The sequence below is a fragment of the Rhinolophus sinicus genome, chromosome 6 (assembly GCF_057876585.1).
Source record: "Rhinolophus sinicus isolate RSI-liver-muscle chromosome 6, RSI-T2T, whole genome shotgun sequence".
Lineage (NCBI taxonomy): Eukaryota > Metazoa > Chordata > Mammalia > Chiroptera > Rhinolophidae > Rhinolophus > Rhinolophus sinicus.
The window spans coordinates 3,031,740-3,317,393 of NC_142506.1; the positions used below are offsets into that span (position 1 = coordinate 3,031,740).

A 285,654-nucleotide genomic window follows, 5' to 3' on the forward strand; every position below is an offset into this window, starting at 1 on the left:
AATGAACACAGACAGAGGACGTCTGAGCCATCACGAGGCAGACAGTTTCCTAGGGCACACCCCACACCAGCCCCCGAGACGGCAGGAGTTGTAGGGGCCTGTCTGAGAGCAGGGCTGGGCCGGTGAACACCAGTCACTCGAGTCGTCTCTGCATCTTAGCACGGCTGCCCCGTATTCTCTCTCTGTGCCCGGATGTATCTTCTCCTTCACCCTCAGTGCTGCATCCTCCCTAAATGCAGACCACTCTCCTGAGACTGTGTGCTCTCTCAGAAGACCATGACTGACTTTCCTGAGCACCTACTAATGCCAACACTTGTGGCTAATGTCACATAAGGGAGGTCACTGACTTCAGGAAACTACATTGTAGTTACCCTTGAACTCCATCCTAGAACCCATGAGACAGAGGCCACGATCCAGGGCCAGGGACGCTGATGGGTATATGGCCAAAGGTCATGCAGCCACGTAAGTGGCAGAACAGGGATTCAAAGTTAGGTCTCGTCTCTCTGCTCTGTGCCTTTCAGGGGTGGTGTTCTGACTTCAAGGCTTCTCTCTGAGGCTGTGGATGAGGCCCCTCCAGCCCTTGGAAACAGAACGAGACCTGTTTCAACCCTTTCCTCACCCAGGCAGCCTGAGGTCTGCGCTAGTCCAGGGTGGACAAGCTCCCACCCCAGCTTACTTTCACTCAGTAAACATTTTGGGAGCCCTTCACACGCCCAGCAAAGGTTGCTGCGTGCACAGCTGGGCATGTGAGTGCAGGAGTTTGTCAGCATAATTGACGGTGCTGAGCCAGAGGCCAGGACAGGGGGTGCTTGGTGAGCAGATGCGGAAGATGTGTAATCCCTATAATACACACAGAGGCATGTAATTTAGGAAAGTGGATTTGTTTTCCTTGAACAACAGAGAGGAAGAATGCCACTCCATGTAGTCAGGGTCGTCCCCGGAAAGTTCAGACACTCATTGTTTCTCTGTCCTGCCTCTCCGGCTCTTGCTCTGCCGGCAGCCCTCACAGGATGGCAGCCCTCACAGGATGGCAGCCCTCACAGGATGGCAGCCCTCACAGGATGGCAGCCCTGTGAGCCCACTGGCCTCCTGGCCCCGGGCTCCTCACCCTCCAAGCTGCCCACACATGGACAGACTGACCTCTGGGTACAGCGGGGTACCCAGCAGGTCGTGAGCCTCTCCGTGCTCCCGTTTTCTCATCTTTACACTGAGGACAACAGTGCCATGTATGTTCCCTCTCCATCCACGTCAAGCACGTATGCAGCACCAGCGCGTGTCTTCCCAGAGATGACACAGCTGCCTGGAGGCTGCGTCCGACCCCCTAGGGAAGAGCCGAGACACAGCAGGCGCCCATACACGCGGCCCTTTACTTCCTTCCCTTCTCTCCTGTAACACGGTGTATAAATCGGCCTCGCAGCTCCAAAGCCCCCATGGCGTCGGTCCTGCCCAGGATGAAGTCCATATTTCTTCATGAGGCCATAACATTTAAGATACCCCCATATATATATATATATATATATATATATATATATATATATATATATGTGTGTATATATATATATATATATATATATCAAAATTTAAATTGTGCACATGCTTTGACTACCTGGGGCACCTCTAGGACCACCCCCAATACACAAACACAGGTAAAGAACAGAGTGAGGGGTTTATAGCAACATGCTGTAACTGAAAAAAGAAGTGGAAATAACCATCTACCAGCTGAGAAATCATGAAGGAAATTGCAGCTCTTCCGTATACCAAGCTCCATGCAGATGTTCGTAGCATGGTATCTGGCATGGGATGGGCATCTAATATTGGTGGAATGAAAGTACAAGAGTACAAACACATGGGAAGCAAGGTGGCCATTAATGGAATAAGCTAGGTCTAAATGAACGGACATTGACAGGTGCCCAAGGTGTACGAGGTGAAAAATCAAGCTATGGGATAAGTTGGTGGAGGGTCCTCTCATTTTATAAAATAGGATGTGTCTGAGTCTGTACGAGACAAAATATCTCTGAGTGAACAGAAAATGTTGGGAAAGCTACAAAAGAATCTCTTCAATAAAGATTTTTGGAAAGAGAAATGGAGAACCCTGCTTTACTATCTGATTTATTTTTTTTCCCATTTAACAATATAGGATAGACATCTCTACACGGTAATGAACATAATCCCCTAGTGATGGACATTTTTGACTATTGCCAGTTTTTCATTTTTATAAACAGTACTGATTGGAACAGTCTTGGAAATATATCTTTGCTGATGGATAACACACTCCTGGAAGTATAACTGCTACCATTTTTATTGATGTTAATTCCGGTTGTCTTTGATCACTGCATGCCATTTAATTGATTGCAAAATCAGGGAATGGCTCAGCCTTTTACTGGCTCTGAGATAGAACAAATTCACCTCTGATGCTCACTGTCCTCACCTGGAAAATGGAAGGATGTGCCTTGAGGTGCTGCTAAGATGAAGGCTGACAATGGAGACCCCTGGAAGTGGGCAGTCACGTCACGTCAGGGAGGCCCAGGCAGCTCAGGAAGAGACTCCGCAGAAAGGGGGACTTGTTGACGCTTCTGTAACTGGTTTGACTTCTAGAACAGGAAGCCTGGGGCATGGGGCTCACACACAAGGCAAGAAACTGACCCAGTTAAGCGGCTTTAGCAGGGTCACACCATCAGCTAGTGACACCGTCTCTTTGGTTGAATTATTCTGAATGAAACATTGGGGCTGGACTCAGGAGGATAGAGATTCTGAGTTGCCAGGAAACCAAAATTTGATTTCTCAGCAGACAATTGCGATGCCCTTTTCAGAAATCAGAGAATCTTAGTGATAAAAGGAAACTTTTTAAGTGATTTTTCAGGCGGGATATAGGAGAATACACAAGTTTCTAGAAGACGGCCCTAGATTTGAAGTCAGATGAGCAACTCTGGCAAGTTTCTTATCTCCAAGCCTCTGTTTCTACATTTGTGAGATGAGAACGTCAGCGCCATCCTGCCAGGTGTGCAGCACATCAGAAGTGAGTCACAGGAGAGTCCGGAAGTGTGTCCCGCACACAGGTACCTAACCCATGGCCTCTGTTACTGCTACTGCTGCTGTTACTATCATGATTATTCTGCGCTCTCTCCTGAAAAAGTTAGGGCGTCTCAGGAGGAGACTGTAAGCCAATGGCTAAGTTCACTCACTCAGTGACAGCTCTTCCCTGCTCTAGCCAGGCCCCGGGGATGCAGCAGCGACAGAATTTCCTGCCCTACTGGACCTGGCTTCTAGCTGGGGAGACAAAGAGTAAACACATAATACAAAACACACTGTCGGACAGCACTAAGGACCCACAAAACCTGAACCGGAGCAGAGAGAGATGTGGAGCTGGTTAAGATGGTGGGTTTTTAAAATTTTATTTTACTGTGGTAAAAACATTTAACATGAGACCCGCCCTCTTAACAAATTGTAGTGTGTAATACGGTGTTACAGCAGGTCTGCAGAACTTATTCATCTGGTACAACTGAACTTTTACACCCACTGATCAGAAACTCCCGCCTCCCCTCCCCCGGCGCTTGGCAGCCACCCTTCTGCGCTCCGCGTCTATGAATCGGACGGTTTTAGATTCCTCCTGTAAGTGGAATCACACAGTATTTGTCCTCTGGGACTGGCTTGTTGCGCTTAGCAAAACACCCTCCAGGTTCATCCACGCTGTGCACACTGTGCGGTTTCCTTCTCTGTGAGGGCTGAGTGGTATTCCGCCGTGGGTCTTCATCCATCAGGGGGCATTTACGTTATTTCCATTCACTGGACATTGTGCCTCATGCGGCAATGAATATAGATGGGGTGGCTGGGAAGGTCTTGGGGGGGCGCTTTGAGCCCTCTGTGGAGGGAGAGAACACACATCTGGGGAGGGCTCTAGTCAGAGGGACGGCCATTGGAAAGGTGTGAGCCGGAAGTGGGGCTCTGGGTTTGCGGAAGGGCCAGGAGGCCATTGTGGCTGCAGCTCCTTGTGAGGGTCCAGGGGTAGGCGGGAGGGTGGGCAGGCCTCGGGCAGTCTGTGAAGGACACGGTGTGACCAGTGGCCGGGGCTTTAGATTTGGCTCTCAGCATGAGGGGAGGTCACAGGAGGTTTCCAGCAGAATGAACAGTTTGGATGTACTTTTCAAAGGACCCCTCTGGTGCCCGGTGGGAGAAAAGCCCTGGGGTGGGGGTGGAGGGCGGAGGTCCAGCAGAACCTCTGAGTAGACGGCCCATTCCAAATATCATCCCCGCCGCCGCCCTTCCAACCTGGGCAATCCGGTCCCATCACTTTTCTGTGACTTTCACTGTTTTAACCTCTTAGTCTGGTGCATCTTAACATGGCAATCATATCTGATTTAAAACGTACGGGTGGCCCTGAGTGCATCACGTAGGATGGGGCAGCCTCTCCACCATTCATTTCTTCTTTCTCTTATTCATTCATTCATACATTTCACAAATATTGTTGATGCCTGTTACATGCCAAGCACTATACTAGACTTGGGGATACAGCAGTGAACAAAAAGATGGCATTTACTGCCCTCATAGAGATTAAAGTCAAATAGAAATGCAGGAAATAAACAAGTTTTTTTTTAAGAGGAAGAAAAAGAACGACAAATTTCAGTAACTGCAGAATTTTGATAAAAGGGCGTGGCAGGTCAGAATTATGACCCCCAGGAAAGTCTCCAGCCCTGACCCCCGGAACATTAGAAAGGGAGGAGGTTCCACTCCCATGACTGTTACGTTATGTGGTCACATTGACCTTACTAGAGGGAGGTCATCCAGGAGAGCCCGAGAAATCAGACGACGTTCTCTGGCTGTGGTGGAAGAGGCAGAAAAGGACAGGAGAGGCAGCCAGCAGGCTCCCAGGGTGAGGAGGAAGCAGACAGCTCCCCTGGGAGCCGCGGATGGAGAGGACAACCTCAGAGCCTCCTCTGATGCTCACAGGTATTGAGAAAACAGGGATCGCAGTGCTTTGACCGCAGGAATGAATGAAGTCAGCCAACCACCCAAACGAGCTCGGCAGCAGATTCTTCCCCAGAAACGTCAGAAGGAAGTGTGCTCTGCCAGCCCCGATTGCAGCTCTGTGAAAGCCCGAGCAGACAGCCCCTGAGAGAGAAGACAGATTCATTTCCACACAGAGATCGGGACTGTGCTTGGCAATCACCTGAAAGTTATCCGTACATCGATCTGTGACATTCTCACAGTGATAGAACAAGTGATAAAAATGGGAAGAAACTAAGTCATGGAGACATTCGCTTCCTCTTTAATGTGCGCCCATATATTTTTGGTGGGTATAATGATACATATGCATGTTTTCTATCTCTGTTTAATATGTCTTAGAAATTCGAACAATATGTCATCCTGGCAGAGAAATAGCCCAGAGGAGGAAGGAAGTGAGACAGAGCTTTCCGGAATCATCTTTCCAGAACACTCTGCCCACGGCCCCTGGCCTCATGGCCTCTCATGGCAGGGAAGGAAGAACAAAGCGAATTCTCGAGCTCCTCTTCTCTGAGGCAGAGCATGGTGTTTGCCAGCCCATGGATCCATTTCCATAACGAGGTTTGGTTTGGAAAAGCACAGGGATGAGGGTGGGTGACAGTGCTGAGTACACACCACACACCCGGCCTCTTCTCTGGGCATGGATGCACCCAGGTGAGAAGGAGCTTAGGAGGAGGCCACTGGTCTACAGGGACACTCCAGCTTTGGCTCCCTGTTTCATCTGCAATAAGGCGGAGGGTATTGGGCTACAGGAAAGCCATGGTGCAGGGGCTCAGAGAGGATTCCCTGTCCTCCTGAGCCAGACCTCCCACATTGGACCTAAAGGGTCATCGGACGGGAGAGGCTGTTCTGGGGACCCCACTGTGGCTGCCCCTCAGATGTGCCAAGTTCATTTTCACAGTGAGGCCTTTGCACTTGCTGTTCCACCCCCTGGCTTACTCTTATCCGGTCTTCCCTGTGTCCTCCCCCCTCATTTCATTTCTGTGTCTCACAGCACTTAGGATACCTCAGCCACTCACTGTGGTGGCCCATTTCCCTGCTTCCTGTCCTTCCCACACGAGGGTGCTCAGAGAGGACCCTCCTTCCACTCCCCACTCCACCCCTACACCTGGACTGTCTGGGGTATGCTGGGTATGCACCCAGGTGAAATGGCCCGCCTGGGCCCCTGCTCTGCTGGGGGGCCCTGGCAGGTGACCAGGGCTCTCTCTGAGCCTTCACAGTTCACATCTGAAGATAAAGAGATCAATCCACCCCTCCCCTTTGTACAGTGCGAGCCAGTAAACTTGGCCGTGGGTAGAAGAGGCAGGTAGGTGCTGAGACAGGAGTGGGACTCGATGCAGGACAAAGGGCAAAGCCCCCCCACACACTGATCCCTTCTGAACTTGCCAAACTTGCCCGCAGCTGCTGTCTAGTAGGGGCTATTTCAGACTGGGCTGTAAAAGGACCAAAATATCCAGTGAAATCTATAATTGGGCAGAGTTGTCAGCCCCAGTCCTGGGCTTCCTAGGGACGCCTCTTTGCTGCCTGGAACCCAGCGCAGTCCCTGCCCCCTCAGGTCCCTTCCCAGCTCCTGTCCCCCTTTCTTCCGGCCTCCTCCCGCCCTGAGGGGACCGATCTCAGTCTCCCGTGGCTCTCCACCTGCCCCGCCCCGACCGACCCTCCTCCCGGCCCGCCCACCGCCTGGCTCCTCCCCCTGCACTCAGTCTGGGGATCCCACCGCTCTGACCACTTTGGCCCTGGGGGGACTGAGCAGCTTTGTTCTAGGGCGGCAGCTGGCCCAGCTGCTGCTGCTGCTGCGTTTCTCCCCAGGAAGTGTCCCCCCTTTCCCTATTTTTCTGTTTCTCCCACACTTTCTTTTATTCTCTAACTTCCAAGCGTTACATTTTACTATATTTATTTGTTTTAAAACTAGCTCTCTCTTGGGACCCCTGGCCTGGGCAAAGCCCCCAGACTTATTACAAGTCTTGTTTAGAGACTGAACTTGCTAGAGTTGGGGGGAGGGTGGGTGGAGCTGCTGGCAGGTGACCCCCAGGAGGGGGCTGCCTGGGGCTGGCATCTTCTCCAGGACTCAGCTTCAAGCGGATTGGAACCCCAGCTGGCATCTCCCCTTCCAGGTAAGGCCAGCTCTCTTCTCTGCTGGGGCTGCTGGAGGTCAAGGGGCTTCAGGCTTCCACCGTCTTCCGTGACGTGAGGGGACAGTCCTGGGTGCATGAGAGCCGGCCTGGAGCGTGCCCTCTGCAAACTCAGACATTTCCTTCGCCTGAACACGCTGAGCTCCTCAAGGAGTGGCCACAGTTCCCAGCTGAGGGTCTGTGAGAACCTACCTGTCTGATTCTATGAGAACCTACCTCCTGAGCAGCCCAGGAGGCAGGAGGCAGGGGCAGTGCGGGGTGTCAGCTGCGGGGCCCATTTCTGAGTGCTGCTTTTAAAGTTGTTCAGATATCCCCAGCTCTTCCAACTTTCCAGTAAGACATTTGGAGTAAAAGCCAGAAAGATGGTGGAAAAAAACAAAACCAAAAAGCAAATAAGCAAAACCAGTGGAGGGGGGAAGAATACCCTCTTCAGTTCTGCGTTTATTGTCAAAAGGAACTCCGCCCTTTGGGTGTAAACTTAGATCTCTTTCCCATCTGACCGATGTATCCCCCTCCCAATTTTCTTTAGTCCAGGGACATGCTGCTGTCCTTTCTTCTGCATATCATGCTCTGTAGCGGCGGAGATCACGCCCAGGTTATAAAGTGTAACTAGAATTAGTATGTTATTGGAAAACGTGTCCTCACCACTCCTCACTCAAGCTGAGACTCAGAGGTGAGGAGATGACGGGCACACCCCTATCAGCATCCCCTGAAGGACGCCCTTGCTGGGTGCCCCTGCCCAGAGCTTCAGTCCCTCACCTGTCATCTTCCAGAACCTCATGCCAGCCGCCAATTTGTCTGTCTCACTGACGATGTCTGCCTGGCAGTCCTACAAAGCCAGGCTCTGCCTGTCAGAAACACCCAGCTTTGGGCTGCGTCTTTGGATTATTCCAGTTTAGTCCCAGAGTTGTTCCCAGCAGGGCTAAGCCGCAGGGCTGCTGCGCTGTTGGAGGCCGCTGAGAGGCGCTGAGTGGGGCAGGCTGGCCAGTAGGTGCATGGAGGATGGAGCTTTGATGCCGGTCTTGCCTTCTGCTCCTGACTCTGTGCTGTATCTGGGTGCCCTGAGCTAGGGGACTGTGTCCAGTGAACCTCAGTTTCCTCGGCTGCCAAGTGGAGGTGACAGAAGGGACAACATAAGGGAACCCCGTGAGTGCCTGGAAAGTGGTCGGCATGTGGCATATCTCTGTCTGCTTCTGCTTCACAGACCTGGGGAGGGCGCGGCAGCGGCGTTTCTGTGGGAGGAAGCACCCCACCCCATCCTAGATTTCCGTCGCTCTGTGGCTCGGGGGCCTACTATGTGACTCTGGGAAATTGTCACCCTGTTGTTGGGCCCCTCATGGAAGGCAAGAGGCAGAGGACAGGAGGGTCCCCTTCAGTGGGGATCCAGGAATGGCTCCAGGGGATCTGCGAGCGCTTTAAAATGTTTGGAGCTGAAATTTGTTTGTAACTGGTTTTTCTCGGGCTTCTTCAAAGTTTCATCAGATTCTCAAAAGTTTTTTCACACCCACAAAATGGTTAAGTGTGTGGCCCATAGGCTGATCCAGCCCCCAGACAGTTGTAATGCTCCATAGGTGGTTTGAAATTTGTTTTAATGACTTGCCAACAGAAAACGTGCAGGACATTTCCTGTACAAATTGTACTCTCTGGCTTCTCGTGAAAAATGAGAAGATGGGACAACTTTTGGCTGCATTCCCTGTAAGGCTGTCAGAGTAGCCACCCACTTTAGCCAGGTATGTGCCCTCTGGTCATCCAGGGTCGTCGGGACGACCTGCAGGGTCTCCCCAGACACGGGAGTTGGTGGCTCTGACAGGATCCCGGTTATCTCTGTCCCTCTGATTCCACCGTAAGAGGGCTGCAGATAAGTGGAAAGACTTCCAGGGCAGAGAAACCAGGATGTCCTGGGAACAGAAGCCGTGGCCCACATGGAAAGATAACTGCTACCATAAGAAAGAGCCTCTGGTGTGGCAGAAAGAAGACGCGTGGCCACGGGCATCTGGAGGGCGGCCATGCAGAAGAGGCAGCTGGTCTGTTCTCCTGGTCCCCAAAGGGTGGAGGTGGGAGGACTGGCCGGGGAAGTTTCCCTGAGCCCTGATTCCAGCCCAGTTCCAGTGAATAGTGGCCAGAGGTGGGACGGCACCTCACAGGGCTGGTGGGGGCTGAGCGGAACCTTGACTGCCTGCACCAGGTGGAGATGTAAGGCCTTTTCTCAGCTGGAGATCCTGCACTGCCTCAGTGCTACCTTTCCAGCCTTCAAATTCTGCTAGTTCTCTCCTGCCTCCTTCTCTTCCTTCGGGGCTGCTGGTGATGACAACAGAGGCTGACATAGGTTGTGTAGTGTCTCCTCCATATCTGGGCCGGGGCCATGAACTATACATGTCTCGGTTTTATAAACAAGGAAGGAAAGATCAGAGCGTTTGAATGACATACCTGAGGACAGGTAGAGGGAATACAAGGAGGGAAGATTCAAAGTCACACCTGAGGGATCAAAACCCATTTTCCTGTTAACAAAGGCCTTTTTCCCCACGTTGGGAAAACTTCCCCCTCGAAAGGGGGCATCATTATTGATGCAGGCCTGCCAAGGAGAAGCAGGAAATGAGAAAAACCCACATGTTTTAGGGTGGGAAGGGTCCCTGAGGCTTTTTCAGCCAATCCCCTACTCAAGAACTGAAGACATGCCAGGTGGTCCAACAAATATAACTACAAAATCGAGGAAGATCAAGATCTGGTAAAAATGGGAAAGTGCAATTCCCCATTTTACAGATGAGAAGACAGAGTCCAGGAGAGCGTGAGTGACTTGCCTGCTTTGTATTTGGAGACAAGTGGGTCTCAAACGCAGGTCTCATTAGTTAACAGGACAAAGGGTGGTTGACCCTCTGACCTCCTCACTGAGGACTCCTCATTGCGAGTGTGTTGGGGGCCGGGCTAACCTCTCCTGAGCATTTGTGCCTGGGGCCAGCACAGTGTTTGCTGAATCCAGTGAGTCAGTGAGTAGATGACCATGTGGATGCAAAGTCAAATGAAGGGATGATATGACACTATCCTTCCTCACCCAGAGCGACCGTTTTCTTTGTGGATTGCCTAAGGACCATTTCGCCGTGCTTCTTACAATCCCTTCCGTAAATGAGCCACGGCCTGGCAGCCATCCCCGCCGGCTACTGCAGTGGGCATGTTTGTGCACGTGACTTCTGCCTCTTTGCAATGATGTCCCTCCCCTCAGATTACGGCCAAGGAACAGGATTTCTGGGTCAAAGCCCATGGGCACTTTAATGGTTCTCAGGAGAGGCTAAAGGCCGGGAACATCATGGCACAAACAGAGGAAGTCTTGGCAGATACCCACGGAATGTGTGGAGGTGGGCCTGCCAGTCCGCTGTGGCTGTGAAGATGTCACAATCCTTTTGTGACAAACCCCATCTGATGGTTAAGCTCCCTCCGACTGTCCACTCCCTTAGCTTGCACACTCCCAGTTACCGGAAACTCACTACTTCTAGTTTACTGTGGCTATGTTCTGACAGAGATGCGAGTATCATTTTAAGTTTTTTAGGTTTGGTTCATAAGAAAATTTTGAACAAATAGGAATGCACACCATCTTTTGGTTGAAAGCATCTCTAAGGGGAAGCCTTTCCTTTAAGTAAACACTGGAGACCCAGGCCCCCTGGAGCTGGCCTTGGCTGTCAGGTGGCTGAGCAGCTGCGACAGGCTGCTCTTGATTCCATAAGGACCAGAAAGAGCAAACTAATCTCAGCGCCAGCAAGTCCAATCTCCTTATCCGATGACTGAATTACATGGCTCCCCGGCACCTGCCCACCTCGTCCTGGCCCACGTCCAGTGACAGAGGAATCGCCACCTCCCAGGGCGGCCTCTGGTGCACTGCTGACTCTCTGCTTAAAAAGTCTTCCTTTTACTGAGATGACAGCTCTCTCTCTGCCACTTCCCTGTCAGTCCTTATTTCACCTTTTTGGGACTATTTAGAATAAATTAAATCAAATCCCTTTGCTATGACATCGTTTGAGCTCTGTGAAAACAAAAGAAATGTGCCCTGAGCCTGAGGTTGAGTGCCAGCGGGTGCCAGGCTGTGTGCCAGACCTTCTCACATACAGCATTACTCCTGTGAACTAGCTGTGTGCTATGACCCCTTGTACAGATGGACAAACTGAGCCTTACAGACTTTTAGTCCCACAACCAGAAGTGGCAGAACTGGGATTCAAACCCATGCCTTAACGCAAAGGCTGTGCCTTTAACCAAAATCCCAGACTGCCCTAAGTGTCTAAGGTGAGTGTATGGAATTCATGCAAAAAGGCAAATATGCCATTTGGAATATCTTTTCCTTTTTAAAAATATTTACCATTCAAATGTTTTAAATTATAAAAGAAAACCGTATCGTTCCATGTGCGCCCATCTCGGCAACCGTCCTGCGTTCTCATTGCGCCAGCTTAGCCAATGGTAGCATTCCAGCAAATATCCTTTCAGAACTTTGTATCCAAACATACACATCAATCCAAATCCATCATCTGAACAACTGGGGAATAACAACGAATAGAAAAACATCTTTCTCTAGCACAGTATCTGGCTCACAGGAAGTACTCTGGATTGTAAGTATTTTGCTTCGCCTGGTCTAATGCTCGCCGCGAGTCCCCTGGGCAGCGGTGTGATGGTCCCCATTTGTCCAGCAAAACTGATGGACAGAATGAGGCCCTGGATGGGGTGCTTCCAGGCCTCTGGAGAAACACCTAACGGTGACCCCACTTTCTTCCCCTGCTCCCTAGTTGCTATGGGCAAGTCAGCATGGGACTTTCCCTGCCTCTTCAGTTTTTGACCTGCTCTGCCCCCAGCAACCCGTGCTGCTGACAGCTCCACGTCACCCACGGCTGGAATCCACTATGGGCTTGTCTGTTTGTGCCACTAGGCAATGAGTCCCTCGAATCCATGGGCCTTGCACTACTTATCTGTACACGACCAGTGTCTATACAATGCTGGGCATGGTAGGAACGCAACAAATCTTTGTGGAACACAGTAATTTCAAAATGGTGATAATCAGGTGCCTGGCACATAGATATTGGATGGATGAAATTACCACTGAATTTAAATCATGATGAGATAAGTGAATGAAATACCCAAACTGGAAACGTCCTCCTGGTATTTCCCAGGCCCAGCACAGCGCCTCCCACACAGGCACGCCTGACGGATGCTCGTTCTTCTCCGTCATCAGCTCCCGCTCAGGGAGGGCTCTGTCTGATGACCAGGTGGCTCTGGTACCTTGGGCGTTGTCGCGGCCCCACTGAGCACAGGGGGCCTGGATTCCTGGGTTGGGCGGTATTGCTGGGTGTAAGTCTGGCTTGGGTCTGAATCCGGCCCTTCTGTTTCTGGCTGTGTGGTTTCCAGCACCTTTCAGCGCATCTCTGTGCTGGGCCCTTCAGCTCAGAAAACACGGGGAGCGTCAGCCTGGGCCCCCAGAACCACTGGTCAGTGAGCAGGTGTGGCACTCGGCTCCTGGTAGGTCAATGCTCCAGTACCTCTAAAGGTTCCAGGGCCCGGCATCCCCTTCCAGCCACACGAGCCTGTCCTTACACTGGGAAAGAAAGGGCCGCAGCCCACTTGATCTCCCCTCCCTAGAGTGACTTGGGAGATGTATAGCAGATACATAAATATACATTTCTATAATCCCTTGCCTCTTGGTTCTCATTTCATGATAGCTCTTCCTACAGGGGTCATCCAGCCATTCATTTAACACACTGAACACCTGCTGTGTCAGGTGTGCTTAGGGAATGAGGGCAAGTACAACATGGCCGCCATGAAGCTGCGTCTTGGGGGGAAGAGGAGAACTCACCACTCTGTTTTTAAAGTGTCCCTCCTTTGGACTGTCCCCTACCATGTACAGTCCTAGAGGCAGACACTTTTCCTTGTTTGTCTCACCTCCAAACTCTGGCACAGGCCTTGGAAAGGGGGAGCTGAGGTAAAGTGTTCGTGGCGTGAGTAGACATTTGTGTGGGTGAGTGGGTGCGTTAGTGAGTCGTGTGAGAGGGAGGGAGTGCAGAAATGCATGACTGCGCAGACGGACAGGCGAGTGAGCAGATTCATGAAACAATGAACGAGAAAGCAAATGCATGAATGGATAAGTGAGCGAGTTAGAGAATTAATTAACAAGGCCGAGTTTTGATCAGCCATGCCTAGAGGGTTTTTCAGGTGGGAAGGAAAGAGGATGGGACGGAGGCGGCCCTTTGCTGACACAAAACCCTTCAACAGGCTGACATTCTCTTGCTGAATTCTCCCACCAAGAAATGCGCAGACTGTATTTGAAAAGACTTTGCCAAACCTAGCTAGCAAAGCACAGAGGTAACAAGCAGAGCTCCCGCCCATAAGCCCCTGGAAGGGGAGACATTCCGAGCCCCTCCCCTCAGCTTTGTTCCTGGAGTCCCAGCACAGTGACGCCAGAGCCACAGGTTCCCACAGAAAACCAGCCAGAGAGCCTCCCACTGTGAAGGTGCACAAGCCTCTGTGGTCCCTGCGTTGGACACATTTGCGAATTGATTCTCCTGCAGAGCCTCCCTTCCTGGTGAGTCCCTGCCCTCTGCCCTCTGTGCTCACGCCTGCAGAGCCACGCCTGAAGTGATTTCTTGGAAGAAAAGAAACTCCCTTGGTGACTAGGCCAACTCCTATGCCAACCCACATGCCTGCTCTGTTCACAGGAAGTTTCAAGATTATTTGAAAAAAACTTTTTTTTTGGAAAAAATAAGAGAACTCCCTCTTACTATTTAAGTTAAATATAGAGTTAAGTATAGTTCAGACCCTCAACCTGTTGATTCATTGCCCTGTTACACTGATACTTGGATCTATTCCGGGCGCCGAGGAAGAGAGACCAGAGACAATCCCTCAGTCTTAGGAGCTCAGTGGAAAAGACAGATCAACAAGTAGGTGCATTTTAATGCCACTTGTGGGGTGGTACAAACCAGGAGTCTGCGGGGACCTAAAGAAGACAGTGACACACTCCCTGCCCGGGAAATCTGGGAAGGCCTCACAGAGGGAAGGCATATGGACTGGGTTTTGAAGTGTGACTAGGAGTCTGCCCCGCACATCATCTCAGAGGTAACAGCAGAGGCCATGCCCAAGAGTTAGGAACAGGAAATGCTGGGCTGTTGGAGGAAGACAGCCACATCTCTGAGGTTGGAGAAGGTTCTGAGGTGGGGAGGACATGGAGCTGGAAAAGGAGGTTGGGATCAGACGGAGCGAGGCCTTGAACAGAAGGCTGGGGAATGACACGCACAGACCTGTCACCCCCGAGGACAGCTATGCTCAGGTGAGCAGGCCCTTTGCACTCACAGTGGAACGGGGAGTGTGCAACCTGGTCCAGGTGTAGGAGCCTCAGGAGGGAAGCTGCCCGACGCTGTGTGGAGCGTGTGCCCTCAGACAGAGGTCTGTGCGCTGGTGCACAAGCACGGTCTGTATGAAAGGCATGCTGGAAAGGTTCTCTGGTGATAACAGCGTCTTTGACTTACTGGTAGCCTTTTGTATTTTTGACTGGCAACCAGGCACTGTGCTAGGGACCCTCACCCATCCAGTCACCTGCTGAGGGAGGTTAATGCTCCCTTTCTGACAGAGGAGGCAACTGAAGCTTAGAGGGAGACCCGAGCTGGGCTCCCACAGCTAGTGAGGGGAGGGAGCCGGGAACCAAAGCACCGTCTGTCTGGCCCCACGGCCTGTGGCTGTGCCGTCCACCATACTGTCTCGCATCTCATGGGGAGACACTGATTGGGGCTTCTCATCATTCTCCCCCAGAAAAAGGGGAGCCTGCTGGGACAGCACCTCCAAAACCAGTGTGGGTGCTGCAACACTATTTATGTGCATTGCTTCATCAGACCAGACGCTGCCCCAAATAAATTAAACAGAAATATCTTCCTGTGTCCTCAGGACCCTGTAACCTGAGACAGTCTCTTGTGATACGAACTGAGACAGTGTATTTGGGAGGGGAAGAAAAGAAAAGAAAGAAGAAAACAAGTCAGGAAAAATTCAGTACTGAAAATGTGAAAGAAATAAGCAGGGGGCTATGACAGCTCTAAGACGTGTGAACAGACCAATAGAACAATAAAGAGCGATTAGCGTTTTCTTATGCTGCTGGTGGGGCTGGGGGAAGGGAGGTGTCCTCCTGTCTGTACTGTCAGCCATCGGCCCAGGAAGGTTGCAGGGGTGGGGTATCTGGAAGGATCTGGAAGTCGGCCCTTGGACAGGGAGGTTGAACAGGGTAATTCTGGGAAAGCCTATTTAAACTGAGCTGTCAATCAAAGATGAAAGGAGAGAAAGAAAAGACAAGATATAGACTGAGGACGGAGTTTAAGGAACCAGAGATGCCCTGTGGAAGAGGCTGGGTGAGCCCCAGACACGAGTTGGCCCCCTATGTGCTGGGCCTGCTTTGGGGTTTGCAATGAAAGAACCCCAACTCAAATTGGCTTATGTTTACAAAATAGGAACAGCTATTCATTCTTATCAGAGACAGTGTATTACAACACTGCTGTCAAATGAAGAGGGAATCTTAAAGTATAAAGCTAAAAATGTAGGGAAAATATAGCAGCAGTCAGGCAGTTAATGAAAAATATTTTTCTGGATTTTCTGATGTTTCTGGTATTTGTCAGCTTCTTAAAATTTGTAATTTTTTGTCATTGCTTTTTTTCATTCTAAGTTAAATATTTACTTTGGCCCCTAAAGCAAAAACACAAAACTAAAAAATAAAACAGGGTGGGGACATGTTTGCCTCATGCAACACAAAAGTCCTGGGTGCCTCTGGCCTTTGGGCAACACTCGGCTAAGATACTCAAGTGATGCCCTCAAGGTCATGGCGAGGAGCCTTCAGCATCTCCAAACTTAGCTCCCCTTTGTGGCTTCTCACAGCCGGAGTCTCCCTCATGTACACACAGCTCTCTTGGCTGGGTACCCACCCACTAACCCAAGCCTAGCTTCCTCCTGTGGTGGTCATTTGACTCATGGGAAACGCGCGCACCCTTGCCACATGGAATCATGGGAGTGCAGGCTGCTTGCCCCTGCTCTTCCGACTCGCCCATTCTATTCTCTGTGTTCACATCAGGCCAAGCCGACAAGCAATCGGGTGCCAAAGGTGAGGCGAGAGGTGGGTACGGGCCAGTCCAGGCAGGTCTGTGATGGGGGAGCACTGGGCTCTATCTGAAGGCCGGGACGGGTCACTGCAGGATTCCTCCACGAGTCTAAAGACCCTATTTGTGCTTTAGAAGCCTCATTTGGTTCTGGTGAGGTCGTGCGGACAGCGAGGTACGGGCGAGTCTGAGGGCTGGAGGCCACTTCCCAGGCTGCTGGTTACAGGAATCAAGAACTCACAGAGGCCTTTCACTCTTCACCCGCCCCCTCAGGTGGCTCCTTCCCATTCTTCAGAGCTCAGTTCCAATGTCCCCAACTCAGAGGAGACTTTACAGAGCGTAAAAACTGTCTCACCCAAGTCACCTTCTCTCACATGACCCTGTTGTTTTCAAATCGATGACTCCTCTTGGAAACCATACTGTTATGTATTTGTGTCCTTGTTTAGTTTTTCTCTTCTCTCCCTAGAAAGTAAACAACGCCTGGCATCTAGTCCCAGACTCAGTCATTATTCACTGAATTAGTTAATTACGAGTCCGGAGAGCGCAGGATCGTGAGGAAGTGGGCGACGCTTTAGGATAAGGACGTGCCTTGCAAGTCCTTGGCGAGTTTAAGAAATCTTCATTGTTTCAAGAATAGACAGACATGACTTAAACTTCAGTCACAACTTTTAGCAACTGGGAAAGAAACACAACTGACATCTGGCCTCTTCTTAAGGAAAAAATATCCCATAGGAAAGACTTTTGAATTCCATAGCGTGAAGAAGGAGGTCAGGAAAACATGTTTCTCACTCTATTTCCATCTCCTTCCATGAAATGCACCCTGCGTTCTGGCACCGAGGGCTTAAGCTGACTGCATGTAGGTCTTGGAACGTCGGCGTGGAGAGGACGTGAGGCTGGGTGGGCGTTCTTGCTCAGCGCCAGGACCAGAGACTCCCAGAGGCTGGAGCTCTCCCTTTCCTTCTCCCAACCTCACACCCCGGGGTGCTGGCTTCCCCTCCCTCTGAGCTTTTCCAGGAGTGTCTCCAGTCCCAGGTCTCTTCTGAGCCTGAGACTCCAATGTCTACCTTTTTGTAATGTCTCCACCTGGCTGTCTTCCAGGTGCCTCCAGCTCATGCAGTATGTTCAGCCCAAACTTATCATCTCCGCTCCCATCAGTGACTGGCTTCCAGATGCTCGAACTGGAATTCTGGGCTTCCTTCCAGCCTTCTCCTCCCTCTGTCCTTCCACTCCCTGCCAGTCCTCTGGTGTCATGGAAACTTCAGCTGGACCATGTGGCCTGCTGCTGTCCTAGGAAAGGTCATTGGCATCTCCTTTTGGAGGTTGCACTAACCTCTCCATTGGTCCCTCTGTTCCATCCATCCTTCTCAATAGGGTTTCCTAGATCACAGCAGTAGACGCATAGGTACATCCTTTGGTACCGGGAGCAAAGTCTGATCCCTTCCTCAGGGTCCACCGCACAAGTCCCTAGCCTGCCTGTTTAAACACTCTTTCCTTAAACTTGAATGCCTTCCTCTAAACAAATTCCTACCTTCTGCTCCAGCCTTAACTTTCAGCATTCCTTCCATCCCCACCTCCAAAACACTGTGCTTCCTGCTCATGCCAGGAATGATACTGGAAGGGAAGCAGGCTCTTCCGGGTGAAGGCAGCCCTCATCCTCCTGCTACTCCCCAGCCATCTTTCCAGGCCAACTCAGGAATCTCTCCTCCACGAAGCCTCCCTGAGCTCCCAGGCCTGAGTCAGGCACTCGTCCCTCCGTCTGTCAGAGCAGTGACCACATGAAAACGCAAGCATCCACTTGCCTGTCTGTGTCCACCATCAGGTATCCAGCTCCTGGGACAAAGTGTCCTATGCTGTGTGCCTGGCACTTAGCAGGTGCTTACCATGCATTTGGGGCATGGCTGAACTAGAGAGTAAAACACTGAAGTTCCCAGGACCCCTAAGCAGCCAACAGCTGAGTTCTCACAACAGCTCAAACTGACAAGTCTCCCCTTTACATGGACTATGACGGTAATGGTCAACATCCTACTTTTTGTGGGAGTATCGTGACCATTGCCTTATGAATCTCGTCCACAGATCTATGAAGTAGGGGTTGTTGTTTTCATTTGATAGGTGAAGAAGCAAAGGACTGGGGAATGACAAAAACAGAATGTTTTAAGCGCGCGCTGGTTAGGCATTTGCTCTCAGCTTTTTACATGTATTGACTCATTGACTGCTCCCGATGCCTGTGACATAGCGGTTATTACCCCCTCTGCATAATGAAAGGACTGAGGTCATGAGGTTAAGTGACTTCCCCTGGTTTGCACAGCTAGTCAGAGGCAGACGTGGAATCTGAACACAGGATTCTGATTGAGAAGCTCCCTCATTATGCTGACTGCCCCAGGAGAAGTCACTCCCTCGACAGTGGCTGGCACACAGAAGGTACTCAGCGTTGGGGGACTGAAGGGGACTTGCTCCAGGTCACACAGAGCTGAGTTTTGAATCCAGGCCTCAGGCCTCCAGCTCTTGCCGGGCAGCCCTGTAGAGACAGAAGCCATCCAGCTTCCTCTTCCCCTCTGCGACAGCAAGTGCATTTTGCATCACAAACAGCTCAGGGGACATGTACAGAGGCTCGGAGCTGGGCCTGGGGGTGAAGGCCCTGGCTCGGTGGCCTGGACACAGCCAGGCTGTGCTTTTATGTCTGGGCCAGATTCCTACCCTGAGCGTCACCTGTCACCCCAGCAACTCATCACAGCACCTCATTCTACCCAGCTCCCTCCCACAGTGGGCAGTGGCCAGACTCTGAATCACAGAGCTCGCACTCTGCCCGGGCTGCCCTAGCAGTGTGCCAAATCTCATTTTCTCGCTCTAAATTGCTTTCTGCTCAGTGTCTTTCTTCCCCCCACCTCTGGGTCCCTGAATGGTGAATGCTGGTTACCATGGTGATAGGCTGGCTTATGGAAGAAACTCAGCTCGGTAAATTAATTGCTGGACTTTTGGAGACTAATGGCACATCTCTGCCTCCTAGGGACAGGGTGTGGCCTACGTCATGCCAGCTGGGCAGCCAAGCCCCAGAAAGAGCTCAGGGCCTGGTAAGAGAGAGATGGAGTCATGGTACCCATGTTTGCAGGGGCTGCAACATGAGATGGGCTGGAGGGGGTTAGGAAATGGGCTGCCAAAAGTCTCACAGTGACTGCACATACATCTCGTCTGTGCCAGGATCTGTGCTGCACGCTTTGTAGAAATGATTTTGTGTAACTCTCACTGCATGCCCCCCTGCCCCCCCCCCGCTCCTGGTAGAATAGAGATCACCCTCATATTATGGAGATGAAATCCGCACTCGTACTGACAAAGAACATAAAGACTCCATACCAGGCCTGCCACACTCAGCGGGCATTTATTATGATCGCTCTGCTTATTCCTGGGTCGAAGGCCATTCTTTTCTTTACAATTTTCCCCAGAATATAGAGGCTCAGGGAACATTTCCTAACTCATTCTATGAAGCCAGCATTAACCTAATTCCCATACCAAATAAAGACATTCTAAGAAAAAGGACAAACCAATATCTCTCATGAACATAAATGCAAAAATCCTCAACAAAGTATTATAAATCAAACACTACAATGTATAAAAAGACTCACATACCACCAAGAGATTGTGGAGAAGAACTCCTAGCCAGAGCAATTAGGCAAGAAAAAGAAGTAAAGGCATCCACCTCGGAAAGGAAGAAGTGAAATTATCTCTCTTTGCAGATGACATGATCCTATATGTAGAAAACCGTAAAGAATCCACACAAAGTACTCTAAGTAATAAACAAAGTCAGCAAAGTTTCAGGATACAAAATCAATTCTCAAAAATCTGTTGCAGGGCCGACCCAGTGGCTCAGGCGGTTAGAGCTCCATGCTCCTAACTCTGAAGGCTGCCAGTCGATTCCCACATGGGCCAGTGGGCTCTCAACCACAACGTTGTCAGTTCAATTCTTAGAGTCCCACAAGGGATGGTGGGCCCCGCCCCCTGCAACTAAGATTGAACATGGCACCTTGAGCTGAGCTGCTCCCAGATGGCTCAGTTGGTTGGAGCACAGGCTCTCAACCACAAGGTTGCCAGTTAGATTCCTCGAGTCCCGCAAGGGATGATGGGCTGCGCCCCCTGCAACTAGCAACGGCACCTGGACCTGGAGCTGAGCTGCGCCCTCCACAACTAACACTGAAAGGACAACAACTTGACTTGGAAAAAAAAGTCCTGGAAGTATACACTGTTCCCCCAATAAAGTCCTGTTCCCCTTCCCCAATAAAATCTTTAAAAAAAAAATCTGTTGCATTTCTGCACATCAACAGCACATAATCAAAAAGGGAAATTGAGAAAATAATTCTTTACAATGGCATCAAAAATAGCGTAAAATACTTAGGAATAAATTAAATCAAGCAGGCATATGACATACACTGAAAACTAGAATTCGTTGTTGAAAAAATTAATGGAAGGTTATCTCATGTTATTGCTTAATGGTTACAGAGTTTCAGTTCGGGTGGAGAAAAAGTTCTGGAAATGGTGGTGATTGCACAATGTGTAAATCTAATTAACGCCACTGAACTGCACACTTAAATTGGTTAAAATGTCAAAATTTATGTGACATATTTGTCATCACAAAAATAAACATAAAAGATGCTCTCTTATGAATGTTGTTACATGGCAAGGGAGAATTAAGTTTGCAGCTGGACTTGAGGTTGCTAACCAACCAACTTTAAAAGATGGAGATTAGCCTGGGGTATCGGGGTGGGCTCAACGTAATCCCGAGGGTCCTTACAAGTGAGAATCAGAGAGATGGCAACCTAAGAAAGACCTGATCCGCCACTGCTGGCTTTGAAGATGGTAAAAGGGGCCATGAACGAAGGAATGCCTTCCAAACTTGGCTTGGCCGGTGGTAGACCAAGAAGCCTGACCTTCTCCTGAAGTGGTCATGTGACGCCCTCCCTCACTGACCCCCATCCCCGTGCCCCCACCTGTGCTTCTCTCTACCTGCGCTCATTTTATCCTACCTTGCTGTGGCCAAGTCTTGGCTGTCTCCTAGGTGTCAATGAGTGCTCTCGAGGGTGGATTTGGTGTCATTCATCTGTCTGCTCTCAGCATCTGGCACAGGGGAGCCACTGGTAAATATCTGTTAAATGAATAAATCAATGGTGAAATCTATGAACTCTTCCATTTCCTGGATCTTGGCACTGATAATGATAAGTACTTTTTAAATAGACATCCACCTGAAAATAAAATACACTCAAGGGAAAATACACTTAGCTAGTAAACCTCATGGATCAAAGACATGCATAGGAAGCAAAAAACACTGTCTCTCCTATTGAGTTGGCAAAGTTTGAGGGATTGGTGATACTGGCTGCTGCCAGGCATGCAGTGAGAGGGTACCCCATTCACACTGCTGGAGGCAGTGGAAGCCAGACGACTTTTTTGTAAAGCAGTTTGACAGTTCATATCAGGACCCTTTCACAACTCATATGACCCCCTAAGTATTTTCCTACAAGCCTCCCTAAGAAAATAAGTAAGTGTGGGTAAAGACAGGCACAAAGATGTCCTCTTATAACATCTGAAACCAATAAAACAACCTACTTAATGTCCAAAAGTAGAAAATATGACCAAAACAGGGGTGCTGGTGCCACAGGTGTAGCCTTAGGTAGTCAGTAATGGGGACTGGCAAGTCCTCGGGACACATTTGCCCATAGATGGACGGGGGACAGATGGGATCAGTGAAGGGGGAGGTCCCACGGGCGGTGCTCTTCACAAGGTCACACTGTCGGCTGTGAGACGGGGCGGGTCTCAGGGATGGAGACAAGCCGAGCCTGGGTCTGGCGGAATTGCTCCCACTGGTGGCCTGGAGGTTGCTTCTTGGCAACGTCGCAGCTCGAGGACCTTCTCTAAAAGTGTGTCTTTCTCCACACAGGAAATGCTCCAGTAGAACCGAATGGTGTCTTTTCCTGGCCAAGAAATGCTCGTCCCCAAGCACAAGAGAGCCATGGCCAGCCTGCGACGGAACTCCGCGGCCGGCCTGCTCTGGATGCTGCTGCTGTGGACGGGGCACAGCAGCTGCCGGGCCCAGAGGGCAGGTGGGGATGCCATGGGCTGTGCCCGGCTGAAGACACAACAGTCAGTGTGCACGTGCGTGGGTGTGTGGCCGTGAGTGAGCTGGTGACTGTGTGTGTGTGACAGAGGCAGAGAGCGAGACAGCGCGCGTGGTCAGCCAACAAGTGTGGGTGTCCGCGGTCTTCCAGCCAATGTGTGTAAAACTTAGTTACGCAGCAAGGGCATGTGTTTGTGTGTGTGTGAGACAATACGTGTGAGTGCGCGTCTGTGTGTTGAGTGTTTGTGAGAGTGAGTACCTGTGTGAGTATATGAGCGTGTGAGTGTGACTCATGTGAGTGTAAGTATGTGTGACTATGTGTGTGAGAGTACGTGTGAGTGTTGTCAACCGGCAAAGAAATAACTCTCCAGAAAATCCACCGAAAAAACAGTTTAGTAAACAAGAAACGAAGCCACCAAGGAGTGTGTACAGGAACACTCCTCAGCCACTGTCCCACCTGACAGCCCACGTGGGAAAACAGTCCCCAGGCCAACATGGCTTCCACTTCCATTCGCATCCCCCCCCCCCCGGAAGTTACCACAAAGTTCAACAGGAAGTCAAGACTAGAGAGTTAACAAGGGGCCCAGCGCCACCCCATAGTCCTCCCAGCTCTATGGTTGAGCATCTTGAGATACTGGTTCACTTTCAGCAGTGCGTGTAAGCACATATGTGAGAGTATGTGTGTATGCAGGCATGTATGTGAGAGCGTATGGGTGTGAGGCCGTGTGTGAGCGTGTATGAGACTGTGCGAAAGTGTTCAGAGTGTGTGTGTGAGAGAGAATAGAAGGAGCTGTCGGAACGCCTGTCTCGAGTCTATCACATAATGAGTCGTGAGTGTGTCTCTAGCACGTGCCTGTGAGGGTTGGGGACAGCAGGCAGGGGTGAAGGCCCTGCTGTGCTGAAGGCTTTGGGGCCACTGCAGGGGAAGTGGACACACTGGGTCCCACCAGAAGGAGGCCAGGGCAGCCTGCGCCGTAGACGGAGGACGTGGCAGTGTCCCGGAGAAGGGCAGGCCGAGGGCGGGAGGGGGCCCTCACCTGACACGGTGGTTCTGCTCACCTGTCGGAAGGCCTCCCGGGAGAAGCACTGCGGGTGCCGAGCAGTGACGGAGGATGCAGAGCATGAGCCCGTGGGTTTCACAGCACCCGGCGGCGGGGAGGGTACCTGTCACTGGACCACCGGACGTAAAGCGCCGCCCGGACGTCGTAAAGCGCTGCCCGCACGTAAAGCGCCGCCCAGACGTCGTAAAGCGCTGCCCGCACGTAAAGCGCCGCCCGGACGTCGTAAAGCGCTGCCCGCACGTAAAGCGCCGCCCGGACGTCGTAAAGCGCTGCCCGCACGTAAAGCGCCGCCCGGACGTCGTAAAGCGCTGCCCGCACGTAAAGCGCCGCCCCGCGTAAAACGCCGTCCCATTTTGCAGATGAGGCCCTGAGGTAAAGAAAGGCCGGAAACCACCTCCAGGTGAGGCCGGGAGAACCCAGGAAGCGCTGATCTAGAGCCCGAGCTGGTTTTCCCTGCGGCGTCGAAAACAAAACACAAAACCCAAATCCCGAAGGTTTGCGTTTCTCTATCGCCGTCACAGAGTTTTCTCATCTGTTTTACTTTGCCTGAGCCTCCCAAATCCGGCCAGCTGGAAAGACAGTGACGGCTGGACATCCTGGGTTTCCTGTACTGCGGGCTCCTGTGTCCCCGAGAGACCTCACCGGGGCCGTTGGCACAGGACTGCCCGTCCGGAAGTGGGGAGGCCGAGAGGCCCGCGCCTTCTGCGCCCTCGCATCCCAGAGGGGAAGACGCCCCGAGAGAAGCGGTCACCTGCCGGCGTCGCGTGGCCCTTGCCTGGCGCAGAGCTGAGGCCGGAAGCCTGGGCACTGGCCCCGGGACGAGGGCCCTTCCTCGCGTGTCGCTGATTCTCACAGGCGCACGATCCAGGCTGTTCTGCAGCCTCCGGACGAAAATGTGCCCCGAGCTGCAAGCGCCTCCGGTGAGGCCCGTTAGAACTTCCTGCAGCTTAAGACAAATCTGCTCAGGGGTCACAGCCTGAAGGTGGGGCCCGGACTGGCCCTCCGCAGCCATTGTCCTGAACAGACTGGGACACGATTGTCCCAAAGACAAAAGGATGACCTTTGTGTCCAGGAGGAAACCTCTGCAGGAATGACCTGAGTCCACACACCTGGGCAGACACCCCCCAAAGCGCTAATCCTATTAGGGATCCATCCTGGGAAGGCAGGGCTTTATTGACCTCAGCTCCCAACACGCAGAGTGTGACTTGGCTTTTAAAATCCAGAGGGAGGAGTAGATGTGGGAGATTCACGAACGGTGCTGGCTCAGGGTGGGGCAGGGAAGCATCGGTGTGAGTGTGTGTGAGTGTGTGAATGCATATGGCTTCATCGTTTTTCTGTTTTTGAACTTAATTCATCGCTTGTAAACATAAAATTAGAAATACCAAATCGTAAATTCACTCATGGCGCCTCCGCTGTCAGAGGTCAGCAGAGTTTCTTTCTGCAGGTTCGCGCAGGCCTGCGCACACAATCCCACACGTAGCCAGACACACAGCTTTTCACACCCCACGATGTAGTGCAAGAACGTGTCCATGTCAGTGATGAGGACTCCTTTACAGCCTGTGTGAACACATGATGATTTTTATTTAAGTAGTTCCGCATGGGGCATCAAGCATGCTGTCTTCAGGATTTTGCTTGGCAGAGCTGCCATCGACTTCCTTCTTTATTTTCTTTTTTCCCTTCCATTTATCTCATTACTTTCTTAGGGTCAATCACTTAGGGTGATTTTGGAATTGGTGGGTCAACAGATACCTTGGTCTTTGTGACTTTTGCCCATCTGATAGTATAACAAAATGTTTTTTGTTTTTCCTGCACGCGCGTGTGTGTGTTTTGTTTTCACTTGCCAAATGTTTGTGCCAGAGGCCTGGTCAGCTGCTGCTATTGGCATGACCAAGCCCCAGATTCTGGAAGAGTCAAGACTGGGGCTTCTTGATAGTTCCCTTGTATGTTTGTGCAGCACTTTGGGGTTTAGAAAATAGTTTTATGTTATCGAATTCTAAAATTAGGATGAGCAAGTTCTCCGCACTGGTTTGTTCTGAGGATCAGAAATAAATAGTGCCGTTTTTTTGTTTAATCAAAAACATCATGTAATTGATAGAAAATTTATAGTTACAAAAATGTAAGCATATTTTACAGAGTTTTACAGAATTGTGTAAGTTCGTATTTAAAATATATGGAAGCAATATATTTTATGTGATTTCTGGTACTGAAATACAGTACACTATTTAAATATCCAACAAGAGAACACTGGCTGAATGAATTATGTTCATCCTTGCAGTGGGCTGTGTAGCCATGGAAACCAGCATTATCGCACTGGAAATGGGTTTCCAGCACATTGCTGAAAGCCGGGAAAACACCTTATACATCTGTGTGTCCCACTTTCATCAACAACTATATGGAAATAGAAAATAATCAATTATGTGCACCGTGGTTAGCAGTGGTTAACTCTGTGTAGGTGGGAATATGAGCATTTCAAACACTTTTTGATCGCCTTTGCTGAAATGGGCATGCATTTTTTTTTCTTTTTTTTGTAGCAGGTTTAAACAATAATGAAGGCACTTTGTAACCAGGTATTTAAAGAAATTGACACAGTGGTGTTCCATGAATGTTAGTCACGTTCATGTAAGATTATATACTGTCCGCTGGACCTCACAGCACTTTGGGGACACCCATCATCATGGGACAGTTAGGAAACTGAGGTTGGAGCTTTAAGGCAGCTGGACAAGTGGGAGGCAGACTGGGTGGGTGTTTGAGGCAGGTCAGTCTGACCCAGTGACGACACCTCCAGGTCCCCCCAGGAGGGCACCCTTTTCGCATCCCATTGACCCTACCTTCTCCTTTCTCCCCTGCAGGTTGCAAAACTGTCCACTACGACCTCGTCTTCCTGCTGGACACCTCGTCCAGCGTGGGCAAGGAGGACTTTGAGAAGGTCCAGCAGTGGGTGGCCAACCTGGTGGACACCTTCGAGGTGGGCCCCGCCCACACCCGGGTGGGGGTCGTGCGCTACAGCGACCAGCCCACCACGGCCTTCGAGCTGGGCCGCTTCCACTCGAGGGAGGCGGTCAAGGCGGCCGCAGGGACCCTGGCCTACCACGGCGGCCACACCAACACGGGCGACGCGCTGCGCTACATCACCCGTCACAGCTTCTCCCGGCAGGCGGGGGGCCGCCCAGGGGACCGCGCCTTCAAGCAGGTGGCCATCCTCCTGACCGACGGCCGCAGCCAGGACCTGGTGCTGGAGGCCGCGGCCGCCGCCCACCGGGCGGGCATCCGCATCTTCGCGGTGGGCGTGGGGGAGGCGCTGAAGGAGGAGCTGCAGGAGATCGCGTCTGAGCCCAAGTCCGCCCACGTCTTCCACGTGTCCGACTTCGACGCCATCGACAAGATCCGGGGCAAGCTGCGGCGCCGGCTGTGTGAGAGTGAGTGGGCGGCCGCGGGGTCCTGGTCCCAGTGGGGCTCCTTGAGCAGAGAGGGGCGGGGTGGCCAGGCCCGGTTCTGTAATGTGAGAAACCCAGGTGCATCTGCGCCAGCACGTGCGTGTCACCAGGGCTGTGTCCTGTCACCAGGGCGGTGTCCTGTCCTCCTGCTTCCAGGGCCGCAGAGGAGGAAAGGAACTCACAGAGGCTGGGTTCTAATCCCATCCGCCCCACCCTGAGATCCAGGAGACTGGTGAAATGTCTCCGAGAGGCATCTTCATCTCTGCCGTGGGGACACATCCACTTCCCCCCAGAGCTGTGGCAGGCAGAGCTGTGGCAGGCAGAGCTGTGGCAGGCAGAGCTGTGGCAGGCAGAGCTGTGGCAGGCAGAGCTGTGGCAGGCAGAGCTGTGCCGGGCCCCTGGGGCTCTGACCCCTGGTGGGGTCGTTGGGAGGCCAGCCCCTCCCCAGGACAGGAGGAGTGAAATGGGTTTCCTTGGGTCAGCCTGTCTCCAGCTTCTGTCTGCACTGTTGGGGTGATGTTTCTACCTGTGGGCGGGCAGACTGTGGCTGCCGACACAAGACAGCTCTCGGTGAATCTCAGCTGCGTGAGTCTTCAGCCCAGGAGAGGAGACCATGGCTCAGCAGCCTGGATTCAGTCAAAGGGACAAGTAGGGAGCCCGTGGCTCTTCCCAGACCAGTTACAGAGCTACAGAGTGGAAATGAGCTGGCTGTCTGGGGCCCAAACCACGGCCCCTGTCCAGGGTTGGCGAGTGGTTAGTTACCACCCCCACTCCCTCAAGGAAAGGGTTTGATCTGCACAGGAAAATTGGGGGGCTGTAACCAACAGAAGGGGAACCAGATGCAGGCCGCCCAGCCCACTGTCTGTCCACCAGGATCTCATTAGAACAAAATCTCGCTTTGCTCTAGTCAGGCTTCTCCAACTTCCTAAATAGATGTAAGATTTAAGTTATGCTCCGTCGTCTAAAGGGAATCCTTTTTGGTAAATACAGCTGTAAGCTGACAAGAGCCTGCTCTGTTCTGGTGACAGATGATACAAAATCCTCTCACAATCGCTTCAATTAGAAACAAAGCACAACAAAACAAATAGCTAATAGTAACATTTTGAAAGGAGTGTAGCAAGATTGAATCAAGGAATGTCACACAATCTATACCAGCAATCCCGGGGCACGTAGGACCCTGTGGGTAACTTCACAGCCCGATCGAAGGTGTTTTGAGTAGGGACTTTGTATGGATGATGTGGAAAATCCTAGACTAACAGCTTGGGTTTCTTGGTGTAGTAATCATTCCATTTACTCTAGCCTCCTGGTTCATTCATTTAATAGCATGCAATGTAGCAGTCATTGGATTCAATCTAATCCATTCATTCAGTCTTTAACAACCCAACCATGCATTCATTCATGCATTCATTCATTCATTTGTTCATTCATTCCACAACTGCACATTGAGTGATTCCTCCACTGGGGGACATGCCAGTTGCCCAGGATGCAGTGATGGATTTGATGTTACTCTCGTCCTTGCGAAGCTTCTGTCTACTTGGGGCAGCAGGAAAGTGGCAGATAATTATACTACAGAGTTTGTACCCTGGGGTTTATCGGCCTCCGGTCTGGCTTCCACTCAAGCAGACGAGCTCCGGGAGGGAAAGGCTATTCCTTGTGGTGCCCCAGTGCCTGGAACAGGGCTTGGTATGTGGGCGGAGCTGCTCAGATACTGTTTAAAGGAAACGAGGGCAGTGACCTGGCGGTTAGTTCTGTGCTTGCTGTTGGCATGTGCTCCTAGCTGGACGTCTGCACGCAGGGAAACTGCGGCCCTGGACCTGGGCTGCTCTCGTGTGTGGTCACTGACCAGTCGGGGGCTGGTCCAGGCTGCCAAGTGCTCGAGTCACATATACACCGAGGTTTGTGATATAGTATGAAAAAGAGAGTCAAGAATGTCACAGATATTTTTATATTGGTTACATATTTACATGATATTTGGGAAATGGAGGTTCAGTACAGTAGATTTATGAAATTAATCTCACCTCGTTCTTTTTATTTTTTATGTGGCCAGTAGACAATCTAACGTCACATGTGAGACCCACATCTAAGGTGTCTTCCTCCCCCTCTCTGCCCCCACCCCCTTCCTCCGTCTCCTTCTGCTCTGACGCAGATGCTGGCGATGATAAACTGAGGTCCTGCTGCTTCCAGAGCCCATGCTTTCCATCCAGCTTGGCTACTGAAGGGAGCAGTGGCCGCTGAGGACCAGCAGGCTCCCCGGCTGCCCCCCACAGGGGAAGCTGAGTCCCAGGTCAGGGCACAGGAAGTGAGGGGCTGGCGTCTGGGGTGAGTGCAGCAGCCCTGGCCCCTAGGCTGCCCAGACTGGGGTCCATGAGCAGTGGCGGCTCTGCTCTGGGAGACCCCTGAGAGCGAGCATGGCAGCAGAGCAGAGGGAGACATGGGAACAGGAATAGGCCTGGGCTTCAGCAGCACTCTTTTGGGGAGGCTGCTACAGAAGCCTGTCTTGGCCCGGCTGCTCCTGAGCCCCGTAGACCTGGCCTGTCCTGCTTCTCAGGACCTCAACTGCCTCCAATCCCCACTGTGCCGCGAGCTTTGGTAGAATTCCAGCGGCATATCCGGCCTGTAGTCATAGGTGCACACAGGATGACTGAGTCCGCCTTGTTGATTTTCCTACCACATTTATGACCTGTGCTTGCATCCATTGTCAGAGTGAATGTGTGCTGCAGCCTGTATTGGAGTTTGCACTCTGCTTCCTAATGGTTTCTCAGTGACGTAGCTGTCATTGGAGCCGCTCCCCAAGGAGGCCCAGCTGGGCAGGCACAGAACCGGGACGCCCTCTGTTGTTTGCCCCAGGCCCTGGGTGCCTGTCCGTAAGTTACAATGTTTAGGAAGCATCTTTAACTCCACTGTGTCGCTGGAGTCTCACCACGCCCCCCTAAATAAGTCCTCCTGTTCCACCGTTGATGGTGCTGGGGGCAGAGGGGCGGACGGGCTTGTCCAGGATCCCGGGGCTCCAGGGCAGCACCCACCGCCCGAGGGGCTGAGTCCTTCCAGCTGCCCCTCTGTAGTCCCAGCAGATATGTAGTCATTGACGCCTAGCACACTGGCCTCATCCACGGTGACCAACGGCTGTTGGTGAAATGAATGAATGAAGCTCACGGTACTTGAAATCATTATCCCCGTGTTATAAACGAAAACACATCTGCAAACTTACAAGTGGAATAAAATCAGCAGCAGGAGCGGCCAGTGTTATTAGAGAGGGGTTTCTGGCGTCACACCCTCCGGGGCCTCCCCTACGGTCCGCTCTGGTGCCCGGCTCACGGTGCCCCCGGCTGGGGCTCATCCGGGAAAGCACTTCTGCGTCGTGGCATCACCGCCTGCCTCTGTGGCCGGACAAGGTTCCCAGGGGACTCAGTCTCAGCCCGGCTTCCTGCAGTGCATGGGGCGGAGGCTGTGGATGGGGCCAACCCCAGAGCGTCGGCTGTAATTAAGAGCTTTCTCCACCCCGGGCTCTGTCGTGGCCACAGAACAACCTTTATATAGCTTATCGGGTCACTGTAAGTGAGCCTCTGGAATGCCAGCCACCGCCGGCGAGGGAGCCTCCACCTACTGCTATTCTGGGGACACTATGGGGGTCCTCTCTCCCCCCTCCCACGGGCAGGGAACATTTCCTGGATCCTGTCCTTTCACTCTTGGACAACTGAGCTGAGATGTTAGTGTGGCTTATAGCCCGGAAGGGGCCTCTCCCGTGCTTCTATGGTGCTTTGTCACATGGCTCACGGTCACCCTCTGTGTCTCTTTCTCTTGTTGATGTGGTCACGACTAGCTCCGTTACTGTCCCAATGACAGCTCTGATTACTGGACAGTATACCTACCATTCTGACGGTGGGGGGGGGGAAGGGGGAGGGGGGGGACATTCATTTATTGCCCTCCTAGAGTTCTCACTGGACAATGTCAGCATGTACACGCAGCTCTGCGTGTGGCTTAGTGTGTGACTGCGTGTTCTCAGCCCGTGAGTCTCAGCTCCCTGCAGGCGGCCATCACCTCCTCAGACTCAGCTGTAAGGGGGACATGAGGTTAGCCCCGGCTGGGCGCTGACAGTCGCTCCCTTGCTGTTTACTGCGGCCGTGGCCAGACCACTCCACCTCCCACGGAGGGGAATTAGTAGGTTCCCTTGAAAATTCATGTATGTTCTGTCATGCAAAGCATTTTCAGTAAATGACACCTTATTTGTGTGATTGGGAATGGAGTGGCTGGGCCTTATAGATACCATCTCACAACAGTGGACACTGAAGGACCCTTTCCAGGTCCTGTTGGGTTATCTCTGTCACCGTGTGTTTATTGACCCCGTGACCTCCTGGACATTGTGCTGCGGCAAAGGGATCAGATTGGTGAATGAGGCATCTCTGAGCCTATTCTCCTGTGTTGTTTCCCAGAAGGGAGGGAGGTAGAGAATCAGAAGTTAGGAGTAAGGGAACTGCAAACAGTGGTAAGTGCTTTGAAGAAAATACAATGGGGCCATGTGACAGTCTCGGGTGAGGATCACAGGAGGGCCTCTTTGGGAAGAGAAAACTGAGTTGAGCTCAGAATGACACGACACCGCCGTCCATGGCAAGATGTATAGGCTCGGGGTTCCGGGCAGAGGCAGCAGTGAGGCAAAGGGCCTGGGGCAGGTGCGGGCTCCGAGTGCTGGAGGAGCACGCAGGCCAGCGAGCTGGGTGCGGGGCTGCGGGCCTGGCAGCGGCTAATAGTCCTTCAGAGACAGTGTGCTCATTCCCATTTCAGGAGGCAGAGTGACGGCTCGGCTCCGTGGCTTAGCTTGCCCAAGGGCACATTGCTGGAAGGAGGCCATCCAGGCTTCAGCCACGTGTCTCCCTCAGCCAGACGCGGAGTCCACCTGAAACCCCTGCAATACTCTGCGCCCTTGGAGACCCCGCGATGACACCCAAGGCAGGGAAGGGCGTTGGCGCTGGCCGCTGGCAGGTCTGGGGGCCATGGCCAGCCTGGAAGCTCTGTGGGACCAGCGCCCTCCAAACCTGACTCTTGTAGCCATCACAGGGCACAGCCCTCTGGTGGGTGGCATGGTCCCCAGTGACCACACTGTGTTGCTCCTGCCTCTATCCTCACGTCCCTCTGTCCAGCCTGGAGACTTAGTGGTGAGCTCAGGACATGGCCACACACCACACACACCCACCGTGTACACAACACAAACACCATACACGCCATCCCCACCCCACCCCACTCTACACAAACACACAGCACATGTACGTACACACAGACCGCCACATACTCCACAACGCACACGTATACATGTGCCCCCCGAGACACACCACACACACTCACACATCTGGGCGTACGTGTGTGGCCGCAGGGCGAGCCGCCCAGCTGGTGCTCTGGGTGGAGCCGAAGGCCGGGAGGAATGGGTGGCGGCATCAGCTGTGGGTTTGGAGTGCCACGTGGAAGTCTGTGGCTTGGCCCTTGGGACCTCGTCAGCCTCAAGAAGCAGTTTAGGCCAGGGCCCCACCCGTGACCTGAAGGTCCCTGAGAGTTCCTCCCGGAAAAACATTATGCTCGAGGTCACCCTATAAATGGTAATTGGGGTATTTAATTCTGATTATGTGTTGAGAAATTTTATTAGAAAATGACTGAAAGTGACGAAAAAATAAAACGCCCATCATTTAGTTGTAATTTGTGTCCTGTATTACGGAAGGCTTTGGCCAGCCAGGCCCAGGCCTGGAGGTGACCCCTGGGAGCCCTTGGGGCATGTTCCTGCCTGAGTCCTGTGTCTGCCTAAGACTGTGACCCGTGTGTCAAAAGCGAACGGGCTGCCTTTGCGGCTGTATCTTTCTCTTTATAGTGACCACTCGCCTGCATGCAGACATGTGCCTTCACTCCCTCCGTCCTCCCCAAATGAGCCTCATTCCCGGTGCTGCTGGGACCACATCACACCAAGCCTTCCGGCTCATGGAAGTGTGATTGTGCGTTTCACATGTGGCTTTAGCTTTGAGTTGGTAAAGGGATGAAATGCAGTGGCCACAACTAAGTTGGTACTTGCAAAAAGTATGTCTGCGCACACCGACAATCTCTATACAAACAGATGTCTGCATTTAAATATGCATCGTGTAATTAAACACATGGGACACTGCGTTTCCAGTGTCTCATGGGGTGCAGCTGTCCCTGTCTCGGCTGAACGGATTTCTCCCTTGTTCTTGTCAGAGGACGAGTGGGATGCGGGGGTTACACAGTGTTTAGGGGCTTTCTAAGAAACGGGGCTGATGAATTGCAGTGCTTCTGATCCAGCCGCACACTTACTGGAAGGCTGAGGGAAAACAGTTGTCAAAACAGTGTGTTCTAGGCGACTTGTTTTACTGGAAGACGTGTCAGTCTTTGTCCTTTTAATTACAGACTCTGGTTTCTGGGAGGTTACCCCCACTCAAACATATGCACAAACACACACGGTTATACTCACACACACGCAAACACATAGTTATAGCTACACTCAAACACACAGGGCCACACATACACGTACACTCAGAACATGCACGTACACAGACACGTACACACATACACACACCACACACACACCACATACACACACACACCCCATCTCCCCACACACACGAATGAACCTTGGCAGGGTGGTCAGCACTGTTAAGACCCCCTTTTTCTGCCCCTTATCCTGGAATAGGCTACGTGCAGTGCTTAGACAAGTACAGCTTTGTAAAAACCAGTGCATTTGGGGTGTCTGTCTGCACCTGTGAAATACCTACTCCCATTTTCTGGAAATCTGACCAGCCAATTTTGGTTGATACAGTAATGGACACATAGTGTGTTTTTATCTGTTTTTAACAAAAGTTCTTATTTACATCTGTCTGACACCCAGCTGTGAGAAGAGTGCGCAGAGGGGGCTGTGTGCCAACAGGTGGTCTTGGGGCTGCCCTGAGGCAGCCGGGCAAGCAGGAGGCTGTGTCCCCACAGCGCAAGGCCTGGCAGCCCCGGGCACCTGGCTCAGAGTGTGTGTGTTTTCTCCTGCAGCCGTCCTCTGCCTTAAACCCCTGAAGCCTGCCTGTGCTCAGGTTCGGCTGCGAGCAAAGCACTCCAGCCAGAGCAGGACCCTGCCACTTTAGAGCAAGTAGGACATGGGGTTACACAGGCCAGAATGCAGAGCTGAGCACCTCCATTCCCCTCTCTGCTCACCTGAGCGGGGTGTGCCTGGCCAGAGCCTGCTTTACACTTGGGGCGACCCTAGCCCATGAGAGGCCTGGGCAAGAGAACAAAAGGCCTGCCTACTCTGGGCTTTGTGTTGTAAGTTACAGCTGAAGTGTAAAAAGTGTCCTGGAGAACATGCTCCATCCCCTGACGGGGCTGGTGGCAGGTCTGTGCTGGAGTCCTTGGACCCCTTTAAGTGGCATGCTGGGACGTGGTGGCCCAGGGGAGTCCAGCCTGGCCCCAGCCCCCTTCTCTTGACACTTCCTGCTCGGTTGGTCTTTCCCCATGGGGACTTTATGTGCACATATGAGGACACTCCAAGATACAAGGTCACGTTCTGTTCACGATCCACAATCGCTGCCCCTCGAGCCCTTGAGCCCACGACTCACCTTCAGAACCAATCTGCAAGGAGGCTGGCCCTTTGGAAGCAGGTGTGGGCTGTTTGGGCAGGATTAAAGGAGGGGCGTGGGCCTGAGTGGGCGTGGTCCCGTGCCGTCCTCCTCGGGCAAGGTGAACCTGGAGGACGTTCTGTGAGAGGCCCTCAGGTATGTCTCGGTCCAGGGGTGGCATTACCCTCCTCTCTCTCTCTCTCTCTCTGTCTTCAGGGAGTCAAAAAAATGGAGCTGAAAGAGTATAATTTCTGGAATATGATAGGCCTAGGTTATAAACCCTACTCTGCTGTTTCCCAGCTGTGTAGATTTGGGCCGAAGACGTAAACCTCACTCTCCTCACCTGGAAACGGGAAGCAAACATCTCCCCACAGGCGCACTGCAAAAAGTCCACGAATGTCCTCGGATCGTAGGCCTGAGCAAATCTAGAGCCCACCTGAGCGGCGTCAGCCAGAGCCCAGAGAAGGCAAAGCCGCCGCGAGCTCCCAGCCCCCCCGCCACGCCCTCGCCCCCTTCCCCGTCCTTGATGCGGACATGGAGGCCCAGGGAGCAGCAGCGACCCATTCAGCACTAGTGCTCCGTGCAGTGGAAGTCGGGGTGAAATGGGCAGCAGGCACTTTGACCCACGTACACCAGGCCCCAGACACGAGTGCTGAAAAGAGGTGCTGGGGCCCCAGGCTGGCTGGGTCTGCACTGAAGCCTGGGTCAGCTTCGCACCCTCCTCGTGGCTGTGTGTGTATTTGACAGCAGACTCCACATTTCAGGGAGGGCTAACTGGCGTGTTTCTCCGAAAATAAGACCGAGTTTTATATTAATATTTGCTCCAAAAGACACAGTAGGGCTTATGTATAGGGGATGGCGTCCTGAAAAATCATGCTAGGGCTTATTTCCCAGTTAGGTCTTATTTTTGGGGAAACATGGTAGAAGCGTCTCATTGGGAACTCTGGCCAGGCCACAGATGATTCCAGTGGCAAACAGGTTACCAGCCTTTGCGGCATGTGCCATTCGCACCAGGTGGGCCTGGCCAAGGGTGTCGAAGGCGAGGTCAACCATAAGATGACTTTGGATTGGAGGTCACAAAGGGCCCTAAGCATCGAAAACGAAAAGAAAGGAAAAAAAGAAAGGGAGCCAGTAAACCTGTAGCGAGGACCTGCTAAAATTATAGACTTTTTTTCCCCCTCCCCTCCCTCTTTCTTTCCTCTTGGGTTCCAGCAGTTTATTTTATATCAGTCTTTAGATGTAGGTTGATGGACCTGGCTTTGAAGTCCTGTTTGCCGTTTATCATCTCTTATTACTTAACCTCTGTGCTTAGTTTCCTCATCTGTAAAATGGGTATACCTGCTTCTGTGAAGATTAAATGCATTCAGGTATAAAAACTGAGAGATGGTGGGTCCCAGGGCAAGGCATAGAGAGGGTGGGAAGTTCCCAGAAGGGTTATGTTTGGAGAAAGAACATGGGGGTATAGACCAAAGGGAAGGGATTCAAAACTAATTCCTGGGCAGGTTTGAGAGTGACACTTAAGGAGTCGGGGAGACTGGGTGAGCGATGGGTGGCAGGAGAAAGTGCGTCCTCGTTTTGAACATCGTTGAGTTCTGGGTGGCTTCCTGGTCACGCATGTAGAAAATTCACAGGAAGAGCTGGAGACGCAGATGAGCAGGTGGGTGAGGGTGAGGCCATGGGGTGCCCCAGTTTGGGAGGTGCTCACTCTCCGGGTCCTGCAGTGTCAAAGTGGGCACCTGGGGGAGGACGCTTTAGACTGTGAGCCTGGGTCACCGTCGCCTGGGTTCTGCCGGAGAGGGGACCTAGATGCGCTGCCTTGTACCACAGAACTGGATGGAATCAGCTAGGGTCAAGGGAGAGAGCAGAGTGAGCTGCAGTGTGGGGGTGGGTTGGCTGGGAATCAGGAAATGGGTGGAGAGTTGACCAGAAGACCCAGCACACAGTAATGCTCTCATGAGGAAACTGAGGCTGGAAAGCCTGCGAAGCTGGTTCCTGGTCAGCTAGAAGAACAAGGAATGGGAGCTGCTTGCAGCCGAGGGGAAGCTCACTGTCCAGGGGTGGGGAGCCCGGTGCAGGCTCGCAGGGGTGCGGTGGCAGGTGACCCCTCCCCCTCATGCTCCCCCCAGGCTGGCCCCTCTGGCCGCTCATCCTCAGAGATGGAGGCAGTCTGCGAAGGGGAGCAGGCCCAGGGGGGTGCCCTGGACAGCGGAGAGCTCATGGGGTTGGCCCCACCTCCCAAGTGTGGATACCCTCGCCGCTCCCCCAGGCCTCAGCCCCATCTCATTATTGCTCTGCCTTCACCAGCTGGATTTGTCCAGGGGAAGGCGAGGCGGCCCCAGCTGTTCCTCACTGACATCTGGCTGTGATTTCCCACCAGCCCCACCACAGTCCCCGCAGGAATGCAGCCAGTGGCCGTTGCCCACCTCCAACACCCCTCCGTGAGGGGGGTGGGAGCAAATGAGGAGCAGGGCTGGCCAGGTCCCCCTCTGCCCAGTGGCCTGGTACCCAGTGAAGGGGTCCCTGGCCTTGCTGTGGTCTCCCACAAGACATTAGGCGCCTGACAAGGTAGAGGGCTAAGCCTGGCCCCTGCCCTCTCCTGGGGGGTCTGGCACTCCTGTCCCTGTGGCCTGCCCTTGTCACTGGTGTTCTGATTCTAGGGACATGACCCTGAGTCTGGATACAGATGTCTGATCCCACATTCTAATGGAGAGAATGTAGCCACAACTAGAAAAAATAGCACCTTATCTTGTTTGCCCATCTCCCCTGAGAACCACAGGCTACTGGGGGAGGCATTTGGGGCTCATTGAGCCAGTCCTGTGTTTTTCTGAGGCTGACGGGGGAGGTGGTTTGTCCTGGCCACAGAATGACAGGGTCCCCGCCCCCACAGAACCGGGCCTCCTGCACGTCCCGTCTTGCACCTTCTCTCTCCTCCACCCTGCCTCCAGAGTCTCGGCTCCCCTATGGGCCAGGAGTCTGGGTTCCTGTGACACATTTGCATTTTGCCACTCCTTAGTTTTTCTGTTTCTTCATCTACTCAGCATCCATGTAGGAAGAAAGGAGGGTTTCTTTTTCCCCCCTTGCCTGTAGATCTGCTCAGTGACCCTCTCCCGGCACCGTAGGATAAAGTCCCTGGGGGCGCCCCTTCCGCTCTGAGCCTGTGGAAGCTCAGGGTTTGTGGGTGGCAGACGGCGGTCTGGGTTCCGGTGATTTTCACTCAGCACCCAGGTCCCATGGTGAGAACGGAGGGGAGAAAGAGGAGGGCTGCTGTGAGATCGTGCTGGCCTTAGGGAGAAATGGGCACTTCGCGTACTTTCTGTTGCCTAACCCCTGTTAGGACCTGAAGGGTGGCTGTCAAGAGTGGATTCTGTTCTAGATTTGGGCAAACTAGCCTCAGAGGGTTTGAAAAGACGCAGGGTGCCACACACAAAAAGTACAAGTTCACTCCCTAGGAAAGAGCAAACAGATCAGACAGTAGGGAAGAAGCTTCCAGAGATGTTTGTTCACCCTCAACTGATGAAAGTACAACCCAAGGCAGTGAACTTGGATCGGAGGCTTTGCATCAAAGACAGCAGGCAAAGCTTTGGGGGGGGGGGAGTTGGGCACTAGAAGACACGTGCCATCGTGCCAGGACCAGTGTCCCTGTAAGACACACTGGAGGAGGAGCTCATGGGATGACCCCTCAGCACGCGGTGTTTCCTGGGTTGGGCTTCGGGGGCCTTGGAGGAGTGGGCTGGACGCTGCAGGCCGTGTGTCCGGTGTGGACGGAGCCCTGGGCCTGGTGGGGTTGGACCGTGAGGCCTTTCCCCATCGTTGGCATTGGATCCCTCGTCTACACAATGAGAGGGTTTGCTTCTAGGGCCATTCAGGCTTTTTCCTGGTCCTGAAGTCTGATGTGATGTTGTCAGAATATTAATTCCAGATAGAAGTGCCTGTCTCGTTTACTCCCTCACAGCCTGACTCAGCCGCTAGCCTTTCCTACAATGTTCATCTTCCACCTAATACGAGAGTGCGGGGGTGTGCTGGGCAGGGGGCGGGAGCTGTGCCTGTCATCCAGGCAAGGGTTTGAATCCCACCACTGTCACTTCCTGCAGGAGTGACTGTGGAAGGGCCGGCCCTCCAGCGGTTTGAGCCTTGTCTGTTTCTCTGTGAACTGGGAGTGACAACCCCAGGAAGGCCATCGAGAGCCTAAATGAAACGCCCTGGACTGTGGGCAGCAGGAGGGCGGCAACTTGCTGTTCCCTGGGCCTTTTCAGCATCGCTCAATGATCGTGTCCCAGCAGTGGGGGGACACACGGGACACGATAGTTCGTGGCCTGCTGCTCCACTCCTCGGTGAGGCCAGCAGCTGCTGATGGTAACTTCCCAACAGAACACGAGTGTCCAGCAGTCCTGGGGGCGTTACCTCCATCCCTGTCCATTACTGGCCTGCGATCCTGCACTGTTGATCCCCTCCCATCTGTCATGTGACAGTTTCCAAGGCATCCTTGAGGCTCCTCGGAACCCTGTTCTACAGGTGGGTCCTTTAACTCCACACTGGTGGTGCAGCGAGCGTGCCCTCACCCCTTGGCCGGCCGTGCACACCTCAGCCTGCTGTAATGCAGAAATGGGGGTGCTGGAGTCAGACAAACCTGGGCTTGCATCTCGGTTCTGTTACTTGCGGACAAGTCACTTAATCTTGTGAGACCCTGTTCTCTCTTCTGAAATTCACGCTTAGCTGGCACAGTTGTTGGAGGCAGTGCTGTGAGAATGTGCTCGGTGGGAGACATTCGCGGCCTGGTCTTCCCTTTGCTTTTCCTTTCCCTCCATGAACTGCCTCCCCCTTACAATGGAATCTTTGAGATATTTTCAGCACTGTTGGGTTCCTTGGAATCGTGAGCCTGTTGAGTTCAAGATGAACCAGGTGACAAGCAGTCCACATACCCACTTGTAAAACCCCAACTTTGAAATATAGAGTAATTAGCATCTCTCTAATTTTCTTGGTGAAAATAATTCTAAAAAATCATTATAGAGGGAGACTGTTATAAAGGAAAGATGTTGTGGAAGCAGGTGTGTTTTCTTGGAGTGTCCCCAAAGAGCCCCCTCAGCCACCATTCCTAGAGGCAATATGTGGATGGGTAATTGGAAGCACCCCTAAAACCAGCGGTCTGGGAAAGGGGTGCCTGGTTCTGGCATAGCTACTGGCCCTGCTGTCTCCGTCTGCCACTCGCCCTGGAACCCCTCCCACTCGAGCACTGATGACCTGGGCACTGATGTCTAACCCCATGGTATATGTTGCCCTGTGTTTGTGGGACGTGTGTGCAGGATTAGACTCGTGGACCAATCCTGCTGCCCGGATCTTTCCCTCCATGTAGCCCAGACCTCTCTCCCTGGTTCTCCTCTCTCACCAGCCTCCTCTGTCTGCCATATCCTCCTCATCTCCCCAACATCTTCATGTCCAAGGCCCGAGACCCAGCTTGGAGACCTTCTTCGCTGTGTCTGAACCAGCTGAACCACTCCCAACGCTTAAACGCTGTGCACTAGCAACTTTCAAATCAAAAGAAAGCCGGGAGCCCCTCTTAGCGGAGGTCCTTGCAGTCTCTGGTGACACCTACTGGTGCTTGGCCCATGGGACATTGCGTGGAAGGGAAAGGAGGCCCAAGGGACCCCCGACAGCAGAAGTCACACCCTCCTCAGGCAGGTCACACTCGCACAGTAACCGCAGCGACCCTCAGCCTGGTTTCCAGAACACACGCTGGACGTCGTCCCGGCAGCACCACCTCCTCACTGCCCAGAGTGCCCAACATGCCTGGGGTGCGACCCGGCACCTTCCCACCATCTTGCGGCCCCTCTCTCCACTGGAGCCGCAGGGGCCTTCCCTCCCGGCCCCCAGGGCAAGCCAGCCCCTTCCTCCTCAGGGCTCTGTACTTGCTGGAACCTTCTGCCTATTTGCTCTTCCCCTGCCTGGCTCATACCCTTCTTAGCTTTCAGCTCTGATGTCCCTCAGCCAAGAGGTTGTCCCAGGCCAGCATGTCCGATGTGTGTCCTGGCCCCATGCCCAGCACCCCATCACAGCACCCACATATTTTGTCCACAGCACTGATCACATGTGATGACCAGCTTGCTTCTCTGTGTCTGTGTCTGTTTTCTCTCTGCCTCCTTCTTCGACAGACGAACACCAAGAGGGCAGGGCCACCCACCTGCGTGTTTGCATATTTGTTCTTCATGCCAGGACTTCTGTGGTGGCACATGGCAGATACGTGTTGGCTGAAGGAATAAATGAATGAATGGATGAATGAATGAATGAGCACGTGTTAGATGCTGGGTGTTCTGCCAACAACTTCCTACCCACTATCCCATTTAATCTTCCTGATGATCTTGGATGGGGGTGGGGGTGGGGAAACAAACCCATAAAGTTTTACACCTATTTCTGGGTTTGGAAACAGACACAAGGAGAAACTGACATGAAAGCAGTATAATCTCTGTAGACCTTAGACCTTCCATCCACTGAGGGGGAAACGTGCTCCTACTGGCCTTGTTTCACCAGGAAGCAGGCATGTGCTCGGGCTGGGAGAGGAGAGAGGGCCCTGGTGGGACTGGCTGCTCTTGTCACTATTTCCTTTGACTCTCTAGGCTCCAAACAGAAATTGGCACACCCCAACTCAGTGTCAGGAAGGACCAGCTGTGTCGGGGCCCAGCCCACACGCCTCATGCTGTGCCAGCTCCTCCTGAGACGGAGGAAGTGTGGCCCAGATCTCATGGGCCCAGCACTCAGAGCTGTCAGCAGGTCCAGGGGCATTTTTCTTTCTAGCAATATTCCGTCACTTTCCACCAGGCTGCCTCTAAAACACGTACATAAACCTTTCCCCCAAGGACTTGGCACCCTGATCACCGCCTCCCTCCATCCTAACGAACGTGGGAGATGGAGATTGATCAGCCAGAGGACCTGGGGCCTCTGCCAATGCAGTTTGACCGAGGAGGGAAATGCAGGCCAGAAATCTGCAGAAAATTCTAGGACCGTGGGTAGCATTCATCTTCTCACATGGTCCACACCATGACCCCAGGACACAGGTACTAACAGGCTTTGTTTGGTTTCCAAGTGGGAAAGCTCTGTATTCACCTATAAAATACGGGTGGTAATGTCTGTCCTGCAGGGCTGGGAGAGGACTAAATGAGAGCATGTGTGTGATCTGGAGACAGTGTAGCGGTCCAACGACTGGCTGCTGACTGTTACATTTGCACATGCAGTGTGCTTTCTGATGCTGAGGTGTACGGCTAGAACAGTGGTCCAGCGCTCCATGCCCAGGCCTCACTGCCCGGGCTCAGTTCCTGCCTCTCCTGCTCATTAGCTGTGTGATGTTGGCTAAGTTACTTAACCTCTCTGAGTAGCAGCTTCCCCATGCGTCAGACACACATACTGTCTAGAGCTGCTTTACCTGGCAGCTGGTGCACTGTGGGGGTTCAAGTACTTACCTTCTCCACCATTTCACAGGTGGTATGGAAAGCCTTCCCTGCCCGGGTTGCCATGAGTTCATGGCCCAGGGCCAGGACTGTGGTTCTGGTCCCTCTGGCTCCAGATAAAGCGCTTGTTCCTTTTTGGAGTTCTTTCTCAGCCCCCACTGCTGACCCTCCGAGCATGCGCAGGTGTTCACTGGAGAGTGTGCAAAGCACTCTCCTTCTGTCATGCAGGGCGCCCTGCAGGGTTTCTGCTCCCGCTCCCCACATAAGAACACAGGACACGGTGAGGCCAAACAGGAACACCCACGGAGCCATAGATAGGGGAGTCATACCACTATATTCTTGCTGGCGGCCGGGTTGGAGACACAGGAAGCAGGAGCCACACTGTTCGCAACCCTCACTGCACCGCTTGCTAGCTCAGCCACCATCTTCTTGCCAGCCCCCATTTTCTGCTAGCGTAGCCACAACAGTTATATTAGTGGCCAATGGCTCACTGGTTACAGCTGACGGCCAACTAGCCACAGCTGATGGCCATCCAATCACAGTTGATGGCCATTTACTACCTGAGCCAGCACCTTTCTATGTGAGGCCGAGAGCCTGGAAACTGCTCTTTGGGGCTCTGTCCCCACACCGTCTCTCTGCTTTGCTATGTGGTGGCTCCGTGGGGGCTCCCTTAAAACCAAGGGCCTGCTGCCTGTTGGTGGCTCCTGGGTGCAGAAGTGCATGTTGGTCACCACTGGGCCCTCTTTCATTCCCTAGGCCTCCTTGGGAGTGCACAGGCCCAGCAGCCCCCAGGACTCCACGTTCACCCGTGGAAACAGCCCTTACGGCCGCCTGCTGGACGCCGGGCCTGTTGCCTCCCCCTGCAGCTTCCGGCTGTCTCGGCAACAAGGGCTCCTGGGCATGGTTCAGAGCCGCTTTTCAAAAAATATTGATAACCTAAAAAAGCTGTGCTAGGAAGTCATGTGCAAATCTTTAAAGCAAATTTGAAGATACAGCTGATCCTTGAAAAACACGGTGTGAACTGCGTGGGTCCACTTAGGCACGGATTTTGCCCAATAAATGCAGTCGGCCCTTGTATCTGCAGTTTCCCATCGGCAGATTTGACCACCTGTGAATGGAAAATAGCATTTCCTGTTCGCATCTGGGAATCTGCGGTTGGGAATGTGGAAATAGTTTTCTGTGCTCTGTTGGTGGGATGCCCAGATGCAAAGGGTCAACTGGAGAGTCACAAGTTATACGTGGATTTTTCACCATGCTGCGGTGGGCGCCCCTAACCTCACGTGGTTTAAGGCTCAACTGTACAGAAATGTAAAGAGGAGATAAAAACCCCTAAGCTCTGGCCCCGGAAGTAAGCCCTGCTTGAATGGGTGCTTCCAGGCATCCGTTTACACGTGTGTTTGTGGTAGCCAGTGTGAGAGTGCTGGAGTCATATTGAACTTGAATCCTGTTTTCACCACTGACCAGCGGTGTGATTTAAGCAGGTCCTCTAGGTTCTCTTAGCCTCAGTTTTCTCATCTGCAAAATGGGCGCGATAAGGAGCCCTGAGCCTTGCCAAACAGGATGCTAAACAGCATGTCAGCAGCAAACATGTCAGCTGTGCCGGCAGGAGTTCTGATTCTAGTGTTGCTGATGCTCCTGGATTCTTACTGCTCCCCTGAGACCTTACTCTTTCCACTCTTCTTGTTCTTCTGGGTGAGGGACCTGCCCCCCGCACGTGGGGGTGGGGCAGTGTGTCTTAGCCGGAGAAGTTGGCAGAGTGGGAGGAGCATGCAGCTGTATTGAGGCATCTAACGGCTTTTGTGAGCGAGAACGGGGACCTGTGTAGGGTTTGGTGCCAGCAGGGAGCAGGTCTTGCCGTCTGCCTACCCCAGGTCCCCAGTCCCAGCAGCGTGTACGTGGCCACAGATGGCCCTAACTCGGAGAGCATACATCCTATTGGCAGGGAGTGAGGAAATGCTTCTAAACACCAGGGCTGCTCAGAGGCAGAGGGGCCCCTGAGGAGGCAAGGTGGCCATCTGTTTGTGCAGGCTTTGGAGCCAAACAGACTTGGGGCCCTATGGGCGGGTGCCCTTGGGCAGGTGACCTTGGAGAGACTGATTGGGTTGTGGGCAAGAGCCTGTGCTGGAGCCAGCATGCTGACTGAATCATTTTCTGGTCTGTGGCCTCAGGCAATCAATTTGCTAACTTCTCTCTGCCTTTCCTCCCCCATCTATAAACAATAGCACATATCGTGTCAGGCTGTAGTAAAGATTCGATTAAATTGTGAATGGATTGGACATGCTTGGAACAGTGTCTGATGCAGAGCAAGCTGCCTCGTGTGTCTGCTGATCACGGAGGTAACGCCATCCCCAGCAGAGCACAGTCAGCATAGTACCTGGGCGGGGGGGGGGGGGGGGGGTTGTAATAATTATTATATCATCCCTGGCGCTCCCCAGTGGGCATGTGTGGACCATTTCCGGCCTGTGCCCTGTGTCTGCCGGGGTTCTGATTCATCACATCTCTCCTCCGCCTCCTCCCTCCCACTCAGAATGTCATTATGTCATCTGCGGTTAGCTGCCATCAGCAGCGGCTGCCCTGAGATGATGGATGGGCAGTGACTGCCTCCTCTCCCTGCTCTGAGTCCTCAGGCTCTGCTCCCGGCATCCACGTCCTGCCGACCTCCTCCAGTGAGGCCACCATCTCTACTCCTAGCGTCTAGATGCAGGCCCACCTTTATTCAAATCCAGATACTCCCCCTATCGCATGAGTTTCTTAACCTCTCTTAGCCTTAGTTTTTACATCTGTGTAATGGGAACAGAATCTACCTGCTAGTGTGGTTGTTGTGGATAAATCCCAGCGGGGTGGTGGGCACACAGCAGGGACTCAGTCATTGCCAGCATCTTCTTTCCCACCTGGAGACACTTGGCTGAGAGCCAGGGGACCGCATGGCTGTGTGTTCTCCAAGCAGACCTGTGGCGTGTCACTGCAAAGCAGAGGGACATCAGAGAGTATCTTGTGCCAACCTTCCTCCTCCCCTAATATGCAAACACACTCTCCCCTTTGGTCATTTGGTAAACTGAGGACGAGTGGATGTGTTTTTCCAGAGAAGTGACAGTGAATTCCCGGCGTTTCCCCTGGGGCGGAAGCTCTCATCAACCAATATTCGGCCTCGGTTGAAGGCTGGTGAAACAGACCCATACAGTGGGGCGAGAGCTCTGTCTTCTCTCCAGAAGTCTAAGATGTTCTACTTACATAAAGACTGCGGGAAAATATACGTCAGGGGGTGACAGTTAACTGCAAGGGAGCAGGGTCTTTGTAATCAGCCATGTCCTTTCCTGTGTTCTCATGCTTTCAAAGAGGAAAACCAGCCAACGAACCAGGAACTACCTACCTACACGTTTTGATTCCTGAGAACTTACCCCGTCCTTCATCCCAGAGCTGCTGCTGCTGTTGGTCCTGAATGATTCCCCGAGAATTCCGTATTTACTGGGGCAGTGAAGGTAGCCAGTCTGTCAGTAGCTCCTTAACCAGAAAAACAATGCAACACTTCTCACCACCCTCGTTAATTGTTCTGAGGCATCTGGAAGGAGAAGCTGGCCTTCAAATCCTTTGTCCCGGTTTATCAACGCGGTTAACAGAAAGGGAATGCCTGCAAGTTTGGAACACACTCCACCATAAACAGAGAAAACCCAACAATAGTGGCTTACACAAATAGAAATTTATTTTTCCTATGCTTTTGACCCGGGCCCAGGGTTGGAGTCCCTCTCTCCTCAGTTCTTCTAGATAGTCCCACAGATATTACCTCCCACATTCGAAGGAGGGAGGGGAAACAAAGTTGCCAAACCCATCTACCTATCTGCCCCCTTACATAGAGAAAAGCAATCACTGCTTTTTAAGAAACCACTCCTCTCTCAACCACAGCAAACTTGTGTTATTTACTTCCTTGGCCAGAACGGGGTCACATGTTTGTCCCTCGCTGCAAGGGAGGCTGGAAAAATGGGGGCCAGAGTAACCATAATTGCTTTAGACCAACCAGCCACAGCTTTTCTCCTTGGGCTGAAAACTGCCATTCTGAACAATAATGGCCTTCTTTTAGCCAGAAGGGAGCGGGGAAGTGACGTTAGGCTGACAGCAATGGTGTCTGCCACACGTCCACGGCAGGAGCTGGGGAACTCTTCTCAGTGGCTCACCAACATCGTGATGAAGGCCACGCCTGAGCGCCGTCCACTCCACTGTCCAGCATTTCCTTCTCAGCTCATGTGTCACCGGTCATTTCTGTTCTGCACGGACTCAAGACCTTTGTGCTTGAGCTGTGAGAACAGTGTGGATACGAGTTGGGCTGGGATCCAGCCAGCTCTGCAGACCCCACTCACTGGGCGACAGACACAATCAGGGCATCAACATAGCGCCATCAGCTCTGGGTCTTGGGGCCGGTGGAGGGGCTCCTGACACAGGTTGGGGTGGCTGAGAGCAAGGCCTTGGGGGGGCTCAAGGCTGACAAGAGTCTCAAAGGTTCAGAAGGAAGAGCCTTGAAGCAAGGAAGAAACATGAAGGTGTATGGGAACTCTGACGTTTTTGGGGCTTACACATCCCTATTCTGTCACCAAAGTCAGCTCATGAGTGCCCTGAAGGCAGGGACTGTGACTTACCTGTTATCCCTTTGGAATGTCCCTGGAACCGGCTCAGTACCTGGAACATATCTGCAGCTCTAGAACTATTTTAGTTTGAATACATGAGTTAATGCAGAAATAAATAGATGATTATCCAAGATATGGATATAGTTCTGGGCTGAGGGGGACTTTGGATGTTAACCCTACCTCCCTGCCTAGCAAGTGAACCCAGGGGCCCCCACAGCCCTGGGGAGCCTGGCCGGAGCAGGGATTTTGGGAGCCACTTGTCCTGACTTAACTAAGTCATCTATAAATTGCCCCTTGGGCCTCTTGAATGCATGAGGCTTAGTGACGGCCCCAGAAGGCGATTGGCAGCTGGCTTGGGGGGTGATTCCTTAAAGCAGTTTGGGCAAGTCCTAGCATCTCTGAAAAGAATCTGTCTTTTCTGTGTTCCTGGTCTTCAGACTGTCCTTGCCCGCCATCGGGAAATAGGTTGTCCCCCGAGGATATTTGCAGAGACAGGGCTCAGTGGTTCTGACCGTGAGCTCCAGCTGGCAGCCTCCAGGGCTTTGCTCATCTTCAAGGATAGAACCTTCTGAGTCAACTCATTTTCAATGACGCACAATCCCCAGCCAGTCTCTCTGGCAGGCTGCCAAAATTAAAGCAATTGATCGTCACCCCACAGCTGCCGCTGTCCTGGGTGGAGCCATCTAAATATTGCACGGGGCCTGCATCCTTTCTCGTATTTGGTCCTAGACAGACAGCTCGGTGCTGTTTCCAAAATAACCTCTTCCGTGGGGCTTGTCAGACCTCCTGGTGCCTTTTAGGATAAACATTAAAAATAGCTACTCCCAAGTCAGGGAGGGTCGCATTCATTCCCCTCGCTGCTGATTGGCAGAGAGGCTCCAACCCTATCCCAGCCTTGAACTTTTATGTCCCCAACTATGAAAAGAGGTCACTGCGGGTGGGACTGATGGGATGGTTATCAAGGTAATGAGCGTAACCCCAGTGCTTCTCAGGCAGGCCGGTGGACTCTCAGGTGCCTCCGCTGCTAATGAGGAGAGGGCCTCCTCTCTTGTCCCAGCCCTGTCATGGGCGTGGTCTTGCCCAGTCCCCAAAGCAGCTGGATGACAAGTGTGTGCTTTATAAGGGCCATCCGTGCCGTGCCCCAGCTGCTCACACAGTCGTGGAGATGAGGAGGTGGGTGGCGGAGCCCACACTCGGACCCGGGATTTGAAAATTCAGTGTAGGTGTTCTTCCTGGGATTTTTAGGGCAACTGAAGGAGTCCCCTTTCCTTCCAGCTTTTTAAAATGAGTCAGGAAGATGTTTGGATGGACAGTTAAGTGATATCATATAATAAAGTGTTTTTATTGTATGACTTCCTGCGTTGCCTTTGTATGACTGGGCAGTTTTGCTTCTTCTGGAATTTGCATCCTTCTGGAAATGTTCCGCAGGCTCCTCGGGGGGGCATAAAACACACCTTCCTGGTGGGTCCGCAGGCTCCTTGGGGGGCATAAGACACCTTCCTGGTGGGTCTCCAGCACGCATCTCCCATTTCACTGACCTCCTGATGCCCTGGAATTTTCACACAGAAGTTTGAGCCTTTATAAGTGACGTTCTCTCTGCCTGTATCACCTTTTGTTCTTTTCTGCTTACGTCTTACTGTTCTTTGAAGAGGAACCTCAGCCATCACCTGTCCAGGAGAGCGTCCCCGACCTCCCAAGGTGGGCTCGGTGTGGGTCTGTGCCCATTGCTGTCACCTGTTACAATGTTGATCATAGGCATTTTGGTGTCTAGAGACTGAGCTCCGTCTGGGTAGCGACAGCTCCCTGCTCATATTTGTATCTGCTCCAGGCACTGGCCATCCTACACGTTGTGAGAGGCAGGGACCTGTGTGAGGTCACATCCCACGTGCCTGGGTCACGCTTGCTCATCCATATCTTTGTCTCCTCTTGTTTTTCTCAGACGTTCTCTGCCCCAGCGTCCGTGTGGAAGGAGATCGCTTTAAGCACACCAATGGCGGCACCAAGGAGATCACAGGTGAGGGAGAAACAGCCACCCCACGTGCCCACTTTGCTGCACTGTTGGCTGGACCCGCGCGTGACCCTCTTTGGCTCGGGTGGCCCTGCTGCTTCTGCCCTCATTCCTGTCTGTCACCAGAGTCCTATAGAATGGTGCGAACTATACAGGCAGCAACTCCCATCAATGAACCAACCAACCAACAGTCAAGAAATGCAGGTTCCTCTTGGGAGTCGGTGGTGATTCGTTGGAGTCTAAACACTGCAGCAGCATGAGTGAGTTGGTGATGGAGTTGGTGGGCAAGTGAAAACACGAAAGGCAGTGACTGAAGGAGTAAATAAAGAATTGTGTCGGGGACTGAAGGGAAGAGGGAATCAGAGTGATAACTATGTGGGTGAACAGATGGGTGAGACAACAGAGAGACGCGTGACCGCAGACCCAGCAGCAGAAGTAAACCCCGGGGCCCCTGCCCAGAGGCTGTGTCTGTATGTGACAGGACGTACGGGGAGCACACGGGGGGTGGCTGAGGTGGCTTCCCCACCCTCCTGATGACGCTGAGCATGGGCTCACCCTCCCCGTGGCCAGGCGTCCTACAAAACACTTTCAGTGCATGACCTAGGGAAGCCCGCTCTCCTCACCGACGCTGCTGGGTCAGGTGCCCTGCTCTCCACCCGTGGGGTCTCGGGTCTGCTGCTTACCTGCCTTCATGCTGAAGAGTCAGGCTGCCATCAGCTGGGCGCCGTGGGCGACCAGGACCACGTGCTTTGCAAGCATCCCTCCCCCATCACTGGGGCCCTGCCATGTCGGTGCTGCTGAGGATGGGAAGATGCCGGCATCTGCGTCTTTGTGCCTGAGGGACGTTTCTAGAATGGTAACAGGTCGTGCTGCCTGTGTGCCCAGCCGGTGAGACGTGTGAGGCTAACACTCCGCAGGGGCAGCCCTCAGCCAGTGACTTGATGTGGAAACAGCCCAGCTCCACTGCCACCCCGGCGGATCATTCTGGGGTCCACATGTGTCCCCACTCCCCGGGTTCCCAGTGGGACCCAGCTGCAGCCACCAGCCGGGCCAGCAGGCTTTCCTCCCTGGCCTCGCTCCCCACTCCCCGGTCAGTCACCTCCCAGACACTAGCACTTCCGGAAGGACCCAGACTGAGACGCAGCTGGTCGTCCCTTTTGTCCTGGTGGAGTCCCTGGGGTGTGGGTGGTGCTCAGTGAGGGGCCATGATTCCCAGGGTCTCTCTGTCCCACACATGAGACGACTTCCAGCCGCTTCACTTAGTTGACTCAGTTTCCTTGAGGTGAATAGATTTACAGCTGAGTCACTGTCCAGAGGAGAAACTGCTGGCCGGTTAGACATGGCCGTTCCCACTTACTGCCCCGGTAACCCATCCCTGCCAGCCCCTGGCTTTGGACGGGTCATTGCCCTTTAACCTCGAGCATGGAAGGGCCGGCCCGACTCTGCCCCAAGCAGCTTCTGTTGAAATCACTCTGGAAGCAAATTCTCACCTTGCTGCCTCATCCATTCTTGGCTTCCTGAACAATAAACCCTTCAGAGCAGTATCTCCCCTAAATAATTCATTGTCCACAGCGGAACAGTTTCAACAATAACACCATTCATAACAATATCAGTGACAGTTGACCCTCACTGAGCACGTGCTGTGTGCCGAGGGGTTTGCACGAGTGCTTTCATGTAATTATGGCACACGAGATGGGCACTGTCGCCCAGAGAGGTGAAATAGCTTGCCTGACTTTGTGGCAGAGTCTGGGTTCACGTCCAGACCATGGGAAGGAGGAAGGCAGGAAGGACTCACGGATGAAGAAATGCATCTGCCTCCACCATTGGTTGCTACGTCCGATTGAGTCCGAAGCTTTCCTAGCCTTCTGCAGACTGAAGAGCCCCGGATAGTTTTGTACTTAAGAATCACTGAGTCTTGGGAATGTTCAGAGAAAGAGAGAGAGAGAGAATCCGCTCTTTCGACCCCGAGTCCTGAAGTGTCCCCTCCCCTCGTGGGCTCCGAGGCTCCCAGGGGCACATTGCAGTGCCTGGTGGGCACCCATCAGCACGCCGGACACATGCCTTGTTTGTACAGCGCTGAGCACACAGAGAGCCTGCGTCACCTCAAATTATCACCAGCCCAGAAAAGCGCTCCAGCCGTGCTGAGGCTGCAAGTGGAGTTACGGAAAGATGGAGCCTCAGACGTGCCAGTTTCAACGCAGCTGGGTAATCGGAGAAGCTTTTGTACTGTGGAAAACATGTGGTTCCCCAAAGCCTCACCTCCAGGCTTTTCCTTAAATGACTCTGGCTATTTTTAGGGCGTATCTGGGTTGGAACAGTGAGGATGCAGAGAACAGACAAGGCAGTTTGGAGGCAGAGATCTTAGCCTGTCCTTCCCGACGTCTCTGAGGCTCAGTTTCCCCACTTACATAACAGTGGGTCCAACCTAATGTTTCTGAAGAGCATTCCTGGCTCTGATAACCAAAGGTTCTGCACATTTGACTGACTGAAGGTATTCTGCAGCTTCCCTGGGAAGTTAGCTAGTCAATGCTTACAGAACATGCTAGAGACTGTGCAGGTCTGAGATTTGGCCAGACATCCTGGATTTCTCTCTCCTCCCACATAGGCTCTTATATCCAGATAATCGCCAACCCCAAGTAGTCTCCAGTCCAGCGGCTGCTTCCATCCCTCTAACCTGGAAAAATTTTACCAAGTCTTGTCCCCACTGGCTTTCTGGCTTGTGCGTCTCCCAGCTGCCAGAACCACCTTTGAAAATAGAAACGAGATTGTGTGTCTCCCTTGCTGGAGAGCCCTTCCTCGGCTCCTCGTTGCCTGCAGAAAGAAACTCAAATTCTGCCACGTGACGGCAGCACCCAGAGTGCCCTGCCCCTGCCTGCCTTATTCCCACCCCGTGTTCCCCTCACTGTGGCTCCTGACAAAATACCCAGGATTCCCAAAAGGAACCTGGCTGACTCGGGTTCGGTGCACACCCAGCTACCTTGCGTGGCCTTTCCTCCTCCTCTGTCTGCCCAGATTTTATTTATTCTTCAAAATCAGGCCAAGCCTTGCCTTCTCAGGGAAGCCCTCCTTGATTGCCCCTTGGGTTGGCAAAGAGTTTTCCCTGTGCTCCTGTACAAGCCCAGCAGTCCCCTTCCTTGTCATTTACCAAGCCTGCTCATTCCCATGTCTGTTTCCCACTGGACAGGAAACTTTGGGGGGCAGGGATTTTTGTCCGATTCATTGTTGGGATCTGAGCAGCTAAGGGGGCATCGATTACCTAGGACAGGCTCCAAAACCTGGACTTACTGGTCCAGTGAATTTCTTCTCTCCTTCCCCTCTTTCCACGAGTGGTGCCACACACAGGAAGGAGCTGCAAAAGCGCCTGACATTTTTAGGGACAGATACCTGAATCAGATTAGACCCCATTCCTCAAACTGCTCACCATCTAGGAGGAAGCAGCCCTGTGCACAGATAAGCTGTGTGCACCTCCACCAAACCCACCAGAGGGACTGTTGTACTTGGGGTGGGGGGGATCTGGCCAAGCTTCGTCCCATGCGGACCTTTGAAGGACGAGGACAGAGTGCGCAGTGGGCACCTGGCAGGGGCAGATGCAGCCCGAGGACACTGGGCAGTCGCCAGCGCGCTGTGTCCCTGACGCCTGCTGGCTCAGCCGGCTCTGTGGCGGCAGGGACGTGCGCTGCCTCAGCGCCCTGCACGAAGCAATTGCTTCTTTATCTGGCAGTGCCTTGCATCAGAGTCCATTTACCTCGGGAACATTTCTCATTTTCTTCCCCAGCCCTTATGGATTGCAGGCAATTCATCTTTCCTCTGGGTGCCCTTGGCTGCCACCTAGGTAATTGCGTGTTATTCAAAGTTTTGTCGTGTTTAAGCCTTTGTTTTTATTCATTAGAATCACTAAAAGTGGAACCAGAAAGTAGAGCACATGTTTGCTTCTGTAAAACTGTTTTGTTGTTAATTCTCCCACATAATAACTGTTAGAGGGAAACCTGGCTTCAAGTGGCGATTTGTAGCGACAGTGGATGGAGCTGTGAAGTGAGGAACAGGCCCTGAGCTGTTCTCGGCCCTGGCTTTGCACAGGGCAGCATTGGGCTCATGTCCACCAGGGTCTGAACAAGAGCCACCTCTTAGTGGAGCCCCCAGGGGCCTCGGGCAACCTGGGAAGTGGCCACCATCCCCGCTCTGTACAGATGAGCAGTGGAGTCTTAGGGGCTGAGGAATTCCACCAAAGTCCCCGAGCTGCAGAAGCCCAGGGCGACTGCACTGCATGGGGCCTAGGTGTGTCTGCCTTCCCCCCCTTCGCTCCCTAAATTAAACCAGCAGCTTCTCCAGAGCAGCGCCTCCCGCTTCCACCTCCCCGGGTCCTGGCAGTAATTCCTGCAGCAGGTTTGCCCAAGGCAGGCAGGAGAGTCAGAGTTTCACAAACAGGAGAGCCTCAGAGACCCGCCCGCCAGGCAGCTGGAGGTGACAGGCAGGCCCCCACTGCGTGCACCTCTGCCTGTACAGACGCACCCTGTCCTCGAGGAGGCTATGTCGTGTCCCTGCTCACTGCTGGGGAAGGCGAAGGACGCCGAGCGTGCCCCTGGCCAGTGCTGAGCAGCTTTCAGACCCCGGACAGACAGGCTCCAAAACGCACTTACCCCGTCTCCTTTCTGTGGAACAGAATCCGAGCCCTAAACAGCCCCTGTGCCCTTTATCACTTGGAACCCCAGAACTGTGGGGCCTCCAGGGCCTTTCCAGCCATCACCCCATTCCCACGCACACACCCCTCCCCTGCCAGGAGCTTGCCAGCCCTGAGGGACACTTCTAGGTGCAGTGGGCAGCCCTTTGGATCTTCAGAAGGTCCCTTCCTGTGTGGGGCCCAGTCAGTTCCACCAGCTGCTCCTACGGGGGCCGCTGGGCTCTGTACGATGTTAAGCCCAGAGCTGCAGGGGCCTCTTCTACCTTCTGTCCCCAGACGATGCTTAAAGGGCAGTGTCCAGTCCCTGCTGAAAGCAGGCCAGGGCTGTGTCAACAGAAGTATGGGGGCACGGGGAGTGAAGGAGTGAGGGCTTCTCTCCTCGTCCACTCAGCAGGCCTTTCCCAACATCCTGTGCCCCTGACCTGCCATGGCCGGAGGATCCCCAGGGGACAGTGTCCTCAGGATCCCCCCCGCCCCCCCCGACTGCTGGAGGAAGTGGCTGTCCCTTGCCTGGTCCTCTAACCAGGGCAACAGTGGTAGGTGGGGCTCTGGGGGCAATGACAGAGCTATCACCAGGGTCAGAGGCTCCTTGTGACTGGATTTCACAGAGGACATGGATCAAAGGTTCCCACTGTGTTCCCCAGCAAGGGCTCGTGGGATGGACTGAACCAGGTCACCCTCTGTTCACAGCAACCCGCTTGAGCCCCAGGGTCATGACTTGGCCATCACTTTACATTGCCAGCGCACCTGAGGACCTCTCTGAGCATCAACACAAAAGAAGAAAAGCACCTTTCAATTAGCGCAGTATCATGGAGACAGTTTTCTTCTCTGTGATGTTTCGCTCTTTAAAATTGTGAAATTTAAAAGCTGCCAAACTATAAGCAAAATGCAGATGAATTGCAGCCCTGTGGCTGCAAGAAGGAAAGCCTGAGGTGGCCTCTGCCTCTGTGCATGAAGGGTCCCCCATGGTCTTACCGAACACCCAGGCTCCCTGCACCAGCGTCCCAGCCAGGACACCCTCCATGTGCCTGGTGGTTGGTGGTGACGTGGGACGTTCACAGTGCACACACCGCCTTGAAAGCCCCGCGTCTGTGTTTCTCCTGCACCTTTTGCCAGACTTGGACTTGGAAATGGAAGCTGTGCCTCTCTGTACTTAGTGTAGTTTATATGTTTGCTCTCCAGTACGTCTTTGAATAGTTCCCTCTGCCGAAAGCCCCCAACCGCACGCCCCAGGGAAGGGTGGGCAGGCTGCCTTTGCTGAGAGCCGATTCTCCTCTCTCCAGCCTCACCCCAGCTCTTCTCTTTGCACAGGTTTCGACCTGATGGATTTGTTCAGCGTGAAGGACATCTTGGGGGAGCGGGAGAATGGGGTACAGAGTTCCTACGTGCGGATGGGATCCTTCCCCGTGGTGCAGAGAACTGAGTGAGTAGCTACCTGTCCTTCCAGACCTGCTGGACACCTGGGAAAGTCACCCACGGTGGCCCCCGGAGCGCTGAGCAGGCCCTTAACCTGCTCTGTGCCCGGGAAGGTCACCCAGAAATGAAGCCCCAGAGCCACTGACCTGCAAATTTGACCTGTTCCTTAGCAGACCTGTTACCATTGCCGTCTGGTCCCCTGCTCCTTCTACAACTCGCTTGCACACAAATCTGTCATCAGTCACTCACTCATGCGTTTTCTATCAGTTCATTAATCGGCGAGCACTTACGGTTACAGGTACCCGGCACCAACTCTGGACGAGCCACTGCATTTCCAGGCAGGCATAGCTGCCCCCAGAGTCATGCAGTCGTTTTGGCCAGTGGAGACCCAGTTTCAGGGTTTCCTGGGTGCCTGGCTGTAAATGTTATTAGATGCCCTCAGTGATGGCATGTCCCTCACCTGAGGTGAACGTCCCTGCCTGGCCGCTTTGGGGAGAGGATTCTAACGGAAAGATTAGTCCAGAGTCTCTGGTCACGGGTTCTTGACGACACCACAGTAAGTGCTGCATTCTGCTCATCTTGGGCAGGCAGACCTTTTGAAAACAAAACAGATTTCGTTCTGACACGCCTCCTCCATTTGAAAACCCTTTGGTGGCTCCCAGGCGTATTTAAGCTAAAGGGCTGGAAAGGCCTGCGTGTGGCCTGGCCCCACCCTGCCTTTCTGGCCTCTAGCTTGTCCCCAGCGCTCCGTTGTCTGGTTCCTCTGTCCGGGAGCCTGTCAGTATTCTCTCACTCCTGTGTTCACGCTCTCACCTCCACCTGGGGCACCTGTTCATCCTCAAAGAACGGCTCGACCATGATGCTTTCAGAGGTGCCTTCCCTGGGGCTGCAGAGTTCCCACCTGCGGACGGGACCCTCCCCTGGACTCCCAGACGCGGTCAGGCCTCGCTGAGCTAGTTCCTTGCAACCTGCATTCCCACATAAGACGCGGCAGAGTTGCCCCTAACTAATCAGTCGTGCAGTTAGTCATTTACGGCTGCCTCCCCTGCTCAGTGAGGAGCCCCAGCGCCAGGCCAAGCTCTGCCCAGAGGAGGGAACTGGTCGCTGTCTGCTGAACAGGTGAATGAATCGATCAATCCACAGTCAGCGAAAGTGCTCTGTGCGCGTCGAGCCTGGCAGAGGTGGACGTGGGACAGCGGGCCGCAGGTCTGCACTGTGCAGAAGCTGAGCTTGCGTGAGGCCGTTGTTCTAATTCAGCGAGCGTCTGAGTGTCAGCCACGCACTCCCACGTGCAATTGTAATTCACAGGTTAATTTTGTTCATAATGAAAAGAAGTGTCACTTTCAATGATTACATTTCTCTCACTTGTGTAAAGTTTAAAGGGCGTTTCACACACCTTATCTAATTTATTTCTCAGTACAATAAAATGAGGTCGCAAGGTAGGTATTGTTATCGTCATTTATCTGGTGCCACATTTGAGACTCGAAATGGGACTCATTCAAAATGTCACAGTGTGTCGAAGCCGTGCTTGGCCTCAAACGCAGGTCTTCCAGCTCCAAGTGCTCCCCTTTGCACTGGCGTCTTATATCTGCTACATTGTTTGTGGAGAGGAACAGAGTAAGTCACTTTGTTTCCTTTAGATATTCTCCGTTAATGACCATTTTCCTGATTATAACAACTTTTCTTTAGTGTATACATGTGGAGATATATATATATAGATATATATATATATACACACATATACATATATTTATTCTTATATGTAACCTAAGAGACAGTCTTTTTCTCTCTCTTTCTATGAATATGTATATCTACATGCCCATATATATAGAGAGAGAGAAACAGATATAACATACATATAAATATTTGGCACATATTTATATATGTATTTGTCTGCAACCTATATATATATATACTATATACACATATGTGTGTATTTCAAAACTAGAGGAAGAAGTTGTGTTTAGAAAACAGCAGGACCATAATTGGCCTCATTAATGAAATAAAAGGAAAGTGGAGTGAAATCTGGTGGCTGCAAGCCTGTGTGTGCAGGCGGGAGGGGAAGCCCTGACTTCCGTGTTGGCCGTGACCTAGCATGTCCTTGACCCCTGAGAAGGCTCAAGTGCTGTGAATGAAGGGCGCTGCTCCTCGTGCCAGGATGTGGTCCTGGGTGAAATCCCAGCTCTGAGAATGACTGAGCCACCGGGCCGACCCCCAGCGTGGATGTGTGAACCGAGAATCGGGGAGAACCAGACTTGGCTCACAGGTTCTGCAGCCAAACGAAGGGTCCCTGAGGGTCTGTGTGTCTGAGAACCAGGAACCCAGCCGCCTCCTCACTTCCCTCCTGGCTCTCTGGCCAGACAGCTTCCCCCTCCAGTGGCGAAGTCAGTGCCACGTGCGTTCCCCAGGCAGCTGCCTGCCCGCAGAGCAGGGCTGGGCCCACCTTGGCCGCGTCTGCAGGATGAAGGGACAACCAGCATCTGGGCAAGAGAAGAGCTCTGGCGCCCAGACCCCTGCCTGGGTGTGAGCCCCCGCCTGCCCCTCACCAGCCAGGCTGCATGCACGTGGCCCTCAGAGCCTGGCTGCTCTCAGCTGCAGCGTCATCACGTCTTCAGGGGCACAGGTTTCCTTCTGAATTCTGACGGGGAGGGCGGGCCCAGGACTGTCTGGGGCGGAGATGCAGGAGTTGAGGAGCTCCCCCTGAAACGGGGGCTCACGCCCCCACTCACGGGGCTCTGTAGAGACTTGGGGATCCTGGTACAAGGGGCGGGGGCCCAAGCAGGACATGATCTCGCAGCTGGGCCTTGCTGAGAGGAACAGGCAGGGAGAGGAGAAGGCTGGGCGCTCAGCTGCATTACACCTGGGGCAGTGGCGGTTTAGCATTTATTGGTTCTGTCGTGGACGGCGAAGATGGGGAGATGCAAGCAGCCGTGCCCTGCAGGGTGGATCTGAAGGGGCCGGGACGATCAAGGGGCCACAGCCAGGGTGTACGGAGGGGCGTACCGAGGCCCTGAGAGAAGGGAGCGCCACTGAGGCAGGCCAGAAGGTGGGTTTAGGAATGCTGAGGATGCAAATCGGCAGGACATGGGGGGCCAGGGCGTGTGGGCTTCCTTTTGCCTCTCCTGCTCGGTCACTGAGCTTGGTATCCCCTGTCACTGTCTCCCTCCAGGGATGTGTTCCCGCAGGGTCTGCCTGATGAGTACGCCTTTGTCACGACCTTCCGGTTCAGGAAAACGTCTCGGAAAGAAGACTGGTACATCTGGCAGGTCATCGACCAGTACGGCATCCCACAGGTGGGAGTGGCGTGCCTTGTCACCTTGTCTTAGTGGCCTGCAGCCTTCTGTGTCCTTCTCATGGGGGTGGCATCACCCTACATGCTTTCTCCAGGCACCTTTCTCCTGGACCTGGGGGTATTGGGAGTGTCCCCACCAGAGAGGGTCCAGTGCCTGCCCTCTGCTGGGGACGAAGACCTGGTTCCTGTCTCAGGGCGGCTCTGCCTAACCTGGGGCTGGCAGCCAGCTCTGCTGGCCTGTGGCATGTGCCCTGTCAGCAGCGTGAGTGGCACAGCTTGATGCTGTGTGAAGGAAAGTGGCTCAGCGTCAGTAAGACCTGGCTTCAGTCTCGTGTCTGCTCCTTACTGGGTGTGGGTCTGAAGCAGATGGGCGTTCTGAGTCTAGGTGCTCTTAGCTGTAAACTAGAGCACGGGAAGCCTACCGTGAAGGGTTAGGGAAGCCTCGAGAACAGTGCCTGAGGCCTAACACAGTCTTGTCACAGATAGTTCCCTTCTTAGGATCTCTGGTTTTACCTGCGTGAAGCTCTGAGGTCCCATCTTTGCCCACGTCTGGTGTGTTTGGGCTCCACTTCCTACAAAAGTAGAACAAGCCACCAGCAGCCTGTGGCCGAGTGAGGAAAGACTGATCTCAAAAGCGAAGCCATCAAAGCAGTCGATTGGTTTGCGATGCAAGCGACACTCCTCCGTTTGCGCTGCCAGATCGCAGTGCCGTTGTTCCCCGAGTTCATGGGCCGCCCCCCCTGTATCTTCCTCATTCACCATTGTCCTCTTGCAAAATGAGCTGTGGGAGGACACGAGTGGCTCTCAGCTGCAGGATACTGACTGTATTTCCACTTGGGGGTAGAATTAAGTAGAAACATGCTCAAGCCATCAGACCATGGCAGCCACACTCGTGGGCTGCCGGCTGGGAAGGAGATGCTCCCACACAGGACGCTGTCTGCTGTGGTCAGAGCCGGACCCTGACAGGGCATGCAGAAGCTTATCCACGCGGACACGCACTTAGGAGGAGCTAGGGACTGTCCCAGCGCCTCACAGAGCTTAACTCACTTCGTCCTCATCACACCCCGACGAGTGGGTTCTCCTGTCACCTTCTCACAAGGATGGGGCAGAACCACAGGGCCTCCATTTCATAGGTAATAAGAAGGAAAGGTGGGATGTGAACCGAGCAGCCGAGCTCCACGTCTGTGTCGTACCACTGTGCTCAGCTGTCGCCGTCAGTGAGCCGTGTGGAATGGTTTTCTGCAGCAGCCCTGGTTAGACAGAGAGGCACAGACGTTTTCAGGCTTGCCTGCCGAGTGGCCTGGTTTCGTAAGTGTGGGAGGCAGCGTGGAGGAGATGCGATTCTTCTCCACAGGCCTTTTCTGGAGAGCAGTGGTGACCCTCGTCTGCCTCCCTGGGCAGGCACACAGGTCCTGCTTCTCCCGTTTCTCAGGGTCCGGTGCAGTGGGGCTGGGCGCCTGCCAGGACATTCTTGTGGGCGAGCCCGCACCACCCCCGGTCTGGCTTCTCTTCCTTCATGGTGTTTGCAGAGCTGCGTGGGCTCCGTCTGCCATGGCTGCCTCCTCCCCTCCTCCTGCCAGAACGAGCCGTGGGCTGTGATGCTGCAGAGCCAGCCTGCCTTCAGGGACTGCAGGCTCCTTTTCCAAGAGGCGCCTGGCCGCTCCGTTCCATTGAGAGAGTCTCGGTGGCATGCCCTTCCCTGGCAGTGTCGATGGTTGGCACCTCCAGCCTTGGGGAGGTACTGGCTCGACCAGGGAAAGGAGGACACAGGTCCGCCGGAGGGCGGCCTGGCGCACAGTGGGGCACAGCACTGCTGTGGGGCATCTGTCATCGTAGGTCCACACAGAGATTCTCATCCAGGGCCTTAGCTAGTGGGCAGTGAGCCACCCTTGAAAGTTGGCGTTTTCCCCTCTGCCATTTGGAGAAATGGAGGGGCGTTCACTCATTCCAGATATGACGAAGGGACAGGAAGGAGGCTGGTATTGCGGGAGCAGAGCGGGGTGTGGAGTAGCGACAAGGCTTGGGTGGGGGAGGCCAAATGCCCCTTGTGTCCACTGTGGGGCTTCTTGTTTGAGACTAGGCTCCGAGAAGTGGCAGGCCTGGGACCAGGAGGAGACTTGTAGTCATCTAGGCAAGAGGTGACACTGACAGCCCCGGCAGTGAGCGTGACTTGTGGGGACATGGCCGGATTCCGGGTGTATTTCAAAAGTAGAAGCGACAGGCTTTGCTGACGGGTCTGTGAAGTGCCTTCCCGAGGCCCCCAACCAGCTCCGGTACAAGGGACTCAGGCCCGCGGTGCCTCCCCTGCTCTGCCTCGTAGAAGGAACAGAAACACGGAAGGGGGGCCACGTTCTCACGGAGCTGAAGCACCAGGGTGGTTCGGGGACACGCGGCGCAGACCTGTGAAGCTATTTTCAGGAACTAGACGATAATGTTTAACCGTGGACGGATTCGAGTGTGTGTACCGGAGGTATTGGATTGTTAGGGCGTGATCCTTTTCTGTTTTCCACTAAGCACCACATACCGATAGGTGATGCAATTAAAAATAAACCTTAGGGTCCGCTTGGCTATGCAAGGAGGAACCAGAACACCTGGGGAGGTGTGTTATAAGCAATGTGGCTGGCTCCCTGGACTGCAGGGGCACCTCCCTTTAACCTCAGGCCTCCCATTCATTCATTCATTTATTTGTTGCCTTTTTATTAAGTGCTACTGTGTGCTGTGTGCTGTCCTAGCCACTGGGGTAGAGATAGGAACGAGAGAAAAAGTGCCTGCTTTAAAGGATGGGGTGGGCAGGCAATAGACAGGGGAACAAAAGAAATGAACAAGACAGCCTCATATACTGACAAGGTGCTACGAGAAAATGGAAACACAGCCACATGCATGGGGGTGTGAAAGCAAAGGACAGGTTAGAATCCAATTACGACGTATATGTGAGTCAGAGAAGGTGTCACTGCGGTGTCTTTGAACTTATTTAATTTATTGCAGCCGGTATTTAGAACAACGCCTGGCATGCAGTGAGCAATATGTAAGTGTCTTGCCTATATATGAATTCATTTGATCGTCATAACAACTCAATGTTACTGGTTATTGGCACCATTGTTGGTTCTGTTTTCCAAAATGAGGAAATAGTACAGACACGCCAAATAGCTTCCGCAAGGTGACACAGCTGAAGGCTGACTTGCCAGACAATAGACAGCCTGCAGTTTTGGACAGTGTTTCAGTGAAGTGGCCGGGGTTAAGGGAGCTGACAAAGTTCAGGGTCAGCGTTAAGGAGATCAACAAAGGATATTGGGATGTACTGGGATTAGCCACAGCAGGAAATGGGCAGGGCATCCTGGTGCTGACTGGAGACCAGTGAGTTCTGGAGTCATGGCCAAGGGGGCGTGTACATGGAGAAACAGCCCTCTGGAATCACGGAGCAAGGAAGGGCGGGGGGACTCAGCACCCAGACTGACTGCTTGCTCTTCCTGCTGTTTGCTGTCTGAATGGGCTTCCCGTGGGCCAAACTCAGCAGAAGCCAAAGGGCCCAGGCGCCCAGGGAAGACATCCTTAAAGCTCAGACTCTGGGAGCCAGAGCCAGGCAGGGGAGGGTGGCACATGGCTACCAGGGCAAATGAAGACCAACCCCGTGGAGCTGGAACAAGGGTATCCTACTCATTCTTTCATTAGCTCAGTGAGTAGTTATTTCCTATGTAGTATTATGTCATGTCCCCACCTTGCTACAGTGATTGCATGTCACTCCTGCCCACTGTTGCATTTCTGACATCTGGCACGTTGCTTGCCTGTCACAGAGGATGTTCAGTGAGGATTGTATCCTGCAATGGATAAAGAAATGAGCACATGGATGAACACTCATTCATTCATTCATTCATTCATTCATTCATTCATTCATTCTAAGAGAAACAAGAGTAAAACTTTCCTCCAGAGTCTTCCAGGCGTTTTTCAAAAGGCACCATGATTCTGCTGGTGCTTCAACTTGGTCCTCCAAATGAGAGACTGCAGGTTCATGGATGGGTCTCAGACCGGGTCCCGGCCTCTGGCTGGAAGCTGTGCTCTGTTCTGCCAGCCTGGGGATTTAAGAGACACTGAAACCAGTCGGTCTCAGGACTCAAGCCTCTGTGTACTGATTGTCTCGCCATCTCATGCAGGTGCTCTTACCTGCATAGTCCCTCTGGTTAGCTGAGACGGTCACCTGGGTTCATGCGTGAGGTCACTCATTCCTTTTGATACAAGGCTTAGAAGAGCCTGCACCGTAGGTGTTATTAGCACCTACTGTTGCATGGAGGAGGCAGCCGAGGCTTAGAGGTGTGGAGCGGTATGCCCTTCGTTGACCAGCTGGTAGGGGTCACAGCCAGCACCTGCCCGGGGTGTGTCAGCTCCGACTCCCCCCGCCCCTCCCTGCTCCCCTATGTCCCCTTCCCACTCCCCCATGCCCCCTCCTTGCTCCCCCTGCTCCCTCCCCACTTGCCCTACTCCCTCCCCGCTCCCCCATGCCCTCTCCCTGCTCCCCCATGCCCCCTCCTTGCTCCCCCTGCTCCCTCCCCACTTGCCCTGCTCCCTCCCTGCTCCCCCTATCCCCTCCCCACTTGGAGCTCAGGGAGCCTTGTCCTCTCCTCCCAGGTGTCCATCCGGCTGGACGGCGAGAACAAGGTGGTTGAGTACAACGCGGTGGGCGCCATGCAGGACGCTGTCAGGGTGGTCTTCCGTGGGCCCCGGGTCAGTGACCTCTTTGACCGGGACTGGCACAAGGTGGCGCTGAGCATCCAGGCCCAGAACGTCTCCCTGTACGTGGACTGCGTGCTGGTGCAGACGCTGCCCATCGAGGAGCGGGAGAACATCGACATCCAGGGCAAGACCGTGATCGGCAAGCGCCTCTACGACAGCGTGCCCATCGACGTGAGTACCGGGGGCTCCGCAGCCTAGGCCCTGGGGCCACTAGGGGGGGGGCCTCGGGGGTCACATGTCCCCAGTGCCCCCACACCTGCCCGGGCACTTAGCAGTTCATCACCTTGGACTGTCTGGGAAGGGAGGGCCCTGACTTGGAGAAGTGCCATGTTGGAACCCAGAGTTCCCAGGGCTCCTTCCTTCAGTTATTCCATCAGTCACTCATCACCTGTGGATTGAGTACCTACTGTGTACCAGCCACTGTCCTTAGCACTGGGGACAGGGCACATTTATCTCTATATCTATATTTATGTCTATTTAGAATACAGGAAACTTGAGATCCCTATTTATCTATGCACATAACGCATATGCATAAGTACTTAGTAATTAGTAGCAATTAGTATTATAGTTTAGTTATATATACTTGTATAATTATAGAATAACACTTGTTCATTTTACTAATTATGCGTGTACTTACTTTGGTTTAGGTACTAAAAATATAACCTAATTTGATTCTCATAATGCCTGTGAAGGTTTTAGACCGTTCCTGTATTTTAACTAAAGAAGCTTTGGCTTGGTAAGGCTAAATTAACTCACTCAGTACGGGTATATTCTATTCTTTGTCCAGGTGTTACCACATACAGTGAAATGCATAGCTCTTAAGTGTATACTTTGATGAGTTCCGTCAAATGTATACACACCTGTATAACCTATATATATATATACACACGTATATATGTATATATGTGTGTATATATATATATATATATATACATATATATATATATATATATATATATATATATATATATATATATATATATAAATAAAATTAAGCTGCCCAAATCATCAGGCTGTCAGGGACGGAGAGGCTCGTCCTTCCACACCCAGGTCTCCCCGGCCTGCGTTCTCCGCGTCCCGGGCTGGCCCCTCCAGTGCACCTGAGTGTGTCAGTGGAGCCGCTCGGGTGCTGAGCATGCTGTGGGCTCTGTGATCACACGGCCACTGTCGTCAGCCTTAGGAAAATAGCAGCTCCATGATGGTGTCACTTCATCTGTCTGACACCCCTAGGCGCCCTCTGACTTAAAGACACTTGTGGTCTCGTGTAGAGGAAAGTGTCACCCCGAGGTCATTTCCGTCTAGTTGAATAAATTCCCTGGGAGCAGTAAACGTCCGATATTACTGGACCCAGAGGAAGGCATCCAAGCTTGGCGAGCAGGGGAGGAGGCTGGGGGATGCTGGGAGGGGCAGGCAGATCCGCGGGAGGAGGTGGTTTCTGGGACGAGTCCTCAAGGATGACCTGTCTGTGCAGAGGAGCTGGAAGCCGTGTGGCAGATCACGGCAGGTGTGTGCGGTGTGAGGTGGCAGGAGCGGGAAGCACAGCGTGGGGTGACGCAGGGTGGAAGGCAGGGGCCAGGCCTGTCCCCCAGGTGCAAGCCTTGGGACCCACCTGTAGGTGAAGTGGCAGGAAGGGTTGAGGCAGGCAGGGAGAGTCAGGGCTGTGCTGGGGGACATTCCCTGGGGCTGCAGAGAGCAGGGCTGGTGGGAAGGAGGGGTGAGCCCAGCTGGGGAAGAGCAGCCCAGGGCCTGTGCCGGGATGGGCCTGGGTGTGGCCCTGGGGCTGGTGTGCTCCCTGATTACTGGCTGCTGGCCGTTTCGGCTTTCTTCTATCCTCTTAGTTCTGCGGGATGGGCGTGCACCCACCTCGACTCAGTGCAGAGCTCTTGCCGGGAACAGCAGCAAATGCCTGGCTGCATTTACTGGGAGCTCCTCACGCCGTTCAGGGCCGTTCACTCGTGCTGAGTCTGTTCTTCCACATTTCGGTGCATGGGCTCCCTCACCATGCCATCCCGCTTAGTCAGTGGTCTCGCAGGCCTCACGGTCCGTATATAAGTTCTGTGTGTTGCTGTGAGTCTAGAATCTGGGTCCTGCCCTGCCCTGACTCTTAAACTTGGTGATCACGTTGGGCCCTTAACTGAGGCCTTTTAACCTACTGTGTGGAGTCTGGGCGCTTGGGTGGGTCCCTCTCTCTCCTCCTTTTGCCCCTGACATTAGCTGAGTGCCCACTTTGTACCCAATGCTGGGGAATCCCAGGGCCTCTGACGTTTGTCCATGAGAGTACTGTACCCATTTACTGTTTCATGCTGGGTTTCTGGAGTTTTAAAAAAACCTAATGAAATAGATGGAGGGGGACCAATAAATGCTGTGCGTCTTAGTAAGTCTTCCCAAGGCACAGGCTGGGTACTTGTAAGCACGTGGCTTGGGGCCTGGCGCGCAGTGGGGGAGACCACAGCAGCCTGCCGCTCCCCCGCCACGGCTGCAGCTGCCTGGCCTCCCATGGTCCTCACCACAGCCCTGCGAGTCGGTGTCCTCATCTCCATCTCACAGGAGAGGAAACAGGCTCAGGGATCGGCATGTCTTGCCAGCTGCCCTGAAGGGCAAGCAGGGCTGAGACTCACCTCTGGATCTGGCTGATCCCACACTCCAAGCCCCCTGCGCCTCTAGTTGGTCCCCATACTGCAGCGAGATCAGGGTCACCAAGCTGCAGGCCGGTGGAGCACGAGGGAAGCTGGGCCCCAGGGGGAGGGCATGCAGTAGTTCAATCCAGAAGTGCCAAGGGCCTGACATGAGCAGGGGTCTCAGAGCGGAGAGGGGGCCCGAGGGGTGTCAGGAGGTGGCCCCTGGGGGGAGGGAGAGTCAGGAGGACCAGGCTGGCCAGCGTATGGTGGGATTTCAGGCATTTGGAAAGGGGCCCCGGCCCCCCTCCTGGCTCCCAGGCTCTCTCACCCACCTGGGAGCGCCAGTGCCCAGGCCCCAGGCCATTTGTGCAACCTGCCCTGGTGGAGCCTCTGCCTGTCGTGTCCCTTCCCGCCCCTGCAGCCTTGCCAGAGGCACCCAGCTGCTGAGCCAGTTGCATGCTAATGCAGAAAGCAGGACCCTCTCTGCAAAACAGGTCTTGTTCAAAAGCACCGTTTTGTGTTTTGTCGTTTTCCGTCGTCTGTGGGCTGGTGTCTGTGCAGGAAATGAAACAGACAGACCGCTGGAGGTTTTGTTTCTGCTGAGCCAAGTCAGTGGAGAGCGGGGTTCCACCGACCGGCTCTCAGACAGCCAGGAGGACGAGGTCAAAAGCTGACCATGTGTCCGGTCAGTTTGCAGAGGGACTCCCGAGTCAGCAGAGGTCAGAGAAGGCCCAGGGGAGGTGCAGGGCCAGCCAGGGCACGTCAGTGTTCAGTAAAGTAAGCATTCCTCCACCCATGGATTCAGCTCCAGACCCACGATACACGTTGGTCCACGGGCATATCCATCCCCTCGGCCGGCCATTATTGGGCTTTTACGTGTGTCAGGAATGGCTCTGCTGCTGGGGATGCAGTGAGAAGTGAGAGCGACAGAACCCTGTCTCAGAGTTTGCAAACGAAAGTAAGAAACACTATACGGTGCTGTGGGAAGAGCTGTTACAAAGTGTACAGGATGACGTGTTAGAGTGACAAGTGACAGGGCCTGGGCACGGGGCATCTCTGGAGGCGAAAGATGAGAGGAGCCAGCCTTGTGAAGAGCAGGAGGGAGGGAACCTGGGAACTGGGAGGGCAAAGCATGTGGGAAACAGGCTTTGTTTGAGGGCCAAGGTCAGCGTGCGTGCTCAGAGGGGAGACGGACGGATGTAAATCTAGAATTACCGCACAGCCCTCCATGTTCCCTATAGCTGTGTGTACGCAGTGCTGCAAGGGCAGAGACAAGGGCACAGGAGCGATTCTTGACACTGGAGGGAGCTGTATCGGTTACCTGCTGCTGTATAACAAACAGCCCCTCCTCCAAGAAAATGCAGATAAAGCACCAGGCACTCTTTGTCTCCTGGTTTCCGTGGCTCAGGCATGGGAGCGGCTAACCCAGCCGGCTCTTCTCAGCTCTCAGGAGTCGCGGTCCAGCTGTGGGCTGTATGTATGTGTGGACATCTCAGAGCTCGAGTGGGCTGAAAGCTCCACCCACAAGCCTCACTCACTTCCTTGCTGGTGGATGCTGGAAGCAGCCGGATTCTCTACTGAACTTCCCATAGGGCAGCTCAGTGTGGCAGCTGGTGTCTCCCAGGGGAGAGTGATGGGGGGAGAGGGGGAGGGAGGGAAGGGGAGAGAAAGGGAGTGAAGGAGGGAGGGAGGGAGAGGGAGAGAGGGAGAGAGTGTGCACCCCCAGCCAGAGGCCAGTGTGTGTCACCTAATCTGGGAAGTGAGCTGCCACCACTGTGCCACGTTCTGTTCATTTCAAGCCTGTGACTGAGTTCCTGCTTCACCCCAGGGCGGAGGAGCCGCTGTCCTCCTCTTACAGGGCCACCAAAGGATGTGTTGATGTGTGTTTAAAACGACTGCTGAGGGAATGCCTGAGCATGGTTTTGGGGTGACGAGGCATTTGCTGGTTTTTCAGGGACTTTCCTAGAGGAGGGTCCATGTGCAAAGGCGAGAGGTCAGATGTTGTAGAGTAAAAGTGTGAAGTGAGGAGAAGTACATCTGGAGAGGCCGGCAGAGCCCGGACCTGCAGGGCTGGACCGTCCTACGAGAAGGCCTGGTTTTATTTGGGGATGGGGGGTGGGGAGGGAGGGGGAGAGAGAGAGAGAGAGAGAGAGAGAGAGAGAGAGAGAGAGAGAGAGAGAATGCACCAGAACACGTGTTTAATACCACAGCCACTTTAAATTACAGTAAGGGGTTGTGGTATTAGAGGAGGTGATAACCCACAAAGGATCACCCCGATAAATCTAGTACCATTTGACACAAAATTAATTTTAAAAATGTTTGAAACAAAAATCATGCTAAAAAGGATGTCGTCTGGCACAGTCCACTAAGTTAAAAAAAAGGAGGTGATAGAAACAAATTTTTATTTTAAAAAGTTCATTGAAGTAACTGAGATGCCTGGAGAGTTGAAAACGAGGACCCTGACCCTTCAGACACTGTTGTGACAGCCCCATGGGAGGGGTTGTCAGTCAGCGCAGTGGCCGGAGCAGGCGGAGGGTGGTGTGATGGGGGCAGCCACTGCGCATCCAGGAGGGAAGCAACTGTGCTGATCTGTGCCAGCCCACCTCCTCGCGCGTGGGGCCCTCAGTGTCAGGAGGAGGTGTGTAAGGAGGTGTGGAAGGGCCCTCACTGTCAGGAGGAGGTGTGTAAGGAGGTGACTGCTAGGCGCTCTCTGACGTTTAGCTCTGGGAAGCTAGTGACCCGCAAGGGCCCCAGAGGAGAAGTGGGACCTGGCAGCAGGGCAGGGCTTGGGTGAGACTGGAAGGTTCTGGGTCCCCAATCCTCGCCCTCTGTCCTGTTTCCCTTTGCAGTTTGACCTGCAGCGGATTGTGATTTACTGCGACGCCCGCCACGCAGAACTGGAGACGTGTTGCGACATCCCCACGGGGCCGGTGAGCAAAGACTCTTCCAGGGAGAGGTTGGGAGCAAAGCACAGGTTTCTGGGGCCTTGGCCTCCGGGAGGGAGGAGGCGCCCAGGGCCCAGGAACCAGCAGTTGGGGTCACGTGTGACCGGGGAGGAAGCCCGGTGGTCTCCCTAGCGGTCTGTTTCCTGGCCCAGTAGGACCCCTCCTGGGGTCCAGCTGTGGTCCTGGCCTCAGCACCACTGTGGGGCCCAGCTCTGGGGAGCGAGAGGCCGAGGCTGGGAGCGCAGCCCCAGGAGGGACTGACTGTCCGTGCCCCCAGGGCTCAGCCAGGCCATCGAGGCCGCTGTGGTGAGGACCTGGCGATGCAGGACAGACCTGAGCTGGCCCTGTACTCTATGCGGTCCGGCCCCTCCCCGGGACCTCTCTGCCTCTGGCCCTTGTCAAGTCTCTCCCTCTCCAGCCTCTTTACCAAATCCAGCCCCAAGGCTGCTTGGGAGGTGGGCGTAGTCATGGATCCTGCTTCCCAGGGCTGCGGGCTGAGGTCCACACACACAGGGCTCGCCTGTCGCGTCGCAGGACACAGTGAGCGCTCTTCCAACATGCCACAGCTCAGGGTGATTGTGGCACACAGGACAGAGGTGGGAGCCACCAGGGCAGGGGATTGGAGTCAGATGGGCCTGAAAGGGGGTGTGGGGGAAAGAGCTGAGGACATGTAAGAGCGGAGAGAATAAAGGGACAGAGGGGGTGTGTTGAGGGTAGCGCGGTAAGTCATTGAACACCTACTGGGTGTGGGAACTGAGTGGGTGCTTTAAGTGCTGGCCCATTAAATCCTTGGCGCCTTGGGATGGAAGCACTCTTGTTCCCATTGTGCAGACGTTAAGGCTGAGGCTCCAGGGGCTTTAGCTGTTCCTGCAGGTGCCCGAGAGGCCAGTGAAGTAGCTGAGACTAAGTTGGCCCAGGGCCCTCTCACTCCAAGGCCTCGAGTGCCAGGATGTGCAGTCTGACACACCTTGCCCTCCGGGATCACTCGCAGGCGTCCTTGGGGATCCTGGTTCCCCTTGTATTCTGAGGAAGCTCCAGGGTGCACCCCCTGCTGGGAGCAGTGCTGAGAGAGAAGCTGGTGCTGACCCACTGGGCTTTCCTTCCAGTGCCAGGTGACGGTGCTCACAGAGCCTTCGCCCCCACCTCCGAGGCCTCCCACCTCCGGCAGTGAACAAATTGGATTTTTGAAGACCATCAACTGCTCCTGCCCAGCTGGTGAAAAGGTACTCCCTGAAGTTTACCCTAAGCCCCAGCCCAGAGCCCCAGAGTCAAGCGGGGAGGCCAGTCAGCAGGCCTAGCTGTGGAGGTGGGAATTTCCCATCATGCACATGGTCTGCAGGGAGGAGGCTCCCAGGCTCTCAGGTCAGGGAAGTGTTCTGGCTCCTGGGACCTCTCATTCCTTGATTTGTATGCACAGTAGGAGGGGAGCTCCTCAGAGCAGGCTCTGATTAACACTTTCCTGGAGTTAATAAGGTATTCCCGAGGTTTTCCTGGCTCCTGTTCTATCCCCTCCACTCACATGTGACTAACTCAAACAGGATTTGGTTCAAGAATAAGACTCAGAATGGACTGTGGATGAGGGTGTGGTATGCTCTGGGGAGCACGCCTGTGTCCCTTTTGTGTCGATGTTTCCTTTAACTCGCGTACTCTATAATCTAAATGTATAGATGAGGAGATTTTTATGCATCTTGTGTCGCATTTTAAAAACGAGTGTTTCCATGAACACCACCACCACCACCCATGACTGAGACCATGTGCTTCGTCGAGGGCCTGGCTCCTTCATCTGTTGGTTTGTTTTGTAGACCAGTGGCCCCTTTGATAAGAAAAAACATGCTGTCCACTGTTTGAGCTGAGCAAACATAAACACACACATAAGCATGGCAGCAGTACAGCTGTGCTAGAGCGGGTCTCCGTGAGCTCCTGCTGGACCCCCAGAGCCTGGTGTCCAGCCTGTGGTCCTGTCCAGCCATCCTGCCTGTGCCCCTCCCAGCTCAGGCCCAGCGACGTGCGAGGAGCAAGGGGGACACAGACAACAGCAGGAAGTCACAGCGGAAGTGCAGCGGAGTGGACACACCTGAAGCATTTCAGTAACAGTGTCCTCTCAATAAACCTGTCCTGGCAGGGAGTCTCCTTCCTCCCTTCTTTCCTCTCCTCTGTTCTCCTTCACATCCTCCCTCCATTATTTTCACTGAGAGTGCCAGGCCCCGGGGACATAGGGTGCCCCAAGGAGCTCTGTGTCAGGCGGGGTTGTCATCCCCGGCCCACTTTGCTGGGCGGCCCAGAGGAGCCAACTCAGTCCTGCTGGGAGCTGAGGCTTTTTCTAGGCAGGATGTGGAGTGAAGGTATCTCGAGCCTGGTGCAGGCGGGTTAGGAGTGAGCTGGCGGGGCGGAGCCAGGGTGGGCACACGCGGCCATGGGCAGCGACTCTGCTCCCGCCGCTGGCAGGCTTAGGGTGGCCGCAGACCATCTGCTGATCCCGCTAGGCTGTCAGTGAAACAACAAACACAGCTGTCTAAACCCAGATCCTGTCGAATCCTTGTTTTCAGTTAAGACCCCAAATGAGAGGTGTGCAGTGTTGTGAGGTTTGGATCAGTAGCCACTGTGCACACAGCCAGGGAGGGGGCCCAAACCCGCTCTGCCCAGGCCGTGGCTTGCCCCAGCCCCAGCCCCTGCCCTGGGTGTGTCCTGCAGAGGCTCCTGTGGTTCCTGGTCTGCACCCCCAGGAGGGAAGTTCGGGGTAAAGCAGGCCTCCAGGCCTCCACCCTCCCCTCCCACCCATCTCCCCACTCCTGCGATCCCGTGGTGGGTCCCCAGTTGCCCTTCTAGCCTCGTCTCACGGCACTTCCCCTCCCCATTCCCACGCCAGCCGGGAACTTCCGGTTCCTAGGGGAGTCGTGATCCTTCTCCTCCTGGCGTTTGCAGATGGAGCTTCTGCCTGGCACACCTTTCCCCACTTCCCGCCTTTGTGGGTCAGGGCCTGCTCTCCTCTGAGCACATCACCCAGGAAGTCTTCCTGAGCACGTTACTGTCTGTAAGGTCTCCCTCCTGCCCCCTCCCTCCTCCCTCGCTCCCTCCCTCCCTCTCTCCCTTCCTTTCATTATTCACCATCCATCCATTCAATAACTGCATTTAGCACCTGCTCTTTCCAAGATGCTGTGACCCTTTTCTCTGCCTGTGCGTCCATCAACCATGACAGTTATCACATTAGATTAAGCATGTCTACTTGTCTTTATTTTCATAAGATGAGTTCTTTTTGGCCGAGATTGAATATTGACATGTCTGTGTTTTCAGCTAGTGATATACAGCCTGATATTATTAAATAAAGGGTGATTTGATAAGTGGATCAGGGTATGAAGGATGGATGGATAGATGGATGGATGGATGGATGGACGGACAGACAGATGGGAGGGAGGGATAAAGGAACACACTGTCCCTTTCTCGATGGCAGGACAAGGTCTCATTCTTCAAGATTATAATAAACTGACAAACTCTCAATCTCAGACTCTGGTTGGTAGGACCTGGTAACCACTTTTTGGATTCACTCAATCATCCCTTGTTTTTGACATTGAACGTTAAACGCCCATGGTGTGCTGAGCACCGAGGTTTTAAGACACACAGGACACAGTCCTCAAGAGCCCTGCAATGGAAGCTTACCTCCAGGCCTGCCCGAGAACCTCTCAGGCACAGGGGGGCCTCGTCTCCCCTCAGTGCCCCCAGAAGAGGCCACATGGAAGACCTTCCACAAACACTTCATTAAAAAGGGGTTGCTGTTCCCTCCTGCACCCTGAATTCCTTAGGAAATGTAGCCCACGGGACCCCCCAGGAAGTCTGAGCACTCTGTCATGGGAGGCAGAACTCTGGCCATGGGCCGACTTGGCTTCCGACGGTTTGAATCTTCGATTCAGTTCACAGAACATTTCCATCATTTCCTTAGGTCTACGTGATGCCTTGGGTCCACGTCTCCATGTGTGAAACCACACGTCGTGGTCCGCACGCGGCATCCTAGCGGGCGCTGCGTGAGCTCAAGCACCCAGAGATGATTTCTCTCCACTTGCTTGTGCACCTGGCGTCGCTGAACGCAGTTTTAAAGCGATGTTCTTGAAGCAGCTCAGTGCGGCCCTGACGGGCGTGCACACTCGTAGTGATGGATGGTGCGGTGTAAATGGACAAAGCGTCCCTCTGCTTTTCACGGCTGTGACGAGATTTACACCGGTACAATTGTCTGAGTCATGTTACATTTGTTTTTAGTAGGGTGGCATTTACATGTACCCGCAACTTAGCATGTCACATGTTTACCTCCAGTAATAAGATCTTTCACACCAATAGCACATGTTTAAAAAGTGAACTGTGCTTACATTTAGAAACAGCCTGTAGACATGCCCTGTTTTGTATTTTAGTGAATAGTTACATGAACCTTCAGCAGGCCACATGGTTTTTTATTTTGTTTTTGTGTTTTTAATTGAAGGGGTGGCATATTCAGGTAAAGTAGACCATCGGGTACCACCTGGTTTGCCTCTATCTCTGTCCCACCGATGGCTCATTTGGAAGTGCTGTCCAAACTCCCTGTGTCGGTTCACAGTTCACGGCCTTTCTTGCCTCGCTCTCGCTCCGCAAAACCTTGTCCAGCTCGTTGGTCAGCACGTGTCTTACAAAGATCCTGGCTTAGGAGCGCGTGGGGTGGATAACCAAGTGAAGACAGAAGGGGGGAGATGAAAACAGAACCTTATTCATTGCTTTTGTCTTTCTTCCTTCAGGGTGAGAAGGGCTCTCATGGCCCCCTGGGATTCCCGGGCCCAAAGGTCAGTACTGCAGAGGGCAGACACTAGGCCCGAGCAACCGTCTGCTTTGCTCGTGTGGAAGGAAGAAAACTCGGCGGGTTCAGTTTCTGTCCTGCAGGATTCTGCTTCTGAGCTTCGTGGCATAGAAGGATAGAGCAAGTGGCATACAATTTGGAACCTCTGGGTCTCTTTGCTCAGAACATCCATTTGTCAGTCTGAAAATGTGAGCAAGAAAGGAATAGGGCACATAAGCCCTCCCTTGGAGCCTGTTTCTTCCAACAGGCTCAGCTCTCAGTGGTCAGCTAATTCTGCTCAATCCTTTTAGGCCTCTGTATTCCCGACACCGGGGGGTTGGGCTTGTAAGAGTCTGTTTAGACTGTTCTGTTTAAATTGCATGAAGTTCTTTCTGCACAAGTTTTCCACAGTCACGAATTGCTCCAAGCCGGGTGCTTCCTCGTGGGGCCCCACTTCCTCAGTCACGTGGCAGCCCCGTCTCTCTCCCTCATTCCCCAGGTTATAATCCTAGAGCCGGACAGGGCTGTGTTCTCGGTCATTGTTTTGGTCTCAAGGCTGAGACCCCGAGAGCCATGAATTACTGTGGTCACACAGGCACTAGTGGAAGAGGTCAGCAGCATCCAGGAGCCACTGCCTGGTCTGGCCTTTGAAAGAGGGGTTCAGCGTCCTGGCAGAAACACCTAGAGAAAACCCTCCCTTCCCTTCTTTTCCCTGCCTTTCCCTCCCCTCCTCCCTGCTTCCCTCCCACCTCCCATCTCTCCCTCCCGCCTTCCCACCCTCTGTCCTTTCCTCCCTCCTCTCTCTCTGATTTCCTCTTTCCATCCATGTGTCCCCCATCCCTGCGTTACCAATTGTCACATTCATTCACCCCATCACTGCTGAGCCCCTGCTAAGGTCCCTTTAGTCCCTCCCTTCTCCCTCCATCCTGCCTCTGCATGTACCTCCATCCCCCTCCTCTCTCATCCTTCTCCCCTCTGCCCCCACTCTAATAGGATGGTGAGTGTGGACACACACTCCGTCACACACATCCCATCACACACACACAAACTCACATCATGACACACCCCCCATCATACACACACACACACACCCATCACACACACACAGACACACACCTTGTCACACACATACACACCATCACACACACCTATCACACACACACACATCCCATCATGCACACACACTCACCATCACACACAAGCACATCATCACACACTTACCCCATCACGCCCACACCATCACACTTACACACTGTCACACACACACACAATCACACTGGGCTGAGTGACAGCAGCCTGGGGTGGTCCAGGTGGCCACTGTGAGGAGGAGGGCAGGCTCTCTGCCGCACTGAGCCCCCTGAGCTGTAAGCCCAGCTCTTGAGCTGCCAGATGGAGAAAAGAGAAAAGACGCCTGGGGGTCTGTGGACCTATAAGTAGAACGCGTTTATCTGAGGCAGTGGTTGTTTGTGGCGTGACTGTATGCTGAGGTTGGACGGATCCAGGGCTGTGTGGGCACAGAGCCCGACCCCCAATACCAGGAGGAAGACGAGGCGGGAGGGAAGGAATTCTAAGCAGGGAAATGGATACAGCCACTTGGAGACAAGCCTGGTCCCCACGTAGCTGACTTGCAGTCCTGGCCCCAGCGTCCCCAAATGGTCCCAGCCATGGTTAAGGCCGAGTAAACATCTGTGGTTCCCAGTGGCTCCGTTTACCTCGATGTCGCTGAGGTCACGTCCACCGTCATGGCCGGCTGCCTCCTGGGTGCCAAGGCCCATTCTACATGTGGGACATGACAGTGAATGACAGACAGCCCTGTCCCCAGGACTCACTGCCGGTGGGAAGAGAGACATGCCAGAGAGGAACGCCGCATGGAGAGCACCTTGGCTGGGGAGCAGCCTCCAAGTTCCTGGGGAGTTTCAGGGTGCCCCCTGTGGGTGGCCCTGCCTGAGTGGGGAGCACGCACGGGCTGCGTGGGACGAGAAAGGCAGGGAAAGGCGTTACGGGCCAAGGGGACAGCATAGACAAAATAGCTATTTGTTCTGGAGCGTAAAGTCTGAGATGGGGACGGGGAGATGAAATTGCACACCCAGAGAGAAGAAAAATAGAAGCAATTGAGGGTCGCGTGTTCTGCCGCCGAGCCTGCCTTGGATGGGCTCGTGGGACAGCAGGAGATCGGGGCTGCAGTCCCACGCGGTCTTTGGTGAATCTTTTCTTCCCTTGATGACAGTGTTTTCCCCCCACCTTCCCTTCCCTTTCTTCACACACAGTTAGGAAGGTCCAGGACCCTCATACAAATGGCTCAACAGGGGAGCCTGGTTGCCCTTTAGAAGGTTTCAAAGCACCTTCATGCTCTTAATCTTGTGTGTGCTCGTGATGGCGTGCCCATTTCACAGAGGCGGGGCCTGGGGCCCAAAGAGCAATGATACTGTCACGTTAAGTGGCAGAGCTGGAGTTTGAACCTGGGGCTCCGACTCCCCTTCTGGGTCCCTGGTCACTGGCCAGGCCAGGCCTAGGGATACGCATGCGATCCTCTCATCCAGTCAATTTCTCACGATGTCCCTAATTCCTGGTTTAAGAGGTTGGGAAATTACTCAGATGCTTCCTCCTCCTCCGGGGGTGGGAAGTGTGGCCTCATTTTGTAGTTGGTGGTGACAACATCAGCTGCTGCTGGGAGCCGGGGCACCGTGGGCAGTGGGCAGCCAGTGTCGGGGAGCCCTGTTGCAGGACCTACAGTGTTCATCTCTGGTTTCAACTCCTCAGGGAGACATGGGAGCCACTGGGCCAGTTGGAGCTCCTGGACCCAAGGGAGAGAAAGGCGACTCGGTGAGTGAAGGGCCGCCCGCCTCTCTGCATGGCTGGAGTGGGAGACTCAGGGCTTTCCCCCAAGCATGCATGTCACCTAGAATACACTGACCCGCTGGTGGGGTCAGGCACTGAGCCCCACCCTACCCTCGATGAAGCCCAAGCTTCTCTGCATGGGCACCGGAGGCCTGTGGACAGGCCCCAGCCCTCACCACTCCCCCCGCAGCCCTGGAGTTCTGTCCTCTCACATTGGCAGTGGCCAGCACGGAAGCTGGACGTTCCTCACACTGGCCATCGCACATGCTCTTTCCTCTAGCAGGAATAAGCTTGCCCTCCATCCACCCTTATTTTCCCCTTAACCTCCCCCTCCAGCCTGACTCCTGTTTTCCCGTCATTCAACCTCAAATGGGAGTGGTTCTCCAGGGTACCTTCCTGGCCCCACCACCTCTGTGCACCCACATAACTGGCACTTCCTCAGTCCCCGCATCAGCTGACCCCTGATGTCCTGGTCTGTGGTTTGTCATCACGGTGTCCCCAGTGCCTGGCCTAGAACGGACTGTGTTCGTGAATCCTTCCGCTGATAAGTGAATGCAGTCAGTGGTGGGTTAGGAAAGACTTACCGAGATGAACAAGTCGTGGTCCAGAGCAGGGTCGTAGGAGTCAAATGACTAGGAAGCAAATCCTGGCGCCACCAAAGTCCTTAACCTTTCTGTCCTCGACTTCCTCATCTGTACAATGGGGGTGATAAAGTTAACTGTCCAGTAGCATTTTGAGGATTAAATGAGTTCCTTTGTGTACATGATTCAGAACAGTGTAGGGAGCATAGCAAATACTGTTGTCGCTGGTATTATTGCCTGGCTCGGCGGAAGCACTACCCCCACCCTCCAACATGGCGTCATGGCCTCAAGAACACAAGTGTGGTGTCGGATGGATCTCAGTAATTATCCTTTGCTCCAGCCTTATTTGTTGTATGATCATGAACAGGTCTCTTAGCCCCTCTGAAAGCCTATTTGCTCCATTAGCAAATGGAACAAAATAACAGTGACCTTGTCTGTGACATGCCTGCCCATAGAGGATGCTCAGTGAATGACAGCTGTATTTGTTTGTGGTTCTAACTAGTTCCTTTTAGGTTCTCAGTACTAAGAGGGAAACCCTAGGCGACAGGACAAAGTCTCGCCCCTAGAAGAACTAGCCTGGCTAATGCAGTTCCCTCTGTACCCGACGTCGTCATCCCCCATCAGCTCGATACCATAGCTGCACCATCTGCTGCTCTTCGCAGGCACTCCCTGTGGATTCTCTCATTGCTCCTTAGAACAACTTTATAAACACAGGCTTGTCACTTCTCTAATGGGAATGACACGGAATTTGCAGCCTTGAATGACTTGCCCACGGTCACAGAGCCCGGATCCTGCGTCTGCTTTCATCTGAGGCTCACGCTCACTTGCTGTGCCGTCCTTTTCCCACATGCCTGTGTCTCTGTCCTAAGTATAGGTGGGAAGCACCTGCTCTGTGCAAAATAAATAGGAAGAGCTGCTAACATAGAACAGCACGTCCCGCGTGCCTGGCGCTGTGTGACGCGCCTTACAGATTTTATTTAAGGCTTTATTAAAGGCTCATTTAAGCCTCACGTCAGATTGGGGGGATGGGGTCTAGTGAAACGCCTGTCTTACTCACACCCAGGGGAAAAAAGCAGGCAACAGACCCCGACATCCAACAGATGTGGGATTGAACAGACAGAGCCTTCCGAGTAGCCCTTACGGCTATATTCAAAGAACTAGAAACCACCCCTAAAGAAGTAAAGGAAGGTATTATGACAATAACTCATCAAATACAGAACATAAATAAAGAGGCAGGAATTGTTGGGGAAAAAAACCAATTGGAAATTCTAGAGTTTAAAATTATCGCTGAAATGAAAATCACTACAGAGGCTCGTCAGTAGGTTTGAAGCTGGCTGAAGAGTCAGCATTCTTGAAAATGGATCAATAGAGATTATGTAATCTGAAGTTCAGAGAGAAAAAATAATGAAGACAAATGAACAGAGCCTTAGAGAAAAGTGCAGGCACATGAAGCGGACCAGTGTGCACTTAATGGGAATTCTAGAAGGAGAGGAAGGAGCAGAAGAAGTATTCAGAGACATATGGTTACAGATACCCCGAGTCTGATGAAAGGCAGCCGTCTGCACATTCAAGAAGCTCAGTGCACTCCACTTGTGACAGCGTGTCAGTGGGTGTTGAACCAAGAGGTGTAACAATGATAGCATGGGAAAGGGGGATGAGGGAATAGAGCTGTGGAGGAGTATGTTTATACATTTCTCTGGAAGTAAGTTCTAAATCTGAGGTAGATCTTGATAAGGTAAGATGTAGATGGTAAACCCAAGAGCAACCCCGAAGAAAATAATCCAAAAATATGTAGTGAAAATATTATCAAAGAGATGAAAATGTTGCACTAGAACACACAAAAGAGAGCAGTAAAGGAGGAATAAAAGAACAAACCAAAAATAAAAAAAAAAGACCAGAAGACATAGAAAACAAAAAGTAAAGTAAACTATATCAATAATAACATTTCAGGGGTGGCCGGTTAGCTCAGTTGGTTAAAGCATGGCGCTGGTAGCACCAAGGTTGCCGGTTTGATCCCCGCATGGGCCACTGTGGGCTGCGCCCTCCTTAAAAAAAACAAAACAGGGCTGGACCGGTGGCTGAGGCGGTTAGAGCTCCATGCTCCTAACTCCAAAGGCTGCCGGTTCAATTCCCACATGGGCCAGTGGGCTCTCAACCACAAGGTTGCCAGCTCAATCCCTCGAGTGCCGCAAGGGATGGTGGGCTCCGCTCCCTGCAACTAAGATTGAACACGGCACCTTGAGCTGAGCTGCCGCTGAGCTCCCGGATGGCTCAGTTGGTTGGAGCAGCGTGTCCTCTCAACCACAAGGTTGCCGGTTCGACTCCCACAAGGAATGTTGGGCTGTGCCCCTTGCAACTAGCAATGGCACCTGGACCTGGAGCTGAGCTGCGCCCTCCACAACTAAGATTGAAAGGACAACAACTTGACTTGGGGAAAAAAAAAAAGTCCTGGAAGTACACACTGTTCCCCAATAAAGTCCTGTTTCCCTTCCCCAATTAATAATAATAATAATAATAATAATAATAACAACATTGCATGTGAATGTATTGAACAAATTAGAAAGAGATTTTCAAATTGGACATAAAAACAAGATCCAACCATACTGTGTCTACAGGAGACACACTTTAGATACAAATACGTTAAAAGTAAAAAGAAGGAAAATATATATTTTGAAATTAGAAAACATAAAAAATTGGAGTGACTATACTAATATCAGATAATATAGACTTTTACTAATATCAGATAATATAGACTTTAAGACCAAAAAAAAGATTAATAGAAGTAAAGAAAGGCATTTTATAATGATGAAAGTGTCAGTCCTTCAATAATATATAACAATTCCATGTGCACCTGAAAACGGAGCCCCAACACACGAAGCAAAACCAGACAGGATCAAAAGGAGAAATAGATGATTCATTAACAATGGTTAGAGGCTTCGATGCCTCACATTCAGTAATGGTTAGAACAACTCAGAATGGGGAAAATTGGAGCCCTCATTCATGGCTGGTGTGAAATGGTACAGCTGCTTTGGAAATCAGTCTGGAGGTCCCTAAAAGGTTCAACAGAATTACGGTAGGACTCAGCAGTTCCACTCCTAGGTATATACCCAAACGAAATGAAAATGTACGTTCATACAAAAACTTGTACACAAATGTTCATAGCAGCATTTTAGTGCATTATGACTAAAAAGTGGAAACAACCCAACCATTCCTCACCTGATGAATGAATAAATAAAATTTATACCCATGCAATGGCACTTTGTTCTGCAATAAAATGAAGTGCTGATATGTGCCAGAGCGTGGATGACCCTTGAAAACACTGCTCAGAGAACACTGGCTGTGAAGCTATCGTAAAAGCCCACATATTCTGACTTCCTTTTTGAAATATCTAGAACAGGAAAACCCACAGAAACAGAATATAGGCTAGTGTTTGCCTGGGGCAGGGGTTGGGGGCCGGGGGAGTGACCACCAATGGGTGTGGAGTTCTTTTTGACGTGACAAAAATGCTTCAAAGTCGATTGTGATTATCGCATAACTCTGTAAATATACTAAATACCCGTTGAATAGGTATGTGGATTCATATGTCGGTAAAGCCGATACGAAGATAGAAACTAGTACCATACTGTTGAGTTGTTGGAAAATTTAAATGACGTGATACTCATGAGAATCCACACTTAGCAGATAATAGTCACCATCTCTGAGAGGCTGCTGGGCAGAGCTGATGACAAAGCATCGGCCATTCCACACCCCAAGGGGGCTGCTGCCACATGTGATATCATGCCGTGGGGGTGCCCCGTTGTCAACCTTTGCCTTCTGCTTCTTTCCTGTTCTAGGGCAGAGGACCTTTTGTCCGAGGAGAGAAGGGTGAAAAGGTAAGCCTCTCTTATCACACTCCTCCAAGGGCTGTGGGTGGAGCTGGCTAGCGGACAGGGTGGGGGATTTGGGTTTTTATCACACTCCTCCAAGGGCTGTGGGTGGAGCTGGCTAGCGGACAGGGTGGGGGATTTGGGTTTGGGAGATGTGTGTGCTACCATTGCCAGTGAGAATGTGAGTGGGAGAGCAGAGGTCACCAGGGCGGGGTGCCGGCTGCCGCGTGTGTCCTCCCCTGGCTCAGAGGCGTGAAGCATGCATGGCGGTCGATCAGGGCTTCCCAGGCCAAGGGAAGAGTGAGGGCACAGCGCGGTGGGGAAGTGGAGGGGTGTGCTCGTGCAGGCTGGCAGCGGGGGCTCCCCGGGCCCCGCACAGAGGTTCCCAGCAGTGCTCTCAGGGAGTGGGCACCGCATGCAGGACGTTCAGCACCCACATGTGCTAGGGCTTGTCTGCCGCGGTCGGAAGTGCAGAGAATGTGGGCATAGCAGGTGCCACATAAATGTGAGGAGTGGGGGAGACCAGAGGAGTCTGGGGAATAGAGATTGTTGCAGAAGTTTCCAGGGTTGATGACAAGAGACAGAGCCATGCATGGCGGCAGCACGAGGCAGGCAGAGCAATGGAGGAGACGTGGAGGAGGCCTGTGGCTGTTCACTCCAGATCTGAACGTTGTATGTACCTTCTTTACCTTCATTGTAATGTGAGTGAGCCTGGAACATAGGGGGTTCCTTCTGAAGAGGAAAGCTGTCTGAACGTGTTCGCCCATGGGGAGAAATAAAAAGCAGAGTCACTAAAAATGCCATTTTGCACTCACACCATTTGTTAAAAATGTACCCCCCATTTCCCGGCAGAGGCAGCCACACAACTTCTTAATGCACGTCCGGTGCTTAGACTCAGACCTCCAGGCAGGACCATTACTCAGGGAGCTCACACAGCCCCTGGCGTAGGGCTGGTGGGATAAACCAGGTGCCACTCAGTTAAATTACCATGGAGGCAGCTTCCACGTGGCCTGCCCATTCTCTCCCTGTAGGTACCGTTTTATTCAGTACTTTCACGTCTAGAGATTTATTCTAAGGACATAAATCAAGGATATGCACAAGTACAGACCTTCATTCACAGTAATTTATGAGGAAAACTGGAAGCAACCATGACGCTCCATCGCGAGCAAAGGGTAGAATAAGTTAGTGTACAGCTAAATAATGCATGGCGTTCAGGGCGCAAACTCCGAAGAATAATGACTGACCTAGAAAGTACACGGTGTGTGTGAGAGAGAGGGAGATTGAGACGGGGGTTGATTCTGGAGGCGAACCCCCGTTGTTAGCCATGGTGGTTTGCGCATTGCAAAGCTGTGGAAGGTATTCATTTTCTTCCTTGCATGGCTTCACGTCTTCATTTATTCCACAATAAACTTCTCTTTATTGTACCCCTGTCAGTAGCACAGGCACGCACACGCACACGCACACACTCTGCTGCACGAGAATACACAGCAGTGGCGAGAGAGCGTGACTCACAGTGTGGCATGAGCTGTGCACAGACGGTGTCACCTTCTTCAGTGACTTTGCCATCAGCTTGCAGGTCTGGGTGTCCTGATACCTAAAACGGGGTGATGGCAGCCGCCTCCCATGATTCCTCTGTGGTTTAAAAGCACAGCACTCGAGACCCAATGCTCAGATTCAGCAGCTGCTTTGATGGTTGTAGCCGGCCCGGGTCCTGTGAGCCCAGAACCAGAGCAGAGGCCTTCCCAGGTCCCCGAGGTGTCCCTGGGTGTCAGGACCGGGGCTGCCGGAGCCCTGAGGCCAGGCGCTCAGTCTGGGCACTGCTGGTGGGCGCTGCCAGCCTGTCCTCTGACCGACATGCTGATGTCACCAGGCAGGAAGGGACAGGCCGCCTTCTCCCTCGAGCAGCAGCACGTGTCTGCCTCCCTCCGTTCTGGTCGAGCTCAGGACAGGCAACATGATTCGCCTGATGCCCGCAGCCCACCTGCAGCCGCATTCAGGACCTAAAGCTGCAGGGTCACAGTTACATCCCCTCTCCATGTGCAGTGCTGGCAGGAGAGACGTGCCAGCTGAACAGACTGGCCCTTTCAGCTCTGTCCTCAGTTGACTCTCTCTGTAGTTGGGTGTTTTTAGCAAAGTCTAGATTCTGCCACGTATTAGCTGTGTGATTTGGGGTGAGTCACCTCCCTCTCTGAGCCGCTGCTTCCTCATGTGTAAAAACGAGGGGGTGGGATGAGATGATGCATAAAGGCCCTGCAGGGACAGCGCGGAGATTTGGTAATGAGCCCACCCCCAGCCTGAGCCCACGGCGCGCTCTTCCTGAACGGGGCTTTGCTTTCCTCCCGAGCGTGAGGTGAGGCCAGGAGGGTCAAGGGGACCGACAGTCCTAACAGGGCAGAAGGCCACTGGTGCCTAAGGCACGTGGAGGGCTTAACACGGCTTCTGTGCTACGATAGTCTGTCCTATGTAATCACAGAGGGCAGGGGGTGGATGGACTGCAGCCTATGGCACCAGGTGTCAGGTTACTCTGATTCTGGCTATGTTTTGTTTTTATCTTTGTTTTTATTTTTGTCTTTTCGGTGTAGTGGTTAACCACTGTGATGCTGTGCATCCGCCTCTGTGAGGAACAGACTCTGTGCAAGACACTTTATGTCTCACTGAGACAGCATTTCAGGGGCAGGTGGTGCTGTGCCCACTTCACAGATGAGGAGGACATAGCTCAGAGGTCAAGTGACCTGCCCAAGGTCACACAGTTAGTAAGATGGTTAGGGAACACAATCACTGGCTATTACTAAGTTGAATGAAAGCTGGAGGGCTGATTGAATCACCCCCTTCCCCAGCAACTGAGGAAACTGACGCTCAGAGAAGGTGAGTGAGTGGCCCAAGATCACACAGCTAAACATCTGCAGGAGAACTTGGCCTCCTGACTCTGCCAGACCCCAGCGCCGCCTCTCCTGGGCCCCCCATCAAACTCTCAAAACTGCATGGTGCCATGTTCCTGGGCTGCCCTCATTTTGGAAGCTACCCTCCTCTCTGGTACCCCTCCCACCCCATATTCACCACGGGGTTTTGGGGGCAAATCTCCGACAATTTTATATATATGAAATCAGGCTAAGGTAGAACAGGGAGACAGCCTTTTAGGGGATGCCCTAAAAGAGCTGCCCACAGCCAAGGTGCTGGGCGCATGGAAAGTGAGAAAGGGAGAGATGGACCTTCCTTCAAAGTGTCCAAGAGACACTGGCATCCAATACGATGGTTTGCAGCCCTCCATCCTCCAGGACCGAGACCAGCTCGATTCAGTAGTGGGACCGCAGACTGAAGTCGAGCGGCTTCAAATGTGGGTCCACTGCATATGAACCGTGTGTCTGTCCTTGGGCTGCTCTGAGCCTGTTTCCTTTTCTGTAAAGTTGGGCTGGGTAGTAACAGTTCCTACCACGAGGTTGCTGGGAGGATTCAGGGAGAAAGGGTTGGACACCGTGGTGGGCACAGCGGCCCCTGATCACTGGTGACGCTGCTCTTTTTGCTCTGTCATTTTCTGTGCTGTCTGGTAGGGATGGTGAGGGCGCATAGCCAGTGCTCTGGGCTGGTTGGGAGCAGTTTGGGTCGGATCAGAGACAGCAGGGAGGGGTGAGGACCTCCGTGCCCCTCCTGCGCTCGGCTCTTCCATGATGAGAAAATTAATAAGCACAGTGAGGAGGTGGGTGTAGGTTGTGTTGGGTGGGTGCTGGGTGAGTGATGGTTCATGGAAACGCAGACTACAGAATCTACTGGAGAGCCCCCCAAATAGAAAAGGAATTAGAAATAACAAAAAACGAGGCCACAGCGTGCAGTTTCCAGTGAGCTTCCTCGTGCATCTTGAGGGTTCTTCTGCCCCCAGGGGAACCAGAGCCTTCCAGGGAGGAACCTGTGAGTCGTCCCCCTTCCTGGACCCACAGCGCCCTCTGGTGTCTGGAAGCCAGAGCGTGTGTTCCAGTTTTGCTCCGCCGCAGGCTCCACGTGCATGACGTTGGGCGCTCTCTGCCAGCAGGTCTGGTGTTGGCCTTCTTCCGTGGTGTCTGGAAGATCGGAGAGCAAAGGGAGCCTCGGTGTTGCTCAAACGTGGGCTCAGGTGATGGACAGAAAGCACATTTGGGGGAGTTGGGTGGATGCGGTTTGGATCCCAGGTCTGCAGTGGCTGGGTGATCTTTGGCTAGTGCCTCTCTGGGCCTCAGCTCCCTCATCTGTAAAGTTTGGCCGTTGGCGCCCACCACCGAGGGCTATGATGGGGATTATAGGAGGTTGATAGTGCCGTGCAAGCACCTGGCTTAGTCCCTGGCACACGGTGGGTGCTCCTAAAAACCTGTTCCTTGTTTTTATTCCTTTCCTTTTGTTGCTAGAAGCTATTGCTAACATCCATAAGAGTGACACGTGATTCTTAGATGGATGGTGTTTACAGACATAGCGTGTGGGAGAGTGGTCGGTTCACAGAGCTGTAGAGCCTGGGTTGGACCCCCCTCCAGGGGCCTATCCACCCATTCAGGAGAGGAAACATGCACACCAATTCTGGTCATGAGGTTATCATCTTTTAAGAGTGTGATTCTTCATACTGGACCTTGAGCGAGTCAGGGTGTGCCACCTCTGTCCCCTGTGCTGTTACACATGCAGAGGGCGAAGACACTGTCAGGAAACCCTACCTAGGCCACCTGGTGTTGGGGACGGAGGCCGACAGCAGTCACATCAGCAAGGCACTTTGAGGGTTTCCTAGGATGCTTGGGGTTGTACTGCTGGGGGCTGTTTAGGAAACGGAACCAAAGCCTATGTAGGGAATTAGTGTAAGCACAGCTCATCGGACGGGAAAACAGAAAGGAAATGACCACAAGCTTTATGACTTTGTTCTTTATAAGTACCCTTTACAAATACAACCGCAGCGAAACACGGGAGCAACCTGATGGGAAATTGCATGAAAGCAAGCCGATGGGCACAAGCGAACACTGCAAAGACCTTATGCTGTGGAGATGTGCACGTACCCAGTGCACTTGAAACTAGAGTAGAAGGCCCGTGTGCTCACACACGAGGTGTGTGTGCAGTGAACACGGCCTACGCACTGGGGAGGGGATTTCAGATGTTTTGTATGTCTTGTTAATTGCTCTGCATGGTGCTACATGAGCACATCAGTAAACATCTAAGCAAAGACTGGCTCTTAACATAATGACCATCCTTTTAAATATAGTACACGCACAGTTGTTAGGGGTGAGATCCATAATCAGTATGGTTTTGGAGGGAAGAGCCCTCTCTCCCAGCGTGGGGATTTGCTCAGTACTGCGTGGTGACAACTGGGGTCCAGATGGCAGAACATGGCAGTGGCTGAGGGCCAGGCTTTGGGGATCTGGCACTGCCTGTCCTGCCGTATAACTTCGGAAAGGTCATTACAATTCTTGGTGCCTCAGTTTCCTCTCCTGTACACTGCAGGTCATAGAAACAACAAGACAGTCTTGTAAGGGTGACCTGAGTGTGTCCATGGATGGAACTTAGCAGGGCACCTGGTAGGTGATGGCTGGAGAAAGCACGAGTGCGAATCACGTCTCAGCCATCCGGGCCCTGGGCTCCCTGAGCACGTGATCAACTCAGGCACGTGCAGTTCTGACCAGAGGCGCTTGGTGCTTTGGGTTGGACGTCTATAGACGTGCTCCTTCCCCTGGGCCTGAGGCTGGCAGGACGGACACCTGGAAATCCCTGCTATTCTGCTGCCACGAAATGTGTTGGCACCGGGAGAGTGAAGACGACACTCAGAAGTCAGCCGGAAATGGATCCTTGGAAGTGGCATTGCCAGGCCAGTCAGGGCTCCCCCGAGCCAGCTCCTCCAGTGGCTCAGCTACAGGAAGCAGCACCTTTCCTGCCGGGGTCTTTGTTTTCTTCCAGAGCAGCAGCGGGTGTTAACATTGCCCTTGGAGTTGGTGTGGACGTAGGCGGCGTTCAGGCAGGGCTGGCCTAGACCAGGGGGCAGGGCAGGTGCTCAGGTTCTCTGGATGGAGAGTAATGAGGACAGAGGAGGGAGAGGGCTGTACAGTCTGGACCACAATGCATGGACGGTGAGGGCCCTCGAGACCCACAGCAGATGGAATTGGGGCAAAATGTCCGTAGAGCCCTGCTTCGGTCAGCAATTCATTACTCAGCATTCGCGAGGGGGGAAGAAAATCTCCAAACAACCACCACCAAAAACCCTTCCTTAAGCATTTTCACAGAAATCCATATGGCAATAAATAAAACTTCCTATGGATTTTGTGCTCAGATTTCACAGCGTGGTGCACCAGAAAAAATAGTGGGCAAATAAGAAACTCAGCTGAATTTTACTGGGTTGGTCGACTCAGGAGCAGACGGAATTTTAGGTCACACAGACGTCGGTGGCTTGTCGTTTATGGTTTTCTTCAGTTTCCACTGTGACCATGAACCTGACAGGACAGGTGTGGTAAAAGAGGAATCTGAGCCAGACAAGTAGCCAAGGCTGCTCTGTCTTCCCAGAAACTTCCACTGAGTGTCTTGAAGAGGCTGCGAGAGCCACGGGCAGGCTGGCACCTGAGTGTCCACAGGCATCAGTGGGAGGCCTGGTGGGTGGGCTCACCGTGACGCTAAACAATTCAGGTGCCCTTTGGAAATGGAGGAAAGAGAGGCCACGGCCAGCACAGTCACATTAAGGAGCGCCGTGAGAAAGCCAGGTGACAGCAGGCAGCTGAGGCACTTTGGCCCCCAGGTCTGAGAAAAGCCGACTCTGCACCTGGTTATTCCAAGTCCCCAGAAGCCCAGGGCTTCCTGTTCTCTGATGATTTGCAGTTGGACAAAACAGGCTTCTCCCCGTTATGGCTGTTGACCCTACAGCATCCGCCTCTCAGGAAAGGCCGCCAGCTAGCGGGGCATTGGGGCCTGTGGGGACAGAGTCCCAGAGAGCAGTTTCCAGGCTCTCGGCCTCACATGGAAAGATGCTGGCTCGGGTAGGAGATGGACAGCATCTGTGACTAGTTGGCCATCAGCTGTAACCGGTTAGCCATTGGCCACTGATATAACTGCTGTGGCTAAGCTAGCAAGTGCGGATTGCAGTTAGCAAGTGGGGTGGTTGGCAGAGAAGCAAACGACGATTGCGCGTTGTGTGGGGCAGGCTTCCTGTGTCTCCAACCCAGCCACCAGCGAGAATATAGTGGTGTGACTCCCCTATCTATGGCTCTGTTTGTGTTCCTTTTGGGCCTCACCATGTCCTGCATTCTTATGCGGGGAGCGGGAGCAGAGACCCCACATGACACCCCGCATGACAGGGACCTACCTGCCAAAAAGGGACAGTGGGCGCCTAGAATTCCTTAGCTTCACATGCCTTCCTTTGGCTTAAGCACACTGTCCCTTTTCAAACATGCAAGTATGTGAATTCATGTTTGATTTTAAAATGGTGCTGCTGTCTTTCCCTGTGAACACTGCTCAGCCACCACGTGTCCCTTGGCAGATGAAATCCTGTGTGTTTGGAGGGCACCTCCATCTGCCGCGATGGGGCCCCAAGTGACCCGCCTCCCCATGTGTCTCCTGCCAACTCTGGGTCCATTTTCCCACCTCCCCGTCATCGGTTCCTCCCTCTTGCACATCCACCCTCCCCTCTGCCTGTAAAAATCCGAGAGATGCTTCTGACCTTCTAACCATTGAGGCATCAAGCACGGAGCAGGTTCCCTGGGCCCTTTCTTATTCGTTTCTCCCAGGAGTGCAGCTGGGAAGCACCATTATCCCCATTTCACGGCCAAGGCCACTGAGACTTAGGGAAACACCCACACACATTGATGTTTTCATTGTAAGGAGCTGTAGGAAGAGGACAAAGTGGTTTATAATAAGCTCTGCCTTGTTCAGAGTCATACCAACCACCCAGCTAGGGCCAGGCTAGAGGGCTGGAGAGGAACGGCCGAATGAGGGTCATGAACTTTGGACCGTGATCAAATCAGCCATGTGTACCTGAGAGGGAAGGTGGGTGGGGTTAGGGGATGAAGTCTAGACAGAAAGATCACTGGCCGCTGCGTAGCTAATAGGACGGAGCCGGTAGTGCGTGTCATGGAAGTGAGGATCCCGCTCAGCCGTGCCCTGCTCAGTCCCCATCTGAGCCACCGCAGGTCCTCTCTGTGATGCAGCCACCGCAGTGCCTGGGCCACTGCACGGGACAGATCTGCTCTCATAGTGACACTGCTCTGATGCCAACGCGACAGACACACCCTGTGCCGTCCACAGTGTGAGAAAGCACAGGTACTGCCCCCCCGAGCTAGTTTTTTCTTTGGTATCGTTCAGAGGTGTGTGTGTGGGGGATGGGGGGCTCTGTTTGAAATTGCGAGATGAGAAGGTTTCGTGGTGCTGGTATTGGACTGCGAGGTGGGTGGGGAATGAAGAGAGCGCTCTGCTGCATGTGGGTGTCCCTCTCGGTGACTCCTTTTCAGAGCAGTGACCAAGGGAGGGCTCCAGGAACCATACGAAGCTCCTGCGTATCGGGGGTCTCTGGCATGGGTGACATATGTGTCATGGCAAGGCAGAGTGGGCACTCTTTTATTTCCCCGATTCTTTGAAAGGGTAGGATGGGGCCATTAGCGATAGCAGCCATCAGAATTCAATGGCCAACACTTGCTGATTTTATCTGGAACGGTCCAGTGACCTTGTCTCAAAGAAGGTGCCATGCAGTGGAAAAAATCACAATGTCAGCCTGTTACTGACCTCTAGATATGTACCAGGCTGCTCAGTGTGTGAGTATCAGTCTCCTGCAGCCCCTTCAAGGAGTCTGGTGCATGTCCAAGGTCATACAAGGTCACTGTGGGGGAGTGGGGCAGAGGCTGTGTCTGTCTGTCTGACTCTAGAGCCCCACTTGCAGGTACTGCGCTGGCCCGTGCCAGCTTCTTGCCCGTCCCCAAAAGCAGTGCTCACATCTGGGGACCCTTGACCCTCAAAAACCACATTCCCGTGCGACTCACCTTACTTTATATAAGGACTGCACTGTAGAGCATCTGAGCCATGAAATACAAGCTACGTGTGTGCGTGAGTTTGTATGTGTGGAATTTCTAAGATAAGTTTATGTCCTTTGCCTCCAGCGCTGGGTCCCTTTCTGCTCACGGCTGGCTGAATCAGCACCCCCGTCTCCTATTCTTAGCCTGTGCGTTAATGTGCATTATTCATGGTCATCGAGTTGGATAACTGTGGTTGAGGGCCTTCTATTTTTACCATAATTAAAGGGTTTAGGGTAAAATAGGCTTAGCTCCTCTGCACCCTCAAACAGCCTTGTAGGTTGGGGGCAAAATGCTGAGAGTGTGAGTAAAGGAGCCGCAGACCCTGTCCGTGGTGCTGAAGGACACGCTGGAGAAGTTGAGTTCACAGCCCCAGGCAGAGCAGGAATAGGCAAGTCTGCACGTTTCCCCAGCTCCATGTGACAGGCCAGCACTTGCCAAGTCTAAGGGACCAGTCACAGACCCAGGGCTGAGTTCATTTATGGGGAGGGCAAATGCTGGACTGCTGGCCAGCTGGGCTAGGAAGGCAGGGGAGGCTAAGGGTGTGGACCCTAAACCCAGACTGGCTGGGTCCAACCCCTGGTTAGCCACTTTGCAGCTGTGTAACACTTGGCGGTGACTCCACCCCTATAACCCCTGCTTTGCTCATCTATAAATTGGCGACTGTGATCGCAGTTGCCTCAGAGGGTTGCTGCACTGATGAAATGAGCTAATGAAAATAAATGAGTTATATTTGTAAAAAGTGCTCATAAATGTTAAGTGTCACTACCATTACACCAGCCTGCTCTTCCATTTTCATCCACCAAATGACGTCTTCTGCGCCCTCCGCATCAGTGAGGTCTTCTCCCCAGGGGCAGTCACCAGCTGTGAGGTGGCAGAGCTCTCTGTCCCCTGAGGAGGATATCTGTCACCCCCAGAGTCTCAGGGAGCCTGGAGGCTGTTGTTAGAAAGCGTGTCCAGGTGGGCTGGCTTACAGCTGGAGGGGTCCTTTGCTTTCTTCAGTTCATCCAAAATGATCTGAAGAGCATCTGAGGATAATAACAGTCCTAGTATTTCTCAGTGTTGCTGTCAGCCGGGACTCACGCATGCGCACGCCCCTTCCCCTCTTCCTTCCTCCCCTCCTTTCATTTCCTGCCTTTCTTTTCTTTCCATACTTGATTGTGGGTCCTGAGCTGCACATACTCCCTTTAAAAATCTCCTGTGCCTCACCTCCCCATTTCCAGGCATCCGCCCATCTTTTCCTCACTTTTCATTGACCCACCCAACAGACATGAGACAGTGTTCTTCATTCTCAATAGAATACAAACCCCTGGAATGTTAATACTATTTTATACTCTACGAATCATGTCCACATCCATTTTCTCACCAGGAAGCTGCACGAACCTGTTTTACAAATGATGACACTGAGGCTCAGAGAGTTGAGTGACTTCCTGATGGGACATGCTGGCTGCCTGGGGCTCTGACTTCCTCTTTTCAAAGCCACCACAGAGAGCTGATGGTTAGCACAACCGGAGGGTTTTGGAGGGTGTGTCACTGCAGCGGGGTGGTGGCCTGTGATATGAAAATTAGGTGATGTTAAAACATGAGCTGTGTAGGTCAGGTTGACTTTGGGGGGTCACAATTTTCATAAGAGCCCATCTAATGAAATGTGTGGGTCTCATGATGACTTGAATGGGACATTTCCCAGAATGTGTCTGCCTGCAGTTCTGGCGTGGTCACCCTAACCATGTACAGAGTCACACAGGTGTTACCCTCTCAGACAGGGAAAGCATTCCACCTCTCCGGAGGCTGCTAGTCAGTGTGCTAGAATACACAGCAAGCAGCCCCCTCCCCTTAACACAGAGGACGTGGTTGGTGCTGTGACCTCGGCCGTCTAAAACCAGTTTGCCCAGCTGCCCGTGTCCTGGAAGCCCCAGTCCTGCAGGCAGGCTCCTCGTCCCTGTGTTCAGGTGACACTGACACTCGGAGCGTGTCACTCACTTGGCCAAGGCCTGAGGGCCAAGCATTGGCGGCAGGATTTGAAGCTGCAGTCTGTTGGTTCTTGAGACCATTGTTTTTCCAACACCCTAGTGGTCCCTTTGTTCCTGGGTGTTTCAAACCCCTAGGGCGAATTTTCAAGGAGGAAGGTCTCCCCGCTGTCTCCCCGGTAAGCCCGCAGGGCTCAGGAAAGGACCGAGGCACACAGAGCACTGTGGGTCCTTTGCCCAGCGGGCAGTGGTGAGGTGGAGGTGATGAAGTCCTGACTTTTCTCCTTACAGAGAAGCAGTCTTGTGAATGAGGCAGATCCAGTGACTTGTTGGGCTTCTGCGAGAAAGTGCCAGCAAAGCTGGACATGTGACAACTGTGGGCAGAGGGAAGGTTCTGGAACTCTCTGGGGTTCCCTCTGGCATTGTCTCTGGCTACCTTTATTAGAAGGTCCTGGGAATTCCAATGCCCTGCTCCTACCCCCCTTTATTCCTGAGGCGGGAGCCCAACAAGACCTCCCTCCCCTTCCTTCAGCTGTAGGACGTCCCCACCGGCAGCAGCCAGAGGACAGACTGGCCTTTCAAGGATCTGCCATCTTAACTGAGTAACCGAACGCTGGGGTGAACTCTGCATCAGGTCACCCTCATAGGGTTGATTCTGGAGGGAAGTACTCTCGGGGGGCATTTCCAGAGGAAGTCCTTACTCTGTGATAGTCCCGCTTTGGGGCGATCTTGAACTCAGCCTAGAATTGTAGAGAAGCAGAGTTTAGTGGGCTGGTGTCCCTGCCGTGCTGTTTGCTCAGATCAGCGCAATCGGGGGCGGGGATACAACCTGGGCCTTGCAGCCAGGTGGGGCTCCTGGGAGCTGAGCTAGCCCACTGCTGCCCCCAGCACCCTGGTTCGGTGCAGACCTCTTGTCCCCTGTGAGGCAGACGAAGCAGCTGCAGTGCTTTCCCAGGGAGGGAGGGTTGCCGGAGGCTGCAGGCGGAGACCCCAGGGGAGGGGCCAGCCAGGCTGGGCACGCAGGCATTAGCTGCCATCCCCTGGCCTCACCCTGCCACGTAAACCACTGATGCCACGAGAGAGTCACGGACCATCTGTGCCCGTGAGCCGCTGTGAAGTGAGGATAAAAACACTGAGCTGCAGGACTGCCGTCCCAGGACTGCTATGCACACAGGCGCTGCTGAGTGCAGTGAGGACATGAAGAGCCAGACTCGGGGCCCCGTACGCTCTTCATGTGCAAACCCTGTACCTCTGGGCAAATTACTGACTCTGGGCTTTCACGTCGTATGGTGCAACACGTAGATGGTAGTTGCGTCTGTTGTACAGCTGCTGTGGGGATGAGTTCCAGGCACTGACTTCCGTGAAGTGCTCAGTCTCGGCACGTAGTACATGTACAGTGTGGACGGCCGGCCGGCAGCAGCAGCTTTAATGTCACTGTGGTATTACTGCTGCTGCTGCCATTTTTGGTGCTGATGGAAACTATGCTAATTGATGTTTCGTCAGCATGTGGGACCTCGGAGATCACTCCCACCTGTACTGGTCACCTCTTTCAATGTCTGGATGGTTTGAGTTTCGAAATAGCCAAATGGGGGATGGGTGGCTACTTACACAAATTCTGATGTACAAGTGTGAGCTGGAAATGGTCTGCCCCAGCTGCCCACCCTCACAAGGAGGGTGATGGCAGTTTGACCCCAGAAAGTACCCCATGGACTCCCACTTGTCCCAAGTAAACGGCCACCACAGAAAACCCTGCGCCCCTAACGCGAACGACCTTTCCTCTTGTGAAACACCCGCAATGGCTCACAGCCAACTGTCTCTGAAGACCAAAGAGGAAGCCCCCCTGCAAAGGGCCCTGCTGCACGTGCTTGCCCACCGGAGGCTGTCTCGGTCTCCTCTTTCTCTGCAAGTCAGGCTGACTCTCCTTCCTCACACTTGGGAACCCCTGCCGATGGCAGCCTTGTCGTCTTGACACAAGTGTATGAAGGACTAGTTTTGTCCCTGATTTGGCGCAGAGAAGCAGAGCCCCCCTGCTACACACACATACACGTATGTGGATCCACTGCAGCCTCTCACACCCCGTGGGAAGGTCGGGACAAGGTCGCTGTGGAGAAGCACTGCCAACACGGGTGTATGTAAGGCTTCAGAACAGCCTGCTGTAAAGTGTAAAGCAACCTGTTTACTCAGGTAACTCTGCATTTCACAAGCCTGTTTGACCAAAGAACCCCAGCTGTCCCCAACCCCCTCACACATTAATTACAGCTCAAACTGGACCATCCAAAGCAGCTTTGGAAACGTAATATGAAGCACCATGGAGGCGACTAGTACTTACAGAATTGCACAGTGGCTGTGATTGTTCCCATTTTACAGAGAGAGAAACTGAGACTCAGAGATGAAGTTGCCCAAAGTGGCCCACCCTACTGTAAGTGAGGGTAGCAGAAGCGGCATTCAGCCTACCAAGTCCGTGATGCCTGCCCACCAGGCTGCCTTGCCTGGAGTGACCTGCTCTGGAAGTTTCTACCCATCCTAACTCATCCCTCCAGTCTCCAGGACTGGAGCTGACTGGACCCTCCTGGCCCCCGAGCCTGAGAACCAAATACCACTTACTGGCAAATCAGTGTTTTGTGTGAGGCCAAGTGCCCTTATCTCCACCGTTAAATCGCTATGAGACAGCAAGACTGTGCATCTGGTGTGACCGTCCCAGGCAGCGCGTGCCACGCATGGTACACAGTTTGAAAGGCGTTTCCCTGGTCACGGTGTGCTTCCACCCAGTCCCGCTGTCACTGTGGGCGGGGCAGCTGTGACCCCCCAGGCAGCCAGGAAGCACGTCCTGTCCCCATAGCAGACGTGTGTGCTGCGTGCCCCAAACCTCGCCACAGCCTTGCCGCTGGCACCATCCACACTTAGACAAGAGGCAAGTGACACACGGAGCCTTCAGAGGTAGCTCAGGGTGCAAAGCTGGGGCACAGACTCCACATCTGTCTGATGCCAGGGCCGGACTTGTCTGTCTGTCTGTCTCTACAATATCACACTGACTTTTACTAGACTATTGAGGTCATAGACAACACTTCATAGAAATGTAAAAAGTAAATACGTGTGTGTATATGTCTATATGTACACATACATGCATATGTCTGAATCTGTAGATAAAAACTAGAAATATATAATGTCTGACATGCCTTTGAGAAAATAAGCCCCGTTTGGCAGGGTTGGTATGTGGACCAAATGAGATCATATGTGGTGATTGCCAAATATTACCTATAGATGCAACAGTTCACTCTTTCACTGACTGTCCAGCATCTTCATTTCTCAGCTGGAAAAGCCCAGAAAGAGGCATTGATCTGGTCATGTCACACGGAAGAGTGACAGAGAAGGGGGAAGCTGGTGGAGGTCTCAGGAATCCTTGATTTGAATCAGGTGGTGTGGGAGCTGAATGGGAGCTTCGGGACCTGGAGGCCCCTGTTTTTAAGTTGCCCCCTAGCCCCTCTCCGGGAGGTGTGTGGGGGAGGGAGATGAGCAGCCTGGCCCAGGGCCCCCCATTGTCTCACAGCTGCTCCATGGCTGTGCTTGTCACCAGCTTCCGCATGTGACTCACTCCAGTGGAGTTTGCTCCAGGTTTAAAACACATGAATTACTTGTTCAAGCCCCTGGTTCTCAAGTGGGGGGTGGTTTTGCCTCCCAGGGGACGTTTGGCAGTAACTGGGGACATTTTTGGTTGTCACAGTTGGGGAGTGCCACTGGCATCTAGGCTTGCTGGTAGATACCCTACAAAGCCCAGGGCACCCCCCACCAAACTGTTGTCCAGTCCAGCCAGGTGGAGACTGGGCCCAGGGCGAGGGCCTGCTGCAACCCAGCGCCCTGCTTTACACATGTGGCTCTGAGCCGGGAGCCAGGTGGCTACACTGTGTGTCAGGGCAGGGGCGTGGGCCGGGGTGTCCCACTGCTGCCAGGTGCATACAGGCCACCTGGGGGTCTTGGTCAGAGGTGAGCCCCCGTGGAGTCTGAGACCCTGCATTTCTTGTGCTCTGTCACGTGGCCCCCAGGCTGCAGGTTGGCGACCACCCCCTGACGGGCACTGTCTCCACTGGCCAGCCTTCTAGGACATGGTCCCCAGCGCTATCCGTTTGCTGCACTAACCTCTGCTCTCTTCTGTCATCCTAGGGTTCCCTGGGCCCGCCTGGTCCCCCTGGGAGAGACGGCAGCAAAGGCGTGCGGGTACGTCTGTTCTTTCTGCCCTTCCCACAAGGTGGTGCCGGGCCTGGGACCCCTGTCAGAGCTCCGTGTTCTCTAGGACGGGTGTTTGCAGGGCTCGTTAGCCCCAGCATCTCCCCGGGTCCCTGGAGGTCAGCCTAACGGTTATCACAGCACCAGCAGCCTCTGTTGCTGTGCCATCCCCTGCGTGTCCTTGGAAGTTATATCCTCACGTAGCTGACATGCAGTTCTGCATGGAGGTCTTGTTGTCCCCAGTGCCCATGCTTGGAACCACGTTCCCGTCCCAGGTGAGGGATTCACCCGAGACCCCAGTTCGTAGCTCGAGGAGGTGGGGTGGCCCCCGAGGAGTCCACCAGACCCTGCACAGCCAGCCTCCCCCATGTCCGCACTCCCGCTCCACCTCTGTACTGAAACGCACTCCAGAAACCCAGACAAAAGTGACCTCAACTCTGGGGGGTCAGCCTGCTCCGTGGGAAAAGGGGTGCTCTTCTTTACCAGGGACCCCCCACAAAAATTGGTTCTGGGTGCCCTGCCTCTCTGCTCCCTTCGGGTTCCCAACCTCAGAGTGGGAGCTGACTTGTGGGGGCCTCCTAAGGCCACAGCCGTTAGGACAGGAGGTCTGGGGTGGGGACTAGGGGAGAGAGGGGAGTTCAGGAATCTGCAGACCCCCTCTCACTCCCCTCTGGGCGGCCAGACTTCTCCTCCACGAAGAAGGCCTGTGTCATGCCCACCGCTGTGCACTGTTCTGTGTGAATTGGGTTCTGCGACCTCCAGGCCGGAGCAAGTGGGGCTTGAGATGACATCGCCTGCGGGGAGATCAGCGCCTCCGCTTATAGAAGGAGGGTCTGGGGGGCGGGCCTGGGTCTCTGACCGTGGGGGTTACATTGCACCTGTGCGAGTTCCGAGTTCCAGGAACGGAAGTCCCCAGAGGCTTTGGGTGTGTCCCCCTGGGTTGTGACTGTGTACTTTTTCGTCTGCAGGGGGAGCCAGGAGAACCGGGGCTGCCTGGTGAGGTGGGCATGCGGGTAAGCGTCCCTTGAGCCCAGTGCACAAACCTGATGCAAAACCAATTGCTTTAGGTGTAGGGGAGCCGCCCAGATGCATCCCTGCCTGTCCTTCTCATATAACTGCATGCACGCTGGGTGTGTACGTCCACGCGTATGCGATGTTTCCGAAATTCTTAGAACAAATGGATCACACCATTCTCTGCCATTTGTCTCTTCCATTTAACAAGAGATCAGAGACATCTTTTCACACCGGTAGATAGATGCCAGCCATTCTCTTAATCTGTGCATATTATTCCATGATATGGATGCATTGTTGTTTACATTTACCTTTCCCCACTGATGGACCCTGAAGGTGGCATCTCCTGTCATTTGTTTTTCACTAAAATCAGTGAAGTGATAAATGCATGCACGTATGCATGTGTGTGGGTGTGTGTGTGTTTCTCCTTACGTTTTCATTTCAGTAGGATAGATTAGAAACATTGGGATACCCTTGGCTGAGGAAATGCACAGTTTGATTTTCATAACTTTTCATAGATATTGCCAAGTGAGTTGCTTAAAAGCTGTTGCAGTTGATGGTCTGGGCGGCAGAGGCGCCGGTGGGCTCTGCAGGCTGCTGTCAGGCTCTGTCGTGGCTGCTCCAGGCCGTCCTGGCCCCACGGACTTGGCCTGCTGAGCAGTGAATCAGTCGTGTTGATCAGATGCTGTGCATGTATCCTGGCCAGGCGACGGGCCGAGGGGCCTGGGGCACGGGGCCTGGGAAATTGTTACACGGGCCCCATTAGAGCTCAGCTAACAAGCTGCTAGCTCTTCCTTGAAGTTGAGCAGATCAGGTGTGAATCTTGGCTCCACCAGGCAGGTGATGGCACAAGCTCTAAACACAGGAGAGGCACTGGGGGTGGGTCCCTTGGTGAGACCTGTGCGAGCAGCGTGGCAGCACGTGGCGGGTGAGACGCAGACGACCTCTTCCCCATGCCTGGTAGTGACTGAGTGTTGCCCCCACCCCTGCATTTTCTGTCCATTCCCAAACCTTCTGTGACCACTCTGCAGGGATTCCATGGACCCCCAGGACCTCCCGGGCCTCCTGGACACGTTGGAGCTCCCGTAAGTAAGGGCTTGTCTGAAAGGGGTTCTTTCCTTCTCCTGGGATGGGGCCCCGAGCCCTCTGACAAGCTCCCTCCTGCTTCTGAGCACAGGGGACCTACTGCCTTGGACGTGGCAGTGGCAGTGAAGTGTTGGTCTCTCATCGTAGGCCAGAAATACTTCGCCGTTTTGGTACTTCAGAGTCTCCTGGAGAATAAGTTTAAGTGCACGCTCCCGGGACCCTGTTCCCAGACTGCGAAGCAGTGGCTTTCGGTGGAACCCAAGAATTTGCATTTTCCCCAGAAGCCCCAGTGTTCCTGACACTTGACCTAGAGAAGCCATTTTTACCGACCTGTGTAGTCCATCACTCTGGAAGGGAGTGGTGTCGTTATTAACTCCCAGCCTGTAGAGCCGTGCCAGGCACGTGAGGAATGTTCAGTGACTTTGTAGCCACGAAATAAAGTGATGAACAAACAGGTGTGGTACGTAAGGAGCAAAGTGGCTGCTTGGGTGTCTAACCCTGCTCTTGGTTCTCATTAAGAAAGATGTGAGATTATCTCCAAGTGAAAGGGGCCGTGTCATAGGTCATTTTCAAACAAGGCAGCCTGCATTGCCTTGGGCATCAAGCTCTCTGCTCTCTGTGTGTTTGGGCAAAATACTTGGACGGAGGTAAAATGGCATGGAGTCCAGCTTCCCCCACAGGCCTGGTGGTCGCACACCCTCTGCCCTCTGGGACAGGATGTGTCCTCCTCTCAAGGATGTGTTATTCCCAGAACCCACAAGTGGGCCTGGACCGTCTCCATAGAATGTCCGAGGGTCCGTTCTCTGGGAAAGAAGAGGACAGAGAAGGGCCGTACGGGGCGTCCCCATAGTAACACAGGGCACAGCCAGCGTATGCAGAGGGGCCGGGCACCCCGCCGTTGGCCTGGCCTGCCCTGCCCGGGACAGGCCGTGGTTCCATCAGTGGGTGCAGGTGGCCCCGCATCTCACCGCGTCTCCTGCACACTTGGGAAGAACAGACGGTGCTATTCTGCTTTCTGCACCTCAGCGAGGGCGGTGCCTGAGGAGATGCTGGCTGACCGCTGATTGGCTGATTGATCCGGTCATTCACTGAGTCACTCATTCAGCAAGTGTTTGCGAACAGCGTCGCGTGTCAGGGCCTGTTCCAGACACCCCTGAAGGAGTGACGGCACTGCACTCAGGGGCCGTAGTTCTACCTGGGGGAGGCAGAGAGGTGTCACAGGTTGAGTGCTCTGGGACAAGTACCGAGTGGTAAGGAGGGAGAGTGGCTGGGGGGGGTGGGGGGTGGGGGAGGGGCAGGGCAGGCGCCTCACTGTCCCTGGCAGCCTGTCTGTGGGCCCTCAGATTTTAATGACAGAAGCGGGACTCAGATGTTGTGTTACTGATAGTTCCTTCCCCCCCAGGGTCTCCAAGGAGAACGAGGGGAAAGGGGAGCCCGAGGAGAAAAGGTATGTAACCACCAACCCACCTTTCCGTAGAAAAGGGGAAGAGGGCACCTGCGCACGTCCACTCTGCTTGCTCCTGGGCGCACCTGTGTGTGTGCGTGGCTGTGAGCGTGTATACATGTGTGTACATCATGACGTGTGCTGAGCGTGTGTGCTTGTCCAGGAGAGGACGTCCCGCCAGTGTCCCCGTCGGCCACAGTCCCCGCAGGCTGCACCAGGCAGCAGCCTCGTGGCACAGAGGAAGCTTTCACCGCGATTCTGGAGATGGCTGCCTGTGTGTGAACCCCAGCCTGCATTCTGCAAGCACTGGCCTTATTTAACCTCTGAGTCTCAAATCTCCTCACTGCTGAGAATTGTATCTATTACAGAAGGCCACCGTGAGGATTGAGTGAGTCCATATTTATCCTGAGAACAGTGCTGGGCAGCACGTGCCATCTATATGCAGGCTGGGAAGACAGAAAGAGAGAGACAGAGACAGGCAGAGAGACAAGCAGGAGCCAGCGCCCTGCTCGCTCCGCATTGGGCGTGGTTTCTGACTGCCGTGCTCGGTTCCTGGGTGACTGGCACAGCTGGTCCCTTCTCTGCACCTCCATCTTCCTATCTGTCAAACAAGCCTGGACTGCATGATGCCTTAGGCTGCTTTCCAGTTCTCGCGTCTGATGGATACTTAAAGCAGTTTATTTTCTCTGATTTCTTACATCAGCAAGAAAAAAGTTTCCATGTCCCCTTCAGACAGGCCTGTCCAGCATCATTCTAGTATTTTCCACATACTAGCTCACAGCAGCCTCATAAGGTAAACACCATCCCTGTTTGGATGGGAAACTGAGCCACAGAGATGCTAAGGCTTTGGTCCAAGGTCACACAGCTAGAGCGTGGGAGAGCCGGGGTTGGCTTCTGAGTTGTGAGGCTGACCACTGAGACCTGTCTTTCTCTGCCCCCGAGAGCCCCCGCTGCCCCTCAGTCTATGCCAGAAACCAAGCTGGTGGCCCTCTGTCCACACCCTGTCCTCTGTCATGCTTGTGTGGACAGTGCAGTGGCAGCGACACCCAACACAAGTGAACAATAGAACAAAACAGGGTCAAGCCTTCAGGTGGGACTTGCTCTCTCAGGTTTGACCCTATCGTTTGTACCCCACCTCACGTGCCCCGGATTTTGGAAGGCCTTGCAGTTAGAGACCCTGCTGTGTAGGCTGTCATCTTCTGTCTCCTGGCCGTGTCTCTCTCTCTCTGCTGTCCCTCAGCTCCTCTTCCCCCATGCTCCCTCTCCTGTTCGTTCTCTTCCTCTTGTCCCCCACTAATGAGAACCCACATGTGTCAGCACCTGGCTCTGTCCCTCCTGGCCCCGCTGTCCGTGTGCTGACGCCACATCCAGCCCAGCCCTTGCCGTGCTCCCGCCACTGTGCTGAGTTGCAGCTGAGAGAAATCTTGGCTCCGGGCTTTACTGATCTTGAAATACAAGTGCAAGGAATTAGAAACGGGGGCTTGGGCAGCAGGCAGAGCCCTCTGCATCAAGGCGGAACATGGGCAGTAACGAGCTGTGAACCTGGTCAACACATTTTCCTCTGCTGAGCCCGTGGGACATGCTCCAGTCGTAGGCGGGCTGTTACAAGGAGGAGAGCCTGGACGGGAAGTCAGAGGCCTTGCCTTTGGTCCTGGCTCCGTCACTCAGTGTCCGTGTGGCCCTGGACGAGAGACACCCCTCAGCGTGTCAGTTTCCTCTCCTCCCAGATGAGGTGGCTGGATTCTGTGGACTCGTAAGATGCCGCCAGCTCGGCCACCCTGAGAATCAATGCATGAGGCCAGTGTGCTGCTCCAGGAGCCCGGGGGGCAGTAGCAAGAGTGGATTGAGGGTCAGGAGAGCCAGGTTGTGGCTCCAGTGCAAGCACGCCTCACCAGGGGGAGGTGGCTTTACATCTGGGCCTCAGTTTCCTCACCTGTCAGCGGCCCTTGAGCCTGTCAACCTCAGAGTGTTCGGAGGAAGAGAAGATGTGGTAACAGACATGGAATCAGTCTTTACAAACCCCACATACACGTTACTTTGTTTGGCCCCCATCTGGATCCATGAGATGAGGAGACGGGTTCGAAGAGGGTACCTGGCCTTCCCCTGGTCCCAGGTCTGGGAAATACAAAACAGATAGGAATCCGGTTTCTCTGACCTTTGACTTATGCTCCTTGACACCCACCACACTTACACTCCAGGCTGGTGTGTGTGTGCCCTGCATCCAGAGATGCCTGGTGGAGAGGAGCTGAGCACGGTCGGGCACTAGGGGCCTTTGCTTGCTTTTCCTTTCTATGACCTCCTCCCTGGGGATGCCCATCTGTTCTTCATGTCTTCTTTCTCCTTCTTTCGCCAGGGGGAGCGAGGCCTGGATGGATTCCCCGGGAAGCGTGGGGAGACTGGAGAGCAGGTAGGCGGACGTCGGCACCACCGGGCTGAGAATGCTGGAGGACAGGGGCGAGAGGAGCCTGGCACATGGGGACCTCGGCCTCCGTCCTGCTCGGCTGGAGGCTGCAGGAGGCCTAGCGACCGACCAGCCCAAGCCCAGCTTATGTCGCTAAGAATGCAGTGGTCCCAGGGGAACACAGCTCCTTCCCGCCATTCTCACCTCAGTGATGATGTGTGATCGTGAATGTGAAGGCCGTGGGCGACGTGGGCATGTTCCAAGTGATGTGTTCATTCTGTCGTGTCCATGAGAGTAGGTTCCAGTAGGACCTAGTTGACTAAATCAGGGTGTATAGCTACAGGGGGATAACGTGAACCCTTGGAAATGAATGAAACTCCTAATGGTGAGCTGATACGGGAATTCTGTAAGACACAGAGTGGAAAATAAAGGAAAGTGCAGAATGGAGTGGAGACAGTGCACAAAGGCTTATACAGACACGGACGGTCTTTGGAAGGGCCATGGAAAGCTGAGAACTTGTTTTCTTGGTTTCCGCAGGGAGTGAACCTCCGTGGGTGGTGGCTGGGAAGGGAAGAACATTTTTATGCACTTAAATTTTGAACCATGTGACCGTATTATCCAAAAAGGAACTAAGTTTAAATATTTAAACGGTTACTTGATTAAAACGAGATAAAACCTAAAATCATACATCTGCTTGAAAACAATTAGGGAAATCTTATTTGTATAATATAATTTGACACATCAATATATCAGTCAATTAATACATTTATATAATTAGCTTAAAGATAAAATAAATACCTAAGTTAATTATGTTTGATCTATGCATTTATTATAATAAATGTATTTTAATGCACTACATTAACATAAAATTATAGCTAACCTCATCACCCTGAAATAATACCCTGATTTACATATATTGTTATTTAGCAAATTGGAATCACATCTCTTTATCTTATAACTTGCCGCCTTCCCTTACCATTGTGTCATAAGCATGTAACCATTTTTTCTCAAATATTCACTGAGGGCCTGATTCAGACGAACCCTGTAATCTAAGGTGTGAATGTGCCACAATTTATTTGTTTTTATTGCTTAAAAATATTCATTGTGTGCCACCTACGTGCCTCACCTGAGGCTTTACTAGAAATACGCACATGGTGACGGCCAAGAAACGACAGGCCCCGTCCCACAGGAGGGTGGTGACGAAACAATGAACCAACCAGTGGATGGTACAAGGCCACAGAGGAGGGTGTGAATCAGAGAAACAGTGAGCATCTTGGAAGGTCTGCTCCTGTTACGGGATGTTTACGTTCTGTCTGCAATTTGCTCTTTATAGTGAAAAGGAAGGGAGAGTGCCTGCATATACATTTGTGAGTGTACCTCTGATTATTCCTTTAGGATGAATTCCTACAAAAATCACTTGTCAGGTCAGGGGATGAACACTGACTGTGTAACTAACTGCCTTCTAGATACTTCCTCATTGCTGAGTGGGGTGGCTCCTGGGCCCCCCTCACTTCCTGCTTTGCTGGGAGCTTTAGGTACCTGGGCTTCCGTTGGGCCAGTCTCAGAAGGCTTCCCAGTGGGAAGAGCGAAGAAGAGAGGGCTTGCCTTCAGCACCTCCTGTGTCATCCCTCAGGGGCCCGGTCTTCCCTGTTGCAGCAACTAACCCTGGTCCCGAGTTCAGGCAGCCGTCCCCTCCTCCCGGGGCCCTGGAGACTGGCAGGCCTTCAGCACCCCTCACGATTCCACCCACCACCAGACTTGGCCCTGCACGTTCCCTGGGCCGAAAGCAGATCTTGGCTGCTGGCTTTCTGCCTCTTGTCCCTCAGGAAAAGGTCCTTTGCTGGCTCAGGATGTGTTCTCCACACTGCAGTACCAGCATGAGTCCCGAGGGAACCCCCCGGAGATGTGGCATTTAGGTTCATTGAGGAAGAGCTTTCTAGCAGTCAGCACACTGCAGGATGTCTGGGAAAAGGCACCTTCCAGCTTGGCAGCTGCGCCCTCTCTATCTCTTTCCTGTCACTGCCACTGACAGTCCACCTTTTCTTTCTTTCCTCCAGGGAAGGCCTGGCCCTCCCGGTGTGGCGGGACCCCAGGGAGAGAAGGTAAGCCAGACCGCGGGGTGGAAAGGGCCGGGTCCTGACAAGCAGGCATGTGTGCTGCGTGCCTGGTCAGGACGAGCGGCGGGTGGAGGCCAGGCTGCAGTTCTGGGGACCAGATGCAGACAGAGGTGCTGAGTGGGCGTCAGGACTCTGCTGCAAGTAGTTTTGCTCACAGTATTTAAACTTTCTTCTATGTTTAGGAATAAAACCCCATTTAATAAACAACAAAAAGTCCCTATTATATCATATCTGGACATATTACAATATTGTACTACTTAAACCGTTTTGGACTAAGGCAGGCTAGTAATAAACACAACAACAACAACAAATCTTATAACCCCCTTTTCCTTTTGCTCCTTTTTTCCTTCTCGGTTTTCTGTCACAGTAAAAGCTTTTTTTTTTTTTTAAACCAGAGTATAATCATCCTGAAAATGTGGTAGATCTTTCGTAAACAAAGAGTGTCTCTTGCCATAGTCGGCACCTACTTTAGGATGTTTTCTTAACGAGGCTGAACTCAGTCAGTGTGCTGCTTCGAATGCGTGTATCTCCGCTGAACAAACTGCGTGTAAAACCCCTCTGCACACATGGACGTGCAATAAGAGTGAAGATGATGGTCATCCTAAGCAGACTGGGGAAACTAAGGCGGTGTGATGTGTGCTGGCTCACAGGAGAGGGAGACGAGGGGCAGCCCTGCGCGTGCGTGCAGACACAGGCCGGCCTCCAGGCCCTTAGGAGACATCGACGCAGGGTTTGAGAATAGCCGGGGGGAGGCCAGGGAAGCAGGAGGGACCCCTAACTAAGGTGGGTGCAGCCAGAGGTGCATCACGTCCCCTCAGTGTCACAGCAGACCCCCGGCAAGGGTCGCTGGCCGACTCAGACTAGTTCCCAGCAAATGCTGAAAATAAAGGAAGCGGAGAGGGCCACTGTGACTCTAGCAGACATGGAACGTGGTGTAAATAAGTAAATAGACCCACAGGCTGAAAAACCCTCAGCCAAGGACTGGTGGCTGGAGGACGTTGATGTCTCCCAGCTCCCTCACCTGGGCTGCAGTTCTAGCGGGTTAATTATTCTCTCTCTGTCTAAGTATTTTTAGAGTTGAGATTTACATTGTTATATTATCCTGGCATCAGGATTTTAATATATTCTCGCAGTTCCCTGAAGGGGTGCTAAGTTCTAAAATAAGTAGTTTATTTCAAGTCACTAAAAGAGAAGGATCCTTTAAGTTTGGATCTGGTGACGACTTTCCTGCTACAGCCCATGTGTGCAAGCACGTGCGTGTGTGTGAGTGTGCATGTGTGTGAGTGTATGTGTGTGAGAGAGATTACTATAAATTCTAAACTTCTGCCTCGTTTATAGACTATTTTTGCCCCTCCTATTTGGGAAACATGTGAGTTACCATTGCCTAGTAAGATGAATGCAGCAGAAGTGGGGAGACAAAGCTGAGGGCCGTGGTATCCTTTAGGACGCTCGTTGGAATGACCGAGAAGCCAGTGGTGCTCAGGGGATGGGCCGCCTCCTAACCCCTCTGACAGAGCGTCATTGAGACAAATCTTAGGTGCTTCACAGTTGGAACCACAGAGCTGATCTTTGTAAACCTTCTCCTTTCACAGATGAGAGAACAGAGGCCCAGAAAAGTAGTATGTCTTGTTCAAAGTTAAAGTGGATTAAAAAACATTGTCAATTGAGATTTTAGAAACCACCTGATGCTACATAAAGAGAGGTGATTTTTCCAAGTCTCGGGCAACAGTGGGGGCAGTTGTAACTGTATGAGTTTTGGTGTTAGAGAAAACCTGCCCTGTCCGTATGCGAGAACCTTCGATGAAGTGAAGGATGGCAGGCAGATGTGCCTCTAGTCACTTGCTCGCACTCCACAGCCTTAGGATTTAATGGATGCTCTTATTTATTCAGTGACACATCCATTCTTTGCCAGCTTAGTCAGTAGTAGTTTTTGAATGCTTCCCGTGCTCCCTGAGGTATCCTGTAGGAAAAATGAAAAGTTATGTCCTCAAGTCATATGAGGGGACGTGGGCTGTGGGTCCTTGTTTTAGCTAGAGGGCAGTGGTATAATAGCAGGGAACGTTTTTCTGTTGCCACAGTTGCCAAGCATGCCCTTCATAGAGCCAAGAGGTAGCTCACACCTGAGAAATCTGATGTGGCCATGGTCATCATTGCACAGGTGTCCTGGAGGAAGTGGAGAAGGAGACACACAACCTGTCTTTTGTAGATCATGGCTTGTCGAAAATGGATGGGTGTCATCCAGGATTTGTGTTAGTTAGTTATCTGATAAATATTGATTGAATGCTGGCCATGTGTGCAGAACCATGGACTTGGCAGAAGGGACATGCCATAAGGTGTCACCCCACTCTTGGTGCATCTAACATGGGGCCTGATGGAAGCAGGTGAGGTGCTCACTGAATGTGGCCCAAGGACTGTTCTCGAGCAGAAAACGGTTGTGAGGGTACCAGCCAGATCTAGGCACTGGAGTGGATGCACACAGAAGGGACATGCAGTCTCCTCCAGGCTTGATGCCGAGATAAGCATTAGACACAGAAAGTTGGGGACCATCACAAGAAGGGAGCCAGACCAGGCACGTCACCAGCACATACAGTTGAGCACAGGAGAGGAAGTGGTCCCATGGGTTTGCACAGATAAGCAAGAGCGTCGAAGGGGTGGGGGAGGGTGGAAGAAGGTGGCAAAACATGCACTCTGTTGAACGTCTGTCATTCCCACGCAGGGTGACGTGGGGCCTGCAGGACCACCTGGTATACCAGGCTCTGTGGTAAGTGGCATCATCCTTGGCGGCTGGGACCATGGACTCATAGGCTGACATCACTGGATTGTTGGAAGGGTTCATGCCTCTGAGAAGAAGGCGAATTCTTCTGACAACATGAGCTGGATACAAGGCTTTCAGCACAAAAACTGGGACACAGGCAGATAAAAGTCAGAAATTGCTGCATTGCCTTGTAAATGCCCTCCGTGGAGCGGGAAGAGGCTGACGGGTGAGAAAATACCACCACCTTTGCTGACACCTGGTTTGTCCCTCAGGTGCAGAGAGAGGGCCTGAAGGGCGAGCAGGTAAGAAAATGCGGGGGGCTCTCATTGTGGGCTTTAGGTGGAAGCAGGGATAGAGAGGCCGCAGCTGTGGAGTGGGCACTGCTCTTTGAGGTCAGATGGAGCCACGCAGAGATGTGCCACGTTGACTTTCTGCCCGGATTGCAAATGCCCACCCTATACCTCTGGGTCCCCATTGGGAACTTGGGAAGTAAACTTAGAGCAGCAGAGGGCCATGGTGGTGGTGGTCGGATGAGAGGGAAGGGGAGTCGTGGTTAATGCATGTCTGTCTGGCTTGTGTTCCCAGGGAGCGCCGGGACCACGAGGTCACCAGGGCCCGCCCGGGCCCCCAGGAGCTCCAGTAAGTGTCCCTCCCCAGCCCAGCGTCTGCTCTGAGCACTTCTAGGTCTGGAAAATAGTCAGAGTCCTTCTTGGGACTGAGCACCGCATTATTCCAGAAACTCGTGCCATCACTCTGAGCGATAGGCAGTGGTGTCGTCACCCACTTGCACAGGAGACTGAGCCTTGAAGAGTGAAATTACTGGCCACAGACGTTGCGGTTCCCCAGCGTAGAACTGGAGTCGAAGCCCAGGCAGCCTGTCTCCAGACCCCCCAGTCCCAAACAGACCACGATTAGGGGTTCTGGCGTTCAGTCTGGTGTTTCAGTTCCCTTCCAGATCAAATGGGATAAAAATATTGGACACTTTACTGCCAGATGAATCGTGTCCAGTGCACGCTGGCTGTTCACATGCTTCCGATTGATACAGATGTTGCAGTTGCTTGGAAGCATTCAGCCTTTGGTTTCTGCCTCTATTAAGAATTTAATGATGTGTAAATAACCATTTGGGAAGAGGCCATTCAGAGGGACTGTGATCGTTTTTGATGTGACTTCAGATATTAAGGACGAGTCGTAAGAACACGATCAGTTCTGTGGGTCGATCCTTTAACTGTGCTCCTGGCAACGTGTGCCGCTTCTTTCACGTTACAGTGTTTTGCTGAAGGAAATAGTATGATTCTTATTTTGAAATATCCATAAGTCAGGTTTATATTCCACCGTCAAGGCCCAGTCTTCATTAGGATAAATGGCTTTGCTGGGGTAAAACTGGAGGAAACTTCAACATTTAATTCCAGTATAATCTGAACAATGTCCTATTAAAGAGTTCGGGTTAGAAAAGCTACCTTCTGTCTCTGTAACCTTAGATGTCTTGCTTAACCTTCTGAAGGCTCAGTTTCCAGAGCTCTCCACCATTCTGATAACTGTCGTAAGAGTTATAGTAGGCAATGCAGGTGGTGGAGCCCTCGGTCCATTTTAGCTCTCTATGCAGATATAGTTCAGATCTGTGACTGGCCAGTGCTGAATATCTATCCTGTAGTACATTTTTATGCACAAACACATGCATATTCAGTCTGCAGGGATGAAGGTGTTGTTTTTCTTCTTTTACCAATGAAGACATCGGTGCAGAGAGATGGACTGGCTTGCACAAAGGCACACAGCTGTTAAGAAGCAATGCTGAGCTTTGAACCCAGATCTGGGAAGCCCCTACTCCCCTCACCCCTGAGTGCACCAGGCAGTGATACTTCCCCTGGGACGTGTGACGGGGGGTGGCTTTCCTCACGGCCCCCACTATGGCGTAAGGAGCTAATGATGCTTCAGCTAAGGTAGCCCTCTTAACCTCTCACTCTGAGATCTGGAGTGAACTAATGGTGGTCCTCCCCATAAATGCAAATTTTGTTATGATAAAGGAGGCAGGGAGGGAAGGAAGAAACCCCAAACATTTGTGGCCACCTACTTTATATAAAGCAAAACATTATATAAATATAGGGATGAGATATGGACGGATATCCTAGTTTGATGAAGGAGGGATGCAAAAGAGAAATAATTGGGCGTGAGCCCTGTCATCTCTAGATGATTAATGAGAATTCTCTGCAAGTGTCTTTCCCACGCTGTCCCACTGTGTAGGACGAGGAGAAGGGCCCAAGTCCTCAGGACGTCAAACACCCCAATATCTCAGCCCCGCAGCCCAATGGAGCTGTCCAGGGTTCTGAAGCGGTCCTCTAGGCTGGATGCTCTCGATAGAATGGGATTTAGCACAGTCCATGGTGTTGGTGATGAAATTCCCTTGGAAGGAGTTAAAAAACCCAACAGCCTACCTGAAGAGCTTGTTAAAAGGGAGGAAGAGTGGTGAGAGAGCCCGACCGTGGATGCTCAAGGCCAGGCCCAATGTCTCCCCCATGTCTAAACCCACAGACTGGAGCACATGGTGGGGTCTTGCTACATGCTTGTAGAGGAGTGGCCTCATGGTAGGCACTCAGGAGGGACATTAAAGTGGGACCTGGCTGCGGTGTGATCTCAGAAGGAGTGGTGGGACCATGGGAAGACCTGGAGTTACGAGCCCCAACATCCGGTGTCCTGTCCCAATTCCTCCACCAAGTAGCTTTGTGTCTTTGGCAGCTTTACTTAACCTCTCTGATCCTGTTGCTTCACCCCTTACTTGGAAATCCACCACCACCACCATCATCATCACCATTACCATCACCATCATGCTTTCCCACGTAAATGTCCTGTGAGGGTTGGATGAGCTAGTGCATGAAGCACCTGGGAAACCTTATTACCCACGTCCTGGTATCAGTGTCCGTTTCCTTCTTTTCTGAGTCCCCATCAGTACCTAACCCAGGGCCTTCCACAGAGCAGTCACTCCCTAAATATTCAGTGCTTTGAATCAAATGGAGACGCTGGCTCAGTGACTCCTGTTGAGAATGGAAAATTTTGAATTTAACAATCCCAGCAAGAGGAAAAGGTCTCCCGCTCTCTAAATGGAAACAGCCTCTTGCACTCAAATGTTGGAGTCACCGAGCAGGCATGCGTGCCTCTCTCATTCTTTCCTGGAGATGAAGTGGGCTCTGGTCGTCTTAACCGCTGTCCAGTTGAGCGTAGTAAAGAAGGGCCAGCTGGGCAGATCCAGTGTGAGGCGTTTCTTGATACTTAAAAAAAACAAACATGCATCTGTGGGGGCTTCCCTCCCTGTGTGCCCTGAGCTCAACAAAATAGTCCTTGTGAGGAAAGGAGATATAAACCTTTAACTGGTGCAGATGGCCCATTTATGTGTTCATCTCCATGGTGTTATTAAGAGAAAAAGCCTTGGCCCTAAATCCAGCCACTTAACAGTTATGCAGAGTTTGGCAGTCGTAGCTGTTTGCACGAGTACGATGATCATATTGATGGGATACGAGGAAATGGAAGTGCCGAGAGGGGATTTCTGGCCAAACCTCACCCAGAAAGTCGGTGAGAGTTGCAGCTAGAGCGGAGGGTTTCCTTTGCCCACTTACATTTCGTGGCGTATTCGAGGTGCTATCCTTTGGATAGAAATCAGCGTGCGGTCAGGGGGTCTGGGTGCTGTGGGAGGGCTTTTGTCCCCATTCCTCCCAGGGTCCTCACAGACGCGCAGTCGGTAGGGATAGTGTATTATCCTCACTTCGGACATGACTCAGCTGAAGTTCAAGGACGCCACGGGACTTGTCTGAGGTCACGCAGCAGACACACGGTGGGAGGTTTGGGGGCAGCACTTGAATGAGCTCAGTATGACCTCTTCCTCTGCCAGTGTCCCTGGCTTAATTGAAACCGAGCTTTCTTAGACGATTTTACTCATGTGTCCAGACTGTCACATTTTACCTATTGCTGATAACTGAGAGTCAGGTGACCATAGCCAGTTCTTGCTGAGCCCGTGAAGTGTGGGGAAGGAGCACCCGGCTCCGACCTCAGACATTTGGGTTCAGACACTGCTCCTGTGAGCACTTTACACAAAGCACTAATGCGGGGCGCTGGTCCTCACTGTACTCACGGAAGTGTGAACGGTGTTGCCTGCATTGTGGTGGTTAAACGTACTAATTAGGCCAGGTAGGTGCACGTGTTCTAAAGTGTTGTAATTGGAGAGGGTCGGGTGGTGTTTTTCCCTCCTGACCTTCTGGTTTCCCCAGGGGGCAGCATTTTCCTGTCCCGTGAGAATGAGGGCACAGTGTAACCGGTGGTGATGGATGAGCCCTGTATTTATCAGCATCTGTTTCTCCTCTCTCCCCCTCCTAAAGGGTCTGATGGGCCCAGAAGGCAAGAATGGACCTCCTGGTTTGCCAGGTCTCCGAGTAAGTAAACTCTTTCCTTTCTCATTTTCCCAACAAGCTCAATGCCAGTCTTGAGAGAAAACAGCAGTCGTTGTGCATGTTGTAATTGATGTGTAGATGAACCCAATTTCATCTGCCTTGCGCTGCTGTATTACTTTTCCTAATGTAGTGTTAGGTGGTGAGTGGAACTCTTGGTGCAAAGGTGACTGCGAAGGGTTTCTTTTCTTAATGTACATCTTTATGTGATTGCGTCTTACTGAGGAGGGGACCCATCTTAGAGCTTGCGTGTCAAGGCCCACACTTCCTTGGCCATGACTTCTTGGCCCCCAGGAAGTGTCCATGTGTTCCCCAGCGGTCAGTGGTTGTCACCCCCGGAAACACCTGTTAGCCCTAAGAGTAATACCAGCCACTGTGCATGGGGGTGTAGCCTGGTCTAACCTTGACATTGGCCAGTGGCCTTGGCTAAATGAGCCAAGACTGGAGATTTGAGGACCAAAACAGGCAGACCCAGAGAGGCAACCAGGGTGGAGCGCAAGGCAGGCCCGGGACAGGAGTGGCAGCCCTGGAGCGACCGACCCCTAGGGAAGTGCTCACCACGCCCCTTTTCCACAGGTGAGGGGAGGCCTCGCAGGGACGCACCCCGGGACTGTGTGTCTCTAAGCCTGACTTGCTCTCTCCTCCCTTCTTCCCTCCGTGTGTCAGTCTGTTGCCAAAGGTCAGGTTATGCTCTTAGGACACACAGGCGGGCACTTGGCTAAATGCTTCCGGAATCTCTACAGAGATTAAGGTCTCAGCCTGCAGGAGTCACAGTCCGGGACACTTGAGACCGAAGAACAGATAACCCAGGCGCCTCCGTGGGGCGCAGAAAGACTGTGGGTGCTCAGAGGAGACAGGGACCTCAGCTTGAGGGTGGGACGCTGAGAGGGGGTGGGGCTGGGCGCAGGGAAGCGGCATTTGAGCAGATTTCAGCAGGGGTTGAGGGGAGTGCCGAAGAGAGTAACTCAGGTGCAGGAGGTGCCCCTGGAGAGAACACCTGCCTCTCAGCCGCGGGGTGTTATGGACACTCCCTGCTCTCCAGCTCATCAGTGTAAAGGGCTGGGGACGTGGCTTCTGGTTTAAGCGCGGCCGTCATCGTACGGGGCCCTGGACAGTCCCGCTCCCTGTTCCTGTTATGTTTCTCTTCTCCTTTCTCATCTTTGCTGGTTTTCTTCTCCTGCCCTTCTCACATCTTCGCTTCCTCTCCTCTCTTTCCTTCTTTCCACAAATTCATCCATTCAGCAAATATTTCTTCAGGGTCTGCAGGGTACTCGGCATTCTAGGCGAGTGGGATCCTCCAGTGAGAATGAAGATGCTGATGTTTACATTCTGGCAGACAAGGGGAAAGAAACATAATAATTAACGTTGAACTAGACGATGTGGCATGGATGTGTTTGAGCAGGGAGACCTTAGCAAACAAGGAGCCAATAAAAGGGGATGAAGTCAGGAACTGGGAATTTATTTTAATATGAAAAAAATTAAACATAAATAAAAGTAGACGTCATAGTGAAACGATCCCCTTATACCCCCAATCCGCCTCCACACTTACCAAGTCTTTGGCCAGCTTGTTTCATTTATACCAGCGCCCCTTCCACCCCTCTGGCTCAGTCTGAAGCAGTCCCAGGCACATCGCATCACTGCATCTCTCAGTATTTCAGTGCGTCTCTCTAAAAGATAAGGAAAGGGAAGAGGGAAAACATAATAGCATCATCCCACCCAAACCTGTGAACAAGTTTCATCCCGTACGCGTCTGTGGTCAAACTTGCCCCGACTGTCTCATACAGTTCTGTCTCATGCAGCTGGTTCGCTGCTGGATTTGGGTCCAGGAGTGGCGTGGCCTGGCTTACAGTCTAAAGATATCCATCTGGCCACTGTGTTGAGAACAGACCCATTAGGAGATGGCTGCAGTGACCAAAAGAGAAAGGGTGGTGGCCCGGAGCAGGGGCAGGAGCTGCAGGAGCGCCCAGGCCCGGCCAGGCCGTGGAGACACGGGAGAGTGCAGGGCTCAGGCCACTGAAGACCCAGAGCGTGGCAGGGGATAGGGCGCCACCGGGTGGGGTGTGAGAGTATTAATAGAGGTGCCCTGGAGCGAGAGGAGAGTCTGCTCGCGTCCTGCTCCCTCTAGTTAATGGCGGCCGATGACTGAGTGTGGCCTCCCAGTGTCGGTGATAATTCTCTGATCGGCCGTGTTCCATCCGCTGAATGTTGCCAGCTCAGGGGCTGCACCTGTGGAAAAGCAGCGCCGAGACAGAGCCGATGCTGGTGAGGGCTGGAAGCAGCTTCCTGCGCAGCCAGCCTCGTGCTGAGCCAGGAAAACCAGACAGAATGACTTACTCCAAAAATTCTCTCTCTCCTGCCTCCGGTGACCTGTCATTTCTTCCTCATCGATTTCGACTGAAACACCACTCTGAAGTATTTCTGTGCACACTCAGGCTGTCATAAGGGAAGGGACAAGACAATGACAAGCCACAGGGATCTGGGAACCGAGAGTTGGAGGCTCAAATACCGGGTGGGGAAAGGGATGTGGCCCTTTATTTTAGAGATTAGCAACAGGCAGACAGTGTAATCCCCGGCAAGGTAACACATTCATTTGGAAAGCCGGCGTTTTTCCACAATGACACAGTGAAAGGGGACGTCAGGAGCCGGGCGCCTCTGCACCATCCCACGGAGCCCTGGGCGACGCACGCCGCCCCCTGCTGGACGACGCCCGCCAGTGCTTGCCTGGCTGTGCTCCCGCCTTAGACCAAGGTAGGGAAGGTGCAGGTTAGCTTTCTGAGGTTCTTATTTCCTCCCGCTTCTCTGAGCTGGGCCTTAGGCAGGGCTGATGGGGGAGCGCTAGCGCTTAGCTGAAGCAGGCTGTGCTCCAGCCTCAGCTGACCCCGGAATGTTCCACAGTAGAACCAGCCACTGAGGCACTTGAACACTCAAAAGCTTCCAGGAGGCTCTTTTTCCAAAACAATTTGGTCATGCCCTGGCCCCCAAAATAGACGTCCTGTCACTCTACCACCGGCCTGTTTTAGTTTCCTTTAGAGGACTTATCTGGCATTCTTCTTATCCGAGAATTGATTTTTGTTTTCACTCCTGGAATGTAAGTCTGTGAAAACGTTCTTTATTTTCGTATCTGCAGCGTCTAGCAGAGTACCTCACACTTATCAAACATACATAGTTTGTACACACATCAAACATATAAACATAATGTATATAAGTGTAAATATGCATACATTTATAATGGCATTAACCAGCCTCTAACACAATCAGTGTGCAAGAGTCAGTGAATCACACATGAGTGCTGCATGCTGCTCTTGGGCGGCTGACACAGTTGGGTGGTGTGAGGGCAGGAAAGGACCGAGACCTGGCCATCGGGTCACCTGGGTTCTGCCCTCTGACAGGAAACGTCCAGTTTTAAAGTAGAGAACTCGGTCCCTTCTATATCGTTACTTTTACTTTGCCTTGACCTTACTTTAGATATTCAGTCTAGATATCTTCTTTCCTCCTCTGGACAAAAAAGAGAAAAAACACTTTTTGTTTAAGAGAAGTCTGTGTTGTCAGGCACTTTTTTTTTTTAAATTTTTCAATTGCAGTTGACATACAATATTTTATTAGTTTCAGATGTACAGCATAGTGGTTAGACATTTATATGACTTACGAAGTGATCCCCCCGATAAGTCTAGTACCCACCTGGCACCATACATAGTTGTTATAATAGTATTGATTATGTTCCCTATTCTGTACTTTGTATCCCCATGTATGTTGTCAGGCATTGAAACTTAGTATAAAATTTGGAATGTCTGAAGTATACATTCACCTCGATGAAGGGGTCCCTGAGTTTGGTAGTGAGAAATTTAATGTCCAGAAAGATTAAGTGACTTGCCTGCTCAAGGTCACTCAGGCCTGTGTCCCTGTTCTTCCCACAAGGCAGTGACAGTCTCTTTGGTTCCTGTCATTGTTTTCTTAGTATCTTCTGGTTTCTTTCTCGTCAATTTGGTGAGAACTGAAGTGTCCCTATCATATATGACACTCCCCTTTTTCCTAAGGACAGAGTGAGCCCCAAATGTCTCATGGTGTGCCCGATGCTGTCCGTTTCTTTAAGAACCTATTTTTAGAACATGATCCTTCTATACTAGCATAGGACTAATATAAGATAGAAAAGAAGTAACTGTTCAATCAGTGCCGCGTGGGCTCTTTGCTAGGAAATGGTTTGCACTCGTGTTTCTCGCTTAATTCTCAAGGATCCTATGACGGGTGGCAGTTTAATCCCCTTCTGCAAATGAGAAAACCGAGACTTAAAGGTATAATAAATCAAATTACTCGGTGCCACACAGATTATAAATGGTGGGGAAAGGATTGACACTCAAGTCTGCCCAGCTCCACACCCTTCACTGTTTTTGCTTTAGGATAGTGTGTGTGTGTGTGTCTGTCCACGTACACACCACAATTTTCAACTGGACATTAACAGTCCTTGCAGTGGATGCCTGGAGATATCCAGGACCCCTGTTCTACAGGATGCATTGAACACCCATGGCTTTCATCTTTGGCTGCCGCCCTTGAAGCTGAGGGTCTCACATTGCTGAAAGCTTTCAGGCACATTAGCTCTGACTTGTAGTAGATTTAAGGAGAGAAACATGGGTGGTCTTTTGTCAGTGGCAGTCTGGGTTGAATTTGTTTTGTTTTACAATTTGTAAAGCCTGTTTTTCCTCGCCTTTCCCTGCTCTACCAGATGGTAACAGCATCGTTTGGATCCCAGGCTACTGTTTGCTTCATTTCGTGGCGTGGAGCCAGGGTGTAGATGAGGACAGCACCTGGTTTCGGCTCTAACCAGTAGAAAATAATCATGTTTGACATTTGGAGGCACGGAGAACAGGAACTGAGCAAAAGACCATACGGCACATATTAGAATCACTTGCACAAGCAATCCTTTTATCTGTTAATGGCCCCTCACGTGGCTGTGTGAACTCGCCTGGCTGGGAAGGAATTGCTGTTCTGGATTTATAGGCCGCCCCTGCTCCTCGGGCAGACAGGCAGTGCTGGAAACGTCAGTCCCGCTCAGCATCCTGACATTCAGAATGGCTCGAATTATCTGCCTTCATGATACATTACAAACACTCATCCAGATATTGTGTTGGGTAGCAATTGAAAAGAGAAGAAAAGAAAAATGACAAGACACAAGCTTATTGTTAGGGAAATCATTCTTTATTGCTGCAACACTTGCCTTGGCCAGCACTTATCAAATCCCCACAGCCAACTATAGGCCCAAAATGCAGAGGTTGAAAAACTACTGCTACGTGTATTACTAGAGCTACCACCTTCACCACGTGCACCACCATTACCACCACCATCATCACCATCACCATCTTCACCATCACCACCACCAACACCACCACCATCACCATCACCACCATCACCATCATCACCACCACCAACACTACCACCATTACCGCTGTACATTCCCTAATGTCAGATCCTGTGCTAAGCGTGCTGTGGGCATTATCTCATTTAATCTCCATGGCACTGCTGGCAGGTAGCAGTGTTGAAACCAGATCTGTTAGACATGTGGTCTCTCACCCACTGTGGGAAATCAAAGGAACTGGAATCCTGCTATTACCATTTCTTCTTCATTATTATCACTGTCATCTTCCTCCTCAGCCTCATAATTATCTGTTACATTTGCATGATGCTTTATTATGCTTTGTACATCACTCCCCCAAATATTGAATTATTTCTTCCACCACTATCTTTTCAGGTAATTACAATGATTATAGTTTTCCACATGAGGAAGCTTAAGATTCAGCAAGTGAAGTGGCTTGCCCTTCCCCACCTACCTTAGCTTTAGAACTGCTTTCCGTACAGAACTGTGGAGGAAAGGGGTTGCGGAAAGAGCACGTGACAAATTCCTTTGATTGCAGTGACTGGCTACATCCTCCTAACAGCTTACTTGGAGCCTCATACCTCACCTCCGAAATTCTAACTCATTAGTTCTTGGGTAGCACTCGGGAATCTATATCTCAAATGTGTTCTTGTCATATCTTACCATATTCTTCCTTATTGCTGGTGCTTCTGGTAGGGGTGGCAGTGAACTGGGTTGTGATTTTAGACAAGTTGAGATGGAGTGAAGGTGTTACAGAGGAAGCAGTGTGGGCAGAGTCATTGAGGCCAGAAATCCTAATGGGGGGGGGGTCCTTGGGGCCGAGCTGAGCAGCCTGTTTGAGCTGTTGCTTAGGGGATGAGAACGTGGACACTGGACACTAACCTGAAAAGGGATGTTAAAATCCCGGAGTCTGGCAACGTCCACTAGAACGTTCACATATTATGTCTGTTAGATACGGAGGGCCTCTGACTATTTTAGAGGGGGAAAGTAACTTGGACAGGGCTCCTCTCATCCTTTAGGAAGACTAACCTGCTAGCACGGGTTGGCCCAGAAGAGTGGAGGGAAAGAACTGGGCATGTGAGAAGGGTTGGCTCCTGTGGCTGTGGCTGCTGGCAGGCAGGCAGGCCCTGGGCGCAGCTCCGGACGCTGTGGCTGGAGGAGCTATGGACGCAGGTGCTGGAGCTGGCCAGAGATGGTACCCTAATGTTTCTCTGGGTGATGCCCCTCATGGGTGATCAGTGAACGACTATGCCTTTCTTGAGGGAGAGGCTGCCTTCCGACCCTGCTATGGTCACGTATTTCTGACACTTCTTCCTCTGGACTCTTGCCACCTTCCTGCTGAAATCCTGACAGTTGGGACATGTGCTTCTCTGGGTGCACTTCTTGGCATTTCTCTGTTTCCCAGCACACCTCTGCTACCTGCCCCTTTCTCCTTTTCCAGGTCAGCGGTTTTTTTTTGTTTGTTTTTTTTTTACTTCCCTGGCATGGGAGTACCTCCTGACTCCGTGCCTTCCACACATTTCATTACCATCCGAGGTGTTCGTGGAGCATTAGTAATGTCATTACGTAAGATCCCCAAACCCGCCAGGGACGCAGAGATAGAACCTCAGGGGTGACTGGGTCACGTGAGCTGGGGCGACGATGCCCCCCTAAGTCAGAGGGGTGCTTCATTGGTGATTCTGCTCCAAGACAACCCAGACCTCCGTGTGCCTTCTTCTCCCTGCTGAGCCTTTCCTACCAACCATTGCATGTGCCGGCCCCTCACTTCACTCAACCTTCCCTGTAAACAGAGTTACTTTGCTGGCCTGAATTCTGGGTTCTGAATTCTGAATTCTGATGATGACTCACCAGGCCATTCTAGTGACCTTGAGGGAAAATGCTTTAGTCATCTCGTAAATGACCGGTGACTCTCTCTGGAATCACCTGAAAGCAAGTGGAGCGGGTGTCTGTCCAGATAGAAAATTGAAGATGTCTGGCTTCCATTCCCTGAGGAAGGCAAGCTGGGAGCCCTTAGCTTGCCGATGCTCAGCTCCAGCTGTTGGCATTATTGGAGCAGGGTCAGGTGGAAGCCGAGACAAAGGCCTCCGGGGCCAGCTCACTTCTGGAGTTGGCTGTGACCACATTTGGAATTTTACCTGACAACTCAAGAAATTCGTTCTGACCTAGACCTCACTGCACCTTCCAGACTGAGGTATTCCATAGCTCGCCGTGTGGAGCCAGAAGGTTCTAAATCAGGCCAGCTCACTCTCCCTGCAACTCAGTAAATCTCCAAGTTGTGTCTTCCCTTCCTGACGTCGCTCCTGTCTAACACCTCCCGCTGTCCCCACTGCGTTGTCACAGCTCAGGAGCACACAGGTCCCCAAGGGATTGTTTATTTATCCAGCCCACAAAGGTGGATGGAGTCTCCAGCATGTGGCAGGAAGGTGCTGTTCTGGGCCTGCGGATACAGCAGTGAACAAAGACCCAGCCCCCCATTTTCAGGGGGCTCCCACCCCCCAGGGACGCACAGTTCCTGGATAATACATGCACCCCAATGGTAATATCTGGTGCGGCACAAAGGACCGCACAGCAGGGTGAGGGGACCTTGTACAGAGGGAGTGCTGTCCAGTAGGCTGGTCTGAGAAGACATTCAAGTAGGGGGCCATCTAAGCAGAGGCCAGACCCTGTGAGGGGTGATCCCGGGGGGGCCAGCATTCTAGGCAGAAGGACAAGCCAGTGGTAAGACCTCGAGGGGGGAAAGTGTTCGGCAAGTTCAAGGTGGAGGAGGGAGGCCAGCCTGGCTGGAATATGGGAGCGAGTCCAAGACAAGGAAATGAGAAGCGCAGGCAGGGGAACGCGGCCATGGACAGGAGGCGGGAGGCCGATGAGGGTTTTGCTCTGAGGTCTGCAGTGTTGCAATGCTTTGAGCAGAGGAGATAATGACCTTTTAGGTTTTAAGAATATAGTTCTGGCTGCCCTGTGGGAGTGCAGGGGAGTGACGGGCATGGGCCACGTGTGCAGGGTGAGTGTCTGGGAGGCCCCTGCCGTGGCCCAGGAGAGGGGCACTGATGGAGGCCCAGCAGCTGTATGTGTTGGTGCCATGAGCATTGAGAGCTGGTGTGAGTGGCCTCGCACTTCCCTCCATCCTTCCTGCTGCTTCCAGAAGCCGTGTAGGTTGGGCCACACCACTCAGAATCCTCGGGTGGCTCCCGTGGCGCAGGGCACGCACGCCCTTCACGAGTCCCTGCTGACCCCGTGTGCCTCACCCCACTCCTCCCGCCTCCCATCCTGGGTCCCACAGGGCTTTGCCAGTGTCTGCTTCTGAGCACGTGTCCCTTCTGTTCCCTGCACCCGTGTGTCCCACAGGGAAGCCCATGTTCCTTCTAACGTTGCCTCAGTGCTGCCCCCCCTGGAATGTCTCTGGAGAGCTCCAGGCAGACCTGAGAGTTCCTGGTGCCCCATGCATGTGCTTTTGTCCGTTTATCAGATGTGTTGTAATTGTACCGCTCATGTCTGCCTCCCTGGGCAGCGAGTCCCTTATGGGCAGAGGCCGTGGCCTAGCCTTGCGTTGTCCCCAGGGCCTGGCGCAGAGCAGAGTGAGTGTTTGGGTAAAAAAGCAGGAAAAGGCGGCAGAGCTGTGATCTCACTGACCACAGCTGTGAGTGAGACTGGTGAGATTAGAGGAATGGAGGAACAGAAGCTACTTAAGGACACCTCCTGAATTCAGCTGAACTTTCCCCCCGTGGAGCCCAAGACCCTGAGCTTCGAGTAAAGCCAACAGAACGGATCCTAACAGCAGATCAGAAGTGGCCCGACTGACATTCATCCATGAGCAGGGCGCTGTTGGAACGCGTCACATTCCATCTTATGGTGGAATCTCTGTGTCTGTGAGAAAAGTGGAGCCACTCTCCCCGCTGACACAGGATGAATGCAAGAGAAATTGTTAAGTGAACATAAAGGAAAGCTTATCAGCAGATTGAATGATAAACTACAGTTTGTAAAGAAAAAAAGGGAAAGGGGGGAAGAGAGAGCAAGCGTGTGCACGCGTGTGTGTGCGTGCGTGTGTGTGTGTGTGCGTGGGCATGCATGTGTTGCTTGCCTAACATAAAATGCCCCTGGAAAGACTCACCACCATCAAGGCAAGGAACCGAGTGGCTGAGGTCAGGACAAGCAGGCGATTGTTCTCAGGTTTACCTTCTGGTCCTTTTGAGTTCGGGGCCCCGTGGGACCAGTACCACCTAAGTAACAGAGCTGGGATCCACAGCTGAGCCAGTCTGACCCGAAAGCTTGAGCCTTCTCCCCACTCCCACACTGCTTCTACGTAGGGCATCCCAGGGGGCAGTTGTTCATCGAGATTGAGAAAGACTGACATTTCTACCGAGACGTGATCAAACTGGCTGTGGGTGCTGCCAGCCTGCCTGCTAATGTTGCCTTCTTTTTCTGCACTCAGGGGAAGAAAGGAGATGTGGGCCCACCTGGAATCCCTGGATCGCTGGGGCCGCAGGTAACCGCCACCTTTACACTCTCTTTTGTAGCAACACTGCTTTGTCTGATGAAATACGTGATCAGGTAGCAGTTCTCAGGTTGGTACCAGAATCTTGCATGGCCAGCACACCAGAGCATTAAAAAGCGTGCTCAGTGGGTCATTTGTCCTTTCTCCTGTCCTGGCTGTCGTGTCTCTTGGCTCCTGGAGGAATTTAGGTCCAGAGGAGGGCAGACAGGTGATGACCAGTGTGATGAGGATGGGAGCAGTGGAGGCCCGGGGAGGGGCACCCAGCCCAGGTGTCCGTGGACGGACACTGTGCAGCTCGCCAGGCAGAGGCAGGAGGAGGGGTCTTCCCGGCAGGGGTGCAGCTCTGCAGGGACCCACGGCCAGTAGTGGACATTGTGTGTGCAGGATAGACAGACCCGAGCTGTGGCTGGAGTCTACAGAACCAAGGATGTGATGGCTGGACAGTGAAGTCAGACGGGACGGCTCGGCCAAGGGGCTAGAAAAATGAAAAAGGCCGTCACCAGCGTCAGGAGACTCACATTCTGGTCTCAGCCTGACTTCCGACCCTGCGACATTGGCCAAGTCCCTTCCCCTCTCCAGGCCTCAGTTTCCCCATTTCAAAGTGATGGGGTTAGGGCCCCAGTCGCAGAGGCCATTTCCCAGGCAGGTGCTGTCTTTCCTCCTGGATGCCCACCCCCTCCGCCCCCTAGCTGCCCCCGCCCCCGGCCTTTCAGGACTCAGCGCTGACGTAACTTCCTCTGGCCCCACACTTGGCCCCACTGTCCACTCCCCCACCCTTTCACATGTGCTGTCACTGGTGGTCCCCTGTGGGCCAACCTGCCAGATGGCTCAGCTCAGCGTCACTGTCCCTATTTCACAGCTGAAGGGTGAGACCCCCAAATGCAGAGACTTGCTCAGGGCCACCAGCTGCTCAGCAGATGCCGCTCTCACTCCCTGGGTGACCTTGGCCCGAAACTTAGTTCCCCTGGTTTGTAAATGCTGTCACCGTGAGCTGCTGCCTCCTGAGCCTGGTGTTCGGTTGCCCTTCGTTCTCCCCTCGCCTCCTGCATCACTGCCCCGTGTCCCCCGGCCCCAGCCTTCCAGGGACCAGTAGATTCTTGGGGAGCATCACCAGTGGGCGAGGACACACGTTATAGCATCGGGGCACCTGGATTCCCAGCTCAGCCCCCACTTCCTGCTGGGGCATCTTGGACAAGTGACTCCCCCTGCTGGACTTCCGTCTCATCACTTGTGAAGAATGACAGTACTAATTGGAAAGGAGGGCAGTGCTCTAGGTCAAAGAAAGAACGGGTGTGACCAGGTGATGAGGCCGCAGGGCTGTCCCTGTCCTCCTGCAGGTAGTGGCAGCAGCAGGTGTGCTGGAGCTGGGCGCAGGCTCCTCCCTGGGCTGCGGTCAGGCACGGCTTCGGCACCTGCCTGCCCTCGGACACCTGCGTCCCCTTGCCCAGCTCTCGGGGTGGCAGCCACGCTGTCTGGCAGGTGTTGGCAGGGAAATGCTCACCCAGGAGACACTGCCCACTGCACTTCCCAAACCAGCGTCTGCTGCTGCTGCCAACACGCTAAGTGTCCCAGTGAGTGATGGCCACCTCGCCCAGAATCTCACACTTCATTTCAGTGCCTCACCTTTGGGTCAGGACAGAGCGTGGAATAAGGGAACACAAAATCAATCATAATTCACGGTCCTCCAAAGAGTCCACGTTCACTGTGGCATTTTGATGTCAATAGTGAAACAGAATGATTTTTGCATTTGTTTTATTACCTCACTTTCCGGTAAGCTAAGCTTGTGTATTGCAGAAGTTCACCATACATGCAGCTCCAGCAAATTACTTTTAAGCTGCAGTTTTTTTTCTTTCCCCAGACCTCCTTGTTTGCTTCCTTGGGAAATAATATTTCCTTCTTTCATTTTAAATTTTGGAGTTATTTTCATTCTGCAAATCTTTTCTGAATGCCAGGCACTGAGCTGGACACTAGTTATAAATACAATCATGCTTTCAACGGCAGGGACCTTGTCAGAAATAGGGCACCCTGGTCCGGTTGGGGACCTCAGGGGTTCAGAACCAGGCGGTACCCAGTGTATCGTATGCCCTCCCGGGCACCCTGGATCAGATCCCTACCTGATTGCACCAAGCTGTGTTCAAGCCAAACACACCCGAAGAGGCAGCGTTGTGTGGTGGGCATCTGCCCATCTCCCCAGATTCATTCTTCCTGACATATCTGCACACCCACCTTTCCTGGCCGCGCCGTGGTTTGCCCTTGCTTGCCATCTCTGTGTGTTCATTTTTTCATTGATTCATTGATTCAACAAGTATTTATTCAGTACCTACTGTGTGCCAGATGTGAAATCGAAGCAGCCCTCACCCATGCCCGGAGGAGCTGTCCCTTAGTGGGAGATACACTCGTAGATAGAGCTGACTTCTGGGAGAGGGGTCGTCAGCCTCTCTCGGAGCCCAGAGGGTCGTCCCTATGCTGATCTGGAAAGTCAAGGGTGATTCTGTAGAATCTAAGTCACAGAGTTTTCTGCTCTGATGAGAAGAAGGAAGGGAGACTCACGTCTTTTGTTTCTGTTACTGCGAGACTCTCGGTAGCGTTCATATATAATTGTGTCTATTCTTTTTAACTACCTGTGAGAAAAGAATGCTTCTCCCATTTAAGATCTAAAGAAACTGAGCTCAGGGCTTAACTAGCTTAGATTGTGACCGGATGAGCCAGCAGAGCAGCTCCAGGGCGCAAGGAGCCCCAGGGCAGCTGGCATCCTGTAAGAAAAAGTTCCCCTGCCAGAATGTTTAGGATAAATACGCACACTTGTGACATCATAGGTTGTGGCTTCTGTATCCTGACAGCCTTTTAGGAAGAATGGAAATCAGTGGGTTGTTAGGTCAAGTGTCTGCAAAGGCAGTGCTGCGTGGTGCGGCTGTCTGAGCTGACGGCAGCCCCTGCAATTGGTGGGGACACAGCCAGGCGAGGGGCTGGCCCTGGAGGGCGGGGGGGCTTATAGGCCTAGAGAACAGCCGGGCGGGTCAGTCCTTCTGGTTCTGCCCCAGGAGCCGCATCCTGAGGGGAGGACTCACAGAGTAGGAACAGCTTCCGCCAAGAGCCTGCATGAGGAAGCCACCCTGGGAATGTGCGCGACGTGCTAATTTATGCAGGTCGTTTAATGCGTCTTCTGTCCGACTTCTTAAATCTACACCAGTCGGATCTAGGTGGTTATTACGAATAAATAGTTGCCATTCCTTTATTCATGATAATTATGTTAATTTGTTATTTATGCCTCATCATTGTAATTAGTAATCATGTGAAATAGCTGTTCGGTCACTGTCGTGTTAGAAGGTTCAAATATTGTTTCATTAATAATTAGAGTGATTTGGTTAATTAACAAGTAGAGTCATTACTTGCTGTTTTCATTAGTATTAATTTTAAAAAGTCATTATTTTGTTAACATTTAAATATTGGCTAATTTGTCACTCATTAATTAGATTAACTGGTTATTGAGAAATGTTTATTAATGATAACAAGAGAAGAGAGAGAAGTCACATTTGTGAAAGCCTCCCTGGGGACGGGGGGCTAGTTTGTACCCCTTCATTCATTCATTCTACAATGATAGGAGGAAGGGGTCTCCAACCTTCGCTATAGTTGGGGAGACTGAGGCACTGAGAGGTAACGTCCGTTGCCTAGGTCCCTTCACGTAGCACGAGGTGGCCCAGCATTCGACCCAGGCCCGCTGAGACCAAAGCCCTATTTTTCCATCTTTGTACCATCATTGCTGCCTCTACTGAAGTTGCTAATAGTCACATGGTTTTAGTCTAAAGTAACCTTCTCATTTATCATCTTTAATTCAAATGCTAAGATAGCAGACAGGGACTTTTGCCCTCGGTCGGAAACCCTGTGAAGCGCAGAGGCATACGCTGCTACCTTGGTGGCCTGAAGAAACGAAGTGAGTGGTCTTGGAAGTGGCGCTGGTCTTGGAGGGCGTCCCATGTACCGGCCTGCGCTGGGGCTGCGGCTCAGTCACGTGCCAAATCAGCCATGGTTCCCGCTCGTGGGGCGCGTGGTCAGGAAGAACTACACAGAACCCCGCAGGCAGCGGAATTCACACTTGAGTCCTGGAAGAAGTTCTGGCACCATCCAGCCCGTATATTGTTCAGAGTTTTGAGACCAGGTTATTGAAGTGGTTTGGTCTCCTGTGGAGAGAACTGGACGAGGGATCAGGACGAGTCCATTCGTGTCATTGGCCACCTCGGGGATGTCTCCCTGCTGGGCCTCACCGGCCGTGGTGTCCGCGTTCTCCCCTGTGCAGTGACACGGGGGTGTTTGCTGGCCTGAAGCTCCGCACCCTCTCTGTATGCGCTCCAGTGCCGCCCTTCCTGGGAGACAGGCCCGCGGGAGGGCCCAGGACGTCCCTGTTGTTGCCAGGACGGTCGTGTCACCTGCCGACTCATCTCTCCTGCCCACAGCCACAGACCATGGTACATGCAGAGCCAGCGCTGACAGGCAGGCATGGGCTGGGTCACACGCGGGCCTGTGGGTCCCCCACACCCTCTGAAGGCCTTCAGGCCTGTTCAGGTGCCCAGCAGCCTGTGAGGGCCTCGCCCCGCACTTCCCGGAGGACATGGCCGAGGGCGCGGGAACACCTCGGCCTGCAGTCGCCTCTGCCCCTGCCCTGGCCCCCTGGGAGGAGGCCCCGCCGTGTCTGGGACCCCGTAGTGTGTGTTGTGTGTCAGCCCTGTCCCTGGCCCTTTCCTACGTCTGTGTTTTCTCCCTTCTTTCATGAATTCCTTCGTGTGTCAATGTGCTTGTGGTATTATCAGCAGCGCTGATGGCAGTTAGGGTGGTACATAGACTTAGTCGGTCAAGACAGGTAATTCTCAGACCTCGTCGCTCTCTAGACTTACCTGGGGATCCTTTCCAGAGCCAGTCACCCCTTGGACTTGTCTGAGACCTGTGCCTCAGAGACCAAAGAAGGGGCCTGTGTACCTGTAATTATGACAAGCTCTCCAGGGGATTCCGCAGGAGCCCAGCCGTTCAGGATCCACTGAACATGATGGCTGTGTGACCCCAGGTGGGCCCCTTACCCTCTCTGGGCCTCAGTTTTCATTATTGTCAAATAGGGATGTTTGACTTCCAGTAGATGATGATGAAAGACCTGTCTACTCTAACATGCTGTGAGACTCCAGAACACACAGCAGCCGCCTGCAGGGGCACGAACCCAAATGGCTAACAAAGAGTGCTGCAAGTGGTGAGAAGGGGCCGCGGAGAAGCTCTGGGGTTGCGGGTGCTGTGAGAACCTCAGGCCACCTCGAAGTAGAAGCAGATCCCTAGACCACACCTGTTGGAGGGGTGGGTCCTGTGTTGACTGCAGGGCGGTGGGAGCAGCATGTGAGCGGAGTAAGGCTGAGTGACAATGGGAGGCCGGGAGCCTTTCCTGCCCTTCCCCCACCCTCAAACATTGGGGGGACCGGGCATTGGTACTTGCCCAGGTCGCTGTCCAGCTCTGTGTGACTCCTTGGTTGCTCTAGCTCCAAGCAAATGCCTTCCAACAAAAGTAGATGTTGCCCCAAAAGACTCACCAAGACTGAGCGAGCCACAGAGAAAACTAGGCTCCGATGCCACCAAAAAGTTCTGTTTAGTGATGATCCCTTTCGGTGTCTATTGTTGACTCACGGGTGCCCCTAGAGGGAGAAAGGGAACTGTCCACGGAAGTGGCCGCCTCTACCATTTTTTTAAGTATTTGTCTCCCTCTAGTGGTGATGCGATGGTCTCTATGCACAGCCCTCTTAGCTCTGTGTTCAATTCAGTTGACTTATTCAAACATTATTGAGGGCCTGCTACCTTGTTTCTCCGAAAGTAAAATCTAGCCAGATAATCAGCTCTAATGCATCTTTTGGAGCAAAAATTAATGTAAGACCCGGTATTGTATATTATATTATACCTGGTCTTATAGTAAAATAAGACCGAGTCTTATATTAATTGTTGCTCCAAAAGACGCATTAGAGCTGATTGTCCGGCTAGGTCTTACTTTCCGGGAAACATGGTATACACCAAGCCCTGGGTGGTCACTGTGTGGGGTGCAGAAGGAACAAGAGGGGCCTCTGCCTTGGAGGGCACGGGGACCAGATGAACACAGTCACACTGGCCTTGAGCTTGGAGGAGGGTGTGAGTCATTTGCCTGGGGAACTGGAGACGATTGCAGAGGTGGAGACATCTGAGAAGGGAGGTGAGGGAGGGAGGAGGGCATGTCTGGAGAGAGAGCTGAGCGAACTGGGGCTGGAGGTGCGTGTCCTAGAACTCGTGTGGGGCCTGTGATGGAGGTGGGAGAGGAGAGGGGCTGTGGACAGGTTCCAGTGAAGGGCCGTGTTACTCACCCGGGTGATTCAGTGCTGACTGCAGTGTGGGAACGACGGTTCTCGAAGCCCTTTGTTGGTGGTGAGCCTCCTGTGTGTGTGTATACGTGTGCACGCACATATGCATTTATTTGTAGTGCTCACATATTTAACAGAGAACAGAATAGGTAACTTAACAGTTATATTTCCATCCCATGTTGACATTTTGTCCATTTTACTTCTGATCTTTTGTTTTTGCTTTTCTTTGCTTAAAAAGTAAGACATTCCACATCAAGTGGAAGCCTCCCCCCCGGCCCCAGCACCATCCCCTCCCCTCCTCCTTTCTCAGAGGATGGGGTGGCTGCTCCAAGCACGTCTGTAACCCTCTGCATGCTCCTTTACAGGGCCCCCCGGGACCACCTGGCATCGCAGGCCCCCCTGGACCCGGAGGCCCCCCGGTAAGACTGGTTTTGATTTTGTCTTATGAGGGCATGTAGATGGCGGGCTCATGGCCTGTGGGACACACCATCGTGTGTCACTACCAGAGCAAAGGCGTGAACAGAAGGACCCACCTGCGGCCACACCAGGCCTCTGGGCTCTCTGGCGCTTGAGCCCCTTAGTTTAGAAATATCACCGGAGCTCATGTAGCCTCTTGGTTGGCTGCGTCTAGACAGGAGTCGGATAGTGTGGGCTGGCCATTCGGGTAACTTTCAGGAGTCTGCGCTTTGGCTCTTAGGCACGAGACGGCCAGGGAAGGTATCTGTCAACACTTCAGGTGCAGCTGAGAAAGTCCTGCTGGGGGCGGGGGGTGGAGAGAGCCCCCTACCCCTGCCCAGTGGGTGGGACAGACCCAGCAATCATTCTTCAGAGGGAGGCGGCTCCACCTGTCCCACCAGCTAGGAATGAATGTGGTAGTGGCCCCTGACTGTAGACCAGACACGCCCTGGACTTGCCAACTTTAGAGGTGTGACAACTCCACCCTTCACAGTGGCCTGCACTGAGGACGGCCAGGTGCCCCCGAGGTGCAGCCTCCCTGGGTGTCCTTCATCAGAGCCAGAAGCCTGGGCCTGTGCCAGGAAAGGCGGGAGGAGGAAGGATCTGTGGGGGTCAGACTGACATTGCCGTGTGCTTCCCTTTTCAGGGCTTACCTGGCGAGATCGGCTTCCCGGGAAAACCTGGGCACCCCGGGCAGGCGGTGAGTGCCCTGGGGCATGCCCGCCTACACTCTCCCCCATCTCCCATCGTTCCGTGTCGGGGACGGCTGGGCCCTTCCAGCTGGGGCTGCTTCCTGGAGCTGGGGGCTTCTCCCCGACAACGGGGCCCAAGACCCCGGTTCTCAACCTGCCTTCTTCCTTCTGTGGGGTCTCTCCTTTCCATAGGCCACCAGCCCAGGCCAGAGACACAGGAGATGGGAGTCTTCATGGATGGCAGGGGGATCTCTGGGCAGAGGAAGCACAGGGTTTATAAAACAACAGTCACTTGAACAGCGCTCAGAGCTGCCAAAGCAGTGACGTGTGAACTGCTCTGTTGGGGAAAAGATTTCCTGTGTCTGTCATGGGGGCATGTGTCATTTAAGGCCCAGAGAAGAATAGAAGGGAAAGTGACCCTGGGGAAGTGGAAGGGTCCCAGAGGTGTAGCCCGAGGCCTGGGTGTAAACCTGTGGGTCCCCATGACCAGCCCTGGGACCTAGAGCAAGTCACTCAGCCGTTCGGAGCTTGTGTTCTCTCACGCGCAAACAGCTGCAGCAGCACCTGTCCTTGCCGTGTCCCAATGCGGGGGGGGGGGGGGGGCTGTGGTACTGGGCAATGGGACATGGAGCTCCTGAGTGTCATTGTCAGAAACAGAAGGCTTGATTCATGCCAGTGGGAAGCAAGAAAGTGACAGCAGAGAGATCAGGGAGAGGAGAGGGTGGGGGCCAGTGGCCAGTGTTCTCCCAGGGGCCTTGTGGAAACGGGGGGGGGGGAATGGGGTACAAACGACCCATCAGAGCCACATTCAGCCGAGCTTCCCGCTCCCTCCACCCACCTTGCATGTCGAGGCCACTAGAAATCGGGCATTGTCCAGGTGGACGTGTAAGAACCTGGTCCCAGAGACCATGGCACTCTGGGCAGGGTGGCCGCTGCTAAGGAGGGGGAGGCCAGAGCCCGCCAGCTGCTGGCTGCAAACCCAGCTCCTGGCCGGAAGTGCCGAATGCGGTGCTGCCCTAAACACGTCTTCATCCCTGTCTGTCTTTCTCCCTCTTGGCCCAGGGGCCACCTGGAAAGCATGGGCTGAGTGGACCCCCGGGCCTGCGAGGACCCAAGGTTGGTAATCTCGGGGGCGGCATGGGCTTGGGATCCCAACACACAGCAGAAAAGAGATTTTTGATTGTGGGGGGATTCTATAATAAGTTGACTGAAAAGCTGTGGATCAGGACTCAGAAATGTTTGCATTTACAAGGTCAGATATGGCAAGTGCTTTACTTCTATGGAGGTAACGGGGGAAAGATTTGGAAGCCTTGGGCTTTCAAATTAACCTGTTCGAAATATGTATTTCATTTGCAAGGAAGAAAATCTTTCAGAGACTCTTACTAATACAGTAAGGGATTTCAATTTTAAAAATATTCTGTTGGGGCTCATTATAGTAAGATCATTAAGAAAAGCATCAGGTTAAAAAATACTGTAAAATCGGGAAGCAAATTCATGGTTTATGCACTGCTAGGAACAATCACAAAACAATACAACACATATTTTAACAAATGAACTTGATTCTTTCACAGCAAACATAAGCCCAACCAAGGACACAGGTCAGCAGGCCTTGAAAAACAGCTTTTCAAACAATGGGAAAATTCATCGTCCTTTTCAATAAGCAGGCGTAGAAACTCAAGTTTTTAATGACAAAATACAGAATAAGTATGAATTTAACTTATTTTCATGGGCACTTAATGTAGATATTCTTCACTCTTCTCCCTTATCTTTCCAGACAAAGGGTGAGGGCTACCCAAGTACTCTGTCTTCTCAGAACACTTGTGGAGCGTCTTCCGTACTCTAAACCTCTCAGCCAGACAGGACCATTTCTACTCACTTATGTGTTTATGAAACTAGTCACGAGTAGCGTTGTTGCATGTAGATTCTAGGAGGCAGTGTGAGCTGCTGTCCTGGGTCATCGTGGTCCCGCAGAATGACACAGGACACCACCAAAGCACACGTGGTTCTCTTCCTTACCCGCCTGGCACCAGCCCTCAGTGTGCTGCCCCCAACCTGGCACCCTGTTGACTGGACTTTGCGCTCCTTACAGGGCGAGCCCGGAGACAGAGGAGAAGACGGTCTGCCTGGGAAGCCTGGCCTTCGGGTACGGACTCTGCCTCCTCCCCGTCACGCGTGTCCTTCTAGGTGGTGTGTTTGGGGCTGTGTGTGAACCTCAACTGATGGAGCAGAGTCAGTGTCAGCTGGGGCCTGCAGGGGACAACTAGGGTCATTGGGAAGGGTCTGCTTGAAAGGCTGAGGGGCTCCACCCGGGATGGTGACACCGGAGAGTCACAGGACAGAGGAGCAAGGGCACGAAGGGGTTCCTGGCACCCAGGGAGACCTGCACTGGAGGAGAGGCCCCTCTGTCTCGTCTCCTGCTCTCCCCACCCACTCACCTTGAACTTTGCCCGCCCTGCACTGCTCCCTCAGGCTGGCGGACTCCCACAGAGAGCCTGGAGGCGGGGACAGCTGCTGTAGCCTGTAGAATCCGACTCCTGGGGCTTTGAGCATGGTCAGTGTGACAGTGAGGGGTGGCAGAGGCCACTGCACATGCAGTTTGGAGGGGGCACAGCTTGTGGGTCAGTCCCTCCCCGACCTCTTCATATCAGTGATTTGTAGGGACCTGGTAAGCCCAGCAGCCGTGGGGTCAGAGAACCAGCCACTCTGGTTGTGTGCCCCCACTTCACGCTGACCACAGAACGCCTGTGAGAAACCTACTGGCTGAGGACAAAACTTCAGCCAACCTGCTAGAACCCGTATATACCTGCTTGCGGCCCTACGACTTGCCTTCGTTGTGACACACCGTGGGGGACGGGAAATCACCCTCTTACCTGCCTCTGCCACGGGCTGCCTGTGTCTACGAGGGGCAGTGGTCAGCGTGGCACGTTCACCCACAGCCTGTCATTCACCACAGGACCGAGCCAGCCTGGGCTCTGACTCTGCCAGACGTGCAACAAAACTCAGAGTTGGGGAGGATTCAGGAGTCCTGGATTTAAGCCCCTCTTGTTTTGAATTGTAAGCCTTTGCACTCAGGCTGAGTGGATTCAACCTGCATAAAGTCTGCCAGGGCAGTTCCCAAAGTCGTCTGCCCTGGGGGAAGCAAAACACGTGAGGGCCTATAGAACCCGTTTATCCAGAAGGTGAAACACTTGGGTTTCCATGGCCTGTGACACTAGGGCTGTAATCGTGTCACTTGTTTGAGAATCAAGGGTTGTGGCTGGCGGGTGCTTTGAATGTGTGGGGCCAGCTGGGGAATGACAGCCATCTCTGTAAATGCGAGTGGAAAGTAATGGGGTGTCTGTTACTCTCTCTCCAGGGAGACGTTGGGGAGCAGGGCCTGGCTGGCCGACCTGGAGAAAAGGTCTGCTTGTTCATACCTCATTCCCTTCTTTACTTTTCACTCCGTGCTTCTTCACACAAGGCGTTCATTCATTACTAAACACCAGGCCCGTAGCACTTGTCTCTGGGGGCTCCTACATTCATTTCATGCATTTCTTTACTTACCTAATAGTTAGCAGCATGGTCTATGCATTGGGGTCACAGTCTTGCCAGGAACAGGTGCAGTGAGTGGTCACATGCAGGTGAGGGTGGAGGGCATAGGACAGGTCCCTCACTAAGACAAGACGAATGTCAGGAAAGAGGCCCAGGAGGTGACTGTGTCTGAGTCCTGAAGGATGAAGAGTTAGACAGGCCAACGGGTCCCTGGGAGAGAAAACAGCCCAAGGGAGAAAGCTGGGACGCCCCAGTGAAGAAGCTCTAGAATTCCCCTTTCTCCACGATGTTGCTTCCTGTGTCACTCCACTAAGCCACACGTGTCTGGGGGACTGCAGGGCAGGAAGGACAGTGCACGCGTCCCGCGGCTGGGCCCCCACGACAGCCTCCTCCTGACTCCTAATGACAGTGCCATGTTGTTTCCACAGGGAGAGTCAGGGCTCCCAGGTGCTCCAGGATTCCCGGGCCTGAGGGGAGAGAAAGGAGAGCAGGTAAGTGGTCGCAGTGGGGTCTCCCCACCAAGCCACCTCACCTGTGACCTTGGAAAGCAACCTCCTTTGTTGTCTTAGTCCCTTGGGGGCTGGATGGGATTTGGGCTGGGTTTAGTGGGTATTTCCCTAGTGTTTGTGCAAGAGGAAAGGAAAGGAATCAGGTTGCTCTGGTCTGTGAGCTGGAACAAGAGGACAGAGGCTGAGCGATCTGTCTGGCAAGGGTGGAGCATCTTCAGATGAAGTGGATGGGAGCGGGCAGGGGGCGTCATCTCTTGGTGCCAAGTGGAGAATTAGGTTAACAGACAGGACGGCCCCTGGAGTTGGGCTTCATTGTGGCGTTTCCTGATAAGACGAGCAGATCGGAGAGAGAAGGATTTATCCAAGATCCTGGAAGAGGTCTTACACTCAGTTGGGTTGTAATATTTTTCATTTTATCTTTTGCTGTAGGGAGGGAAAGGTGAACACGGCCTCCCAGGACAGAAAGGTGACCAAGGTGCAAAGGTAGGAGCTGCTATTGTTACCTGCCGTCAGTTACATCAGTTGCAAACCCTGCCTTCGGTGTTTACTGTGCGAGTTGCGTGCAGTGGTGGAGAGAGCACTATTCTTGGAGTCAAAGAGGTGGCCTGCGCTGTAAGCCTGATTCTGCCTGCCCTGAGGTTCTGAGCATCTTCTCCGACCTCCCTGTGCCCGGGCCTGTGGGCCAGGATGGGAGCTCACCCAGAGGGACCTTGCGCCAGCCCTCTCCTGCACAGCACGTGTCCAGGTGCCCTCAGCCCCCAGTGTGCACGTTCTTCCCTCCAATTTCCAGCTCTGCTTTTGCGCTCATCCTTCCTCGGCTCAGGAGGGCCTCCCCTCCCTTTCTCGTTCTCCAGCTGAACGCTGAGGGCTTGGCTCCAGACAGACCTGCAATCTATAAATAGAGCCTGGAGGACAGCCATCCAGGCTGCTGCTCTCGTGGACTTCTCAGAAATGCAATTTTTATTTGAGAAACTCATTTCCAGAATGCAAGGGACTCAGTGAGACCATAAAATCCCTTTTATTGCTTTGGCAGGATTGCCAGGGTCACAGCAGAATCACATTCAAGCTTCCAAAGAATCGGGCCTGTGTTTCTTTTCCTCCAGAGAAATACATAATAATAGACAATTCAGGTCAAATCATCCAAAATAAAACATTAGAGCAGCACTGCCCCCTTATGACTGCCTCCCCATCTCTGCCTCTGCTCCCCCCCATTTCCTCCCCACCACCCACTGTGAGCACTGAAGCCCCAGGACATCTGGGAAAGTAGGTATAATAGTGGTCCCTTCTCAGCACGGGCTACTGCGAGTGAAACGGCTCTTGCAGGAGGAGTGGGGACTTGAACCCAGGCCTGTCACGTTAACTCAGATCCTTCTTCAGCCCAGCCTTTTTCTCCAAGTCAGAGAGCCACCAGGGGCTTTCCCTCCCCTGCCCACTGGTCCTTCAGAAACCCGAGCGGCAGTCGGGAGGCTGTCTGTCTGGGTTGGAGACGTGTCTCTCCTCCAGTCCACCCCGTTCTGGTTTGTACCCACTCGTGTATTTGACTGGGAAACACTCCAGTTTGCTAGTTTGGACTCTTTCATGTGGGGTCGGTTGGGTTAGCTGAGATCTGGAGCATGAGGTCAACACTGTCCCGAAGGTGATGCAGAGAGCACTGAGGAAGTACTTTTCTTTCTGAAGCTTCTGGAAGTTTAGGCAGGGCAATGCGCTCCGTAGTTAAAGGCTCAGAATCTGAGTTTAAAACCGGGCTCAGCCAATCAGGGGCTCTGTGATTTGGGGCCAGTGAGTGGATGTTACTGCTTCAGTTTCCTCATCTATGAAGTGGGAATACTGATGTATTCTACGTTACAGGCATTTATAGAGAGAGTAAATGAGTTCAGACGTGTAAAAACGTCAGCCAGTACCTGGAACTAAATACTATATAACAATGGAAATAAGGATGGAAAACAATATAGGAGCTACGACGTACTATATCATTGTTGTTTGCTAAGGCAGGTGTCCCTCTCTAAACTAACGTTAGTCCTTCATTTGCCCACTAATTACCATGTTGGAAGGCCTGCAATAGACCTAACCCTGGGCTGCTAGGAACACAGGTGGGCAGACACACTCCAGTACTGTCACCATCGTGGCACAGGTGACATGACGGGTTTTGGGGACTGTGCTCCCACCCTGTGGTTCCTCCCGCATGGAGCAGCCTAGTGACCTGCTTTCCTCAGGGCAAATGTAATAACAATTTCCTCTTTATTGGGTCCCGGTGAAGAGGGTCTCCCTCGGTCCCCATATGATGCTGTGAGCTGTGTGTACTATTACCATTATTTTGCAAAGAGGAAAATCAAGAAATGGTAGAGTTAGGTTTTGAGCTTAGAAGGGTCGACTTCCAAGCCTATATTGTGAACAAGAATGCAATATTGTCCCTCAGGCCCCCAGAACAGCCTGTCCCCTTCAAACGGGGTGGGACAGGGCACGGTGTCAGGATGTTTGCTGAAGCACTGGCTGTGGGTATATGGTGATTTAAATGATCTACACCTGTACATATCAGCACAGATACTTCTCAAAATATAAGGTTTTTGTATGTCTGAATTATTTTATAATTTGGAATCTCTTATCTACCTATCCATCCATCCATCCATCCATCCATCCATCCATGCACCTATTTCTCCATCCATCTATCCATCTACCTGTCTTTCTATCTTTCTGTCTGTCTGTCTGTCTGTCTGTCTGTCTATCTATCTATCTATCTATCCATACATCTGTTTATCTATCTATACATCTGCATATCTATACATCCACCCACCCACCCATCCATCCAGGTAGATGCAGGGTGGGTGATTCTGTTGTCTGGGGACAGGTATCCCAGGATAGGCAGAGTTAGCAGGAGGATTGCTGGTCATGTATTTTCCATTTCTTCATCCAGGGTGAAGCTGGCCCAGCAGGCCCCCCTGGATTACCTGGAACTGTAAGTGACTCTGCTTCTAATCTTTTCTCCTTTGAATTTCTAGATATTAGGACACCTTCTTCCCACAAACACACCACTTAGTTATAAACGTCTTTCTATTAGAGTTAGCCGATAGCTAGACCTGTTCCTAGGTTTTCAGTTCAAAACTACGTAAGCTTCTCTAAGAATCACCTTGTATTTATTGATCTATGTATCCAGCAAGCACATTACTGTTTATCAGAACATTGCTAGACACTGAGGATACACACCTACATGTGACACTGGGGACACTGTGGTCCAGACACAAGAAGTGGTTTGTCCAGGGTGAGAGTGCAATGTGGTCATACAACCGTGAGGCTGATTCCACGCTCTGCAGGTCCGAGGGGAGGCCCTGGGAGGTGGTGTTGAGTAGTGAGTAGTGAGTAAGAATATAGGCTTCAGCATCAGAAAAAAGCGGGTTGGAATCCCAGCCCTGCCATTCACCAGCACTGTGGTCTTAGATATATTACGTAAGTTTAAAAAGACTCAGCTTTCTCATCTGTTCAAATGTGTATTATGCCCAGCTATCTTGTACATTTGTGGTGACAGTTAACTGAAACAATACAAGTGCCTAGTACCATTTCTGTTACATTAATAAGTTCTAAATATAAAACGACTGCTATATAAATATGGGAGCACATTTGGGTTTTTTTTTCCCTTTTCACCTTAATCCTTCTTCCCAGGCATGATAGTCTGTGCTTTGATGAGTTGTTTTCAGGGACGTTGGGCATGGCTTCAGGTGCTGGCCCTGACTGGGGAGCGAGCGATTGGTCAGTTGCTCGCCAGAGCAGGGAGCTGCCTCAGTGTGGCGGCCTGGAGATGAGGGAGCCTGGACACACGGTGTGACAAAGCATCTCACTCTGTGGTTTTTATGGACAGTAAATCATTTTGCCACAACTCAATCTCCTCCACACACACGCCCATCAAAATGAGACTCAGCCATCCCACAAGGATGTCGGGAGAATCTCAGAAGCCAACTCAGAGCCAGAGCTGGTTCCATAAACGTTGTTTAAGACTGATGCCGTCTAATGCTGGCAGGCACGAAGGGAAACAAGCACTATCACTTGGTGGGCTGGCAAAGTGGTAACGCTTATTTGGAAAGTTACTTGGTATCAATATATCAAAATGTGTCCACCTGTCAGCTTAGAAATTCCATTTCTGGGCGTCTACCCTAGAGAAATATTTGCATTGTGTGCATTTTAAAAAGCATGAACAAGGGTGTACATACACTGTGGTGTTGCTTATAATGAAAAATTCTGGGCCACCCAGATGACCATAAGCATAGACTTAGGTAAACCACAGACTATCCATATCTTGAAATCCTGTTTTATAAACATGAATTCACAATGCGCGTGCGTGCTCACACACACACACACACACACACACACACACACACACACTGTATTAAAAATATACCGATACTCAAGAAAAATTAAGTGGAAAAACCAGTTTGTACCTCGTCTGTGTGTGGAGGGGAAGACACTGTGCCCACCGCCACCCACGTGCTGTCAGCTCCTGCTCCAGAATTCATGGGCTGCGTGAACTTCATTAAGTAGATACCTCTGTGCCTTCCCATTTTCTTACCCGTAAAGCAGGGCAAAAGCAGATAATCTTCTCCTAAGAGTTATTGTCAAAACGGCACGCGTTGGTACATGCAAACAACCATAAGTAACAACGTGTTTGCTGTTACTAGCTCTGTAACGCCCATGCAAAGTTAAGGATTTCTGCACATTCATAATTGTGTGGAAACATAGAAAAGGGTCCAAAAATTTGCCAAATCAGAGACAGTAGTTTCTTCTGGGGGAAAGGTTGGGATTGGGGACGTGGAGGGCAAGCTATAGGAGATTTCTTTTTTTCCCCTTTCATTTGGAATTCATTGTGTTTGGGACTAGAATCCATGATGTCCTCTCTTCTACTCACTGTTGTGTTTTTTGTATTTTTTTCTGAGCCCCTGCTGTGAGTCAGGCACTGGTAAGGTTTGGTCCCGATAGAGGTTACAGCTAGTCAGGGAGGTAAACTCCAGTCACATAGCGGCTCAGATAAGCATATGTTACAAATGGTAGGAAATGCTATCAAGAAAAAGAACAGGGTGCACCAGGGAGAAGGGGCCAAGGGACCCTGATTTATATTTGAGTGGCGGAGGGGGAGGGGGGTCACTGAAGGCGTGACATTCAAAAGAGCCCTGAAGGGTGGGCTGTAGTTAATTAGATAAAGGGAGGAGGAAAGTGTGTTCCAGGCGGGAGAATGTGGAGAATCTTTGAGGCTGGAGCAAACATGACTCTGGGAGGTATTGAGTACAGCACGGATCGGGGGAAAGCTGGGGGGCCACACGGGCCACTCCAGGGGGGTCTGTATATACTGAGAGAACAAGGTTGCCTGAGCTGGGCTCCTCGTGCCCAGAGGCTGAGGCCATCACCCTGGTATCATTGCCGGAATCCCCGAGAGTGAAAAGGAGACACTGAGAGGGGACTCTAGTGTCCAGGCATGGATTCCGCCCCACCACACCCTGAGTGGAGAATGTTCCATTGCCATTTCACAGATGAGGACACAGAAGCTGACAGATGTCCGAGGTCACACAGGTTTTAGGTGGGGACGACAGGGCTTGAGGTCAGGCCGTGTGACTCGGGTTCCCACATCTAAGCACTGTGCTTTCCTGCCTTCATCAATGCTCAGGGATGTTAAGGCAATACGGGATTGTAACTGTGAAAACTAATAGCCATTAAAGGAAATGCTGGGACTGTATCTCACTTGGCAAATCTCTCAGAGGCAGGTTTTTGAAATGGATTCACATCTTTCTCTTTTTTGTGCTTTCCTTTCAGACATTCACCCTGCACCCGGGAATGCCAGTAAGTAGGGTGGCCGCTTGGTACGGCCCAGAGCCCCTCGGCCAGGCTTGTGACGCCCCCAGTGCTGGGGCCCTGACTCTCAGCTCACCGTGGAGTCACTGCCAGGCTCCTTCCAGCCCTTGTCCTGGCAGTGGGTGGGGACAGGTCCTGTAAGGAGCAGACTTCAAGGTCAGGCAGGGCCTGGAGATCACCTCCCAGAGCTCAGAGCAAAGGGCGGACCCCTCCTTGGGTAAAGTTCATTCTTCACTACACACAGAGTCGCGGGTGGTTTTGAGGAGAACAGACCTGTGAGAGACAGCAGATGAACGGATACTGTCAGTAAAAGGGGCCCGGGGAGTGGAGCGCCTTAAGGGGACCCTGTTCTAAAGGAGGGTGTTCAGAGGACACGGCAGACATGCCTGCTTCGGGGGGTAGCTGATGGGGGGCAGTTTATGGCTTCCTGTCAAGACCGAAATGCGGGAAGGAGAGAAAGCTTACCTTCACCGCAACCTCTAGGACCCATTTCCTCTCCTGTTCGTGGGTGGCTCTTATGAAAAGAAGTGTTCTCAGGACTGCTATGCTGCTGGCGACGCTGAGGCCAGAAAACGCGCCAGTGTGTGTTTGCGCTCACCGATGGACGTGGCTCTTCTGTTACGAGGCCTCGGCCAGCTGCCCAGGATTGCCCGCCAAGAGGCCTGAATGGAAGACCACATCCCAGTGTTCTGTGCTAAGGAGATCCAGCTGAAAGGGCTACAGAGACCTGTCCATGTGGAAAAGAACGGGGCGGCGCGGGCAGACAGAGCGAGCGGGGCGGCATCACTGCGAAGGAGGTGGAGGATTTTGAGCTTCCTGGGAGGTGAAATGGGAGGAAGTGCCAAGGAGGAAAGGGGCCATCACCAGGCAGCGAGCACTTCAGAAGAAGTTGTTGGAAGGTGCCAGCAGGAAAGACCAGGTTTGGGGGCCTCCAGCCATACCCCCTACTCTCTGAAAGGAAGGACTCAAAGCAACACGGCAGGCCCAGCGCAGGTGTCACTCAGACCATCCTGAGGATGTGCCCACTTCACAGATGGGGACCCCGTGACTCAGGGAAGCGAAGCAGCTTGCAAAGGAAATGGGAACTGGGAGAGGTGTTAGCCAAAGAGCCCTGGCTGTCCCCACCTGCTGCTCAGAGCCAAGGCTCACCCCCAGGGGCAGCTGCTGGCATCACTGCCCCATCCCGTGGCCCCTCTTCAGGACCACCTCCATTTACACATTAGCCCCCGCCCCTTCATCCTCTGGGTCCCCTCCGTCAGGCCCATCCTGAGCCCCTCAAGCTTGAGACAAGCCTACACGTCCAGCCTCTTAAAGGAATTGCTCCGTAAAAGGTGATGTCCAGGGCACTCGGTGGGAAGAAGCCAGAGGAGGGGCTGGGCCTGGCGGCCTCCCCCTTCGAGTCCCCTAGTGACATCTTCCTGCAGGGCCTGAGCTTTGCAGTAACCAGGAAGCCACTCGTAGATGCAAAGCAAGGAAATTGAGTCTATGAAAAAAAACCCCAAAAAGATTCATTGTGGACTATTGCATGGATGTCCCTGGGAGCAGCCTCATTGCCATGGTAACCGTGCTTGTATTGGTGGTTTTGAAAAGTGTTCTGTTACCATCTGCTTGCTCTCCTCAGGTGTGTGCCTTTGGAGCCCCTGCACACAGAGAGGGGCAGGGAGGTGTGGAGGGGCGGCACAGTTTGCAGCATAGTTAAGGAAGGGAATAGCAAGAGGGCTGGGAGGACAGACCTGACTGCTGGGGGTGAGGAGCGCCTGGGGACGGCTGGCGCACCACCAACCACGTCTGGGGAGGCGTCCAGGCAGCCTGGTGACGGCGGTTTGTGGAGAACACAGTTGGGACCATTGGATGGTGTGCAGATCGGGAGATGTCAGAAAGGAGAGGGAACCCATTCCTCAGCTGGAAGGAAGAGGAACAGGCAGCCTCGGGCTTGGGGAAATTACAGATGAGAACCCAAGAGGGGCTTTGTAACCTGCGGGCTTGTCGGTGGTTCTGAAGCGGCCATCCCGACGGCTCTGGGCCACCTGACTCCACCCGCTCTGCCTGCCAAGGTGTCTTCCAGGACTCCCAGCCAGTGCTGAGTTTGCAGGGACAATACTGAGCCCAGGGAGGGAATTGAGCTTGGCTGGCATTGCTGGCGGGGGCACAGAAGACAGTTACGCTCATGCGTTCGACCTTTATTGAGGAGCGTCTTCTGTGTGCCCGGCGTGAGGGTGCTGCCCCTGAGTCCCAGGCCCAGGACGGACATGGCTTGAGCATCTTGCCTGTGAGTCCCCAGGGTCGTCCCTCTGGCCTCACCACTCGTGCGTCCTGGGCCTTCTTGCCACCTGCAGTCCCTTCCCCCAGTTGGCAGAAAAAGAGTATGTATGCAGCGTCCTCAGCTCATCACCTGATGTGACCCTGTGAACCCTTGTGTCTTTATGGATTGTGTTCCCAGCGGCTTGAGGACCAAAGAGTTGCTTACATCCCCACCGTGGGAAAGTTTCGAAGGGACACCAGGGTAGAAATGAAGGTAGTATTATTCCTGGTGAATGGAGCCAGAGTGTGGTGTTGGGAACGGAGACTCTAGAAGGAATGAACGCGCATCGGTGGGAAACCTCCTCTGTGTCGGCCCCACGAAGCCCATGTCATTTAACCGGGTCATCGGCTGCAAGGTCTACCTGTGCACACTCCACTCACCAGCGATGCAAAGCGGGAGGAACATGGCCCAGAGCCCTGCAGACACTCCCTGCGGCGTCAGCGTGGAGCCTGGAGGAGGACGGCAGGCAGGAACCTCTGGGGCGCGGTCCCCAGAATCTGCCCGTGCGTGGACAGAGAGACCTCCATGGAAACCACTCGGGGCCATGCCTGTCTGTGCCGCCCTGTCCACCAGCGAAAGGTTCACCAGCCGCCCCAGGCTCTCTGACTAGATGCTACAGTCACCTTCTAGAAGCTTCCAGGGTCCCCTCAGCATCTTTCCTTCATTTTAAATTGATGACCTACTGCTTGCCATGCTCTGAGCTCAGGGGGTCAGGAATCAAACCATACAAATAATTGTAAAAGTGCTGCCATAACCGGTGCCAAGGAGGAGAGGACACTGGCGTGCGAGCCCCTGAGAGGAGGGCTTGGTCCGGTTGGGGGGCAGTTGCCTGAAGAAGCGATTCTGCACCTTAATCTAATTGATGAGTAAGAACAATGAGTGTCAGAGTGGAGTGGAGGGCAGAGCCTCCCCCCACAAACAGAGGGAGCACTCTTCAGTGGGGGTGGGGTAGGTCAGGGGCCCACAAAGGACGTGGGGGTGCAGCACGTCCTGTGTACTCAGTGCTTCTCCCCCCACAGGGAGAACAAGGTCTGAAAGGAGAGAAGGGCGATCGCGGCATGCCTGGGGAACCGGTGAGTGACCTGTGCTCTCCACCGCCCCCCCCCGCCCCCCCCCCGCCCCCCGTGCGGCTGGTCACCAGACGCAGGGCAGCCGAGGACCGAGGACAAGCAGCTGTGGGTCTGAACTGCACAGCCCACCACAGAGCCCACTGAGCTGAATGCGGCCCCTTAATCCTCCCTTCGCCCCAAGACGTCCTCCCATCCGTAGATCTCAACTCAGATCCACTGGCTCCATCTGTTTAGAACAAGGGTGGTGACCTTGTTTGTCCATGGGTTGTTTCATTGCAGGGATCACAGGGCCGTCCTGGAGAACTGGGGCCTCCGGGAGCCGCTGGACCACCGGTAAGGAAACCCTTTCTCTACCTGTTGGCCCCAGACTCAGATGCCCGCCAGCCCCTGTCCGTCCTCTGCTTTGCTGGTCCTGCTGGCCTGGCATTTCAGGAGCGCCCACCATGGGCTGCTGCCACAGGTGCTGCCAGGACTCAGCCCAGCACCCAGGGGTGGAGAGGTCCCCCCACCGCCCCCCACAGTGGGGCCACTGCACGGGCCCTGCCTCCGGCCCCCTGGGCCTCCTTGCTGTGCCACTAAATGTCAGACTCCGTGCAATCCGGGTAGCGGTGCTCAGGACGCAGGACGGTTCCTGGCTCCCTAAGGCTTTTCCGATGCAGTAAACCCCTTCTCCCTCTGGGCCCTGACTGGCAGCTCTGGCTTAAATGACACCGGTGTGGATTACATTTGGCTTTTGTTGTTATCTTCCTCAGTTTCTGCCTCTTAGCTGGCTCTTTCATGGGCACATGTCCAGGTTCTCTGGAGAGTTCCTGTGGCAGCGACCTGTCTGGGCTCAGGTCCCAGGACCGCTGCTGGCCGTCCGTGGCTGAGCTGTCCTGTCCCTGGGCTGGTGAGGATGGAATGCCAGATGCCAGCGGACGGCCGGGGGATGTGGTTTCTGCACCTGTGGACCCTGCTGCTTATGCTTTCAGTTTGGACCAACTGATTCTGACAAGCAAGGCGTCCCCAGACATGCCTGCGTGGGGACGAGGACAGCGTTGCCCGTGATGTGTCACCTTCCCCTTTTATTTTCCATGCAGGGTGCCAAGGGACAAGAAGGTGCACGCGGGGTGCCAGGAGCAGGTGGAAACCCTGTGAGTCCCGCCCTGCCTGCCTCCGGGGGGTCTGGGTGGCTGGGCAGGGCTGGGGTCTTCTGACCAGCAAAGACCAAAGACTCCTTTCAGGGACCAATCCAAGTACTTTGGGGTTTTGTCCATGAGCCCAACCTCCTTCCACACACAGGATGTTGCACACGTGACACACAGACACCCACTCATGGATGGGTCCTGCCTCCGAGAAGTATGTTCATGTGTGTATCACATACACACATCTGAAACCCGGGGACACACGTACTGTGGTGCACACGTGTATAAACTCCCAACACACAGGTGCTTCCAGGAAACACACACACGCACACGTGCCTTCACGCACACGTGCCTTCACGCACACACCTCTGAGCGCTTCTCCTGCTCCTGCCTCACCTCCTCGGGGCCAGAATCTTGGTGGGGTTGGCCTTTGTCCCCTGGGTCCTGCCCGAGTTCTGTGTCATGGTGCAGAGCTCAGGCTTCCCCGTAGGCGGCAGGACGAGGCCGCCTCCCTCTGGGCCTCCCCAGAGCGGTGCTGGTGGTTAGAGCAGCGACAGCAGCAAGCTTCCACTTGCTCCTGGAGACACAGGCCCCGTGTTCCCGGCAGCAGGGTGCTGGCTTGGCCAGGCTGCTTATGCTTATGGCTGAGTGGGAAGAGGCTCAGCCGAGGGCATCACAGAGAAGGGGGCAGGTGGCAGGTTTTTTCCTGTTAGTGGAGAAGGCCCGAGGACAGCGTGGTGGGGAGGGGGGGAATGGAAGCCTGGTGGAGGCCTGGAAGGAACGTGAGTGGCCTCCAGGACCTGGGGCGTCCCTGCTTCCCTTTCCATGGTGTTGACCCGCCTGGGAGAGCCTCACCTCCTCCCATGGAATCTGCCCAACCATCAATGTCAGTTTAAATCCACTTCCTGCAGGAAGCATTCCCCGATTCACCAGTCAGAGCCACCATGCGTGCATGTACACACATACACACACACGCGCACGCACACACACAAAACCTCTGTGCCTTAGGGAACTCTGCCCAGCTGCCTCCCACCTCTGTGCCAGAATCCGTCTCCTTTGAGGCTAGTTGGGGAGCTGCAACACTCAAACAGGAGCAGGTTCACCTTACCTGTGGAGGGAAATTTCAGGTGAGATGTAGTTCCATCTAGTTACAGGTAGTTGAGCAGAAGGCAGGTTTAGAGAGAGACTGGGGACAATTACTCTAATTAATACCGTGGGCCTTTCTGAACTTCTGCCTCTTAATAGGGTGCTCCTGGACCTGTAGGTCCCCCCGGTCCCAGTGGCCCCCCAGGAAGTGTGGTGAGTAATCAGGGTGGGGTGGGGGTGGGGGCCGGGACACCAACACTGGCTATGGATCCACAACGCACCCCCCCAAGCGAGTTAGCTGAGTTACCCCCCAAAAAAAAAACTCTGGGGCATAAGCATCCTCAGTCCTGGTTTACAGATGGAGAAACTGAGGTCCCTGCAAAGGTCCCCTGGGAAGTCACCAACGTCAGGCTGCAGGTAGCTCACCAGATCGCCAGTGGTAGATGAAGGTGCTGTAACTGCCCAGAGTCTGCAGACGTCACTGATGTTGGAATCAGCGTCAAGTTTGCCTTAGAAACAGAGAAACAAAATGGACCCAAGGAGGTTGAAGGGGCCTGACTGCTGGGAGCGCTGGCTTCGAATCTCAGCTCTGCCACCACATGGCTGCAGGGCGGCTCCAGGCCACTTCCGAAGGGCAGCATGGGCTGTGCTGGGTCACCTTTCACACCTGCCGCGCTGAGGCCCCGCCTCCCGAGCTGAGGCCCCGCCCCCCTGCTGAGCCCCCGCCTCCCTGCTGAGGCCCCGCCTCCCGGGAGAGCCGCCAGGTTCCTGCTGATGGGCAGCTCGCAGCCCCAGCGGAGCCACTGCCTTTGACCTTAACATTGAGCAATGAAGCGCCTGGTGGCTTCCAGTGACGGGCAGCAGGTTCTGTGCTCCCAGAATAGAGGGAGGGCAGCCGTGCAGTCATCGGCCTCCCAGGTGACGAGCGCGGCAGCTTGGTGGGCAGCGCTGCGCGTGTGTCCAGCCAGGCCTGTCTGAGCGCTTCGCACGTGCTGGCTCATGCCATCCTCACAACTGGGGCGGCGCGTGTTACCACGGGCCCGTCTCCCACAGGGGACACTGAGGCACCGGGAGGCGAGTCACATCCCCAGTGGTCTCTCTGGTGCTGTGGGAACTCTGCTCGCACCACGCCACCTGCTACCTCAGCGTGTGCCGCCCGCTGACCTCCAGGAGTCACCGCTAATTTGCCTGAGGGTTTCTCTGGCGTTTGGTGACTGCGTTGTCCAATCACATGTCATGGGGCCGATAGCTCCACTAGAAGCAGCCCCAACCGATGGGGGTGTCAGTGCCAGCCCCTCACCTGCTGGAGCTGCTCTGGGGGTGTGTCCGCATCCTGCGCCCACGTTGGCTCCCAGAGCCCCAGCAGGACTGAGCTCCAGTGGCACCCACATGTTACCTGCCACCTGCGGTCGCCCCTTTCTCACCTCCTGCTGGCGTACCCTGGAACACGTGCACTTAGCCTTGTCTCGGCGACTGAACACACGGGCAGCAGGTCTCCGTGCCAAGCCTGTGCTCCCAGGTCGTCCTCGTCCTCCCTGATGTCCCCTCTGAGCCAGGCCCTGCCCTGTCCTCCGAGAGCGACAGCCCGGGGAGGGGTGGGGGCAGAGCGTCAGGCAGTCCGAGCCTGCGTGTGAAGAGCTCTGATGTGCAGGCCTGTGTGAGCAGACCAGGTGGGGACAGTGGAGAGGCTGTGGGGGTATCTGGGTCAGGGATGGCAACGCCTGGGCACAGAGCTGTAGTCATCGACTAAAATGAGGGCCCTTCTCTGGGGGCCACCGGTCATCTTGATCTTGACCATGCGAATAACCTTCTTTCTTCAGGGCCCCCCTGGCATCAGAGGCCCCCCTGGGAAAGATGGGGAGCGCGGTGAGAAGGTAAGGCACAGTGCGGTCTCTCAGCACTCAGCATCTGTTCTCAACTTCTGAGAAGCAAGGACGGAGGGACCCTCACTCCTCAGGCCTGGCTAGAACCCAGGAGTCGGGGGGCTCTCCAAGGAGAAGGAAGGGAGCAGACCCTGCAACCATCTCACTTAACTCTCACAGCAGACCTGGGAATCAGATGCGTCCCCACTTGACAGATGTGGAGACTGAGGCCCTGAGATTAATTGGGTTGCCCTCCATCTCATAGTTCGGGAGCCACAGAGCTCAGTCTGTCTGACTTCAGATCCCTCTTTCAGCTCAACGCACCAGCGTAACCATCCCACACCTCTGAGTGCATGATTAGAACTTCCCATGCTACGAGAAAGAGCCTTATTTATTAGGAAGAAGAGAAACACGGTGTCCCCAAAACACCCACACCCCAGAGGCAGAGGAAGAAAATCCACAGCCTTTTGAAATCCTATTTCATGGTTCTCTGACCTTGCATTTTAAGAAGTGTCTCTGACGTCTGCTGGTGACGGACTGCTACTGTACTGGCAATGCTGGGCCAGACCAGGGATCCTGGGAAAACCTCCCAATCACAGGACAGCAGCCCACAACACAGTAGCCATCCCAGAGGTCAGCTGTGCCAGGATGGAGAGACATCCCTCTCAGGCGCCCTCTGTGCACCTGAGTTTTCTCATGTGTCATATGGGGACGTTAATATGCTGATCACAGGTGTGAGGGTTAAGTGGCGAATTGACCCGTCAGAGGGCTCAGCAGAGAGCGGGTCACGTGGGGTGATGGAGGTGGCTATCCTGGTCTCCCCATGTGGACAGGTGTCCCACCGAGCCCCCCAACTCCTGATGTATCTTCCGCAGAGGCCCCTCCTCTAGCACACAGGTGTCTGAACTTCTCAGTACAAATTTCTTCAAGTCCACTTTTCCTGGAACCTTTTAAAGGCGTGATCATTTTATCTTTTCTGTTTCGGCAAAATGTAACAAGAATAGATGTAAACATTTGCATTCTGGTGGGAAGGCTCGATTTTAAAATAGTTATATCAGAGAAGAGAATGATTAATTACAGAGGAAAATGATCAGCCAACCTACGGGAAATACCTTGGCATTTTGGAATGTTAGTTGATTATAATCTCAGTAATAATCTTTTTTTTTTAAGATAATACCATTTTAGACTGCAGTAATGAGAGCAGAGCGCACAGATTAAGAAAGGGAAGAAAATGCTACCCATCTGCTCTGCCTTGATTATACCACGTGGGTCTGAAGGAGTGTGTTTGAGCTGCACATATAGGTCGGGCAATGACCACATAGAAGCAGGTGGTCGAGATGTTACAGGTTTTCTGAGGACTGGTGGAGCACATGAGAAAATCAGGGAGCTGTTGGCACATCGAACCTCTAGGGGGAGCCAGACACCTCTCCTTGGCTGAGCAGAAGCCCAGGCTGAGGTCCAAGGCTGGACTGCATTTGGAAGGGAACCTGAGTGCTTTGTGAAGTAGCGCAAATCCCTGCCACCAGGGCAGGCTCTTGGTCTCCCTCCCTGTGGCCAGTGGCTGTCCCAGGGCCTGGGGAAGTGGATCCGCCCTAGGCTTGGCGAGGGGCCTCCCCTTTGCCTCCCCTTGTACACTTACCTCACAACGTTCAGGTGACAGCTTAGGCCCACGGGAGCCCTGCCTGGGGAAAGGCATCTGTGTGGCTCATGTGGTTCCGCCCAGCGTTCCACAGCCAGGGCCGTCCCCCGGGGCTCGTGGCTTTGTGCATGATGAGTGAGCGTTTGCCTGGAGCCAGCACTGAAGCCAGTTCCCTCATCAGATCCGGCACTTCTCCTTCTCTCTTGTTCTCTGCACTCTGGAGCCTGGAGCTGTGTGTGTATTACTAAAAGCCTGTCTGTGAAGAGGGATTCGATTTTGTCTGCAGATGTCCCCAAGTTTGTGTCAGATGTCTGGAAAGTTTCAGACAGGGCTGTCTCGGCCGCATGTAAAGAAACACTGGGAGATAGGGCTGCCCAAGGAAGGAGTGAACAGCCTGGGGAAGTGGTGAGCTCTCTGCTCTCGGAGGAGTTCAAGCGGAAATGGAGGGCTGCCCGTAAGAGACGCACCTGACAGTTTCCTGCCCTGGGTGGGGGGTGGACTAGAAAACCAGTCAGGTTTCCTTTGCCATGTGTCACGTTGTATTAGTTTGCTAAGGCTGCTGTAGCAGAGGGTCGCAGACCAGGTACGTTAAACAGCAGACATGTATTGTCTCACCCATCGTCACCGTGTCTGGAAGTCCTAAATCAAGGTGTCAGTGGGGCGGGTTCCTCCAAGGGCTGAGAGGCCCTCTTCCTGGTCTCTCCTTGGCTCACTGGTGCCCATCTTCTCCAGCCTGTTACATACATTACAGAGTCCATCTTTCTATGCTCTCAGAAGGGATGGGTTTTTTGAAACAGCACATTAACAGGAAGCCTTTCAACCCCCTTCAGGCTGGTTCACCGTCAAAGAGCTGACCCTCTGTGTGTCCGTGTTCCTGTAAACCATCCGCTTCTCTTTCCAGGGAGCAGCAGGTGAAGAAGGGAGCCCAGGGCCAGCAGGCCCCAGAGGGGATCCTGGGGCTCCCGGGCTCCCCGGGCTGCCCGGAACAGGGAAAGACGGAGAGCCGGTACGTGTCAGGTCTGGGAGTTTCTGCACCTGTGACAACCAGATAGAACTAGAAAGGAAAAAGGAAACAGAAAAAGCACTCACTAGCCAAACTTTGCAGAGCATGCGTCAGAGCCTATGAAATGGGCTGGTGGGGAAAGGGTGTGGCGTGGGGGAGACAGCGACCTCTGGATCGCCATCTAGCACAATGTCCTGTGTGCACAGCTTGCTGTGCCAGGCTCGGGGCCAGGTGCTGGGGTCACAGAGCTGGGTTAGAGTCTGTGATGTTGAGATGCTCCTGAGTGAGTCAGGCAGATGTAACCAGAGCTTGAGCTATCATCTGTGAGCACATGGAGAAGGGACTGGCTTGGTCCATGTGTAAAGTCTGGGAAAACCTCCCAGAGGAAGCGGCCTTTGTGAAGCCTCTGGGCCTGAAAGGGAAGACTTTTCCCACTGGCTCCCCCAGGTCTCGGTAGCATGGTAAACAGGGACGAGATCAGGCTTTGAAACATGGGCTCGCCCTTACTGGGGAGCCTATGAAATAAAGATCTTAAGTGGGAAAGCCGAGCAAGAGAGACTGAGGGATTGGCTCAAGGTCATGCTGAAGCCGTCGGACGCAGAGTCGGGATTTACCCCAAAGGGCCTGTGGCGCAGAAACAGGTTGTGTCCTTTGTGCACCAGAGCTGTGGGGAGACTCTGGTGTGTCTGTGCCGCTCCGCCCAGCAGCACAGGGGTGCAGAGGACCGGTGAGTACTCACTCCTGCTGCCTTAGTCACCCCTGCATCCTTCATTTCCGCAGGGACTGCGTGGACCACCTGGCTTACCTGGACCTGTTGGAACCAAGGTATGCGTTTATCCAAGCAAAGTGTGGATGCCGTGGGTTGCACATAGGAGGAGACCGTGGAGATGTTTATTGTAAGCGCTTCTGGTCCCCTCGGTCCACTTCCATGGCCCTCAGTTCATCACTTCCCTCTTGAGGAAAGGCTCTGTGACTGCACTGTTGCCACACAGGTGGAGCTTTATGCATATTTGCTGATTGAATGAACTTGCAAAAGACGCTTTCAACCAGCAGAGCGAGAGAGTGAAGCAGTCTTGTACTATTAGTCTAACTGGTAAAAGATGACCCCCGAATTTCAGATGCTTCCCACACTGAGTGGGTGGAGGCAGCGCTGGGGAACAGAGAGACGGCTGAGACCCTGAGGTGAGGAGTAGACAGCCTGACCGAGGGTCCAGCTGACCAGCCGGGGCAACTCCAGGTGACCCAGGGCAAGGCACACTGTTCCCCAGGCCAAATGTTCCCTCCTGGTTAAAATGTGTGATGTGTAAGCAGATGACTCATTCCATTTGTAAGTTAGAATGTGGTTTGGGAATACAGGTGCCCGCAGTCCGTTGGCATTGGGAAGAGAAGCTGGAATTCAGAGAGGTCTTTAGCTGGAGAATGGGGGTGTCGGGGAGACGGGAGGAAGGGAGAGATGGATGGACAAAAACACTAAAGGGAGGGCCTGCTGCCTGCCTGGCCCTAGTGCCGTGCTGGTGCTGACTGGGAAGCCCCTGGGGGAATTAAGGAAGGGAACTATGTAAAGACTTTCATTGGCACCCGCTCAGCCCACCCTAATTACTTTATCTGCAGGAAAACTCTTAACGATGCCCCATTTCTCTCATGACCCCTGTGTGTAGCAAAAGCAACAGGCTTAGCCTTCATACAGACTGGGTTAGAATCCCAGCCCAGATACCTACAAGACAGATAACTTCAAGGCAAGCGGCTATTCTTTCTGAGACTGTTCCTTTTCTGTATAGAGTAAACCGCCAGAGCAGGGCTGTAGAGAGAAACGATCTTATGGCACCGAGTTGCTCAATAAATATCATTCCCCCTCTGCCACCCCACACTTCCTCACTTATTTATTCCTGGACACTTGAACTGGCCCACAATGTTTGCAGACAAAACAGGCTCCTGTGCCCCTTTTTTTCTTTATTCTGAGCCTTTTTGCTTTTGCTGACAGATCATTAAAGTCTTTTGCTCTTTTCTTGGGGCTATTTTCTAACATCCCAGTCCATTAAGCTGTGAAGTGTAGTTGCTTGGGGAAAATGTTAGCATCACAATGGGCCATAAACAACAGATAGATGGAGCCCAGCCAGGTGACCCTGCAGAAGAGAACAATCAGTGAGTGAGTCAGATTTCAGGCTGGGCTGGGAGAGTTCTTCCTGTCATGTTCCCTCCTCTGTGAAAAGTTGATTTTGGTCAGAGGCAGAGTTTAGTACCCGACAAAATGAGTGACGGTGGGTTCATTCATTCTGGCGTTCAGGAAATCGCTCTTAAATGCTACCAGCGGTACCAGCACCTATGCTGGGCACTGTGGATGCAGAGCTGTATGCAGAGTGTATGCAGTACGGGATCTGACTCATTGCAGCTTCTCGACAAGTATCTGTTGAATTGATGGATAAATGAATGAATGGATGGATAGATCCTGCTTTTAGGACACTTACATCAAGGTCACAGGGTCAGACAGACACAATGAGAGGGCAGTGTGTTAAGATTCATGAAGACGTGTACAAGTAGCGGGAAGAGGACAGAGAGGAGGGCAGGCAGAGGCTTATGGAGATGGAACAGTCGGGCTAAGAGGGAATGGAGGGGCGGGTGTTTGGAAGCTGACCTTGGGTGCGAGAGCCTCCCCGCCAGGGGAACAGCATATGCAAGAAGCAGGTGTGAAAACTAGCCTGGGAGGATGCAAACTCAGGGGCTGGCATGGTTCAACTTGCAGTAGTCGGGGTTTCCTGATGTGCGTGAAACAGCCTTGGGAGGAAGGGAAGAGCAGAGCAGAAACAAAATCATAACAAGAAATGTATGGTAGCTCTTTTAAAGGGAAACCGAGATGCAAAAGGGTATGGATTTCTCTGACATTTATGTGTGGTTACTTGATTTTCTGTCTTCTAATTCTGCTGATAAAACACTGCTAATACGCCTGTAATTCAATGTTATATGTAGTCTCTTACCTTTTAACTGAGGCTTTATGGGATACACGGGAATTTGGTAGGATGTTCTCTTTTTCTAACCAGTGAGATGCAGAGAGGTTGTGGGGCTCACCCAAGGTCACAGGACCAGGCTGACATTGTCCTAACACTGGATCTAGAGTCACCCGGCTGTCAGTTTGAAATCTTCCTCCCTGGCCCTCTCCCTGTTGTAATATGCTGGTGACGATACAACACAAATCATATTCATTCTTAGTTCATTACACTTTTCTCCAGATTTGCCTTATTTCTTGACTTCCTCCCTTCCCCAGCTTCCCCATGCATACAAATGAGATATTCTAGCAGTGCCAGAATCAGTCCAACCATGTTTTTCTAAAGAAACAGAATGCACCATCTGGGACTTTACAGAGAATTTCAATTTCAGGAGGGGACTATTGACGGAGGCCGGGTTGGGCAGAGACCTCCTGAGGCTCTCAGGAAGCATGGGCCTGAGGGGTAAACTGATATCTAATTGGATTTTTGTAATGGGATTTTTGTAATGTTTAAAAACAGAAAACAAAGCAATGTAGTGTGAGGTTCTACCTGAAGTCAGTTTGCTGCACCTTATCTCATTGGCTCGTCATAACAAGGCTCTTTCCATTTGTCCTACAAGGTAACTCATCTGGACAAATTACGTGGCTTGAACAAGGTCACTTGCCATTTCAGTGTTAGGTTTGGCTGCAGTTCAGCTACTCTGACATAGGTACACAGTCTCTCACACAAAATTGTTGGGACCATGTGTGTTTTGGATTGAATTTCTCTTAGAATTTAGAAAGGTAGTCATTTGCAAGCGATACGGATGTAACATTTACTCTGGTGAGTGGGGCAGCATTCCTAACCAAACTCATTAACATTGATGCAACAGAAATGTGCGGATATCCATAAAAACACGGGATAACTAAAGTCTGTAAATAGCTGTCTCAGTACAAGCCAGGGTTTCCTGCCAGCTGAGTTACGATCAGCCCTTGTCTTCAGAAGTTGAGGATTTTGAAATTGTGGATAAGACGGTATGATTCTGTCTGAGCTTCCTGCTATAGGAAATGACAAACAGAATTTCTTCTCTCTGTTTTTCTTTTCTTCTCCTTTTCCTCTGTCCATTGAAGTCCAGACTGAGAGGTACCCGAGAACAGCAAGGGCCACAGCAGCTAAGTTGCATGGGGGCTGAGAGCTGAGCCAGGCACTCCGTGTGAGAAATCTCATCTAGTGAGCATGACATCTGCGGAAGCTGCAGCCCCTTCTATTACTTCCCTTTGTAACTAAAGAAGGTGAAGCCCAGGGAACTTGTCACATCCTGAAGTCAACAATGAGTCAGTGTTGAAGCCAGAGCTTAAACCCACACTCTATCAGCCATAGACTATGCTGGACGGCAGAGATTATATCTCAGTCAGCGTTGCCCCTCCAACTCCCTAGAAAAATGACCCACACAAAGATAGCTCCCTGGCAAATTGCTGGTAGATGGATGAATTAATTTACTATGATTTGGTGATTAATTTACTGAGTTGAAATGTGGGTACGGGGTCAAATCGGGGGTGTGTTGAGGAAAGAGGCACGATGAGGTCTGGAGAAAGCACAGTAAAATTTGGAGCTGTGGTCACATGGCGGGGGCGGGGGTTACATTGTTAACAATCACATTTGGAGCCATGGTCAAGGTTGGGGCATGGTCAGCCCTGAAAGGTGTGTGATCACGACGGTGGCTGTGGTCCGTGGGTGTCGGCTGCAGAGGGGAGTGTGGGCTCGTAGGTAACCTGCAGAGAGCGTGCAGCGTCCCGGTGGGAGAGAGCGGTCGGGACAGTGGGACAGCATAATTCCTTTTGAACCCTGGCCCTCTCCTTCCCGGAACTGACATCCTGATCTTATTTTTTCTCTTTTAGGGTGCCCAAGGTGTACCTGGGATCCCTGGCTCTCCTGGCAGTCGCGGGGACCCGGGCATCGGGCTTGCTGGCCCTCCTGTGAGTCCTTATTTACCCAGCACCTCCTAGCCCTGGGGCCACGCAGCCAGTCTGCTGGCCCCCAAACGCACCCTGGGCCATGCTGCAGGGCGCTCCTCTCCCAGCTCACCTGGTGGTGGCTCACTGGTCCTCTGGTCTGTCCACTGTGGTGATACTGTTACTCACCTGGGTGCCTTGCTGATGAGGGGTTAGGCTTTGGGGGAGACAAGACTTGTCTGCTTCAAGGGGGCCTCACTTTGCGGAAACTGATCATAGACAGTGGCACTGAATTGCTTGCAGAAGTGGAGTGAATTTCTTAAAAGAGATTCTCAGCTACAGTTTTTGATGAATAAAACCCTCCACTTTATGCCATGAACTTGATCTTTTGCCTGAGGCTATCTGTTTAGTCTTTTGGTAACTGGAGGGAACTGTACAGGCCGATGGTGTAGTGAAGAAACGTAGTTGTTCCTTATTTCTGAAGTCCTTCCTCCGGTGGGGCCGTGTCTGCTGGAGAGAACATTCTGAGTCACGCAGGGTTACCCCCTTAGAATAGGAAGCTGACAGCCTGGGAGCTGTCACCTGCGCGTGGTCGCCTCCATCACTTAACAGGTCCCCTCTCCATACCCCAGTCTGCTCCCTAAGGATTCACCACATCAAGCCCTTAATCAGAAAACCAGCTGGCGGAGGTGGACACAAGTCACCCACCTCCCCTGTCAGGGCCGGCCAAAGTCGCCCATGACATATGCTCCTGCTTAAGTGATTCCACTTGAAAAGTAATTGGCAGATTGCAGCCAAAAGGCTGTAAATCAACTGTGTAGTGTCTTTCCTCCACTTTGGCTTATTAAAAGCTTCCGTGGTGATGAAACCTTATCGGATTTTCATAAATCCTGTCTTTGGCCAGGAGCCGAGCTCCTAATGGCCTGGGAATCTGAATAGAGGCCTGGAGTTGTGCTGAGAGCAGGTGCGTGAAGAAAGGGTGACGCCAGGGCTGTGACTTCATCAGGGTGCAGTCGCCCCATTACTGGGACACTGCCGTTTGCGGAGTGGTCTGTGTCTGGTCCACACCTGCCGCCTGCTTCATCCCATGAAAGTAGGCTTATCACTGCGAAGGCTGGGATTCTGCAGAAACATCTCCTGAGAGCAGGATTCAAAGGCAAGGACTTTATTTGGGAAATGATCTCAGAAATCACTGCTCAGGGAGTGGCAACGTGAGGGAAAGGAAGGGAACCAAGGGATGTGTGTTGACGAGCAGGTTCCACTGTGGGCCGCTGGGGCTTGCCCCCTTGCCATCCCCTGCCCCCACACACAGGTACAGTTGAGAGTTGTTCTCTGAAAGGGGCGACACATTGGAGTTTGTGCACCAGTTCCTGTTGTCATTGGTTAAAGGCTGCTCCCTGGGGAGCTGACTCCCAGAACTCTGAGCCTGCCCTGCACTTGGGCCAAGTGTCCTCCTGGGGCTCCAGAAGGCCCTGGGGCAGCGTCTGCAGCTGGGAGATGCCAGGTTGCCACGTGGCCAGCAAGTAGAGCGAGGCCCTGAGGGGGCCTCCTGCATCACTGTCTTCCAGGTAAGCAGTCTGAGGTCCAGAAGGTGAAGGGACTTGGCCAGTGTCACACAGCTATTCCAGGGCCAAGGCCAGGGTGCAGGTCAGTTCCCACAGCCTCCAAAACCAGTTCTCCTCCCCACGTGGCCTCCCCTTGAGGCTTCCGCGGGATGAGCAGGATTATTCATTTCCCGAAGTTCTCCCGTTAGGGATGGATCCGGTTATAAGTTATTCTTCCCATCAGTCCTTCCTCCAGTGGTATTATGCCCATGGCCCGTGGCATTGGTAGATGGGAAAGGGAGCTTGGGGCTTTGTCTGCCAGCCTCTCACCATCACCGGCAAGAGAAAGGATGGGAGGCAGCTGTTTGGAGTTTGGGCCTCTAGCTTCAAGACATTGAGGGAAAACGCCTTCAGTCTTCAGGTTGCCTCTGATCTGCCTTCAGCAAGTCTGCAGTGCTTCACAGTGACCCCACGCAGGCCTGAGTGCAGACCAGAGCTCTAATGAGTCTCACTGAGTCCGGGACTTGAGGAGTGAGGTCTGCAAGGCCAGGCTTCCCTCTGACAGCCATGTACCCTAAGCCTCAGGCGTTCCACCTCTGAGCATTAGTTTGCTCATGGATCAAGTGCCAGCAGCTTCTCCTGCCTCACTCCTGCATGTCCACGCTGGTCTCCCGGCCAGGCCTCTGGAATCTGTTCTCTTCCTTCCAGTGTTTCCTCCACACCAGAGCCTGGTCAGTCACCTGGGAGGGCTCTCGAGAGGCCCTGCAGGCCCACTCTCCTGAACCCCAGCTGCCAGGCACGCCACGTCACAGAGAGGACACCTGCTGTCCCTGTAGAGAGCCTGACTTCCGCAGGTTCCTGGCCCTTCCCTTCCAGTGGAGCCCACTCGCGCCCAAACCTCTTCGCACCTGGGCGTCCTCTGGGTCAAGGCTCCCAGACTCTCAGGCTATGCCAGCGCCTCTGGCACGTCTCAGCCCTGACCCACTGAGCCCCCTTAGTTATATAACAGGCCATTTTCCTCACGCCTCCATCTCTCAGTGGAGCCGGGCTCCGTGTCCCACTGCCACCTGCCTCGCGCCTAGCACAGAGCCTGGCACATACTCCCTTTCAGATAAAAGACTGTGGAGAATTAAATTCACCATGTTGTCAGGTCCATGTCTGTGGGGGCGAGGGGGAGAGGTGATGGGCCTTCAGAGGAGAGAAACGGTGTTTTCAGCAAAGCATTACAGCAGAGAAAGAGGCGTGTTGAACACATTCAAAACCCCTGGGGGCTTTCAGTTTTATACGGTTTCACTAATTGCAGTTATCTGCAAGTAGCATAGCGTAAGTACTGCAGTGCCTGTGTGTGTGTGTGTGTGTGTGTGTGTGTGTGTCATGTGTGTGTGCTGTGTATATGTAATATGTATACGTAATAGGACTTACATATGTTAATTAGGGAGAACTTCAGATATACCCAGATTGACGGAAGAATAAAGTGACCACCCTGAACCCTGACACCCAGGATCCCTGTTCTGTGGCCTGTGCCCCCTTCTCGTCCTCTGCTCCCCTTCAGTATTTTGAAACAGTTCGTGACATGCATCATTTCATCTGTAAATATTTCAGCATGTATTTCTAAAAGATAAGGGTATTTTTAAACGTAACCACAATTTCACTATCACACCCCCTAAAATAATTCCATAAAACACCATCAAATAGCCAATCAGTGTTCAACTTTCTATGTATTCCATAAGTGTCAGGCCTTGGCAGTTTTCTTTTGTTTGAATCAAGATCCAACTAAAGCAGATAGCAATTGGTTGATTTTTTTTAAAAAAATTCTTTTATTAATTTCTAGGTTTTTCCTTTCATTTTTTTTTTCTCATTTTGCAATTTTGTATTGATTCCACAAGATGGTGTTTCGGTCTCCTAGAGCCTCTCACAGTCTAGAACTGGCTAATGACTAATTTAACACCTTGCTCTGTTCTGTTCCTCCCTGTACGTTGGTACTCGGTACTCGGGCCTAGCGGCTCCGTCAGATTCCACTTTGAAGTTTCTGGCAGCACTTCACAGGTAGTGCATGCCCCCTCAGGAGGCACGTGGTGTCTGCTGCGCCCATCTTGTGAGATGCCCACCCTTTGATGTCCGAGCTTAGATCAATGAGCACATCAGGAGCTGGAGTTGGTGCTATGCTCGTCCTGTCAGTGTTCAAACATCTATTAGCTGGAATCCTTCGTGTGGTGAAATAGCTCCTCATTTACGAGTTGGACGCCCAGTGGTGCAAATCCATGGAAGGCAGATGTGGAGACTACAGTCTTGCCCTTTAATTATTTCCCAGTAATGACTTGGTTTCCCAGCGCCTTACAAAGACGACTAGGTAGGTGTCTAGTATGAATAATTTTGAGCTCATCGATTGAAACTCGTTTGGGTGTCCCCATACCCTGCAGTCACTCTTCCTTTTCATGGTCAGATGATCTTCTGCCAGTAGCAGCCTGTTCACACCGGCCCTGAGTCCATTTGACACAGGCCTGGCCATCTTTCATTGCTTTCTGCTCTTTGGAATGACAAGGTGTTCAAGATTTGTGCACACTCCTTGCCTAGATCTGGGATCAGCCATTTTTCCAAGGAGTTTAGGGCAGTTAATGACCTGGCCTAGAAATAAACACCTCAGTGTGTTTAAATGAACGTTTCATTGCTACTTGGCTTAGTTACTGCTTGCTTGTTTGTTTCTCAGGGCCCTTCTGGACCACCAGGAGACAAAGGACCCCAGGTACAGTATGATTTAAATAAAGGGCTGGGATTTGATGGGATAAATTCTTTTCTCATCAAAGCAGTTTTAAGTTAGAGGGGCCAGGAACGAGTTTCAGAAGAGCACTGCCATTAGAGAGTACAGACTCCCCCACGTGTTAATGTAAGCACTGGCCTAGGGGAGGCCAGAGCAGGACGGGGATGGGGGCATCCAGTGCGACACGCCCATGCTGTCCTCGGCGGGGCTGCCACTGGCTTGGCTTTGTGGCATTTCTGCGTCACAGAGGGACGGCTGTGCTTTAATGAATTTATCAAACTGCCAGAAGTACTCATTTTGAATCTTGCCTTCTTCACCCCCAACCCCACAGCCATGAGCAGGTGAGGGATTTCTCTTACGTGTCAGGTGGGCGTTGTCAGCCCCACGGGCCACTGTGGGGAGCTGACATACGTGATGCGCGTAAAGCCACAGGAGGACTCTCAGTAAACGTGTGTTCTTAGGACGAGCCAGCAGCCATTGATGATAAATATGTGCACATGTTTATCAGGAAAAGGTGCATTTCTGTGAACTCTCCCCGTGCGGTAGGAGCCGCCTGTTAACAGCTATGACGATACTGTACCTCGTGCCTTGCTGCACGTGTTAAAGTCTGCCCACCCATGTGATTTCTGAACTAAGGAGGAGAGAGGTTTTATACCCATTTTCTACAGATGGGAAAACTGAGACTCAGGACAGTTAATGGGTAGGCATGAGATTTCCGTACAAGTTATTGTAGAGGTCAAGTCGGTAGGACTCCTAGCGGAGGGGCCGGTGTGAAGGCCCCAGAAGAGGCAGGGGTTGCTTCTGAGCAGCCAGGGGTCCAGTTTCAGCACCTGCCAGGACATACAGCTCGCCCCCACCTGCAACTCCATTCAAGGAAAATTCCTGCCGGAAGTGAGAACTGTAATGAAAGACGTTGGTGCCAAATTCCTGATATTGTCCAGAAAGTTTTAACCAAATGGGAGTGATTTGCTTATAAAAAATAAGAACTGTCATTGAAGGGCTGGGCCTCCCACCGGTTAGCTTACATGGCCAGTCAGCACCACCGGGGCTGCTTGTGCCAGGACACAGGAGGGCGAGCCAGGATTTGAACTCGGGCCTGTGTCACTGCAGGAGCCGACTCTCCCACTCAAGCAAGGGGCGTGCGAGTGGAGCCTGCACAGTAAGGCTCGCGGTGAAGGTTTCCAGGCGCGTTCTCTGTGTATTTACACATACACCTCCACGAGCTGCCGAATGAGGAAGCTCTGAGTGGGGGCTTCTCGGCACACGTGTTGTGTCAGGTTCCTCATCGCAGCCGACTGTTTCCACGGGAGAAACAGCGCTTGCCAGGGAAATGGTGGGGGGCTTATTTTGCTTAAACTGTTGTGAGACATCTGTCTTCTTCCTCCTTAGGGATCTCGAGGCTTACCTGGGTTCCCCGGCCCCCAGGGACCAGCTGGCCAGGATGTAAGTAAAGAGAGATGGTACAGGCTCAGCTGAGGCTCCTATGGGCCCCCCAGGAGCCCACCCTCCACCTCCCGGCCTCCCTTGACCAGGAGACCCCCGGCCCTGCCCCTTCCCCATGAACAGTGTAAGAGTTTTGCTCTCGGTTCGTTGCGGCTACAGCTTTGCATTGTCTATAGTTTCATGTTTTATGCTTTGTCATTGCGCTCTCAGGACCTCGTAAGCGCCCGGCTGTCCCATACAGTGCCTTTATTTTTTGGTCGGTGTCTCACATATCTAGCCAGTCCATTCTGCTCAGAACAGGTCCAGCTTCTCTGTGGCTTTGTTCCTGACCCTGGAACGGCTTTCTCCCTTCAAGGGGATACCTCAGACTTTTCGGAAGCGCGTGGAGGACACGTCCCTTCCTGTTCGTATCTCCACAATCTGGCTTTTGCTCAGATAACCCTGAGCTCCGAGAAGATAGGGACCGAGTGTCTTAAGCACCTGGTCCGTGATACCTAGCAGCCTGCCAGGCACATGGAAGTTACTCGATCCTCACTCGCTGACCAAATGGTCAGAGGACAACAGTGAGTGCTTCCGAGCAAAGGTGTCGAGCGCCGTTGCTGCCGTGGTTGCGGGTCAGACATGAGCCTTTCCATCTCTCTAGTTTTAATTCACTCTACGCACGGACAACAAATTACCCTTCCCTTCCCTGGGGTTCCATTTCAGAGAAGAAAATTACCCTCTAATTCCTGCCTTCCCCTCTCAACATTATATTCTTATAGCCAGTCCAGGAGAAGAACCCTCTTTGTTTTCAAAGCTGGTCCTTCCACCTGTGTTTGGAAAAGGATGGTGGAAGTTTAAGATAGGCGTGTGTGTGTGTGTGTGTGTGTGTGTGTGTGTGTGTGTGTTGTAGTTTTGTGTTTGGGTAGGAATTATAGGAGGGATAGCTTAACTGTTCTGAACATTTGCCACAATTGAACTTCATTTCCTGGGAAGGCTTCAGTATTCAACTGAGACCAGAAACCATGAAATTTTGCTGGTACCAGTCTTCACGGTTGGGTGTTTTCTTCCCCTCTGAGTTACACTTGGCAGATAGAGGCAGAGGGCGGGAGGGAGAGTGGGTCAGGGTTATGTGCATAGCACAGTTAATGTTCTCTTTCTTCTCTTAGGGCGTACCAGGAAATCCAGGAGAAAGGGGACCCCCTGGCAAACCAGTACGTCATCTACCTGTTCTGGATGAACACTGACTCTCAGTCAGGGCTCCAGCGAGAATAAAACTCAGACAGTTGAAGAGACTTTTGAAAAAAGGGACTGTTTATAAGGCTTCGTCAGAGAGCAGTCCCCTGAGGTGCTGGGTTGCCCAGGATAAACCGCAGTGGGCAGCCCATACCACCACTATGCGTATTTTCAGAGCCACGTGAGAGTGAAAGTGGTGGGGAAGCGACTGATAGGAGCTGTGATTGGGGTGTTAGAGCCGCGGCCAGGAAGCTTGGCCATGGCGGGGCGGGAGCGTGGTCTCCCAGTCCAGCTCCTCACGGCACCTCTCGTTAGTGCAGCTCAGTCGCAGGCCCCCAGGGAACAGACCGGTCAAAGCTATGCCTCGGCCTGCGGGCAGCTGCCGAGTGGGAACGGCCCACAGAGCAGTCCCGTCTGGAGTCAGGGGGCGTCTCCTTCAGCTCCATGCCGGTCTGTCATGGGCATTTCCAACCAGTGTTGGCGCAGCTGGCGGATGGGCACGCCAGGAGGTAAGGAGGGCCTTGGCAGGACATAGGCTGTGTCTCGTATGCCCTCCTCTCTTCCCACTGTTTGTTCTCGTATCCCTTCCCGCCTGACAACGACCCACTATGTGTGACTGAGCCCCCGGAGGTGGGCGTGCTGGCCTGTCACACACCGTGCGTCCACCTTAGGAAGACCGCCCCACACAGACCCTGTTCTGGATCGCCTTGAGATCCATCTTGTGAGGTTTGCAGAAATGGGTCAGAGCAAAATTAATTAAATTACCCCCAAGGCCACACTGTACCTAGATGGAAAATTCACTCCGTGTTCTCTTTCCCTTCGTAACGAATGCCCAGCCATGTGGTGGAATATAGCTCACTCTAATTATACAAAGAGCTCAAATGACAGCATAAAAATATCCCAACAAATAGAATGCCAGCGGCAGGAAAGTGTCCCGATTGTAACAATATGAATCCTCTACTGCTATTAACTTCCCAGGGAAAAACAGAAGCCTTCAAAACAAAGCTCCTTTCCCCCTTTTAAAGTTCCCGTATGTTAATATTGCAAAGCTCGGTCATCCTGCAGAGGGCCTCCAGATAACGGGACGGTTTCGGCTTTGTCTGAAGCAGCTGTAACCTGTGTGAGCTGCCCTGCAGGCGGGCCGTTTCTTCAGCATCCCCAAATCCGAGTCAGTCCCAGCCCAGTCTGCCTTGGAAGTCGTCCTCTTGCCGTAACCCAGAGGGTTGACCAAATAGTTGAGCATATAAACACAGAAAACCACACAGACCTATCCCCAGCCACTACCGAGGTTATGTTACCCTGTGCAAACGTTTGCGATGCTGCTGTCACATGCTTTCATTAGCCACAGGATATGGCAGGAACCCCATGGGGTCAGGACAAGAGGAGCAGCCAGGACAATTATCCTGGTTTCAGCCTCCCCAAGATGTAAGACTCGATTCATGATTCGTCAACTCAAACTCGATTGGAAGAAATCAGCCCCAAGTTCAGTTGCGGCCACAAGCTTCCCATATTCTAGAGGACAACCTGGCACCTTCCCTCTGGGAAAGGATGCTCTTCTCCTTTTCCATTACAGAATTTAGAAGCTGGCGAAGTAGCGTGCCAGTCTCTCATCCTTACCTAAGATCCCCTTCCCTTTAGCGCTGCCCTTTCGTTTGCATTTTCCTTCCCAGCCTCGTGTTCCATGTACCCCAAAGTGAACCCAGCCTTCACCCCATCTGGGGCTCATGTCTGGCCTCAGTCACAACACTTCACGTTCCCACTCAGAGTGGGATTGAAGGCAATACAGACTCCTATGTACCTCCAAAGCCTTTGTAATTCCTCCTGGTGTCTGACATGTCCTCCCTGGAGTTAGAGGTGTTCAACCCATAATGACAGATGAGGTGTAAGGTGCTATTTCACCTGAGAGCTAAAGAAATGGCTTTACAGTCATACCAGGTTGTAAATGATTGATAGCAATAGCTGTTGCCCATCTGGTCCACCTTTTGCTTTTACAGAACCCATGTCACCTGCAAGGGTTTGATGGGAGTGGGAGGAGGGACCAGCAGCCAGCAGGAGGAGACGGGACCAGCCAGGCCAGTGGCCGGCAGGTGGCTGGGACGGGCAGCCTGCGTGGTCCCTGCCTCGGAGGGTCCTCTGTGTGTGGCACCCCGGCCTGGGATGTGCCTTGGGCTGTTTGCCTCCCATGCCCCGCCAGCTGTGTTACGATTACAGCTTACATTTTGGGGTCTTTCACTGTCTGCAGATGCACGGGGTCTACTGTCCACATGTGTGTGTGTCTGTATTCATCTGTCTTTGCTTTGGCAGGGCCCTCCTTCACTGCTGTCGCCCGAGGACATAAATCTCTTGGTGAAGGTAAAAGCATGAAATCAATGTGCGTGTATTTGAAAATGGTGATGGGGGATTGGGGAGCTCAATGGGAAGTTGTTTGTTTATGTCCGAACAACTGCTTACGGGACTCACAGGACCAGCAGTGTTTGCTGAGACCTGGCAGTGCGCTAAATCTGCTGTTCAATACGGCCGCCACTGGCCACGCGGATCGATTGAAGTTCATTCAAATGAAATGCAATCAAAATGTCAGGTTCTCGCAGGAACCACACTCCACGTACTTCACAGTCCCGTGCTGCTCACGTTGTCTTACTGGGCAGTTCCCATACCGCGCGTCTCCATCATCACGAAGCGTTCCGGGGCACTGCTATGCTTGATGTGATCTCTGATTTAATTTTCACATTTACTCTGCGAGGCTGGCACTGTTTTCGTTCTTGTTTTGCACGTAAGGAACCCGAGACGTGGTGAGGGTTGGTGACTTTCTGGGCGTACAGTCCACTGCTCACTGATCCCAGAGACGGACCTTTAACCCCACACAGGACTGCCTCCTCCGGAGAGAGGCAGACAGGTTGCATGTGGGTCCTCCTGGGCCAAGAACCAGAGCACAGGTGCAGGCAGGTGGAGACAGGTGCGGGCCCTGGAGCCAGGGTGAGTCCAGGTCTGGATGCAGAGATCGCTGGTTTGCAGAGCTGTGTGCACTCTCTCCATCAGTGGGCCAGGCCCTGCCAAGTTGAGCATAACTCTGCTGACATAGAGCAGTGAATGCCGGGTGGCCAGGTGTCTGTCCAGAAGCCTTAGGTCTTACGTGGCAGAGAGCGGGCAAGGCTGAGAGCAAGATGGAGACACTGTAAGAGTGCCGTTTCCGAAAGAAGAGTTTCGCTGCAGTGAGTATGGGGTCCGGTGCTGCCTCTACTTAAATCCTTTGTCTTCACTTTGGCGGGAGCCCAGCACTGGATTCTGTGTGAGCAACTCCTTCCTCACTGGCCGTGTTAAAACAACCCCTGGATGGTATCAGAAAATACCTCGTTCATGCATGAAAGCAAGGGAGGAAAGCAGAAGAGAAAAGAAAAGCTTCTCAGAAGCCTGGGGCTTTTCACCTCTCTATACATTGAGATGCTTGATGGAAAATTATGCATTTTATTAAAAAATGAGTAGTTGCACGGCCTTCCCTGATTTTTATTGACGAGAGAGATTTTTTTCCGCAGTCGAGGCCATGACAAGAAATCACTAGCTGTTGATTCAGTCCCTTGTTTGTACAGGCTTTGATTAGCCTGCATCCTTTCCCATAAGTCCGTCACTCTGGAAGGAACCAGGTTTGCATCAGCACCGGGATTTCTACCTCAAGATGCCCCAATCTCTACAGCAATACTAACAGGAGTGGGTCTGGCGAGGCTTAGCATCACACTTCACGGCTACAGCATTGAGACAGACTCTGTTTAGTCCAGTCGATATTTCCCACCTCCTAAAGCTCGCAGCTGTGTTCAGCGGCCACAAGGAACCGGCAGGGCGTGCGAGCACCTCCGTTCAGGGTGGCACCAGAGACCCCCTGGTCCCACAGAGCTGCGCTGTGCCTGGAAACCCTGCAGACGAGCCGGGGCCATGTGGGTTTGCCCAGGTCTGCAGAGCTGACTGTCACAGCTCCCTTTCAGAGTCATTGCTGCCATCTCGATGTTGAGGATGGAAGCTTGTTGGTCTGGCCCAGGTGGCTGGTCCAGGCGGACCCTCCCTTGCTGAGAAGACATCTGCGTTACAGGATATTTACTTCTGCCAAAGAGTTTTAACATCATAGAGCTCATTCTGAGAGTTGGAAACCTGCCTGGGTAGAGAGTTCATCTTCTGAAAGCCCTTGTTAAATGGACTCTCTTCGTTGGGTCTGTATCCAGGCAGGTCATCGTCAGGACGTCTCTCTTAGGTGATTCCTTGGATAAATGTGATTTAATCCGATCCTTGCGAACAACCCTGTGGGCGGGTACTGTTCCTGTCTGCATTCTGCAGAGCACAGATGGGCATGTCACCTGTTGAAGGTAACAGGTGGCACAGCGCAGAGCTGAGACTCAGACCCAGCGTGTCCAACTCCACATCCTTTTGCTTGACCGCTCTGCTGTCTGCGTTCACCTCTGCATGAGCCAGAACTTCCTGGCTACCTGGTGAAACCAGGTACGTGCGGATGTCCTGCCCGTCACCTGGAGGTTTGAAATACAGACGACGTGACAGTGAGAAGTCAGGTGTCCAGGCAGAGGAGAGATGAGGTGACCTGGAGGTCAGTTCTGCTGCCGAGAAGCAACACCTCTTTTTTCCACGTAGCAGAGACTGCAGCATTGCTCCCTTTTGTAGACATTTTATTGAGCACATACTTGGTGAGCTGTTCCACGCTGAATACACTGACACCGGGAGCGCGTGCATTGAAAATGCCTGAGACAGTGGGAGGAGGATAGAGACAGGAGCAAATCCACATTTATAAATTGTGCCCAAGCAACACGCGAGGTGCTTCCGTACAATATTTCTTCTAACTTTTGCGATGATCTAAAGAGGAAGACCCTTGTTAACAAATATGGAAGTAGACTCAAAGGGGTTAAGGGACTTGCCTGAGACAACTCGGTTACAACCAACTTCCCAAACCACTCCCTAAAGGAAGATGGCACAGGACACCGAAAGCTCCCGTGGTCTGTCCATCCGTCGATTGGCTGGTTGGTCGGCTTGGCTGGTTCATTTATTCGTAGAACTCATGCTCTGCGGAAAGGCTGCTTGTTATGAATTGGACATACAGCGAGAAGGCAATTCTGCTTGTGTCTTCTGAGTCCATGCTTTCTATTTGCTTGGTATTGGGATAGAGCTATAAACAGACCACTTCAACAGCACGCCAGGGGCTCCACTAGCAAGAATTAATGGGTTCCATGCGGGTGGGAACCTACCCCCAGTCTGAAGCAATCAGGAGGGCTTCTTGGCATGGGAGACGTCTCAAGAATCCTCAAAGACTGAGTAAGAGTGGAGCAAGTAACAAGATGGACCGTTCAGAGTTGCTTTTGTGATGGAAGAGCCCTTGCGTCCTGAATTAGAGACCGAGATAACGCCGAAGCATCTGACACATCAGCTCCGTGAATGTGTCAGCTTCCACGTGCCTTTGCAGAGCCGCCCCGCGGAGCGTTCAGGAGACCATATTTAATGCGTGGGTTTTGTGTCAGTTGTCACCGTTTAGCCATGAGCTCTTCGAGACACACAGGCATTGTGGTCTCAAAGCGGAAAGGCATCGAGCCTGGTTGAGGGGATGCTTGCACGTGGCACTGAGGGGTCAGTGAGTGAGCACCTGGATTAGGAGTAAGAGCTAAGTGTGCGGGGAATTATCTGACCCCGTTCTGAGTGCCTTCTTTGTATGATCTCATTTCGCCCTTATCACAAGGAGAGAAGAAGGGAGGTAGAGAGGGTGGACTGGAGAGAAGGGCACGGAAGGAGCACTGGGGGACTCAGATGGGAAGAGGCCCCCGAGCTTCCTTTGGTACCTACTGTGCGCCACACTGTACCTCCTGGGGTGACACGCCCGTTGGAGAACATGCTCCCTGGGCTGAGAGAACTGCACACTCATTCCAGGGGCAGCACTTCCCTGCCTCACAGAAGCAGAGTGAAGCTCAGTCCCGGGGACGTTTATTAAACACCTGCTCTCGACAAAGACTAGTCCCGGGCATGGTCAGGTGGGGTGTGTGTCACAGCAAGGGCAGCTCTGAGGGGGTGTGTCACAGCAAGGGCAGCTCTGAGGGGGTGTGTCCATGGCCTCATTTCTCTGCTGCTTTGTTCAGAAACCACTCTGGCAAAGCTGCCAGAGGGAGGACTCAGCTCCCCGCTTTGTTTGGTCTCTCGCCTTAAGGACAGGCCGTGCTGGCCGGACACTACTGGGTGTTTGCATTAAGTGTGCACTGCTCGTGTTTTTAGGTGCACTTACATGCCAGTCTGCTCACTTTTGACATTACCGTCTTGGGCTATACTCCCAGCACTCTGGCTGCTAGAAGGAGGGAGAAATGAGGGGATAACTCAGCTAAGTCAGTGCTGAATCTAATGTAAGATTAAGACAGAAAAATGCCAAGTTTGACACAAAGTATGGCTGCGCCCACTGTCTGCTTTCGGTTATCATCGGCTGGCAGCCTCCTGTCCGGAGAGGCTCTGCTCCTTTGGCTTTCCGAGTAACTGTTGTTTATTCTTAGGACGTGTGCCGCGAGTGCCCCCCCGGCCCCCCCGGACTCCCTGGTCTGCCAGGTTTCAAAGGGGACAAAGGTCTCCCGGGAAAGCCAGGGAGAGACGGCACCGAAGGGAAAAAGGTGAGGAGAAAAGGGGAGACAGTCTTTTTCATCGCAACGTAATGCAAGGTCTGGGAGATCCCAGCACCTGTCTGGCCCTAGTCAAGGGTGCGGATGCAGGAGGCAGGGGTCACTGGCCCCTTTGTTGTGGGTTATGCCCCAAGTGCACAGCCACACCCTGTGCCACCCTTTGCTCAGACATGCTGGGGAGTGGACGTGGGGACAGGGAAGTCCCAGTGGGAAATCAGTGAATGGGTGTGTCAGGCTGAGGGCTTGCTGGTGACTCTGGGCATGGGCTCCAGACACTCATTCTTGCTGTTTTTCTCTTTTGTTTCTGCTACAGGGCGATGCTGGGTCCAGAGGCCCCCCAGGGCCGCCGGGAATAGCCGGAGCGCAGGTCAGAGAGCCTTTATAAGCACTGTGTGTATCCATTGTGCTCACCTCACTGGGTGCTCTAAGTTTGAAAATGGTATAAAATCAGAAAACCCACATTCGAGGCCTAACCGTGGCACTGACTCTCAGGGACCTTGGGCAGCAGGGTCATTTCAACGGTGAGTCTCAGGTGGTTCATCTGTAAATACCTGAGCAGTTGAAAGTATGAAATGAGCTGCAGGATTGGGACGTGTGGTACTCACTGGTTAAGACATGTGCCCCAGAGCTGTGTGGCCTTAGACAAAATCCTTGACCTCTCTGGGCCACAACTTCACCTCTCACTACTGATAATAACAGGAAGTTCCAAAATATGTTAGAATTGAATGATATAACGCATAAAAAAGAGTTGGCACTCAATTAGAAATTATTGCTAGGAAAGTGCTGTGCGCAGGCGAGTATTAGTAATTCTCATAAGAACGTCCAGGCAGGTGGCCCTGTGCTCTCACAAAGCCAGTGGGGGAAGCCCTGGCTGCCAAAAATGGGTGTCTGGGCTGTGGCTCTTTGGGCTCTTGTTGGGGACAGCACTTAGCTGTAAGAAGGGACTGCATGAGTGCTGGCGGGGGGACAGGGAGGGAGTGAGGGCTGACCGCTCAGCCTCACCTCCCTCCCCCAACACGGGGGCTCCCCTGGAGCCCTCCTCAGCCGCTTGTGGTCTCCGTGCTGCTGCAGGCTGTGCACACACCCACCGGACATTCAAAAGTGCCACTGTCTCTTCCTATGGCCCGGCTGGGACACAATGTGTCCCAGTTTTATGCAACGTAACGTTGTCAGTAGGAGAGAGAGCTCAGGAGCCAGACCTTCGGGGCTGGACCCCGTTTCTGACCCTGGGGTCCTTCTTACCTCTCTTCCCTTCTGCTTCCTTGCAGTCAACTAGGGCTTGTAAGAGCAGTGACGTCACAGGCCGATGGCCATGACTGCTGCTCACGAGGTGCCCGCTGGCACCGGGTACATGACAAGGCCTCCGTCAGCCTCAGCTCTATTGCTCGGTCAGCCCCGGGGTCACAGCCAGTGCAGGGCCAGGATTCCACTGGGGACCTGGGTGGAACAGTTAAGGGGAAGCCCAAACCTTAGTAACCGAGATAAATAAAAGTCTAATGTAGTACGTTTAAACTTTTAGAATAATGCAATAGATTCATGAGAAACAAAATGCAAAAATTTAAAATAAAGACAGGACCCAGATCTCCCCTTGAGCAGCTCGTCTCTCGCCTCCCCTACTCTCAGCCCCATCAGAGCAACGTGCTTATTTACATCCTGATATTTCGCTCCTCTTGGGTTGTTTGGCATTAATTTTGACCTTTTAAAATAAGGCACTGGAGGATTCTGTATCTTGGACCCTGAGGTTTCCGGAGCCCCTTACATTTTACACCCCAGGCGAGTGCCTCATGCCTCGCGCTGGCCTCAGCCCTGGATGGGGTTGGGGCTGTTATTATTTCTGCTCACATCCACATTTTCTAGGTCCTGGTTGGCAGGTTAAGACACCTAGCGTTTGTTCTCCATCGGGTTTTCACATACGCAGGGCCCCTGCCTCAGGAGTTACAGATACGAGGTCGCGGTGTAGATGGAACAAGCGATTTTGGCTGGGCAGTGTTAGGTTGAATGGAGCATCCGCCCAGTGATTTGCTGCATATCAGCTTCTCTTTCTGGGGTCATCAACAGAGGCTGAGCTTTCCACTTGGAAGACTCTGCAGGCCGGTGATTTCAGCTGAGCTCTGCATGATCTTTGCTGTCAGCTTACTGGCTTCTGGGTTTAGCCTCTGCTGAGGACTGGCCTTTATTCAGAGAAACAAAAGCCAATAAATTAAACAGATAAGTAGGGATAGTTTTCTCTATCAGCCCAACACTGCTTGAAATGCTGGTATCTTGGGCTAATGGCTCTGCTTTGTTCTCTTATAATTTGATTCAAGAGAGGGTTTGTTTCTTCACATACACAGAGAAAACCAAAGAAAGCTTCCATCCAGAAAATACCCAAAATTAGTGCTATGTCTGAAAGACAGGGTTCTAGCTTCTCCATTGAGGAGTCCCTGGTGACCTTGAGAAGTTCTCGGGGCTCCAGTCCCCCCTACACAATGAACCACCAGGTGATTTCCATGGGCAACATGCCCAGTGTTCTCAGGGCCAAGGGCCAGGTTACCTGCTTTATAATATTATCTCCTGCAATGGTCGGCAGCATCCTAGGAGGTCGAGATACTGTCCCACTTGACAGATGAGGAAACTAAGACTTAGCAAGATTCAATGCTGGTATTGCACTAGTAGGTGACACAGTGGAGGTGAATCCCTGTTAGTCCAACTCCAGGATCCCCACTATTTACTGTGTTTTCCCGAAAATAAGACCTAGCCGGACCATCAGCTCTAACGCATCTTTTGGAGCAAACATTAATATAAGACCTGGTCTTATTTTACTATAAGACCAGGTCTTTAAAATATATAATACTATATTATACTATAATATAATGTAATGTAATATAATATAATACCGGGCCTTATATTAATTTTTGCTCCAGAAGATGCATTAGAGCTGATGGTCCGGCTAGGTCTTATTTTTGGGGAAACACAGTAGCAACATGCCAACCAGCACCAGCCCAAGGACAGCTCCCAGTGGGGAGCCAGGCTTCTGTCTACAGGCCTGTGTAGCATCCCCATGTGGCCCTGTAATAGCATCCCCACGTGGCCCTGTAATAGCATCCCCACGTGGCCCTGTAATAGCATCCCCACGTGGCCCTGTAATAGCATCCCCCGTGGCCCTGTAATAGCATCCCCACGTGGCCCTGTAATAGCGTCCCCACGTGGCCTTGTAATAGCGTCCCTTTACCTATTGCTGGGAAAATGAGCTGCCGAGGAATTCAGTGTCTCATCTGAGGACTCACAGGCTTGTCCTGCTCCTGGCTTTCCAGCCCAGGCCAGTCTCTGTGCTCTTCATTCGTCCCACGCCGCTCTCCAGAAAACAGATGGGAGGACTGTTTCATTTCCTCTGTGTTGAACTGCACTTATCACACAAGATCTCTGCCAGACGTGCGGACGTGAAGAGGAATTTGTAAACTGGAAGTGCTACTGGTGGCAAAGCACTTGGGATCATTGTTCGTGTTCTTTTACAACCAGAGGCCCTGCGTGTTCACTGGTCATGTGTTATCGCCAAGAGGGTTTGGTTCGCTTGTTTGTTTGCAATTATGATTCAGCATCTGGGAAATCAACTTCCCCAGGATTTATCTTGCAGGTTTGCAGCTGCTGTCTCTGGTGGCTGGGTCTGGGGAGGTGAATGCCACGGTCAATTACAGAACCCCTTCTAGAGCTTTCAAACCGCAGAAAACAATGACTAAGAGAGAAGGGCTGGAGGCAGAGGCTGCTGGAATGATCGTGATTCAGGTAGAGGAAGAGGAAGGAGCAAGATGGTAATCAGAGCGAGGACCCTGGACACATGTATTTCCACAGAGTCCGCTGTGAAAACCTCTCCTGGATTGGAAATGCTGATTGTTCTATCCCCCAGGAAAAGCATCTGGTTTCCCCTTCATCCATGTGTCCACCAGCCAGGTGATGGGAATTGTAGGGACTGCAGACACTGAATGAACAGAAGTCTCCACTTCTGGAACGTTCTGGATGGTTCTGGAAGGCAGAAATAATACATCGTCTGCTGCTAGGAGAGCTGCCAGAAGAGGCCCTGGAATTCCATCCTGCCCAGAGGTGCCCCCGAGCCATTAAGTACATGCTTTGTCCAGGAGCAGAGGTCCCTTTGCTCCCATAGCTGGCTCGATCCCGAAGACTCTCACCAAGCATCCCCTTGACCAGTTCCATGCCAAGTCAGGAGGTGTAAAGGTCGGTCAGATCCAGGCCATGACTTCCAGGTCTGATGTTGTGTTGGAGAAGAAAGATCTACAGGCTGGCGTCTCGCAGAAAAGTCAGACTGGGCTGGGGCCACCTAGAGTGGTGGGCACAGCCTGGGCTTTGGGCGTTAGGCGCTTCCCCGGCCTGGCTCTGCCTCTTACCAGCTGAGTGAATTTTGCTGAGGCGGTTTATTTGACTTCTCCGAACATCAGGTCCCTCATCTGTAAAAGAAAAACCATATGGCCCATCTCCCAAAGAGGATGGGAGGCATAAACAGGAAGCATTTACGGAACAGCAGGTGTGGTGCCAGCACGTAGGAAACGGGTCGTGAAACTGCGAGCGGCCCTCATAATCGTTGATCTGTTTGAGTTAACAGCAACTATACCAAGTACCTTCAGATTTTTTATCTGTACACTCTAACAATAACCCCTACCTCATGGAGTAGTCCTGCTGGCTAAAATAGATAACATAGACATATTAAATTTTTTTTTTTTTTTTTTTGGCATCAGCTCAGGATATAAACAAAGAAATACTTGAAATGGGATATTATTTGAAGAGCCCCGGCAGAGTGTCTGGCAAAGCCGGGACCCTGTAAATGTCAGTCCTTTCTTCTGGAAGGAAGTGAGTCAGGCTTGGGGGTGGCCGTGTTGGCTTTGGTCCCCATCTGCAGTGGAGAAGGAGAGTGTGGCTGTGGAGATTCCTTGAGGTGCTGACATTTTCATTGTTAAGAGGTGAGGATTGAAACCACTCCAAGCTCAGCCTGAGGACTGGAATTTGAAAGGAAGCCATTTACTTCTAAGACAGTTGTCCTAAATGTCAGAGAAACAGTGTGCTATTCTCTGTCACTTGTTTTTATTGAGATTATAATGTGGCCTGCAGACAGTGCGCTGGCTTATAGATTTAAAAGCAGTAGAAATTATTGCATGCTAAATATTGGAACACATGCTCTTCCCCTCTGAACCTGTGTTTTTTGTTTTTTGTGGTTTTTTTTTTGCTCTCCGCAATGGCATTTGGCAGTGTAGAGGTGTTACCTCACCTGACAACCCCCTTCCCCCAGTATACCTCAGGGAGGCCGCCAGGAGTGTCATTAGCTAGTCGTCAGTACCAATCAGCTGCTGATCTAGGGCCCCCATCTGGCTAAGGCGAATGCTGGGCTTGATGTTCCAGTGAGAGATTTGTAGGTTCTGGGCCTGGAGGAACCCTCCTAGATTGACCTCCCCCACCCTTCATTTACTGGATGAACAAGCTGGAAGCAAAGAGAGAGCATGATCTGCTCAACGATGCAAAGATGAGAGATGACAGGCCTGGGACCAGAGCCGAGATTGACTCACTGCCAAAGACTTACTTCTCTGCATAATGCGTTCTTTTAGAGGAACTGAAATGTTTGTGTTTAATAACATTTTACTGAAATACATTTGTTAACACAATAAATGCAGAGCCAAAATAGATGACACTTAAGAGAGATTGGAACCTGTGAATGTAACTTTCAGGGTAGGTCTGTAAAAAATATTTTTGGTAGGTTGCATGTTATGAGTGTTTCTATGATCACGGTAATGACAACGATGGTGATGGTGGTGATGATGGTGATGATGATGATGGTGGTGATGATGATGATGGTGATGATGATGGTGATGATGATGGTGGTGGTGATGATGGTGGTGATGATGATGGTGGTGATGATGGTGATGATGGTGGTGATGATGATGGTGATGATGGTGGTGGTGATGATGGTGGTGATGATGATGGTGGTGATGATAGTGATGATGGTGGTGATGATGATGGTGGTGATGATGATGGTGGTGATGATGATGGTGGTGATGATGGTGGTGGTGATGATGGTGGTGATGATGATGGTGGGATGATGGTGATGATGATGGTGGTGATGATGATGGTGGTGATGATGATGGTGGTGATGATGATGGTGGTGATGATGGTGGTGATGATGATGGTGGTGATGATGATGGTGGTGATGATGGTGGTGGTGATGATGGTGGTGATGATGATGGTGGTGATGATGGTGGTGATGATGATGGTGGTGATGATGATGGTGGTGATGATGGTGGTGATGATGATGGTGGTGATGATGATGGTGGTGATGATGGTGATGATGGTGATGATGATCGTGGTGACATCATATAACATGATGACAAGATGATGGTGGTGATGATGGTAAAGATGATCACGAGTGTTTATTGAGGGCTAACAATGAACTCATCATTAGCCTAAGCATTTTGTAGAGTTTAGGTCATGGAATTCTCATAACAACCACATGACAAAGACACTATTACTATTGTCATTTTAGAAGGAAGGGAACAGAGTGGAAGCACCTTGCCAATGACACAGTACATGACAAAGCTAGTATTTATATACAAAATAATGTAAAATAATAATCAAATGTTTATTGAGCTCTCTTACTGTGTTCTCAGCTCTATGCTAAGTGTTTTCTATGTATTATCTGATTTTATTCTCCCAGCAGTTCATGGGGTAGGTAATCATTATTCTCTCTATTTTGTAGATTTAAAAAAACTACATCTCAGAGTTTTAGTGACCCTCTCAAGGTCCCGCCAGTAAGGGAGGGAGCGAGGGGCGTATGTACAGAGAGCGTCTCCCTCAGCCCCCTGTGCAGCACTGCCTGAGAAGCACCATCTCAGCTCCCCCCCCACACACACTGCTGCATCTGCTCCTTTCCCTGTCACACCTGCAATGTCCCATTTCCTCTCCACATCCTCCTTTCTTCCTTCTGAACCAAGTCCACCCCACACTGGGCCAGAGGAGCCCTCTGACAACTGGGGCAGTTGTGCATCCTTCTGCTCTCCACTGCCTGCAACTCAACCCACGTTCAAGGGTTAACATACGAGACTCCGAGTGTGTCCCCAGCCCCACTTTCCACTGACCCCCACCAGCACCCCACCACCAAATTAGGCCATTCCATCAGCAGTGCCTTACCCAGGACCTGTTTCTGTCTGCTGCCACCATGCCTGGCCTGGAGCACAAACTTGATAAGAGATTCCTGAAGAATGAGTGAATGAACGAATAGGAGAACAAATGCACGCAAACTTACTTCTTTTGCAGCGTCGCTCTAGCAAAATTCCCACTAATTTCCTTTCTTCTTTCTCCCAAGGGAAGTAAAGGAGAGCATGGAGCAGATGGTGAGACTGGACAGAAAGGCGATCAGGTAAAAACTTTATAATGAACCATCGTCCAGAAGTGGCATCACTGTTTCTCCTGCGTAATGTTCTCCCGTGTCCGACGACATTCCTGGTCTCGTCTGTGTGTGCAGTAGGAGTCGTAAAACCACATTTCCATGGTTCCCATCTTGAGCCCCCTGGTTCGTTGGCACATTCCCCGTCCCCAGTTATCTGAGGAGTCTGACTTTTCTTTTTTCTTTTTTTGGACTCTTGTGCTTTTAGTGTTTCTCGTCCACTAACATAGTAACCATTCATTGCCAAGTGCCCCCTTCTTTCCCCGACCCTCCCATTATTTCTGAAGCACCTATTTGCAGGACTCTCAATGCAGGTTCACGTGCTTCCCAGCGCCCACCCACCCCTGCTGGACCACTTCCCCGAAGGCACTGTAAGGTGATGCCAGTGGTGGCATGCCGCTTTTCCTATGGAGCTGAGCCCTGCGTCACCTACCTAGTGTGACCAGCTGGTTCTGCAGTCTCCCCTCCTCAGCCTCTAGCAGGCTCTCTGCCATTTCACCTGATGACTGCTTCTGATTGTCAATCTTTTTCCTGGATTTTTCCCCCTTTCCCTCTCTCCCACCTGCCCTGCCCCTTTATTGCTCATTGTTGTAGTCACTTCTCACTTTGTACTCATATCGTAAACCAGGCCCGTGGCAGGCACTGCACCAGGCTCTGACATACAGAATGAGGAATGGCCAACCCCTAACCTCACAAGACTTTCAGTTCAGGGAGGGAGTGGGGCACACGCACCAGAGGCAGTGAGACGGGAGCAGCATTCAGGTCTGAATGACTTACTCAGCTCAAATCCCACCTGTATTTGGAAAACCAGAATGGGTTTGGATTATCCTCACCAGGATGATTGGTCAAAGGCTGTGGTATCTGTCGTGAGGGCTACAGCTTGTGTTTTCCGGTGGCGGGAAGTGCAGGGTGGGGGGAGGGCAGGCAAATCATTTATGTCATGGTGCTTTGGTTTTATAATATGGTTGTACTAAATCACATATTTATGGTTGGTGCAAAAGTAATTGTGGGTTTGCAATTATTGTTAACCTTTACACCACAATTACTTTTGCACCAACCTAATATTTCAGTGCACTTTACACTATAACTTGTGTAGCTCATTCTGTAGTACCCAGACTCCTCTCCACATGAAGACATGCATCTCTTTCTTAAAATAACTGCCATAGTACAGATGCCATAATTCAGTGAACACTGTCCATTGTGGGCTTATGTTGTGTGTGTATGCATTTATTTGTTTTTAAGTAGGACACTCCATACGTACACAGAAAATACGAGAGTATAATAAAAGGGCCCCCTTTGTTCCTCTGGCCCAGCCGCAGCATCTGTCAGCTATTACGGCCACTCTTGTTTTCAGCCACTTCATCATCCACTTCCCCACTTTCTGCCTTCACATTATTTTGAAGCAAACCGTTTTCAGGATAGGTTTTTTGTAAATATCGTCAGATACTTTCTCAGCCTATTGAAGCTCTGGCGATATATTAAAAAAGAGGTCTACAATTGAGTGTCTTCATCCAAAGTTGTCACTGGAGTTAGAAAGTGGATTCTGGATCGTGGTCTGAAAATTGGCTCTTGCACAAAGGGACAGGTTTTTGTGTCATTTTAAGGAACTGCCTCTCGTGTGTTCCTAGGGTCATCCCGGAATTCCAGGCTTCATGGGGCCCCCAGGGAACCCTGGACCACCGGTAAGTAATAATCTCTAACCCCCTCCTTCCTGGGCCTTGACATTTGAACTCCCTCCCATCCTCACTGGAGATGATGCCACACTAGTCACACCTCTCATTTTAAGCAATGGGCTGACACCCAAAAGCCCAGGGGTGAGCTGAAAATGCAGGTCCCGGGAGCAGCTGGGGAGCGGTCAGACGGACCCGAGTAGCAGTGATGGACAATGAAATAGTGCTGTTGGGGCTGGGACATGGGCAGGGAGGCGCAGGCTTCATCTATTATCATTAAAGGTCCAGCTTGGCAGCTGGGACGCCTGGGACAGTTTCGTGGCCAGGACCTTAGGTAAGGAGTGCAGAAGCAGCCTGCCGTCTTCCATAGGCGGCTGTTCCGTGGTGAGAGGCTCTGGGAATCATGGAGTGTCCATATCAGCCCGGACTCTCCTGGATTTATTGCAATCAATAACGATAATAACGACTACAGATTATCGCCTTTCATTATTACTATTTTCAGCTGTTCATTCATGATTATTCTAAGGCACTTGCTATTGTTTTAACTGTAACAACTACCATTAACGTCACCCCATTGATCCCCGCCGGGCTCCCCGCTCTGGCAGTAGCTATGGCTCTGACACTGACCGATGCCCAGCTTTGCAAATTTACTTCCCTTTGGTCTAGGCTGCCGGGGACTGAATCCTGTTGCTCTTCCACTCAGAGTCCGCTGTGGTTGTACCAGTGGTAGCCATGGTAACAAGGAGGGGGATTTACTGTCTCCACCAAGCCCAGGGCCAGTCCCATGGTATTTCCCACGCGTTCTCCCAGACCTTGCCCCAAGAGGGCCATTGGCAATGGCTAGAGGACCCCTGATAGGGAACCGACTTCAAACACAGACCAACCTGTCAAGGAAACAGTGAAAAAGAGGATCGGGTAGGAGCACAGAGTTGACAAGGTGTGATACGAAGCTTGCTTTGTCTTCTTTGTAGCAACTTCTAACTACCTGTTAATTCTTAGAACAAATCAAGTTGTTTAAAATGTATTTTTTCAATAAAATCACATGAGAGCCTGAAACAGCATCTCTCACTTCATGACTGAGTTTTGTGGCAAACTCATAAAAGGTAAAGTGTCTACATAAGTAGTAAAGCTTTCCCAGTGTCATGGAGAGGCGACCTTAAGTATTTGCTATTCAGCTCACTTCCTGTCGCTACAAGTGCCGCTCACATCCTTTTCAATTTCTCAGCCTCCATTCGTAACTGTCCGAACTCTACCCTGTGCTTGCTTGTGAATGGCCTTGTAGCACAGTGACAGTCGCTAGCGTTTAACTTTTGTGATATTCTGCATTGATTTTAAGATGTATAATTTAACTTAGGAAATTGAGTTGCATTGCATTTGCAGATGTTATTGGATTTTGTGGCATCTGACAATCAGCAAAAAGGAAAACATCAAGGTGGCAATAGTGTGGGTCGAGTGGGAAGGCATTAGCGTTAAGAGAGGAGGGATGCTTAAGAGGGACCTAACTGTATTTAAAAACAGTTCACTCATAAATACTTTTGTGTCACGGTGACTTCAGCTTCCCTGTGAAACCTAAGAGCTGAAGGACTCAGGCACTGGATGTCAGGTTTATGCCTCATCCCCACCCCACCCTGGTAGTTCCAAAGCCTCTAAGACATCGCCAGTGAAAACCAAACCCTGTTCCCTCCTCCTTGGGAAGTGCTACAACTTAGAACTCTCTGACCACTCTAGGAAATGACTCCTGGTTTATTATTCTCGTACTAGATGATGAATCTGAGATTGAGAAACAATTGTAATCAGAAGCCAGCTTGTCCATCTCCAGCTGATTAATGCTTACAATTCACTCGGCAGTGTTTATTGAACATCTACTTTGTGACATGCCTTCTACTGCTAATTGCCTTTGGGAATAGATACTGAGTCAGCTGCCCATTCACGTTCAGCAGTCGGTCATGCAAAAGCAGATCAAGGACAGGACACTAATCCTCCAGGTCCCCATGCATTGCTTTTTTGAGTGCTTATTATACGTCAGGCCTGTCCGAGGTACTGAGGATATATGTAGACACCACGCAGACAAGGCTTCTTGCAGAGTTTATTTTTTGGTGCTCAGTCAGCATCCTTTTTCCAGATAAAACCTTTACCCTGTTCTCAACCTGCAGTAGGGAATTGAATTTCAGCTTCGCTAAATTCCAGAGTCTAGGATGTCAGAAGCTATTAGCCAATTTATGTGGAAGAATCCAGATCTGGAGTAAAAACTCCAATGTTCTGTTAAGTTTGGACTAGATGTGTAATTTTCCCCTTTAGCATCCTAGGCGCAGGCAGGTGTAAAAGTCTATTTGTTTAAAGGTTATTATCCCTTTATTTCATGAACACTTACTGGGTCTTTACGTAATGGAAAAGGTGGGGCAAATCAGACTGCGTTTGTCCCCAGGATTTGTAGTCCACGGCAAGTTAGACATGTCTCCTACAGCTATATCAAATTTCCTTGGGCTCCAAGACCATGGAGTGGCTGTTTCTGTACCCCTAAAACTTTCCCAGCATCTGGTGCAATGTAGGCACGCAATAAATGTATGTAAAAACAAGCGAATAAAGACTGCTGCAAAAGTATCAGTAACGTACACCGAGAGCTTGCTGATGTGTTGTCCCTTATTTAGTTATTATCTGCAGTGTTCCTGGTCGGGCTGGCCGGTAGACACACACTGTCATCAGTACTTACGGTAATGACGGCCCTTAGTAGGTGCCTGGTGCTGGCTGACTCTTTATATGTATTAACTTACTCAACTGTCTCAGTGATTCCAGTGACATAGGTGGCGTCTTTTTCTCCATTTTACAAAGAACTGAGATGCAGAGGAATACGAGAAGTTGCCTAAGAGCACGCAGTTGTCACTGGAGAATCAGGACGTGGAGTCAGGCACTCTGGCTCGAACAGGGGGGCACGCCGAACCACAGCCTCCGTCCTGTGGCAGGCACCCCACAAACCTTGCCTCATTTGCTCCTCACCTCGCAGTGGTGTGGGCAGTGGCACGTCTACCTTTTCCCTTAGGAGGAAGCTTTAGCTTAGAGATGTGATAGCGCCCGGCCAAAGCCAGTAAGAAGCGGTGTATTAATGAGTCTAAAGAACCTCTCTCTTTATCCCCCAGCCAATCCAGCTTCTAAGCCCTTCATTTATTCAAGAAATAGTTCCGATCCACTATCTCCAAGACACTGTTTTAGTTCCCAGAAACAAGTCAGTAAACACTGGGATGGCAAAGGCTATGGGGAGAAATAAAAACAGGAGAGGGGTGTGAGAGGGCCGAGACCTGCAGTGTCGGATCTGGTGGGCAGGACAGTGTCTCACTGAGAAGCGGGTGCTTGAGGCAATAGCAGAGGAGGGAAGGACCTGCATTCTGACCAATGGGATTGGAGTGCAGGCAGGAGGAACAGCATGTGCGGGGGCCCCGAGGCAGACGCGTGCGTGGGCTCCCACTGCACCACGTACCTGCCTGCGGAGAACTTCTCTTGCATGGATCTGTCTATGCATCGCTCCATCCCTGAGTTGACACAAGCAATGAGTTCTTCCTTATCTCCCTGGAAGATAAATCCAATTGTTCATTTCTTGCCTTCTGTCTTGAAATGTTCCCTCTGAAGGGAGGCCATCTACCATTGCCTTAAGAATGACTGGCTGGTGAATACTTGGGCCCTTCCTGTAATGTGGCTGCTGTCCTTCCACCATTTTTGGTTCCCAGCAACTAGCCCAGTGTGGTAGGGAAGGCAAACGCACCTTTGAAGTTTTCATGGTTCCGGCCCCTGGGAAGCGGCCAGGATGTCAGCCCTGTGCACTGATGGATGTACAAACAGGAAGTGCCAGTGGTCTCTGCTCAGGTACACAGCAAACCAGCTTTCTGTTTTCTCATCCTCAGGGAGCAGATGGGGTCGCGGGAGCTGCTGGACCGCCAGGAATCCAGGGGCCGCCGGTAGGTCCCTCACTGGACAGGACCTGCCTTCAGTGTGTCTTTGGCCTTCCCAGAAGCTCACGTGTTCGCCCACCTCCTGTGGCCCACACATCCCAGGGGTCTGTTCACTGCCCGTCAGCCACGGGAGGAGTCACTTTCTCTTAGAGCCCCAGTTAGCTCACTTCTCAAGTAGGAGGTGTGGAGGAAAGGACCTGCCGATCTGTGATTCCAGAATTCAGTTTACAACCAACTCAAACAGGCCCAGGGTTCAGCCCTATCTGTCTGCTCCTTTTCAGTGTGGTTTCTATCTGAACAGGCTCAGGGGTGTGGAAAGGCTTGCCGCTAACCCATCCTGAGCCTATGGCTCGCACCCGGAGCGTGTCGGGTAGGGGATGGCTGCTGTTATCCAGTTGTTCAAAAAGTAGCATGTAGTTACGGAGGGGGAAGTCGTAGGTCAAGGTTTTGAAACCACAGCTGGTGGAGCTGGCATTGGAACCCAAGCCATTGATCTCAAAAACCATAATTATGTTCATTGCCTGTGGCTGCCACGACCTGTCGCAGTTTCAGTACCGTCAGCTGAGGGCGAATGAACCTCAGTGTAGCCGGCATTGTGCCAGTATCCACTCCAGGCATTCACGGAAGGACCACACGGTGAATTGACACCCCTCCTCTCACCTGACTGCCTTATACATTCGAAAGGTTCTGAAACACTGCCTCCATTTACTTCTAGAAAAGCCACTCAGAGACTTAATGGTGTTTGTATGTCTTGGATCTTTTAGGGGAAAGAAGGACCCCCCGGCCCCCAAGGCCCCTCTGGATTACCTGGAATCCCAGTAAGTGTTACTTCAAAAAAAATCTAATATCGCTGCTACACAAATCAGCAAACAAAAATACGCTTTATCATTCTTAAAATAAGATGTGGTCACTAGGGGAATTTTGTGTATTATAGAATAGGAGAAGTAAAATAATCAGCAAATTTAAGGAGATTGTAATTATAGCTTGATTTCATGGAAAGAAATGTGAGGTGTTCGCGGCCTTTCCGTCACCCTGACATCATCCTTCTGTCATTGTCTCGGCCGCTTGTGAGCTGTGCTCGGCTGCCCTGCTGGTCCCTCAGCGTCCTCGTCATCTGTCAGCACCGGCATCTCCCCTCCTCACCACCGTGGTCAGTCCAGGGCCAACAGGAGGCCGTATCAGCCCAGTGTGACTTCATGAAAATGTCCAGGAGGGCTTTCTGTAGTTCAATAGTGATAATAAAGAAACTATTGGTATTGATTGCTTTTCCACTGTGTGTCAGACATTGCAGGTCACATGTTCAGGCCAGAATCTCGGTTTCGGGGAAAACCAGGAAATCAAACCCGTTTTGCCAGTGGAAACACTTCCATAGCTGCTGCGTGTGAATGGAGCTGTGCCCCAGGCCAAAAGCCGTGCTGACACTGCATGACACCCCTCCCTCTTGGCATCTTTGGCCAGATAACCGATTTGAGTTTCTCTTGCAGGGAGCAGAAGGCAAAGAGGGCAGAGATGGAAAACCGGGTCCCCCTGGAGAGCCGGTAAGGGACCCTCAGTTCTTGCCATTGTTCAGGCCAAGTTAGTACTTTCTCAGTAACAACTGCTGTGTGACTGGGAGCTACTGTGAATTGGGCACAATGACAAATATTTTCAATGCATCACTTCACTCACTTCCCCTGACGACCTTGCCAAGTAAACACTGCTGTCCCCATTTTATAGCTGGGGAAACTGTCTCAGGGAGGTGAAATGAGGGGCCCAGAGTCACATGGTGGGCTGGTGACAGAATCCAAACCTGAGCCTAGGTTCCTGCCCTCCCTCTGCAGTGTCAATCCTAGTGATGTGGGAGGGGAAACTGAGGCAGGTAAGCACTAGCTGGAGTAGAAACCTGATGTCTGAGAAGCCTGTTACAGCCTCGGAAACCCTGAGCTGCACCTGCTAGCTCCCGTGTGCATGTGTGTGCGCATGTGTATATGTGTGTGTGTGTGTGTGTGCGTGTGTGTAGGTGTGTGTGTGTGATCTGTCCAGGGCGCACAGTGAGGTGCGCTGAGCCCACATGAGGAAGTGTCTGTGGCCCGGGAGCTGTTGGTTGTGTGTGGACAGAGATTTCCACAGACTTTTATCTGTGACCTCAGAGTTGTGTTTCCTGAGGTTGGTGCATCGGGGCTCTCTGATGACAATGGGTGTTCAGTTCCTAGCAGCCCTTTTGTTCACAAATACCTCGGTATCAAGGGGCAGGTGGGAGGAAGCATCTGGAACTTAGAAACCTGGGTTCCCCGAGTGCCCACCTGTGGGAGAGTAGGTAATAATGGGGGTGTCCCCAATAGACCCTGAGCAGCTGTGAGGACGAATGACGACATTCTCTAGGCTCTCACATAGGACGTCTCTGGGACGTACTGTTAAGTTATAGATCTCGGGCAGATAGCCTGCCCAATTTTGCGTAAACGTGGGTCTACATGTATTTTTCCAGTATTGACATAAAGAAACCCTGAGAGACTCCAAAACCACAGAAAGAAGTACTTACGTCTGTAAGAGGGTGATTCTGAGCAGAAGGAGGTCTGGGGATGGAGGCAGATTTGTACCCCATAGTCTGTTTTATTATCTTCTCAGTTTGGGGGGTCATGGACATACATTACTTATTGATAAAATCAAATTAAACGTGCATTAACATATTCTATACCAAGCCTACAACCACAACGGCACAAAAAAACTGGCTTTGGATGCTGGCTCCAGTCCCCACAAACTCTCTGACCTGGGATGGGTCCAAACGGGTCTCTGAGCCTCAGTGTTATTTTAAATAGAATGAGAAGCATTGTCGCCACTTGCGGGCGTTGCCGGAGGATCACAGGTGGTGAGATGTGTGTGACCCACATCGGGCTCGCCTGTCTGTTAATGGTTCCCGTCAGTTACTTCCTCCCCGCCCTAGTTTTACCTCCTGCTGAGCTCAGGCCTGCGTTGCCTCTGGAAGAACCACCAAGTGAAAACACATCAAAGTTTCTACAGCGAGGTTTACGTCCCATTTAATTTGTTTGGCCATAAGGTGTTATGACTCATTCTGCGTCTTATGCAACTTGCCGGAAGCACTGCCTTTATCACTTTTCCCTGCTTGCCAGATGCTGAAACCAGAATTCACTGCTGAGGGGAAAAGAAAGAGCTAAGAGCAGCGAGCAGAGCACAAAGCTCCTGCTAAGCCCTGAAGGCTGCTGCCCAGTCGAGCTGCCCCAGGTGGGCAGATGGCAGTTAGCCGGGGTGGGGGGGGGAGAGAAGGGCGGCACCCCCACCCTGGTTGATGGCTCCTGCTCACCTCGGGCTGGGCCTTGTCTGCTTCCTTAGGTTTCCCACTGTAATCCTCAGAAAAACCCTACGGAACATGGGTGTCATTATGTCATGAGGAAACGAAGGCCCAGAGAGGTTAAGTAGGTTGGCCAAGGCCACACAGCTGGGGAATGAAACCTCTCAGACTCACACCCCAGAGGCCGAGCCCAGACATCAGTACTACAGAGCAGGAAATCAGCTTTTCTGCAGAATGTGTCTGATCCTGAAAGCCTGCAGTTTGCAGTACATGATAACTGAGGCTTTGGCCTTCATTCAGTCTGTGTAGGGAAGGCCTCTGGCAGACGGGCCTGGGCCAGGCACTGGGCACAGCCTGATGGAGGACCAGGCCTGTTCTGGGTAAGTGAGATGCATGAGGAGGCAGGGCTGGCTCTCCAGGGAGAGGGGGACTCAGCGACTCCCATCCACGGCCATTACAGAGGCCACCAGCCGGTTCATTCTGCAATCTCAGTACGTGGTCACCCTGACGTTATCCCTCTGCGCTGCTTGGGAGGAAATTGGCACCGGGACCGGGGCACTGGGTAGCCCTCAGAGCAGACTGCAGACAAGGGTTTGGAGGCAGGTGGAGTATTGGGGAGGGGATCCCAGGAAGCACGAGAGCATTGGGCAATGGAACAGGGAAAGACAGAAAGCCGCTAAGAGCGGGCGAGTGAGTGAGCTGCTCCCAAGGGCAGCCGCGGCCCCGTCTCGCTGGAGACCCTCTGAGGGTTTACGAGGAGCACACGTGTAATCCTGCAAACCACGGCCAGGGCCCAGGAGGCTGGGCCGTGTGTCCCTCAGCTTCAAGCCTATTTGCATTGAGGATTATTCCCTGAGCCATTAACTCTGTGTCCTTGGGCCTTTGCCCCTCAAAGTCAAGCACCCCCAAAGGCCGCCTGTGTAGGCCTGTAGCCTGGGCAGGAACTGTGTGTTCAGCGAAGGGACCGGGACCTCCTGGGTGAGCCAAGGAGATGGGGCTGGGAAACAGCAGCGCCTGCTACAGGTGGTCACTTCTGTCCTTGAAAATCCTCAACAGTTGCTGATTGTTAGCATGTTTCTGCTGGTAACGTGGGCCAGTGATGGGTTGGCCATCCCACCTTCCTGGGGCAGGAGCCAGGCCAGGCCCACGTACCCTCGACCACAAAGACCTATGAGGGGGGATTGTCCTTAATTTACAACTGAGAAACAGATCTGGGAAGGGACATGACACCCAGGGGTCACCTCGCTAGACTTGGACAAGCTGGGACAGAAGAAACTAACAAGGCAACCTGGAAATGAGGGCTTTGTGCCCCACCCTCCTCCTCTGTAGTTTTCCCCCCAAACCCTAGGATGCCCTTTCCCTCCCCTCTCCCCAAGTGGACCCTAGCTGACCCTCAGGTTTATAAGCTGTGCAAAGGAGGGGACAGTGTGGGGGACTGGGTGTGCCCACTGGTGACAGTACAGGCACGGCCAGCACGCCGCTCCAGGTCCCAATCAGAGGTGCTGTTTCACCCACTTTGCCTGCACCCTACATCCTCCCCCACCTCTGGCTGCTTTATCTGGACATGAGCACCCATCTCTCACTGGCTTTTATTCATGGCAATACCAAGCTTCTGGCGGTGCAGAATTTTCAATAGCCAAGGTGTCCCCATAACTTCTTTATAATTAAGAGAAGGTGGGTGGGGAAAAAAATGAGTAAATTGTGGGCCCCTGGCAATAAGCACAGCTGCTGGGGTGAGAAGAGCATCGTTTTGGGGTGACCTGCAGTGGGATTCGGGCTGGCGTTGCCATGTATGAACCCAGTAATGTCTGAACTTCTTTGAGCCTCACTGTCCCATCTGTAAAACGCGGTAATTAATAGCTGCCTTGAGATGGTTCCGTGCGTAGGTAGAAAGTCATTTATCATGAGGGTCTCTGTATGATTTCTCAGCCAGACCAGAACAGTTCTGAGAATGCAAAGGGGCGCCATGACTCACTGCCATAGGGATGAACCTGGGTAACCAGCACCGTCCCGGGAAAACCAGGACATAGGAGGCCTGCGTACAGGGTGATGGGCATGGACTCTGCACGAAAATGGACCCCAGTGTCAGGGGGCAGTGACTGGCTTGTGTCAATGTGACACCAGGAAGCCCAGGCAGCCAGGAACAGGAAGAGCCTTAAAATGCTGCCGTCTTTTTTCTTTCCCCTCAGGGCAAAGCTGGAGAGCCGGGTCTGCCAGGACCAGAGGGGGCCCGAGGCCCCCCGGTAAGTGCCTTGTGTGGGGTGGGGGTTTGCTGAGACTGGCGACCAGGGGGTTCCAGAAGTTCTTCTCCTCCAAAACAGTGGGGCTCCCACGTGATACGTTCCGTTCTTTCACGTGCCGTGGCTGTAAACTTGATTTTCAAAACTGCAACCATTGTTATTACCAGTTGTCCTAAGTTTTCTTGGTTCTTAGCCTATGTGTTGTCATTTGAATGGGCTTTCTCTGGGTGAGAGAACCTAAAAATGAGTCTTAATTTTAATTTTGAACATTTTCCATAGATAAAGGTTTTTTTCCTCCAATTATAAAGTAACCAATTCTCATTGTAAAACAATAATGATGATGGTAATAAGAAAAAAAAAGAAAAATAATTTTGTAGAGAAGAAAATAGTTACTTATTAGTATTCTGTAACACACAGAGGTAAAGCTGTTAACATTCTTGTGTGTGTTTGCTAGTCTTTTTTTTCCCTATGCAGGAATTCTTAGGGATAGATATTTGTACACCTAAATTCTAGCTGTCAGCTATTGTAGACATAAACATATGTAGGTACTTTTTCTGTAAAAATGAACTCAATCTCTGTATTTTGCGGTTATTGAGGGGTTTTTTTGTTTGGGTTTTTATTTTTTTATTTTTTCTAAATGCTTTACTCCATCATAATTTTAAAATTGTTTTCACAATTCCTTAAATTTGTTTTTGGAACAATATGATTTTTAATGAAAATGCTAAAACCCAATTATCTGGCAAGAAGGAGGCGATGGAAACGCTAGTTCTCTTTCCTTAATGTGTCTTTCTGTAAAGAAATCAATAACTCACCTGGCTGGTATTCAATACAGAGGAAACGAAACACAAAATCAATTTCCTGTTTGCTAAATCTCTGCTTTTCACCTGATTGCGCCAGGAGAAGGAAACTAAGAATGGAGAATACCACCTTTCTGGGGGATTAAATCACAGAATTCGTGGTTTTTGTTACGATGGCTCCTGGCTAATTAGATGAGAGGAGCTTTCTTTTCCCCAAGGAGACAGAGGTATTTGCTGGGACCCGGCTTGGGGTAAGACCCATCTGTGCACCGAGAGTTGTAGGGACTCCTGCCCCAGTGTAGGGCAGAGCTAGAGACCCAGGCAGGTGACAGAAGACCCACTACTGGCTGGCATAGCGTGAGTCAGACCAGAGCTTTGAAGAATGGCACGGGCTTTGAAGTAGGCAAAGCTGGGTGCAGCTTTCGTTTTCATTTATTCACTTTGTGATCTCTGTCAGGGACCTCTCTGAACCTCTGTTTCTTCTTCTATATAACGGGGATCAGAATAGGTCCCACTTCTGTAGGGTGGTTGTGAGAAGGAGAAGGTTAAATATGTAAAATTCCCTGCCATGTGCTTGGCACATTGTGTGTGGCTCCCTCAGCTGGTGCTTTTTGTCTGTGATTATATGGGAAGAGTGCCCAGCAGGGTCCCTGCCTCTGAACCACCTGGATCTGGGATCCCAGTGTCTTTGAGGAGGACGCTGGGACCCAGACAGGCCCCGTCCTTCTCCAGGGAAAGGGAACTGGCCTGTTTTGAGCAGCGGAGAGCACTGTTAATCTCTTATTCAATCCTTACGGCAACTCTGCAGAAGTAGGTTCTAGCCTCATTTTACAGATGTGGGAATTGAGTCACAGTGGAGAGAAGTAAGGCTCCCGAGATCCACAGCTAGAAAATGGGGAGCCACGGTCAATTCCAGACTCAATTCCAAAGTCAGCCCTGCTCCATGAAACTTGAGGGCGTATAAAGCCCCTTTGCACAGATTAATCCTGCAAAGCTCAGCCAGGTGGGCACTTCTTTCACCCTCCTTTTATCCATGGTGGTGTTAGCATTCCAGGGGGTAAGATGATTTTTCCAAGGTCACAGGGGTTGAATCTGGACTCAGACCTGAGGTGACTTCATCTCCTGCCTCCCCCCCTTTCTCCTCAGTCACTGACGCTTCCTGACAGGCACCAGGTGACAGGCCCATGTGCGGTAGCAACTTCTCATGTAGTCCCCCCACTACCCAGCAGGGCAGGCTGGTTTCCCGGTGATGGAGGCGGAGCTGGGGTCAGAAGGGAGGCATGGAATGTAGTTCTTCAGCTCAGGTTAGCAGGGAATGAAACCCGCCTGGCCAGACTCCTGCCCCGTCGTCCCCTGCCTCCCAGGAGCCAGGCCCGAGCAGGGCCCAGCGCCTTGCAGCTGGTGGAGACTGAGGGGAATCGGGGAGCCACAGCGAGAGGCTCAGAATCCGGCCGGACCATCTCCCCAGGTGCCTGCGTCCCCCTTGTCAGCCTGCTCTTTCGGGGTTAATGTCATTCTCTTTCTTCTAGGGCTTCAAGGGACACACGGGCGATGTGGGTGCCCCTGGTCCCCGGGTAAGTGGATGCCTCGCCGTGGGGGTCATTCCGGGTGGACCTGCGCTGGTGCTTCCGGACTTGGAGCCCCTGGGCCTTGCAGGCCAGGACAGCGCCTGGTCACCTGAGAGAGGACGAAGGCAACATCCCTCTCTTGGTCTAGGTTTTCTAGACGTTTCTCCTGGGGGCCAGACACTGACTGACAACCAGTCTGACCAAATCAGCCTGCGGCCAGGTGTGGTCACTGTCGGCTGTGCTCCGTGTAAGCTGTGTGACGGAGGCCTAGCGGACATGGGTGCTTTCCTCAAGGCCCCAGAGCAAATGTGTGGAAGGCATCGGGCTATCCTAGATGACTCTTTTCTTATCCATTACCTTCTTCCCTCTCTTCCGAAAGCCCCAAATGGAAGGAACCTCAGGGGTCTGATGGGTACGCCCCTGCCGTTCTCTGTACACTCCTGAGAAAGCTGACGTGTGGAAGTATCACATGGGTCAGCAGGTCAGGAGGCAGAATTCCAAGCGGGTTTGCCTGAGCCTTCAGCTGGTGTTTCCTGCCGCTCCGAGGGACACACACGGCCCAGGGCTGGAAGCTGGCCTGGGGGGCCCTGCGGACCCCAGCTCGGGGCCGGGACTCTGTGGGCTGCTTTCTCCTCCCTGCTGCTCAGACACACTGTGGTGGAGGCAGCTGGCAGCCTGCTCTGTCTTCTTCACAGCAGGCATTTTGCTTCTGCTTTCCCCCTCTAGGGAGAGTCTGGTGCCATGGGACCGCCTGGCCGGGAAGGGTCACCAGGAAAAGATGTAAGTGTGGGCATCCTGGGGGCCTGGCTGGGTCTGTGGGAAGAGGGGGTGCAGAGACAGTGGAAGGGGCTGCACTGCAGGACCAGGGGACACCCAGAAACTAGCAGGGAGGTCAGTACCGCTGCAGAGCACTCAGGAGAATTCAGTGGGTCAGTGACGTGTCACCTGCCCGCATGGCGGTCCCCAGGCCCCCTGGGCAGCCCGAGGAGGCCCCTGGATCTGGGCTTCATGCCTGATGGGTCGGTGCCTGTGCCGCAGAGTCGATCAGGGGCTTTGCTGAATCGAGCGTCACCTGTCTGTTGACATCAGTGATGCCCCAGTGGGTCCAGGCTTGGATGGACTCCAGCAGCACGGCGGCGTCTGTCCAGGCCGTCTCTCCATCCCCATTGCTCTGCACTCTCAGAGCCCATCACGGCCACCACTGCCACATGCTGTGTGGCCCTTCACACTGCTTGCTTGCTCCCACTGAGTTTTGGTCTTGGGACCAGGGCAGGGCAAGTTGTCTTTTAGTCCAGCCGTACAGACTGAAAAACTGACCGGAGAGGTCAAGTCACGTCCCTGTGGTCACACAGACAGTCAGAGGTGGGAGGCGGGAGCCTGGGGCCTGGAGCCTGGGTGTGCCAGCTCCATCTACCACAGGGCACGGCCATCGCACGTGACAACCTGCAGAGCAATCTGCCATGTGGACACAGCGTCCTGGAAGTGGGTGCTCTGTCAGGAGCGTGGGCACGGGGTACTGGGTTCCAAGAGTGCCTGTGCCTGCCTGCCCTGTGCGTCCACGGTGCCTTTGGTCATGGGTAACTTAGTTTGTTAGTCTTGGGTAACTTGGCGAACTTTGGTCCACATTTAACGGTGCCTCCATCGTCTTCAGTGGCTCTGTGATAACATGGCTGTCTCTGTTCCAGGGTGACACTGGACCCACCGGGCCACAGGGTCCCCGAGGAGAGAGGGGTCCACTGGTAAGTTTTGCTCCGTGTTTCTGTAGGGCCTGTTACCATGGTGATGTCTGGTTGGTTCATCCTCGTGCAGTGTCTGTGGTGTTGAGAATGGCAGTGAAGTCCTAGCAGTTGGAAAACAGTCACTGCCCTAATCCCCTCAATGCCCCACCACACACACCCCAGGCTGCTTCTGGAACCACCGGCCCACAATCCGGAAATTTAAAAGGAGCCATGTGGCGCGGCCGTGGTGTGGCCAGGGCCCAGGCCCTCTGGGGCATGCGTTCCCCATGTGGGTGCTGTTGGGGCAAACACTGGTTCTTGGGGTTCCCAAACTCCTACTCTTCATTTATCAGATACTGCAGAAACACACGTATAGTTTAGCTGTGATGCTAAATTTCCATATGGGGCAATTAGGAAGAAATATGTCTGACTAGGTGACTAGAGAGGCAGTGTAATGACAAAAAGGTGGGGAAACACTGCTCAGGAGACCCCCAGGCCTGGAGCGGCCCCCGACAGGGGCCCCTGCTGGCCGGCATCGGGCTTCCTCATCCATGTGCACTGCGTGTTTCTTCAGCTCCCCTGGCTCTCAGTTTCCTCATCTGTAAAGTGGGGGAGGTGGAAGGAATCCTGTACATCCGGCGAAATGACAGGACAGTGGCCAGCACATAGAAGGTGCCAGGTGGTGGTCAGCCTGAGGCCCCGACCAGCCTCCGTTCCTGGAGGGAGGGGCCTTTGCTCTGCTCCCCTCCGAGGGGCCCGAGGGGCACTTGGGAAGCCCCTGCCGGATGCTCATGGCTTCGAGGGCACGGAGGACGCAAGGAAAGGCACTTGGGAACAGTGTGCCCCAGGACGGGTGCCAGGTGGAGGGTGCCGGCGGCAGGCCCCCAGGTGAGGTTGTGGAGGGCGTCACGCACCACATGCGGGAGGAGGCAGGGGCGAGGCCCGAGGCCCCCACAGGCAGACTGCGGTTTTCTGGCTCCCCCTCATCAATTCTGAGGTGCATCACAAAGAATTTGAACCAACACTGAGTTGCCGAAGTTCACACGTACTTACTCCTTTTTCTGAACACACGAGAGCCGGTTCCAGGGTACTTCTCCGGCAGCCTCACTGTCACTCAGCTGAGATTGACAGGCTCTCCTGACTGAAGAGAAGGTTCCTGCCGACCTCAGCAGCTTCACGGCCTTGAAGGAGACCTCGCTGAGTGTCTGTGGGTTTGGCCAAAGTCTGGTGCCGGGCCTGCAGGAGCGTGTCTGTAATTCACTCAGTGAGTTCTCCCCAGACCCTGTGAGGCAGGTGCCATCACTGTCCCCGTTCAAAGATGACAGATGGAGGCACCCAGAGGTCAGGGAATTGGATCACACAGCAAGTAAGAAGCAGAGCCAGGATTTGGACTCAGGTAGTCTGGTTCAAGCATCTGCAGCTTAATTCAGCACCTACCTGGCCGGTGTGTGAGATTTTCTTCTCAGAAGGATCAGCTGGTGGGAGGGGGCCTTGGGGCTCAGCCGTGGGGGAGGGGACTGTGGACACCATTCCCGGCAGCACAGAGGCTCAGGGGCTGCGTGTGGATGCGGGACATGAGGAATGGCCCAAGGCCCGGGGTGGCCAGGCCTCAGCCCCCTCGGCCTCCAGCACACAGGTGACAGGTGGCCACCCAGAGCCACCCTCCTTCTGTGCACATCCACTTATGCTGGCTCCGAGTGCTGCTGTGTCTTGGCCCTTAGCCTTCCTGCAAACAGAGAGGACCAGAGCGGGGAGGAGGAGAGATAAAATTATCACAGGGATGAGCCACAGTGCGTATTTTTAGAGGCACACAGATGGGTGGCGGGGTGGGCGGGGGAGGTGCAGGGAGGAGCCGTCGTGCAGCGTTCCCTGCAAGGGATGAGTGGGGGAGCAGTCACACACAGGCTGGTGTGATCCTAGGCGGGTCCCAGGGGCTCTCTCTGTGCCTCGGTTTCCTCATCTGTGGCATGGGATAGAGACATCTGCGCTGCATGCTTCTGGCAGGATCTGGTGAAATGAGGCACATGACTCGCCCGTGAGCACAGGGGCACCTTTTAGGCGCAGGTGGAAGCCTTCTTTATCATCGGTAACTGACAAGCCATGTGCTTAATGAAGGTTGGGGTCGGTGTCACCTGGGGTCAGTGTCGCCTGGGTTCAGAGCCCCTCCACTTCCGTTTCAGGCAGGTTTCTTAGCATTTCAGTGCATGGTGGTGTTTGCATCTGTTGTGGGAAGCGAGTTCATGCATGTGAAACCTGCGTGTGGGCAGTGCCCGGGAGTGTTAGCTCCTGTTACTGTAATGGGTTTCCAGGCAGCCAGCACATCCAGGCGCGTGCTTCACAGATGATAACGCATCAGCACCTTTTGGCCAAAGGACCGATGGAGAGTGATTTCCTGTATGTTCTTTGTTTATTCATCTAGCAGAGCACCTCCTGGGTACCTGGCTCTGTGCTAGATGCTGGGCATATAGAGAGAGACGGGGTACATGCCTCATAGCTCCTCTGGGCTGCCCTTGGCTGGGAAGAGAGCCAGGTAGACACGGCCGCCAATGAGGAAAGTCCTACAGGGAGGAAGGTGGTGAGCAGAGGAAGTGACCAGCTCAGGCTGGCGAAGCCGAGCTGCGACTTTTGGGCTTCACAGGAATTTGATCCTCAAAGTGGGTAGCCAGGAACTTTCTGATTTGTATGCTTCCCGGGGATCTTATTGGTTAAGTGTATTTATCAAAATTATAAATGTGCACAAAATACCCATCACATGGGGGCAGATTAGAATTATAAGCGTGAGCCCTAGAACCTGCAGTAGATGGACCCTCCGTTAGCAGCGCTGTGACTGCACCAGCCACTTGTCTTTTCTGGGTGTCGTCAGTATCTGCATCTATTAAATGGGGCTCTAATGATGCCCTTAGTGGGGGGTCAGAGGAGGTGCCGCTCAGACATGCTTCCTCCGTGAGAAGAGCACGCCCGTGGCTTGAGCACTTTTTGTCGGACGGTTGGTTTGCTCTTTCCGGCAGCATCTGAGTTGAAGGATGTGTGGATGGAGGGACGGATGTGGTCGTGAGCATTTACGGTGGTGCCGTGGGCACTGATCCCCGGGCTCGGCGTTGTCCTGCGCACAGACATTGAATTCGACATGAAGATTATGAAGTAAATATTACGAGCGCCTTTTACAAGCTCCTCTGAGTAAGGAAGTGGTTTATTGAGAGCCGCGCTGGCCCAAGGAACAGCTGTCGGTGTGGAAGCGGGTCCTCCACATCTGGTGCTCTCTCTGTTGCACAGCCCTGCTCTGCGACATCCTGGCAGAGTCCTGGCAGAGTTACCACTTCTGTTTCTCCCACCAGGGTAAGAATGGACCACCTGGATCCCCAGGAGACCCGGGCCCTCCGGGAAACCCAGTGAGTACTCTCCCACTGCTACGTGATGGAGTCAGGGCCGGCTTGGAAAGGGGCACGTGGCTCACATCATACATGTCTGGTCTCCGTCCCTGGAGGCATCAGTGAGGAAATACAGGGTCCAAATGGTAAAACAGGCTGCAGGCAAGAGGATCCAGAAAGGACCTCTTTCAAAGTTTAAAATGTATGCACTTGGCTGTCTGTTGTCTACAACCAGGCATCCAAAGGGACAGAACTGTTAAAGAATTAAAAAAAAAAGTGTAATAAGGTTGCACAGTAATTGATGATTTTAGAGGCTGGAAGGACAGGGTCAGGCCGACCAACCCTTCTCGTCGCAGACAACAGGGTAAGCAGGCTTATGGGGATGATGGACAGATTTGACCGAAGGCATCCTCCTGCGGGTGAGGAGGTGACAGACGGGAGAGCAACAAGGGGCGATGGATAGACCATAGAAGGAGGGGGAATGAGTAATCCTCAGTTCTTGTCGCTGGATAGATGATTTGGGACGTGGGGATCAGGTCTGGCAGATGGGGAGATCTGGTGGGGAAGGTGGGTCTTTGATGGATTCTAGGGTTGGATGAGTCAAAGCCTGTCCACTGGGCCACCCAGCCCATCCTGCTTGTAGTCTTACTTGCTGCAGTTGGCAGTCCTGTTTAGAAGACCACTCTCAGGACTGATGCGTCAAGTACTGTCAATGGGCAGACCAATGTGGCCAGCTCGCTATTGTCACTCTGCAAATTAGAGTGACCAGCCAATCCTGGTTTGCCAGCAACCTTCCTGGTTTTAGCACTGAACACCCCGCATCCTGGGGAATCCACTATTCCTGGCAAAGCAGGTCACCCCAGGAGAGACCCATTTTCCTGTTGGACCAGGGACAGCTGTGCTATAGGAATCTAACTCCTCAGCAAATGTAAGGGCCTCCCTCAGGAGCCATGGTTGCTGCTGGGGAGACAGAACGAGTGGGATGGAGCTTGGGTCACGAGGCTGGATCCACTCCCAGTGTAGACCTGGCCCCGGGAGAGCTCCCTCACATATGGTGGCTTCCCAGAAAGCTTGAAACTGAAAGATCCCCAAAGGCTTTTCCCAAAAAGCGATCCTACCAAACCAAGAGCTTTGGTGTCGTGTTGGGAAGACACATATGCCTCGCTGGAGGGCTGCTTGGAGGGGCCACACACATCAGGGTGGTGGTAGTAAACGTTTGCCCTGTTTGGTTTCTGTTGCTTTGAATGAAAAGACCACTGTTGGCGGAGACACCTCTCCTCTAGCTCGCCCATCCCATGACGGCACCACAGGACCCACCGGACCCCCATCTCTCCCTCACCCATTCCCCTCCGTTACAGGGAAGGTGACTTGTCTTCTATTTCGTTGATGTTTCAAGCCTTCAGAGTACAGAGGGGTCACAAGGTTTCTGAATCCGCTTGAGTTGGCACTTGACCTTGAAGAATTAATCCTGTTTTCCCTCCACAGGGCCAGAAGGGAAACAAAGGGGAAAACGGCAGCCCAGGACTCCCTGGCTTCCTGGGTCCCCGAGGGCCTCCGGTAAGCAGAGAACCCCAGTGGGGGCCAGGACGCCTGGCTCTGGGCGTGAGGTTCACGCTCAGTACACGCCCTCCCACCTCCTGTGCCCTGAGGCCCATCCACTCAGGTTATAATGATCCTGTGTGTGTGTGACCAAAGTTAGACTGTGATTTGGGAGACGACGAAGTGCATTGGCTAAAACACACACTGAGAGATCGCACCTGTGTGGGCTTCTCAGCTCCACTGCTCCTCAGTCGTGGGAACCGGGAAAGGCTCCTAACCCCTGTGCCTTAGCGTCTTAGTATTCCAATAGGGGTACTCACAGCACCGACTGAGTTAGATGTCAGGGGGTTAGCAGTGGTGTCCAGCCCATTGCAGACGCTCCATAAATATAAACGATTTTAGTGATGGTCGTGGTGGGGTAGCTGTCCTGGAGCTCCAAGGACCCTTAGACGTCGCTGTACAGAGAAGGTGTTTAGGCTGTAGGGTCAGCACATGCAGGCGCTTTATTCCAGGCCACACAGCCGGTTTGTGCTCCAGCTGGCGCTTGAGTGGGGTCCCCTGAGTTGAGTCTGGGTCCCCTGACTGCGTCTGGGTCCCCTGAGTTGAGTCCGGGTCCCCTGACTGCATCTGGGTCCCCTGGCTTGAGTCCGGGTCCCCTGGCTTGACAGCTTGGTCCAGAGAAGCCGTAGGTTGGTCTTTGCCAGGTTTCTGGGTAGAGGGTTGCTGAGGGGTTCACACATTTCTCACCACGCCTGCTGGCGCATTCTCCGTGCTCGGTCCACCCCTTGGGCTGCTGAGCACTGAAAGAGGGTTGTCTGTAACATGCAAGAGCAGAAAGCTCCCCCTGGGCCCATCTAGCCCCCACCCCCAGTTTAGTTCTGACCCCTGAGGCTCCCTCTGGCCCAGCCCAGCCCCTCGAGCTGGTGAGCCCTCTTGCTCTTTTCTACCCTGCAGCCCAAGTGAACTGGGCTCTGTCCACTGCTGTTCACAGGAGCCTGTTCGTTCCGTTGTCCAGCCGTTAGAGGTCCGAGCCCCCGTCTCCTTCCCCTTACTCCCAGTCTGCTGTCGCGGAGCAGCCAGGTACCTGCTCTTCTAGACTCATTGCGACAATTACTCCTTTAGTCGCGATAATAGCAGGTCAGGTGTTGGCACGGTACGAGTACTGTTCCCATTTTACAGATGAAGAAACTAAGTAAAGCACAGAGAGCTTAAAGAGGCTGTTAAAGGTCATAGAGCCAGTGAGTGGAGGAGCCAAGATTCGATCCTGGGCAGGCTGTCCCCAGAGCCCAGTGTCTCACTGGGATCTTATTCCACACACTGAGCCTGCTTGTCAGAGCGGGTTCCCCACCCGTCACTAGACGGTCTCAGCAGGGGCTGTCCCAGAGGCCTTCCTGCTGGACTCACAACCCCCGACAGTGAGCCAAGAGCTGGTGGTCCCCTTCCCACCCTGGGTCTTGCCTTTGTCTCCTCTGCACAGGCTGACCTCAGACCTTATTGGGGGTGTCCTTGGTTGGCTGGACCATCGATTGTTGTCTTTGCTGCAACATGACTTGAGTGAAAATGTCTGTTTTGAAGACAGTCACGTTACTTGCAATGTGCTGTTGCTGCAAAGCCCACTGGTGTTTTGTTCTGTCTCATAGGGAGAGCCAGGAGAGAAAGGAGTGCCAGGCAAGGAGGTAAGTATTGCCCACCTGTTCTGCCCTTGGCGACCTTTTCCTGGGGGAGACGCAGGGCCAGCTTCATGGGGGGTGACACATGCAGTCTCGGGCCCTTGCTTCAGTGCTCTGCTGCCACTGTCTTGAAGTCCTTACTGCTTTCTGAACAAGGACCCACATTTTAATTTGCAAGGGGCCTACAAATTCTGTAGCCAGTCTGGGGGAACATCGGTCTGTGCCAAACGTTGCCTTTGCCGACTTTCCTTGGCTACCCCAAAACAAAGCAGATACCCGTTATGCTCTGTCTTATCACCCGGCTCTGTTCTGCCAGAGCCCAGGAGATTGGTACAGAGCAGGTTCAAAGATCCCTGATAAATCATGAATAAAAGAAGGAATGAATGTAGCGACAACAACCCAGGGCTTATGTGTGTGAGTTCTGTGGAAATTGGCTTGTCCATTTCAAAGCCTGCACTCTCCCTCTTGAGTGTGAAAATCCTTTCCACTCTGAGCCTTTGGGTCAGTTTCTTCACTGGAGGATGGTGGGGGGTAGGGTGGGGAGATGACTTCCCTGAAGCCGGATTCAGTGGCTCCCTGTGTGGGAAGCATTTGCCCCCTGCCCCAGCCGTGCTTCCCGCTCACAGAGCACATGGCTCACTCACTGATGAATCGCCGTTCCTTCCTGCTCGCCGGCCAGTGGAGAGGAGACACCAGTAGCTCCCTCGGCTGATGGCTGCTGTCTGCACTGACTCTCTGACTCCCTGTCACCTGTCAGCTCAAGGCCAGACGCTGAGCAGGCTCTGACCGCACTGCCCATTTCTAACAGGGCCCCTGCCTCCTGCTGCCCTGTGTGCACTGAGCCTCCAGCTCCTGGCTCCCAGGGAGAGTGGCAGTGGCTCGGTCAGCTGGGTTGCTATGAAATTACCACAGACCGCATGGCTGAGACAACAGACATTGATTTCTTATAGTTCTGGGGGCCGGGAAGTCCAAGATCAAGGTGCTGGCAGACCCGGGTCCCTGCCTCCCTAACTGCACTAGCCGGCCACCTAGTCTGCAGGCCCTGTCTCCCTAATCCATCACGGGGGCCCCACCCTCGTGACCTCATGTAAACCCAGTTGCCTCCCAAAGACCCTCACCTCCTAATACCATCACATATGACTTCTGGGGGGACAGAAACATGCAGTCCATGACGATGAGGAATGTGCCACAGGCAAGGAGGGGTGACCAGCAGCGGGCAGGACACAGCACGACTGCCCACCCTGCATTGAGGTCCTACCCATCAGCCAGCGCAGTGAGGGTAGTCGGAGCTATGGGGGGTCTCCTGGGCGTGCTGAGGGAGTGGGATTTTATCCTGGAAAGGGTGGAGGAGGGCCCAAAAGGGGCGAACCTGGGCTGCTGCCATCCGTCCGGGGTGGGCCTGGCACGAGGAGAGGAGGGAGGAGGCAGTGAGCCCGGCCTGCGGAGTCTGCACAAATAGACTCGCCGTCGGATGACTGAGTTCTCGAGATCCTGGTGCTGAGCGCACAGAATCGTTCATGTAGGAGAACTGAGCAAGGCAAAGCGCCATGCAGGCGGCTGGCCACGGGGAAATGACTCGCCTGCCTTGGGTTCCATTGCAGGGTGTACCTGGGAAGCCCGGAGAACCAGGACCCAAAGGCGAGCAGGTGAGTGTGGCGCGTGGTCCTGTGGGTGTGAGGGGGACCCTGTGCAAGAGGGTCAGTGAAGAGCTGGCGACCCTGGACAGCTGGCTTATGCGCTGGCTTTACCGTTCTCTGGGAAACCATGCGCCTCGCGGGGGGGGCCAGACGTTCTTGTCAGTGTTGTTGGTTTGGTCTTTTCTGTTTTTGGTTGTTATTTTAAGAGGTAAAATCTTCACAATTACAAATTCAAAGGCAAGTGACCTGAGACTGTGACAGATTCCCCTTCTCCGTGTTTGGATGCCATGTGCTGAGCTCGTGTCCAAGTGCCAGGAACCAGGAGCCAGATTTGTCACTGGAGGTGACAGGGGAACAGATTTTTCCATAACGAATCACCTTGGTGCTCTGCTCAGAAAGCTTTTCTTTACACTGGATTCCTCCAAAAAACAACAGGGGGAAATTTTTTTTCCCCCCCCAGCAACCCTAGCGAGGGAAGGGGGCATTGTCGCACTCGTGACAGCTGTCCCTTCCTTTAGAGGAATTACACATCTCGTGTGCCCGCAGCCCTCCAGTTGGTCACATCGCACTGTCACACTGTTGTACCACAGGGACATCACCCACAGCAGAGGATGCATCTCGGCTTCCCTTGCATGTCGGATGGGTGAAGAGCCCGGGGGAGGCAGGAAAGGGGAGCAGACAGCGAGGGGTTGTCACGCCCTCTGCTCTCCCTCTTCCTGCTCAGGGGCTTGCATCCTCTGACCTGTGGTGCTGGTTCCCAAGGGTGCAGCCAGGGAAAGGGGCTGCGGCCGAGAAGGTGCAGAGGCCCCCACCCAGGGTCACACAGGGACCCCTGGGAGCTTTTGCTGCGGGCATGGCTTGAGTTCCGCTTGTGAATCAGGGACTTCAGACCACAGATATGAATATTCCTAATACTTAATAAATGGAGAGTTGCCTTCCCCGTTAAGTGGTTTCGTGGACCGTTTCCAGGGAAACGCCAGCCTCCCCTCCCTGCCCTTCTGGGAACATTTGAAACGGGACAGTCCTCTGCCCGCAAAGTGGCGTTGAGACGTTTAATGACTAGGAGATGCTGTGCCACGAGGTGAGAGGGCTGTGACATTCAGCTGCACGGACACCAGGGCTCTGGGACCCCTGAGCGTAGTGAGGTCCCCGACCAATGACAGCGTCACACCTGAGAAATTTAAGTGCCCTCCTCAGACCTGGCTAAGTTCATGTTTAAATTCACTGCTCTTTTTCTTATTGTTGAAAAAGTAAGACACACGGTTCCACAATGCACACGGCAGAAAAGTGAATGCAGTGAAAAATAGGTCTCCCACCCAGGCCTTCATTCCCTGTCCCCCTCCCAGGGACCCTCATGGACACTTGTGTCTTTCCAGAGTCTCTGCCCACAGAGCCACGTGGGTCTGTGGCATAAACGTGCAGGTGCCTTTTATTTACCCTCCCCCGCCCCCTGCCCCGGAACACAGCAAGACGCCATCCACTGTTTTGTTCCTTTGTTCCTCATCTCACGACACGTGTGGGCGATGCCTCAGCGGACAGCATCCCTGTTCCGTGGCTCTGTGGCCTGTCCATCGCCAGGCCCGTTTCTAGTTACCATCATTTCTCTGCTTTTCCCCACTTCTCCCTCTTCTGCTGTCTCCCAGCAGTGGGGCCCTGTTGCACCTTAGGCTGTGTGTGCTCAGCCACCGGGCAGAGTGCTGGACTGTCCCCTGGTTGCTGTGGTTCCCAGGTCACTGATCCAGGACTTCAAACTCTGGGTCCACGATGAGGAGCAAAGGGTCCCGGGCAGTGTCATTCTCTGTGATCGCGCTAGAGTTGACAGAGGGATCAGGAGATTACCTGTGAGCGAGACCTGTCTGTCTTAGAGCACTGCTGTCCGTCCAGCTGACAGAGAACAGACGGGCCCAGAAGTGGCCGCAGCTCGGCGGTCATCTCGCGGCCAGTCTCTCGGTGGGCAGTTGGAGCCGCACTGCCGGGGGAAGTACTGGGTGGGGGTCTGGAAGCTGGCGTGCTCAGCTCGGCCCCTGCACACTGCCTGTGTGACCGCGGGCCGGTGGCTTTGTCTGTCCAGCCCCGTGTCCTCACTTGGGCCAGGACTGAGGTCTCCCCACCAGAGCTCCGGGAAGCAGAGGACTGGGGATCCCCTGCACCTGGCCAGTCCTGTCTGCTGGGCGCACCTTCCAGCCATTTATTTGCTGACACGCTTTTTTCCTCCTCTAGGGAGATCCCGGGATCAAAGGTGACAAAGGAGCTCCTGGTGGGAATGGCCAACCTGGGGACCCTGGAATCCCAGGCCACAAAGGCCACACAGGCCTGACGGGACCCCAAGGCCCACCTGGAGAGAGTGGGCCGGCCGGGCCCGCGGGGCCTCCGGGCCAGCCAGGATTTCCAGGACCGAGGGTAAGGACACTGGTGTTGCCTCCAACTTGGGGCTCCTTGGGGCCTAAGGAAGCCAGGGAGGGAGGTGGCCTTTAGAGCGACCGGGTTACAGAGCCCAGTAACCTGTGTGATCTGGGGCAGGTTGCTCCCCGTCTCTGAGCCTGCCCTTCCAGGTCTGCTAACGGGATAAGGAGAGCCTCCCCTGACAGGCTCGTGGTGATGATAAGTGACATAACGCGCATCGCTGAAGCTTGCCGAGCAGGGTCCCTCTCCTGCTCTGCCCTCTGCCTCAGTGTGCGGAGCCTGGACATTCACCTGTACTGAGCCCCACGACCCGGTGCTGAAGGTGACTGCGGAGCTGGGCCAGCTCCGTGGTCGGAGCGTCCTCGGGCGGCTCGCCTTCCATTCTGTGCCTGGCTGTGCCTCCCGTCTCTCTGCCTTCCGGGGCACTCGCCCTGCCCTCTGGGTCTCACTTCTCCCAAGCCTAAAAGGAAAGGCTTGTTTAGAGCCATTTCTTTTCCCTTTGAACATATTCTAGTGGCAGGACTCTTACTTTACACACGCTTCTTACACAAGTGCACGTTGACTGTTGAGAGAGAAAGACATTGCTGCCGGTGGGAGTGTCGGTGGGGGCTGGTTTTCCCGTCCACGTGACCTCCCCTTCCCCTCTCAGCAGCCCACGTGGTCCGCTGCGGACCCTCACAGTCCTCCGAGCACAGGCTTAGGTGATCTCCAGTGTCCCATCAGCTCTGACACTGCAGTTCTGTCACTGCCTGGTGGCGGTGCCAGCCTGAGTTTCAGCCACCCTGAAAGGCCGGGCAGCCAGAACCTCTCTCTCAGCCAGGTGTGGGGGGCTGGCGCAGAGCCCCCCTGGGTCCCGGCCAAATTCTCCTAGACCTGCTTCTTCGGGTGGCAAAGGACATGTTGAGACTCATAAAAGATTATTGACCAGAAAAGAAAAAGAGAATAAGGAGATGGAATCCATCTCACGCTGAACCCCATGCCAGGTGCTGGGGCTCCAGAGAGGAGCCCAGTAAGACCCGCACCCTTGCGGGGTGGACGCTGCCCTGCAGGAGTCGGCGGACAGGGGGGAACACAGTGTGTGAGGACGGCTCTGGCAGATTCTTCTGAGAATCCCAGGTCACTTGGAGCCTGCAGGTGGCACTCTGCTTCTCTGGCCCACAGACAGCTTCTGGGAGCCAGGCTCCAGGACTGTATCACACACCTGTGTAGGTGTCAGACAAGATGTCCAGGGCAGGCAACACAGACCCGGGGAGCCAGAGCGGCCAAGTGGCCAGTCTGAGAAAAATCAAACGTGATTCGATGTAGGAGGTGGTCTGTGAGCTGGGCCTGGAGGTAGCAGGCCTCGGGCAGGGAGAGAGCTATCGGAGGCCAGACCTCCCAGGACCAGCGCTGGGGAAGGAGAGCCAGTGAAGGGGCGGGAGGGGTGTAGAGGGGCGGGCAGCAGGGGCCTCAGCCCGGAGTCCAGGTGGCATCCAAAGGGGACACGCTTCCTGCACGACAAGTAAAGAGGGAGGGTGTTCCGGGTGTAGAAAGGACTGGACCAGGAAACTGTGATGTGCGTTGCCATGCCCCCGTTTCCTGATCCATCCGGTGGCAGTGGCAGGAGGTCCTAGGAAGATCACTAATGCCACCTTCCCTCCCTCCTAGGGGGAACCTCCCTCTCTGGACACCCTGAGGCGGCTCATCCAGGAAGAACTCGGGAAACAGCTGGAAAGTGAGTCGCTGGCCTCTCTCTCCCACCACCAGGCAGATAAGGACCCAGATGCTCTTAGGAGCCCCGGAAAGGAGTCCTTCATTCACCCGCAGTGCTTTTGCAGCCCGGTTTGCAGAGGCCCCTAAGAGCGGCTCGTAGAAATCAGGGTCCAGGAACCCCTTGCAGGCTCCAGCCAGCCTTCCCTGCCACAGCCCTCTCCACAGCTCCCCTTGAGTGAGGCCTGAATTACCTCTCTTACGGGGCGCTCACCATCTACAGACCCAGCTCTGCTGCGGCCGTTCATGGTTCTGTGCATTCAGTCACTTATGTAATCAACAAGTGACTTTGGCAGGCCTGCGATGGTCCTCGCGGAACTCCCAGCCCCTCGGAGGAGATGCGTTAGGACACACTCAAGATGATTTCAGTGCAATAAGAGAAGTTCTGGGGCTTAACTTGGCACAGAGGCCATTGAAAGATGACCAGTGAAAGTACCTAAGCTAGCTCAGCAGTGGCTTCCTGGAGGAGGGGCCGTGTGAGGTAAAAGGAGGGCTGAGACCCCAGGCCTCTGGAATGGCAAACCCCGAGGCGGGCGGGGACACACAGTGCTGTCAAGGAGCCAGAGTCCTTTCAATCCTCGTGCACTGGAAGTATCGTCAACTCCTAGTCTTTCGTGAGCCAGGGACATAGCAGATGCTCAGGAAGGGAGAAAAGTAGGGAGGCAATCATGGCAGCCTGTAGACCTTGCCACACGTCAGATGGGCTTCTAAGCGCTCGCCACGTTAACTAACTCTGGGAACCTGCCAGCGAGCTCATGAAGCACGTAAGACTGTTAGGAGCAGAGGTGCTCAGTAAGTGACCCGAGGCTGAAGAGCTCAGGTAAATGAGTAGGATCTACATACAGGTGCGCTAGCTGCAGAATCGGCGCCTTAACTGCCACATTCCCGCTTCCCTCCTATGGAAACGGTTAGGACAAGCCTGTGGCCAGGAAGATGAGGAGTCCGTGACTGTTACCAGGCACAGATGGACAGCAGGGGAAGGCACGTTTAGTCACGTGCTCGTGTCTCAGGCAGTTAGTTTGCACCCAGCACATGCCACACTCTGAGTTGGGTTTGCGGACACACATCAAACATGATGACCCTTGTCCCTGCCCCCCCTCCTTCCACAGGAAAGCCGCAGACCATTGCCTGAAGGAGAAGGCAAGGATCTGGTGTAGGGCAGGCAGGTGACGGAAGGAAGGACGCCCAAGGCGAGACTGGCGGATGGCGCTGGCGGGCCCTGTCCTGAGGTCTCCTCTGTCGGGATCTCCACGTTCTGGCTTCTGGGTGTTAGATTTATCCTGACCCAAATGGCCTCTGCTCTTGGGGCATTGCCAGCCCAGGAGCAGAGCTAAGATCTGTTTTGAACTAGTTTAGGTGGAGCGTCAGCTGGGCTGAGTTATTTCTTTCAAATAATCTTTAGCGGATGAAGCATCAACTCCCCTTTAAAGATGAGAAAATCAAGGCTCAGAGAAGGGGAGGCGATTTGCTCAGGTCTCAGCTGGACCCCGCCCACCCCCCTGGGGAGGAAGGTGCTGCCTCATCCACAGGGTCTGGAGACTCTGCTCTGCCTTGGTTTTACCACCACAATGCCTGGGGCTCGGGTGGCCCCCTTGCTTCTCCGGGCTCAGTCACACCATCTGCAGGATGGAGGGCTTGGCCCGACTCTCTGACTGTATGGCAAACAGATGACCTTTGGTGACCTCACATGGGTGCTATGTTCCCAATGCGATAGAAGGACATGGTGGCCAGCAGTTGGACGTCAGGGTTTTTCCATCAATTCTGTAATCTTAACAGTTTAGACATCTAAGGGTCGTTAATGACCGTCCTCTCCAGCCCACCCTTTGTGGAGGAGGGATTTGACGCACACATATGTGATTGGATAGTTTTGTGTGAGCCACTTAAACCCTGCCCCCTGCCTCAGTTTCCCAACTGACAATTACAACAACTATTTCTGCTCCACTGCTGCTGATATTACTAGTGCTGCTGTCATTTGTGTCACGATTGTAGCAGCCGGTGTGTACATGGTGCTTTCCGTGTGACCGGCACAGTTTTAATGCATTACTTATTTACGCCGTCCTCATCCTAACCCACTGGGCTACGTGTTACTTCATTGCCTCCGTTTTACAGAAAAGGAAATGAGGGCTAAGAGAGGTCGCGTGGCTTGTCCCAGGCCACGCAGCTGGCAGTGGCTGCCCTGGGACCCCAGCCCAGGCCGCCTGGCTCCAGAGGCAGTGACAGTCACCCAGAACCGCATCGGCCGCTGTGGGCCACCCGTCAGCAGGTGCATGTGCCAGGGCGCAGACATGCTCCGTGCTGTGCTGTCGCTGTGGTTTTGGTGGCTGTTGTTTGCGCTTGTTACTGTGTCCTTGGTGCTCACATTTGCAGTGAGTCGCCATCCTGTCCTCTGCCCATCATCCCACCTTCATGATATGTCTCTGTTCTTCTGACTCCGTAGCCAGACTTGCCTACCTCCTGGCGCAGATGCCCCCGGCACAAATGAAGGCATCTCAAGGCAGACCCGGGCCCCCGGGCCCCCCCGGAAAAGATGGGCTTCCAGGCCAGGCAGGCCCCATGGGGGAGCCAGGACGGCCCGGGCAGGGCGGTCTGGAAGGGCCCTCTGGACCAGTGGGTCGCAAAGGTGAGTGAGGACGGAGAAGATGTGCTTCCTAGTGAGCATGTGGGCTGAGAGGGGCGCCCTGAGGTACCCCTACATACGTTAGGCATAGTTTATTCCATTCTCGTCCCTGGCAGCTTGATAACACCCTGAATTTTGGCGTCTTGTAATTTTTTCATATGTATAAGAGGTTTGCGTACTTGACATTTTTGGAAAATGATGCTTCTGCCAGGAGGGTTGAATGCTTCTGCTGCCTTGTTCTGTCTCCTCCTCCACCACTCGATTTCAGGGAATCATACAAAATGCTCTCTTTCCCCTTCTGACTTTAGAACCGAGGATTAAGCCATTTAATCTCCCGGCAGATGGGCACTAAATACGAGCTTGATAATTGAATGAAGCCGCTCGGAGCTGCAGCTGAAATGGCTGCGACCTCTTCGCTGGGTGTAGGTAGCAGGCGTGGAAAGTGAGACAGCAGCTGGTCTCTCCTTCAAGGGCAGCGCCTGTCCCTGGTGACTTAGCCAGCGGCAGGCCAGTGAGAACCGCTGTGTCTCCCTCCAGGCAGGCAGATGTGGGAGCCAGAGGAAGGGCCTGAAAGCAGACTCGTCATCCTGACAATGCACACCTTCCCTCTGGCGAGGAATAAGCATGGGGTGGGGAAGGGATTGAGTGTGGTGTGATTTCAGCCACCATTCGGTGACTCGGCATTAGGGAAATGGATATCCCTACCATCTTCCTCTTTCCATGGCCCATTTCTTTCCTTGTTCTTCATTCATTCATTCATGCCTGTAATGTTTCTCCTTCTAAAATGCATTTTCTTACATTTGTGTCCAAGTCCCACCTCTTTTGGTTCATAAACGGTGCATACCAGAGATAATTTTGGAAACGACATGGCAAAAAAATGTGAATGATGAAAAAAAAGATGAGAGAGTTTAATCAAATCAGTACAGTGTTGACTCAAATATAATCTCAAATGTCCTCCCAGGGAAACGGACCCTCTCTCCCTGGAATATCTGCTGTGGTTTTAAATTCCTATGAGGGCATTTACCCCATTCGGTTTCATATAAGCATGTTCTTTGTGCCCTATTTCATCTCTTATTAGAGTTCAGGCTACTTGAGAGGAGAGTGTTCTTACGTATATGCCCATAATGTTAGGATGTTGAATTTGTTTATCACCCAGTTCCTTCTCAGAGGTTCAGGCAAGAAGCTCTGAGGACGGGGACGTGTGACGTGCAGGAATGGGTGTCTGCGGCCATCCGTGTGTCTCTGGGAGAGAGTCCATGGCTGTGTACATTGTGTTTGAGAGAGTCCGTAGGTGTATGTATTTGCTAGAATGCGTCTGAACGTGCACACGTGGGTATGTGACCAGGTAGTTACGTGCGTGAGTAAACGTTTAGGTGTAAATGTGGTATTTGAGCATGCATCTACACCTAACTGGAGTGTCAAGTTATTTGGGAGCCCACATGTGTGTGTTTCAGCATGTGAGTGTGTGCTTGAGTGTGGATGTATGTGAAGGAATGTGTGAGCGGGAATTAGGGCCCCAGTGTGGCGTGTGTGAGAGCAACGGGGATTTGGAGCTCAGAAGTATCAGCTCCATACCCCTGCACGGTGGGGTCCCACCTCACCCCTCATCATGGGTCTCCGCCAACAAAGGTGTGTGTTTTTCTCACAGGTGAGCGAGGAGCCAAAGGTGACCCAGGTGCGCCTGGCGTTGGCCTCCGAGGAGAGATGGGCCCCCCCGGAATCCCAGGTAGGCAGGTGTCTGGTTCTCGGGTGAGGGTGGTGGTTCCCAGGCCTGAGATGCACCAGCAGCCGTCCTGCCTGCCTCACCACAGGCCTCAGAGAGGGCTGGGAGACAGGGCTGCGGTTAACACAAGGGGCCTGGGGCACTGATGGGGTCTTATGAAAGCTTTCTGACATGCCAGCTTCTCGACTTATTGAGAAAACCTCAGTACATTCCATGAGTTCTTGAGGTGTGGCCGTGAATTAAAAATCCTATGAAATGGTCCTGAAGAAAAGGAATCTGGGGTTACATAAGTCTGGGAAGTGCTGGGAACCGCGCTTTCTATGATTATTAAGACTCAAGAAGGGACATCATTGGTAGGGTTAAGTGCAGTGAGCTTCCCAGTAGCCAAGGCAAAAAGGGGAGATAGACTGATCATACATGACTTTGTGATACTAAAGGGAGGCACGGAAATATGCTGATCGGTAACACTTTCTGGGACTGTCTGGTCTGTCTGTCGGCTGCTTCCATTCTGTCTACATCTCTAAGCTGATGGTTAGTGATGAGGACGTGGTACCCCCCTCCCAATTCAGATGCATCTGCCAGGGCCACGTCAGAACACAGGAGGCTCGCTTGGTCTCCCGTCTCGTACTGGAGCCCATGTTCCCTTCCTGGCCTGGGCCTGCCTTTGCTCGCTCCTCCCTGATGGAGCCCCGCTTCCTGTCCTCATGCAGACAGTTGAGGAAGCCCCCCTGCATGTCCAGCTGCCCCTGCTATTCTAGTCGTTCAGGGGATGTGTTAGTCCTCGGTTTATACTGGATGGAAGCAGTGGGAACAGGGCCTGTGTGCTCCAGGAGGAACTTGAACTACCTGTTTCTTTTGTTCCTGGGGCCAGGTCAACCCGGGGAACCTGGCTATGCTAAAGACGGGCTCCCTGGGGCTCCCGGGCCTCAAGGGGAGACTGGAGCAGCTGGACACCCCGGGCCCCCCGGCCCCCCTGGCCCCCCTGGCCAGTGTGACCCCTCCCAGTGTGCCTACTTTGCCAGCCTTGCTGCTCGCCCAGGGAATGTGAAGGGCCCCTAGAAGATTCCGGAACACCAGAGACTGCGATGGATTTCTGAAACTTGCACTCAGAGCCCAAGGAAGCCAGAGGTCTTGGAATGTGTGTTTTTTCTTTTATCATTTGTTTTTATTTTCTCGAGAGACCTCAACATTATTGAAACCAACAGATGCAGCCGGTTGATCAGATTCACATTAATATTATTATTATTATTAATTATGATTATTATTTCATGTGATAATAATGCCTTGCGAGTGTTTTTCCCTCTCCTCTCATGTTGGGGAAACTTGATTTGTGGGGCAGTGGATTGCTTCTCGGTTCTTCTGACCACCCATCAGATGTGGAGCTGCCCATTTTCAGGAGACTCTTGGTGCTATAAAACCCTGACCAGATACTTGCCAGCTTTACCTCTTTCCTCAAAGGGACACTTTAATAAGATGAGTCAGTGGGCTTCTGTTCTCAGCTGTGCCCAGAGTCGCCCAGGAGAATCTATGCGAAAGGCACCGCCTCCCAGAAGAGACAGTGCAGCAGGAAGAGAGTTTGCAGACATGAATGTTCTCGCCTCCTGATGGGAAGTGCACGTAGCACGGAATCAGTCCCAGGGGAGCAAACGTGGCCACCTCGGGGCTTCAGGCTTGCTGAAGTGTAAGGTGTCGCATGGGTCGCCGTGGCTGTGGAATGCCGTGTCTGGACCACAGAGGGGAGGCTGGTGAGGAGAAGGCAGCCCCTGCACGTTTATTTGGCTTCTGAGCTGCGGACAGGACCCTGCAAGCTCCTCGCTGTTTGCTCTCACTCACTGTGACTGTAAAGTAGGGTGTCCAGTGGCCGCCTCCGTCTTTCCCGATGGTGGGCATTTGGCCAGGGCACTGGCCAGAGCTGGGCAACGTGTGCCTGTAGGTTGCACCTCTGAAAGAAGCTGTCTGGAGGGTATGTGTGTCTGTGACACGCCAGCACGAACCGGTGCCCAATAAATCTGACTTCCTTCTCAGCTCCACGTGGTGAATCCTTTCTTACCTCCGTTTCATTATCAGGTTCTTTGGGGAAGGGAGAGAGCGTGGGGGGGTAAGGAATGTTTCTGTCATTAAGACGTGTGGGACCTGAAAAGGCGCCTGAAACCAAGCAGGACCTGCCCAGACCATTCCAGACCAGTGTCCCATTTCTCCAGGGCTCCTGCTCCTAAGGGAGGCTCCGTTACTGTCTTCACCTCTGAGAGCCCTGAGGCTGGGGAAATGGAGGGAGATGGGGATGCCGGCCTGTTCGGATTGCTGCCCTTGCAAGGAGGCCTCACCCCGACAACGTAACCTGTCACTGCACAGTTAACCAAGATGCTCTGTGTGTGACAGGGCAAGCTGTTGCTATGGAGACATTTGTGAGGTTGTCAGGCCCAGTCGCCCCTTGGTTCCCTTCCAGAATGTTCCCTGTTGTCAGGGAAGAATGGAGAATCGGCAGGAGTTACCGAGCGGGCTGCCACTCAGAGCAGCCGTATTCCCCAGGGGTCTGAGCGGGTGGGGAGACAGTGGATAAGGACGTGGCAGAGATGGGGCTGGAGGACACGTGCTCACTCCCAGACGGACGCTCGTTCCTTGAAGCTCCACAGACACGGCGCCAGGGGCTGCCAGGGATGGCACGGTGAACAGGTACGTGGAGGGCACAGTCTAGAGAGACTGGTACATAATGACCTGCAAACACCGTTTGTGGGCATCACACCAAGAGACAGACACATGGAACAGCGCCTTCCGATTTCATTTCGTGAGTGCTGTGAAAGATCCAGTCTGCAGGTAGCACAGAAGCCTGCACGATAAAAGTGAAAGTAACAGTACCCTCTGCCAGCCGTGGCACCCACTTTACCTCCCTGCCATCGTGGGCAGGTATCTTCAGCCTCATTGTAAGGTCAGAACAGAGCGATGAGAGGTGAGGTGAGTGTCCAGGGCGCACAGCAGTGAGCGGTCAGGTTCTGATGGAAATGGGCTCCGTGCTGCCCGGCCCTGCTCCCAGCCAAGTGAGCAGACATGGCCAGGCCTGGCCGGACACACCTCTTCATCGTCACTCACCTACCCAGACGTCCTGCACCTCTGATGCCAGATGCCACGCTGCAGATGCTTCCCTTCTGTCTCTCAGTCATTGTCCCATTCGGACGGGAGCCCGCGGAGACGAACCACTTAGGGTCGTGCGGCAGGGGCCCTGCAGGATGGGAAACACCCCTCCTGCCCGTGGGTTGGTGCGCGGAGCGTGGGGCCTGGGGAGAGGAGTCAGGAGCACAGCCCCACAGGACGCCCTCTCATGCCAGACCCTCGTGAGGGCTTTAGCCCCACTGCAGCACAGTGGGGAACGTGGAGCAGACATAAAGTGATCCATGAAGAAGATGGTGCCAGGACCTCACGCTGAGTTCAGACACCTGACAGGATGGCTCCTGAAAGGAATGCGTGAGTGAGGTTAGAAGGTGACCGTGTCACGTTGGCCTCAAGGCAAGCGTTGCAGCGTAGCTGCCCAAAGAAGGGGCATGCTCCTGCGGTGTGCGAGCCCTGCCGTGAGAGTCATGCAGCAGATAATATCCCAACTGCTGTGGGGCTCAGGACGCAGCCCTGGGCTGGGTCACGCTAGGGAAATGGGGGAGTCACGGTGAGGGGTTCAGGCATAGGGCTTCGTCCTGGGATGTAGGTGCCACACAGGGTACGAGCAGAAACACTGGGAAGAACTAGGTCAGGGGCTGGGTCAGAAAGAACCGGCCAGGTCAGAGTCGGGTAGGAATGGGGTGGGACGGGGAGAGGGGAGAAGTGACGATGACAGATGGCCTCCTAAGTGACCGAGTTAGGCCTAGACTGTGCAGACGTCGTCTCTTGTAGCCCTCATGCCTGGCACGCAGGCCAGCCTTGGTTCCGGCTCCCCTTGGAGGATGAGCGCCCGGGATGAGGAGAGGTGCAGCCACTTAGCCGAGGTCCCCTAGCAGGTGAGAGGCGCTGGTAGAGGCACAGCCCCTGTGCTTTGTCCTGGGCCCCTGGGCGAGAGGTGGGTGGGGGTGGGGCGGCAAGGCCCCACTGAAGGGGCTTTCACTTAGTGCATTTGGCCGCCAACACAAAGTACCACAGGCTGGGGGGCTTCGGAAAGCAGGCGTTTATTGCTCCCAGTTCTGGAGGCTGGCAGTCGGAGCTCCGGTGCCAGCCTGGTCCGGTGAGGGCCCTCTTCCGGGTCGCAGGCGTCTCTCTCCCTCTCCTTCCCCACTCTGTCCTTCTTCTGTATCTCCCTCTCTCTCTCCAGTTCCCATGGCCCTGCCACCCTGCCCCTCTCCCCCACTCGGCTACCTGCCTGTCTCTCTCCATTTCGCCTCTCTTGGTGTCTCCCTGCCCTTCACGCTCTCTATTTTTCTCTTTCCCTTTTGCGGCCTTACATTTTTGACATTATTGGCTTGGCCCTCCCTTTGGTTTTCTCCCATCTCCTGCCTCTCCTCCCCCTGTGTCTCCCCCTCAGCCTCCCAGCACCTGCCCCCTTCCCCTCACCACTGCTCTCTCTCTAAGCCACCTCCAGGCCCTGTTTTCACTCCTGTGTGCTTGGGGCTCGGTCTCTGGGCCCAGGATTGATCCAGCAGGTGGAAGAATCTCACAGCCCAGGGCAGAATCGCTCTCCTGGAGAGAAGCTGAGTTGTCTGAGCCGCTGGCATGCCCACGGCCCACTGGGTCCTTGCACAGCATGTGAAGTTCATGGTGCATCACTGCCTGGCCTGCAGCTGGGCAATGGGCCTATTTCACCGTGGAGTCTAAAGGGTCATGCTGCAGAGTGAGGTAAGGGTTTCTCTGCCCTCCTGTGAAAGCAGGGCTCTTTGCTTTGGTTCAGTGTTGCTTGTCAAGAGCTTGTTCTCTGCACAGAGTCTGTACAGACGGGGGTCGGGTGGGGGGGGACAGTCCAGACAGGGGGGAGAAGGGGAAGCCAGCCCGTGTGCCCTCCCTGGGCTGGGCCCTGTGAATCCAGCTCCAGTTCCCATGCAGGTCTGAGCGGTACATCCCTCTGCATCCACGTGTGTGCCTGGCCACTAGCAGCATGACCATTCGCTGGAGGACTGCAGCTCCCGTTACTCCCACTGTCACAGGGTCACTGTCACACTGTGCCCCCCACTAAGGCCAGTGGAGGCCTGTGGGGGTGGAGCCAGGCCTCAGGCACCTGGCCCGCTCCTCTGGCTGGCAGCCTCCCTGGTTGGCATGTCCGTCTGCTCGCAGTCCTTGAGTCTTGGAGGGTCACGGTCGGGGTGCCCGGGAGCCTTCTCTTCTCTGGACCAGACCTTTTCTCCCCGCGCCGCATGCCGGAGGACGCTTTCCTTCTGTTGTAGGGTTTGGGGGTTATGAGACAGAGGTGTAGGAGAGGGTAAAGCCTCTTTGAAACACACTCCACGCTGAGTTCTGCTGCCTGCTGTTCTCCTAGAAGGGTCCTCTGGGGAGAGGGACACAAAAAAGGTGGCCGATGTGTGGGGCTCCTTGTGGGGTCACTGTCCTGGATCCTCCTAGTTCAAGACCACAGGGTAAACCTCCAATTGTTCAGAGGATGAGTGAAGGCGAGAGGTGGCCCCGACTGTGGCCGAAGCACAGAAGCGTGGGTGGTCGTCACAGCCCAGGCCAGGAGAGGTATGACTGCCAGCCCGTCTTACAGGTGGTGACACGGGCTCAGAGCGGATAAATGTTAAGGAGAAGGGGCCTTACCCGTTTCCACACAGCCAGCATGCAGAGGATTCAGCCGGAGATGAGGATGGTTTTTCTCTATAGGCAGTGTGTTGCTTTTGGATTTATTTTTTTCTGGACTGCACAGCGTTTGATGGTGACAGGAAATCATTTAATTGCTGGCGCTTTCTGGTGGCACAGAAAGATGGTGCCCTTTGCTATGGATTGGTGGGGGCTGAGCACGTGGGCTGGGAGGTTCTCAGCCGGCTTGTACGTTACAGCGGGGAACGGTGCTGGGGCAACAGCTCCATTCGTGTACGCGGTCCGTAACTTCCCAGAGGGCCAGCGTTAACAAGGCACCAGTTTACATCCAAGAGGTACAATAGTTAAAATATAATTATTCTTCTCTTTGAGGAAGTTTTATTCTAGTGGGGGTATAGAGAGGCAGCATAACTATTAAGGAGACACAAAGATACTGAAAAGGGCCACAAATAAGACAGAGTAGGGTAATATAATAGAGTGCCCGTCTTAAGGAGACTGGAGAAAGAAACTCGGAGAAGATTACGTTGGAGCTGAAACTCGCATGTTGGGAACAAGGCAGCCAAGCAAAGGTGAGGCAGGACGGAGAACGGATCCCAAGCAGAAGGAACAGTATATACAGCTGTCCTGTGGCGGGAGCGGCATCCCACGGCTGAGGGATTCTGAATGGAGGGTCTGGGGCGGGGAGAGAATGAAAAGAGCTGCGGTCAGAGACGAGGCAGGAACCCGGGAAGTCTTCAGGGCCTGAGTAGGGGCTCCAATTTCCGGAGGAATGAAAAGCCAGCCAAGGGTCTTCAGAAGTGTCCATCTGGCAGATTTGGGGGAGCATGAAGGGAGGCCAGGAGGTCAGGGGGAGGTGGCACAGGAGTCCAGGTGAGGAGGGTGAGCTGGGGCTGGGCAGCAGCTGCTCTGTGGGTGGTGAGCCGCGTACCTGGGGCGTGTTTTATACGTAGGGCTGAAGGATGCCAGTCCTGCCAGGTGTGGAGGAGACTCAGGAGAACGCTTATGTTTCGGCCTGAGTGTTTGGGGGGTGAAGGAGACATGGCTGAAACAAGGAAATCGTGAGTGTGGGGACGCAGGGAAGTGGTCACGTGGGGAGCCAATGGTTCTTGTGGCCTGTCTGAGACTCCTAAGAGAGACATCCTGGTGGGGCTGTAGACATGTACGTGGAGTTCACGGACAGGACCCAGCTACAGGCGTAAATCTGAGAGTTTTTAGCGCAGAGATGACATCTATAGCCATGGCAGTGGGTGCAACCTCTTCTCAATACGCGCTCCCCTCTAGGAAAAGAGAGCTGAGCCCCAGCACATTGCAACTCTGGGGGTTCCTGGAGAAGGAGGGGTCCGAGGAAAGCCTGAGGACGAGGCCGCAAATGGACAGCAGCCAGTTTGGTGGGTGCCACGCAAGCCCAGAGGTCAGAGGTTTTCATACGGAACCGGGGTCAGCCATGCCAGCTGCTGCTGCGAGGCCAGGTAAGGCGAGGACAGAGAAGGGGCTACTGGCTGGAACCAGGTGGAGGAGCCTCGTGAAGTTGTCAAGGTCAAGTTTCAGAGCGGTGGTTGTCTGAGAGCCCAACGGAGGTGGTTGGGGACACATCAGAAGTGAGAGCATAGAAACACCAATACAGAGAACTCCGTAAGGAATTTTGCTGGGGGGAGGAGCAGAGAGGGATGTAGGAGGGATGTGTCCATGTCTGTGTCTGTCTGTCTGTCTGTCTATGTCTGTCTATATCTCGACATAAATAAATATTCCAATATACCTACCTAAGTCATATAATTAGGTGTATATACATGTAAATAATACATCCACATCTAAATTATATCTACATCTAAAGTACGTCTATCTAAATTACATGTATATCTAAATATATACTTAAATCACAAGTTCACGTCCTCAGTGTTTCTGGCGTCACCGTTGGCCTCTGCCCCAGCATGTGGCACCTGTCCCTCCACACTGCTCCTGCTGAGGAGGGTTCCCTGTCTGTGCAGAACCCGTCACTCATCTGTGCACTGGCCCATCACCACGACCCAGTGAAGGAAGCGTGAGTGGACAGTGGTCAGTTTGTCTCTTTACCGAATGGGATTTTCCAAATGCAGACGGAGTTACGAGGTGAGGCTGATGTGAGGGTGGGAGTCTGTGGGGACACAGGAGCCAGTAAAAGTTTTTAAGCAAGTACGCGTTGTGATTTGGCCTGTGTTTCAGAAAAGCAGTTGTTGACTAAATGTGAAGGAAATGAACTACTGAGTCAGTGGGAGGGAGAGGTTACGAGATTGTCTGTGACTGAGAAAATAATTGAGGGAACCAGGAAAGGAGAACCAAAGTAGGTGAGCAGGCCGTTCCAACAGTGGCTTGGGGCCGGCAATGGAGGGACGAGGACAGAGCATCATGGGAGGGAAGGCAGCCTTCGATGGCGATGCCGTCACCCGACTGTGACAAGCAGAGTTAGTGTGCTGGGGAAACCATCCCATGGAAACACCCACTGCGAGGGCGTCGTGCGAGCTTCACACCAGCCCCCAGTCAAGGACTTCATGCTCCCCTCTTGCCAATGTGACTTTGTCCCCAGCCTTCCCACGCACCGAAGAACCCAGTTCCCAGCTGAGAGAGTCTTGTAAGAAGATAAATAGCGTAATTACTTATGTGTCAATCCTCACGTTGTGATTGCAGCGAGCTGACATTAACTTGAGCGGCTGCTGCTAAAACAAGATTAAAATCTAATCAGGGTGTTCAAGAACTACTTGTCCTACCTTCAATTTGTGGTATGAATCATGGTTCATATTTCTGTCTCTCCCCTGCGTGCTCACGGTAATCTATGCGTTTCGCTTCAGAGGTGCGACCGTCCACTGCACTCGCCCCAGGTGTGAGGATCGAGTGATATTTCACGCCCACGTGAGTGGAGAGGGTAAGTGTCTTATTGTCGTCCCTGTTGGCAAACTTGAGCTGGAGTTGTCCTTGGTCCAGCCTGGGGGACATTCTCCAGTGTGGGCTGAGCAAGGAGAGGCCAGCCAAGGAAAATTCCCAAGCTCCATCTCCATCTATCCGTTCCAAAGCAATCCTGGGACACTGAACCGGGGCCAGCGTCGGGGAAGAAGGGTGAAGTGGGAGACAGACAGGCTGCCAGAACCCTTTGGGGCAGCCGGTCAGAGATGCCCCAATTTGAGGGACAAGAACCATAGATCAATCTATATTCAGAAGAAACCCCAAACCCTAAGAGATCCCTTAAAAATATGTCAGATCATGTAATAACTGCATCCCATCACTCCACTGGCTTGCCGTCTCATTCAGATTAAATCCCGCTCTTTATGAGTTACACAACCCTAAGTCGTCTACACTAACCCCTCACTCCATCCGCATTCCCTGCTCCTACCCTCCTCTCTGACTTTTCTGCTACTTCCCCCAACCCTGGCTCACTCTGTTTCCACACCAGTTCCTTGATGGGCCTCAGGTGTATAAGGAAACTGCTGTCCCAGGGCCTTTGCACATGCAGTTTCCTTTGTGACTGGTTTCATGAATAGTCAAATGACTAGATCACTTCCTTTGGTCTCTACATAAATGTCTGCTTGTCTCTGTGACTTTCCCTGAGAATCTGATGCCCAAACCCTCTTTCCTGATGGCAGATTCCTGTTTAGCTTGATTTTTTTGTCTCCACAGCAGTGATCACCATCTAACACACACGTGTATTGTCTGTTTTTCTCTGCTAGAATGTAAACGCCATGAAGGCAGCAGTTTGTTTAGATTACTGTGTAATCTCCAGGGGTTTTAACGGTTTCTGGAGCGTATGTGGAATTCATCTGTAGAATGAATCTGTAACTTGGTAATTCTCTGTTCTGATTGACAAGCTCTCAGTGAGTCAGGAAATCCCGCAACAAAGGCAGGACCTCTCCATTCTCTAGCTCAAGTAATAAGCACAGGCACCTTCGAAACATCGAAAACTTGACATGTATTCATTGACTTCATCTCATGACAAACTTCTGGGTGAGGTTTTACTATTAATGTGGGTGTTGTTTTTTTTAACTAACTAATTAAAAGAATAAGCAAAAGGCACAGAAATATTAAGCAACTTACTCCACATTCCACAGCTAGTAAATAGAAGAGTCTGACTTTAGGGTCTGTCTTCCTAGCCGTGCGGTTGTGTCACAAATGCTTTTATGAAAGACTTCCGACTTTTCTTCTTTTTGGACACAGGGTATAACTTCACTTCCCTAAATTCCTTGAAGTTAGTCACTGCCATCTGCGTCTCTTTGGTGAAAGAAATGTGAATGAAGTTAACCTGCATTACTCCTGGGGTGACATTTTCGGTGTTTAAATGGCCTCCTATTCAGTCCGTTGATGAGGGAATTCCCACCCGAGAGTTAGGGGGCTGGTCAAACACAGGGCGAGCAGCGCTGGACAGAGAGTCCGAACGCTTGTCAGTGACATACATTCCCAGCCCCGGGAGAGGTCACTGCATGCCCTGAAGGGACACATGGGAAGGGACACATGGGGTTGCACTTGGGAACAGAGTCGACGACGAGAGACGCTAAGGGACAGACTTTATAGTGAATACCCAGCACATACGATTACAAAAGCGTGGTCTTGCTGGGAGAAAAAGTTTCAAACACTGTCCCTTGCAGCTGGGCATGTGGTTTGAAAGCCTGTAGAGGTGTAGGTCTCACTGAATCATGATGTGAAATAGTGACAGGAACACGCGGCGAACCCAACAGAAGATGCATTTCTACTTACGGACCTGCCATGTCCTGAGCCCGAGCTGGCGTTTCTATTAGTGTCAGAGAGATGGAGAACGGACCCCAGGGATGATTTGGCACCCTTGGCCTCCACGCTGTGTTACACCGACATCTTAAGTTGTCGCGTTTGACACACATTGGCTCTGCATACAAACTTGTGGGGATGGACTTCTCTTCTACAAAGAAACATGCTCTAGCTCATTTTTCTTAAAATCCAAGGACCTGGAGATCCATCTTTTATTTGCCCCCTTGGCTTGGATTAAATCTAATGCACACACATACATATCTGTTTTATAAGAAAAACAGTCCTCCAAGGACAATGATAAATGCTAAGTGACAGCCTCCTGGTGAGGGCTGCAGTGGAGGGGAGGGGCTGGTGGCGGCGAGTGACACTCGTGGTCTACCAGAAGCAGATGGGTAGCGAGAACAAACGCCAGATTGCCTTTTTTTCTTTTTTAGAAAATCAAAGCGTTCATATATATATGTTTCTGATTTCTGGTCAAAAGCTTTCCAAAAATGCCTTGTGGGTCAAACAAAAGATACGGCCTATGAGTGTCATGTTTAACCTCAGATTTTAACTTAATAACCCCTCTGCCATCTTTCATGTGGATGGAGGCCCAGAGAAGGGGCGTGGCTCAGGAGTCATGGCCGTGAGGGGCAGAGTAGAGACTGGACCCAGAGTCCCCAGCCCTCTGCCCAGACTCCCCTATTACATCACATTGTTTCCCTAAATATGGTAGCAATTCCCCCAGGAGATGGAAACTGTGCCCGCTGCCAAGGGAGCGCACACAGCTGGTGCCCTGTGCAGACCGAGCGACCTCTGGTTGCTTCACAGGACCAGTTCTGCCTTCATTTATTCCCAATCTCTGGGGCAGCAACCTCAGATTTTGCCATCAGCTTCTCAGGGAACGATTTTCACATAATTTGGCCTTGCTATGTATGCCCCCGAGAGGGAGCTAGCTAAATAACAGGTATAATAATGTTCACCGTGATGATGAAGGCAGTTATGGTAGCAGTGGGGAAACGCTCACGTTCTCCTTGCACTACTTCGGGATCACGCACCCGCTGAAGACCTCCCAGTGTCACAATACGACGAGGTAATTACTGTTATGTGCTTCACTTCATGCAGAATGGATCCGCGTCTCAGAGAAGATAAAGGGGCTTGCCCAAAAAGCTGCGTGGTGGAAGCAGTCCTGGGCCCCACGCTGGTTTTTAACCACTACACCTGGAGTTACCCAAGCTGGGATTTTAGGTCCTGGGGTCCGGAAGTTCTCTACAAGATGTTTAAAACGCTTTATTTCAAATTTAATTCCAAAATCACATGAACACATTCTACCTTCTAGTAAACTGGCTGCATCATTTTCGGGGGCTGCATTCACATTCGATGTTTCCATTGGATCTAAGGCATAGCATTTAGCTTTGAAGGCGGTATTTTCCTTTTGAGGTCTGGGAACGTTTTGACATTCGCAGATGTTTTTCCATGGGTCTGAGAGTCTTTTTCACTCTCCTGAAAGCAGAAACTCTGCGTCTATGGAGGAGGGACTGAAACAGCAGCTGCTTCTGTGCCCTGAAGGTTGGCATGGGCCACCAGGCTCCCTGGAGCCGACTCACCTCCTCGCGGATGTTGTAGAGGCAGAACCCAGGCCCCTCGCTTCCTCAGATCCCAGCGTCCTTCAGCTGCACGTCGGGGGCCAGGTATGTGTGCGCCTCCTCGGCCAAACTCTCCTGCAGGTCGTTGAATCACCAGCCTAGGACGCGATGTCCTTGTGGATTTCAGTTTGTCCCTATTCTGTCCTGTTCAGGTCTAGCTTCATCCCCAACGAGTGGCCTGAATGAGCAACAGTGATAGTCGTTGAGACAACAGCCTTGTGTGGACACCTCCACCAGTTCCCGTATAGTACAGGTCTAATCCGTGTAGCAAATCCCTGTTATCTATTACCGGTTGGTGTTCGGCGTCTCTGATCCAACCTTGAATGTACACTATCCTTGACTCAGAAGTGTGAACAAAACAAAACAAAACAAATGACCACCTTGTAGCTTTAAGGCTATAGTTTGCACCATGGACTTATAAAGGGGTCAGGTTGACTGAATACTTAATAGACGTTATACATGTGCACATAGGTAGTTCTCCTCTATGCAATATATGTGTTCCTTATGATCACCGTTTACAATCATGGGAAAAAAACCACAAGGCTTATGGGAAAATGAGGTTAGGGGCACAACACTCAAAAATGTATCAGGGACGCACTAAGAAAAAAGAAACTGAATCAAAACGGTCACACTGTTTTATACCTGAAAATTGTTTAAAGAATGTATAACTATGCAGAGAAATATGGTGCTTGACCTTGAAAAAGACTTGGAGTTGGCTTATGACTATCGACATGGGAAAGGTTACAGCTCGTGAGTCGTTGGGGAGTCGGAGCAGGAGGGCTCTCTGCACTGAGACGGGGGTTGTACCACCACCTGTGGGTGGGTGTGGCTCCTACCACAGCCGGTGAAATGAGGCAGCCCATCCGTGTTCCAGGTGTGACAAGTGTTTCTTCCCGCAAGGCCTGCTTTAGCTGAGTGCCGTCTTCTGTGTTTACCAGTGTTTCTCGCAGACCAGATCCCGCATGAGCAAATGTAAAATTCATGCTCTGCCCAAATCGTTTCCTCCTATCTGCGTCATCTCCAAAGTATAAAGACGCTGCTATGACTCATATCAAGGAGATGGATGGGTTAAAAATGATAACCGAATGGACTCATTCAACCAATACTGATTTAATTAATTATTTCCAAATTCATATTCACTAGCTATTGATTCTCTGCCAGGCACAGGATGAGCTGGAGTTAAGCAGGAGACGTCCATTTTCTCAATCCCTGAGCATAATGGTATTTGATTTTGAAAAGGGGTCCTCGTACTTAAAACAGTCACACTGTTTTAATTGGTTAGGAACCAATTGTTTAGGAGTCAGAGGAACCAAAGATCTGGGGACACTAATTAACCATCTAAATGGTGCTTCACAGGACCTGGGAAGGATGTGACAGATTTCCTGTTAATCTTGACGATTGAATAGGTGAGTTTGTTTCTTTTCCCTCCACAAGGAAATAATGAGAAATAAACCCACAAAGACACAAAAGAAAGTCATGCTCCTGTATCAGCAGTATTTTGATTTGTTAATTTTAAAGTAGGTCAGCTGAATGGTGTCTTGTGCTCCTAGAAGAATAACCGCTCGGCTTTTTGTTGCCGTTGTTGGTACGATAGTCATCCTCTGCATAGATGACTTAGATCAGCTTCCTCACGTTCCCCTTATTTCCATAAATGTCTTTTGAGACTTGTATGAACTGGGGGCTCGAGCAAGAGTGGGGTCCTTGCTCTTGAAAAGCTTATAATCTGGGGAAGAGAGAAAAGTTTCTCTAGAATTGCTGAGTAGAAGGGAGAGGGATCTCAGGATTTCATTCATCCACTCAGAATATTCATTGAGCACATGCTATGTGGCAGGTGCTGTGCCAGGCGATGGGGGAGGGGGTATCGTACACTGGTGAGGAAAGGAAAGATCCCTGCCCTCATGGAGCTTCCGTTCCAATAGGAGAGAGAGAAATGCATTTTTTAAAATCTAATGTCAAGTGGTGAAACATCCTATAAAGTGGAACAAAGTACATAAGGAGATAGAATGAGAGGTTAATGTTTCAGGTAAAGTGATCAAGGTGGCGTCTATGAATGAATGAATGAATGAATGAATGAATGAATGAATGAAGTGAGGAAGTAAGCCATGCAGAGCAGTGCAGGGGCTCTCCAGGAGTGGGAAACAGACAGTGCCAAGGCTCTGAGATGAGCTCGTGCAGGACCCATCCCAGCCACGGTAAAGGGCTCCTTGTGGCTGGAGAGGGGGCGGTCCCAGGGCAGAAGGGCAGCTGGAGGCAGCAAGGGCCCAAGGTCATGAGAAGGGGTCTGGATTTTACTGTAATGAGACAGGAAGCTACTGGAGGCTTGAGAGCTGGGAGTGATGTGCCCTGGTGTAGATTTTACATACAATGGTCTTCCGTGAGGTCGAGGACATCACCAGGGAGGCCAGTAAGGAGGTCATTGTCACAACCCAGGTGTGAGATGGCACTAGCTCACTCCAGGGTGGTGGCCATGGGGAAAGTGAGGCATGATGGGACTATGGACTCATTTGCTAGTGGAGCCAGGAGGATTTGTTGCTGTACCGATCTGGAATGGAGGGTGCAGCGCAGCGTTGCGGGTTAGGTGGATAGCAGGACAGAGTCCAGGTTCCGAGGGGTCTTTGTGTTAATTTAATATGTAGCACAGCTCACTGTGCTCAGAAAGGGAGACGGGCTTGGGTACAAACTCTGGGCTGGGGCTGTGACGTGGTGAGGTGGTCCACGCAGCCTGTGGACTTGGGCCAGCTGGTCTTGAGTATCCTGGCTCTAGCGCTTTCTAGCTGGGTGTCCTGGACAGCGCAGTTCATCTCCCCAAGTGCCTCCATTTCTTCCGCTGTAAAATACATTATAATAATCTCCACCTCATCTAATTTTGACAAGGATCAAATGAAATAATGCAACAAAGCCCCAAGAACATTATTCTACACAGAGTACACACCAAATGAAAGTTAACACATTATGGCGATTAAAACTGGAAAAAAAGAAAAATCCACATTTTGTTTAGATTCTATCTTGGGCCACAAAGTTTGACTGTCAAGAGTAGAGAGCAATTTCTGGCAAATGTGTAACCCTGGACGAGGAATCAAGAAAGTGGGATTCCAGCCCTGCTTCTGGCCTTGTTCGTCTGGGCCTCAGTTGCGTCGTCTGTGAATGGCCTGCTAATTTCTATCTCAGAGGATGTGGGTGAGCATGAAATAAATACCACCCAAGTTCAAGGTGTCCAGGCCCAGGCCTGGCACCTAGCACTCAATGAGCATTAGTTGATTCTCAGGTTGGATGAATACATTAGGTACTCGTCGGGAGCTTTTGTAGGGTTTAAGGAGGGGAACATCTTGAAACAGCATTAAAAATCGGTTCATTGTTGACCTTTTCGAAATGACCATAGCTCGTACTTGCTAATAAGTCTGCCCTGGCACCCCCCAGAGCCACAGCTCTGCCTGGGTGGACAGAAATACTGTTAGGAAAGATTGACCATCAGACCTTAATCTATTTATTTGGCAAAGTCTTCAGGTTGCCTAGCAACCATTCAAGTTTCTCTTCTTTTTTCCCCCTCAAATGTTAGCTGGCTACTAAAACACACGTTGCATCCTGCTCGAGGGAAATGAAGTATTTAGTGGTGCATGAGCCTGGTCTCACCATCCCTCATTCCACCTTCCACTGAGGAAGCCAGTTCTGCCACAGCTGCCATTATTGATTAGCAAGTCTCTGTTTGAATGAGTCTATTTCATCTCTGACACGTGTGCTTCCTGTAGAGATTATTCAGCTCCCTTAGGTGATCATAGAGTGGCCCTGAGGGCAGAACGACTAGTACGTCAGGTGGAAAAGTAGAGGACACCCCCACTCCATCATTTCTCCTCCTCATTCAAGTCATCCCATGGAGAAGGGATCTCCCCAGTGCATTTGCTTAATTCACCACTGAGCCCCAGAGAGGGGAGGCCCTTTGCCTGGGCACTCAGGGATCCAGTGCCAGGACTGAGGGCGACATTCAGACTCTTTGACTTCTAATTCAGTGGAGTCTCTGTGACCCACGCTGCCCCTTGGTGAGCACAGCATTTGGAGCAGCTCAGTCTTGGAGACACTTGACCCTGAGAACTCAGTGTGCACGTAAGGGTCAGATGTGACCAGAGTATGAATTCTTCAAGGTCAGGAGTCATGCCTCATTCATCGTGATATAATCCTGACAGTGGAGGGGGCAGCTCTGCAGATTTCTAGGTGAAATTAACTTGGTGTTCCAAAGTCCATAGCCTGTGGAAGTCCAAAACTGTCCCCCATATTTATACAAATGAACAAAAGCTGTTCGTTTCTTTTATCTCGTCTTCCCTTTGGGTATGCTTTCCTGTATTCGGCTTTGGTTCTCCACCATATTGATTCAGATGGGACCCCAATCCCTTCCTCTGTCTCATCAGGGATACAACAATACACCAAATTCCAACATTGAAACCGCTTTCCTTATGTTTCTATCGCCATGCACTGGCCCCAGAGTTTGGGTCCATGATGCAGTAAAATTGGGGGGTTCGGGCTGGCCGAGGGCCCCTGGACACAGAGCTAAGAAGTTCTTGTGGAAAAATGCAGTGCATCATGAGGGTCAGCCTTCAGAGTCAGGAGTAAGACTGGTCTCGTGGGGAGGGCGCCCCTTGCAGAAGGAGCACTGGGGAGCCGCCATGACCCCCGTCAGTCCTACCACAGGCAGTCACGTACGGAGCTCCCTCCTGTTGGCTCTTGTCCCCCAAATCAGGGGCTAAGCCTGGGAAGGAGGTGAGAAGAGAATACCTCATTCTCTGCTCTCACTATCAGGTGTCTGGGGCCACTGACTACACACCAATGAGCTTGCCCAGGTAGTGGGGTGGTAGCGTGGGGATGTGGGAAGCCTTGAGTCACACCTGAACAGGACTAGTGTGAGGCTTAGTAACTTAATTATGAGGCTTCCATAGCTAAAATGACTACAGATATCATTGAATTTGACTTAGATGCTAAAGAAAACCACTTTCCAGGGGAAAGGGAGATTTTAACAGATCACAGCTGGTAATCATTACCGGAAAAGTAAAATGGTTTTGTATTTCTGCCTCCAGCGTGTTTAGGCTCCTCCCTAAACAAAGATGTGACGGTTATAATATTGACGATGGTAATGAGGTACCATAAGGCCCCGTTGGGTAATATCAGTCTCTAATTTTTTTTTTTCCTTCTGAAAGGTCTCTAAGTTTATTCTCTTTCGATGTCTATAGTTGTAGACATGGGGAACGGGTAAGGGCCGTCGAGATGGAGTTTTATTCTTTTTCTTATAGTTTTGCTACTGGTTTTAAGCTAACAAAGTACTGGTCTTAAAACGTCTTTTTTTCCTGACTGTTTACATTATCATTAAACTCAAGATCATGGTTTTCTTTCTGGAGAGAAGAGGAGGAAAGATAGTAATTTCCCAGCAGAAGAAGAAATGAATGGAAAGAAAGTTGATGAATGTCAAAGAAAAGATCAGTTCTCCTAGAAACAAACAAACGAAAAATTTAGAACAGAGACATAAATGAGAGGCAATGCAGGATCTGGAAACTTCCATGTTTCTCACAAGAGAATCAAAACTAAAGGGGAGTGAAGAGTGAGGGTGTTCCTAATGAATTCATCACTTTCTGTTCATTAAAAATTTAAAGTTGATAAATACCAGACAAAATCGTAAGTGAAATTCATTATCTATAATAAGCTGATACTTGAATACTTGATGCATAATGAATCTGGCTGGTGCTGATTTTCTATAAATACCAAAATTTAGTGATTGTCCCTGAGCTATTCATTAAACTTCAAAAGCCAATGAATAATGAATAGGAAATCCATTTGTTCATGAACTTGAGAAATGAAAAATATGTCCGTCTCCTGTTATGTCTGATTAATGTGGCTCTGAAACAAGTTAGCAGGTCTGTAAACACCCTCCCAGAGCTCTATCTGCCGCAGGAACCACCAGTGCTCTCGGGAGGAATGCCAACCTATCTGTGCTCAGCCCCTTAGAACCCATAAGGTCAGCTGCCTGGGGCCGTCCCTCAGGTGGGTTTTCTACAGGGAGGAGCCAGGATCGTTCCATAACACGTCCCAGGATGCGCCCCTCGGCACATTTATGACCAGTTCTCATTCTGTGTGGTTAGAGATCGATTCAAGAGCACAGATTGTTACAGCATTGTCCACTTGAAACCTCTGGAATTTTACTAACTGTTGTCACCCCAATACATTTTGATTAAAAAAAAAAAAAAGCACAGATTTTTGTTTAGCTATAGCTGATAGACCATGGAAAAGACATTTAATTTTTTTGATTCTCATTTTCGTCATCTGTTATAAACAGAAAGAGAAAGTAAAATTAAGGGTATTGTTTTCTCTGGCTTTCGTAACAAATTGTCTCAAATTCAGTGACTTAAAAAACACATATTTATTATATTTCTGTCAGTTAGACGTCATACCCAGGTCTCAAAGGGTTGAGGTCAAGGTGTCTGCAGGATGATTCTGTTTGTTTGTTTTTCTGGAGACTCTACAGGAAAATCAGTTCCCTTGCCTTGTCCAGCTTTTAGGGACTGGCAGCATTCTTTGGCTCATGGCCCCTTCCAACGTCCTCCAAGCCAGAGGCTGTTACCTCATTTCACTGAGCTTGCTTCCACGGTGATGACTTCCTCTGACCCTCCACGTTCAAGACCACTCGTGATTCCATTGGGCTGAGCTGGATCAGCTCTCTATTTTAAAGTCAGCTCGTTAAGAACCGTAATTCCTCTGCAACCTCACCCACCATGTGCCATCCAATCTGAACATACCCAACAGGTTTAAGGGTTTAGGATGTGGCCATCTCTGGGGCTGTAAATCGACCTCCCACGTCTTGCGGGATTTCTGTAAGGGCCAACTGAGCTGTTGAGGGTAAAAATGTCTCTTGTATTGTCTGGTGCATAGTAAGGGATTAATATACTATAGCATTCACTTCTGTTAGTTGTTTCAAAATCCGACCTTCACAGTACTTGGGCAGCAAGCTGGACAGGTGTTGTCACCCCCATTTCACAGAAGAATACTTTGAAGCTCAGAGAGAGAGAGGAATGTTGCCCAAGGCACCAGCCAGCCAGCAGATGGACAGGTGGGCTCCTTTCCCGATCTGCCTCAGTCAGTCTGCCTCAGAATTCCGAGGTGGGCACTCGGGAGAGTTTTGAATGACAAAGCTGTTTCTGGCTTCTCAGAAATAACAGCAAAGCCCCCAGTCGCGTCTCTCCGCTGGGCTGTGCCAAAGCTCTAATGGAACGCATTAGTCAAATTGGAAACAGACTGTTCTCATTAACCAGAGAGAAACCCCATTTCACACCCGGATGGCAAGCACCCCGCTATTGTCGTCAAACCCTGCTCCTCTCGCCTGCAGTCCCCCTCAGATTCACCCCCAAGCCTTGCCCCCTGAGCATCCAACACTGCCCCCGCCCAGGGCATGCGGCTTGAATGTGGAAGGCTCACAGTGGGCGGAGTGACGGTCCCCCAGTGCACCCCCCAGTGGTGACAGCAGACTCTTGGGTGGGTTTGGCCCGTTGGTGACATTCACAGCCAGGCTTGCTGACAGTAGGATGAATGGAGGCCCCCTTGTTATAATAGACACTAGGAAGGAGAAAAGACAAGATCGTGAGTTCCCCATTAACCACCACCTTGGGAGCTGAGCGTGGGGGATGGAGAGATGGTAGGACTGTGAGGTGGCCCTCAGTGAGCTCACAGTCCATGGGCAGAAAGACAGGCACATAGAAACTCATGGAAGTGTCACTGGCCCTGCAGTAAAGGCAGGGGACCATCCATCAGTTGTCCTTGTGTAGGTAAGATGTGGAGGGACGGGGGGTGGGAAGACACACTGGCCCTAGCCAGAATAATCCATTTTAGTGTCGTTCTGCCACTGACAGGTTATGTCACCTGACAGGTTATGTCTCCTTCTTAGTAAGTGCCTGCAACCCTGGGTACACGTAATGGCTGATGAGATGTTGCCTACAACCTCTCTGGAACCTACTGCCATCTGGAGAGCGCGACCTTCTCTGTCCTGTATCAGCTGGGCCCCTAGTACTTAGAGCAGTGCCCCTATGCTGTAGACACTCAGTAAATTGTTTCAAATGATGGGGTCAAATGAGCCAACTTTGCAAACAATAAAGTGCTGATCCAATGCAAAGGATTTTCTAAACTTTGAAAAAGAAGAGCTTTCCGTGCAGAGACGTCCACGCCATCATTCCTGAGAGCAGTGAAAAGTGGAGACAGCCTAATGGAGCTGATGAAGTAACACGAGCAGGTACACTTGAGGTAGTTTGCAGGCAAGAACAATTATGTTCATAAGCCTAAGCGAAGAGAGAGAGGATGTTTATCTTATAAAGAAACGTGAACAAGATATACAATGCGAAGTCTTATAGATCATGTTTTCACACTGGGTAAACACATAAATGCTATAGTTTCTTGTTAAAACCTATAAAGAGAAAACTCAAAGCACAAAGGCAGGCATATTATAATGTTAACAGATTGTGTCTCTGGCTGGTAGGTGAGTAATTTTATTTTCTTCTTCCTGCTTTGATATAATTTCCAAATCCTTTTAAATGAGTATATATGGCTTTTGGAATGGAACAAATAATAAACCCATTAAAATCCCTGCAGTGTTTCTTATTAGGATGTGTGCACTGAACATTTCCTTGGCGGCCCTCTGACTTGTCTTCTTGTGCTGACGCATTGAAACTTGGACCTCCTTTACTGAGAAAATAAATCTGCTTCCTGCCAGAGACTCATCAACACTCAGAACCAGAATTGTAATCACGAGCATTTGTCACTGTAGAACACACGGTCTGCATATTATGTCATCCGAGTGACAGTGCTCCGGTGGCGTTAACCTGCTTTAATACCATAGTGACGGCCTTATTTTGAGTCTTGCTCGCGTCTCACGTGCGGTGCCAAGCGTTATTCACAAGGGCTTCACTAGATTCCTACAGCGACCATGCAGCTAGAGGTCACACAGACCGAGGCTCACAGAAGTTAAGTGACAAAGCCACTAAGCTAATTGCAAGGACAAGGATTTGGATCTAAACTTGTGTCTTCGTTCCTCCCTCCCTCCCTCCCTCCCTCCCTCCCTCCCTCCCTCCCTCCCTCCCTCCCTCCCTCCCTTTCTTCCTTCCTTCCTTCCTTTGTTTAGCCACCATTTTTTCCCTGCATAGCTAATACATTGTGCCCTGTTTTACAGGGCTGAGTGCTTAGCACGTTGACAGCTGTGCGAATGTGTGACATGCCCAAGGAGAAGTGCTCCGCGAAGTGTCCCCAGCCAGGGCTGTGATCCTTTCCTGCTGGCCCAGCGTGGACACCTGTTGGGCCACAGGCTGTGAGTGTCTGCCTTCCATGTGCAGCAGACAGGGCTCTTGTGAATGGCATAGTGGACCCCACTTTCAAGACCTTCACTGTTGAAAGATTCCTTTAGAAAATGTCAGTGTCACACACTGGAATGACTTTGAACCTCACGAGGAGGTCTCAGCATAACCCAGTGTTAGGAGTCCATGGGCTGGGGCCCTGGGGAATCCTGGAGCTCCCTGAGCGCTGAGAACTCAGTGTGCTGTTCACATGTTCCGGCAGCACGTGCCCCCATGCCTGCTTTAGGCAGGCACTGAGCCAGCACCACACACCCTCCCACGCATCACATTTCACCATCCCTGCAAGGTAGGCATCACCCATTTTACAGACAAGGAACTCAAGGCTGAGAGAGGCAAAGTGACCTGTATGGGGCCACATGGCCCTCGAGGGGAAGACTTGCTCCCAGAGTCCAGCTGGCTAGTTACAAAGCTGCTGCCCTTTTCTTCACACCAGGTGGCCCCTACCCACTCACTGCTCGGGGGTCCTGGGACCCGAAAGGCCACGAAGGCCACTGAACATCCCCCCAGGTAGCCGAGGACAGCCTTCATCTATATTTCACTTTTTTGAGCTTCCGGCGTTTCAACCGCGGTGCAATGTTGCTCTTCTGACCTGTTCTTCATGGTGTGGTTTTAATTGTTGTTTGTTTGTTTGTTTCTTGAGGGGATGTGACTGCAGGTGTGACATGCAAAGCTTTTCAATTTAATCTTGGTTGTTGTTGGGGTCCTTGCCTGGGTCGTCAAGAACTGACTGAGTGGCACAGCCCATCCTTCCCACAGCTGCGGACAAAGACGGTGGAAATGTCGCAGTGCTCTGCGCGGCGTTAAAATAGAAACAGTAATACGCCATCAAGCGGATGGAGAGCCGTCCCATGTGCTCTCATCCTGATGCTATTTTGGAAGATTCAAATATACAATCTTTCCAAAAGAGCTCTTAAAAAATATGTTTGATGTCTCTGCTGGTATCCCAAGCCTGAGGCTATGTAGTATTATAATACTGAGCAACTCAACGCAGATTAATCCAGATCCATTCAGTATAATTGCTCCATTAATTATTGTTTTACATATCAGAGAATGTAGCTCAACCCATACACACACACTCTCACACACACACACCTCATACCACCTACTCACACTCACACACACACGTGCATGTGCACACCCACATGTGCTCACTCCAGCCAGAGCTTCCCCCCACGGCCTCCCTGAGGCCCAGCCTGCAGGTTAGCTGCCCGCCCCATGCACCCCTGACGACCCCATGGAGGAGGAGGTGAGGTGAGTCTGTGCTGGTGTCTCTGTAACCCTCACAGTGTCTGCTCTTTGGATGGACACTCTGGGCCAGTCCTGCACCAGGAGTTTTATCCTCACGACTTGCATTCAAATATGTTTGTGCTCTGCTTTCTTGTAGGTGAGAACATTGTGGCTCAGAGAGGCAAACAGGTCCTGAGCGGGGCCCTCCTGATGGCGGGACCCCCTCTTTCCCTGAGGTTCAGTGACCTCCTGCCAGCTGCCCAGAGCAAAGCTTCTTCTCTTGTTCTCACACTTCATCCCCGGTCATTTGTCCTACAGCCCTAACAGGGCGTCCCCGAGGGCCTTCCTCTCTGTCTCCTGTAGGTAACAGTGGGCAACCTTTACTGCGGAGAGCCACAGGGTGGGTATTTGATGCTTGTGGGCCACACACACCCTGCTGCAGCCTTCCGCTCTGACATCGTGACCAAAGCTCCATAGGCGATCTGGAGATGAATGCCTGTAACCCTGTTCCAGAACATTTTGTTTACAAAAGCAGGCTGCCAGCCCACCCCAATTGGATGGCTCCTGCCTGGATGAAACTCCAGCTGCTGAGACTGAGTGGGAGTTACGGTGTCAGCTTCCCACCCGAGTTCCACCCTCTCACACCAGGTGGACAGCACCACACCTTAGCCCTGCTGGAGCGCGAGCTGCCAGGAGCCTGGAGCCCTGAGGTCTTCGTGGAGCAGAGCTAGACCACAAGACCTAAAATGCTTCCCTCACGACTGCGTGAACTCAGGAGAGAAGTAATCCTGCCTCTTATGGTCCCTAGCACACTGCCATTTGGGGGTTTCCTTCACTCACAGCTGAAATTGATCCTACTATTAGTGAAGCCGGCCTCAAGTGTGTGTGTTTCGTAGAATCTGCCTTCTTCAGAACCTAGAATGTTTCATGCACTCCCCGCTTCAAGCACCCTCTTCATGATTTTCCAAACTTCAGCTCAGCAGTGGCATCTGTACATTCTCTAGCACCTGATGATATCCTTCCTTCCTCCCACATGTGAACAAGTATTTATGGAACACCATGAACTGAGCACTGGGGGACTGGGGACGTAGCTGTGACCAAGACAGGCAGGATGCATACTGTCCTGGACCTGCACCCTAGCAGTTCCAAGAGATGGCTCATTTCATTTCTCTGCTCCCCTTGTACTTGTCTCTATTCCATCCATCCATCCACCCATCCACCCATCCATCCATCCATCCATCCATCCATCCATCCATCCATCCATCCATCCATGTATTTATTTAATTTTACTTAATTTCTTTAAAAAAAAAATTTTCCCCCATTTGAAATTGCTTTGCCCTGTGGCCTGGGTTTGGCTCTCGCTCACTGTGCTACCCAAAGACAGTTCTCTTTATCCCTCTTGGCCTACTTTCCATACCTGTGATCTTTATAAAAAGTAAACCAGACAATGTCACTCACACGCTCAAAATCTTCCAAGGACTTCACGTTACACCAAGAACGAGATCCCCAGATGTCACAGCATGGCCTACAAATGCCCTGTGGTATCGGGCCAGCACAGTGTCTGGTGCATAATAGACGCACGTTCAATATCTACCCATTGTCGCTGAGGTAATTATGAGCTTAAACTAGATTATTTCCTGGTCTCATAACTGAGCGTCTACTTACTTTTTTCTTTTGTTTACATTTCTACTCTCAGCTTGTGTTCGTGTGTGCCTGGAGAAGAGGACACGGCCTGACGGAACGAGGATGTTGTTGGGTCTTCTGTCACCCAGCGTCGCATCCCCAGTGCCCAGCATGCTACTGTTGATGCTGACATTCCCATGCATGGTCACACAAGTAGGAAACGACCCAGTTCCAGTGGTTCCCACTGATTGTGATGGACCACGTGAGAGGGGCACCTGGAGCTGTGCAGGTCACAACCTCTGTAATGTTAGGCAGCACCCTAGTAGATGGCAGGTCAAATTGTCATTGTCCTGTTGTTGCCCACTGCTGACACTGCCTGGGGCACGGGTGGTGGTGGGGGGGCTGAGCTAGCACTTAGGCGTGTTGATGGCCTGACCCACTGTGACCCTGCCCAGTTCTGCCCTCCATTTAATTGGATCTGAGCGCAGGGGACCTTCTCCTGACACCAGCCACCGAATGCCTCCCATCCAACGTAACGGCTTTGAGCTGTGACAAGAGGCATGTGTGAGCATAGATAATAGTGTCCTGTTGCTGCTGTAACAAATTACCACAAACTTAGTGGCTTATGACAACGCAAACTCAGTCCCTTACCGTTCTGCATTTCAGAGTCTAAAACAGGTCAGCATAGCTGCGTTTCCTTTGGTGGCTCCAGGGACAATCTGTTTCCTTGCCTTTTCCAGATTCTAACGGTCTCCTGCATTTCTTGGCTCATCGTCCTTCATCAATCCAACCTCTGCTTCTGTCCTAACAACTGCTCTGACTCTGACTGTGCTGCCACTGAGGAACCCTTGGGATTACCTGTGGCCCACCCAGGTCACCCAGAGTAATCTCCCATCCTTAATCTAATCACGTTTGCAGTGTCCCTTTGGTCATACGTGGTAACCTATTCATGGGTTCTGGGAGTCAGGATGTGGGCCCCTTTATGAGAGGGGCATTATTCTGTTCATTACAACATGTTTAGCCCCCCAAAAAACTCCCACTCACCCTGTGATTCAAACCAGATGGCCCCACTTAGTCTGTTTCCCGTGTTCCACTTCCAATTCAGATTTGTTTGAAGAAACTGCTCTGCAAAGGAGGCGAACAGCTTGTTTGAAATGCCTGTTGTCCAGTTTACCCAGAGCTTGGAGATTAGATCGGTCTCTTTCATTCAGAGACTCAAGACGATCTCTTCCGTGAAGTGTCCTGTAGACTGAGTGTCCCCTGAGCCCCAGGCCTGTCCTATGGAGAATCTGACTTACGGGTCTGGGGTGGGGTACGCTTCCTTACATGTGTGACAAGTACTCGAAGGGTTCCTCAATTGCAGGACAGTTTGGAAATACCTCTCACCACACTCCACGTCCATACGCCACCCTCTGTGAGCCCCACGCCCCAGCACGCAGACGGGACCGGGTGTGGGAGTGCACTCACTGGGTCCCTGTGGGATGTGGACCCCATGATTTCTGTAAAGAATTTCATCTCGTCCTCGTGATGTCCTGGAGCATCATCACTGCATTCCGCACTGGACAGAGCGAGGAGCGGAGGTACAGAGATCTGCCCGAGTGCTGTGCCCGAAGGCAGTGGGGCTGGGATTACAGTGCAGTCTGTCCTGATGAAGTCACAGTCTCATCCACTCCACTGAAATTGGCACAGACTCCACCGGAATCTATTCCTGAGCCAATAGACATTGAACTAACTCACATGTCGTGTACAATAACATCCCTGACGACTGAACCCACTAGAGAGAATCCATAAACTAAATCATTAGGAGGATGGGTTTGACTGAAGAGAGCCATTTGTCTTGTGTCTGCTGAAACACGCCTTATTTTCCGCTCAATTATTGTTTTCCTTTTTGCCCAAATTATTGGGATAATTGTGTCCATTTTCCACTGTAGTCATTGTGCTTAAACACCGCCACGACTTGCTGTTGGTCTCAAAGGAAAACTGAACAAGCGACCAAGCAGACATTGGCCCAGTCATCACTCAGAGAAACGGAGAGGCTGGCAAGTGATGCAATTTCAGCTGAACCCAGAGCCTCAATTTTCATTCACAGAGTGAAGTAAGTTAATTGAAAAGCATTATTTTAAGTGGGTGAAGAGGGAGGACTAGCTAAAAACCTGATTAGAAATAATGGTAGTGAGTTGAGTTTCCTAACCATATATTCAAAATTTACGTGTATTTTCTCAGAAAACTAAGAGAACAAATGGCAGAATAATGTACCTTTAAAGCTAGCAGTTTGCAACCTTCTGGGTGCATTTCAAAAGAAGTCCTGTCTGAATACAACCCTGTCCATCAAAGCTCACGCAAACCAGGAGTATATCAAGAAGACAATTTCCCAATATTTAGAAATCAGCACAGGATGACTGCATATCCTTTCAATGTCATGTTGGAACGTTGCCTGACAGGCAACCCGAGCAGTGTTTCATTCCCTAGAGGATGTTTTCTTGGACTTACTATTATTCATTGTTGACTAGGGTACAGACTCTGAAGTTGAATGTTAATTTGTAGGTTTTTGCCCACAGGAAGTGTAAATGATTTCTTCCTAGTAAGGAAGACAGCCACAAAGTTTACAGTTGAATTGACCTGTATGACATTAACTAGTTTTGTCTCTAATGTAACACAGTTACTTCGTAGGGAATAACTTGCTTGCACACACACACACACACACACGCGCGCGCGCATACACATATGAAATAAGATTGTTAGGATGTGTATATGTATTTATGTATTATTTTTTCTGCTTCTTGAATTCTCCTTTGGACTAGCCTTACAATCTGACTGGCTTCCATACTGATGAGTTAAATATGTATTTGACACGTGCTCATTTTACATTCGCATAAGAGCCACTTTCAACTTTTGGAAGTCCCATTTTGGCAGCTAGGAGAGACCTGATCATTTGTAGGGCGAGGCAAGGGGGTGAGCGTAGAGGTAAGTGGTACAACAGAGTGGGTGGTGTAGGGAAGGTGATGCAGCGGTATTTCCAGTCTAACACTCAGCCACTTGTCAGCTCCAGCACATAGCTGCTAAGGGGCGCTGCCATCCAAACATTAACATCTGGTTTTTCAAGAGAAGACAAAAATCTGGATTTTTACGTGAACTCTCCTTTGCAACCCAAAGCAGCCTGTCAGCTGGCTGACTTCCTCCCGGCACTCACCGTTGTAACTGCTCAGCCAGTCCCACCCTGTTACTCTGTACTTTTCCTTGCCTGCCTCCACCTGCATCTTCTGTATGTCACACCTGCAGGTGGCACTTAGCTCCGTCTGCTGCCCCCATACCATCCCTCCCCCCATCCCCACCCTGACCGCTGCACTGGGTCCTCACTCGTGTCACCCAACCAGCAGTGAACTCTTCCAGTCCTTTCTCTCTCGGGGAAGAAACATTGTTCTTCTACCTTTCTAGGTCCTCTGGATAGTCTAATAATCACATTAGCATAAAACAGATCAACAGGAGAAAACCAGCTTTAATGATGTACATAGCGGGGGCCCCATAAGAACATGAGACGCAAGCACAAGTCAGGCAGATGTGCTCACATGCCGTCCTGAGCTCAGGGATGGGGCGGGAAGGGTGAGTCACGGGATGAGAAGGAGACAAAGAACTTTCTGTAATATTCCAAGATTTCATTTAAAAATTATCTTCAGATCTATTGACTTGCAACTTTTAAACTATAAGCATTTTTTTAATGAAACCATAAGTGTTAGCATTTTTGTTGTAGAGAATTTATTTCCTATAAGCTACACTTGTCAGAAAAGGCGGGATTTGCCATTTCTCCCTGTGATAATCAGCCTACAACCTAAGCTCACTGATCTTATAATAAGTTAGTCAACACATGTGAATTGCTCACTTTACAGTAACATGTAAACGTTATTTGAAAGCATCATTTTTACTATTAGAATTAGCTAGTAAAAAGTAAATGTAACTACTAGATTCATCTAAAATCTTGCTATTCTACTCTGAATAATTTCCTCTGTCCTTACTTTTCACTGTTTTTAGACTTCTCCGTTACCACGTTATATTTGGTAAGAAAAACATACCCGGAACTTGAAAATACGGCGAAGAGTGCCCCAGATCCATCCGTGGCAAGGTGAGGCATTGTTTAACAAGTGCACCGAGGCTTATTTCATTATCTAGGGGAATATTATCTCTGTTTCCTTTTGGAATTTGACATTTCTGGGTGACATTTCCTGTCCACTTGTCGATTTTCTCTAGTCATGATGCAAATAATTTCTGTCCAGGGGAAACGATAAACCAAAGGTTACAGCACCAGTACCCTGCAGAGCACTAACCAGTTGTGTTGCTCACGTGGATGATTTATTTCAGGCCGGACTCCCTGGGGACCATTTGGCCCCCACACGGAACGTCTCTCTGATGAATGTGATCAGGTAGCAATGGAAAAACCAAACCAGGGTCGTCTTGTCTGGGGTGGTTCCCAGTTACAGGGGTCAATGCATTCGGATATATTTATTGGCATTATTATTTTAAAATTTTTCTGCAATTATTTTAAATTGGGTACTTGTAATAATAATAATGACTTTTGACTGTGACAGAGGATGCCAAGTATGGCAGGAAATGTTATTGTTTTGCGTTTTAAGCAAGACAAGTCATCAGCTATTGCTCATCCATCCTCAGAAAAATCACTGAGTCAGAGCTTATTGTTCTGCAAATAAACACGTGAGTGTTCTCTGTTAGTCACAGAAATGCAAATGCAGTCAGCTCCTGGGGTGCAGGAGGAAGAGAAGGGGTACGGTTACCTGGGTTACCTGTGGGAGGAGTCCAGGTAAATCCCGACCCCATCAAAGGGGGGGAAGGCCAGGAGACTCCTGATGAGAAGTAAAATTTGAAGGCGGAGATCCCTCCCTCCCCCTGCCCCGCCTCGGCCTGGCACCCTGGTCTTATGACGGCATTTTATTGAGGAGACAGCCAAGAAGAAATGCTTTTCCTTTACAAATGGTTTATTTTGGTTTTCTAATACTTCACCTGGCCTTAAGGAATTTAGCACTTCAATGCCAGACTCTCACAAAACTGTTTCATATCTCCTTATGGTGTGAAACTGCAAAAACTGGTACAATAGGCTGCCACCTCTCGTCTCTCGTCTGTCGCCTTGGGACCTTGTGCTTACACACACATACACACACGCTCACCCAGCCATACACTTACAGGCATACACACACTTTGATTTCCCCTAAAATGGATGCCATAAAATTACTTAGTACAGAGAATGCCTAAAGCCACGCCCACATTCCACCCTTAGGACAGATGTCACCCAGGCGAGTTACTATTTGTCAGTGTATCTTCTGAGTACAGCAATTAACGGAACCAACAGGACCACGTTACGTGTGCTCACTAAGAAGTGGCCTAAACTGTTTGGCATATGCTTCCATTGCATTCCTACGACAGCGATGGTTTTACCTTTGTGAAAATCATCACCTTTTTCAGTCTGGATGTCATCCACTGAGACGCCCCATGGACTCACCTGACAGAGCAGGTAAACTGTTTCCAGAAAGAACGTCCTCTTCAGCCCACGTGCGTGTCTTCTTGGCTTACAGACGGGGATTCCAAGCAGCCACGGGACTGCCCCCCCTTGTTGTCTTCCTCCCTCCCACTTGGATTTTGGTTTTGGTGCACTGACAGCTGGTAAAGTGACTTCCTGTTGGTGGCAGCAATGATTGGAGTTTGGTTTTAGGATTTGACCGTTTGGTGACCTCTGTAAACGGATGGACGGAAAATAGCGATCTCGTCTCTGTTGGGTGAGAGATGACACAGAATCCAGTTTTTAGTCATTTTGTTTGTGTGTGTGTCTGTGTGTTTACTTGGGCTCAGAGCAAATTAAGCCTTTGGAGCCCACTGGGAAGGAGAACTGATCTGAGTAGAGAACTGACCTGAATCCTTGAGCTTATGTGTTTCTGCGTCTCTCGGCCTGTGGCATAATTAAAGCTCAGAGCCGGCTTGTCTGTGTGTCTATGTGTCTGTAATACAAAAAAAGGCCTTTGGTTATCATTATGTGAGTGGGTGATGCCTTCTTTTGTCTAGAGGCTATTAATGAATTGGATTGTAAAGCCTCTTAAATTAAAGCCACTCTATTCTGATTAGTTTATCGAGATAAAAAGGTAATTATGTAAATACAAATAATGTATATTCCTACAATCCCTAGAAAATAAGGAAGCTGAACTAATTTTTTTGTGTCCTAGATGTGAAAAAAGTCTTACAGATGCTAATTCAGAAATGTTTTAAGAATACAAAGGAAGAGACAGCTTATCAAAAATTGCAATCTGCATTTTGAGTTCAGTTGGAATCTCCAAATATTTACCCAGGTAAGGTTATCTCCATATGAGTTTGCCACAGTCTAGAACTCATTGATTGTCTGGGGGAATATCAGCAGTTTTTAAAGGAAATTGACTGGTATTTTAACAACGATATTTGTTGTTGTGTTACATTCTAATATCTGCAGAAGTGTCCACTTTCCAAATCAATCTCAAATGGAAGTGCCTCATTTGAGATGCAGGCCCCAGTAGACAGCTAACAACTTCTTGAGGGAAGGACCACTTAAATTTTAATAGGGATTGATTGAGACTTTTCACTAACCTGTATCTTTTATTTATCAGGTGGCATAGGCAACACCCAGTGTTTGAGAAATTAATGCGAAATGTCGTTTAGTGTGGGAGCTGTGTAGTTGCTAGTGACAAAGCCCTGACCAGACTAGCTTAAGCAAAAAGCAGCCTTTACTGGGTAATGTAATGGGTGGGTCCAGGAGTGGCTCTGGCTTCAGATGTAGTTCAAGGTGTTGAGCGATGTCACCATGTCTCTCCCTTCAGTCTCAGGTGTGATTTCTCTGGGTGGCTGCAGAATGCTCCCGGGAGCTTCAAGCTGGTGCCTTCCTGGGAGTTCGAGAACTCAAGCAGATATTGTGCATTGAATGGGGTTACTGAGGGTGGAGGGAGCGGCTTTAGGAAGTCATCTGGGCAGGTGACAATTTTTCAAGCCCATGTCTAGCACACGTTGTTCTTTCTTCAAGACACAACTGAGTGCCCTCTCCTGCTAAGAACTTGCTCCTTCCTCTGGGCCCCTCAAACCTGTATCACCTGCTCACTCTGATTCTGAGACCATCAGTTGTTCTCCGTGAATAGAAAATGTGGATGGGGTCAGAGGGGGGCAAGTAGCTTTTGGTAAGTATCATTTTGTACTTACCTCATTTAAATGAATCCTTCAACCATTTTGCAGGGAGGCACTATTCTACCCATTTTTCAGATGAAGAAACTGAGGGTCCATGAAAGGTCAGACAACTTGTAAATGCAAAGCCAGCATTTGGGACCCAGTACATGAGGCTGCCTCTTGGGGGCCGTAGCTTATTAATCTTTATAACTGAAGGTCACAGTGCCCTGTGCATCCTAGGAAGTCGGTCCGTATATACTGAATGGGAGGAAGGGAAGACAATACCAGGGAAAAATGACTGCTGGCTTTCCCGTCCCAGAGTCTTCTCGTGTCTGCGCCCTTTGCTGAATACAGTTCAAGCGATGACATAGGGTTGGTGTCCCTTCCTTGAACCCGGCTGTTGTCCACTCCTGCCCTCCCCTCCATATTCCTCCTGGGTCCATGGCAGCCGCTCAGGTTCAGGGACAAGCCAGTATTGGTTGTGCAGACTGGGAGCTAGTAGCTCTGGGTCGGGGTCTGTGCAGCTCCCCTGCAGCCAAGCCAGCTGGGGATGGTGGGGGCTGTGCTTCCACAGTGCTCAGAGCCCCTTCTGTAGGGAAATCACTGGGACACTAGGGTTTGTGCCCCTCTGTGTAGGGTCACCTGATGAGGCCACCCAGTTCAATTAGAATTTCAGACACGTGTTTGTCTCAGCGTTTCCCGTGCTTTTATGACTCTTGGAGGCATACTTACACTAACACATTTCTTCTTGGCACCTCACCTCAGAGGCAGCGTGATATGAAGCAATAAGGGATCCAGGTGAGTCCGTTCTTGGTTCTCGAACGTCTGTGGAGGGAGCTGAGCCCACCTAGCTGGTTTCTCATGTAAGGTGGAGTTGATGACCCGTCAGCACTGTGCTGAGAAGTAGATGCGAACATGTGTTTAAAGTGCTTCTCACGTTGAGTCTTAAAGCCTGTTTTTGTTTTTTGTAATTTTCTCATCCCCGCAAACAGCCTCTTCCCCTATTGATTTTAATGCCGATTGTATTATAATAACTGTGCATTAGTCTCATGAATATTGACCTTCATAGTGGGGCTGGGGAGTATCTCCCCGGAGATCGTAAACTCTGCAACAATCTCTCTTTGCATACAGCAGGTGCTTAATAAGTAATGGAGGATTTGAATTTGAAATTTCCGTACACCCTCAGCTGTATAGTAGGTCTGTTGTTTTCCAAAAGAAGCTCTGGAATAATCGGTCACTGGTTTTAAAGCTGTTCCACACACTCCACGGGGGATGCAATGATGTGTCAATTAAACGGTTGGTTATGCAACGCATATATAATTTTCATAGTCATAAAGCAATCATCTATTATTAAGATTTCTTCTCCATTTAAATGAAAAGCATCCTTTATGTGGGAAGTTAGTAAATTACTTTTACATCGGAAGCGATGGCGTGCATTTTCTGTTAGACATCAAACTCTTCATTAGAGTCTTTATGGCTTCCAAAGACACGTTTATGTGAAAACTGTTGTTTGTGGGATGGTTTGGGTTTCTGCAAAATGAAGTGGGCAAGTGTGATCCCTGCTTGGAGAAGGGAAATCACAGGTCACGCACGGGGTAGTGGACTTGCTCAAGTGGTTCCACATCTGTTGGTTCTTTTGTTGCTTAAAAGACCCTGAAAGACAGATAATGCGCAGATGCTGTAACTGAGGACGGGTTGAGCAACTGCCTGGAGGTCACAAAGCCAGTGAGGGGCACAGCAGTGGGGGGAGAGGTGGGAATGGGCGTCCTGGTCAGGGCCCAGCCTCCCGGTGGCCTGGGCGCATGGTCTCCCCGAGATGCAGCTCTTTCCTCAGGATAAATGAGAGGGTGGCATAGGACCAGTGAAGCAGGGGTCTGGGACTTGTACAGGGCTTGACACAGGTCCGTGCTCACTGTCACACCACCCCTGCTTCCGAGACCCTCATCATCGAGCCACTGTCTTCTGAACATCAGCACAGAGTCTGACTCAGAAGTCACCTGGCATTGCCCAGCATGGCGCATTGGTTCTAATCCTGCTGCTGCTCTGGGCTGCTGTTCCCCAATCTGCTGCAATGGAGCAGTCACTGCTCCCTACTTGTTCTGAGACGTGCTCGCAGGTCTCAGTGTAAAGCAGAGCTGGCTGTGAATCAAGGGCTGCTCCTCAGTCCCAGTACCTCCTCCCTTTGCATCGGCAAGTTTCCAACCCTCCTCCCAGCTTCTGGTGGAACCCAAGGGTCTCAGGGAGAAAGCCAACATAGGGGAGGTAAATTGTTTGCCCTAGAGTGGGTGGATGGACGGATGGACAGATGGATGGATGGATGGATGGATGGATGGATGGATGGATGGATGGACAGATGGGTGGATGGGTGGATGGATGGATGGATGGATGGATGGATGGATGGATGGATGGATGGATGGACGGATGGGTGGATGGATGGAGGGATGGATGGATGGAAGGGTGGATGGAGGGATGTTGGGGTTCGGTGCCCACATGCCCATCCTTAGTTCACATTTGACTCTACACTGACGACTGGCCACAGTCCGTGCTCATGGCTGGAGCCACAGCAGCTCTGTGCAGGCGAAGCCACCGGGTCCTCTTCCCCAGAAGCGTCCTGTGGGCACAGCAGGCTGCTAGAACCATGTGACTTCCTCTCTACAGAGGAGGTCTGCAAAGGGCCACGGATGAGGGACTTCTGCAGTGGACATTACACATTTTCAATCTGGGAATTTCATCACACTCTAGAGATAATAGTATTTTCTGAGCATCTTCTCTGTGTCAGAATCTGGTAGGTACCCATTATGGGCTGAATTGTGCCCTCCCCTCCAAAATTCTTATGTTGAAGTCCCAACTCCCAGTGCCTCAGAATGGGACTGCATTGGGAGGTAAGGTCTCGAAAGAGGTGATCAAGTGACAATGAGATCATGGGGGTGGGCCCTAGTCCAGCCTGAGTGGTGTCCATAGGTAGGGAGAGAGAAGGACACAGTCATGGAAAGAGGGGAGAGCGCATGAGGACATCGGGAGAAGGTGGCCGCCTACAAGGCAAGGAGCGAGGCCTCTGAAGAAGCCAACCCTGCCGACACCTTCACGAGAACTTCTGGCCTCCAGAACTGAGAGGAAATAAGTTTTGCTGGTTACGCTACCAAAGTTGAGGTACTTTGTTACAGCAACCCTAACAGATGAAAACAGTTCTTTACTCATATAGCCACAATGTATCCTCACAGGAGAGAGGGATGTCCAGGGGAACACACACACACAAAAGGAAACCAAACAAACCAACAAACCAGAATCGTGGCTGTGGCTTCAGTGGAGGAAGTTGGAAGTTCTCTTGACGTCTCTGGCCCTCACTTTTCACAAGGTTTAAATAACAACAAAGATACCAATCATTGTTATTGTAAGTGACAATGACAGAATGCTTATGTTTGAGGAACGTTAGTCACAACAACCCTGTACAGTAGGAATATTGCTGCGAATATTGAAAAATGGAGACGCTGAGGCATAGAGAGGTCCAGGTCCTACTCACGAGCATGCAGCTGGAAAGCAGGTAACTGGCATGGAGCCCAGGCCATTTCACACAGGCTGGGCTAGCAGGTCAGTGTCCCCTGACCGTGGCCTGCCTTCTGCAGCACCCACTGGTGTCCCTCAGTTGTCCCTTGTAGACAAGGTGTTTCAGGACACGGAGCCCCTGTGAATGCCCAGCTCAGCAATGTCTCCAGGCGCCCTGTGCCAAACTGATGAAATTCACCAGGTGCCACCTGACTTTCAAGCCTGGAGCTTGGTGCTTTGTCTCCAGTTCTAGAAGACGTACCATGGTCCTCGTGAAAAGATCACAGGAGAGCAGGACAAAAGAGCGGGGCTCAGTGCCAGCTGCAGCCTTGACTGGTTACAAGGCTGACATCCAGGAGCCCCACTTCTCTGCCAGCTCAGGTAGCAGGGCTTGTCTTGTCCCGGAGACCTGGGTGAGAATAAATCAAGGGGAGATCATGGCTACAGAATCATGCACTGAAGGGTCTCTTGTTTCAGAAAGCTCCACACTTGCCAGGGATGCTTGTGCCTAGTGAAATCTCTTCATCTCTGTGCTGGAGTTTTGTTGAGTGTCAAATAGGGACACATCTGAGTCACAGGGTAGCGAGGCGGAGGAGGAAAGATAGGAAATGTGATGCCCCACTCAGTTCTCTTACCAATACTGGGAACTGACGGCATCGAGAATCAAGAACAAGAGACCCGGTGCTTTGCTTTGTTTTTTAGAAGGAGGGTGAATAGGAAAGAGAAAGGGAGACTCTTACAATGTACGTGTGCAAATGTGCAAGACGCAACCGCCTTCGGAGACCACACATGCTGCTGTGATGCACGTGTCCACAGAGATAGAAAATCCCCAGCTTTACTCATTTTTAAAGAACCCACCTGAGTTGGATCCATGAGAAGGCATGGACCTGGGGTTCCCAAAATCCTTGGCAAGTGTTTGGCTCACCCGCCACTACTCACTCAGGCATTTGCTGGCTCAGAGTCTCTCTCTCTACTAGTCCTGCTGTTACTCTGGGAGAGTCGATGTCCCAGGGATGACTCACCCGATTCCTGCAGGTTAAGTGTAAAGACTCTGGGGTCAGAAAGACCTGAATTCAAATGCCATCTGAGAAATGTCCAGGATGAGATGGCGCCCCACCGCTCTGAGCACCTGCTTTCCATCTGTAAATTGGAGATATTGTTATGACCCACCTCATGATCCCCTGGGAGCGGTAAATCACATCATGTATGCAATTCCTTAACGCTCTGCAGGGCAAAGGTAGGGGCAAAGCCTTCACCCTCTGTTGGGGCCTTTGGTTCCTGAAGGCCCTCGCCCCACTGCCTCTCACTGTGAAGTCCCTTGATGTCACCAGGATTGACTAACCTTAACCCAATCCCAAACCTGGGACACTCTGCCGTGGCGAGCAAGAAGCAGACCTGTTCTTTCTGATCACAGCACCTGTCTTCCAGGTTCTTCTTTCCCTCCCACTCTGACTACTCTTTCTTTTTTAACTTCGCAGATCTCTCCGTTGCCCCGTTCTCTCACTCTCTTCCGGTCTAGCATGATCCATCTCTTTCTGTAAAACCAACTTTCTGTAATTGCCCTGAATTCACAGACCTCTGAGCTCCTTTCCTTCCAGTCCTGCTATGGCCCCTCTGGAATCCAGACCCCCGCTCAGTGACCTGTCCCATGAAGCCAACACCTGTTCTCCTTGTCTGCCATCAATCCATGTTTCCTATTTCCCAGGCCTATTTCCAGCTCTTCCTCTCTAGTCTGGCTAGCCTACTTCAGACTTCCCAAAGCAAATAAAGCTCAGCAGGCAAGAGCGCCTTCTGCTCCCAGCCCTCTATCACCTTTAAATGTCCCCAGTCCTCCTTTATTTCCATCCTGTCTCTGAGGAACAGAGCCAGCTCCATGGGTCTGTCTAACCCCCCACTAGGCATTGCATTTACCTCCTCTTGCCCTTCAGTGACCCCCCTCTACTCCCTTCTCTTTCTCTCCTTTATCTTCAGTCTCACCCTTTAAGGTGCTTTCAGTTTATAAACAGGCTCCACCTTGAAAAAGCATTCCTCCTTCATGCCTGGGGTTTCGCCCAATAACTCTGCCATTTAGCAACGGAATCAATAATTAAACTCTTCCCATAAACACTTCCCACAGAGAAGATGTTAGCCCCCTAATGATTTTACAGTTAAATACTAAAACAAAAACAAAACAAAACACACACAAAACAAAACCAAACCAGATATTGTTAATATTATAGAAAATATTTCAAAGAAGTGAAAAATGGGAGATGGCACAAGTTATTTTCAGAGAGTGGAATAACCTTGATTCTATGACCAAAACAGGTTGGTAAAGAAAATTTATATTCAGATCTCGTTAATGAACATAATGAAACAATTCTGAATAACATTGGCAGTCTAAAGAGAACAGCATATAAGAAGGTGGTACATTGTGACCAACTGGGGTTTATTCCAGGAATGCAAATTTACATCTACATTATGGAACGCACTAATGTAACTTATTCTTTTAACAAAAGCGAAGAGAAAAGTCTCTCCCTTATCCTAATGGACATAGAAAAAAAACCATTTGATAAAATTTCAGTAACCATTTATTATTTAAAACCTTGACTAATGTATGTGTAAAAGAAAACTCACTTATACTGGTAATTAATAAATATCCACAGATAAAATAATGGAATGGTGTACACAATATTGAATTGTTTAAAAGCATTCTCTTCGAAATAAAAATTAAGGCAAGACGGCTCAGTATCATTTCCTCTATCCAATGTTCTGCAGGAGGGCTCAACCAGAAAACTATGACATGAAAGGGAAATCATTTTTATAAAATATGCAATGGAAGAATTGCAACTACCATTATTCACAGATAACACAACGTTTGGTTTTTACGTAAGAAGCAAAAAGACTCAATCAACAAAGCATTTGAATTAGTAATAGGTTATAGGGATTTGGCCAGTGAAAACCAATGCTAAGATCAGTTGCATTTCTAACTATTTTCAATGGTTAGAAAATGTGTTTTACAAAGGGATACATTTAAACCAGTAACAGGAATATAAATGGCACCTAGGTCTAAATCTAACATACTATTTCCAAGTAGTTTCAGTTTAAATAAAAAAATTATAAAATTTTATTGCATTAGAAGACCGAAATAAATGTAGAGCCATTTCCCTAAATAGGTCAGTTACTTCCAAACTGTTCTATGAATTCAGTGCAAGTCCAATTAAAAACTCTTACGTGCTGTTGTCAGGGAACTTAACAAAGCCTACTCCAAAGTTGAAATATTGAAAGGAATCTTCGTCCCATCCTTTTCAGACACCCAGAATCTGGTGTTGTCAAGAACAGCTGCCAAACGGAAGAAGAACGAAGTATGTGGCATTAGCCTACGAGATGGCAAAGTTTATTGTAAAACTATAGAATTATAAGCAGCAGCATATTGTTGATAAGAGGGAAAAACTACATCAATGGAGCAAGTAGGGAGCCCGGAGCCAGTGCCCTGCGTGGATGTGACCTGACAGACGGCAGAGTGGGCGTGGCAGATTTCCGGGACAATGGTTGGGACAATGAGTACGGCTAGGGGATTGGGTGGAAGACTCAAAGGTAAAAAGCGAAGACTTATAGTTTAAGCGATAACAATGGAAGAGAGGATCTTAGTGGCCTCAAGATAGAGAAGTGTCCTAACGCGCGTGGAAAAAAGAGCAACGATAAAGACAAAATATGTAAACTTGACATCAGTACAAAGACGATCTCATCAGGAGACACCATGGAAACGTGGACAGACAAAACTGAGGAGATGCTGCAACTACATAAAGGGTTTGTATAAACTGATAAGGGAAAGGTAAATGAGCCAACAATACCAGTCTGCGAAATTGCAAGCATTTCGGAGACCAGGAAACATGAATGATCAGTAAACATAGAGATCTGAATATGACCAGTAATCAGAAAAGTGCAAACTCAGACCAGTTCTGAATGAGAACCCATTTGTAACCCATCAGGTTGGCACAATCGGAGTCTGAACTTACCAGCTGTTAGAACTTGGGAACTTGTGTCTTCTGCTGATACCACATGAATGTAAGATGATGCAATCATTTTGAAAAATAATAGGCTCCTACCCAGTAAATTGGACCGTGTATGTACCCTGTAACTCAGCAATCGTCCTCCTGAATAGAGAAAAACTGGCACAGGTGTACCGGGAGGTACATACATGGATGTTTATAAATATTCACGAGTTCATGAATATTCATAATGTCCTTATCGGCAGTCATGCACCAACACACACACACAGGAAACAACCCTCATATCCCTTAATAAATTCCTTAAATGAGTTCCACTTTATTCTTAGGTGATAGTATACAGCAGTGAAAATGAATGAATTTATAGCGTCAACATGACTGACTCTCAAAAATATGAGAATAAAACATAGATCTCAGAAGAATATATATAATTTAATTCCTATTACTAAAATAATTAATGCATTTTAAGAGATACATATACGTGGTAAGATACAAAGAAAGTGTGGGACTTCATAACACAGAATTCAGAGTAATGCCAACCCGTGGGGGACAGCAAGGGAGTCAGGACCAGGAAAAGTCACACTCGATACCTCAGAGGGGTGGGTACCATTCTTTTCCTTACGCTGGGTTGTGTGTGCCCAGTTTAGTTTTGTGTGATTACTATTATTTTTATGAATATGTATGCTTACTCTGTAGAAAGTACATTCAATGAAGGGAGAAAGCACTGGTACCAAATAAAAAATGTATCTGAGCTGAGTTTTGCATTGAACTTGCACTTTTTCATGCAAGATACAAAGGTATGGAAGGAATGGCGTGCAGGTCTGGTGACTCAGAAGGTGTCAAAATTAGAAGGGACCTTTGTGCTCTTCTTGTAAGTCCTGTCCGTTGTAGAGAAGAGGAAACTGAGGCTCAAAGGGTCAGAGACATGTTCCCAAAGTCACCGAGCTCACTCCTGGCAGATGCAGACCTGGAAGCAAGGCTCGTGGTTCCCTGACTTTATTATTCTCAGGAGGCTACCACCTGGTCCCTGAGGCTTTTACATCCCTCCAGGGACCCTGAGAATGCAGGTGAGCTGTCTGGTGCTTGTGTCCAAGGAGACAATGCAAGACTGCAGGAATCTGGGAGGGGTGGTCCCTGATCGTTGCCAGGGCCATGCTGTGCCCCTGCATACACTGGGGACATTTAATTCCCCAGACCACCCCACAAGGGGCAGTGTTCCTATCTTATTATGCAGAGGAGGGAACGAGGCTCAGAGAAAAGGGACATGGAACATGCTCAAGATAAATTCTTCCTATTTATAATTCACCGAGGGAAGGCCTTGGAACAGAGCCTGGAGTTTTTGCAGACAGGAATGATATTGAAGTCCCAAACACTTCGATTAGGAGAAGTGAGAATCCCTGGCCCACTCCCAAGACAGCGAGCGTCCTTTATAAAAGGAAGAATCTGTCCCAAAGTGGTGCTACTGTAGTCATTTCATTTAATGATTCACCAACTTAAAATGATGGAGATAAATTATATATATAAAATCTATCTCCTTTCTTGAGTTGAAAAATGGTATCATTATTTTACAACTTAGTAAAGGGCGTTTATTTGTTAATGTCATCATACTATCAACTCAGTAGGTCCCTCCTTTTTTCCCCCAAAGTTGCTGACATTCTCAAAGACACAAATGATTTATTTGTTACCAACTCACTTCTTTTTTTTTTTTTCAGTAGCGAATCTAGCTTTTCCCAGCACTAAAGTAATGAACATCGTCAAGTGTGATAAGTAAACATAAGTCCTCGGCCTGGAATCCCATCAGTCATTCCTTACACAGGCCTTTCCTGATACTTCTTAGGTCACTGAGAGGATGTGATCACTGGGTGATCCTTGAGCTGGACCCCGGCAAAGGGAGGTCCCCACCTCCCCATCCACCTCCATCCCCCACCCCTGTCCTTGGAATGTATGCCCTGCCCTCCATCTCCACAGTGGGAGCTGTTTCCCAGGATGCAGCCTTTAGAGACTGATGTGGTGAGGAGACCATCCAGACGGTGTACGTGGCTGAACCCTGTTTTGGCCTCTGTATTAACTTTAAGATTTTGGTGGGCAAGTTCAGAGATCTACTCCTCTTGTGACCGCTCAAGACAAGCTTTGTACGCAAGTGCCCTTGCTTATTACACCTGCCACCACCACCCTCACCGTCTGAATCTGGAGTGGCCTGCAGCTCTCTTCTGTCTCTCCCTGCCCCCCACATCTGGGGCCAGTTTCAGATTTCACCCAGGAAGCTGCCAAGTCTGCGAACCAACAGAGTAGAAGCCACGTGTGCAGACCCGGGACCACTGCTTCAGGTTGAAGCCTGGCTCTGCCCGTTTCTAGCTTGAGAAGTCCTGTCCTCTTAGCTGGCTCTGCCTCGGTTTCCTCATGTGGGAAAAGAATCAGTAACAGCTCCTGTCTCCTGGTGCGGCCATGTAAACTGTCAGTATGGTTCTGGGGGTAATTTTCTAGTGGTTGGGAAATCTGTGTCTCTACTCACATTAGTCAGAATCGGCTACTCGATGCTATGTCAACATAAACTCTAAAATCCAGTGACATCAATAAGAACTTATTTTGTTTTATTTTATTGCCGCCATCACAGGTCGCTGTGGGTCACAGGAGTTTCAGAGCCAACTTGGATAGAAACTACAACTGATAAGCATGGCACCTCAAGCACCTTTTCTATTTCTCCAATTCATTCCAACATTTAAAAAATAATAATAGCTTACACATACAGAGCCCTTCTCTACATGAGGCACGGTTCTACGTTTTAATCCATTTAATCTTCACCACCAACCTATGAGGTGTTTTAGTATTATCCCTGGTTTACAGAAGGGGAATTTGAGATACAATCAGGTCAAGTTGTATCTTAAAGGGCACATAGTAAGAGAGTAGCAAAGCCAGGTTTCAAGGCCAGGCATGCTGCCCCGTCTGTGTTCTTCCATCAGCAGGAAGTGAAGTCTCTCTCTGGGGGACCTGAAACGATGGGGCTTACCCAGTCCCAAGGGGAGGCCCATCTCCTGGAGCAGGCAGAGTCTGATAAGCATTTAATGACAGTTGCTTCTTGTTGCCACAGGATGTCACCATTGAAAACCTGCCTGCTACAAAGATGCACGAAAATGCTGGCCCACTTTGCTGATTCTTTGTCCGACCTGAACAGACTTTGTCCCTGTGGCCCAGAGAGGGAGGGCACCCTCATTCCCCCAGAACTAAACTAGGCCAGGGACATACCCTGCTGAGCTGGGCTACCCAGTGCTCAGCTCTTTAGATGGGGTGTCACCTTCCAGCTACACCAGAACCCTGGCTCGGTCAGGCTCTGCACCTGTGTCAGATCCAGTGTCCCCCTGTTCTTGCTGCTCCCTTCAAAACATAAAGGTAAGATCCCACCTGTTTCTCTAAACACCGTGGCTCACTGCGTCTCTTGTGGGGCCCCTGTGATAGCCGACTGGCCAAAGCTGTTTGCATGTGGAATTGGCAGAAGCTGGTATTTAATTAGATGATTGGGAGCAGAGAGTGGTAGAGAGAATGAGGCAGAGGGACCAAAAGCCTCAGATGATATTTAGGTTTCTGACTCGTGTGATTCTATGGATGGTGGGGCATTTTCTGTGAGGGGAGGTAACGGTGGAGGGTTATTTCTGCTTTTCAATAGGTTCCGCCCACCCTGGGAAGTGGCAGGGGCCTTGCCTTCCAGACCTCCTGCAGACCCCCAGCTGTTCAGAGCCTCACCTTGTGGGGCTGAGAATGTACCAGTTTGGAGTGGGGCATTGCATGGAGCCAGCCCACCAGGAGGGGAGAGGGAATCTGGGTCCAGAGGGCATTGCCCCAGCTGGATGATTGATGGGGGTCACGGTGGCCATCGTGGACTGGTGATTGTCAAGGTGGGGAAGACCCTGGGTCCTGACACATAAATCATGTCCTCTCCTGGAAGGAATATCCTCCCTGCCCTCCACCTACCCCTCTTGTTCTCCCTTCTATCAGGTGTTTTTCCCTGACTGCTTCCCCCACCCCACCCCAATGAGTTTAGCTGCTGGTCACACCAGTTGCCAATTTGCTTGATTGTAATCTGTGTACTTATCGGGCTGTGAGTTAGTACAGCCCAGTCCCCTGCACGGAGTACTGGTCCCCAAGTCCCCCTCCCCACTGAGGCTGTTTTCTCATTGGAACAGGAGTGCCAGGAGACCTCGTGACACAGTGAGGGGAGAAGTGGGGAGTCTCCCTGTGCCTGGTGAAGGATGCTCCCTAGATGGGGGTTGTGCTAACCCTCCTCAATCTGCTCTTCTCTATGGACCGAAGCTTACACATCTCGGAACCCCCAAAGTCCAGCACGAAGTAGGTGACCAGCAAAAGATGGGTTCGTTGGTTGACTGGGCACTGCTGACTGTATTGGAGGCATAGATAGTTTAGGGCTTTAACTCTTTCTCAGACATCTACTGGGTTGCCTCTGGTCCCTCTTAAAAGTTTAACGTCCCTCCCCCACTTGGGGGGGGGGGTAACCTCGCCTCTCCCGGTGGTCTGGAAAGGACCCTTTGCTTTCCCCTGCACCCCAGTCTCCCAATCCCGGAGGGCAACTCCGGACCCCAAGGCAGAGTCTGAGCATGCTCAGGGCCGGGCGGGCTGGAGAGGCCGGTGGGCGTCGGGCCCCGCCGCTGGCGCCCCCAACAGGCCGAGCGGGCGAGCGGGCGGGGTTTGGCCTCTGGGCAGCCTGCCCGCCCCCACCCCACCTCCCCAGGCATCCGTCGCTGACTGGCCGCGCCAGGGGCCGAGGCTGGGGAGCGGGTGCTGCGCCTGCCCGCAGACGCGCAGGGAGGGCGGCACGCAGGGCTGCGGGGAGCGGGCGGGCAGCGGCCGGGCGCGCTCTGCAGGCCGCGAGGGCGCGCTGTGCGCTGCGCCGGGGTCTGGCCGCGTCCCGGCGCGGGTGGGAGAGGAGCAAGGGCGCCGAGGTGAGCAGAGCCCGGCAGGCCGGCCGCGCGCAGCCGCCGGTCGTGTCCCTTCTGCGAACCCGCTTCACCGTATTTACAACCCTGCCTCTTGGCCGGGTTGGCTGGGGCTGCCCGGAGGCCGCGGCCGGGCAGCTGTTGCGCTGAGAGGGGGCAGCTGCGGAGTTCCATTACCATAGCAACCGCATCAGCACCGCGGCGGCGGCGAAAGCAGCATCCTCGCTCCTCCTCCAGGCAGCCTCGCCGCCCCCCGGGACCTGAGTGAGACCCAGCTCTCAGGTGCCCGGACTCCGCGGTCCGCCCACCGCCGCTGCAAGTGTCGGCGGCTGGAGAAGGTGACAAGACGAGCACGAGGGACCCAGGAGCAGTGGCCTGAGGACTGACAGAGGGGAGCCCTGCAGTGGGAGACAGGTAGGTGAGAGCGCTCCGGGGTCGGCAGCTGCCAAACTCTCCTCTGTGGCAGTGACGTTTCTGGAAGTGTGGTTGCTAGTTGGATGGCTTTCTATTACTTAACAGGGATTCCGCCGTGAAATGTGGTTTATCTCCTTCTGTGTCCCCAATCTCTCTATCCTTTAGTCTCCCGGCACACCTGGGCAGGTCTTGAGAGGGCAAGAGGGGAAATCCGATGTGATAGGTGGGGAGACGCTGGGTGAATGAGGTGGTCCCCGTAGAATCCCCCCCATGGAGGCTGAGGCAGACCAAGCCGGTCCTCTGAGCCCCTGAACCAGGGCCAGGTTCCCGAGAAGACCATGTAGGGGTGAAGGGGACAGTAGGAGCAATTCTGGATGATCCATGCTGATCCAGAGACCTATTCTTGCTGTGGCTTGGCTGGGGACAGTGGGGGGGTGCTGCAGCTCAGCTATGACATGGAAAGGGACCAGAGCACACACCAGCCTTTGATCTGTAAAGTCAGCTTCAAAGCCAGCAGCTGGAAGGGCTACATAGACAAGGGAAGAACTCTTGCCGTTGTGGGACCCAGGGCGATGTCTGGAGTTTTCCCTAATTGTCTTTGGCTACTGGGGCTGGGGTGGGAATAGAAATAACAGTATTCACTAGCAGTCCAATGTCCCCTGCCTTTCTCCTCACCTCATTTCTAGCTCTCCCCACCCCCAATATTGCCAGCAAAACAAGACTGCAGGGAGTATAATAACACCCTTTGTCCCCTTGGCCACCCCCAGGGCTCCAGCCATTGGCAAACTATCCCACTTTCAGACAGCCAGAGAATTCCGCTTCAGTTCTCTGTTTGAACTAGGGAGGCATTGCTCTCCATCAGGTTTTGATGCGCTTGACATGAGAGATGTATCAGCGCCGAGAGGTACCTGGGCTGTCCACACGGAATGATGAATAGTGAACCTCGCCTGCAGGCCAGAGAGGGGGGCAGAGGTTTGGGCGTGATTCCAGACCCAGCTCAGCAGGTGCCAGGGCCCCAGAAGAACATAGAGACGGGAGATAAAGTTAGGTGAAGAATTTGGGTCTAAAGGCTCTTGCATACAGGGAAGTGGGTCTCTGGGTAATTTCCAGGATGGGCAGCCATTGACTTTTCTAGGGCTCTCTCTTTATACCCTGGCCTCGGGACAGCGGTAAGTCCAGTTAAAAGGCCATGTTCTTTAATTGGGCTGTTAATTTATGCTGTAGTTACGTTGCCTGAGGGAATGTGATTTGACCAGCATTACATCTGAGATTCATGTCAAAATGAGGATGATATTGTTGTATTCCAGGCAGATGGGAAGGTGTAGAGAAAGGATAAGATTTGGGAGTCAGCAAACATGGTTTGAGTTCTGATCTCATTGTATACTTGCCGTGTGACCTTGACTGGTGTTGCCTCACCGAGACTCCTTTCTCGCATCCGTAGAATGGGGATATTAGCAGTTCTTGCAGACTCCCAGGTTCCGGTGACAATTGAGTGGGATGATGGAGAGGTTGGGTGGGGAGGGGCTTTTCAAAACCTAACATGCTGTGCTAATAAAAGGAATTAGCGTTCTTTTCTAAAGAAGCTCTTTTCCTCAGATCAGCAAATCCTTAAACAGACATCAGCTATGAAATGGGAGTAACAATATTGGTCCGTGACTCACAGTTGAAATGCTGTAATCTAGTCCAAGATACACTCAGGGAAATCTAAAGAGGTTTTTAACAGGGGAAAACACAGCATGTCACTGTCCTCGCTTACAAATACTGAAGGTCAAGGGCTTTGCCATCAGAGGCAGCACTCATCCAGTTTGGGAACATTGAGGTCTGCTCACCGTGGGGTTGGGCTAAGCATTTAATAATGTAAGCAGGGTTTGCACATAGTGGGGACTTATGTGTCGGGCACACTGTGAGCTCCTTGTAGGCAAGATTCAACTTCATCCAACGCTGCTCCGTAATGCCAGGTGTTTGCTTAATGTTTGCCCGGTTTGACTGAATGCTTGCAGCTTGACTGTCATTGCCAGGGGGCCCACAGTTTCTGGGCTTACACTACGCCCTGCTCTTTTGTACCCCTGCTTGTGCCCCCGTGGGTCTCTGCCGAGAGTGACCATTTCTCACTTCCCACTTTCCTTCATGACCCAATTCAAATGCCCCTTCCTCCAGGCAGCCTTCCTGGGCCCCCCATTCTCTGCTTCCGTAGCACTTTGGACCTGTTCTGTGACAGCCTGTGCTGTGTCATGTGGACGTTGCTTGCTCACGTGCCTGTCCCCTCTCTAGAGTTCATGCTTTATGAGGGCAGGCACCTAGGCCTGTCCCACCAGGGCTGTGGCCCCAGCACCTGGTACAGCGACTGCCACGTGAGTGGTGGTTGAATGAGTGAAAAAGCCTTACCCGCACTGCGCCCGGGTTGCACCAGGGCTGACCTGGCTGCCTGCCTGCCTCTCAGGCTGTGCGCACAGACGCAAGGTGCTCCCTGCGCTCTCGTGTGTGGTTGGGGCCAATCCACTGAAGCAGAGTGGAGACTTCAATACATACTTTGCCTTCAAAGTCTCTCTCTCTTTTTAATTTTTCAAGTTGGGTACTTTAGAATAACTAATCTGTGTTGAATGGCCTTCATGTAACATTTGCTGAAAACATCTGATGGAATATTTTAAACTTAAAATGTACTTTTCTTCCTTTAATTTCTTTACTTGATTTCAGCTTCCAGTATAGTGGGAAAGCAGGTAGATTGGGTTAAGAAAACCTAGATCTGAATCCTGGTTTTAAGGGGACCCAGAACCAGGACACTTGACTTCCTTGTGCCTCAGTTTCCTCGGAGTAAATGAATAGCTGTGCAGTAAAACCAGTTCACAAACTGTAAAGTACTCTACCGAATAAATTATTTACTTCCCATAATTTGTTTTTGTCCTGAAAATGAGCAAATTCTCTGTGTGATTACACAGCCTCAGACACGAGGGGCTGTGCATTGTGGCTCCTTCCACGTACTATCTCTGTGTCACCATCAGTAAATCACTTTGCCCCCTCAGCCATTGCCTCATCTGCGTGCCATGGTAATGACAGCTACCTTTCAAGATGGGTTGAGGTACCATATGTTAAGTCAAGTGCCATACCTGGCACTTAACACGTGATATCTGTAATTTCCAAATGATAGATATAGTTGCCCATAATAGAAATTCCCAGAGTTTTTGAAATGCCCAATACATTTTCTCTCTTTATTTTACCTATGAGAGAGAGAGAGAGAGAGAGAGAGAATATGAATGGGGGAGAGGATATTAAGAGGGTCCTGGGAGACCCCGTTCCCGGAAGCCCCTCCTCATGTGAGACTCCACGAGGAAGTAGAGAAAGCTAAAGATTTAGGTTCAGTCACGAGTCCCCACTTCAGCTCTGATGCTAACTGCTTCCAGGTCTGACAATCAGCTTCCTCACCTTCCTGGGCCTCAGTTTCTTCATCTGTAAAAGGCCTGGCAGATTTCAGTGGCCCAGTCTAGCTCTGTTTTCCATACACTAATCACTGTTCCTTGTCACCAAGGTCCATCTGTGTCCCTCTGGCTGTCCTTTGGGGCAGAACTCATCACCTGCCCACACTTTACATTTCAAGGCACCATCTACCCATATCCCCACTGCCATGTTTCTTCTCTTCAGACTTGTCCCCAGTTTAGAAGCCCAGAGAGCCCAAGATGGTTGTGGGACTTAGGAAGTTGGTCAATACCTCATGGCATCTCTCCTTGTCCCGGGCAATTTTTATCTGACCACAGGCAAAACACTCCACTGCTCTGTCCATCTGGAACCTCTTCCCTCATTCTGATCAGAAGAAACTGGGTGGATGAAGCCTGATGTCACCAGAGAGACATGGAGGGCATGCACGGGCATCTCTAATATTCACTGAGCTTTCCGGACCCAAGGTGCTCACTAGTGTCAGGTGTTCAAACACAAACCATTCTAGGCACCTGCACACCAGTCTCGGGTGATTCCTGAGGGGGGTTGCAGCATAATAATTATGAGGCAGAAGTACAGTCCCCACGGTCCCATTGAATCCAGAGATAAAAGCAATGTATTTTTGGACAGTTGTTCTTAACCCAGCTTATTTCAAGGATCGCTTTGAGCATCCAATGAAATTTACGTTCGTGCTTTTCAGAAAACCCTATCCGAGGGGTTATGGATCCCTGAAGTCCCCTCAGGGACCCTAGCTAAGAATACCTGTTCCTGCAGAGGGGCTGAGCCTGCAAACATCCGTGCGTGGGTACCACAGGGCAGTGGGTTCTCTGGTGAAACCTGAGATAGCAGGTGCCCAGGTTTTCCATGAAGCAGCCCTCATGTAAATGAAAGCACCGTCTAGGATGAGATGCCTTTTAGAGTGAGGCAGACGTGGGTTCGAATTCCCATTCTAACTGGAGTGACCAACTTGTCTCTTTTTTCTTGGGACTGTTCCGATTTGAAAACTGGAAGTTTTCAGGGAACCCCCTCAGTCCTGGAAACCCAGGTTGGTTGGTGACCCTTGTTCTGACATTTGTTAGCCATGTGACCCCGGAGAGTGATTTGGCCTGAGCAGAGTGGTCCCACCTGGTCCCTCAGCTCCTGCGATGTAGACCTACAGCTTACATCCTGAGATATAGAGTCTAAAATGGCTTCTGTCAAGTGATTGAGGGGGTGCTATCAGCTGAAATCTCAGAGGGAGTGAGGAAGGCAGAAATAGACAGGGGAGAAGACAGGCATAGATGTGGGTGCAGCCTCACCTAGTCTCAGTCTGATCACACGGGGACTTCTGGGGCGCACATGGTCTCCCCTGGTTTCCACCCTGCCACGAGTCTGATTCTGGGAGACATACCACCCAGGCAATTTCTGGGCAAAGGCGCTCCTATCAGGTGAGGAAAATTTTCAGGAGAATGGAGCAATGATGGGCTCCTATCAGCCAACACAGCGGCTGTGTGATGGGCACGTCAGCCTGGTGGGGACCAGGGTGGGGCACAAATGGCATCCACTACATTATTTTTGCTATTTCCACCAGAGACCCCCAAGTCTTCCTTTAACTGAATCCCCTACAGCTGTTGTTTTGGGGCTCATGACACTCAGGCATCCCATCCTCGGTTCCTCCTGAACCCTCCTCCCTAAGGGAGTCCCAGAAATAGACGATAAAAAGAGCTCCCTAAACTCTGTGATGTTTGGAACCCAAGGAGCCTGCTGTGGGTCCCCCCTGTATTTATCTGCACCCTCTTCTGCTCCTCTTGAAAGCCTCACCGGTCAGGTTGCAGGAGGGTGCCAGCGACACCTGCTCCCCCCAGCCTGACCACACGCACTGGTCTTCAGTCACATGGTGCCCTCCAGTCACTCATCCTTCCTGCGCCTGGACCTTGGTTTTTCTCACCCCACCAAGACCCGCCGTTGTCTGGGATGCCTCCGGAGTTCAGCTAAATGACCCCTGGAGCACTTTGGTTTGCACCTTCTCAGCCATGCACATCACACGGGTTATATGCGAGCTATCGAACGTAGCCCACGCTCCTGGCTTGCTTGCTAAAATGGCCCCTTATTGTTATTCACTGATTTCATGGAAACCTCTGGCCAGTGAGCTCTTCTCTGCTCTCAATTCATTGGCCCATTTTTTGTCACTCTTATCCTGACTCCACATGGCGTCCCTACTGTGCAATACTGTTCCCAATGATCTAGTCAGCCTCAGCTTCTCTCTAGGTTATTGTACGTTACTTTACCTGTATCGACCTTAGTTTCTTTAACTCTAAAACAGTGATAACGGGCAACCATTAGGAATTTTGAATGAAAATCAAATGAAAAAGATAAATACAAATTCAAAAGTCTATTATAATACCTGGCTCACAGTAGGTGACTAATCAGTGTTTATTCCGATTAAAGATTAATCTGTATACTTTAATATCAACTCAGAGGTAGGTGACCTTGACATTCTATGAAAACTGAGGAACTTGGATGAGACTCTTCCTTGAATGGAACCTCTCTGTGGGGTGGACCAAGGGAGAGTCATCGGTAAAACCTTAGGATCCTGAATGAAGGAAACTTGGGGATACCCATGTCTTAGGCGTGTTTGGGGGCACCGAGGCGTGATCACACTCAGCAATAAGTCACATTCAGAAGTGTGACAGTGAGTCACACTTACAGACTAAATTACAGTCCGTAAACTGCTGAAATAAGGCAAGGGACTGTAATTTCTAAAATAAGTTATATCAGAAATTGCTAAAGTTAAAGTATTTGGTGTTTTAAGGGTTTGGTATCAGTTTTCTGGAAAATTGATTTCTGGCAATCATCATTCAGGGAAAGTGTACCTGACAGAACTGGTGGTTTTGTGAAATCTTGTTGATTTTAATTCAGAATATACAATGCACTGAAGAATAAATTGCCTCTTCTTAGTTTGTTTAAAGGAAGTCTTTAAAGATAAGATTATCCTTGGCAACTTGTGCCCAAGGTAGAATATCAAGCTCAGTGTTTTAACGGGCCTGCTTGTGTTGGCCTTTTGGGAGAATAAAATGTATATTAATATAATTGCTTCTGAATAATAGAATGAGATTTCCTTTTATCCCCCCCTCTTCTTTGCAAAAACATGTGGGTACTGGAGCCAAAAAAAGAAGGTCATCAGTTGTGTTTAAGTGACAGGTTGGGGTTGAATTATGTGGCAGTGCCAATGAGAAGGGACAGCAAGCTCTTTGTAAGCACCTACTACGTGCCAGTGACTGTAGGAAGTACTTCCCTGGTGACGCTTTTGTTTGTGTTCACCCAGGAGTTCTCACTGGCCCTGTTTAAAGCTGAGGGGACCAAGGCACAGGAAAGAATTTGCTCACAGTCTCACAGCTGGCAAGAGGGGAGCCCGAACCTGACCCCCAAATTGGTCCGATCCCAGAGAATATCCCTTCTCAGCCTCCCTGGAAGTGTCCCTTGTGAAGGGCATTCAAAATTCAGCTATAGGTCATAAAAACAAAACAAAACAAAACAAAACTCAGAAACTATTTAGTCAAAAGATATGGCTTTTAACCACTCGTGTGTGGATTTGGGAAAGTGATTGAGCTTCTGTTTGACTTGGAGTATGAAAGGGTGAGGGGCTTATTTATTTGATGATTTTTAATGTCCCATCTGCTTCCAACATCTTTTGATTCTGAAATATGCATGAAAAGCTGCAAGCACGTAAAGACACTTTGTAGAATTAGGAGCCTGCATAGGTTAAAAAGAAAAGAACAGAAATCCAGGGCAATCTATGCCCTCCCTACTGCTAATCAAAATTTTAGATGTTTACCTTTCCACTTTATACTTTATTGATGAGCTTGAACCAAAATGAGAGAAAACACACTTACTAAAATTGCAGATCCATCTTTTCTGCTCTGTGGTTTAATTGAGTGTCTCCCTGGATGTGTTATTCAAAATTCAGTGACTAATGGATGTGTCAGAATTTCTGGGATGTTAATGTAATGTATCATATAGATCTAAACTTAAAATCAATATGTTACTTGAAGATGCATCTCATTGGGGCCGGCCTGGTGGCTCAGGCGGTTAGAGCTCCGTGCTCCTAACGCCGAAGGCTGCCGGTTCGATTCCCACACGGGCCAGTGGGCTCTCCACCACAAGGTTGCCAGTTCAATTCCTCGACTCCCGCAAGGGATGGTGGGTAGCGCCCCCTGCAACTAAGATTGAACACGGCACCTTGAGCTAAGCTGCCGTTGAGCTCCCGGATGGCTCAGTTGGTTGGAGCACGTCCTCTCAACCACAAGGTTGCCGGTTCAACTCCCACAAGCAATGGTGGGCTGTGTCCCCTGCAACTAGCAACGACAACTGGACCTGGAGTTGAGCTGCACCCTCCACAACTAAGACTGAAAGGACAACAACTTGAAGCTAAATGGCACCCTCCACAACTAAGATTGAAAGGACAACAACTTGACTTGGAAAAAAGGCCTGGAAGTACACACTGTTCCCCAGTAAAGTCCTGTTTCCCTTCTCCAATAAAATCTTAAAAAAAAAAGATGCATCTCATTTTAAGTTATAACTGAGGCTGAGCTGGCACCCAGTGGCATGTAATGTGGGGCTCGTCTAGACTGACAGCAGGAATGAAGGATGTGCGTCAGGCTGGATGTTTCCTTTACAGGAAGCTTGAGGGTGAGGGGTCCCCAAAGGGGGGGGGGCTGGTTGGTTCATTTGTGATTTTAGCACAATGTGCTGTTGGCCCTCACACACACACACCCCAGTTGTCATCTCTTTGGCAAAGCCGTTCCCAACCCTCTGACGGTCAAATTGCTCGTCTTCCTCTGGCCTTCCACAGTGGCTGGGCTTAGCTTGACCACAGCATCAAAGCTCAAGAGGCTGTTGAGTGGGAAGGTTGTGCTCTGTCAAAGCCTCGCTCTGCTGCTGGTTAATGCTGTGCCAGGCCATTCAACTCGCTTCAGTTCAACTTCTTCATTTATGAAAATGGGATTAAAAAGATAGCACCTCCTCAGGTTATTGTGGGGATTAAAGAACAAATGCAAGTGAACTGATTAAAATGGGTTTAGCACTTAGCAAGGACACAGCATGCATTACCTCCCGCACGTTAAGCACTGATTTAGGCCCTTCTCTGCCTCTTTCTTGGGGCAGTGAGGTGATTTTCAACTTTACATTCATGGTGCCTGAAACACAGTTTCATTCATTTATTGGACCAACATTCACTAAAGCACCTAAGTGCAGACACTGTGTTGGCACAGGTTTTGCAGGAAAAAGCAGTTTATTGAGTCACTAGATGGATGGATGGATGGATGGATGGATGGATGAATGGTGGGTGGATGGATGGATGAATGGTGGGTGGATGGTGGGGGGGTGGATGGATGGATGGTGGGTGAGTGCTGAAAGAGTTAAATCATATATTTTTTTGGTGAAAGTGTGGCTGTTTTTGGACATTCTACTTGATGGTGAAAATGTGAAATGAAGAGACCCAGTGTGAGTGGCTAAGGAAAGAAACTCTGGAGCCAGATAACGGGATTTAACCCCAGCTTTACCATTGGCCTTCATCAGGGTTCTTCACCGAGATGTCTAGGCATGAGTTCTCGCATCAAAAAATGAAAATAATATGATGCCTGCGACATGGGATGTTTTGGGATTAAATGAGCTAATGTATGGAAAGCGTGTAAACAGTGGCTGGCATGCCACAAGCCCTATAAAGTGTAGGCACTGAACGCTATGACTGTCAGGTAGGGCCTGGGACCAGCTACATAGCTTACAGGACCCAGTGCAAAATGAAAACCTGGGGCCCTTGTAAAGGATTATCGTTAACATCCAGATGGTGACAGCAGAGCGTGTAGCCACGCACAGGGGTCTTCTAAGCATGGCACTGGGCCCTGTGTGACTCAATAGGTGACATCCTTGTAGAACCAGTCCCAATAGGACCCTTTTACCCTGAATTCCAGAAGCTGTCAAGGATGGCAGGCATTTCCTGAGCAGGTTTCCCAGGCCCTTTCTGTCCCTGCGCCTACTCTGTGTGTCTCTCTCCCTTGGCCATCCTGTGTGCCATGTCATTCCCCAGGCACTTTAGAAAGAAGGCAGGTGTCAGCTTCACAGCCCACGTTAATGCCCCCTCTACAGCAGTGACACTTGTCTCTTCCCCCTCCGTCCTCTTCAGTCTGAGAATCTCTTTGTATCTTTTGGTCGCAGCTCAAGCATGGACTCTGATGCCGAATGGGCTATTTAGCTGCTCAGCTGGTCCTGTAGCCTGTGTGGGCGTCTGTCATGGACCCAGTGGATCTCACACGCTCCTCTGGACTGTGAGCTCCTCCAGGCGGGGGGGGGGGGTGTGACTGTGTATCTTGTAGCCTAGCCAATGCCTGGCTCCTCCCTTCATCTTTGGACAGTCAGTGGTGGCCCTGGCACGGTCAGGTGCACGACCCCACGGCGAGGTCTTGCTTCCTGGAGAGAGTGGTTCCCTTAAGGAGCCAGGCAAGGGCACTTGCATAGACACTGCACTGGATGGGACAGAAGCAACAGCGGAGTAGAGGTTACACGTCACAGCATGTAGGGCCACCTCTCATCTTAGGGCGTGAGCACAGGCTGGCTGGGGTTAAGGTCGCCCAGCATGGTGGGCGCGGTGGGCGCGGTGAGAGCAGGGCAGAAGGGCTGGATGCCCACAGCTGTGCTAAGGCACACCCAGCCTAAGCAGTGGTCCATGGCACAGAATGGAGCAGCCATAGGTCCGTCGGTACCTTGCCCACAACCTGTTCAGTTAGGATTGTATTGTACAACCTGAATGCGACAGCCCAAGGAAACAGGCTGATCCCGTGTGAAAGCGCAGATGTCATGCAACCGACACCTGAAGTTACATCAAGACTCCTGGGGCTCAGGGCTTCCCTCTCAGTCAGCAGCACAGATGAGGGCTGCTCGCCCAGCCAGGCTGCCCTGACTTGAGCCCCGGCTGTGAAGACCACTCACTGCTCCCCAGCCCTCACCCGTCCCAGACAGCCCCCCTGGAAGTGCCACAGGAAGATAAATGTTCCAGAATGGTGAATCCACAGCGAAACTCCCGGAGGCCCACGGGCGTCCAGCTTTCCAACCAACAGCCCGTTGTGTAGCCGTGTTAATATTCACCCGGTTCTTCCCGCACAGTTAGTCCCACTGGGAACCGCCTGCTCAGAAACCGGCCGTCTCCAGCGGGCAGCCCTGAGCCTGCCTCACAGGGTGAGGTCCAGGGGATTACCTTCGGGAGTGATGACGGTGGGAAAATCAGGTACCCGCGCTATCGTTTAGTTCTGCGTGATCTGGGGCTGGGACGTCACAGTGCTTTATAATGTAGCACCAAGAATAAAACAGCTGGATTTCACTTCATTTATTCATCCAGAAGATGTTACTGAGCACCTACGTTCGGTCAAGTCCAATTCTGATGATACAAAGATACAATTGTCATCGTCATCGTCACCACCATCATCCCAGTAGCTAATGTTCACTGAACTTTTGTAGCAGACTCTGTCCATGTGATCACATTTAATCCACTAGATGCCCACCTCTGGGAATCCCATTTTCACCTGGTTGCTCACACACCTGAGGGTGGGCCCTTGTTACACCAGCACGCTGCCCCTCGGGGTGTGTCAGGTGGCGGCCCTCAGGCTCTGTCTGTTTTACAGGTAAGTAAGTTAGAGAGGATCCAGGTGCCAGCTTCAGCAGGTAGAGGTAGCAGACTTAACCCTAACCACGCTGAATGCCTGACCTGGAAAGCTGATGCAGTGGCCAGATTTCTGATGCAGAAGAAGACAGACATTTTCTAACCCTCTGCCCAGGGCCCTTTAATTTGCAGGCTCCTGAAAAGCATGGGTGGGTTTTGTTGGTAGTGGGGTACCTAGATCGGGGCTTTTATTTGGGAATGACTCCTCGGCTCTGTGGTGGATTGGTTAGATAGACCGTGGTGGTCCTGTGTAACTAGGTGGTATGCTGTTCATTTTTAATGCTTTATTTCTAGAGCACTGTGAGGTTCACAGCAAAAGTGAGCAGAACGTGCAGAGTCCCCACCCAGTACCACGGTGGTGGGTGGTGTGTGTGTTGCAGTCAGTGAGCTTGCACGGACACGTCCTTACCCGGAAGTCCGCAGTCAGCACCAGGGCTCGCTCTCGGGGGTGGTCATTCTATGGGTTTGGACACACGTCTAATGCCATGGATCCACAATCAGAGGGTTATACAGTGTTTTCACTGCCTAAAAATTCCTCTGTGCTCTGACTATTCACCCATCCTCACCCACCAAGGCCCTGGGACCGGTGCTGTTTGTACTGTCTCCATACTTGGCCGTTTCCAGAATGTCGTGTAGCTGGGAGCATACAGTACGGAGGCTTCGGAGACTGGCTTCTTTCAATTACTGACATGCATGGCAGTTTCCTCTGTGATTTTCATCACATGAATGACGGATACTGCTCAACACAGTGGGGACAGACAGAGAGCGAAGAAACCAGACCAAATCCTCTCTGTCACAGAGCTCAGATCTAGTGGAAGGAGTGAAGAGAAGAATTTAAAAAGGAGCCAGTAAATGTAATAGGAAGTGATGCAGCAAAATACACCATGGTGAGGGGTATAGAAAAGTGCTGTTTCCGATAGAGTGGTCAGGAACAAAGACTGAATAAAGTTAGGAGGTGTGACCGGCTGTCTGTGGGAAGGACGATCCAGTCGAAAGAATGGAGACAAACGATGATTGAGATGCCATGTTCAGTCCTCACCAGGCCCTCAGAGAGCTTGCCTCCTTCATAGCTGGAACCACACAGAAAGAACTCGCGTAAACAGAGGGAGCTGTGATTAGGTCCCCAGTGTTCTGGTCTCTGTACTCTCCACTTGGCCTTTTGTCACTTGTCCCTGGAGTCACGTGAGAGAGGTTGTGTTCTTATTCTCATTTTGCAGGAGAGGAGCTGAGGCTCCGTGAATAAATGATTTGCCCAAGGTGGCAGTCAGCGAGTGACAGAGCGGGAACGTGGCTGGAGTCTGGCTGGCTTCTAAGTCCTCACTTGGCTCCGCCATCTACACCACCGGTGGCCCTGGCAACACTGGCCATCGTGTGTTCCATGGGGCAAATGTCAACTCATCTTCACTGGAAGGAGGGATCCAGGGCTTTTGATTTGTTCTCCATTGACTGGCCGACAGTTTGCATCCCTGAGATAGAATCACAAGTTTGTTTCACGTGTTGCCTGAGACAAGTTGATAAAGTCAAATAAACACGTAATACTGATCTTTATGAAATGTGCATAAGAAATCCCTCCCAAGGCACCTCCTGTAGTTCTGCCATCTCCAGGGCTGGCTCATGTTTTCTGTTTATAATTTTATGCGCGTTTACACAATGCTGAGACTGGATTAAAACAATAACGTTACAATTGAATAGAAAAGTTCTCTCTCTCTCTCTCTATCTCTTCCCCTCCTCCTCTCCCTGTTATTGTAGGTAGAAAAAGAAATACTCCAAAAATAACTACCAATTGGTCAAGAACAATTCTTTTCTTGTTTGTGTTCTCTGTTGGTTTTAATGGCACAGATGATGGCTGGTCTCCCGGCTGTATGCTAGTGAATGACCAGCATACTGTTCTCATGGGCTCAAATAACTGCTCCCGTACCCAGAGTCTTCAGGAAATTGCTTTAATAGACGTTAGGCTGAATCTGATTCAAGCAATGGCTTTGACTCTTTAGAGTCAAATGTCCCCATTTCAAGAAGCAGCTAGGCTCAGAAGTGGTTATCAGAGTGTAGAACTCTCTGGTACATAGTTCCACGTAGAATGTGGGCTCTGTGGTGGAAGGGGCCACACAAGAGCCTGGAAAACTTGATCCAGACAGTTGCACCCAGGACGCCATGCTTTATCGTGCAGGTGCTGTGGATCCAAAGAAGAGTTTTAAGCAAGGGAATGACGTGACAAGGTTTGAGATTTTCTGAGGGATTGTTCTGTGGCCGTGAAGGTGAGGCTTTGGGTTGCGTCAGGCTGGAAATAAGATCAGGACTTTGTATTTTGAGGCTTAGTTTCAGATTCTCCTACTGGATTCTTCTGGAAGCAGTTATGAGAAAAGCTGATCATACGATCAGTCTTATGTGAAACAGAAGGTGAAAACATTTCAAGCTAAGAAGAATTTAATTCAATTTCCATCCATTCTTATTTTTCTAAATGGTAGCAATTCATATTAACCACAGTGCTGATACCCCCATGCTCTGTCGTGGGCGCACAGAATCAGTAGACCCCTCATAAAATGTGCTCCATCCCTTTGTCTTCAGGGAAGGCACCACATGGCATGGACCAGTATACCGACTTCAACAGACCAATGCGCAAACAGAAACCATAACCCCCACACCCAGTAGCACCCAGGCCTAAAGCTTTCATAGTATATGACTTGCATAGTGTATGACTCAAGCTGTCTGGCTGCTGGAGGAAAACACACACACACACACACACACACACACACACACACACACACACACACCATGACCTTACTGCTCTCTTCTCTCTCTCCCATCCTTCACAGCCAGTCTTAACCCCATTGTCACCATTTTCTTACTTCTGATTTACTCTTTTCACACTGCACATGTCCCAGGGCCAATCACCAAGTAGCCTTCTAATGGCCACATTCATTGGAAACACTTCGCTCTTGAGGCCCTTGGGAGGGCGTCTATTTGAGTGACCACGCTGGCCATGTCTTCCTTCCATGAACCACTTCTGTACACCTTTTCATCCTGACTTCATGCTTCCCTTGATTTCTTCCCACCTGTTATGCAAGAATTCTCTTTTCCTTGTGTTGTGTGTCGCCTCTGTTTCTTTGCTTACTTCCTAAAGGCCACGTGTCTCTCTGGTATAAGCTTTGCTCCTTCAGTGATTTTACGGAAAACATTAATCCTGGGGGTTCTCATCTAGGGTGTTCATTTACTCCCTGTAAGTTTCTGACTCTCAAATTTTGCTTGATCACTTTCTGAAAACCCATGTCTCCTGCTAGACTTCTCTAGAAACACATTTTAGAGCACCTTAAACTCAACTTTCTCTTTTTTCACCCTCCCTTCTGACAATCGACGTTCGTAGTTCAGTGGGTAAATGGTACCTCCGTCCACTCATCTTCCTAAGCCAGAAGCAGAGTCATCCTTCCCATGGATGTCTCTCGTCATCCCATCACCAGCCCATCGCTTTCCTCCTAAGCTTCCCCCATCTTCACCTTCCCCGTCATGCCCCTGGCAAGGCCACCATCATCTCTCAGCTAAGTTGCAGTGTTGGCCTCCTAACTGATTTCCCCACGTGCACCAGCCACACCCCACACCCAGTGTGTGGCCCATTGAGGTTCTCAAAATGCAGGTGTGACCCTGTACTTCCCACCTCCCACTAGGAATCCTTCGAGGGCTTTCAGGTGCCACTGAGCTCGAGAGCAGGCGCTTCAGCACTTCCCGTGTTCGTGACGCTCTTGCCACCTCCCAACCCCTCCTTCTCTCTGACTCTTTGCTCTTCGGCTTCCCAAAGCACTGGTTTCCTGAGAGAGGCACACCTTCCAGGAATGCTTAAGAGACTTCATTGGAACAGACAGAAAACACTAGAACTTTTATTTATATTGTTTCCGTAATTTTAAAGTAAGAGATTGGGCTTTTTATTACTTAATATTCTGCATGATATTGGTGCCCTCACCTGTTCACCTGAGAGCTGGTCACCTGCAGCCTGACAAGTGTCCTGAGGGAAGGGGCAACTCCTAGCAAGGCAGGTGGAGGGGTGTCCTGACTGTCCTTTTGTATTCACTTTGTCTGACAGTCCGTCATTTACAGGGTCCAGTTATGCACATTTGTAGGTTATAATATTTAGTTTCAATTAAAGAGCCCTCACAAAAGGAACAAGTGACATTTAAATGTTCCTGCAAGGAAACCACAGATTGAACACAATGCTCATAATTAAAATATGAGTGAAAATCGAGTAGAAGCTTTTTCCAGCCACATTACAAGTTGAAAAACACAGTTGATCTAATTGAATAATACAATAAATGTTAAAAATGCTATCAAGAAGACCATTTGATGTAGAGATTTACACTGACCTACATCCACTGGACTCTAAATATACTGAGACTTAAGTTACGGTTTAATGTATAAATATAAACGTACATAGAGTATGACGTGTGTGTGTGTGTGTGCGCGCGCGTGTGTGTAACACTGTACTAAAGCTGCACATAGTCTCCTGTCCTAGGCTTCTGCCTGAGATACAGCTGGCATCTTCCCACTTACGTCTTTAAGATTTCAGCTCCAATTTTATATCCTTCCCAGCAATTATCCTTATCTTAAATCTCCCATTTATTTCTGTAGTCATTTTATTACCTCCTTCATTAGCCTGCCTGCTCCATGCGGAAGAGAACATACCTGCTTTTGCTAGGCTTTGCCCCTCCTCATATCCTGGACCCCCCCATCCTAGGTGTTGATTTAATAACTAGTGCATGAATGGGTCACTGCATACAGGCCAGGTGTTGCACTGCAGTTAATATTTTATTTTCCCAATCACTGCTGTCACTTGTAGAATATGCTTGGAGCTCTACGTCACCCATGGCTGTTAAAAAGCCAGTGAATAACATTCCCACCCCTTCTGCCCCCAGTGACATTAGGTAGCCTTGACGTGACGATGCAAAGATACTGCATCTGCTTATTCCAGCCCCGTATTTGTCCTGCCCTCCCTCCTTGCCTCAGAACATGAAATTATGTGATTAATTGAGGAATCTCTGAGGCTTGAAGTTCTGGGGATCCGTATTCATCCCTTGGTATCAAGAAAAGTCCATTGTCCCCTTGTAATGGGTAGGCTTACGGCTTTCTTGTTTTCCAGCATGCCCCCTTTTCAGAGTCCCCACGTGGGGACTTTGTATTAAATTAGCTGCCACCTAAGTTACTTGGGTCTGTTTAGAGAAATGCCTTGTTACTGTAAAGAATTCCTGTCTTCCTTTTGCTAGGTCTAATCCTGACAGTTCCCTTTTAACCCTCTGTCATTTACGTCCTTAATTTCAGGAGCTTGATTACTTTTTGTTTCCCTCTGCTCTTTCGGACATGAGGAAACTATTCTAATTTTCACTTAGACCATTTTCTTATTTTTCTTTTCTTTTTTATTTTAAGTTTTGGAGTTTAAGAGGAGGCTTTCCTGTTAGCTCTGGCTGAGTCAAAAGCAAGTTCTAATAGAAGCAGGGAAAATGAGGACCCTGGTATTTAATGGGCAAACTGAAATATTGCAGGTAAATTTCAACACCGTATTCAAAAAGAAAAAAGCGTGAAAGGGGAAGAACAAAGAAAGTAATAGAGGTGGGATCAGAATGACATGGATTCCTTTGGGATTGGGAGAAGCAGTTTGAAAATTTCATTAGTAAAATGCGCACCCTTTCTTCTTTCCGTGGATAATGAGTCATGAAAAGCTAAAAGCTGAGTCAGAAGGCATGATAAAGTTGTTCCTCTCACTTTAGCTCCTCGACACATGTAAATAAAACAGTGTTAGAGGAATGGAACGCTTCCCTTACTAGGCAAGGAAAGCAAAAAGGGCTTTCAGGTACAAACTGCCTCAGTTTTGACACATGTCAGGTTCTGTGCATCCCAGAGGGGTGCACATACATTTTAGTATGAAAATTTCCAATCACCCAGAAAAGTTGAAAATAGGTGTGATGAATACATACATTTCCTACACCGAGATTTAACAGTTGTTAACATTTTGGCATGTTTGCTTTATCTACGTATGAACATATGCATATTTTTCTAGATCTTTTGAAAATAAGTTGCAGAGTTCAAGACCATACAACCCTAATACTTCAGCATGTGTCACATAGGAAACCATATTACTATATGTGACTCCAGTGACATCATCACACTAAGAAAAGGAATAATCTCCCATAGTGCCCTTCCATGAATAGTCCACGTTCGTATTTCTCCAATTGTTCAAGAAGGTTGTTGATGGCTATTTTTCTAAAAAACAGAATCCAAAGTGTATGCACATCTTTAAAAACACTTAATAGACTTCATTTTTTTTTAAAGAGCAGTTTTAGATTCTCAGCAGAATCAAGAGAAAGCCCAGAGATTTCCCATAGGCCTCCCGTCCCCTGCGTGCCTAGCCTTCCCAAGGAACAACATCCCCACCCGAGTGGTACATTTGGGACAGCTGATGACCCACCGTGACACGTCCTCGTCACCCAGAGTCCATGCTTTGCATGATGGTTTGCCCTTGGTGTTGTACGTTCCATGGGTTTGGACAGATTTGTAATGACCTGTATCCACTATTAGAGCATCATACAGAATCCTCTCACTGCCCTAAAAGTCTTCTGTGTCCCACCTGGTCATCCCTTCTTCCCATCGCATCCCTGACAACCACTGTCTCCATAGTTTTGCCTTTTCCAGAACGTCGGGTCATGCAGTGTCCTACAACTGGAATCCCACTGGATGTAGCCTTCTGTAGGTGACTTCTTTCACGTTGTATATGCATTTAAGGTGCCTCCGTGTCATCGTATGGCTTGGTGGCTCTGCAACTTTGCTCTTCTATAATATCGTGTGAGCTAGTCTGTATTTTTTGCCTATCCACATAAGCTTTAGGATCAGCTTGCCAGTATCTATAAAGTAATTTACTAGGATTTTGATTGGAATTGCATTGAGTCTGTAGATCAAGGGGGGGAGAATTCACATTGTGACAATATTGAGTCTTACTCTCCATGAACACGGAATAGCTCTCAATTTAGTTCTCCTTTTATTTATTTCATCAAGAGTATTGCAATTTTCCTCATATAGATGTTGTACATATATTAGATTTGTACCTAAGTATTTAACTTTTCGGGTCCTACTGTTCTATGGAAAGTGAACAAATTGTCTGGTAGGCAGAGATGAATGGTAACGCTTGATAATTGCTGGATGAAATTCTCAATATGGAATAAGATAAGTGGTTGAAGGGTAGCAGAGTAAAAGTGGGGCCCCATTGGACACACAGGTATGTGCTAGAAATAGTATGCTGGGCTGTTTGGTTAAAGAGTGAAGACTTAGTCTGGCAGTTGAAAAAGAAAAAAATCACACACACACACACACACACACACTCACATCAGTTAGTGAAAGAATTGGGTCTCAATTCAGAGAGTGACGTCTCTCAGTGGAGATTAACAAGCTGCACCAAGTCCTTTGCTATATGACGTGACCAGGCCTGGTCCCTCAGATTTCTCTTCCCAGTTCTCCACCCAGAACATTGACTGTTTGAGAACATAGCCAGTTGTCTTACACACATTCCCACGTGCTGGAGTTTTCTGGTGGCTTTCTCATCACTTACCTTGATTCTTGGCTCCTGTATTTCAGAAACACTAAAAGTCAGATCTAAGGCAATACCATCCAATAGGACTTCAGTCATGAATAAAATGTCCTATGTGCATCGCTTAATGCGGGAACCATTCGCACATGTGGTTACCGAGCCCTTGACATTTGCTAGTACGTCTAAGGAAATGGGCTCTCCCTTTTATTTAATTAATTTAAACTTAAGTAATCACACGTGTCTCGCGGATCCAGGACTGGAGAGCATAGATCTTGCGGCCTGAATAAATTCAGGGTGAATATTTCTGTAAGAGGAATATAAAACATGCCTCTGGGATGCTTTAAATTTGTTTTGCAATTTTAAAGATTTTAGTTCTAGTCACCTGTAGGGCACAGCAGGGTTAAATTAATTAGCCACCAGTATAGAGTCGCATGTGATGAATTCCAGACTGCAGTTTTCAGCTTCTGCAGGTTTAGAGCACAGGCCAAATGCAGTCTTCTGATCAGTATTTAGGGGAAGGCAGAGATCACATAGAACTTGGATGACCAAGGACTTAACTGGAGTTTGTCTTTCGAGTGAGGACATGAATTGACAGGAGGGACACTTTGTCACCATCTTTGGTTCTGGGATCCCCACGAGATCACCCCTCCTTGGACATATTTCCATGTGACAATAGACAGCGTTTCAATGATGACACAACTGTCTGGTCCTAAATCCGCAGAGCAAGGCGTTTATACATTTGCCACACACCTTGCTAAGGGAAGAAAACAATTTAACAACAGACACGATGCAGCAGGGACGCTCTTATCGCCTGAACTAGATGCAAATGAAACAAGCGGCCTGACATGTAGTTAACTTTATGTGGGAGCTTTAAACATGGAAAGATTTCTTACAAGCCACTCTAGTTGCATCGGCCTACATGTCTTAATTAGTATTACCTCTCGTTCCATAAGATACGACGTCATTCTTTGTTTTAGTTTCTTAATTCAGTTGTTCACTCATTCATTTCTCAAGCAAACACTCGTGAACGTAGCATCGTTCAGGGGCCGTCTGGGGGCTCCGTCCACTCTGGAGTCTCACACGAACCCTACACTCACCGGCCCATCTGATCGTAATTCCCTTTCCTGTGCGTTCGTTCCCACTCCCAGGCCTTTTCTAATCTCACGTTCCGCTTGCTTCATGCTCAGCCTGACACTGACCTGTTTCTCTCTCCTGACCGAGATTCTGACCCACTCTCTTTAATTGGGTCACAGAGCAGCCGTCTTATTTGTCATGACCCGTCTTAGTTTCAGAGCTGGAAAAGAGGTGTCCAGAGCGGGCCCAGTCTGTCTTCTCCTTGCCTCAGTGGGGCTTTCCTGTCTATGAGCCAGGTGAACATGGGCTGAGCAGGATGCTAGCTGTAGGCAGACTCAGGTGAGAGGAGAGCCTGGCTGTTTGCAGAGCTGGGCTCCTGGAGCCCCCACTGGCCGCATGTGGCTTCCTTGGGTGGAGAGGGGTTAGGCAGAGGCACAGGGCACTGCAGACAGCACCCAGATAGGCCTAGGAATGGAGACCGCGATTGTTGGTGGTTAGAACGGACCATGAGCAGGAAAGTGGAGCTCAGAGAGGCGGTCCCAGAGTGGAGAACAAAGCGTCTGACGTGGGCAGCCCCGGCTTCCTCTTGTAACACCGCCTGTCACCTTGGGAGCCTATGGCAGAGGCATACACTTCCCACTCATTGATTGGGGTACAATGAAGCCCTCACAGGAAGGGGAAGATTCCGTGATGTGATGAGGCTGAAGGATGTCAGTGGGAGGCCAGGCACAGAGCTGGCACCAGGAAGGGGTTGTGGAGGGTGATGGGCAGATGGCATTTGGGGTGCAAAGCTCTGATACGTCCAGCTTCAATAGATGCCGCTCCCTCCCCCCACTTCAGGGCTCCCCACTCCGTGTCCCCACATTTCCTTGGATGCCCTGAGAGCCTGCCTCTGTCGGTGTATCCTTTTCTCTCCCAGCTTTCAAGTTGACAGATTGCCTCCTGGAACTGCAGACTCTAATTTTCCTAATTGCATAATTGCCCTCAAGCTTATGATTCCAGCTTGTTACTGTTTCCTCATTAATTGTTCTTTAAACAATGAGTACAGCTGGTAGTTTTTCCCAGCCTCTGAATGTATTCTTCTGCCGTCCTACATGGCCAGGTAAATTCTAAGTACCGAGGTACAGAAGGAGATGGTTTCCATCATGTTAACTGCCTCGGTCCAGGGCCTAGATGGGGTGTGATTCTGCCCGGGCACTTAATGCACAGTTATAGCGTGTTTGGGTGCATTTTCTATGACACTTGTTTTTCTAGCGTCCTGGGCAGCAGGCCCACTGCCACCCAGCCCCACGGATCTCTGCGGCAATGATGGCAGACTATCCTGAAATCCTTCCATGCTGTTTTTTTCCGTGTCAGATTCGCACTGCAGCTTCAGCAAGCCTCCTGCCTCTCTTCCCTCCTTCCTGAGAACATTTGCCTCATCCTGAATTCTAAGGCTCAGTCTTCATGTGTTTGGAAAACACTGGAAGGGGCCCCCATCTGTGGTTGTTCCCGAGGCCAGAGGGCTGAGAGATGGAAATGAAACTCTTGCTTCAAAGGAGGTTTTCTTGGCATCCTGTGCCTGGGGGGCAGGCTTCTGAGACGTCCTTCTCAGGAGGTCTGGATGTGAGGGGGGGCTATTTGATGAGACCCTCCCAGGGAACTGGACAGAGCAGACCAAGGAAACGCCTACTCCTGCCTCCCTCTGAGCCCTTCCCGGCACCATGTCCACCTCCTCTGTCCTCGTGGTTGACTTTTGCTCAGGGACATCTCAGCCACCTTACTGTCCTCCAGGCTAGACCGCAGCTTCTTGAGGTCACGGGTGGTGTCTGCCTTTATTCTTTCTTTAGTTTTTTATTGACGTAACATTGGTTAATGACACTAGATAAGTTTCACGTATACAGCATTGTCACTCTACAGTGACAGAGCGCTCATCACCAAAAGTCTGCTTTCCGTCCGTCACCATACAGCTGACTCCCTTCAGCCCTTTGGCCGTCCTCTAGTCCCCCGTCCTCTGGTAAGAACTAGGCTGTTTTCTGGGTCTGGGAGTTTTTACGTTGGTTTGTTTGTTTCTTTAGCTTCCACATATAAGTGAGATCATATGCCATTTGTGTTTCTCCATCTGAGTTATTTCACTTAGCATATTACCCTCGGGGTCTGTCCGTGTTGTTGCAGGTGGCAAGACTTCATCTTTCTTACGGCCGAATAGTATTCCATGGTGTGTATCGTGTCACTTTTTCATGATCTCGTAGTGCCTGGAACATGGTGTTGACAGTCAGATGATATCTGGTGAAATGAGTGACTGCGGCTCTTTAAGCTCTCGGAGCCTCAGTCTTCTTCTCTGTAACACCGGGGGTGAGGCTTTACCTCATGTCATTGGAGAGCGGATTAGATGAGCTCGTCTGACGTCTGACGTACGGGCGTCGTACAAAACCTGCTGCTTTTCCGGGCCCCTCAATGCTGGTTCTTACTGTTATTGTTACTGTTAATGATTATTGTTGCCCCTGAAAGAGTTTCGCAACCAATAGGCCCTTCTTTCCCTCCTCAGACCTCTTCCTGCTGGGCCCCTCTCCTCAGGCTTGCTTCAGAGCCACGCTCCAGCCTCCTCCACCTGAGAGTTGCCTCCATTCCACCCCCACCCCTTGGATGGTCGTCTTGTTTCCTTCTCATTATTAACTCCCTCCCCGAACGAGGTGCCTGCACCTGCTGTCTCCTTCTTCTCCTCACTCTCGTCCAGTCACAGCTGGGTTTAGAGGACCCCTGCGAGGCTCTGGGGATCGTGTGGGGTGCGCTGTGTCGCCGCTGGACCCGCACAGTGTCCTGAGAGGCCAGGGTCATCACCACCATTGTACATGGAATTGCCGAGGCCAGACCAGCGGTCAGGAGGCAGGGGAGCTGGGTCCGTGCTCTGCCCGCTGCACTATGGCTTCATAACTGCATTATGTTTTCAGATTCTATTTTTTCATTTTTCTAGTGATTTTTAAAACCATTTCCAATTGCAGGTGCCATTCAGTATTATTTTATGTTAGTGTCAGGTGTGCAGCGTGATGGGTTTTTGCTCTCTGAGAAGCCCACTCCCCTCCTGCCCTGTGAGCTTCTTCTGTCCCCTCCTGGACCTCACCACTTCTCCCTTCTGTGTTTCCTAACTCCTGGCTGGACCTGTCTCTCCTACTGTCACTGCTCTTACCTTGTGTGTTCTGCCTCACATTGCGATTGTCTCTTACTGGGCCTCTTCAGCTCCGTGAGATATTAAGGAATTTGAAGGTATGACCATCTCTTTTCTGTATCTTCCCTCCTGCCTACTTAGCAACGGAGCCTCAGGAAGCATGTACTAAATGTGTGCTGTTTTGACCAAAAGCGAAGGAACTGAGGCGTCCTCTTGGGGCTTGGACTTCTGCAACCTTTAACGTTGTTTTTTCACACAGAGTGAGTTGGCAGAAGACTTGGGAGTTATTTTATTTTGCAAATAATGTATTATTCTTACTCTCTCAGTTTTTTTTTTTTTTTTTAATGTCATGTAAGTGGTCTGCAGGAGTCAGTTTTTGGATGCGTGCACAGAGCGAGCTATAGATTCGCACCACCCGGAACCACCGGAGAGGCTGCGGGTGGGACTCCCCGCCAGGTCGGCCTGGGCAGTGACCTTGGCTAAGCAGGCCCCTCACCCACCTGTGCCCTGGGCCCTCCTATGGTTTCTGCACCTCGACCCACCTTGCTTCTTGACATATCCAGCTGGTCCCTGCTAGATGGTAACTCCCTAGCATTTTCTTTTTTTATACTTACGAAAAGGCACTGACTCCCTTTTGCAAATGGAGTTAAAGAAAAATTCCCCATGTAGAAAATGGGCAGAGAGAAGAGCTACTTGGGTGGAATCACGGGTTGGGGGTCCGGAGCCTCCCTTGCTTGCACTGGCGTCGCACTGCCCGCCTGTCCCCTGTGCCTCCCCTACCCCCACCCCCAGCTCTCGGAGGAGGGTTAGCGACCCACAGCTCTGTAGTGCTTTCCCGACTCTCTTTGCAAACGTGCTGAGCGGTAAAACGGCCTCCCTTGGAGATGCCTTGCTCTATAGCAGAACACCAGGGCCTTAATCCCTGACCCTCCACCCCCTCGAATCCTTGAGAGAACTTAGATGGGACTTGCTCCACTAAATCAGAAAGCATTCTGTAAATCTCCCAAACACAAGTAAGTGCAAAGAGCCATTGAACAAGGTGTCTTGTCCCCAAACAACCTTTCGTATTTGAAAAAGTAGAAATCAATGGAAAATAATTGAATTAGTAAATATATCGTGTTTTTGTTTGTTTCTGGAAGTATTTCCATTGGATGGCTATTATTATTATTATTATTATTATTATTCCTAATTATTTCTATCAAGCCAGCCTTGGATAATTGGCTCAGTTGGCCGTGAGGTTGGCTCAGGCTCGTGAGAGGAGACCAGCAGCTTCATAATGGCCTGTGTCATTTGAACAGCGTGACGGCCACGTGAGCCATGCCGTGGCAGGTGGCTGGTGACTCGCAGCTCTCTCCCACCCTGCTGGTCGAAGGCAGTGGAGAGATGGTCTTTTATGAGCATGTGCTAGTTTTGAGGACGCTCAGGGCAGTGTCATCGTGACCTGGCTTGCACCGGGAGCCAGGCCCGGGCTGGGATCGGATGGTCAGCTTTGGCTGGCGAGGTCCTGGAGGGACTTAGCCTTTTGAGGTCTGAGCGTTATCTTTTTTTAAACACGTAATCCGACTCGTGTCATAGGCTTCTCGTGAGGATTAATGAGACCTGGAAACCTGTAAGGGCCCTAAATATGGTGGCCCTGCCGAAATGGAGTATCTGTTAACGTCTCATTTGCATCCCTTAACATGAATTCAAAAACCAAGAGTGAGTCACCTGTTAATCCTGAGCCCATCTTTCCCGGAATTTTCTGGTAATTTCTTGTGTGGATATGCTGCCTTTCTCATGTCATGTTGCTGCGCAAATCCCTTTTATGAGTTCCTCATAAAATCTCTGAACTGAAATGGAAATTCCTGAAATCTTGTTTTATTTCCCTTTTTACAAACGAGCATTGCTGTCCCAAGGGTGAGTGGGTCCGTCCTCTGCGCCTGGCCCACTTTCTGGTTCGTGGGTAAGTACTGGACACCCTGCAGGTCTGAGCTGCCTGGGAGTATCAGCCAGGACGACTGTCCGCTCTAAGTGACAGTGGACTGGACTAGTGGTGGCTTTAGCGAGTTACTTAACAAGCCTGGGGAGAATTAGTTCCTGACCTTCTTTTTCTTTCTACTTATCAAAAGAGATCAACTCTGGCTTTTTAAATCAAGTTCTTTGCCATCCTTAGCTCTGGTCTTGTTGCCTCATGGTTGCACTGTGACGGCCACTGCTCCGAACATCACATCTGTGTTCAGGGAAGAAGAAAGGGGAGTGCAGCCCAGCCTTGCACCTCCCATGTCTGTGCCTTTATAACAACAACAACAACAAAAGTCTTTCCAGAAGCTTCCCGGAGTAGTTCCCTTCTTCTTTCCTCAGCCAAAGCAGGGTCCATGGCTATTTTCACTATAGGGAACGATGGGGAGGTGAATACCTGTGTCTCCCCCCCAGACTTTGTACTCAGAGGCAGGTGCGGGAGGAGACTGGGAATGAGTAGGTCTCGGGTGACCCAGCCAGCAGTACCTGCTGTGCTCGGTTAGTACCGTCTTGGTGAGAATTCGTTCCAGGACTTTGACTACGTCCTTTCTCCCCCCACCTCTGGAGGCGGTGTGAGGGGGAGGGTGTTTCACCCTCTAGGCTTGTATTTTGGACTTAGAAGGAAGGCTTCATTCAGCTCCCCAGACTGAGGGTGCCTTGGGCTTAGTGGTATGGCCCTGGGTTGTCGTCTCACCCGCTTCAAAGCCAGACAGACCGTCCATGGAATCTTCCAGTCCCGGCTCCACTGCTTGCTAGCTGTGTGCTTCTGAACAAATGATGTCTCCTATCTGTGCCTCAGTGTCCCCACCTGCGAATTTGAGGCGATGCCTCTGCCTCGTAGGTGGCTGTGAGGAATACTCGGGATAATACATGGGCGCGGCTGAGGTCTCCACTCACGGCGACTGCTTCAGCCGCCCAGGGACACAAAGCCACAATAATTAGGACAGATAGGATGCTTGCTAGGAACGCAGCTCCACATCCAGAAGTGTGTTTGCGCATATTAAATCGCTTCATCTTCATAACAAACTAGGGAGGAAGGTTCTAGGATCATGTTCATTTTCCAGCTGAAGGAACGGAGCCCAGGGATGTGGAGTAAGTCCCTCCAGTGATCTGGGACCCAACCGAGGCAGGACCCAGACAACCATGTTAAAGTGACTCTCACAGACCCTCCGAGGGGAGCCATTATTCTTTCTCCACTTCCCCTTCCCCTGGGTTGGAACAGCAGACAGAAAACCTGAGCTCTGTGAATATAAGAGCTTTGGCTGTAGGAGGCCAGGGACCCTCTGCGGGGCCTGATTCCTACTCAGTGGGGGTCTGAATCTGAGTCAGGGCAGAGCTGCGGTTCAAGGTGAACTATCCTTGAAGGGGTGGGGTAGGGTGAGGCCACCGCCCAGACTTGAGTGTTGTCTCCACGCAGTGTGTGCCAAGCAGGATCGCCTGGTTCTTGAGATGGTTGATCAGATACTAAGGACCTTCGCGGTTGTTGGTAATCTGAGGGCAGCCCTGTCTGGCTGCAGGAAATCAGAGGGTTTCCTGAAGAGTCTCCAACTTTCTTATGTCACTATGCAGTTGTGAGCTTTACGTCTGCCCCGGACACCCCAGCCCCCTGTGCATCTTCCTGCCAGCTCCCCACAGCTGTCTCTGCCTTCCTTTTCTGGCTTTTGCTCCCGATGGCATCTTGGTAATTGTGAGGAGTGGTTCTGGAATGGTATCCACACACTCCCTGAACGCCCGGGAACCGGTGCTTTTGGGGGCTGCTGACGTCAGTGGCCAAAGCAGCTGAAGTGCTGGGAAGTCTTTCTTGGTTTGATTGTTGCATCTCTGACTGTTTCTGCTGAATCCCTGTCATTCTTCATCACGAAATGTCAGAGCCACTGTGGTCAGAACTTTCCCCAGGCAGGTTTTGGGGGGCAGGGGGGCTGTGTGGATTCAGGAACCAACGCTCCATTGTATTTGCCTGGGCTTCTCACGGATTTGCACACCCATGCGCTGTGTGGCCGCAGTGTAGGCTGGCGATTTGACAAGTCAGGGATCCCACATCTCACTTTTCCTCTGCTTAAATTAGCCATGTGCTGGCAGAAAAATCGTCATGTGCTACTCTCTCTGAACTCTGTGTAACTCCTAAAACAGCAGAGAATCAAATGAGCTCCCAAATTGGGGGTCAGCAAACATTTTCTGGAAAGGGCTAAATAACTAGTAAATATTTGGGGTTTTCATGCCATATGGTCTCTGTTACAACCACTCAACTGTGGTCTTATAGTGAGAAAGCAGCCATAGATGACATGTAAACACATGGCTGTGAGTGTGTCCCAATAAAGCTTTATTTACACAGATAGGCCGGGGGCCAGGTTTATCCTAGGGTTGCTTCCAGGAAGGAAGCATGAAATTCCCTGGGCCTGTCTACTCCCTCCCACATCCAGGAAATCCTTTCTGATTCTGTTCCTTCCTCCCCTTGGTGGCCTTGACCATTATATTTCAGGCCATAATCCTCTCATGTTTATTCTATAAGATTCTCCTTAGAAAGGCACTAACTTCATCGCGGGGGCTCCACCCCCATGATCTCATCCAAACCTAATTACCTCCCAAAGACCCCCATTTCAAAATGCCATCACACTGGGGATTAGGTTTCAACATGTCAATGTTGGGGGACCCAAACATTTAGTCCATAGCAAGGTGACAATTTAGCCCATAATCTTGGGAAGGGCTCAGGATCTGAAGCTGTAATGACTGTCTCTGGGTGACATTGAAGCAGTTGGTCAGAGCATCATACTTTGAGAAGCTCTTGCCTGGACAATAGGACAGGGCGACTGTCGTATCATACTCAGCACCTTCCGTATCCGCCCGGGTTCTACAGCCTGGGGCTTCTCACGTCCCACCATTTCCCACTGCTCCAAGCCCCTGCCTCCCTCCTTGGTTTTACACATACGCTCACACCCCGTGCCCTTCCCGCTTTTATCTGCTCTCCGTGACCTCCCGAGCTCTAGCACGGACGCAGCCTTGGTTGCAGTCCCCTTTCCTTTTCCAGAGGCAGTTTGGCTCTTCTTTTATTCCTCTGGATTTTAAATTCTAGATGAAAGCTTTCTTTGGTTCCTTTTAGTCTTCTTTTTACCTCTTCATTGTGTCCCAGTTTTATTCTCTCCAAAGCTTCCCAGGATGGTTTTCCTGGCCCTTTGTCTGTTTCATCTTTCCGTATCAGAGAGGAGAGATTGGGGGTGATTCAGGGAAGGGAGGGTGGCTCAGGTCTACACCATCCAGTGTCCCCTTCATCTGACCACGCACTGATCTAGGCAGAGCATAACGCTGAGTCGTTTCCTTTTGTTCTTACATCTTGTTTTTGATGTTGAAAATGTGCTTCTCAAATTTCAGGGGAATATGAACTGGAAAGCCGCTGTGGTGTGTATTCTAGTGAAGATGAAGGCTGTAGAGACTTTAAGAGGATCCTGTTTTTCCAGCTGGGTGCTTAATTCTTACCTAGGATTTGGTGGGTCGGCTCATAGGAAGCTCAGATAAACCCACTGCTCCCCAGCCCCTGACCCTGAGGACGGTGCCTGCCCGTGTCAGTCAGTGCTGGAGACACCTTCTCCAGGGGTGGTGCACATGGGTCAAACAGAAGTGGCAAACCCGGAAAAGCTAACCCCTGTCCTAGCCATGGCGTCTCTCGTGCAAATGCTTTCTCCAGACTGCTTTTACCCCCTTCAGAAATGTACTTGTGTGGGGGGACATATACGTCTGCAGCTCACAGACACAGGGGATTAGGAAGGTCACCTGGCTTTGTGGGCCTCAGTCAGCAGTTAGTTCTTTCTGATGGCTTGAATGTGAGTGAAATCAGAGCGTCTGCATTACATATCCACGGATATGCATGAGCGTCTAAAACATAACTCTGGAGATTTTCAAGGTACTGTAGCATATGGGGGATTTTGGAGCTCAAACCACAGCATAAGGGAGACCCACTGAATCCTGGCTTTCATTCAGATCCTTTCATACGTGGGGTGCCATTATGGTTGAGTCATGGGCTCGTTTCTTCAACATACGCTGACTGAACACCCTCTAGATGCCAGCATAATGTTTGATCCTGCTGCACTCTTCTGAGTAGAACATTATTTCCCCCGTTTTATATAGAGAAATGGAGGCTCAGAGAAGTCACACACAGGCCAAGCAGCTTAGAAGTCGTGGAGCCGGCATATGGAGCCTGCATACATCGCCGTTCGTGGCCTCCCAACCATTCCAGCGTGACTCAGCCTGCACTGCCGTTACCCACACTCTGAATTACGGGTTCAGTTGGATACTTACAGACTGTATAATCCATAGCAGTGACACTTCCGTCATTGTATCCTGTCTCCATTCTTTCATTCAGCCATCCGTCCATCCATCCGTCCGTCTGTCCATCCGTCCATCCACCCACCCACCCACGTATGCATCCATTCACAAGGAGTGTAATGCCAGGCAGGAAGAGGCTAAGTCAAAATTGAGAAGTAATCAGTCTGTTGGGCTTACGTATTTCTCTGTTCCTCAGTTGGCTCATCTGTAAAATGGCGGTTTTTACAGCAATAATAATAACCCACTTCTTAGGTTTGTTGTGAGGGACGATGCATTGAAAGCTCTTAGAACACGTAGAGCTCTGTCAATTTGTAGTTAGTGTTTTATCATAATTACTATTATTTCAACTGCATTATGCGTAATTTGCTAATTGGCTAAAACGCATGAGATGCTGTCAGACCAACGACTTGGAATTTATAGAATAGGAGCCTCTGGTTGCCTTGAAGTTCAGTGACTTTGACATCTGTGACGTGTACGTGGACCACGACCCCGCTGCAGTTTTCATTTCTCCAATCCATGGTCAAAGAACTTGCTGAGCAAACAAGGCAGAACCAGCATAACTTCTCAGGGACAGCTCAACCCCAAAGCACTTTGGAAGGGTCTGTGGGTCACCAGCACTGCATTTGCTGGATTCAAAGCAGTCTTACCTCTGCATTGGAATAGAGCCCCCCACGGATTTCCCCTTTCTGAAGGTCACACAGTTACCCTGGTTCCACATTTACACCCTGAGTGGATGGGGCGAATCCTTCGAGGAAGCTGAGTCTCAGTTCTCGCATTCAGAACTCAGTACTCCTCCGGTTTCTTCCCATTTAGGTGATCTCGTTCCTTTAGTCCACTAGTTTATTGAGTGTCTACTCCATGCCAGCCCTTCGGCTGAGAGCCAGTAATACAGAGGTGAGAAACATGGGCAGAACCTTGTTCCCATGGAGTCTGCAGTCTTGCGGGGAACACAGGCTATACCTGGGACATGTAGCAGAGAACCCGGCACATAGTAGGTCCACAGTAAGGACTTGTTCCCACCCTACTGACTCCAAATTCAGTGGGGCTGTCTGTCAGTGAAGTCCCAGCAGCATCGGCGTGAGCCTTCTCCAATGCACTTCAACTGAACCTATGGCTACAAGGATTTTTGTTGTTGGTGGTGGTGGGTGTCGAGCAAAAGAGGAAGAAAGCAGGCAGGGTTACACCCTAGCACTTGTCCCGTGTCTGCACTGTGTTCCCCACGCTGTTCTCATTGCCTTCAGCAGTGCTTGTCCCACAGACAGTGTGAACTAAATACTTAGTGCATTAGTTCAATGGGTGACAACTTTGAAAATGAAGATGTCTTGAATTGATTAGTTAGCTATTAATATATTATTTGTGTGAGTTCTGCCTTCCAAGTTTGATGTAAGATTTTAGAAAAATCACACAATGTCTCTTTGCTTGGTAATATCAAGACAGTTTTATAATTGTCTGTGTTTGGCTTCACTTCCTTCCCCTGTCTAATGAGGTGGTTCAAATAGACCTGGTTCCTTCCAGGCGAAGGTGCTGGAACCTGACAGCCATCTTGTAACCCGTCAGCAGCCCTAGGACTATAAATCCCTCAAAAGCCATTATTTCAGGGAGATGTCGAGGATAGTTATTTTCCATTTGACGAATAAAGGGGAAAAACGGGACGCCGACACATGGCTGCATTCCAGTAATCCACTTTACCTCCAGCTAAGCCCATTGCTCGGCCCAGAAAATTGGCCTTTGAAGAGAACCGTGGCCAACGCAATGGCTTCCGCACTCAGGCTGCTTGCTGCAAATGATTCTGGCCCTGTGTTAAAAGCAGCGGGCTTAAAAGGAGTGGTGTGCGCTTCTTTCCCTTTGTCCTGCCTGAGCGAATTAGTCTCTTCTGCTCCCTGTCTGGACGAACTCAGCCCCCATGCCAGGCCCTGGAGCTCGGACGCATGCATTCCGGGCATGACTCTGGCACCTGCATTACCTTGGGAAAAACCGCCAAGCCAATCAGAGCTTTCTTTAGTGACACGAGGGCCGTGTAAGGTTGTCAGGAGTGCAGTGAAGATCCCTGTACATTCTGTGGCTTATCGACATTCATTTTTACCTCACCGGATGGAGTCAGAACTATCTGCTGTCTCCACTGGACAGACATGACAACTGAGGCCCGTGGAGTTTAAGCCACTGGGCAGATGTCACCGAGGTGGTAAGTGTGCTGAGGGCTGGCAGTCGTGCCCAAGGCAGTCTGCACCAGAGCCTGTGGTCAGACCTACTACACCTCAGTGCTTCTCACAAGGCCGGCCAGGGGCCTGGTCATCCCCCCGAGTCGCTTGACGGGACCCTGCCACTAGCTTCATGTGGTCCCCTGGCTTCTCATTTTCTGCACTTATCGTCACCATCCAGTTAACTGAGTAAATCCCAAACTGCAGGGAGGCCTGGGACACTGAGACTGAGGGACAAATGAAGAGCATCGCTTTGCCTGTTCCATTTTTATCTTCTGTTTTTTCACGTGCACCTAAGAGGGAGAAGAAGGGGGTGGGGGCAAGAATTAATGAGGGTTCCTGCGGTTAAGTTTCCTACGTCAGTGATAGGTGTTTGTGCAGCAGGTATTTGGGGATAACCTCCCAGCACGTCCCCGAGCGAGCGTCTGAGCCTCCCGTGGACCTTTCACATGCAGGACTCTAGCTATGGACAGAAGGTAGCCATGCCCCTCTGGTGGGTGGTGATGTGATGGAGATAATGACATCAGGCTGGGAGTTTCTCGGCTTCCTGTCTTGAGGACTTACATCTGTCCCCCATCTCAGTTCTGAGCTCTGAATGGGGTCCTGTGGTAGCCAGCTTCCAAGATGGCCCCCTGGGGTCGCCACCACCTGACGTCCGTTCATGCTTATGTGGTCTTCTCCCACGCTGTCCCCTGGAGCCAACAGGTGTGGCAGAAACGGTGGAGCTTACCTTCTAAGTGTAGGTCATAACAGACCTCGTAGTTTCCTCCTTGCTCTCTTGGATAGTGTGCTCTGGGAAACACCAACCCCCATGTCATGTGCACACCCAAACAGTCCTGGGGAGAGGCACGTGGGGAGAAACGAGGGCCCTACCGGTAATTGACAGGACTTTCCAGGCAGATGAGTTAGCCGCATGGACGTGGGTCCTCCAGCCCCGGGTGAGCCTTGAGGTGACCACGGCCCTGATGGCATCTTGACTGCAAGCTCCTGAGAGATTCTGAGCCAGAACAATCTAGCTAAGCTCTTCTTCAATCCCAGGTCCACAGAAACTGTGAGATAATCCATGTTTATTGTTCTTAAAATGCTCAATCTTGAGGTAATTTGTTATACCATGTAGATAATTAATACAGTCCTTGTTGCTATGGTGACATGGAAAAGAGACTAAAGGATTTCTGTTTAACATGAGGGATGATGTCACCTCTTGTATCACATTGAACTTTCCTGGGCTTCTCCCGTTGCCAGAGTCTTTCATCTATAGACTCTGGTCACCCCTACTTTAAAAGATAGATTGGGGGGATGAAATAAGAAGTTGTGGATTAGATTATGATGGAATTCATATGGTTTTTATGCCTACAAAGTGACCATTCCTTTGTAAAATAGCACTGTGTTTCCTGTTTAAATGCATTTCTGTCCCAGACTTAACCCAGGCCAGCCACGGTCCCTCAATGGCACTTGGGATCAGGGCGTTTTCCCCAGCGTGGGCGTCCTCAGTGGCCTGCACTAGTCTTTCATTCCACTGAACACAGCTGAGTTGCTGACTTATTTATGTGAGAAGCAGTGAATGTCTTTCTCACCTGTTACACTGTAAGCTCTTGTTCCTCCTGTGTCCTTAGTGCTTGGCACGTGATCCGATCCTCAGGTCATAATCTTATCCTGTAAGTAAACTGGGGCCTCATGTGTCCTCAGTTGCTTTACTGTACATTGATTGTTGTTGACAAGAAATGGCAGTGGGGCAACACCAACAACCAAATGGAAGAAACTGAAATAGGAGAAAAGCTCCCCAGACAGAGGTGGCTGTGTGGAAAGGGGGCTCTGTCGGAAAAATCATCTCTACACGTCTCGCTTCCTGTCTCAGCTCATCTGAGACATCTTCCCACGGACTGTGACCGGCTCCCACGAGCTCGCTCTCTGATGCCTAGTTCTCTTCCCAAACCGCCCAGACATCCACCCACGCAGTTGTCCTCTGACCTCCCTCCGCAGCCTCTGGCCTTGGTTACTTAGCGTCTCTGTTTCGTATTTCCTCCTTCAATGAGCTCAGCACCCTGCTTCCGCTCAAGAAATTATATCGCAGGTGAGGACTGAACAAGCGAGGCTCCTTCACCCTCAGCAGGTACAGAAAGCGGCAGGTGGGAGACTCCGAGACTGGTCACTCAACCTACACGGGGCGTGGCTGCTGCTGACCAGCATTGCCCCCCAGCACATTGTCCCCTGCCCCTCCGGGCCTCCTGCCACCTGGGTGTTACCCGACGTGTAGTACCCTTCTTTGGGTGCTTTGGTTATTGTTGCTGTCTCTTCCCAACAAGAGGGTTTTGTGCCCCAGGTGACAGCTGTGTCCCCCACTCTGTTCTCATTGCCTTCAGCAGTGCTTGTCCCACAGACAGTGTGAACTAAATACTTAGTGCATTAGTTCAATGGGTGACAACTTTGAAAATGAAGAAGTCTTGCATTGATTAGTTCGCTATTAATATATTATTTGTGTGAGTTCTGCCTTCCAGGTTTGATGTAAGATTTTAGAAAAATCACACAAAGTCTCTTTTGTTTGCTTTTTATTTCCTAATTTTGATGCTTATAGTAAGAGGCGCAGACACGTAGGTGTACCCCGTGCAGCACAGAGTTAATTAGTTCCTGTTCCCTAGCTCCTTTGTGGGGAACTCCTTTGGGACCAGTATGACTAGTAGACATAAAAAGGTTATCTGAGTCAGGTAGACTAGATTCTACATGTTATCTTCATCACTTACGACTTCTGGCACAGTCGTTTCCTGTTCCATGACTTGGGGTTGACAAGATGTGAAGAGAAACGAGGCTTTTACTCCCTGACGTTCCGATAGACCATGAGCTGTATTTCTCCACCTCACACAACCGCACAAATACACAATTCTGTCTGCAGGTAAGACCTGGTGGGGTTGCCCTAGTCCACTGCATGCAAGCTCCAGACCAGTCCAGACTCATCATCAGAAGAAGCTGCCATCGGGCTGTAACCCACTAACTTAATCAAAGGTAACCCATCTGGAAGATAAATCGTGAGGTGACATAGGCGTGTTCCCCAGAGAACCATTGTCTAATCCTTTCTGATTTGTCAGTGCATTGCATTAAAATCGATCCATTTCCAAAACTCCATTGCTGTTCTTTCCTTATCGAATTACAGACCCCGTGACAGTGCATCAGTCTTTCCCTCCGGGAGTGGGAACTCCCTCACACAGCAAGGCTTTTTGATACAGTGCGGGGCTTTGCTGGGGATTCATTACTCAGGGGAGTTAGGGAATTGAAGATCTATTACTTTTCATATTCTGGAGGCTGTGGCGTGCCTGTCAGAATGTCCTGGCTGCCCTCCAGAATCATGCTGATTCTCTCTCTCTCTGTTTTATTTTGCTTTGTCTTTGGTGGTGGAGGTTAGGTGGAGATAATATAGTGGATAAATATATCAATTCTACATCTGGAAGGTAGAACCTGACTCCCAGCTATATGCAATCATTTGGCATTTTAAAACTTGTTGGAAGGGGATGTTAGGTAGCTTCTATATGAGGGATGTTGTATGTGTCTTGCACATAGTATGTGCTAAGCAAAGAACTATTTACTTACAGAAAAATATGTGAACATACACACATTATGATCTATAAAAATATGTTCAACTGTCAAGATTTATCATAATTCCCATCTTCTTCACATATTTTTTAAATCGAAGGCACTAGAATGAGATTAAGAGAAGCTGAGAGCTAATCTTCCTAGTGCAGCACACGTTGGACAAGTCATGTAATATTTTGAGACCTCTACTTTCTCATCTGTAAAATGGGAGGGTGGAAGTAACTAAACAATCTTTTACATTTTTTTGCCTACTGCATAAAGATTTGTTTATCCAATCCAGTATATAAAATCTTCATCTAATTATCTCTCTCTATAAATGCATATAATTCCTCAGCACTCTCCCTTTTCTACTCCTTACTCCCTTCTCCTTCCCAAACTTCGTCTGTTGGTTGCTCAGTATTTATTCAGTGTCTACTCTGCAACGGCACTGTTTTAGGTATGAATAAAGCAACACACAACAAACAAATCCCT

At 51.6% G+C, this 285,654-nt stretch overlaps 2 protein-coding genes across 5 annotated transcripts in view; both read left to right on the forward strand.

Moving 5' to 3' along the window:
- Positions 1-6,702: 6,702 nt before the first annotated feature.
- COL22A1 (collagen type XXII alpha 1 chain) lies at positions 6,703-207,841 on the forward strand. The gene is made up of 64 exons (XM_074316437.2): positions 6,703-7,112; positions 22,146-22,308; positions 26,233-26,799; positions 48,401-48,475; positions 54,459-54,570; positions 57,733-57,856; positions 62,476-62,751; positions 68,048-68,128; positions 69,250-69,366; positions 72,898-72,942; positions 75,696-75,758; positions 80,188-80,226; positions 95,330-95,383; positions 96,361-96,405; positions 97,435-97,488; positions 98,892-98,936; positions 101,287-101,340; positions 103,392-103,436; positions 106,168-106,212; positions 106,479-106,508; positions 106,792-106,845; positions 110,568-110,621; positions 120,431-120,484; positions 127,215-127,268; positions 127,952-128,005; positions 129,060-129,113; positions 130,087-130,140; positions 131,353-131,397; positions 131,957-132,019; positions 132,467-132,520; positions 134,949-134,990; positions 137,828-137,854; positions 141,188-141,241; positions 141,518-141,571; positions 142,318-142,371; positions 143,608-143,661; positions 145,269-145,322; positions 147,851-147,955; positions 148,733-148,777; positions 152,811-152,888; positions 157,116-157,151; positions 158,556-158,609; positions 159,758-159,802; positions 162,129-162,176; positions 166,343-166,456; positions 166,779-166,832; positions 173,805-173,858; positions 175,514-175,567; positions 179,449-179,502; positions 180,261-180,314; positions 180,981-181,034; positions 184,972-185,025; positions 187,349-187,393; positions 188,114-188,167; positions 189,073-189,126; positions 192,441-192,494; positions 193,959-194,030; positions 195,653-195,688; positions 197,284-197,328; positions 199,540-199,719; positions 201,370-201,436; positions 203,909-204,091; positions 205,737-205,814; positions 206,683-207,841. Exons 2-64 carry the CDS (start codon positions 22,167-22,169, stop codon positions 206,868-206,870), a joined length of 4,851 nt encoding a protein of 1,616 aa, XP_074172538.2. The 5' UTR covers positions 6,703-7,112; positions 22,146-22,166; the 3' UTR covers positions 206,871-207,841.
- A 41,766-nt stretch (positions 207,842-249,607) lies between these two features.
- Positions 249,608-285,654, forward strand: part of FAM135B (family with sequence similarity 135 member B) — a 174,612-nt gene continuing 138,565 nt past the window's right edge. For 2 of the 4 annotated variants that reach the window (XR_016021469.1, XM_074316296.2), the window contains exon 1: positions 250,055-250,192. The gene's annotated coding sequence lies outside the window, so the exon portion shown is untranslated. Of the gene's footprint in view, positions 250,193-285,654 lie in introns of all 4 variants that reach the window. The other 2 variants (XM_019724323.3, XM_019724341.3) reach the window with 2 other exon arrangements.

Coding starts and splice junctions, on each gene's coding strand:
- COL22A1 (XM_074316437.2), top strand. CDS start 22,167: ATGGTGTCTTTTCCTGGCCAAGAAATGCTCGTCCCCAAGCACAAGAGA. Junction 26,800..48,400: donor GCGGCGCCGGCTGTGTGAGA/GTGAGTGGGCGG, acceptor TGTTTTTCTCAG/ACGTTCTCTGCCCCAGCGTC. Junction 130,141..131,352: donor CTGGGAAGCCTGGCCTTCGG/GTACGGACTCTG, acceptor CTCTCTCTCCAG/GGAGACGTTGGGGAGCAGGG.